The sequence below is a fragment of the Diceros bicornis genome, chromosome 3 (assembly GCF_020826845.1).
Source record: "Diceros bicornis minor isolate mBicDic1 chromosome 3, mDicBic1.mat.cur, whole genome shotgun sequence".
Classification (NCBI taxonomy): domain Eukaryota; kingdom Metazoa; phylum Chordata; class Mammalia; order Perissodactyla; family Rhinocerotidae; genus Diceros; species Diceros bicornis.
The window spans coordinates 101,266,112-101,554,469 of record NC_080742.1 but is presented as its reverse complement, the minus strand read 5'-3'; the positions used below and the strand labels follow the sequence as shown (position 1 = coordinate 101,554,469).

Sequence of the window (288,358 nt, the reverse complement as noted above, 5' to 3'; positions counted from 1 at the left end):
GGGGTGGGGGTGAGGTCTGGATTCTCACTCCACTTCCTCCCTTAGCCAGGGGAAGCCTTTTCCTCCGATTTTCCAGGCGCTGCAGGAGGAGGAGAGAGACTGCATTTTCCTGCCTCAGGCCTGGGGGCCAGCCTGGGTCAGAGTGACCCGCTTTGGGATGACTCCCAGCCTTGTGGGCTTCCCAGGGCCAGTGTGGGTGCAGGCTCCTGCACGCCCATGGGTGTCCCTCGGCAGAGAGGAAGAGCTCTGTCACCGAAGACCTGCTCAGTGGCAGGTGGGCGACGTCTCCAAGCTGAACTGGTCCTGCAGGCCACCAGCTCTCAGACTCTGCCCTCTCTCCGAGCGACTGGGCCGGGCTCAAGGCGAAGATTTGTGGAGGGCAAACTCAGGCGAACATGCACATGTACGCCTCCCGCCCCCACAAACTCTGAAACGCACGGGACTTCCCAAAGGCGGTGAGAAGCTTCGACCTGCAGAGGATCGGCGACAGGGACACAAACCGTTCCTATGTGCCCTAGAGACCCAGGAGCAGGGCTTCGGGATCTGAATGGTCTTCTCTGTGCTGCCGTCACTGAGCAGAGCGGCTGGATCTGGAAGCAGCGTGGGCTCCCCGATGCAGAAGTGGACACACTCTGGTGCTGACGAGGAGGCGAGACAAGAGGTGCGCTGCTGGCTCTAGGTGACACGAGCCCAGAGCGGGACAGCGCGTCTCAGGACCTGGACTCGGGCAGCGGGGCCCACACGGGGACCCGGGGGCCAGCGCCCGCCGCTCCGCTCAGCACCCGCAGGCGGGCGAGCAGGGACCCTAGGTTGAGCCTCCGAGTCTTCCAGCTCCTGTCCCTGTCCCTGTCCCCGTCCCCGCCCCCGCTCCGCATAGCGGCTCGGCACCCCGGGCTGTTTAGGACCCCGCGGCGCAGGGGCGGGGCGGCGGGCGGCCAGGACGGTGACAGGTGCGCCCCTCGGCCAATGGCGGGGCCGGCGCCCCTCCCCGGGCCCCCGCCGCGCGCGCCAATCGCCGGCCGCGCTGCGCTTCAAGTGCGCGGAGGGGCGCGGGTCCCCAGCGCGGCGCCAGCGGCCTCGGCGCTGAGGGCTGCAGCGCACACAGCCGGGCTCCCGGCCCCCGCGCGCCGAGCACCCGCGTGGGAGTTGTGCGAGCGCGTGTGAGCGGGGCCTGGGGCGGGGCCCGCAGGAGGAAGCGCGCGGACCATGGTCACCCTCGGCTGAGTTTCCGGCGGCGACTTTGATTATTGGCAAATAATCACCACCACAATCCCGAGCCCTGGGGCTTGCCTCCGCCACGCACAGACTCCGCGAGCCCGCACACGGCCGCGCCACCACCACCTGGCCCCGATCGCCAGCCCCAAACGAGCCGATGGAAAAATCCAAAAATTTCCGCATCGACGCGCTGCTGGCCGTGGACCCCCCGCGAGGCGCCTCGGCGCAGACCGCGCCGCTGGCCCTGGTCACCTCCCTCTCGGCCGCCGTGTCTGGGCCCGGCGGCGGCGGCGGGGCGAGCAGCGGGGCGAGCGGCAGCTGCAGCCCCGCGTCCTCGGAGCCGCCTGTGGCGCCCGCCGACCGCCTGCGGGCCGAGAGCCCGTCGCCGCCGCGCCTGCTGGCCGCGCACTGCGCGCTGCTGCCGAAGCCGGGCTTCCTGGGCGCAGGCGGCGCGGGCGGCGGGTCCGGGGGGCCCCACCACCACGCGCACCCCGGCGCCGCCGCTGCCGCCGCCGCCGCCGCCGCCGCCGCGGGCGGCCTGGCCCTGGGGCTGCACCCGGGGGGCGTGCAGGGCGGCGCGAGCCTCCCGGCGCAGGCGGCACTCTACGGCCACCCGGTCTACGGCTACTCGGCGGCGGCGGCGGCCGCCGCGCTGGCCGGCCAGCACCCGGCGCTCTCCTACTCGTACCCGCAGGTGCAGGGCGGGCACCCTGCGCACCCCGCCGACCCCATCAAGCTGGGCGCCGGCACCTTCCAGCTGGACCAGTGGCTGCGTGCGTCCACCGCGGGCATGATCCTGCCCAAGATGCCCGACTTTAACTGTGAGTACCGCGCCCGGGGAGGGAGAAAGAAATGGGGGAATGGTCCTGGCAGATGGTTCTCTCGCGCATCCTTCTCCACTGGCGCCTCCTTCCCCGCGCTCTCTGCTCGGAGTGAACTGGGGAGGGCCGCGAGGCCGCTTTGGCTTGCCCTGGGCCTGCGAGGACTCCTGTGGGCTGCGCGGTGAGGCAGTGAGTTATTAAAATAGCCACACGCGAGCCTTGCCTTCCCTTCCTCTCTTAACGGGAAGGGGCAGCTGGAGGTGTGAGACTAAAATCTAATGATTAGCTGGCAGGCTAGAGGAGAAGGAGGTGGTGGGGGAAGGCCAGCCTAAGAGCATCCTGAGTTAGGTGGGACTGGGGATCAGGGTATACCGAAACCAGGGGCTTATCCTCAAGGAAACGGACTTAGGTCTCGCATTCTGGGTTCTGGAGAGACCTCCGGTCCCTCCCAAGAGAGGGAGAGATCCAGAGGCAGCGAACGAGAAATGGGTTTCAAGAGGCCCGAGATCCAGAGGCAGCCAACGAGAAATGGGTTTCAAGAGGCCCCGGGCCGCAAGGCCAGGGCTCTGGCGACCCCCTGGCTCTTTTCGCGGTTCTGCCTGCCTCTAGAAGGGTGCTGGGTCCAGGGTGCAATGCCCAGGGGGCGGATGGCCTGACTTGAACCGAGCGATGGCGCCCTCCTTCAGGAACCCCATCACAGGGACTCTAGGCAGCAGGTGCCCAACCCCGACTTTGGGGCGCCCAACACAGAGAGAGCCCTTGGCCAAGGTGGCAGCAAGGGAGAGCCGGTTACCGGCAACCTGAGAGCCGTTGGCCTGTGGGCAGCGTGCTCCCCACCCAGGCGGGACACCTCGGAGGCCTGGCGCCGCTCAGTCCTTCCTGGCGCATGTGGGTACACGGGGCTGGCCCTCCTGGGAGTCTGTTCTCCTGCTGCTCACCTCACTGGGGCTCGGCTCAGAGGAAGATGCACAAGGCTTTATGATTTCACTGCCCAACACCCAAACAAAGAGACCCCATTGTTTCTGTCTGGGTGGATTTGTTTAGACTGGGGAGATGCAGGCATGGGAGGGAAAAAAACAAAAAAGAAAACAGAAATAAACACTTGCCAGAATTCAGATTCCTCTGTTAGAAGCCGTGGTTGTGACTAAAACCGAGAAAAGCTGAGGCCCCAGTGCTGAGAAGTCACAGCCGGGTGAGAAAATCCCAGCGTGTGCACTGTTTGCCTGCGGCCACCCAGGCTTTTCACAGCTCAGCTCCCAGAAGGCCCTAATGGCCACCCATCCCTTCCCATTGGAGAATCAGCCCTCCTGACAGCCCCCCCGCCCCCAAAGAAGAGGGTAAGCTCCTGAGCACCTCTCAATTTGGGGGCTGCAGCTTCAGACATATCTGAATCTGTTGATCCTGGTTCAGCCAAACTCAGGGCACCCTTCCGGGCCTGGCCCCCTGAGCCCAGCGAACCCCTTCTGATGGAGAGCCACCCCATGGATTTTTCATTATGACTTGCATTTCCCAGAGCCTGGGGTGCTTAGTCTACCACTGTGGGGGCGGTGGTCTCCACACAGGTGCTGGGTTCCCTGGCCAACCGGTGCTTTCCCAAGGGCGCTCAGAAAATCGATTAAAGCCACATCCCTTTGCCAACACATTTCGCCCATCTCTGATTCCTAATCTTGACCTAGAGGTAGCCGAATTAAAACCGGCCAGCTTTAAGTTCAGAAAAGGAATCTGAACTCCAAATCCTAAAGGGCCATAATAAACAGGTGAGGATGCGGGAATGTATTCTCAGAGTCCCTCCTCTGGTCGCTGGAAAACCTGTTTGGTTTTTTTTAATTGGCTGTCTCTGCCATTGGACGGCATTTCCCAAATGGTCCCTTTGGAGCCAGTGTTTTAATTAAAGTTCTAATGTATTGTCAAGTTGGGAATTCCGGGCCTTGTTTAACTAAAGCGGGGGGCGTGGGCCTTCGCATAAAGCAAATTGCCCATCCAGGGGGAGCCAGAGCTCCTGCCTGCCTGGGGCTCCTTTCTTCCCTTTCCTTTCTTTTATTGTCTAACACTTGTCAGGCTCCTGGGAAATCAAGAGAAGTCTCAAGTTCTGAGGTCATAAAATTCTCTGTGATGTAACAGTGTGAAATTATGTAAATAAAGCTGAGAGACCGCCTTGAAACGCATAGAGAGCCCGGATCCCCCTTCTGACGAGGCTTTTAATTTGCGTGATGAGAGTTGTCCTGAAAAGGCTTCCAATCTCCCCAGGCTTGGCCTCTCTGTACCCTGGGAGCAGGTGGGGTTGTCAAGAAAACAGTTTAAGTGGGGCAGAGTCTCTGATGAATACACATTTAGGCGTGGGATTTGGTCCCCTTCCTTCCTCCCTCCCTCCCTCCCTCCCTCCCTCCTTCCCTCCCTTTCTCCTCTTTTTTTCCTTTTTTCTCCTTCTTGTCTTCCTTTTGTACTTAAGGAGGTGGCCATGGGAACCCTGCACCAGTTCCTCTCGGGGTGGGAAGAGCCAGGACCAGCCAGTGATTCTGGGGCCTGTGTGGACTTGAGCCTGACTTGGGGAAAGTGCCTGAGGAGTGGGGAGGAGGTCTGCCAAGCCCACCTCTTCTTGCCTTTCCGTCAACCTTCTTTCTACCAACGCCCACCCAGGTGGAGAGGGCGCCTGAGTGATAAGCCCTCTTTAATCAGGACACCCAGGCCCCGTCTGAGATGACAGGATTTGGTCTCTTTGAACGCGAACCGTCTGGTTCCGCCTGGCCTCTGCGTCCTGGGCTCCAGGCCTCCCCTAGCTGCCCTGTCCCCGGGGGAGGGGGCGCTGACACTGAAGGCAGAGCAGCGACGCTGCAGGGCCGGCGGGCAGCGCGGCCCAGCGGCAGCGGCGTCAGGAGGAGAGGTGGGAGTGCGTGAGGACTGAGGCCGGCTTCGGCCTCACGCCCCCTCCATCCCCAGCCCAGGCGCAGTCGAACCTCCTGGGGAAGTGCCGCCGGCCGCGCACGGCCTTCACCAGCCAGCAGCTGCTGGAGCTGGAGCACCAGTTCAAACTCAACAAGTACCTGTCGCGGCCCAAGCGCTTCGAGGTGGCCACCTCGCTGATGCTCACGGAGACCCAGGTGCGCTACCCCCCCCCCCCACCGCATCAACATATGCTGGCCTCCGAGGGGACGCTTCACCTCTGCACTCTTGACCCTTGGCCATCCTCGGCGTTTGGCGCTGGCCTCTTAGACCTCTAGGGTGCGGATTAATATCCGGGGGAGAGCTCACAGGTCCGCCGCCAGGTTCATATACCCGCTGCCAGAGCTCTGACTCAGTAGGTCGGGGTGAGGCCCAGGAATCTGCATTGTAACTACCTGATCCCGCCCCCATTCTGAAGCAGGTGGTCGGTCCCCAGGCCACATTCGAGAAATTTTGTTCCACAAAGAGACGAGGGAAGATTTTGAGACTTACAGATACGTCCCCTAGCTGCCCTGGCCCTCCTTCGCAGAGGGCCTGGCGAGCTGGGGTCTAGTCCGAGCGTCTTTGGAGCCCCCCTGCCGTCTCTGGGGTTTGCTGAGACCACCGGCGGGTGCAGGTGCGGGAGCCGGGGGACTCGGAGAGACGAAACGGTGGGGTGGAGGTGGCCGGTTTCTCACGCCCGCTTGTGCCAGCAGGTGAAGATCTGGTTCCAGAACCGGCGGATGAAGTGGAAACGCAGCAAAAAGGCCAAAGAGCAGGCGGCGCAGGAGGCCGAGAAGCAGAAGGGCGGCGGGGGCGCGTGCAAAGGCGGCGGCGCCGAGGACCAGGGGGAAGAGGAGCTGCTGGGGCCGCCGGCTCCCGGGGACAAGGGCAGCGGACGCCGCTTGCGGGACTTGAGGGACAGTGACCCCGAGGAGGACGACGACGACGAGGAGGACCATTTCCCCTACAGCAACGGCGCCAGCGCGCACGCGGCCTCCTCCGACTGCTCCTCCGGGGCCGACTCGCCGCCGCCGCGGCCCGGGCCCGGCCACCAGCCCCCGCCGCAGTAGGGGCCCCGCGGCCGGCGGGGGCGGCTGGTGCGCCCGGGACGCCGCGCTTCGCCCCGCGCCCCTCGCGGGTGGCCGGGCGCCCAGGTCCGACGCCGGCCAGTGAGCGCAGGGCGGCCGGGTCCTGGGGGCGGCTCATTTGGGCCACAGCTCCTGTCTGCTTTTCCGGGGACAGAGAGAGGGAGGCCCAGCGGGTTCAAACTTGAACTCTTGTTCTTTTAAATTTAATTCTGGTTAGTGTTGCGGGAGGTGTTTGTGAGAAGACCCGACGCGACCCACCCTCTTCCCGAATCGAGGAGGCGGAAGCCCACAGTGTTAGAGGCCCCTGAAACTTGAAACCTTGTCTGGAAACGCCATTCTGCTGAGTACTGAAAAAAGGAAAAATGTTTTGTGCTTATGTATCTTAGGGGGAAAAACTTTATGTCATAAGCGTTCAAACTGCTGGAAATCTCAAAACTGTACTGTCTTTATTTTTGTATATTGTATTTATATATATATATAAAGAAACGTATACTTATGCATGCTAAATTATTATTTAGCTTCTCCCATCGCCCACGATGGAATGTAAAATAAATTGGTTTTTTACTGGGTGAGAGCGCAAATCTTTCAGGGGGAGGTATGAAACGAGCTTTTCTATTTTGCTGTTGAAAAGACGCGGAGTGAGTGTATTCTGGGACTGACAGACTGTGAAAATCTGCATAGCAAGTGGGTGTGAGGACCACCTTCTCCTCTGGGCCCTCAGGTGTGCGGGGAACTCGATTCCTGCCGCTGGGGAGTGGCAGGTGCGAAGTGTCGGTAAAAATCCCTGAGCCCAGGTGTCAGCGCTGGTGTAGGGGTGCCTGGCTCGCCTCTGTCCCGGACGCGTGAATCTCAGGAGAATGAATTTGGACTCAATAATTTTCCTATTTCCTTGAGGATCTTCTGGCTTCACTGGCGCTCCAGAAGTGGAAACACACTGCAAGTTTCGGAAAATCAGCTTCAAACGACTAGACCTTACTGGTGTTTGGGTTCCGGGTGGCCCTGGGCGCCCCCGACGCAGATTCCCCGGATTGCCTCGCATAGCGCGGTGCTCCTCGCTCTCCTGGGCCCCGGCCCTCCCTCCCACAGAACCTGCCTAGCGCTGGCCAGTAACGGTTTTCTGGGGTCTGGGCAAATGTCCGCGAGGACAGCAGCGGGCGACAGGAACGCTTCCCGCCGGGGCTGCAATGGCTCGAGGTTAATAAGCCGCCGCGGCGCGGCCATCAATCACCGCCGAGCCAGGCCGCCATGTGCTGCGCACATGCCCGCTCCTCCTCGCGCCGGCCTCCGCCCGCTCTCCGGCGCCCCTCCCGGTCTCTCCCGGGCCTCCCTCGGCCTGGAGGAAACAGGAGGCCAGGGGACACCGCTTCTTTCTCCCTCCCCTCGTGCCTCCCTCCTTCCCTCTGCTTTTCTCTCTTTCCCGCGGCGCCTGGGCGTGGGGTGCGCGCCCTCCTCCCCTCCCTCTGTCCCCGCTGTTCGCCCTCCTCCCCGCTGATAAATGAGTTCAGAAGGGTCTGGCGTTTCATTTGGGTGATTACCGCGCAGGCGAGCGGGCCACTCCTCTACCTCTGGGCCGGGTGAGATTAATATCCTCTCTGGCAGCTCATTATCACCCGGCCCTTTCCATAAAATCCAGCCTCAGCCAAGGCGGGGGCGCGGCGCTGCCGGGAGCCGGGCCGGAGCAGCTGCTGGGCGCGGGCGCGTGACCGCCGCGGGGTGCAAAGGTGCTCTGGGGGAACCGGGACTGGGTTTGCAACTCGTGGGAAAGCCGGGGGATCCCGAGGAAAGGGGGTGGGAAAATTAGAGAGGGGGGTGGGGAGGGGGAGAGGAGAAGGACAGGTGACATTCTGGGTTAAAAAAATCTGCAATCGGTGTACATCTCATTTTAATTTCTAACACATTGGTGAAGTTCAGCCCGAAGCATTCTCTTCCCCGCTAGCTCCACATCTGGGGTTTATTCCCTGCCGCCCCCTGCTCGGCGCCCCCACCCCACATTGGGCAGCGGGGGTTGGGCGGCCAGGCCTGGGAGTTGAGCGCCTCAGGCCCCCGCGGAGGTGCTGTCCCTCTACCTCAGGGACAGGCCCCCGAACCCCGGAATCGGCCCGCTGCCTCTGCGGCAAGGGAGGGAGGCACTAAGGGAAGATGTGATTGTGACCGCTCCCCCCACCACCAGGCCGGCAGCGCGAGCCGGGGTTCGGCGCCGGGACTTGGCCGCCCAGGAGGCCGGACAGCGCGCGGCCCCAGCGTATCCAGCCAGCTGCTTAATCGCGGCGGAATTTATCTCGCTAATAAATTTAATGATCAATTCGTTCTTGTCACAGTAGCTCTTCCCCAAATCAATTATAGCAAATTTAAATATAATCACTGGCTCATCCTCACTCACTCCGGGCAAGGCGAACAATTCATTCCGCCTAACGAACGGCCGCCAGGCCCCGGACCTCCCGCTGACCCCGCGGGGAGGGGTGATGGGCTCTGCAGCCCCGAGGACCCGGTTCCCAGGACCCGGAACCAGCTCTACGCAGCTGGAGCCCAGAGCGAGACGGAGGCGTTGTTCTCAGACAAGCCCAGGCTTCTCCTGGTGCTGGGCCTGGGTCAGCCGCTCCCTGCCCTGCAGACTCTGGCGGCGCCGGGTCACTGCGACCAGGGGGCTGAGTCTCCAGTGAGGACCCCCACCCGGAGCGGACCCCGCCCTCTAGAACCCCAGCTCGGCCTCCTGCCCATCGAGGGCCCCACCGCTGGGCGCGAGTTCTCTTCGCCCTAATAGGAGGTTCTCCTCCGTTCCCAAAAAAGGCAGGTCGCTGTGTGCGAGTGCCTCCAGCGTGTGAAAAAGGATGTGGATAAACCCCTTTTTGTGACAAAGAAATCAATCTACACGCACCCTCCAGGAGACAGCCCACGGGTCTTCTGTCCAGTCCTGGCAGCTCTGGCCCAGAGTGGAAGGCCCTGAGGAGAAGCCTTTAATATGCCCCGAGTTTGAGAGGTGCAGAAACTACTAGAACAGAGACGAAATGGGCCTGTTCCTTCTGGTCGGATTTCCCCTACTCCAACCCCAGATGGGCGCCAGCGTGGCAAAATCAGCTTAAAAGACTTTCTGTGACACCAAAAGCACAGACAGGAAAAGCAAAAATAGAAAAATGGGATTACATCAAACTTAAAAAACTTCTGCCCAGCAAACAAACAGAATGAAAAGGCAACCTAGGAATGTGACCAAATATTTGCAAACCATATATCTAAGGGGTTAATCTCCACAATATAAAGAACTCATACAACTCAACAACAGCAACAAATCCAACTTAAAAATAGGCGGAGTTGAATAGACATTTCTCTGAAGAAGATATATGTGGTCCACAAGCATATGAAATAAGATGCTCAACATCACTAATCATGAGGGAAATGCAGATCAAAACCACAGTGAGCTATCACCTCACGTCCATTAGGACGGCTGTTATGAAAACAAAAGCAAAACAGAAAATAGCAAGTGTTGGTGGGGATGTGGAGAAATTGGGACCCTTGTGCACTGTTGGTGGGAATGTAAAATAGTGCAGCCACTGTGGAAACAGTAGGAGTTTCCTCAAAAAAACCCTAGAATTGCCAAATGATCCAGCAATCCTACTTCTGGGTGTATATCCAAAAGAATTGAAAACAGGATCTAGAAGAGATATTTGCACACCCATGCTCATTGCAACATTATTCACAAGAACCAAGAGGTGGAAGCAACCCAAGTGTCTGTCAACAAATGAAAAGATAAAGGAAATGAGATACATACATACAATGGAATATTGTACATTGTTACATATAAAGAAGGAAATCCTTGTTATTTGCTACAATATGGATGAACCTTGAGGACATTATGCTAAGTAAAATAAGCCAGGCACAAAAAGACAAATACTGCATAATTCTACTCAGAGCTGGAACCTAAAATAGTAGCAACAGAAAGTAGAATGGTGGTTGCCAGGGGCTGGGAGGAAGGGGAAAAGGGGACTTGTTGGATGGGTACAGAGTTTCAGTTTTGCAAGACGAAAGAATTCTAGAGATCTGTTGCCCAACAATATGTATGTAGTTAATACCACTGTACTCAACACGTAAAATGGCTAAGATGGTTACAAAGTCAGGTTTTCCTTCCTTCCTTCCTTTCCTTCTTCCCTTCCTTCCTTCCTCCCTCCCTCCCTTCTTTCCCTCCTTCCTCCTCCCCTCCTCCCTCCTCCCCTCCTCCTCCCTCACCTCTTTCCCTTCCCTCTTTCCTCCTCCGCCTCCTCCTCCTTCCTCACTCCCTCCCTCCTAAAGACAGGGCAGATTTGCTGTAGAACATCCCAGGCCAAGGAAGGAGCGCCTGCCCAGGACCCGCCTGGACCTGAGCAGGGGCGGATTTGACGGTCCGCAGCTGCCGCTCCTGCGCGTGGTTGGGCGCTCCGCCCCGCACTCCAGGCGGTTTCCGCCGAGCACCCCCCAGGGCTTTCGGGTTAACTGATCCCCGAGGCCTCCCCTTCGTCCTCCCGACCTCGGGCCTGGGTCCGCCCAGACCGCGGGCGGTGGCGAGGCCGGGACTGCGCTCCCGGGGGAGGGGCTCCATGGCACGGTGCGGGCGGCGGAGGGGGACCCGCGGGGGCCGCGCGACTCCCAGGGAGGGGGCCGCGCAGGGTGCGGGCGACGTGGGGGTGCTCCCCGCAGGACGTGGGCGCCCCTCGCCCCGTATCAAAGTCCTGCGGTGCATTGTGTCTCCGTCAATAAAACTAATCCCTTCGGAGGTGTGACCGCGCCGGGAATGTGCAGTGCTCCAGACTACAAGGGCCGTGTGGTTTTCAGATTTGGTTTTATGGTCGGATTAAAGTTTATTTTCCATAATAGGGCACCTAATAAAACTCATAAAGCCGGGTCGGGCCTCCAGCTGGTGGCCTCGTTTAACACTTTCACTTCGTAAATCACTTTACGACGCGCCAGGTGTGTCCCAACTGGACGCCAACGAGAAACAGCCCCCGCGAGCGGGGCCGGGGGTCGGGGCTGGGGTCCGGGTTTTGGGGCCGGGGCCGGGGTCGAGGTTCCGGTCGGGTCGGACCAGGCTGCGTCTTCGCCCGCCCCCCCTCGCACCCCGCGAGTCAGGGGGACCCTGGCGGGAAGGCGGGGTCGGGCAGCGGGTGGGGGCGGACCTTGGCGGGGACCCCCATTCCCTCGCGGCCCGCCCCCCGGCCCCGTGCCGACCCTGCATTCCGCGGCCCGCGCACCTGGCCGCCCCCCCAAGTGTACACAAGGCTCCTCCGGGCCTTTGTCCGCGGCGCCCGGGCAGGACAAAGGTGCCCCCACCCGGGCGGCGCGGCGAGGGGCGCGGGCGCGGTTTACCCAGCTGGGAGGAGGAACAAAGGCCGCCGCCTTATCTGGGGGGGCCAGGCGGAGCGCGGGGTCAGGGCGGGGGCGCGGCCGACGGCGGGAAGGGGTCGCTGGGCTGGGGCCCCTCCCGCCCGGGATGGGGTGACCTGTCAGCTCCCTGCTGCTCAGGCCGGCCGGCCTCACTATCAGCTCCCAAACGGGCGCCCGAACCGCTCCGGGAGGATGCGGTGCCAGGAAGAGAAGCGTGGAGAGCGCGTGAGGAATGGGGACCCTCCCCGGCGAGGGGCCGGGCCTGCGGTCAGCCTCCAGAGTTAACCCTTTTCTGTCACCACGCCTGTGGTTTTCCTGTTTGTTATTCTTCCAGATTCCAAGCCACCTTTCTTCCAAGCATCGGGCTTCCTTTTCTGTGCTGAAATAACGTCTTGGAAAAGAAAAAACAAAAAGAGAATCAGGATTGATGCGGGGCGGGGGTTGTGAGCAGAGAGGCGCGGCCTCCTTGGTAGGGGCTCCCGCCCTTAGTGCGGACCGGCCGCGGGGGGCTCTCCCTGCCGCGCCCCGTCAGAGCTCAGGGCCTCGTGCCACCTGTGGCCCTGGTGCTGCCTCTAAGCAGAGGCCTACACGGAAGGTCTGGGCGGCTCTGGCTCTTCATAACAGAGGCCACACTGCGACAGGAAACTTGCAGGTTATCGTTTTAATAAATAAATCTGAGAGGGAATGCAAATTGTGTTTTTTCCTGGGTCTGCAACACATACTTAATACCTTTCACCACTGATTATCCTGGTGATGAATTTATTCCAGGGGGTCATCAGATTCCCATCAGCACTTGCATTAGGTACCTGAGTGACACCGCAGCCTTTTCACCCGCAAGACAGACAATAGTCAGCTCAAAGTGCACCCATGCACTCACTCCTTCTCCAGCCTCTTCAGAATCCCTGCTCCATGCTGGACACTAGGAGATGCTGGTGAATAAAACAGACCCCCCCCCCCCCCCCCCCGCCGGAGTCCCATTGTTGTGGGAGGAGAAAGACAGTGAAAAACAGACAATGTGAAAAACAGGTGACTTGTATCGTGTAAAGGTGCCTTTTATACACGAGGTCTGTGTGGGGTCATTGTGAAGGGGGCTGAGGGAGGAGAGCGGTCCAGAGCATTTTGCATTTTGCATCACACATTTAAGACTTCTCGGGAAAATAAAAGAGAAAACCAAAATTTTCTTGTAAAAAGGTTCATTGCCAATTTTAGGGAATCGGGAAGATTTCTGGAAGAGGGCACTCAGGAGCAATAATCCGACCCAGGCACGGATGCTCCTCCCCTGGGGAGCAGAATGCTGAGGTTGCTCCACCTCGTGCACACACAGTGACATCAGACGCCCTTTGCGCCCGCCTGGTGTCTCCACAGCGTTCCCTTCACACAGTGTGTCTTGCGTCCTTGCATTTGCAGAGGCCGTCCTTCCTGCTGGGCTCGTGTCACCCTCAATTTCCCTAGTCCTATCCATGCTCCCAGATGGGATGCAAGCCTGTCCCCTCAGATGCAGTTACTGTGCCCAGAGCAGAGGGCCGTGGAGAAGGGCAGGGACCCCGGATCCCGGCTGCCTGGGCTTGCATCCTGCTCACCTAGCATGTGGCGGGGCAAGTTCCTCGACCTCACGCCCATGTCCCTGCCTGCAACTTGAGGACTCTAACAGGTCCCACCACACAGGAGCTGAGAGGGTTAGACAACCGAACTTTCGTAACGGGCCAGGCACCACATACAGGCTCAGGGATAATTAAACAGATGAATAAAGAAACCAACATCTTTCCCCCTCTCCACACGGTGCCTCTCCATCCCACAGTCTGCAGACCCGCATGGCACACAGAGTGCATCCACACGCTCTAGTGAGGGTCCTGGCAGTTGTAGCTCAGGCTAGTCTGGGAAAAAGATGCAGCAGGGTGGGGGGTAAGCAGTGGAAGCAGGGAGTGGGGAGGCAGTCTTTGGAAAGACTCCAAGAGGGGCCGGTCCCGTGGCTTAGCGGTTAAGCACGCGCGCTCCGCTGCTGGCGGCCCAGGTTGGGATCCTGGGCGCGCGCCGACGCACTGCTTCTCTGGCTATGCTGAGGCCGCGTCCCACATAGAGCAACTAGAAGGATGTACAGCTATGACATACAACTATCTCCTGGGGCTTTAAGGGGTAAAAATTAAATAAATAAAATCTTTAAAAAAAAAAAGAAAGACTCCAAGAATAGGACCCAGGAGGCAGAGGTGTGGGTGCAATCCTGGCTTCCACACTTCCAACTGGGTGGCCTTGGGCAAGTGACTTAACCTCTCTGAACCAGGGTCCTCCTCTGTCAAGTGGGGCCTAGCAGCGCGTGTCTCATAGGGTGGCTATAAGAAAAACAAAAAACCTGTAAAAGGGAGGGCCCATCACAAAGGACGTAGCCCCCACCCTTTAGCCCCTCCTGCTGGCCCCTCAGGATTCCTGTGCCCTCTCGCCCATGGTGTCTCCTTTCTCCACTTCCTGCCCTCCTGGGTTTGCCTGTCAGGTGGCACACGGACCCAGGGCCACTCTAGCACTGACTCTGGGACCGGTCAGCTCCTGTGTCCATGCCTGCATGATCACTGCAGGATGGAGAGAGAGACAGGTGAGGGAGAGTGAACCAGCTGACAGCTTCCAGCCAATCAGCCTTTACCAGCCCTGGTGCCCTGCTGCGGTGCCCCCCCTCCCCACACCGATGCCTCATATGTGGTCATGTGTCCTGTTTAACCAACAGGACATTTGCAAATGCGACACAACTGGAGCCTTGACAGTTGCTTGCACAGCAGTTGCCATACGGAGAAGCACGGGGTGGCTGGCGAAATGCTGAAGGCCCAAGGGCCAGCTGACCTGCAGGCTCACAGCAGCCGTGAGAGCAAGTCCCGCCGAGCCCCACCTGAATCATCAACCCACAGAAAGACAAGCTGATAAACATTGTTTTGGGTCAGTGTGTTCGGGGCGGCTTGTTTCACAGAAAAAGCTGTGTGATCCCGTGCACACTACTGGGCACAGCCCATCTTCCCAGGCCACACCTGTACAGGTACCTCAGTGAGCTCTGGCCTAGCAACCGCTGGCTGGACCCCTGCTTACCGAGCCTCAGGGTATTTACTGAGTAACTCTCGTGTGCCAGATGCTGTCTGGGCCCTGGGCAGGAAACAAAGGACAGCAGAGCCATGCTCGCTGTGCCCTGAGCCTCAGGGTGGAGCAGACCGTAGGAAAGATGGCCCGGGAGGGTAGCAGGAGCGGGCAGCATGCTGGACATGTCTTCAGAACTGCCGTCCATGCCAATAATTACATAGTCTCCCACACTAGCCTGTTAGCTGCTTAAATGCAAGGTCCAGGGCAGGCCCCGTGGCTCAGCGGTTAGGTGCGCGCGCTCCGCTGCTGGCGGCCCGGGTTCACGACCCGGGCACACACCGACGCTCGGCTTCTCCGGCCATGCTGAGGCCGCGTCCCACATACAGCAACTAGAAGGATGTGCAACTATGACATACAACTATCTACTGGGGCTTTGGGGAAAAAGAAATAAATAAATTAAATTAAAATGCAAGGCCCACATCAGCTGTTGTGTCAGTTAGGGTTAGGTTGTGTCAGTTAGGGTTAGGACAGGCTCAGATGACAGGAGAGCCAGAACAACAGCGGCTTACACAAGCAGAGGTTCATTTCTCTCTCTTCCAAACCTAGGCTGTCCGGCGCTGGTCTGGTGGCCCCATGATCCCCAGGGACCCAGGACTTTTATCTCCTGGCTTTTCCTCCGTGGTTCAAGATGGTGGCTCAGGTTCCTCATCCCAGTCAACAGGGACAAAGGGCAAATAAGTGCATATCCTTCCCAGGAGTTCAGAAAGTGGCACTTTAACTTCTACTCAACTGTCTAGAACTCTTAACACGGCCACGCTGAGCTTCCCCAGAGACTGGGAAATGAGTCTGTGTCTCCAGTAGGCCATGGGCCTAGCTAAAATTTGGGGTTCTATTCTGAGGGAGAAAGGGGTGAATGGATATTGGAAAACGACTAACTTTGCCACAGGTATTTGTTTTGGATTTTTGATTTTTTTTTGCTGGGAAGATTTGCCCTGAGCTAACATCTGTTGCCAATCTTCCTCTTTTTTTTTTCCTCCCGAAAGCCCCCGTGCATGGTTGTATATCCTAGTTGTGAGTCCTTCTAGTTCTTCATTGTGACCCGCCGCCACAGCATGGCAACTGACAGACGGGTAGTGTGGTTCCACACCCAGGAAGTGAACCCAGGCCACCAAAGTGGTGAGAGCTCCGAACTTTAACTGCTAGGCCATTGGGGCTGGCTTGTGTTTTGGTTCTTTCTGTGTGCATGTGTGGTAAAATACAGGTAACATAATTTTTTATCATTTTAACCATTTGTAAGTGTATAATTCGTGGCATTAAATACACTCAAGGTGTTGTGTACCATCACCACTATCTACACCCCAAACTTTTTCATCAGCCCCCACCTAAACTCTGTCCCCATTAAATAATAACTCCCCTTCCCCTCGCCCAGCCCCTGGGTAACGTCTACTCTCTCTCTCTGTGAATTTGCCTATTCTAAGTATGTTTTGGTTCTTTTTAAACTTCCCATAGCATCCGGTTTAGAGATGAACACATGAAAAAGACCTGATTAATTAAGTTGGCTTTTCCCCACTTCAGCAAAGGTACCACTATCCACCCTGATGTTTGAGCCAAAGACTCTGGAGTCACACTCAGTCCTGGCGTCCCTTCATTCTCCTCCGTCCCCTTTGCAATGCTGGGTCTACCTCCAGGACACACTACTTTTCTCCAGCACTGTGGCCTTCACACCATTCCGGCCACTGCCACCTCTCCCCTGACTGTCACAATGGTCTCCTAACTGGCCATCCCCATCCTCTCTTGTGGCTGAGAGTCCATTTGCAGTAGCCAAGGTGACCTACAGAAACCCAGCCTCAAGTATAAGTCACAGACAAGCGTCCCACGAACTCACTCTGGTCCGTCCGGCATTCCCGGGACTTACTGTGCTGCCCGTTACCGGCTCTAGTGTTCGTAAACGTAACTCAAATGAGTAGACAGCTGGCCAGGATGTCCCCAAAGAGCCCAGGGCTTGGGTCGTGAACAGAGCCTCCATACGAGTCAGGGCAGATTGAAAAGTCATCCTCCCTGGCTGAACATTTCACTTTGAAAAATAAAGCCAGTGCATCAAAAAACATAAGTCCTGGGGCCAGCCAGTGGCACAGTGGTTAAGTTCCCACGCTCCACTTTGGTGGCCCCACTTCGGCAGCCCGGGGTTTGGATCCTGGGCACGGACCTACACACCACTTGTCCCACTTGTCAAGCCATGCTGTGGTGGTGTCCCACATACAAAATAGAGGAAGATGGGCACAGACGTTAGCTCAGGGCTCCGGGCCAATCTTCCTCACCAAAAAAAAAAAAAAAAAAGTTAAAAAAAAACATAAGTCCTCTGCTAAATTCAAAACCAGAAACATAGGCCGATTTCGCAGCTCTCAGAAATCCTTCTCTGTTTTCATGGGTAAAGAAAACATCAGAATCCTCACATGGTGCACTCCTGGCAGTTTTCAAAGTTGCTTGAAAAATCCTGCGAGTTTTCCAAGAAGCCGCCAGGGGAGCTCATGACCCAAGGGAGCGTTTCTCTTGGAAGCTCCCCGATGCAGGTGGGCTGGAGGGTCCTTGCGTGTCTGGCCCCTGCCCCTGGGGGCCCATGGAAACGCCCGGCGCCCCCAAGCCGCGAGGCTTCGGAGGCCTTCTATCTTCTATCTTCATAAAACAAAGTAATTCGCTTTTAATGACTGCCGGTGTTTTCTTTCCCAGTTCTATTTGAGCAGATAATGTGTCTGAGGCCTTCCCAACAGGGTTAAACCACGGTGACCTTCATAATCAGAGAACAGAAATAAATTATATTTACTCATAAATGTTACCAAGCCTCCAGTGCCCAGCTGCCTCCTAATCGCAGATGGTGTGATAATATTTGGCTTTTATCGGGCCTCTCACTCTCGGTAACAAAGTGCTTTATTATTCCTGCAGCCAGGAGGGGCCAGGGCCCGGGGCCTTTCTCACTGACACCGCGCCGCCCGGGGCTCTGGGGTGGCCGGCACACGGGGCACAGGGCTCCCTGCCAGTCACCCCCAGTCACCTGAGGAGCTGCTCGCCTGGGAGCCCGTGAGCCTTAAGAACCGGTGCCGGGATGGCGAGTGGGGAGCAGAGCTCCCCAGGGCCCCTGGGACCCTGGCTTCCCTGCGTCCTGACCGAGGAGGTGGCACCGGGCTCAGTGATGTGAAAACACTCTGCCCACTGTCCTGTCCGGCAGGAGACGAATCAGCGGCCTCGCTGCACCTGCCCGACCCAGGCCCCCAGGCCCCCATTAACCCCTGGTGGGGAGGGGGGACCCTTCACTGTGGACTCTCCTACCCGATATCCACTGCCAAACGCTCATGTCCTCACCACCAGCGGTTGATTCGGTTTAGCTACACGTCTCACAGGAGCTCAGCCAGGAGGCCAGCAGCAGGGACGTGGGCTGTTCTGGAAGGCTCGACCCCAGAGGCCGTGGGCCCGCTGGTCTCTGAGAGAAGGCAGGTCCCCGCAGGCTGGGTAGGAGCCGCTGGTCTCTGAGGCGGCAGCTCGGATGCTTCCAGGCCCTGAGGAAACCAAGCCTTACTGCCCAGAGGATGGGCCGCTCTGGAAAGGGAAGGATGGCAAATAGATTCCTCCTCCCAGGGCCCCCGAGCACGGCCAGGACCTCACGAGTGCTGAGGGAGGCGGGCTCCCACACACAGACTCTCCTGAAGGGACAGACAGGGCCCTTTACCCAGGGCTGCGGTAACTGGACGAAAGGGCACGGGTTCGTTCCTACCCACGGGAGAGGGAACAAGCCCAGCTCTCACAGGCCACTGTATCCTAGGATTCTCCATGTCACAGTCTGGGGGACTTCTTGGTGGTGTGTAGGCCAGCGCTGCTTCCTCATGACGCAGCAGGACACCGGGGCCAGGGCAGACTGGGATCCGAGGCCTTCCCCAGTGCAGCCCCTGCTGTCCCCGCGAGGCCAGGCCTTGCCAGAGGCCTCTGCAGCTTGATCGATCCGAGTTAGTCCCACAGTTACTGAAGTAGAAAAGCAGACTCTGCCTGCCCTATTAAATTTGCTTTAGAAAACAGAGAGGGCTTTAAAAATCCCACTGTCCTTGGGGCCGGCCCCGTGGCTTAGCAGTTAAGCGCTCGCGCTCCGCTACTGGCGGCCTGGGTTCGGATCCCGGGTGTGCACCGACACACCGCTTCTCCTTCCATGCTGAGGCTGCGTCCCACATACAGCAACTAGAAGGATGTGCAACTATGATGTACAACTATCTCCTGGGGCTTTGGGGAGAAAAAAGGAGGTGGATTAGCAATAGATGTTAGCTCAGAGCCGGTCTTCCTCAGCAAAAAGAGGAGGATTGGCACGGATGTTAGCTCAGGGCTGATCTTCCTCACACACACACACACACAAATCCCACTGTCCATTTGAGTCAACTAGTGCATGAGAGCCAATGATGACTGCACAGATTTTACCAGCCAGCTTGGGACCAGGTTGAAATGCACTTCCCTCACTAATCAGAAGTTTGAGGGCAAGGATAAAATAAATCTCAAGTAATTACGTTGTATTTTTGATGAGTTAAAGAAGTGTGTTTTATGCCCTGAACACAGGAACGTGCTTTCTGCCCGCAGTCAGCACCTGGATAAGTGCTTACCAGGAAATCTGCTTTGTCATGTCTGGTTCCTGCACCTTGTCTGATAATCACGCCTTCGGGCACACCAGCTACGAGTTGACTCTCTCTAGGAAATCAGAGATCTGGCCTAGGCTGGGCAAAATTGAGTAATAACAACAACAGAAAGAGTCACAGCCCTCAGTCTGGAGGCGTGTGGGTGCCCAGCTCCCTTGCTGCGCTCGACACTGCGCTGGCCGTCTCGCCTGTCTCGAAATTTTTGTAAGCCTTGCTTTACTTTCATTAGGGACAATTTTCCCAGAGACAGTAAAAATGTCCTGGGTTATCCATCAGCGTTTAAGAATTATAAAGTAGATACTAATACAGACCTTTGGAATGATATTCACGGCGGATTAGGGATTGAGAGAGAAGAATGACTTAGAGATCCTCCTATTCACACTTCAGGGAGAAGTAACCATGTTCTGCTCCCACACAATTAGCCAGCACCTCCTCTGCCCAGATAAGAACCTACCTGGTGGCTGACGCAGTACTAGGTCCTTTGAAGGACACAAAGCCCGTAATAGGTTGTAAAATCACAGACTTCTGCCGACGTCAGATTGTCAGCCAAACTGATAAGCATGCCTTCCATCTCTTTGGCCAAGTTATTGATAAAAATATGGGAGAAGGGGAAATGCTGAAGGCAGAGACAGAGCCTGCGTTGTTGCTGGAAGCCTTGGGGGCACAGGCAGCGGGCTGCCCCCCGTAGGTGTGGCTGTTAGAGCGGTAACTGGTCCAGCTCACTTCTGCTGCACTTCAGTACCCTCTCCCTCTTGCCCCATAGATGCCACCAGAGATCTTCTTTGATGCCGTGCACCATCTCCTGTACTTAGGGTGACCAACCAAGCCTGGTTTTCTGGGACTTTCCTGGTGTGAGAACCAAAAGTCTCATGTCCCAAGAACCCCCCCAGCCCAGGACAAACCAGGACAGCTGGTCACCTTGCCTGTTCTTCTCAAAGGACAGGAGAAAAGGTCAGTGAGAAGAAGAAATGAGAAGAGTAGGACCTGACCAGTTGTTAGTGAACTCATCCTGAGTCCTAGAGAGGTGACTGCTGTCATTCCAGACGCTCACAAACCCACCCAAACAGTCAGAGAAACAAAAATGGTAACTATACTTCATCTGCAATAGGAATTCAGAGATGGGTGACCACTTCAGGGCGACGGCAGTGGAAGAGGCTGGCCTTGAGCTGGCTGGTGTAAGCGCTGGTCAGGTCTGATGTACTTGGTCCCTCCTAGAGCTTATGACTGACCAACTGGCATGCCTACAGAGGGTCATCATTACCTTGTTGAAATGGGACTGCCCAGGCGTGATGCCTAAGATTTTTTTTTTTTAAATAGCCCATGGACAAGGTAAAAAATTGTCCTGATGGGGTAATAAGAAACTGTACCCAAACCTGGATATTGGGCCATGAAGGGTGATTATACTGGAGTTTGAAGGTGATGCAGCTGGGAATTATGGAAGCTTGGTAAGTGCACCTGGGCCTTCCCTCCACCTGGCAGGATCTCACCTCTGACAGGTGGAAGACCAGGCCACCAACCTGGGAGGATAGAGGAGCCGTGCTCACTGGACACCACCCCAACCTGAGGTCTCCTGCAGGCTTTGCTGAGAACACATCCCGTGCACTTGGCACAGCCAAGATAGCGTCTCAAGATCCACGATTCAGAGAATCGCTGCCCCAACTTCAGGAGTCTAAAGATGGGTAGAGTTTGAGCTTTTCTTGGAAACGGGAGGGGGTAAAAGAAGACTCACTTTTGAAGAAGAATGCCAACTAGTAATGTGGGAGGAATGACAGAATTAGAAAACGACCATTTTGCGAGCAGTAACTGATTCTGGCAAGGCTGCCTGCACCACCAGACAAAATGATGGTGGGGAACAGCAAACCCACATGTTTTGCCACATTTTTTTCCCTTGTAAGATGTCCTTAACTTTTGGTGATTAACTTCCCTTAATAATTACAAAGGTAAAAATGTACTTTTATGTGGAGAGGTCTGGTGGCCTCGACCTTGATGATGTGACTGGGCATCGCCATTCTCGAGCCTCGTGCTGACTGTGGGTCCCGAGGCGGTGCGGGCAGAGGGGCAGCACCACCCAACAGCGCTCTGGCCAACACGTTTCCTCTGAAGCTCGCCAGACACATCCAGGGCTCGTGGTGACAACTGGCCAGGACGCGTCCAAACCCAGTGTTGTGAGCAATTTTAAGAAGAAGAGAGGGAGGTGTTCTATGTTAAAAGAGAAACGAGAAGGAAATGTAATGTTTGAACCTTGACTGTACTCTATCTAGGAAAAAAACAGCTATAGAAACTTTGTTTTAGAACAACTGGCAGCAGCAGTAAAACTGGCGTGTCTGATAGACTGTCACTGAACTAATGTTCCTGCTCTCGGGTGTGACAATGTGTCACAGTCACTGGAGAACGTCCTCACTCTCAGGAGCTGCAGGCTGATGGTTTAGGAGTTAAGTGTCACGATGTCTCTACTTCAACGATTCCATCAAAATGCGTGTGTGTGTATAAATGTATGTGTATGTACATACAAAAAAGAGAGGAAAAGCAAATGTGGCAAATGTTAACAATTGGCAAACCAAAAGAGGAAGAATTTGCCTTCTTTCTTTGGAAACACTTCTGACAAAGCAAAACGAAATGAATAGTCCATTATAAATGATTTTCTATAGAGAATAATTTTTAAGATGCTCTTAATCGTTTTTACTTCGGCCTGGGCCTAACCCCGCCCTGGTTTTGTATTTCACTCTGTCTGTGGGGGGCATTCTCCTGAATGCTCTGGTCGTTCTGGTTGGTAGGAGCTGGCAGGGCAGGAGCAGGCCCAGGCAAGGAGGCCACCGGGCCGAGGCTGAGCGTGACATCGCTACTGGTGCAGACAGGGGAGGTGAGGAAAGGAATTACCAGCTGGTTCCCCAGAGCAGGACTAAAGGAACAGACCACGTTGGGGGTAGTCCATCTTCAGAAACCTCACTCCCTGCTGGGAGAATGGGAAAGTGTCTACTTGATAACCCTCGGGAGGCCAGTGACCCATACATCCTCGTTTGGACGTGCTCAAGGTCAAAACCGCACAGCTCCCTCGGCCCGTGGATACACAGAAGGTATTGTTTTCCAAACACACACAGCCCTCGCTGTTCCTGAGATCACCTCTGCATCCTTAGAACATTTTAAACTGGTCCCGATTTTCCCTTTCATCATCTTATCGTGCAAACACCATTTTTCATCATTTATCCAGCTCTACTCAAGATAAATGTCACCTTCTTGTGAACTCGACCCCTTGAGTAGCCAACCCCCTCCCAAGGGCCTCATCAACGCAGCAAATGACACAAAAAGTAAGGGTGAGAAAAAGAAACACTCCCGATTCCCGGGCCAGTGTTGCTTGCCCAAGAAAATCTGTTTCACATCCTGTGACAACACTCTGTGCATGTGCATGTGTAAGGATTACTTCAGCACCCGCAGGCACATCTCATACCCTTTGTCCCTAGGGAGACATGATGGGGCTCTCAAGAAGCTCAGAGCGTTTTAGTTAACGTGTCATCTCTGTGTGAAGCTGCCTCCACTGTCACAGAACTACTATCCCTGGGATGTCTTTGACTTGACTCTAGATGATTCCCACATTCCATGATCTGTTTCCAACTCCTTTCTTGGGCTTGGCTGTTCTCCTCTTGGCCCTCTTCCTCTCCTAACCTCACTGTCCTCGAGAGATTGCAACTCCTGGAGTCCTGAGGCTACCACCTGGAGGTGGTGTGTCTGCACCCCTCAACCCTGGCCTCTGCAGGTCCACGAGCCCCAGAACACTCAACGTTGATGAAGCACCCCATCCTTGGAGGCATCCCAACTGCTCTCACTCTCCCTGGATATCTTCATTTAGAGGCACCAACTCCCGATGCGTATCCATCAGAAACATCTCTGGAAATCTTCATTCTCAGCTGCTCTCTTAGCCGGTGCATCAGGAAGGTTACGGGAATCAGCTAACTGGTGTCTTTGTTGCCAGTATTCCCACTTGCCCATCCAGCAGCCTCCTGTATCAGGCAATATATATTTTGAGTGTGTGTGAGGAAGATTAGCCCTGAGCTAACATCTGTTGCCAATCCTCCTCTTTTTGCTGAGGAAGATTGGCCCTGGGCTAACAACCGTGCCCATCTTCTGCCCATCTTCCTCTACTTTATGAGGGATGCCTGCCAACGTCTGTGCCTGGGATCCGAACCTGCGAACCCCAGGCCACCAAAGCACAGAGTGTGAACTTCACCACCACGCCACCGGGCCAGCCCCTATCCGGCAATATTTTTGAAAACAGAACGTCGCTTGTTTAATTCCCTTGCCAATTATCCTTTGACAGTTTCCTGTCAGTGACTAGATAAACCTCAATTCCTCAGCGTGGAGAAAGGGGTCCTTCCCAGTCAGGTTTCGCGTGCATCTCATGCTGTTGCTGTCCTGTGTCCCGGGGCCCAGCCTCGGACAGGCTCTGTGCCCAGGGATCTGTTATGGCGGCCACCTCTGCCTCTGCTGTGCCCTTACTTCTTCCCAAAGTGCCCTCCTCGGCAACTCTTGGGAAGAGCCGGCCCGAATGTCGCTTCCTTTGCAAAGCTCTCCATCCCGTCCCGCTGGGAACAGCCAGCTGTTCCCGGTACACTGCTGGTGCGTTTTCACCACAGGACCTGTTCTGTCAAATCTAAGTGACGTTTTTGAACTCTTCAAGGTATCCCAGGGCTCAGCACAATGGGTGGCGCCAAGGAGGCTCCCAGGCAATGTTGGATGGAATCAACAAATTCCCACTCTTGTTCGGGTCCTCCTTACAAGAGGCTCTGAGCTGATGTAATTCGGAGACCCCACGGCCTCACAAGCAAACACCTTCACACACGCGATACTGGAAGCTGAGGGTCAAGTACCGACAGTGGCGAGATTCAAGAGAGAAAGGTCAGTTGTTGAACGCCCCACATCAGATGACACTTGAAGCGCACTGGCAGCAATCCTGCTGTTGTGACATCTTTTGCTTTTGATGCTGTTTGTCTTCACAGGACTGACAATAAAGAGATGTGCGTTCTGGTTGTCAGTGACAGGGGCAACCAGAGGAGGCAGGAAGCAAAGAAAAGGCCCTCGGCGGCCTCGCAGGGAATGGGACTATCAACAGGATATTCTCTAATGCTGCAGATGCCAGGCTCGTCACCCCCACACCCCTGGCTGCCACGGAACCCAGGAAGCGGATCCCCACTGTCTCTGCTCCTGTAGCGTTGGCAGGAGCTCCAGGAGGGGGTGGGCTGCAGGCCACCATGCCCCGGAAGGGGCTGTCCTCCGCTGGTGTCCATTACAGGGAGATGCCGCCGTGCTGACTCGGCCTCTCTCTGCTTCTATTCACCCAGCTGCTGCTGATGGACACATTCGTGCCCGGTCTCCTCTGCCCTCCAGCTCACGGCCCCTGCTCACTGCCTTCCTTTGGCAGGTGCTCTGTGGCTGCCACTCATCCCTTTCCTGTGTCCTGCACCCAGAGAGAGCATCTGGCCGCATGAGAACCCAGGCCCTCTGGAGGCCACTGGTGGGCAGAGCTCCCAGGCCACACCTGTCTGCCAGCCCGTCCCCCTCCTTGGACCCCTCAGTCCATCCAGGGCCTGGGGAGCATGGAAGGATGAAGCTTTGGAGGCGGGCAGTGTCCCTGGCAGACACCTGCACAGTGTCCAGGACAGTGGGGCGGGGAGAGGTGGGAATAGGACGCAGTATTCAGATCCTGGGCCTCAAGTAAGACAGGCTGATTTTAATGTACACTAAAAACCAAGAGAACACCGGGAAAACCCAGTATATTTATAATGACTTTTATTCTGTAGGACTAAGGTTTTTGAAGCATTTTCACATCATTTGATCTCAGCAGCACCCCCTGGAACAGGCAGCAGTGGCAGACAGGTGTGCAGTGCTGTGACATGCCTGTGCTGAGACGGTCACTGTGGGCTGGGTGGCCTTGATCAGGGCCCAAGACACACTGCCCACAGCTGTTACTTGGCGTGTGACTGAAGCCACAGGCAGCGTGCGGCCCCCTCCGTTGGTCACCAGCCACACCTCCCAAAGCCGCACACAACACAGACCTGCATGCTTCACGTTGAACAGAAATATTGCTCAGCCCCGGTCAAGCCTTCAGATGACGTGGCCCTGGGCAACAAGATGCAGCTGCATGAGAACCCTGACCCAGAACTGCCCAGTCCAGTGGCTCCTGAACGTGGCCCCCAGCAACCCAGAGAAGCGGCTTCTGTCTTCGACAACTAAGTGGTGGGGTGACAACACGCAGCAAGACTGGTACGGTTCCTACACTGCTTATCAAGTGCAAAGGGAACGGTGTTCGTTGCACAGTGGGGCACCCTAGCAGACACTGCCCTAACCAGTAACCAGCCACTGTTACAGGATGGCACAAACCCACACTGCATCTCCCGATGGGACACACGGAGAACGTAACCAAAACATAACCCGGATTATCAAGCAACAGCACGAAAACCCAAATTATGGGGCTCTGCCCCAGTGTTCTATCAGTGTTAATTTCCTAATTTTGGAAATTAGACTGTGGCTAGAGAAGTGCGTGTTCTTGTTCTTAGGAAACAAACACAGAGCAGTTTAGGGTGAAGGGATCTGAGGATGCAACTTTCTCTCTGGTTCAGAAAAACACCCTGGACCTGGCTGCCCACCTCCCCACCAACCACCGGAGAGAAACAACGAATAAGCCCGATCCTGGCCTCAGGCAGGCGTGGTGCTGGCGTCTTCCAGGGCACACGGAGTCCAAGTCCTTACAGTGCCCTGCAAGGGATGCTGGCGGTGAGCAGCCTGGAACCTTGAGAGCTCGGTGACTCTGACGCCCCCCGAGCCCAGGCCCGGAATGCCGGCTCTGATCACAGTTCAGGATGGGACCTCTCCTCCACGCTCTCTGGCTCCTGCTGACCCAGGTGCAGCGCACAGGGAGCCAAGGCTGCCCCTCGACCAAGGAAACAATATAAACCACACCAGTTTCACAGGAAGGCCTAATTAATTTTTTACAAAAGAGGCAAAGGTGATTTGAATTAGTCAGCTTAATTAGTTTTGTGAAGAAACATCAGAATATTTTAGACCTTTGAGGAATGAGTTCTGCATTGTTAATGCTCTATAAAAATTCCTTATTTTTAAATAACTTTAAACTCAAGTTGCAAGAATATACTTCATCTGTATAAACTTCATCCAGATTCACCAATGGTTAACATTTTGCCTCATTTGCATTATCTCCATCTATGGGCAAAGAGGGAGGGAGGGAAGTGGGGGAGAGACAGAGACACACACAATTTTTTTTTTTTTGGTGAGGAAGAGTGGCCCTGAGCTAACGTCTGTGCCCATCCTCATCCATTTTGTATGTGGGATGCTGCCACAGCATGGCTTGATGAGCAGTACACCCCTGGGATCTGAACCTGTGAACCCCGGGCCAACAAAGCGGAGCGGGTGAACCCAACCACTATGCCACCAGGCCGGCCCCAACACAGGCACTACTTTTTAGGCGTAGCCTAAACCACGTGCTAAGCAGACTTCCTAAAAATGGAAAGATCAAGTGTAAACCTTAGCACACCAGCAGACCCCTTCTTTCAAAATAAACCTTCACTGGCACTCTAAATATAAAAAATACATTTTATTTACACATTTTAATACATTAAAAAGTTTGTTCCTTATGCCTCTATTTTAAAGATGAAATCCCCCAAAAGACAGTTTCTTTTTTTTTTTAAAGATTTTATTTATTTATTTATTTTTTCCCCCCAAAGCCCCAGCAGATAGTTGCGTGTCATCGCTGCACATCCTTCTAGTTGCTGTGTGTGGGATGCGGCCTCAGCATGGCCAGAGAAGCAGCGAGTCGGTGCACGCCAGGGATCCGAACCCGGGTCGCCAGCAGTGGAGTGCACTCACTTAACCACTAAGCCACGGGGCCGGCCCCAAAAGACAGTTTCTTTTCAGAAATTTTATACATTTGCCGTTTTCAACTTGCATCACAAGAAGCCCCAAAATTCACATACACGCCAAGCACTGAGCATCTTGCAATGTTGTTCAAACATAGATTATGACTATAATAAACTGTAAAAACCTGTCTACAGACAGGAGTCACTTAATGACCAGGATACGCTGAGAAATGCGTTGTTAGGCCATTTCGTCACTGTGCGAACATTCGAGTGTGTACTTACACAGCCGACTACACACCCAGGCTGCGGTGCTAATCTTAAGGGAGCTCCACTGTACATGTGGTCCATTGTTGACCGAAATGTTGTTATGTGGTGCGTGACTGCACTTAAAAGCAATTCTGAACTCAAGTAGCTTTTGGTCAAGATGTATTTACACATCTGAAAGTATAATTCTTATCATGTGATAACCCATGATATCTTGTTGTTAAAAAGGGGTTTTACACTTAAAAAGGACAGATTTATGGATAACTTTCCATATAACAAATGCAAAACTTAGGCAATGAATTGTCATAAATATATCCCATGGCAGAGAGAAGGACATTTTATTTTAATAATAAAGGACAATATAAAAATGGGATCCAGTTTACAGAAGTTTATCTTCTGCAGAAGTCAGCCTGAGCTCATCTATACCTCAGCAAGGTTTAGTGACCACGCTACGTATGAAGTTAGATGGCAGCACTGCAGTGACATTTTTCCAGAATTAACTCTGACTCAGTTACCTCAGTGCTACTCAGGTGTGGTCCACGCACCAGCCGCCAGTCTGTGAACACTCGGAGACGGGAGCTGGCACCAGAACTAAGTCCACTGTCACTAAACACACTGTCCGGTGCAACTGACACTCCCTTCTGCAGAGCAGGACTCTGGACGAAGGCAGCGTGCGCCGGCTCGCGCTAGCCCGGCTCCTCGTCCTCGTGGGCAGGCACCTTGAGCCGCACTGATCTCTCACACCCCATCACCACCCAGCAGACGGCTTTGACCGAAAGCCCCTCTCACACAGTGCGCTGCTAACACCTGCAGCCTTCCCTCTCTGTCTTCTGAGTTCAGAGACGGCCGAAGACACAGGGCTGCGGCTGCACGTGGCCTGAGGTGGTTCCCGAACGGAGGGCTAACCAGCACCAGCCCAGTCTCTAGTCGTTCTGCAGTCACTCTTAGCAGAAGACCTTCTTACGTGCCTTGCACACTTCAACACTTAAACCATTAGTTCAGGGACACACACAGAGACATTTATGACTTCACACGATGATTTCTAAACACACACTGCCGTAGGGTCACGTTAGATGCTATTTGAAAGTACGTGACAAACGGGGAGTCTGAAGAGGAGTGACCTCACTCTGGTCATGCAGCTTTGCAAGGCAGCCACTCTTTGAAGGACAGTATGCTGTAGGGTACGCGAGTGTACGCAGTATATAAAATACTATCCTATACTCACATCTTGGTGACGTTTTTCAACAATTAAAGGTGACAGTTAAACCAAGTTTGCAGCATTTAAGAGAGAGAAGCAAATTCTGAGGGCTGGAAAAACAACAGACATTTGTGAATCTGTGGCAGATGGCAGTATGCCAGGACGTTTTCACCTCTTCTCAGAAGCAGAGTGTACCGGACGTAGGACTCAGGGTGTCCCTCTCACCAGATGTTAACTCCTCACCGGCGGCGCTTCTGCTTCCTGTGTGTTCACACCTCCCGGAACCCAGCGCAGCCAGCAGCACTCGGGAAGCATCCACCGTCTATTAGTTTAGGATTGCGCGTTACAACTGGAGTTGATGAGTGTAAGCGACAGACACAAACAGAGAAGAACGTCTTTCACCGTGTCAGAATTTTGGAGGAGTAATGAAGAAAAACTCCCATATATACTATATTGTACCAGTATTTGCAAGGCTTAAGTTGATTGTTGACTTTTACAAAACACTTGCATTCCAAATACTTGAAATAATCAACTAAATAGCAGGTGCCACATTAAACTGATGGTTTTTGAACTTTTAACCAATATAGAAAAAAGATAAAAATGCATCAATCTTTTTATGAGAACTGCACCCTCTAGTGGCTTATTTGGTCTATTAAAAAAATAAGACACTCACATGTGTGCGTGCACACACTTGCACACCACACCCCAGTCTCGTTATGTAGAGAACACTGCCCCGTGTCTGCCCCTCCCTGCCTTCTTGTCCTTTCCCCCACCTCATATATATAGTTATTTAAAAACGGTTTAAAACACAAATATAATATAACCTCGTATTCAAAAGTTACCTCCAAATACAATATTTTAAATACAAGAGACCATGATATAGCTCCACTAAGGTTTTACACATAGTCAGCAGAACAATAGGCCTTTTGGTTTAAAAAGGACATTTTACAGACAAATGACCACCCCTTCCTCTCCTCCTCCGAGACTACATTCTCAAGGAAGCCTTCCTGTGCAAAGACTTGGCTGCGAGGTCAGCTCTCTCTCTCAGCACGCTGGCCTCCTCAGCGCTTCTGTGGGCCTGCACACTCTTTAACAAGAAGTGGCTGATGAAGAGCTTCAGACCTTCTCGCAACATGCCCAGCTTCGGGTTGTCAGATACTCTGGAAAGGAATCGTATAAACCTTATCAGGGACAAAACAGTCTCTCCTAGATCTCAGTTCTAGGAATCTCGAACAGGTTACTTTTAAAAGTAACCTAGTTTCTTTTAAAAACAGAATTCTCAGTTGAGAACGTAACACACTCTTATGTGTTAGAAGTCATATTAGTTTGCCATCAGGCAAGTCTCACGTTTCCCAAATCTAATGTGTAAGATACTAGCTTAAAATTAAAACTGAAAATGATTTTTTAAGCTACACATAAAGTACAACCACCTTGCTTTTATAAATCAACATAAGTGAAAATAATTTCTCTTCATCTCTTTCCCATATGTTTTATCAAAACAAACTGTAAACATACCTTGCAAAAATTAAACCAAGGTCTTCAGTTTCTGTTTCCATTAACAGCATATATAACACTTTCCGTAAAAAGTGGACTCGGGGTTTGTCCAATTCACTGAATTCAACTACCTAACAGAGTCAGGACGGAAACAAAACTCAAGTTACACTGACTTAGCCAACTTTTTCAGTGATTTCTAAATACAGTTAATTAGAGTAAAGAATTACTCCCCCCTCCCTTTAAGTAAAGCTATTTCCAGTTTTATAACAGGAACAGCTGGTGGCAAGGACGTGGGGCCACGGGACCTCTTGCACACTGCCGGCAGGGGCACGCCACCACTGCTGAGAGCAAGTCGGCCGTGGAAGTAAAGTGTATGGGGTGTATACCTTATGACTCAGGAACTTAATTTCTAGAATTGAAACATATATTACCTCCATGCCTTACAGAAACTACTCCCTAATTAAAACTATAAATATATAGACACACGTACACACATATATACAGAATTTAGATCTGGGAGGGACTAATTCATGCACGTATATATATATTCGCTAGAAAATATATATAAATGAAAGTATACCTACTCAGTGGAATACTATACAGCAGTAATAAAATCAGAGAATAGAATTACAGATAGCAACATGGATAAATTTCAAACCCACGATGAATCAAAAAAAAAAGAACTGTGGAAGGACATTACGAGTATGGGAAGGTATAACATCGCCCAGGAGAGGTTAAACACGTGCAGAACGAGATCCCGTGTTGCTGCAGACACACAGGCACAGGATACAAAAGTCCGCCTGGGAACAAGAGGGGCCTCCGAAGGGGGGAGGGCTGGGGCCCAGGGGCAGCTGGCTTCGAGGACATCATGTCTAGGTTCTCCATGCCTCTACTGCATCTGAGGGACACACTGGGTCCCATTCCATTCTGAGCTCAAAACTCGAGTGAACCGAAGATTTACTCCAGCAATGAGAAGGCACGCACTCTCCATGTTTTAAATTATTCCCATTTTTGGAATGTGGTATAATATTCCAGTGCCCTCATGTTCAGTACAGCGGCCAAAATCCAACACCGCACCCCAGAGAGGCATCAGAGCAACTTGCATAAGTGCCCTGGAGAACGCATGCACAAACAGAAAGAGGAAACCGTAGCTGCAGTCTGTCCTGCGGATCAGGGAGGAGAAGGCTCAGAAGTCCAGGCCCCGAACTCTCTGACCTTCAGGTTCTCTCATGGTCCGTGTTTTCAGGACACCCAGACCCCAGTGGTCCCACTGCCCAGGCCTTGCTGGCTGCCTCAAACCCCATTTCCTGTGTCCACGCCAGACCCACATCAGGGCATCCGCATTCCACCACTGCTTTAAAATACCCGGCAGCACAGGGAGAAAGAGCCGAAGCGCCAGCACCACAGCTCTAAGGAGGCCGGCTCCTACGTCTCCCCATATCCCTGCCAGCCTGTCAGCGGCCAGTGTGGGGTCTGTAATTAGGACCTGCACATGAACCCCAAGACCCCAAACAGGTTCACTTAGATGAGCAGAACAACTGACACTGTGCCTTACTTTACCAGGTAAATGTATCCTAATCTGGCTATTTTCTATGATGGCTATGATAATGGAAACATTCCTCAGGTAAGTCAGAATCTAAGGAAATGATTTTTTTAAGGTACCAAATGTAAGCAATTATACTATCATTTTCATTGCTTTTAATAATTTCATACATCATACAAACCTTTAAAATGGAAAGTGGAAGTGATTTTGTTTTCAACAAGTGGGCCACCAGATGAACCAAATTAGAGAAATTAGCAGCTGGCAAATTTTCTAAGTCCCGAAATTTGTCCCATACGCTGAATTGGAAAGTCATCTAATATAACAATTAAAAAGAAGGAAAAAAGCTAAAATGCAAAGAATAAATCACTAAGAATATAACCTAAAGGTACTCTACATATTCACTTACTCACAAATAAGTGAATCAAGACTTTTAGGGGCAACTACACTCTCTTTCCTATAGGCAGTGGTTTGAAATACCTTGACAATAATTTTCTGTTGTAGTTTCTTCTCTCAAACCAGCAGAAACATTAGACGAGGATGATGCAGTATAAAACCAAGGAGGCACTGCACCGGTTAACCGGGCCATGAAACTCCCTCATCTGTGATGGAAAGGCGACATGGAGGACATTCTGGACCCCAGTCACTCCAGTTGTGCCCACCTGCTCCTGTGAAGGTGGGCCTGCAGCAGGTGTGGACGGTGACTGACCCACTGCACACAGCTCTCTGACCAGGACAGAGTCCTCACTCTGGGCACTCATTTCAGACGGGCTGAGCCCGACAGAATGTTTACAGAAAACATGGGTAACCAGGGCCTTCTAAGTTACCTGAAACCTCCTTTCATATTCACAAAACTTGCTAGCCAGGAATGCATAGAAAGGATTGTATGTTTTCTCTTGAAGGCAGCAATCCATGAGAACATGAACTATTTCTCTCTCCTGCTGATCCTTAAGTCCAAGCCTATAAAATAGAAAGAGGAATGACTCAGAAATCTTCAGTTTGCCAAGTTTTAAAAGCTTTAAGGCAGAAATCTTTCAGAGGAACACATCCTGCCTGGCAGTTTGGCCAACACTGGGCAAAGCAGAGGAGGTGGGGTAACAAGACAGGAGCTCCAGGCCCGGCCCTGTCTCCCACCTCTCCGGCCTCAGTGTTTCCAACAAAGTGGCAAAACCTGGGGGGACGTCCTGATCTGAGCCCTATGTCAGCTATAAAAGGCTGAAACCGGCCCCGACTAAGAGGACGCAGGACTCAGCCTCGAGCCTCACAGTCAGGATCTCGCCATCACACTTACTTTCTCTTTTCCAAAACTCATGGTCCAATTTATCCACAGCAAAACCCATCCTCAGTGCACAGCGCTGAGTGTGGACAAGCGTTTGCAGTCCTGTAATACCTCCCCTATATTTCACTCTGAACTACAAACAAAATTAATTAATATGAAATTTGTTCAGAAGAACTTTGTAAAAGTACACAGTTACCTTTTAAATCTTGTCACAACTAATTACAGAAACTACACCAGGAAGTTTTTAATTCAGAAGTAATTACAAGGACTACTTTAATATGAAGATTTTAAGCAATTCATGACAACCAACAGTCACTGAGAATTATCAGTTGGGCATCTAACACTTTTAATCACAATATATCACAGAATGTTCTAATCTACTAGTGGCCAATCGGTAGGAGCAAGAGTGCTGACCACAGGGACACCTGGATCCAGGGCGGGAGGGACAGGGTGAGCCCAGCCGCTCCCCAGCAGCGCTGACTAATCCTCCAAAATGCACAAGTCACCTCCACTTATTTCTTCCACAACATCTAATTAAATGTAAGTCAAAACGGTCACACAAATGCTTACTTTAGAAGCTTTTCAAATGCGTCCAAAAAATCTTCACTCGTCATTATTGTACAAAATATGTTTCTCCTGACATCGGTGTTCATTCTCTGCTTTCGGGCGAGTTCTAATATCTTTGCACTAACCTGAAAAGAGGGACGATTGAGGCACAGATCATACATACGTCTCAATGAAATTTGTTGCTTTGGTTTGGTGTAGTTACTGAAGCTTCTAAAAAATAACGTGTATAATTTTGTGGCTTGACGAATGTATAATTATAAATTATATGTAAATATATGTATGTAAATGCTAAATCTTTATTCTTGGGCAGCCCCACACAAAGAGAAGAAAATAGCAAGGGACAAAGCAAGCCACCAGTGGAGAAAGCCACTTGATTTGGAAGACTTCTCAGCAGTGGTGCGATCTGTCAGCCTAAGCCGCAATGAAATATAATAAGAGGTAAGTGGCCACAGCCAGAAGAGCCAGGATGAGGAAGTGAGATGGGGGATCCTGGGACAGAACAAGGTATTAGGGAAAAATGAAGGAAATCTGAATAACATATGGACTTTAGTTAATAATAAATAAAACACAAAAAAGTGCACAGAATTTTGACAATCTGAAGTCTGAAGTTAATGGATCACAAGCCACGTCTCCTGGAAAACAATGTTTCTGCGTCTCAAGAACTGGTATCTGCAACATGAGCGTTCTGATTTTCATACATTCCTCTCATTCTATTCAACTTCTAAGTCTTTTATGGTACATGTACACTTTAAAAAAATCCTTTAAAAAGAAACAACAGAAATTGAATTAAATTATATCACAAAACAAGAGCAATCTCTATAAGATCTTCAAATAAAGTCATGTCCGTACACCTCGATAGCCATCCAACAAATAATGAGGACGCTACTCCAGGGAGATGCCGTGGGGGACACGGATGACACGCCTGGTAGCAGTGAGCACGGGGTTTCATACCGTCCCTACGAGCTGCTTCTGCGGGATCTTCTGCTGCCTGCTGTCAATCATCGGGGCTCCGCTCCACGCAGACCCCACAATCCACCAGCGCCCGGTCTGCTCAGCATTCAGGACACCATCCCAGGAGACGCGGAGCTGAGTTTCCGTAGCTGAGCCAGCATTGCGAACCTGAGTGAAAGAAACGGAGCCGATGAAACGCTTCAGTTGGTTCATAGTCTGTACTGAGATCATCCCCGGGCTTTTCCTTTTTCTGATAATGGCATTTTCGGTGCTTGAATACTGTGATGAGTCACTGACAACTGGGACAGTTAACCTGCTGGGAATAACACCAAAGTTAGAGGTAAACTCCCAGTATCTGTGTTGGAGGTATGTGGGTCTACCACTCCAAATACCACTGTCATCGCAAAGTGTCACACGAGGGGAAGAGGCTCAGAGGCCACAAGCAGAGCTCTGTTGGGCTGGCGGTAAGAACGTGACCAGGAGGAGCCTGGGATTTGCTGGGGTCAACGATTCTGGGTCTGACCAAAGACTGGGGCTGAAGGACCTGCCCTGACTGGGGAGGTCACTGGGTCTCAGCTATGGCCCTGAGTTAGGAACACCCGGGGAGTTAAGTTCACTGGTCTGGGCGGGACACTTGCCCGGGCCCTCTTTCAAAGCAATGAGAAGATTCTATCACGCAGCTGAGAAGAGCACCACAGGCTCAGTGTGGGGGACACTTAACTCACAGGGACTCCTCCCTACACGGACCACTCAGAGGGTCTCCCACAGAAACATGAAGTTTCCTTTCGATATCTTGGAACTCTTATTAACCAGCTTGGCTCCAACCACCTTCTAGATTTTCGTGATGGGTTCATGTAGATGCGGAAGCTCAAAACAAGTTAGAAGTAAGAGTGATTTACCAAAGCTCTTTGTAATTTCCTCAGTTTCTCTACAGGCTCAGGATCATACCCTGGAATTTTACGCATGTCATTGTTCTTCAGTGCCAACATCGTCTCTAGCATAAACCGAATCTTAAAAAAGAAAAGAAAACAAGAAAAAAAACATCATTTCAAACTGTCTAAACAACTGACCCTTCAACTTGGGAAGAAATAAAGCAACTTTGTGCACATGGTCATCACTGCTGATGATAAATCAGAGATGGTCTTCAGGCAAATGGTCTCCACTAACTTGAACATCTTGCTCGGGGCCACAGGACATTTTAATATAAATCCACCATCTGACCTCACCTGGACCTTGAACACTACCTCCACATCTTAGTTCTCTCTCCCATTTCCCACCACCGCTGACCCCTCCTTCCACAGCTGCCCTCCCATCACCGTCCAGCTACTGCCCTTCCTGTCCGATCACCTGTGGCTCTCCTGCCTCCCAGGGACCTGCTCTGAGTTACCCCCTCCTCTCCACTTTATTTTCAACTTCTTCCCCACTCCTGGCCTTTTTAAACCTTTAAATTGGAAAGGTCATACTTAGAGAAAAGTTGCAAGAACAGTACAAAGAATTCCCATAAACCCTTCTCTGAGATTTCCCTAAATGCTAACTTTTTATTGAGATATAATTCACATACCATAAAACTCACCCACTTAAATGTACGATTAATATATTCAGAGCTGCGCAACTATCACCATAATCCACTTTAGAACATTTTCATCAGCCCCAAAAGAAACTCCAAACCCATCCCCCCAACTCCTCCAGCCCTAGGCAACCACAAGTCTACTTCCTGTCTCTGCCAACTTTTGTGTTTTAAACTTGACCTCTGAGCATTCAACATGGTACCTCTCAACCCGCAGAACAGCAAACGAGGTAGGAACCACGATTAGCCCCCATTTTCTAGATGGGGACAGGGAGGCTTGGAAGACTCAGGTCACGTTGCTGGCAAGCAGCAGAGCCAGAAGTCAGCCAAGCGGGCTGATACCTGGCCCCACACCACATGGCCTTCCTCAGTTAACACTGTTTAAATGGATAAATGTTCAATAAATCGATTCTTAAATTCACAAAATAGATATCTGAGTTCTTAGTAAAGAAACAAGGTTCATTCACATATTAAAGATAAAGCCATAAAATCAGATAATGCAGAAGATGACACGGATCATTAGGAAATGAAACGCAATATTTACCCCAATACTTATTTTTAAGTTCTGGTCAGTTTGTGAGCATTTAGGAAGCAGGTCAAGTGGCGCACTCATACCCTGGTCTGGTCCTGGAACATGCTGCCCGCCCCACTGGCCTTGGCCTGGGTCTCAGCAATCAGTTCCTTAAGTGACAAAGCATCATCTTTTCTCAACGAAAAGCCCACGTTTTTCAGCATTAACAGGATCAGTTCAATATCTTTTTCTGTGAAACTTCCAATAAGCTTTTTCAAAATGTCAAAGATGAGGAGAGACTGTACTACATGGAAGTTATACAAATGGGCAATGATGGTAAACAGGTTATCGCACTCTTTGCCTTCACTTCCGTTTTTATAGACGTCATCAAACTTCCTCACCACAGCTTCCAGGAAGTGAGCGCCGACCTGGACAGAGAAGACAGAAAAGATATCACTGCAAACATGTAAAAATCAAACGTTACCAAGTTCTTCTCAGAGACCCTTCTTCCTCTTTCAACAAACTTGAATGTACATGGAATTAGTACTTTTTACATTAACACGTAAAATATACACATGATAGGATATAAACTCCAACCGGACGTAAACTTTAAAAATATAAGCCTGTGTGTACAGTGCTCTACACGTGGGAGGACACTAAGCAGTCAATGACACACAGAGCAATCTGCCACAGCACTCACACCTTCACTGTAAGCACACCCTCTTGTCTTCAAAATCAACAGGGTGGCATTTCTTGGCCAGCTGCCATTCTGGTTCCTTGGAAAAATAAAATTGTTAAAAATGTTAAGAAGGCATCTGTATCTCTAAAAATGTACTAGTATCTAACAAGACTCACTTCTCAAGCTCAAGCTGAGACTGGAGGGAGCAGACGGAAGCAGGAACACAGTAGTGGCATGCAGTAATGTTGACACTCCAGTCAAGAAATGATGACCTGAGTCAACGCAGCCATGCTGGACCCAGGAAGGAAGACTGGGCACGAGAGTGACCCAGCGACAGAACCAGCAGGTGTGACCAGTCACTGGATGTGAAAGATTAAACACTTGGATAACAGGAGATGATAGACCTTCTGACTGGACCAGGAATCTCTGAGGAAGAGCAGGTTAGCGGGGGCTGGATAAAATCAGTTTAAGACTCACTAAGCTTGAACCGCAGCACGTGCAGGGAGCATGAGGATACTTGGAGAAGTATGAGGGGTAGCTAAGGTTGTGGGTAAAGATGAGAGCAACCAGACAGGTTACAGTGTAATGGGAAAGTACACACAGATCACTGCTAAACCACAAGAAATAAATGCTACAAGAAACCAGGAAAGGTGCCAGATGGGCAGCAGGCAACCGCGACTTCATGGAGGCCAGCTCTGACAGACTGGACGTCTTCTTCAGCTTCTAAAGACCTGAGACTTAATAAACAAATTTAACCAGTAAACTCCCAATTCAAGCCCTTTCACTAAAAATAAACCTGAGGACCTATTTGACCACTATATTTTATGTTCAAATATAACTTAAAAAAAATTAAAATTCTGCAGACATCAAGAAAATTCAGACATAAAATATACTCAGGTATGCTTTCAATCACATGAACAGAATTATTTAATTATATCAAAATTTTAGATTCCATTTAATGTTTTTAAAATAAAATATAACAAAATAACATTTAAAAAGAAGACTAATATTCATTTTGTTCAAGTTATTTAAGCATATACATTAATTTTGACGTGGGGCTTTTAACACAAACCTACATAGACCTGATTTTTGATTTTTAAATGACTCAGAAGCAATTCAGTAATGACACCATGGTCTCTGTAACTCACTTTTCTCCTTCCGTGAATTCCCGTGAGGATGTTCTCCTCGTTATAGAACCGAAAGAAGTTTAATGGAACCAGAGTCCAGAGAGCTCATCATACGCTGGCACAAGTTTTAGGGGGCGTCATTAGCTCAAGTACCATGATGACTTCCCTGGACGACTCATCTCAGCTGTCTTTCATGCTATTAGTGAAGGTTTAAATGACAGGTAATCTCATTTCAAGTCCAGTGAACTCCTGATATTGTGGGTGGTCATGGTCTACAGCTTTACTCTAACTCCACGAAATACTGCCTGTACTGAGACCATGCTGATCATGAAGTATTCCAGCATGACCCAGGAGGACGGGGTGCACTAAGAGAGCCCTATAACAGCACTGGATCACGCCATCACGGGGCACTAGGAATAGCGTCAGGGATCCCATTACACTTTGACAAAGAGCAGGACCCAGCGTCGTATGTGAGAGTGAGTACAGCTCTTAGAGATAAAATAGTTACTTCAGAAGAGCGATGCCCTAAATAGCCGGTGCAGCGGTAGCTGAGGAGAGTCCTGCCACCCGGAAGACTCGGGGCCTACGCCCCTCTCTTCTGTCATCACCTCCCCATGCCCAGGAGGACTAGAGTCTCCATCTTTCAAAACTCCCACAACGTGACTACTGCTAGATGAGGAAAACGTGGTTCAGAAGGTTCTCTACAAAGAGCAATGAAGCCTGTAGTGGCAGGAAAGGCCAGTGAGGAGAACGTGGGAGGAAGAGGAGAATTTCAACGTGAGAACATCCTTCCGTATCATGCAGAAGTTAATCATAACTAACCTTTAATGAGCACATTCAAGGGCCAGGCTCCTGGAGACACTCACTACACGTAAAACTCGCTAAACCGACTCGACAGAGGAGGACACGGAGGTAGAGGTCGCCAGGTGACGGCTGGTGAGCGGCAGAGCCGTGCTCTGGACACAGGCAGTGTCCTCCCCACATTACACACTGCTCTCACTGCAGAACCTCTAACTCGCAAAGGAGGATTCATTTTGGGAAATTTGTGCATTTTAAAGTAAGCTCCGGACAGGCCCAGTCTCTAAGACTCCAGATGATTTTAAGACTATGATTGAGAGCAAATACTAGAGACAGGAACTGAGTGTGCATGAGGAGCACTGTGGCAGACAGCGGGCCGACCTAGGAGCTGAAAACAAGGCAAAGAGCACTCGGCACGGGAACTTGGGAACACGACGCAGCTCTTCAGGGCTTTGCTGCATTTGCACTGTGGGGTTAAATAAATATCTTCCCTACTGATCTTGCTGGGAGGCTGTAAGGACCCAACGTAACAAAAACAGCAAGTGTGCAGACTCACACCAGGACCAGCCCTTCAGCCACGCTTTGCTGCGGAGGACTGTTCTTGGGAAGAGGGCTATCACAAGGCAAAGAAACTAAAAACCAATGTTAAAAGATATTGTACCACGTAAAGATCCAAAGCGATCAACAGGTTCTTCTACGGAAGACAAATATCATCTGGGAAAAGTAAGCCTGGTGTGCATCATCACCCATCCACTCACCTGCCTCAGTGTAAACTCCTGTATCACACCAACTTCCCTCACAACCCAGGAATCAGCCACACAGAGGGAATGGAATACTGATGGGGAAGGTTATGATTCCACCGTACTGGGTGACAGAAGAGGACCCCAGAAGTGCGGGTGACTGTGACACTAACCCCATCAGGCAAGGACATCACCTACTGGGCACCAGGCACCGTGGAAGTGCCTTACAAACGTCATACGTCATCCAATTTAATCCTGACAAGGGCCTGACGAGGAAGGTGCTGCAGCCCCAATAACAGACGAGGACATGGGAAGGTCTGTGGCCTACCTGGCAGTGGCCCAGGTGGCTCCAAGCCCAGGCCCTGTCACATTCTGGTGGCCTTCTTACTTATGAAGGAACGACCTCCCACCCAATACGAATACTGCAGCAGTGAGACCACACAAAGCCCTGTATCCTGAACATCTGGAGTCAGTCAACGTTATAGTGGGGAATACAAAGAACATGAAGGCAGGTCCAAGGTGTCAGTCCAGAGAGAGATAAACTAATGAATAATAAAGACGTGCCAGAATGGACCCAACACAAAAGCAGAAGTTGACCAAAATCAGGTTATTTACGGAATGCCATTTAGAGTGATATGATGTAGACGAAGTAGTATCGACCTTATCAGGCCTATCACTAAAACAAGCATGATTTAGGGGCCGGCCCCATGGTGTAGTAGTTAACTTTGGCACACTCTGCTTTGGTGGCTCAGGTTCTCAGGTTAAGATCCTGGGCGTGAACCTAGACCATGGTCAAGCCACGCTGTGGCAGCGACCTACATACAAAATACAGGAAGACTGGCACAGATGTTAGCTCAGGGCACATCTTCCTCACTGAAAAAAAAAAACAAAAAACAAGCACCATTCAGACACATTAACAGCCTGGAGGAAAGGGAGGCCCACCTCGATCCCGACCGTGTGGTGAAGAATGCTGACCAGGAGGACATGCTCCATCACCAGCCTGCTGGGCACGGGTGTGCCTGGAGCGCAGGCACTCATGAGGATGCCCGTCAGAGTGTCATTCATGTCCTTCCTGCTGTGGGCCATATACAGCTCCTCCAGCTGTCCACTTATGGAGGCCACGTTCGGTTCACTCAACCTGCAGACAGTGGTAAAGACAGGGCAGCAAGAATGTCTCAAACTAAGAAGTATTTTTTAGGTCAATTTAAAAAAATGGAAAAGTTTTCAATACTACCAATACATCCTATTTTATGGACACATCTGACCTATGAACAACTCTTATCCTGCCCCCATAACCCAGTATATACCCTACATAACACATAATCATCTGGAACCTTGAAATAATGTAACCGTTGTCTTTCCAGACGAAATGTGGCCACAGAGCAGCACACACAGGACTCTCTTTAGGACCACTGAGACTGTAATGAGGATGTTTCACTGTACCCCGACCTGATGTCCCCAGGGAGAGGCAGGGAACCACCCTTAACACATCAGTATGTGCTGTTGGAAAAAATTCCAACTTTTCCATTTTTTTTGCTGGCATAAAAACCTTTAGTTCCTAACACAGAGAAAAGGTTGCTTGGTTTACAGGGTGGGGAGAGAAGGATGTATATGTACATGGAAGATTCAGTGTGCTAACACGGAACACTAAAGCAACATGTTTGATAAAATTCCAGAATGCACCACAGAAACACTGTTTTAATTAAAGAGAAATATTAAAAAAAAGGAATGGGGGGTGACCATAAAAGCATATCACAAGAGAGCCGTGTGTGCTGAGATAGTTCTGCCTTGAGTGTAGGGTAGGTACCCAAAGCATCCTCTGTGAGGCGCAGCATAGAGCTGCACACGTACAAACGTGAGTAATGAGCAATGGGGATAGACCATGTTCCTGACCCAGAGCGTCACCCTCAGGCCATGAACTCCCCTCTGCAGGGAGGAGGACCGGTCTTGCTACCACTGTTCCTGGGCCTGACCACAACTCCGCCCCATTCCTGGGACTTCTCAGAATAACCACATGTGCGCCTGCGTTGCTTTCAAACTCAAAGGATTCAAAGTACCAAGCAGAAAAGGCGGGCTTTTCAAGGTCGGTCTGGCTGCATCAAGACAGGAACAGAAAGCAGCCAACCAACAGCTGCACTCCCAGGCCCCCATCACTTACGGTTTACTTTCTGGGGTAGTTTTTATAGTTTTAGAAAAGAGACAATCTCTCTAAGTGACACAATGTAACAACGCTGCCAGGTCACCTGTTAATGAGACCTTTGATGTGTCTCTTTAGCCTTTCTAGTTCTTCCTTTTTCTGGGCATCCACTGTCTCCTCTGCTCGCCTCATATGAGGCGGGATGTACTTTTCACCATTTTCACAAAGACTCTGCTTGAAAGGACAGAAATAAATTACAAGAAATTTATACTGAACAAATCCCCCTTTTTCCCTTGCTATAGTCACATTTAGATATTAAATTCCCAAGAACTGGTAGAAGCTGTAGCTACTGACCACTGCTGCTGATTAAATACCAGATATTCAGAGTGCCTGGTATGTCCTGGATGAGTACTCCACGCACCAGTCTGCTGGCTGTCATCATTTACGTTAATGTCAATACATTTCATCATCGTGTTTTTCCCTCTGTAGTTCTTCAAATCTGGCCGTGCCCTCTCGCATCTGCCCAACACAGCCCTATTACTGTACGCTTGTGCCCAGGCTTAATTTATGGCAGGCAGGGCAGTACACGACCATCACCAGTTTCGGAGGGAAAGTGTTCTAAAATAATTTCAAACTTGTTCAAAACTAATATCTAAACTTACACGATAAAGTCAAAATCAATTCACTGCTCAGTATTCCCTAGATTATCAACTGGGAGGGTTACAAATCATTATCATTGGCCCTGGGCACCTAAGTGACAAGCCTTTAGGAGACAAACATTTGTAAGGTATGATCCTTGTTTTAGAGTTTAAACTCAGTTGGAGAAAGCACATTAATGTAACATAAAAACTGTTACCCGGGGCCAGCCCGGTGGCGCAAGCGGTTAAGTGCGCGCGCTCCGCTGCGGCGGCCCGGGGTTCGCTGGTTCGGATCCCGGGCGCACACCGACGCACTGCTTGGTAAGCCATGCTGTGGCGGCGTCCCATATAAAATGGAGGAAGATGGGCACCGATGTTAGCCCAGGGCCGTCTTCCTCAGCGGGGAAAAAAAAAAAAAAAGAGGAAGATTGGCGGATGTTAGCTCAGGGCCGATCTCCTCACAAAAAAAAAACAAAAAACAAAAAACTGTTACCCTTGAGACACCCATTAGTTCAGACTGTATGTCCATTACACCTCAACAGACTGTGAAAGAAAACTTAAGAGTAGTTCAAAGATAAAGTCCTAAGAGAGGAACCGACAGTACTTAGGGATGGCTCACAAAGCGCCAGGTGCTAAGGCACCAGGGACAGAAATGAAGACAGTTCATATACGTAAGATGGGGAGGATCCCAGAGACGTTTGACATTAACAGAAGAACACAAACAGCGAGAAAAGGAGGAAGGGCCTTGTAGACAGAAGGAATAACATATTAAGAGGCAGAATGCTGAAATAGTGAGGTGTGGAAAAGGAAACACAGGCAATTCCATGTGGCTGCCTTCGCCTTCAAGGTGCATACTGACGGGAAGCTGTTTTAACATGCAAGGGGCCAGCCGGGAAGGCCTGGACTGCTACATCACGGATTCTGAACTTGTCCTTAATGTGAGACCTCATCCAAGGTCAGCTTTGTGTTTCAGAAGATTCACTCCAGAGCCGCTGGACAGGAAAAGAACGAGGAGAGGGCAGAGGCGAGTCAGGAGTACAGCTGTCCTCAGGACACACCAGAGGCCGGAACAAAGCAAATGGGGAGGGGAGTCAAAGTCAGGTTTGGAGACTGAGGCAGAAAACACCAAATGAAGGAGACAGTCCCCTTAGGACAACCGCTGGAAACGGCCATTAAATCCCTGGGATAAAAAGGTCTCTAGAAATGTTTTCTCCCTTAACTCTTTATCATGAAATTTAAAACCATAAAAGTAGACATAATACAATAACCCAATTTACCCACACTCAGCTCAAACAATCATCAATACATCAGTTGTGTCACCGCTGTCCCACGCTCTGCCCCTACCCGTTATCTTGAGAGACATCCCAGAAAACTTAGATTGTTCACAGGATACCTGATCTGTTGTGTCAACATGCTCTGAGGAATTTTCTCTCCTTTCTTCATCTGCTGCAAAATGGACTCTCCTTTTCCCCTTTTTCTCCTTGGCTCTCCCTTCCACTTCTTTGGCTTTTTTTCGCTTTTCCTCTTCTACGTCCTCGTCCTCGCTCTGCACTCCCGCCTCTGCGTCCTGCTCCTCCTCTTCCTCTACCAAGTCGTCCTCGTCCTCGTCCTCGTCCTCGTCCTGCTCCTCCTCCCCTCCGGCCTCGGGGTCACTCTCGTCCTCAATTTCGGGGAGAGTCTGTCCGGCATCCTCCTCCTTCTCACTACTGCTCTCATACAGGCCACCATGTTTCCCAGACTCCAGGGCTCCCAGAATGTAGTCGAGCCCGTCGCGGGCAAAGCTCAGCGGCACGCAGCTCGCGTCGCCCCTCCGCCTGCGCTTGTTCAGGCCGAGGCAGCGCTCCAGCTTCCGGATCTCCCGGTCCTCCTCCTCGTTGGCCGCCAGCAGCGCTCGTTTCCGGGCGGCGGCGGCGGCGGCGGCGACGGCGGGCCCGGTCCTCCCGGGCGGACCCTTGGCCTGGGCGCCGGCCGGCGCGGCCTCGGCCGGGGCGGGGCGAGGGCGCAGGTGCTCGGGAGGCCGTGGGGTCCGCCGTGGGGGCGCCCGGACGCCCTCATCCCCGTCCGCCCCGGAGGGACCGCCCCGGATCGCTCCCCCGGCTCCGTCTTCTCTCGGGCCTGGGCCCTGCGCGGGGCCCGCTGCCCTCCGCAGCCGGCGCGCCTTCCTCAGGTGTCGCTTCTCCTTCCTCAGCTCCCTGCGGCTCTTCCTCCCGCCCGGGCGCACGCGCCCCTCCGCCCGGAGCCGCGCGCTGCCGCCGGGGGGCCCGCCCGCGGAGGTGGCCTGCACGAACTCCTCCACTGCTAGCCTCAGCCGCTTCAGGGCCCCCTCCCCGCCGCCCCCGTGCCTCCTGGGGGCCACGCGCCCGCGGCGGCCCCCGCGGCCCGGCACTCCCGTGCCCCTGGACGCCGCCATCTTCCGGGGTGCGCGGACGCCCGGCTTCCGGCCGGGGCGGGACTTCCGGGCCGAGAGCGGCGCGCTGCGCGGGGCGGGTGAGGCGGCGCCCCTGCTGGCGGGAGGGCGGCAGCGCAGGGAACCGCACAGGGGCAAAGGGTGCCTGCCCTCCGAAAGCGTGTGAACTTGAACTTCGTCGTGAGTACACGAATGCGTTCTCGTCTAATAAATGAAAACCTCACAGGTTATGGTAAAGAGGCCTCTTAACGACCGGCCACAAAAGTAACCGTACTTGTCGGTATGGCCTGAGTCTGTTCAGACGTGTGCGCATTGACACGCGTACGTATGTGGGAAACGTAAGGGATGTCTTCCGTGTGTATTTTCCAAGGGAGACTTCATAGTCAGCTTACTGTTCTGAGACTTGCTTTTTTCCCGCAACCTCAGGCTCAGATCTCTCCGTGTGCCTGGAATGACTCACCTCATTCTTTGTTAGGGTTGCCTGTGTTTCCTGGGATGATGTTCCACGACTTCTTCCTCTGTTGATAGGTGCCACGGGGATGAATTAGTGCCCCCAAAATTCGTGTCCACCGGAAACTGTGAATGTGGCCTTGTTTGGAAACAGAGCCTTTGCAGATGTAATCAAGCTAAGAGGAGGTCGTCTGGATTGGAGTGGGTCCCAAATCCAGTCACAGGTGTTCTTCTAAGAGGGAAATTTGGGCTCGCACGGAGAAGGCCGTGTGACATCGGAGGCAGAGATGGGGAGATGCCTCTGCAAGCCAAGAACTCCGCGGATTGCAAAACCATCGGAAGGTACGGGAGACACCTGGAACAGATTCTCTCTTGGAGCCCCAGAAGGAACCACCCCCGCTCACACCTCGATTTCCAACTTCTGGCCTCAGGAGGGAGACTATAAATTACCGTTTTCTTAAGCTGCCCAGTTTGTGGTACATTGTTACTAGGTAATCGGAACTAGGAAACTAATTGAGTTAGACGGAAAGGGGGGGGTAGAAGCAGACAGTGCGCACGCCTTAGTGGTGAGGAGAGGAAACTTCAGGCAGCACAGGAGTGACAACTGCACAGAAGTTCAAAACTCAGAGTGGTCGACAGCCAGTGGTCTGGGGCTTGGGTTCAGATCCTGCCCTCACAGCTGAGCAGCCATGTGATCTTGCTCAACCTTACTAAGTCTCACTTTCTCCATCTGCAAAATGGGTTGATCAAAGTGCCTATCTCACAGGGCTGTTATAAAAATTGAGATCTTAAAAAGTAACTTCTTTTTTGGTGAGGAAGATTAGCCCTGAGCCAACATCCGTTACCAATCCTCCTCTTTTTTTTTTGCTGAGGAAGATTGGTCCTGGGCTAACATCTGTGCCCATCTTCCTCTACTTTATATGGGATGCTGCCACAGCATGGCTTGATAAGCAGAGCGTCTCTCCACGTCCCAGATCTGAACTCGTGAATCCTGGGTTCCTGAAGCGCAGCATGGGAACTTACCCGCTATGCCACCAGGCTGGTCCCAAAAGTAACTTTTTTTGTTTGTTTCATATTGAAACTGGTCCCCTTGTCCCTAAGTGGCTCTGCCAGGCTCTGGGTTCCTGGTCTGTCTCCCCCCCAACTCTGTGTCCGGTGCTGCTAGTTGCCCCCTTTGTCACCTGTATTTTGGGGCTGTTGTGCTCCTCAGATACCGACCTCTGAAGGCTTGTTTGCCTGGGGTATTAACTGCTCTGTCTGGGAATGAATATTTCAAAGGCTGAGGTGTGAGCCATGCCTGACAAGCAAGCTCGGATGTGGGGAGCTCCAGGCATTGCCCACCTGCTGGGATCACTGTCTCCTAAATTCCTGGAGAGAAGTGTCAGAGGAGGAAGGGTCTCCTGGCTGTAGCCCCCAGTCCAGGGGGTCCGGGGTGAGAAGCAGGAGGCGGAGTTGCCAAGGGCATTAACCCACTCCTGTCCTTCCTAGGTACCTCCTGTCCTGTGCCCTGGCGGTGGGGCTGTGGCTGATGGCTGATTTCCCGCCCGGAGGGGCTGGGGATGAGTGTGCAAGGCCACGTGAGGGAGAGGCGGGGGCAGGCAGGAGAAAGCTTGTCATCTGCCGTCCCCACCTCCAGTGCTGCCAGCCCACTGCTCCTAGTCAGCACCATCCCCCTCCCCAAGTCTCTCCAGCGGCCCTGGAGCCTATGCCTCACTCTCATTCAATAATTTGCCTGATACTAATTGGGGAGAATGAGCCAGTCACCCTGACTACTATCCCATTTAACAGGAACCACGTGAATTAGATTCATTCATTCTTCGAAGTGCAAGGAAGCCGTCTGGCCCCTAGTAACAACTCCGTGAATGCCAGTGCCCTCCCTGATCAGCTGGTTCCGCGAGTCCTCTGCTCCTGCTCACGTTCTGAGCCCTGGATGCTGTGCTGGCTCAGGCTTCCCCAGGATGGAGGTTTCTTGCTCTGAAGCCACCACTTCTAAGACTTGGCAGGGGATTTATGTGGGCAAATCTTGAGGGTATTTTTCAACCTCAAGATCCTAATGAAGGAGGCCTTTGGCAGTTATCCTGGCTATTTCTCATTTGGAGGAGCTCTGCGTCTCTGAGCCTGCAAAGTCCTACAGCCCCGTGGCCCAGGCATTCCCGCAGGTGGTGCAGAGGAAGTTCTGCTTCCCTGGTCCTGGCAAGAGGGGCCGGGGGTGGGGCAGTAGGAGACTTCACCGTCTGGTCGCAAACTGAAACAGTCCATTAATGACACAGGGGCTGGTGGGTGTGCAACAGAGGGCACTTGGCAAGCAGCAGGGCCAGAGTGCTGGTGTGTGCTGTGTGTGTGTGTGTGTGTGTCTACATATGCATGTGTGTGTGCCAGAGACGGGGTTGGAGCGGTGGGCAGGGTCCAGGTGTGAAAGCTCTGGTGACCTGTGCTACGTTTTGTTTTTATTCTGGGAGCAGTGGGAAGCCAGTGAAGTGTTTTAGGTGGAGAAGTGGATAAAGGTGTGGGAGAATAACCTAAATAAATCTTCATTTTGAAAAGGTTGCCCTGCTGCTTGCAGGACTGGCTGGGGCGGGTCAGAATTGATGGGCAGACAGAAGCCTGTTGCATCAGACACTGTCCCCCAGCCTGGAAAAAATAGCTGGTTGGGGCTTTGCCTGACAGCTCTTTAAAAATAATAGCATGAATGATCTATTAAGAGTAATAGAATACACAATTTAAAGTGTAACCTTGAACTCAGTGTCTTAGTCCCTTCGGGTTACTGTAACAGAATATCACAAACTGTGTGGTTTACACAACAGACATTTATTTCCCACAGTTCTGGAGGCTGGAAGTCCCAGATCAAGGCACTGGCAGATTCAGTGCCTGGTGAGGACCCACTTCCAGGTTCATAGACATCTTCTTGCTGTGTTCTCACACGGTGCAAGGAGGGAGGGCGCTCTCTGGGGTCCCTTTTACAAGGGCACTGATCCTGTGTAGTGGAACCCCACCCTCACGACCTCATCACCTCCCAAAGCGCCACATCCTCACACCTCACACCTCACCGGGGGATTAGGATTCAACACAGGAATTTGGGGAGAACACAGACATTCAGTCCATAACACTCAGGTTCACAGACTTTTTGTTTCAATGTATCAATTTATTGATTGATTATTTTAAAATATTGTTTTTTTCTGATAGAAAAATAATTCATGCTCACTGAATAAAAAACTGAAATATTATAGTTATATAAGTAGTGTAGAAAGGGGAAGTCCACCACAAGCTCTTCCTTCCAGCAATACACATCCTTCTGGACATTGATGCATATATTAACCTGCATCACGATTATTTTTCACTAAAATTGGATATATTGTTTTGCTGTTGATGATACAGCTTATGTTTCTTTCCACATCAGTCATCCTGGTCCTGGTGGCAGCGTTCCCTGGAGGCCTGTTAGAAACGCAGTGTCGCAGGCCCTCCCCAGACCGCCAAGCCAGAACCTGCATTTCACAGCCTCCCAGGATGATTCTCGGCACCTTAACATCTGAGAATCACTGATTCTGGATCCCTCACTCTTGTCAGTGGCTTAATGGGCATAATTTATGTAACCAGTCTGCTAATGGTGAATATTTTATTGTTTCCTTTTAAAAACATCTATTTCTTGCACAATTAAAAAATGTTATCACAGGGGTCAGCCCAGTGGCGCAAGTGGTTAAGTGCGTGCACTCTGCTGCGGCGGCCCGGGGTTCACCGGTTCGGATCCTGGGCGCGCACCGACGCACTGCCTGTTAAAGCTATGCTGTGGCGGTGTCCCATATAAAATAGAGGAAGATGGGCATGGATGTTAGCCCAGGGCCAGTCTTCCTCAGCAAAAAAAAGAGGCAGATTGGCATTGGATGTTAGCTCAGGGTTGGTCCTCCTCACAAAAAAAAAAAAAAAAAAATGTTATCACAAACATCCCTGTGTGTGTGTGTGTTTGCAGGGCCGTAAAAGTATTGCACAAGGCTATCATCCTAGACATTGCCTAGGGAAACTGTATAAGTATCTTTTTTTTTTTTAATTAACAGGTAATGCCAAATTTCCAGCCCTAAAGCTGTGCCGGCTTGTGCTCAAGTGGAGAGAGTGAGCGCCTGTTTCCCCCACCCTCTCCTTCACTGACGAGCCTCCAGGTTTTCGTATTTGCCCATGGATAGGTGAAAGGCCAGCCCCCAGGGAGGCCCTGGGAGTGAGACCCTTGGCTGCAAGTTTCTGCAAACCCCCTTCTCCAGCGTCCTTCACCAGCCAGCTGGGCCGCAACCCAGACTTCCTCCCCAGCATCCACCCCTTCCACCCTGACCGAGAGTCTCCTTCTGCTTGGTCCTTGTGGCCACTGCCCCAGTGCAGGCCCCAGCCAAGCCCCTCCGTTTGGTCCTCTCCAAGCTGCTAGCTGCCAGAGTGCTTGCCCTAAATCTCCTTGCCGTTTCCCTGCTTAAGGTCTTTCAGTGGCTCGCTGTGCCTGCAGAACCAAGTGTGAAGACTTGCTGGAATGCAAGAGCCCCTCACACTCATGTCAGCTGTTTGGGTCCCCCCCCCCCACGTCTCTCCTCCTCCTCCCAGAGATCCTGGGTGTGGCAGGATACCCTGACCCCTGATATACCCCCTGTCTGGAACATGCTCCTGTTTCTGCCTGAGCAGCTGCTACTTTGCTCAGCGTTTCCTTGCTTCCGAGGCTGTGGGCCTGCTCCTGTGGTCACCCCCGCGTGTGGGAGTCTGTGGTCACCTCCACCTCCACACTAGGTTCTGTGTCTGCCTAGGGACAAGCTCACATTCTGTCTTCCTCAACCTCCTGCAGCACACATCTCTACCCCCAGGGCCGACTCCAGTTCCCGGCTCTCGGTGGGCACTCACGTATTTGTTAGGTGAAGGAATGAATGACTGAGTAAATTTCTGAGAGCACCCACCCGGTCGGATCACACTGGGGCAGAAAGGCCCTTTCAGCGCCGTCGTGTCCTTGGTCTTTTCCGCTTGCTGTGTGTGTTAGCTATGGAATGGCTGAGCCAAGCGCTCAGGTCTTCTCTGGTCAGAGCTCGGACAGCAGGAAGTTGCAGCAGCACACTCAGGGTAGACGTAGGGAAGCACGTTCCGGTGGGAGAGCCTTCTAGTGCAACTCGGCTCTCAGCTGAGCTTGTCAACAGGACCTGAGGCTGTTGTTTATTAGATGTTGGCTGTAGGGTAAGCTCACCATTTGACACCATTCACCAGATGACTAAGGAGTTGTCCCTGGGTTGCAGGCCTATGCTGACATCTCTTAGTAAAGAAAAGGAAAAAAGTCATATGTTGTGATTTTTAGTATTTTTAGTTTACAAGCCAACTGTTTATCACATTAAGACATTGATCCATAAATAAATTTGAAGGCAGTGATACATCTGGGCCTCTGCAGGCCTCAAGTTGAGGCAATGATCTGTAAATATATTTGTCTGTGTCGTTGATCCCTTTTTTATTAATGGCGTGGCTTTCGCTTGGTTATCAATCTCATTCCCGATTACCAAAGTCCTCACAAAACCTTTGTTCCCTGGCGCGGGCCCCATCGGTCAGCTCTTGTGCGTTTGAGTAACATAAAGTTACATCTACTTCTGGCTGTATTTCAGATGCATCATTAATTTTCATTAGCTCTCTTCCTGTTCTTTCTGTACACTTTTCCCCATTTGCAGTGTATTTTTCTATTATCTGGAGATGCCTCTCCCATTTGCAGCCTATCTTACCTAAAAGCTCTTGAATTCAGGTAGTTACATTTTCGACACAGATACACTTTACCTTCTTGATAAAAGTTAAGCCTATTTGGTTAGTTACGTAAGGTTTCTCATTACTTTTTATTACTGTCTCTGTTTTTGTTGTTTCTCTGCAAGGCTTTATGGTCAGGCAGTTTTGCGTTCCTGCAGGGCAATCTCAGATGTGGTTTGTTTTCCATTAATATTCTTGCATGAGACAATCTATCCTAACGCATTGTAGCTGCTGTGATTTTGGCCAACATTAGACCAAGATGTCTGCTGCTTTCACATGTACCTATAGAACTCTCAGTCTTTCCTCACGGCTGTCTTATCTTGCTGTTACTGTATCATGCTCACATTAGAGCAAACCGATAAAACTTGACTGCAGCTCTTTCAAATTGCCTAAAATTCTACTTAGTATTGTCACTGGCTAAAGTCACCAACCCCTTAATATTGCTCAGATCACAAACTAAATGCAAACATGGTCTTCTCCATTCAGAAACCCTGGCAATATGATCACAACCAGGCATATTTTATTTTTTCTAAATGGAAATAGTTTTTCTTTTTATGATGAAAAGTTCAATGTAAAAATTTCAGAAAATATCGAAAAGTTTGGAAAAGAAGGTTGTAGAAGACACTTTTGTTGGTGCTTCCCTTGTGTCCTCCAGCAGCATGTGCCTGGGGCATCCTGGGCGAGCATCTGGCTCTCTGGGTCTGACCAGGGGCAGGGAGGGGAGCTGAGTGTGGACAGTTGTCCTCCCGGCCCCCCAGCAGCCCTCGGCCTATCACAGCTGAGCCCTGGGGGATCAAGACCCAGCTTTTCCTCACCCGGCTAACTCCCAGGACTGTTGGACATGTCCACTGAGTCCCAGCTGCCCACAGTGGAGAGCTGGGCGTTCCACACCCTCATCGGGGTGCTCCCCTTCCCGTCTCAATGCCCAGGCTTCAGACTTCATATGTTAAAATCCTTGTCTCAAAGTTTGCTTCTGGAAGCATCTAACTTAATTAACACAGTAGTTAAAAAAAACAAACTAGTAATAATAACCAAACAGTTATCCAGACCCAACCAACGTAGAGTGCTCTTCCTATCTTTCTAAACCCAAACTTGGTTTCCTCCTTCCTCAGCACAAAATTCTTTCTTGTGAGCACGTGCGCGCGCACACACACACACACACACACACACACACACACACACAGATTTTTGGGGAGAGGGGGGTCATATTCCACTCTTATGTTTCCCCGAAGCCCTCGCTGCGCCCGGGAGAGCTGTGAGGATGGCCCCGGGTGAGGATCCCAGCAGCTGAGCTCCAGGAGCTGAGGATGAATTCCCCAGAGGGTGGGGCAGGAGAGGCAGGCAGACAGCATCGCTCTAGACCTCAGGTGTCTCCTTGTCCTGCCATCCCTGGGCCACCACTGCTACATCCCAGCTTGCTGTTCGTCCTTCCCTCTGCCCAGCGGGGCTTCTGCCCCTTTTCTCATGGTGACACCTTCTCGCCCATCTAGCCCAAACCAATATGACCTCTGTTTTGAAATTGACTTTAAGTCTCTTCTTCCACATTCCCAAACGTCCCCCTCCCTCAGAATTCCCTGGCGGCATCTTCTCCGGTGCATTCCTCATGATGGTGGGAGCCTCTGTGATGGCCCATGCATGCTTTTTACCTGTTTATCCAAGGATGGGGACTTGGGTCACACTTTGATTTCTCAGGGCCTGGCATAAGGTCTTTAGAAAACCCCTGTTCGCTGGTTGCTTGAAGTGGAGATGTTTTACGTCTTTACAACAGCAGAGTTGGGAATCCCTGGTCTAGTCATTTGGACCTTGAGGTTCATATGGGAAACTGTGGGCTCATTTTGGTTATTTTAATTATTCACACTGCAACGTGTCAGTTCTTTGGAGAATTTTAACAGATCATTTAAAAATCATTTGCTGGCCTTGTACTAAAGTCTCGTACTAGTGATATTTAGCACGTAATGAGATTGGATAGAATTTAATCTTTCTGTATTAATCGTAATAGGGATGGCTAACTTGAATTGTATGTTTGCCATGAGTCAGGCACTATTCCAAGCTTTTTAAAAAATATCAACTCATTTAGTGTCCCCTGAAACCCAGGAGGCAGCAGTGGAAGTGTGCAGAGTACAAGAGTAGCCCTCCTTTGCTGTGTGGAGTCAGGCAAATCAGTTTCCTCACCATGGAAGGAGGCTGTTGGTTGTATTGACCTTATGGGGCATCCTACGACTTAAATGAGCCATTTACAAGTGCTTCATCAGAGATTGGAGCTGCACAAATGGTGTTAGTTATGCTGATGAAAAAGGGCTCTTTAAAAATACTTGTCATTTGTATTCACCCAGCAAGGCTGTTGCTATGAAGCATCTTTCTTATGTTGCTTCTGCACCATTTAAACTGCATTTGAGGAAAAAAAAAAAAGACAAAGAAATAATAACTACCCAGAAGGAAACCAATATCTATCAGCTGACAAGCAATTTTATTGGACTTGGATTGTGGCATTGGAGAACTGGGAATAATGTAGACAGAATAATTCTCTTATTAGCATAGAGTAAATCTTCAGCAAAAATCAAACGGTGCCTAAACACTAGCTTTTAAATTAGCTGTGTTTTAAACAGCATGGCGTAAAAATACACTACAATAAATCAGGGGACCATTGTAAATCAAATGCTCACATTCCCGAACTTCGGGTCTCCTTTGTGAAATGTATGATTAATCTTTCTGTCGCCAGGAAAGTTATCCTTCCTGTTGGAGAGATGGGGTGCGGATCTGAAGGTCCCCTTGCCTTGGGGACACTTGCTAGCACTAGTTTGATCCAGCTGTCTGCCGCCTGCCTGAAGATCACGGAAATTTGTACACATTCTGTCGTTCAGAGAGCAATTTTTACAGGTTTTCAAGATCAAACATCTATACCAAGACGCATTTGCTCATTTTATCTTCTTTCTGGTCAGTTGGTAATAGCTGGCTTTTGCCATAATAAAGGCATTTCTCTGATTACAAACTCTGTACCACCACTAGAGTGTTATAACATCAAGTTTAACCCTTACAATGCCAGAGTAAGCCTCCAGTATCTTCTGGGGTTGGAGAAGGGCACCTATCTGGGGTTGGTGTGGACCAGTGGTTATTGTCAGGATTTTATCCTGGAAATGAGATAAGTCTAATATTTCATTCCTCAATTAATTTTCCCAAGAAAATAAATAGAAAACAAATTATTTTGAGTAAATTGTATATTTAATACTGGAATTAGGGGAGCGCTTTCGTGTTCAACTAGCAAGCATTCATTTGTACTTTATAGAGCAGCTGGTTGGAAATACTGTAGAACTTTTCATAGCATTTATTGATCTATTTCTGGCATATGAATCCCTAGACAGGAACTGTCTATGGGCGAGATTTTATGACCTCAGTATAGATCTAAAGCTTTTAATGTACCTTTTGCCTTTATCATAATGTCACTGAGAAACTCAGAGTGGGTTGGAATGGCCTTCTGACATCAAATTCCGTGTTTGATTATGTTAAGATGGCTCTGTTTTACACAGCCCTTACATCTAAAGATTTTAGAATAGTTCTTAGCTGATCTGGTCACGTGGCCTCTAAAATTAAATAAACAAGAGCTCTTCCTCCACGTTGATAATGTAGAACTGCTGAGGTTCCCAAAGGCCTCAGGAAACTAAACCCCCTGGTCAACAACCGTCAAGAGAAACAGTAAAATACCAGTGCCACCAACATCAAAATGGTCGTTCTTGTCAGACTAACTCTGGCATCTGATTTGATAATATACTAAGCAATTTTATTTAATGGATTAACTTATTTGATTTTTTGGTGGATCCGTTGGTATACATTTCCAGAAGCCTTGCTCAGTTCTTTTATGATAGAATAAGATGCCCTTAAAATATTCCTTAACAAAGCCTTAACAAGATAAGAAATATAAAGGTTTAAAGCTGGACTTAATCCTGTTGCTCAGTAAATGTTAGCTATTATTCTACATAATGGAACAGAATGAAGGCTCTATAACTGAGTACCCGTCGGGTATTTAAATAAACTTCCAGTTGCTTTTTTGAACAATAACTTGTCTTTGGTACCTCTGCAATCCTATTCCATGGGAAGGTAGAGCTGTAACTCATGAGGATAGGAATATAAATCAGGATTTTTGACATTTAGAATACAACCTCAGCCATGCTATCTAAATACCAATACTACCTGGTCTGCTGATAGCTACAGCATATGAATGTCTTTTCAAAAAATAACCTTATAGTAACCTTACTAATTTTACTTTTTAACAGTTTTATTGAGATACCATTGATATGTAAAAAGGCACATATTTAATTTTATTTATTTATTTATTTTTCCACCAAAGCCCCAGTAGATAGTTGTATGTCATAGCTGCACATCCTTCTAGTTGGTGTATGTGGGACGCGGCCTCAGCATGGCCAGAGAAGTGGTGCGTCAGTGTGTGCCCGAGATCTGATCCTGGGCCGCCAGGAGCGGAGCGCACGCACTTAACCGCTAAGCCACGGGGCCGGCCCAAAAAGGCACATATTTAATGTATACAATTTGACAAGTTTGGACATATGCATACACCCATGATACCGTCACCACAATCAAGGTAATAAACGTATCCATCATCTCCAGAAGTTTCCTCATGCCCCCCGCTTTTTGTGTTAACACTTAACATGAGATCTACACTCAACAAATTTTTCAGTATACGATAAGGTACTGTTAACCAGAAGCACTATGCTGTACAGCAGATCTCTAGAAATTATTTACCTTGCATAACTGACTTTATACTCGTTGAACAACAACCCCACGTTTCTCCCCACCCGTGCCACCCCTTGGCAACCACCATTCTGCTCCCTGCTTCTATGAGTCTGACTATTTTAGATTCCTCACATAAGTGGAATCATGCAGTATTTGTCCTTCTGTGACTGGCTTACTTCACGTTAGTCCTCCTCCTTCATAACGTCCTCCAGGTTCATCGTGTTGTAGTATATAACAAAATATAATATACATTCTTTTTTCAGGGTGGATAATATTCAATTGTATGTATACATCACATTTTTAAAATCTGTTCATCTGTTAATAGACATTTAGGTTGTTTCTATATCTTGGTTATTGTAAATAATGCTGCAAAGGACACGGGAGTGCAGTTATCTGTATGAGATCCTGAATAACCTTATCAATTTTAATTTCAAGTTGTCTATAATATAAATACTGTCAAAAGCTTATCCTCATTAACTCAAAATGGAGCATAGACCTAAATGTAAAATGCAAAACTCCTAAAAGATAACATAGGAGAAAACCTAGATGATCTTGGGTTTGGTGATGCCTTTTCAGATACAACACCGAAGACTCGATCCATGAAAGAAATAACTGAGAAGCTGGACTTCATTAAAATTAAAAACTTCTGCTCTGCAAAGACAGTATCAAGAGAATTAGAAGATAAGCCACAGGGCCAGCCTGGTGGCGCAAGTGGTTGGGTGCACGCACTCCGCTGTGGCGGCCCGGGGTTCACCAGTTCGGATCCCGGGCACGCACCAACGCACCGCTTGGCAAGCCATGCTGTGGAGGCGTCCCATATAAAAGTAGAGGAGGATGGGCATGGATGTTAGCCCAAGGCCGGTCTTCCTTAGCAAAAAGAGGAGGATTGGCAGATGTTAGCTCAGGGCCGATCTTCCTCACCAAAAAAAAAAAAAAAACAAGAAGATAAGCCAGAGACTGGGAGAAAATATTTGCAAAAGACATTTGATGAAGGATTGTTATCAAAAAAAAAAATATATATATATATATATATATATAAAACAGAGGGTATAGGGGAAATCTCTGTACATGGGAAATCTCTGTACCTTCCTGTCAATTTTATTGTAAACCTAAAACTGCTCTAAAAAAGTAAAGTCATTAAAACAAAGCTTAGCATAAGCAATGGATATTGGCGATGAATAGCTTAAAAAATTAATTTAGTTTTTACACCCTTTAAGTTTCATTAACTCATTTTCAAGAAATTGCATGCTGCACTATCCCACTCTGCTCCACTCCCCAGTAGAAAACTCTTCAGAACCATAGCTTAACCTCGGCCTGTAGATTTCGAAGCGGGTTGATAAAGCCCGGTAGGTCACCTCTGTGCTCTCCAGCGGTTTGCCACGGAGTGCGCTGCAGCCAGTAGCCGACCCAGAGATGCTGCGTTGACCAGACGCCCCTTCAGGGTGGGCCTCAGCTGCAGAGAGCCTCCCTGACCAAGGGTGCACCCTCCCCTGGGTGGTCCCCATCCAGTGAAGGGTTGAGGGAGGGGGATTCCGGGGGCTGCTCTGATGGGCCTCTCTGCAGGCTCTCGGCCTGTGCCACAGCTGCCCAGTCCTGCTTCCTCTTCCTCTTCCTCCGCGTTGATCTCTAATAACATCCCTGCACATCAAACTCCATCCCAGCTCCTGCTTCTGGAAAAGCCAATCTGCGACAGGACTCCTCCTCAGCTGACCCTATGCAAATACAGCTCTGACACAATCTTTGCTTCTCACGTCCTCTCAGTAGATCATGTCTGGACCACCACGCAGCCGTCGTCTGGGATCTCCCTTCACTATGCTGCAGGACTGCCTGTGGGCCATGGCAGGGGCAAGAGTCCCTCTCTCCCCCATTCTCTGATCCACGGCCTTGAGTAACTTCCCAGAAAGGGGAAGAGACTTCTGGAAGTAGACTGTATGTGTATATGTCTGAAAAGGATTACATGCTCTTTAACGCTTGATTGGTGGTTTGGTGGGGTACAGAAGTTTACGTTAAACATAATTTTTTCCCTCAGAACTTTGAAGATGTTGCTTCATTATTTTCTAGCATTTAGTGCTGTTTATGAAAAATCAAATGCCAATCTGATCGTGGCCCCTATCTGTGTTCTGAAGTGATGTGCTGAGATGTGGGTCTTTTCTTCGTTTACCGTGTTGAGAACTTTCAATCTGAAGCCTAGTGTCTCTTGGTTCTGGCAGTTTCTTATATTATCTCTTGAACAACATTCCCCCCTCAGTTTCTTTATGCTCTCTTTCTGGGACTCTTATTGTTTGATGTTGGATTTTTTTTGGATTGGTGTTCTGGGTCTTATTGTTTCCCATATTTTTCATCTCTTTGTCTTTTTCCTCAATTCTATCTTTCAACTTTTCTATTGATTTTTTTCAGTTTCAGCATTCTTTTTGTCCTCTATTTTTTCCTTTTTCATATTATCCTATTCTGGTTTTATGAATGCATTGTCTCCCCAGTTTCTCTAAGGATAGTATTTAGAGTCTTTTTTGAAGTTCTGTTCTGTTTCACTCTAGGTTTTTAAAATACTGTTTTAATTTATTTCTATTTTGAAAAAAATGTTTTTTATAATTTCAGAAGCATTGTACACTTATGGAATTGGAAAATTAAAACTGAAAAATGCAATAATGAAAAAAATCATGTTCCCACCACCTAGAGATTAGCACTGTTAATATCTGAGTGCATATCTTTCCAGTTACACAAACATGTATGCACACATATAAACACATGTATGTTGATGCATTTACAGACACACTATCTGTGTGTATTTTTAATTGCTATGGAATCACAGGTACATATGGTTTCTTGGTTCCCTTTTTCTTGATTCTCCTGCTCTTTCTCTTTCATTATTTCTGTTTTCCTGGAAATGTCTGGCCACTCTTTGTTGACCTTCAAGCTAAGAAAGAGGCAATGGTGTGTTGGGGAGGGGTCTGAATTTCCTATCCGGCTCATCGTGTCAGGCTTCACTTCAGGGTCAGCAGGATGGAGACCCACAGGCTTACTATGTGAAGAGCCTTGCACTGTGAGTTATTTGGAAACAGAGAAATGGAATCCAGAGACACATGCTTTACAGTGTAGTTACACTTGTACAAGAGTCTCTGATTTCCTTTAACGGGACTGACAGCTGGAACCATTAGGAAACTGTGCTATGTGTTTCCAAGGAGCCTTGGGTAGGTGGGTTTTGCTTTAGGGTAATCAGGCCAGGAGTCAGCCATTCCTCTGGGGACCCCTTAACATTAGAATGCTGAGCAAATGAGAGCTTATTACATGTACTATCTTCATTTTTTTTCATATAACCATATATTTAGCACTTGTTCCATTTTGCAAAATGCTCATTATTTCGAAGCTGCAAAATATTCCACTATAAGCTTGTATCCTATCTGTTTTTAACCAGTCCCTCATGAATAGCTTGTAAGTGGCTTCCAGGAGCTAGAGTTCTTGACTTCCTCTTTCTTGCTTGTTGGCCAGCCTTCTTCAATTGGTTATTAACATCAGGCTTATCGCTGAGGTCAGTGTTTCTGACGGTTAATACCTCCAAGCCCTATGATATAAACCTGTCATGAGGAGTCTTCAGTTGGTTTACTGCAAGGCCTTTTTGAGCCATAGGTTAATATATTAATGAAGACTGTGCCTGTTACCCTACATTAAATAATGGCTGTGAATGATTGGAAGAAAAACATCCTCATGTTCTCTTGCAGAGTGCAAGATTGATGAGAATGGATTACTCTGCCAAGAGAACTCAAAAATATTACAACCTTTTATTCCTCTGCAGCTCGGACGAGTGTGTCCTCATTTCTACGTTATTACAAAAAAACCTCTCACCACGATTCTGGGCTAAAAACACATTAAATCATCACGTTAATTATATCGAAACAGCACACTGAGATTTTGTCGCTAATCTGGTTTAAACTTGGCCTCTTCGGTTCATCCAATATTTTATTTCTATTCAGGTCATATTAGTCAGTTGGGCATGAGCAGCAGTATTTATTTATCTTAGTTTATTTTGGTCAAGTAGTAAATTATGATAGAATGATAATAATTCTTCTGTTTATATACATCTCACAATCACATACAAACGCCACATTTTAAAATGTCGTCTCAATATGATACAAATATTAACACTTCCACGTTGTCCCTCCCACTTCTCCAGAGGAGTTTAAGTGGCTCAGAATATTCTGGATTCTATTTTTTTTCTCTGAAACTTTCCCCTTTACTGTTTTATTTGTGGCATTACCTCTCCGTGCAAATAGATACAAAGAGAGCCACATGTCATATGACAATGAGCTCTAAAGCCAAAAAATAAGGTGCTGGCAGGGGAGGGGGGGCGGTGGTGGTGGGCTGGGGAGAGGGAGCGCATTGGGCACCAGAACTCTGTCGATAGTTAGTGAATTTCACCCAGGACCGTCCAGGGAGGGCTGCAGGGGCCCAGGCTTCCCGAGACCCAGGGCATGTTTTCAGTGTCTCCAGGATTATCCAGAGAAGGCAAATGAAACCCAAGCAAGGCATCTTCCTTTAACTCCTCATGCTTGTTCTCCTTTTAGCTTTCATGATTTAGGGCCTGCTCCTGTAGAAGCTCAGAGGCTCGGTCAAGAGTGTGCCTCTTCCTGGGAAGGGCCCCCCAGGTCAGATTCATTAACTTGGTAAAAATTTCACGGTTCAGGCTCTTGCCCTGAGCTTCACAGTTTCAGAAACTCAACGTTAGCAAAAGACCTAGAGCAAATCAGTTCAGGGGCCCATCACAGGAGCCAAGTTCATGAAAGAGGTGATGAAAACAGATGTTGGTCTATTCAATGTACAGTGAAATGGTTGCAGGACCACAGTGGTGGTTTTCCTGGAGGCAGGCTCCATGGGAAGCTTAAATGCCATCAAGGGCTCCTGGAGAGTAAGGACTCGAGAGAGGGGAACTAGCTGTTTTACCTGTGTGCTTCGGGGCGTGATACCAAGAGATCTTGAGGTATCCCACATAGGAACAGTCTTGTCTGTAGCCCCGTGGTACGCAGGCCACTAACTGCAGCCCTCTATGCCCATGTCCCAGTAAGATAAGCCAGCAGGGTGGGCTCTGTAGGACTTGAAGTTCATTGGTGCGCTGCCAGTGTGTGGACAGGGCCTGGATGGCTTATCCCAAGCCTTCATTGAACCCCTTTTCTGATGAATGCATTGATTATTTAGATATACTAATATACTCAGTTAGTTTATAGTTAGCTTTAGCAGAAGAGTCCTCCATCCCTTCAATGTGGCCTAGGTAACCCAAACCAGAAGGATCCGCAAGCAGATGTAGAGACAAGCAGGGTGCGGCCACGCATAGACACAGCCACACACAGATACCCCCACCCACACCCCACACATTCCTGACCCCAAAGGAGAACACGAGGAAGGAAGGCCCACACCTGGGTCTCTCCTTCTGGGTCCCAGCCTTTCTCGCCTGGGACAGAGCAGGCTGGATTCTATCCTGCGTGCCTGCAACAGCTCCGTCTGTTTGCATACTTCTTTCCAATCGGTTGTGTGTTGATTTTACTGTTTATCTCTGAGAGGGAAATCTTATCTCCTGTCTCCCTAATTGCCAGATTCTCTGGCGAACCTCTCACTCTCTAACAACTGTCCTTTATCCACAGCAAATAAGAAGATGTTGATTTTTTGCTGCAGGTAAAACTGTCGCAAATAAAACTCTTGACTTTAGGGTTGTACAGTCTCAGGCCCGATGGTGAATCACAGGGAATTCCAGAGGAAATATCCTGCAGTAGAAGAACAACAGACAGACTCGTATTTCATTTCTTTTCATTTTGGAAAATTTTACAATAGACAAAAGTAGACAGGGTTGTATAATTAACCCCCATGTACCCACCATCAGCTTGCACATTGTAACCCATCTTGTTTTATCTACACCCCCACCCAAACCTCCATCTTTCCGACTGGATTATTTTGGGGTAAATCTCTGACATCATCTAATTTTGTGATAATTTTCCGTGTCCTGGAAATAGTTCAGTGTGTTACAGATAGATATTTTTACAACTTCTTTTTTCTTATTGTAAAGTACACATAAAATTTACCATTTTAACCATTTTTAAGTGTACAGTTCAGTGGCATTAAGTACATTCACATTGCTGTGCAACCATCACCACTGTCCATCTCCAGAACTTTTTGTCTTCCCACACTGAAGCTCTGTCCTCATTAAACACTCACTCCCCCACCCCCACCCCAGCCCCTGGCACCCAACATGCTCCTTTCTGTCTCTCTGGATTTGAGACTCTAGGGACCTCATACAAGTGGAATCACACAGTATCTGTCCTTTTGTGTCTGGCTTATTTCATTTACAATAATGTCTTCAAGGTTTACAGATAGATTTTAAAGGCTTAAAACTGGCTAAAATCGTACAGAATTTCTTACAGAGCCTATCTCTTATTTTACAGGGAGCAGGAAAAAAGCCAAAGGCTAGGGGTGGGATTGGGAGGGAGTGTCGCCTTTGGACACCATTGAGCCCACTTTTTCTAGTGGGGTGGGAAGGATTCTGCTCTATTTAGAGGTTTCAGAGTGGGCTCAGGAAGAAAAGCCCTTTACTGAGAAAAGATGAAGGTGCTGGGGTGTGTGAGGGACATGGGCGGCCCTCAGAGGGCTTCTGTAGAATTGTATTGTTATTATGGCTGCCTGATCCCAAGAAGGGTGGAAGGCAAGGCGTTGTCCCCCACTCAGGAAGTGAACGGGACAGACATTCCCTCTACCTGCTTAGGGCAGCCAGAATGTGAACCCAAGACCACAGTAGAGCCAATCAGATGCGACTGCCCAGGACTTGAAACTTTAGAGAATGACTCAAGGTGTCCTGCTCGTTGGTCAAGTTTCTCTTCCACAGCACGACGCAAGATGTGGTGGCAGTGACTCTCCTCGACTTGGCAGAGGCCAGGATCCCTAAGGGAGAGGCCGGACCCTGAAGCAGATGGCTGAGACAGACCCAGGTGAGGGGTGGGGGGCCAGAGTCATGTGAGTCCGACTGGAAGGAAACAGCTCACACTGCAGGGACCAACTAAACGGTCAAGTCAGGGGATACATGGAGCTGGGACCTCTGCAGAAGTGGGGCAAACGAAAGCCATTCGCAGGCTCCAGAAACGGAGGGGTTGAGACCACTCCAGCCTCACCAGGATGCCCTCCTATGCTGCCTCTTGGAGGAAGAACCCCCTGAAATGGCCCCTCTGTAATTGACGGGGCCCGCAGAGAGGTCACACAAAGGAGAAGGTAACCTATTCACAAGGCCACAAGCTCTGGAGGGTGTCACCTCCCTGCCCCACTCCACCCCGGTGTTTCAAACAGTCTGGAGCGCTCATCTCAGGCTGTCTCTCTGGTCTCCACTCTCTGTTGGCATCTCTTGTCTGTTTTTCCAGTGTCCCATTAGTTGCCACATCTCTGCTTCTTGCTTGCCAGCTTAGCAGAATCCATCTCTGTTCAGATAGTAGCACATGCTACTGTTATGGAATAAAGAGCAAATAACGGAGGCAACGCTCCAGTAAAAGAGAAAATCACAAACCATGTTCAATGCAGAATCAGACCTTTTGGATGTGTGTCCTCTATAGAATGATAGCTTATTACCTAACAGTTCTTAAAATCATGACTGCAAACACAGGTGGTCGTCCTTCTCCAAGGCACCATCTTTGAAATCAGCAATGATGAAATGTGTGCATTAGCAGGTTTGACTAATGTTAAATCAGAGGAAAAATAAGCAAGAGGAAATTTTGTTCCCACATTTAAGTATGCACACATTTTAGGTAATGTTCAGTCAAGCATTAGGTCTTAGTGCTGTAGTGCTAATAATGAAAATTTCCATGTGCTTTCCCCAAATTTGTTATGAGCTTGCCATTTTATAGCTCAGAGTCAGTTTCTCTTGATAAGCATTTCGTGAGTGTCTGCTCTGTGGTGGCACATTTTCCCTCTTCAAGTGAAGTATGGAAAGCTTACTCCCACTGAGGTTCCTTTACTTTCCCCACTTCTAAATATCATGGTCCTGAGTATCAAATGTTGCTATAATTTTTGTTGCAATCATCAAACACGATTTAGAAAACTCATGAGGAAAAGGAAGCATATTGTATTTGCCCATATTTCTGTCCTTCCTGTTGTTCCTTCTTCCTTCCTGATGCTTCAAGATTCCTTCCTTAATCCTTAAAGTTCCTTAATTCCTTAATGTTTGGAGAACTTCCTTTAGCCATTCTTGAAGGGTAGGTCTGTTAGCAACAAATTCTTTTAGTTTTTCTTCTTCTGAGAATCTCTTTATTTTCCCCTCACTCCTGAAGGACGGTTTCACTGATCATATAGGATTTGTGGCCTACAGGTCTTTTCTTGCAGCACTTGAAAAAATGTCATGCTATTTCCTTCCGGCCTCTGTGGTTTCAGATGAGAAATGCACTGTCATTCATATTGGTGTTCGTTTACCTGTAGTTTGTGATTTCTCTCTAGCTGCTTTCTTTGCAGTTTCTCTCTAGAACCTTTCTTGGTCTTTAGTTTCCAGAAATTTAATTATGATGTGTCTTGGATGGATTTCTTTGGGTTTATGCTCTTTAGATAAGCTCAACTTCTTGAATTTGTAGGTTTATGTCTTTTACCAATTTCCCAAGTTTTCAGCCATTATTTCTTTGAATTCTCTTTCAGCTTCACTCTTTTCCTCCTCTCCTGGGACCCTGATGACATGAATGCTGGGTCTTTTGTTCCTGTCCCATGGGTCTCGGAAGCTCTGGCCACTTTTTTCGGTCTGTTTTCTCTCTGTTGTTGAGATGGGGTAAATTCTATTGATCTGTCCTCAAGTTCACTGACTCTGTCCCTTGTCACTCCCACTCTCCTACTGAGCCTGTCCAGTGAGTTTGCTGTTCTGGTTATTGTATTTCTCAGTTCTACAGTTTTCATAGGTTCTTTTTTTATAACTTCTATTCCTTTGCTGAGGTTTCCACTTTTCTCATTTGTTTTCAGAGAATTTGTAATTGCTCACTGAAGCATCTTTATTGATGGCTACTTTAAAACCCTTGTCTGATAATTTCAACATCTGATCTCATCTTGGTGTTGGCACCATTAACTGTCTTATCTGGTGGAGATATTCCTAGCTCTTGGTATGCCAGGTGATTTTTGATTGTATCCTGGACATTTTGGTTATTGTATTAGGAGACTCTGGATGCTACTTAAATCTTTTATTTTAGCAGAGAGTCTCCCTGTTTAGGTTTAGCACGAGGTCTTGGCCTAATTTTGTGGGCTGTGATTCTAGTGACAATTTAATGTTCAGAGCCTTGTGGTGCTATTTCAGTCTGCATATTATCTAATGCTGGTGGGGCTCCCACTGGTCCCTACTGGTGCCACCCCAAGGGGGTGGAAGGACCTCCCCCAGGCCAGGCACCTGGTGCCTCTATGGTGGGGGGAGAGTCCCCAGTACCAGAACCTAGAGTGCTTCCCAGACCAGATGGTGGATTCCTCCATGCTGGAGCCCCAGAGGACCCAGTTTCTGTAGGTGGGGGAGGGTGTGTATCCCCTGGCCACTTCTTGTCAGCCTGCTCTTGGTCGATTCCCTGCTGGTGCTGCGGGGTCACTTGGTCTTGCTGGGGGGTTGAACTTCCGTTTGATCTGGGTGAGGGATGAGCCTACCTGGGCCACCTTCTGTTCAGGGTTATGAGTCAGGAGATGCCAGCCTGGGTCACCTGTGCTGTTGGTCCGGGGGGTTGTAAGATGCCCTGCTTCTGTGCTGTTCTTCCAGTCTGGGCCCCTAACTGGTCTGCCTGCCTCTTTCCACCTTTTGGAGTTCTCATTTGGGTCTCTCTTGACCTTATCTGCTCTGTCACACAGATCCGACTTTAATTCTCCATATAGCATTTATCAGCCATTACCTGATACTTTAATTAATTGATTGATTATAATCATAATTATATTTGTCTCTCTCCTATAGTATAAGCATGGGACAGCTGGGACCTGTAAGTATTGTTCTGTATTTATGTAAGTATTTATTTATAAACTTCATTTATGTAAGTATTTTCAGTGCCTAGAATAGGGCTGAGCACAGAGAAAATCAATGCTGGTGAACTGAATGAACGAAACTAAAAAGAAAAACAAGAGAGTGATTGTAGAAGTCTTCACACCCAAACATGTACCCTACTTAGTACATGAAGAAAGAACACCAGTTTCCTAGGGTGGATCAGGCAAGTGTGACCATTGCTCACAGTGCAAGCTTGATTCTCCTCTTGTTTACAATCATTAACAAATGGAAGACTGTCCCTTTTGACTCTGTAAATGCAATGAGGGAAGAGTGCGGGGCATGAGTATGTCTGCAGGGTTTATCTCTGCTTCTGCTTGGAAGCCCTGAAAGGGCTGAGTGTGGGCCTGGCTGGGCTCGCAGCCACAGTCACACTGACCACTGCCATCACCTCCTTGGACCCTCATCGCCCACCTTCCGGGAAGCAGAAAGAAGCTCTTTGCCATGTCCCTGTGGCTGTCCAGAGCACTGATTCCCGTCCCCGCCGCTTGGCGAATGACCTGGTGGACCAGCGGTGTAACTGTGAGAGCTGCTCATCTAATCACTTTTCTCACTCTCCCTTTTGGGAAGGGGAAAACTGAGTTGACACACCATTGCCAGCCAACAAGAGCCTTGCACCTCCTCTGGCAGGTCCTTGAACAATACCAAATCCCATATTAGTCTGTGTGCCTAACACAAACTATTTATTTTTGCTAATGAGACAGAAGTAGAAGGTTGGGATTTTTACAATGTTAGACATTATGCTTCTTAAGCCAACCAATCTAATTATTTACAGGGATCAAGGATATTCGTCGCCACCCCCGCCCCTCACAAATCGACTATTTATTATTGTAACATGCCTAAGAGGAATTAACCACATTTGAATTTAATTAGAAGAGAACATTCATGATTTCAGAATAAAGCTTATCCCTGCTCATTTTGAAAATTAATCTGATTTATTTCTATTTGGATTTCTAGTGCTTCTGAAACAAATCTTTCAGAAAAAGAATAGTGTATGGTTACTTTTCAATGACCTAACCTCAGAAAGTGACTGACTTTCAAAAATAATTCCTCACTTACTGCTACAGATTTATTTGTATGCTTTTTCTTATAACTGTTATTCAAATAACAGATTAAATTCCACCCCCAGACACAGGCCAGGAACTAAGCTAGACAGATACCATTGTAAGAAGAATGGAGTATATGACCTGAGAGAGGAAGTGAGAGATAAATTGTAGAATCCTAGTTCCCTGAGATCTTCAAGAATACACAAACACACACACACACACACACACACACACTCACCTGAGTGGCAGGAGGCTGGAGGCTGGGTAAGTTTTGAGGTCTCAGCCTTTAACTTTTAAAACAGCCAAATGAACAAATCAAAACCCATATTTTAATGATAAAGTCATAAGACAGACAGTGAAGAGAATAGTAACTATTCAGTGAATGTAAACAGTGTAGAGTGTGCATCATTTAGCCAAAACACTTACTCCATCCTTGATTTAGACAAAATTATTATTTTTTGCATTGCAACTATAGCTTTATAGTCTCAGACAATATAATATAATATAATATAATATAATATAATATAATATAATATAATATAATATAATATAATATATAACTTAATATAATATAAGCAACATAATGCAACACAACACAACACAACGTAACACAGGTAATGAAACATAAGGTAACTTAAAGTAACACAACGTAACATTATGTACTATAATATCTTTAACTGGATCTCTGCTGCCTCCCCAGGTCCTTTCCAAAGTCTTTGTGGACAGACTGACTCCAGGCAGCAGTGAAGAGGTACACTGATATTGAGGCTCTGAGCATAGTACAGAGAAAGCCAAACTCCGAGGTTTCAACTGACGCCACTAACAAAGTCTTTATGTTGGAAAAATAAAAAAAACAAAATGACCTTAGATTAGGTAATGAAGCCATACAATTTTGATAATGTGAGTAATAAATATTAGAGGTAAGCCAAAAAAAATGATTACAAAAATATTTTTTCAAATCAGTTTTCACAGTGCCCACAATAAACATTTATCAAAACAGCCAATGACTATAAAAACACCTATGTCTCTTTAGAATACCAAAACGTGTTCTGGGAGCATCTAAATTCATAAATTGCAGGATGAATGTTTTTCCACATGCTGGCCTAATATAATTCACACAGATATTATTTCTTGCCCTAAGAGCACTCTTTTGCACTGTGCATTATAGGAATGTCAGGCTGGATTTATATGAAGGAGGATTTCTGTAGGTGGCATTATTGATGGCAAGTGGAAGATTCTCTAGACATTGGAAATCGGAAGTACTTCTGAAAAACCCCTTTTTCACTTGAAAAGGCCATAAATCTAAAAATAATCTCAAATTCACAAGCAATCCTTTTATGCAATAAGTTGATAGCAAATATATTACTGAACAGACACATAATTACCTTAAAATCTACCACAGTTAGAAATGTATTGGAGCTCTTAAATTATCATTTAATTTTATAATAGTAAAAAATATAATAAATATTTTTACTGTTAATTTTTTTCTTTGAGTTCCCCTTTTATCCTCGCATATATAAAGACAAAGTAGGACTATTTATAAACTAATACCCCAGACTGTCCCAGGAAGCTCCAAAATTTTCTAAATCTATAAACAGCTGATTTTCATGAACAAGAGACAGAGAAGTTTTACCAGCCCTCAGTGTATGGACCAGCAATCCCAGAACTCCCCAGCTTAGCCGAGACCATTTCTATGGCATCGTCTCCTTAAACAAGACCTCCTGTGGACTGAAGGGAAGGGGCAGGAGCTAGAATATCTAGACCCAGGGCTTTCTAGCTGCGTAATAGAATTTTTAATTCAGCCAGCTCAAACGGGCACTTTATGTCTCTGTTGTCTATCTATATCTTTACCTCTACGTCCATAACCTTCACCATGTCTATGTTCATATCCATATCAATAACTATAACTACATCTATAATATCCATAGCTATAACTGTATCTACACCTATACCCATATCTACATCTATGACACTCTCTCTCCTGGAACGGCTGTGTAGAGCATAAGAGAGAGCTCAGGGTTTGGAGCAGAGATGGGAAGTTTGGACTTGCCTGTATCGTTTGTTATCTGTGCAAGCCTGGGTATGTTATTTTACCCCATTATATTTCAGTTTCCTCATCTGTTAAAAAGGGATGATGATCCTAGTTTATCTTGTTGGGTTATTGTGAATTTAAATAATGGGTAACGTGCTTTGTCGGCTACAAATACCACATAAAAGTAAAACATTATTAGTGATAAAAATTTTAGGTCCAGTTTGGGAAGTGATAAAAAGTTAGGATAGGGGCTGGCCCAGTGGCACAAGTGGTTAAGTGCGCATGCTCTGCTGCGGCGGCCCGGGGTTCGCCGGTTCGCATCCTGGGTGCACACCGACGCACTGCTTGTCAAGCCATGCTGTGGCGGTGTCCCATATAAAGTGGAGGAAGATGGGCAGAGATGTTATCCCAGGGCTAGTCTTCCTCAGCAAAAAAAGAGGAGGATTGGCAGATGTTAGCACAGGGCTGGTCTCCTCACAAAAAAGAAAAAAAAAAAGTTAGGATACATTCTCATTTTGGGGCCCATTCTCCAGTGAACAACGGTAGTTTATTACATTTTGCTCACATTGGGAGGATCTGTGGGGCAGAAAGGGGGCACAAGGAGCCGGCTGCCTGGCCTCCAGCTGGGGGCAAGTCCGTGGAGTGGACGTGTACTGAGTGCTCACCCCTCTCAGCCTCAGTTTCCTTTTCTGTAACATCCTCGGTTGATTCCATTAAAAGACATTGCCCTAAGATCCATCTCAAGTCTATATAAGTCCATGATTAAGGAAAAATTAAGTGTAGAGATAAGTAGGATAAACTTTGTTGCATCACCTTTGGTCCAGAATATGTGGTGCTCTGATTTGAAATGGTCTCCTGGGCTCAAAACCCGGACCCTGGTGAAAAGACAGAAGATGATTGCCCGGAGGCCAGGAGGAGCAGGAGGGAACAAATGCTGAGCCATGAGCGGGTCTGTGAGACTGTGCAGTGGGCTGGGTGTTGTGTCAGGAGCGATCCGTGCAGCATTACTGCCCCCTAGCTCTGCCCGGGGCTCAGAGCGCAGCAGGCTGCATCCTCCCAAGGAGAACAAACAGCAGGACAGACGGAGCCCACTTCCTGCAGAGCCAGTTGGGAGGGAAGTGGGAGCCAAGGCGCCAGCCTTTGTCCGGGGAGAGAGACCCCAAACTTCTGTTAACGCTTTTGACGCTGTAAGCCCAGGCAGGCCCCGCTCATGTCAGACAAATGCGAGGTTAATAAAGTGTTTTCCACAGGCTGCATGTTCCAAGCAAACACTTGTGTGTGTGATTCTTGCATTGAATTTCTAAGCGTATCGTTAGGAGGGCATTTTGCCTCATTTGAAGATCTCTTGACGAGGTGAAAAATAAGGCATTCCATGAGTCTGCTACTGTCTGCAAGCTCCGGTCCTGGTCCACAACAAGCCTGTCCTGAGAAGCACCGTGAGAACTGTGTTGGCGCCTGACAGAGAAATTCCAGGGAGTGGTCCCTGCCCCTGGAGAACTGATACTACAGGAGACAAGACACACACAAAAAGACAAGCAATGACAGCAAGAACTTCTACTGCGCCATCCACCTCATTAGAACACCAAGCAGCACAGGGCCTTGGGCTGTTCGGTGTGTTTGTCTTGCAGTTTTACAGTCATAGAAACCATCTCACAAGGCAAACTCTTTCGAAATTAGCAAGCCCTGCACAGATGGAGTAATGTCCCTGTCCTTCCCATCACAGTTTCCCACGAAAACTAACATGCCTCCAACTACAACTGGTGAGCTGTCTTCAGTCAGGTCCCTGGTGTGAATCTTTTCGTCCTAATGGCTTGCTAATAAATGTACAAACGAGCACAGTGTGAAAGCACGTCAGGGCATCCCGATAGCATTTCACTTCTTGGGTTTAAAGTTTATGTCGTGGAGATTATTGAGCTGACTTCCTGGATAGAGTGATTTTATGACACTCACTCGAAAATTGGTTTAAAAATGCTGTAAAAGAGGAACATTAGCAGCAGGATGTTTAGGAATGTCACAGCTCAGGAGCTCATAAAGGTGACCAGGATATTTCTGTCAAGGTTTACAAGCTGCATAGATTATCCTTTCCAACTCCTTAAGTAACACTTGGCAGAGGTACCTGCTTCGTGCCTGTGAGGCTACCGCCAGCAGCTGGGGACTGGTTCCTCAGCGTCTGGCTGTGACAGTGAACCTGGATCATGTGAAGCAATCAAGGCTGCCACCATGGGTGTGATCTGACAGATCTGAATAAAGAAGCTGTTCAGATGTTTTTGTCCCCTGCAGTGGCTGGCAACCCAAGAGCAGGAGCTGATAAAAGGCGTCAGTGCAGTTAAATATATATTCTTTGTTTTGGATAGGAAGATTCAAATGTTGTACAAATGTCAATTCTCCCTAACTAAATTCCAACCAAATACCAGGAGAATTTGGGGGTTTGGGAAGTAATGACAAATGATATCAAAGGTCATCTGGAAAAATAAGCATTTGAGAGTAACCAGGAAATCCTAGCATGGGGACAAGGGGACACTCTTAATGGGCTCACCCCCATCTCAGCCCAACGCTCCTCCCCCTCCACCTGCTCCCTTCTGGGCCCAGTTCTCAGCATGTGGCCTGGGCTCTCAGGGGTTAAATCTCAGCAGCAAAGCGGGGAGTCCCAACTGGCACCCCGTCCCAGGTGTTGCTGACTTTATCCTCAGTGGGCTCCTTCCAGGGCTGGGCTCTGGGGCTGGCAGCCCCAGGGGAGGCCTGGATGAGGCCTGCGCTCTCCTGGGTGAATTCACTGAGGTTCCTACAGGCACTGTCTCCCCTACCAGGCCTGGTGGCAAGTGAAGTCTCAAAATGCGACCCACCTCCTTCCCAGCCAGCTCTGGTTCTGTCCATACCAGGTCCCTCTTGGAACCCTTTGCTGTGATGGCACCTGGGCACAGTGCAGCCATGTCCAAAAGCATCTGGGCTGCTTCCATCTCGTCTGGAGTAAACAACAGGAAACTCCCAAGTCGCCACCTGACTCCAAGACTTGTGCGAGTAGGCAGAGAAATATGTGCTGGGAGAGATGGCACAGCATCATTCAGAGAGAAACACAAGGCAAAGCAAAAGCGTAAACAGTCTGAACGTCTATCCACATAAGACTGGTTAAACAAATGAGATCAGTACTAGTCAACGTGCTACTAATCAAGCTGTGACAAGAATGGAATAGATCTGCACATGATGTGGTAGGATAGACAAGACCGATTGTTAAATAAAAATATCAAGTGGCAAAATAGATCTCAATTGTGTAATAAAAAAAATGCTTATATGGGTGTAGAAAATTCCGGAGGAATGGCTAGCAATCCTTATCCCCTGGGTGCACCCAGAGAACGGACCTGAGGGTGAGGGGAGAAAGGCTAACTTCTTAAGTATACCCTCCTCACCATTTCCATCTTATTCCTCTTTGGAAAGTATAATTTAAAAGCTAGTGTAAAAAGTGTAAGTTCAGCATCCATTTTCCAAAGCTCTGAACTCCCTCTCCTAGAGCAGTTTCTTAGCCGGCTCTCCATGCAGAGTATTTTCTCAGGCAGACAGTTTCTGCAGTTTAGCTATGGCCTGCTTATCACAAGGCCCAGACGAGACCCACAGAGGCAGGCTGCAGGAGCTCCACCTCCTCGGCTTGCTGATGTCTCATCGGGGTGGGGAGGTATTCACTCCATCGGGTGTTCACAACAAAACCACGTCTGCAGGGAGCACGAGAACACATCCTGTCCTCTCTCTGACTCTTCTCCTCCAGCCTCAGCACGTCCTTTCTCCTCCTTGATCTCCTGCCACCTCGGCCCAGGCTGTTCTTCCTGCTGCTGCTCTGTTTCCTGCCATTCAGTGTGCACCTCGGGGAGACAGCTCACCTCCTCGAGAGTTGTGCCTGAATCACAGAGGTGAGGTTGTATGTCTACACTGCCAAGGGGGAAACCTTTAAAGATGTCTGCACAAGTCTCTTATCTTGGAAGGCCTGTGGCCGTCTGGTATGTTCTTGTGCGAAGGGGTAGGAGCCTTACTGTACACATGAAGCTAAGCCAATGGCATGCTGGGTGAATAAGGCCAAATTCTGATTACACACAAATCTTCCCGCCTCTTTTCTCCTTCTTTCTTCTACCAGTACAGTCTTGATCATCTATTTATTTATCCTTCAGTGAGGGTTAGTCAGGGATTTGTGAAATTTACATGATTTACCTAAGATAAAATCTGGTTAAAATCAGGAGGTGACACCAAAGGTTGAAGTGGAAGTCAGGAGGGGGATGCTATTTCTATCTGCGGATTTAAATTCTCCGTGAATCCCTGTAATTCCCTCCAGCTAATTCCAGGTCCGCATCCCTTCATTTCCTCTGATTAGTCTCAACTCCTGTGGATACTATAGCCACACAATTTCTCAACAAAGTAAAGCTCTTCTCTTCCATTTTAAGCATCCTTTTAGTCTTTAATCTCCTGTGTAAAAGTTACAAGTTTGCCCTGAATTCCTTAGAAACTTGTATTTCATAGATACATAACCCAATGTGTAAATTTGGCACAATCCATGCTTAGATCCTGGATTTTCAGAAGATGATGATGACGACAGCTAACTTTACAGAGTGTTGTTGCACCTTATGGATATGTCATTTAATCACAACAACCGTATCAGGTAAGCATCTCCATCATTTCCATTTACAGACAAGAAAAACAGAGGCACAGACCAAATAAGTAACTCGCCCAAGGCCACGTAACTGAGAAGTGGTGAAGCTGGCATTCACATCCAGTACTCTGATTTCTCAGACCGTGTTCTTAACCACTATCTTGTCTAATTATCAAAGGATCAGTTCATCTAATTATGTTAACAAGAGGCCAAGCTGAGCGTCCAACCCACACACTGCTGAGCCCAGCCCAGGGGTTACAGAGCAAAGGCAGCGGTCAGGGGCAGGGGCCTGGCGCCTGTGCTGAGCCAAGACTGCGGTGTACACTGGGAGCCGAGTGCTGCCCAGAGACCACAGTGCGTTTCCCTCGCCCCTCCTGCCCACTCCCCTAGGGAACCAGGTCACACATTTTCTCTCCCAGGACCTGAAACACTTCTCTGCATTCTTCCCTCTGGCGGCAGTCTTGCTGTTTATTTCCCTGAGAAAAGACTGGCAAACAGAAGAGAACGTTCACATGTTCCCTGCTGTGAGCTGAGTTGTGTCGCCAGAAATTCACATGTTGACATTCTGACCCCCAGGACCTCAGATGTAACTGTATTTGGAGATGGGGCCTTAAAAGAGATAATTAAGGTAAAATGAGGTCATACGGGTGGGCCCTAATCCAGTGTGACTGGTGTCCTTACAAGAAGAGATTAGGACACAGACATGCATGCCAAGGAGAGAGGCCTCAGGAGGAACCAGTGCTGCCTATACCTTGATCCCAGACTTCCAGACCCCAGAACTGTGAGGTGATAAATTTCTGTTGTTTAAGCTGTTCAGTCTGGGGTACTTTGTTACTGCGGCTCCAGGAAACTAATACACACACCCCACCACATCCATCCGCCTCCCTGCACCTGGACCCATGCATGCTGCCTCTCCTCTAATGGGGAATGATTAATTTATTTCACCCCTTTAGAAAATTGACAGATATACAAACTGCTGGTGAGAGTTCTGATTAGCGTGAAGTAATGGGTGTTCCTAAATTTAGATGTACTTTCATGGATTTAGAACTGTTTTCTTGAGAAAAATCCTGTTTTCCCTTCAGGATCCCTCTTGGTCCAGCTCTCCAGACACCTGAGATGACCAACCATCAGGTGAAACTTGTTCAGTTTCCTCAGTTTTCATGAGAAGATGCCATCTTTTATTATCTGATTGTTTGCCTTTAGCCAACAATATGGAAAATCTTCACTTTAGGCTCTTTCTAAAATCTTTGCTGGCTCCCATGGTGTGCTGTAACTTTTTAATAACCGGCTCTACAAGGGGGAGGACAAAGGGCCCTTATGTGTAGCATTTGCTAATTTCCATGGTATGAATGCTCTCCTAGAGCCGAGTCCAGCTACCCAGGTGAGGTCATGGAATGAGGAGCAGCACTCCTGCTCTGGCGAGCCTGACTAACACACCACTCCTGGAATCCGGGGGGCAGAGAGCGGTTTGTGCGTACTGCTCTACTTGAGCACATACTTAGGCACCCTACTGAGTTCAGAAGAGTTTAGGGGTCAGGGCAGGGGAGTGGTTAGGGCAGAATCTCCAAACAGGGACCTGGGAATTTTACTACGTTTCACCCATGATGATGCAAGGTTTCAGTCTGATTGCCTGGTGGGGAGCAATGGGACTGTGAACAGAACAGGGGTTAATGAATCAGATGGAGGTTCCAGTGTGGACTGTGAAAACCATGTCAAGTCACTTACCCTCTCCGAGGCCCAAGCCCCCCGACTCCGTGTGTCAGTGTCTTCAGTGATAAAATGGAGCTGACAATACCCACTTTGCAGAGTTACTGTGATAGTTAAACTAAAAAATGAATGTGAAATGCCTGGAATGTAGTGGTTCCTCTACAAAAGGTAGTCCCCCACTACCCTCTCTCTCTCTCATTCACGTATTTAGTTCTTTATTTATCCAGTAAAGACTTACTGAGCTCCAACTATGTGCCAGGCACTGTGCTTGGTGTTGGAAAATAGTAAACAAGTCAAAGTCTGTGCCATGTCTAGACTAGACAGACAGAAAACAAACCCACACATACATCATGTCTACGGTCCTGTTTTGAGGAAGATAGCAAAAGGTGAAGTGAGCGAGCATAACTGGGTTGGGTGTGGGTGGCTGCTGTAGCTACAGTGTCCGTGATGGCCTTGCTAAGGTGGTAACGTTTATGCTGCACTGTAAGTGAGGAGAAGGGGGTGGTTGTGATGGGGAAGAGCATTCTGGGCAGAGGGGACAGCAAGCGCAAAGGTGACCGGGGTCAGGGGGATCGCGGGGCAGTGGGGAGAGGAGTGGTGGGAGATGAGGCTGGAGAGGTGGGCAGGGACAATCCTGGGGTCCCTGCAGTTCTCATGAGGGGTTAGGGTTTGATTCTAAGTGTGATGGGAACCTCTGGGGGAGAGTGAATCTGATTACGTGCTTATCGCTTGGGATGCATTGGTGGGGGCCGATGATAAGGGGCTGGGAAGAGGGGATGCAGGGAGACAGCTCAGGAGCCACTGGAGGGATGAGGTGGCCTGGACCAGGAGATAGCAGTGGAGGTGTGAGAAGCGGCTGGATTCAAGACATGTTTTGGTGGCAGAGTCAACAATTTTGCTGGTTGGTTGGCTGTCAAATGCAACAGGCAGAGTGGACTTCAGGACGACTCTCAGGTTTGGAGCTAACAGCTGATGCCCGTCACCTTCTTCTTCCTTCTAACTATGAAAACTCCAACAGAAACATGCGTTTGCGTGGAAAGTTTCCCAACTTATTTTTGTTGTTGTTGTTGTTGAGGTAGATTTGCCCTGAGCTAACATCCGCTGCCAATCTTCCTCTTTTTATATGTGAGCCGCCACCACAGCATGGCCACTGACAGACAGGTGGTGTGGGTCGTGCCCAGGAACCGAACCTGGGCCACCGAAGCCGAGCAAGACAAACTTAACCACTAGGCCACTGGGGCTGGGCCCAAAACTTTTTTTTTTTTTTTGTGAGGAAGATCACCCCTGAGCTAACATCCGTGCTAATCCTCCTCTTTTTGCTGAGGAAGACCGGCTCTGAGCTAACATCTATTGCCAGTTGTCCTCCGTTTTTTTGTCCCCCAAAGCCCCAGTAGATAGTTGTATGTCATCGTTGCACATCCTTCTAGTTGCTGTATGTGGGACCCGGCCTCAGCATGGCCAGAGAAGTGGTGTGGCGGTGCGCGCCCGGGATCCGAACCTGGGCCGCCAGCAGCGGAGCGTGCACACTTAATCACTAAGCCACCTGGCCAGCCCCCAAAACTTATTTTTTAAGACCACAAACAGAATTTTAGTGCTGGAAGGGAACTGAGGCATCATTAATTTAACTGAGGCCCAGAAGGTCACACAGCCAGTTCATGGCAGACCTGGAACCTGGTTTCCAGAATCCTTGCTTAGTGTTTATTCCACTCTAAGATGCTCCCTTTAGCAAGGGGTCAAGTTGAGGTAGAGAGCCCACAGTTTAGGCTACTAGACAGTGGTGCTTCCTAAAACAATTGCTTTATTTAATATTGATTAGATATAGTTTTTGCAATATATATATAATACATAAAGAATAACACAAGGAGTTGTGAACTGCACCACCCTAAGGTTTAAGAAATGAGCATTATCATTCTCTTTGCAGCCCCCTGAATGCCTCTCACCAATCTCTGACCTCCCTTCTTAGAGGTTTATCATCGCTCTGCTTTTCTTCATAATTCTACGACACATGTTTGTATCCCTAAATAATATCCTGTTTTGTTTTGCACAGTTTTGAACTTTATGTAAATGGAATCATCTGTATGCATTCTTCTATGACCTTCTGTTGCTCAACACTGTTTTAGAGGTTCATCCATATTGTTGCTTGCAGCTGTAGTTCATTGACTTTTTCACTCCAGGATAATATTCCATTGCAGGAACACATCACAATTTATTTACCCATTCCACTGTTGGTTGTTTCTAAACTTTTGTTTGTTCATATCTCATGTCTCTTGGAAAAGTGAAAAAAATACCTTTGACAGAGGCTGGAAGGAATGCAGGTTACATCTGAATATTGCTTGGCTTTGTATAGAGCATAAAGAGGAAAAAAAAAGTTGCTCCCTGTCTCCTTATATCTCAAAACTTTGATCTTATTGTGAGCAAGAGAATCACAGCAAGGCTTAGTGAAGTGGGGAGAATCATCCTGAATTTTGAAAGTTTCAACGACACGATGTAATAGTGTAGTAGATAGTAACACACAAAGTTCTCAGTTGTGGATATATGAGTAATGGTGGAAACGATGGCAATGTCCATACAATCATCTACATTGGTATGGAAATTTTAAGATTTACTGAACTCTGAAGAGCTTTGGGAATTTCTAAGGGCAACCAATCTACTGACCAATAAATATTTGTTAGGTGTCGAGTCTGTGCAAGGCATTCTAATAGCTATTGCAGGAAGTACACAGAAGTTTACAAGATGTGAGAAAAGATACTCCAGACTGTAAAGAGCTTATATTGTGACTGTGGATAGACACATACACATGAAATATTGACTTAAAATATAAGGACATGTGTGCTAAGCGTCAAAGAAAGGGTTGAGAACATAACGTTCTAGGTTTTCTGTTTTACTCTGGACTGTAAGCTCTAAGAGAGGAGGACTGAAGCAGTTTTCTCTCCACTGTGTGTCCATATTTTTGAACGGAGAGCCTGGAATTGTCAGAAAAGACTCTGTGGAGAAGGAAGGTCTCCGTGTGAACACTGAGGGGTGGTAAGGCTGAAGCTGAACAGGAGGAAAGAGAATATGGAACGGGTAAAGGTGCTGGGCCTCGGCACTAGGAAGACACGTGGGGGGTGGAGAGAGGAGGAAGCCAGGCTCTGGGAAGGTGCTCTTTAGGAAAGAAGTGGAGGGGATGGCTGGAAGGCAGGGTGGGGCCCAGAAGTCAAGGTCTTGAATGCCAAGTTAAAAGAGTTTGATTTTATTCTGTAGTTAACGGGAGTAACTGCATTGCAGCGCCCTCAGCAGGGGAGAAAAACTGTGTTTTGGGGAGATTCATCTTTTAGAGAGATGCAGACAAGAGGGTGGCAGCTGGGGTGATGGAGATAACTGGGCCACCTATCTCCAGCTTGGTTGGGGCTCATATACACAGTGGTAGTTGGAGGGTGCCCAGTGGCCCTAAGAAGGGACAAGCCCTAATGCACAAGCACTTCTCAATAGCTTCTTATTTTCTAATGTCCCTTTGGCCAAAGCAAGTCACATGTCCAGGCCCAGATTCAAAGGGTGGAAAATAGACTCCACTTCTTAATGAAGGAGGGGCAAAGCCACAGGTGTATAGGGAGTGTATAGGGAGGGGTGAGCTTGTAGCCATTTTTGAAATCTGCTACCCTGGGTTAAGTGTGTAAGTATCAAAGACAGGGAAACAATTAAGAACAAAGGTGGCTGAACCTCTGTAGACAACTGCACTAATTAAAGAAAATGAAAAGGTCTAGATGGTTGGAGTGTTGGGTTAGAAAGACCAGAAATGGCACACGCATCCACTTTCTGGGATATGTGTCTGAATGCCACACATCTTAAAATCTGATCTGCTTACCCTCTGATTTGGAGAGATTACCCCAGAAATTATCCAGGTCAGTTCAGGCAGGTATTTACCCAGCTCTCAGAATGTAGGTGTCCAGAAAAATACTTCTTTGTCTTTCCTCAGTTCTTCAGGGCTCTGAGACATTTTAAAAATAAAGGTGAACATTGAATTTAACCAGTTGGAACTTATTCCTGGTGTCTTATCAGCCTGTGACAGCAGGGACACTCGCTCAGAACAAGTTGCATGTTCTCCAAGTCTTCCCATTACCAACATTTTCAGGTATAATGCATCATAGGCACAGTATTTAGCACAGCTATTCAGGGGTCACAGAAAAGCTCGAGTTGTGAAAAAAAATTTAACTCAAAATTGCAAAAAAATACTGCAAAACCTAAATAAATATACATCATAAAAATCATCTGAAAGCAATTTGTAGATTTTCTTGCTTCCTAAGAAGTCTCAATTAGAGATGCCAAAAAAAATCACAACCAATAGAAATTTAAATGACCTCCTTATAGCCAAATAAATCCAAAAGTAAAATGACAACTATTCCTTCAAACTCAATTTTACCGCAAAAAAACAAACAAAATATACTTAACGGAGAATGGGGGTGAATGTGTTTTGCATGTTTGGCAGTCCCCCAAATACACGTGCTGTCGAAGGTCTCCGGAGCGTCATAGAACCGCTCTAGGATCAAGGCTACCCTGCGATCTGGCAAGGACCTCACATTCAAGGCTATCTACGTTTTCCAGGTGGGGAAGCCCAAGACCTCCGGCTGCCCAAGCCCCTTATCAGAGCCAGAGAAGCCAGGTTGCCGCCCAAAGCGCGTTCTGAAACAACCGATTTCCGACCCTTTACCCACTTGGGCTGAGCGCAAGCTTCCGCGGGAGACCAGCTCACTCGGCCCCAGTGCCCCGCAGGCCGAGCTGGGTGCTGAGCGCCGGGGGCCGCGCGAGGGGCACTCACTGGAGTTGCCATAAACGATTCATTCCCGTGGGAACAGGAGCGCCGAGGCTGCGCCGGCGCGCCCACGACATTATTTCACCCTAGCGCGGGGAGAACGCGCCCCGCGAACCCATCCCAATCGCACCCTCCCGGGCTCCGGGGGCCCTCCGCCAGCCTCCGCCCCGGGGGCGTGGCCTCAAGCCCCGCCCCCAGCTCCCAGACCCCGCCCCGCTCACGGCTTCAGGCCCGGCCGACGACGCGGCGCGCTCCTCTGACGCGCGGCGCCTGCCTCTGACGTCAGGCCCCGCCCTCGCCCCGCCCCGGCCCGCGCGGCGCCCGCCCTCCGCAGCCGAGCGGCTTCGCCTGAGGCGGCGGCCGGGTCGTGGTGGCTGTGCCTGCGGCGGCCGCGGTCGGACGGCTCCCGTCCCGGGCCGGCGGGCGATGGTGCGGCGCAGCGCGCGGACACGGGCGGCGCGGCGGCGGGCATGAGGGAGGATGGAAGGGCAGGACGAGGTGTCGGCGCGGGAGCAGCACTTCCACAGCCAAGTGCGGGAGTCGACGGTGAGCCGGCGGGCGGGCCCCGCCCCGCTCCCTCCGCCCCCCCGCGGGCCCGGTGCGCCGTCCCCCTCGCCGCCACCCCCGGTCCCCGCGGCGGCCCCCGTGCCCCCTCCCCCGGTCCCCGCGGCGGCCCCCTGTGCCCCCTCCCCGTCGGTCCCGGGTCGGGCCGAACCGCCGGTGCTCCCGCGGGGACGCCCTCGCGGTCCGGGGCTCTGCCCTGCCCTCTGGCGGGGACCGCGGGGCCTGGCGGGACGCAGTTGTCGGCGCAGGTGTGCGGCGGGGCGCGCGCGGCCCCGTGTGGGCTGGGGCGGGCCCGGGCTCGTTCCCCCGTCCCCGCTAGCGCCCCTCCCCGTCCCTCCGCGGCCGCGCTCGGCCCGCTGGCGTTACGTCCGGAACCGCCGTCTGGGCGGGAGTCCCGCGCGCTCGGAGCTCCTCCTGCGGGGGCGCCCTCCTCGGGTCCGGGGCCTGGCGGGGGTCCGGGGGCTGGCGGGGGTCCGGGGGCGCCCTCCTCGGGTCCGGGGGCTGGCGGGGGTCCCGGGGCAGGCGCGTCCTGGGAAGCCGGCTCGATGCTTTCGCCTTTCCGTTATCATTCTGTCTGTGTTTGCATAGCGGTGAGAAGATGTCAGTGTCATGTGTTCGTACTTACCCCTCCCCGTTTCCCACTAACTTCTCCCCAATTCAGCCACGCTCCTGGTTTGAGGTGAAAAATTCTGATTTAGAATTGCCTAATTTGTGTAGTTATTGATCTTGAAAATTGAGAATCACTTTGCTAAGTCATAGCTCTGAACAGAGAGGCGATATAAAGTCTGAACTAGTGGAATTTGACACAGCATGTTTAAGTTTAATCTTGTTATTGAAGCTAAAATAAACAGAGAAAGTGCGTGATCACCGTGTACAGCTGGAAGCGTTTCCGACTAAACACACCTGTGTAATCTTGAACCCAGGTTGAGAAACAGTCTTACTGGCACCCCAGAGGCCCGTCCCTTTTCTCTTCCCAGTTCCTCTCCGCTCCACCAGCAGTAACCCTGTCCCGACAGTAATAGGTTAGTTTTGCACTTGTATATAAACGGAACCTTACGGATGCCCTCTTTTGTGCCTGGCTTCTTTCACTCAGCAGTGTTTGTGAAATTCCTCCGTGTTGTATGTGGTTATAATTCATTCTCGGTGCTGCAGCTGTGTGACCGTAGCACAGTTTATTTTTACTTTAGTTTTGGTGGGCACTTCAGTAGTTTCCAGCTTTTGGATATGATATTCTTGTACATGTCTTTTGGTAACACGTGTATGCATTTCTGTTAGGTCTATACCTAGGAGTGGAACTGCTAGGTTATAGGTTGTACATTTGTTCCTCTTCAGTAGGTACTTTTAAACGGTCTGCCCAGAGTGGTTGTACCAGTTTACACTCCCACCAGCACTGTATGCGAGGTATGGTTGCTTCCCATCTTGACAACACTTAGTATTTTCTCTCCTTTATTTTAGCCATTCTAGTAAGTGTCATAGTATTTATTGCACAAAAGATTTTATTTGCATTTCCCTGATGATTAATGAATTTGAGCACCTTTTCATGTTTATTGGTCATTTGGAAATCTTCTTTTGTGAAGTATCTTCAAGTCTTATTCCTATTTTTAGATTAGTTTATCTTTTCAATATTGATTTGCGAGACTTCTTTGCGAATTCTGGATATGATACCTTGATCAGATACATATATTGCAAATTTTTTTTTCCATTCTGTGGATGCCTTTTCACTGGCTTGATATCTCCTGATGAGCAGAAATTCTTATTTCTAATATAGCTCACTTTATCAAAACTTATTCTTTATGCTCAATACTTTTTAATGTCCTATTTAAGAAATCTTCGCTTCCTCCAAGGTTAGAAAGATGTTCTCCTGTGCTTTTCTCTAAATGCTGCATTGATTTGCTCTTCCCGTTTAGATCTCCAGTTCATCTGGAATTTATATATTGTGTGTGTTGTGAAGTAAGAATCATATATGTTTTTTTCACATAGATGTCTGCTCGCTTCAGTTAGGTAACTGTATATTTGTGGTAAGTTTTGGACTCTATGCTGTTCCATTGGTCTTTTTGTTTTTGGCTTTATTTTAAATTAATTAGATGTTCTGTCATTGGATTGAGACAGGGACCCATGTTATAGTAGCCAGGAGCTTTATTACTTTTGTCTACTACCGTGGAAACAATTCGATTTGGCACTGATTCTAGAGTTCCTTAGTTCTGCCCCTCGTCACCCCCACTTCCCCTGACCAGCACCCTTGGGTGGTGAATATACTCCACTCTCTACAGAACCAGTGCAGACAGTGACCAAGCTTAGTGAGTTTCCAGTCTTTGGCATTCCTTCCTCAAATTATTCATATTTAGAGTGAATATAAATGCTTGATTTTTCTTTAGGGCTTTTTGCCAGTTCTTTTAGTTGTTCACCTCTTTTTGGTTTTGCCATATAATGCTATAATTTTTGTTTAGCTTTTTTATTGTGATAATATATACATAACATACAATTTTAAGTGTACGGTTCAGTGGCATAAGTACATTTGCATTGTTATGCATCCATCACCACTCTCCATCTCCAGAACCTTTTCATCGTTCCAAACTGAAACTCTGTCCCCATGGATCAATAACTCCCCTTTCCTCCCTCCTCCCAGCTTCTGGTAACCACCATTCTACTTTCTGTCTATGAATTTGACTGCTCCAGGTATCTCATATAAGTGGAATCATATAATTTTTGTCCTTTTGTGTCTGGCTTGTTTCCCTTAGAATAATGTTTTCAAGTTTCATCCATGTTGTGGCATGTGTCAGAATTTCCTCCCTTTTTAAGGCTGGATAATATTTCATTGTATGTTTGTACCACATTTTGCTTGTCTATTCATTCGTCAGTGGACGTTTGAGTTGTTTCCTGGCTATTGTGAATATGCTGCTATGAATGTGGGTGTACAGATATGTCTTTGAGACCTTGCTTTCAATTCTTTTAGATATCTACCCAGAAGTGGAGTTGCTGTATCATATGGTAATTCTGTGTTTAATTTTTTGAGGAACTGCCATACTGTTTTCCACACTGGCTGCACCATTTTATATTCCCAACAGCAATGTGCCAGGGTTCCAGTTTCTCCACATTCTTGCCAACACATGTCATTTTCTGTTTTTTTTTTTTTTTTTTTAAAAAAAGTTATCCTAATGAGTGTGCAGTGGTATCTCATTGTGGTTTTGATTTGCATTTCCCTGATGGTTAGTGATGTTGAGGATTGTTTCATGTGCTTATTGGCCATTTGTGTATCTTCTTTGGAGAAATATCTGTTCAAGTCCTTTGCCCTTTTTTGAATTGGGTTGTTTAGTTGTTGAGTATTAGGAATTCTTTGTATATTGTGGATATTAATCCCTTATTAGATATGTGATTTGCAAATATTTTCTCCCATTCTGTGGGTTGCCTTTTTATTCTGTTTATAGTGTCCTTTCTGCACAAAAGTTTTTTAATTTTGATGAAGTCCAATTTATCTATTTTTGTTGTTGGCTGTGCTTTTGGTGTTATATCCAAGAAATCATTGCCGAGTCCAATGTCATGAAGATTTTCCTTTGGGTTTTCTTCGAAGTTTTATAGTTTTAACTCTTACCTTTAGGTCTTTGATTCATTTTGAGTTAACTTTTGTAGATGATGTAGTGTTTAACTTTAAATACTCATGTAATAATCTTATTTTGTCTTTAGTATTATGAATATCTCAGAGTTCTCTTGTCAGTTACTTTAGTGATCACATTGGACTTTATCTATTAATATCAGGTAATGGTAATGATCCATTTCCTTTCTTTTCCTTTTTTTTGTACTTCAGGTGCAGAGAATTGGATTAGTTATAATCATTGGTTCATACACAAACTTTTTGTTGGTCTGTGTGTGACATGCTTTTGATTAACCTATTTTTAAATAATATGCACACATGAACCATTGCCCAGGATACTAAACATTGACTCTGGCTTATTAATATCCAGCAGGAGAACTGAAACATTGACAGTAATTTATATATATCTGTTCTTTATGCCTGTCATGGTTGCACAGGAACAGTTGTCTTTCAGTACATCTATTCTTTGGATGCATTTACTTAGATGATACCTTCAAAATGGTTTTCTTACGTTGATGCCACTTTCACCAATATATTATTACTGTAAAATGATCACAGATTAGTACATAACTGTACCAAAAACCCCCGATAATCCCTTCATCAAATTAATAATAAATAACATTTATTGAGTGCTTACCAGGTTATCTTATTTGAGTCTCACAACAACCCTATGAAGTAGGTACTTTACAGCACCTTGCCATGGTGGCACAGTCAGTGTGCAGTGGAGCCAAGGTTTGAATCCAGGCAGACTGACTGCACAACCTGTACTATATTTACAGTCCTATAAAGTTTAAATCTCCACCATGACAGTGTTAAGTGGGATCCAACTAGGTTGGTTACATAAAATGTGAGGTTGGCTTATTGTAAGGCTAATGAAAGGATCAGGAGAGCCTGTGAAGCTAGCTGGCAGGGAGTTTTGGGGTCTGGCTGCACAATCTAAATTTGCCTTATCCTGGCTATGGTTTAAGCTCCCTCACCTGGTTGTAATATTTTTGGAGACAATTCTGGGGTTGACTCGGACTTCTACAACAGTAGAGATTTTAGGACCCTCCTATTTATTTGGCTTTCTTTTGGCCAAATAGGAGTGGGGAAATAATGTGGATGCCAGGAATCATCCTCCACATACTGTTTCCCAAGGTGAGTTTACTTGCCTTTTCTTACCAGGGTCTTGCACTTACCTTCATGGGTTACTCCTTGTGTTGGAGATAAAAACTTTATCCCTTCCTGCTTGAGAAAGGGATAGGGCAGAAGATGGGAGCCCATTACCAATCTTGTATATAAATTTGGAATGAAGTTGTCTGGGGGTCCATGGTCTTTTCTGACCTTTGTCATTGCCCTTCTGCCAGAGACCACCAGGAACACACCTGAGTTGGACAAGCTGGGTTTATTGCATGTTGTACAAAGGGAAAGTGCATACCGTGGGGAATCGTGGGGCATCTCAATGTTAGAAAGGCAATTTTTTTTTTTTTAAAGATTTTATTTATTTATTTATTTTCCCCCCAAAGCCCCAGTAGATAGTTGTATGTCACAGCTGCACATCCTTCTAGTTGCTGTATGTGGGACGCGGCCTCAGCATGGCCGGAGAAGCAGTGCGTTGGTGCGCGCCCGGGATCCGAACCTGGGCCGCCAGCAGCAGAGCGTGCGCACCTAACCGCTAAGCCACAGGGCCGGCCCTAGAAAGGAAATTTTTTTTTTTTTTTTTTCTTTTTTTTGTGAGGAGATCAGCCCTGAGCTAACATCCGCCAATCCTCCTCTTCTTTTGCTGAGGAAGACGGCCCTGGGCTAACAGCTGTGCCTATCTTCCTCCACTTTATATGGGACGCTGCCACAACATGGCTTACCAAGCAGTGCGTTGGTGCGCGCCCAGGATCCGAACCAGCGAACCCTGGGCCGCCGCAGCGGAGCGCGCGCACTTAACCGCTTGCGCCACCGGGCCGGCCCCTAGAAAGGAAATTTTTAAAGTGGGATCTGGGCTTGTGTTAGGTGATTTGAGAAGAATTTAAGGAATTGGGGCTTTGGTCTGTATTGGATGCAGTTAGGAAGCAGAGATAATTCTGTGATTGGGTATCTTAATAAATCTTATCTAGAAGGCAAGAAGACTAGAGTGAGGCTAAAATTGTAATTGATAAAGAAGCAAGTTATTCATATTATCCAGGGTGGGGAGATGTTTTGCCATTTTTATGATTTGGGCAGTGTTCATGTTTTTTGTCTTTATTCAAGCGTGATACAGAGTAGTGTTGTTTATTCTTTATCCATTATCGTCATAGAGTGGCCTTCTCTGATGTTCTCTAAGTTGTTTATCTTCAACAGGAGAATCCTCAAGCCCTAGCTGTGAGTGCCTCACTCTGAGTTGCTAGCCAGTTTGTAGCAACACCAAGGCCTAGCTGATAGTAGCAGGCCAGATGTCAGGGGCTGCTTTTCTCTTTCTCATCATGGTCATAAAATCTTATCGTGGAAGGATGTAGTCGATACAAATCCGATAACCAACATATATTGAAATGATTTTATAGCACATTTTATACCAGTGAGCAAAAAGGAATGGGATGGAGATATAGAGGATTCTTTGTATTTGATTTTGCTAAACTGAGTTAAATCAGTTTTCTCTGGTAGGCAGTACAGTGGCCCATAAAGATGTCCATGTGGTAATCTCTGGAACCTGTGACTATGCTGTTTTACATGGCAGAAGGGACTTTGTGGATGTGATTATGTTAAAAGGGAGATTATACTTGAGTTATCTGGGTGAGTGCAATGTAATCGCATGGGTCCTTATAAGAGGGAGGCAGGAGAGTGAGAGTCAGAAAAGGAGATATGATGACAAGCAGAGGTTGGAGTGATGCACTTTGAGGATGGAGGGAGGGGCCACAAGCCAAGGCATGTGGGTGGCCTCCAGAAGCTGGAAAAGTCATGAAATGGAATCTGTCTTAGAGTCTCCAGAAGAAACTAGCTATGCTGACACCTTACTTTTAGCCCAGTGAAACCCATGTTGGGTTTCTGACCTCCAGAACTATGAGATAAGTATGTGTTGTTTTAAGTCACTAAGTTTGTGGTAATTGGTAACAGGAGCTTTGGCCTACCCTACTCTCCTGGTGAGTATACCTCACGTCTCTGTAGTTCTATACTTGAGGTTAAAGGAGACTGAGGCATTCCTAATTACACTTGAGGTATTTTATCCTTTCTTCCTTTCCTTTTTTTTTTTTTGGTGAGGAAGATTGGCCCTGTGCTAACATCTCTGCCCATCTTCCTGTGTTTTGTATGTGGATTGCCGCCACAGCAAGGCTTGTGAGTGGTGTAGGTCTGCACCCGGGATTGGAACCTGCAAACCTGGGCTGCTGAAGCGGAGCATGCTGAACTTAACCATTACGCCACTGGGCCGGCCCCCTTTCCTTCTTAAGTGACTGTTGGAAGTATATGTCCTGAGAGGTGTAGATATCCAAAGGATGTGATATCCTCTCAGCATGATTTCTAGTGCTAGTCTTCCTTTTGTTGCCAAGCCCAGAGGTATGCAGTAGGATAGAATGTAAAGTCTCTGAGAGCTGTATGCTTTTGTTTTATTCTCCACAGTGTCTTTAGTAGATATTGGAAGATATTCACTCATGACGATGTTAGAGCTATGAAGATCATATCCAGATATAATAGTACAGGTTAATTTCTTGAAAACCTTGGTAAGGAGGTAATTCAAGGAACTTGAGGCATTATAGGAGAAAACAGACATGTGGAAATAAAGTTTGGAATTTAGCTTTGAAAGCCCTTATAAATGTTTTAACAGTTAAAATAAAACAATCCAGAAAGAGCACCAAATAAAGACAATAAATTTTCATTTTACGCTGTTAATATCTGTTATCCTTTGTGTGTTAGAATCTTTTCAGACTCCTCTTGCCTAGAATTTCAATGGAATCCTTGTAAATGCATTTTGGATTGTTTTGAATAATATGCACTCTGAGAATAGTGCATGTTCTGTCTGTTCCTCCATCCAGATGTTTAGTGTTTTTCTGTTTTTTTTTTCTTGGTGAGGAAGATTGGCCCTGAGCTAACATCTGTGCCCATCTTCCTCTATTTTGTATATGGGATGCCACGACAGCTTGGCTTGATGAGCGGTGTGTAGGTCGGTGCCTGGGATCTGAACCCGTGATCCCAGACCGCCTAACTAGGGTGTGTGAACTTAACCACTACGCCACTGGGCCAGCCCCTATTTTTCTGATTTTTGGCTTGGAGTTGTTGACTCCTGGGACACCCAGCTCCTTGCTATCATTCTACTGGCACAGAAGAACTTGTGTGCTGGAGGTGGGAGAAGCTTTGGGTGACCTTTCCCAAATACTGGGTGTAGAACCCCAGCTCTGCCCTTGATGACTCCATGTCAGAGCACTTGTGGTCATTTATGTACCTGTCTTCCTACTGCCCTCACAGACGGTGGTGGGGTGCCTTCCACAGCTTGGATCTGCCTTTCCCAGGTGTCACTGCAGAAACCGTTCCTCTCTGTCATCCCATTTTACTTGTCTTTCCATTGCTGACTGACCCATCTCCAGGAGTGACATGAAATTTGGGAATGCCAAAATTTCTTGGTTCTTAATAAGCTTTGTAGAACTAAATTTGCATAAACTTGAAATTGTGTGAGAGGAACTTGAAGTTGGAGAGGGAATACAATATAATTTTTTTTTTTGTGGTAGGACTCGTGATAAAACTCAGAGTGCTTCAGTTGTGTAGGCCATAGACCCTCTAGATAGGAATTTTGAAAGTTATTCTGATATTTAATTAATATCAGTTTTTCACATGTGTATCTCCTTGGGGGCTTGAGATTCAGGAACATTCCACATATCCCTTAAAGTACAGTTTTTGGCCTTAAGAATCATCTAATATTACTTTACATCAAATTTACTATGTCTGTATCTTTCGTACAGCACCATCACTAAATAAGGAATTTGCCAAAAGCTGAGCATCTAGGACTGTGAACAGGGTTGTTCACCACCATGCTAATTCATGAGACGGTAATTTCATGTAGTTGATCTATGAATTAGTTGATGTGTATTTTAATATCGGATGTATCATTGAGGCCTATAACTGTTGTTATCCATCGTCTAATACTCTTTCAAAACCCAGAATTTTACCCACTATATTTTGAGTTTGTGCTTCTCCCTACTGCTCAGCAGTGCTGAGAGCTGAACAAGGAGGTGGATCTGCTGGCTTTGGATAGGGCAGTGTAGGTTCCAGTCACACATTTGCTCTTGACTAACTGGGTGATATTGGGTAAGTTGCTTAATCTCTTGAAACCTTAATTGTCTAATCTATAAAAATGGGAGTTATAATATCCCAAAGTTGTGAGAATTAAATGAGATAATGTTAGGAAAGTGCCTGGCACAGTGCTTGACACATGATCATTACTTAATAAATTATTTGTTATTTCTTTTGACTTTGATGTATTGAATTAAGCTTATTCAAGAATAGATGATTTTTGAACAAGTTTCAGAGTTCTACTAGTTACCAAGAGCACTTGATGTAACTTTGTTAACTTGAGGGACATCTAGATGTTAAAAGAGCAAGGTGCTGGGAAATTTTTCTTCACATTCATATTCTGATTTTGCTTCTGTACTTTCCAGGACGTTCCATGCAGTGGTTTTCAGATTTGTGCCAGGGCTGGCTACATAATTTTCAGGGCCCAGTGCAAAAATGAAAATATGCTCTTTCTTCAAAAAGCAGGAAAAAAACGCTGTTAAATGTACTAAAATATAAAGCTTTTTCCTTTATTCTGTGGTTTTTCTCCCAACTTGTCATAGTGTTTTTTATATGCTATTCAATGTTATTCTAAGGAAAAAAATTAAATTTTATTGCATGAATTTTACCATTCATCTTGATATTGTGCAATGTTAGTTTTAAATGCACTTTTAAGAACATTTAGCTTGTATGTGGAATCACTGAAATTATATAATTCGTATTTAGTAGTTCATCCACGTATATGTATTTTTTTCTCACCAGAACAGTGGAAATGCTGCACAAAACGAACTCATCTGTTTCTTAAAGTTTTATTGAGATATAATTCACATATCATACAATTCACCCAATTTAATGGTTTTTAGTATATTCACGAGTTGTGCAGCCATCACCACAATCTGTCATTTTATTTGTGTCACCACAAATAGAACATTTTATTATATTGAAAAGAAACTGTATACCCATTAGCAGTACATTCCCCATTTGCCCCCAAACTCTCCTCCCTCCAGTCCTAGGCAACCACTAATTTACTTTCTGTCTGTTTGGATTTGCCTATTTCTGGATATTTCATACAAATTGAATCATGCAATATGTGTTTTTTTGTGTCTAGCTTCTTTCAATTAGCTTGATGTTTTCAAGGTTCATCCATGTTGTAGCGTGCATCAATACTCTATTCCTTTTTATGGCCAAATAATATTCCATGGTATGGATGTGCCACATTTTGTTTATTCATTCTTCAGTTGATGGAGCTTCAGGTTATTTCCACTTTTTGGGTCTTATGAAAAATGTTGCTATGAACATTTGTGTATAAGTTTCATTTCTCCATATTGTTATGGTTTTATTTCTTTTGGGTAGAATTGTTGGGTCATGTGGTGGTAACTCTGTTTAATATTTTGAGGAACTGCCAAACTATTTTCCAAAGTCAGGGCATCATTTCACATTTCTGTCACCAATGTATGAGAGTTCTGATTTTTCCACATCCTCATCAACACTTGTCATTAATGTTTTTTTTTTTTATTTTTGATTATAGCCATTCTTGTGAATACAAGAGAAAAAGTTATCTCATTGTGGTTTGATTTGTATTTCTCTGATGACTAGTGAGGTTGAACAGCTTACCGTGTGCTTATTGGCCATTTGTGTGTCTTCATTGGAGGAATGTGTGTTCAGATCCTTTGTCCATTTTTTAATTGGGTTCTTTTTCTTTTTATTATTGAGTTATAAGAAATCTTTACATATTCTGGATATAGGACCCTTATCAGACATATGACTTGCAAATATTTTCTCCTATTCTGTGGGTTATCTTTTTACTTTCTTGATTGCAGCACAAAAAGTTTTTAATTTTTTTGAAGTCCAATTTATCTATCAAATTTTTTTTTGTCACTTGTATGTTTATGTCATATCCAAGAAGGCCTTGCCAACCTAAGTTCACAAAGACTTACTCTTGTACTTTCTTCCAAGAATTTTATAGTTTTAGCTATTACATTTAGATCTATGATTCATTTCAAGTTAATTCTTGTGTATGGTAAAGAAAGGGACATATCTTCTTTGGTGAGCAGTCTGTTCAGATCTCTTTTTTTTGTTGTTGTTGAGGACGATTTGCCCTGAGCTAACATCTGTTGCCAATCTTCCTCTTTTTGCTTGAGGAAGATTGTCCCTGAGCTAACATCGGTGCCAGTCTTCCTCTATTTTGTATGTGGGACGCTGCAACAGCATGACTTGATGAGCGGTGTGTAGGTCCGCACCTGGGATCCGAACCTGTGAACTCTGGGACACCAAAGAGCAGTGCACACACCCAACCACTATGCCACTGGGCTGGCCCCTCTTGCCCATTTTTTAATTTTTAAATTAAAATTAAATTAATTTTTAATTTTTTAATTTTGTATATTTTGGATTCAAGTCCTTTATCACATATGCATTTTGCAAAAATTTTCTACCTGTCTGTGGCTTGTCTTTGCTTCTCTTAACAGTGTCTTTCACAGAGCAGAAGTTTTTGATTATAATGAGGTCCAATTTATCATGTTTTTCTTTTATGGATCATGCTTTTCATGTTGTATCTAAAAAGTCATTGCCAAACCCAAGATCACCTGGATTTTTTTCCTGTGTTTTCTTCTAGAAGTTTTATAGTTTTGTGTTTTACATTTAAGTCTATGATCCGTTTTGAGTTAATTTTTGTGAAAGATAGAAGGTCTGTGTCTAGATTCATTTTCTTTAACCAAGGAAAAATCTAAAAACTTGAATCAGTTATTTACCATAGAAGATATGGGAAACATTTAAAAATCTATCATTATATAAAATATTAGGATCAGATGGGCTTGTAGCTGAATTCTATATCACCTTTAAAGAACAGATAATTCTCATATTTAAAGTGACTCACATGAAAAGGAGAAAAACTCCTAATTTCATTTTATGAAGTTACCATAACCTCAATAAAATTTGAGTAAGAAAGAAAATTATCAAATAATGTCATTTATAAATACCAATAAAAATTTACAGTACAATACTGTATCAACGGATTAATACACAGTAAACAAGATGAGTTTATTCCAGGAATGGTTCAGTATCAGGATGGCTTAGTAACCATGAAATATAACAACATAATTTATCATTTCAACAACTTAAAAGGAAAATTGATTATTCTAATAAATGTTGCTCAGGTTAAGCAACCATTCCTAACAAAAATGCTAAATAAGATAGAAATTAATGACATTTACTTAAATATTTGTCAGAAACCAACAGGAAACATTATGCTAAATATGGAAACTTAAAAACTGTTTTCATTATTATGATGAAAAAGATAGGAATGCCTGCTATCATCAACATTATTGGACATTTTCAAGGTTCTGGGGAATTCAAAAGGGTAAGACAATTAATATTGGTTATAATTATTAGAAAAGAAGAAAATGATCTCCTAATTAGTGATATGATTGTGTAACTAGAAAAACCATAAGATTCTGAAATTATGAGTGATTTGGGTAAACTAACTAGAGGCAGTGTAAGTATACACAAGTCAAGAGCTTTTCTCTATACTAGCAATAACCAGCCACAGTCAAAATAAGAAAAATATTTTATTCACATTAGCAACAAAAACTGTAAAACAGAACTTAACAAGAAGGGAATAAGGACTATATGCAGAGAACCATAAAAATCTTATTGAAGGATATGAAACATGATCTAACAAGTGAAAAGATATTCCACATTCCTGAAGGGAAAGACAAAATATCATGCAAATATTAACTCTTCCAAAATTAATATGTACAATTAATGCAACTGTAGTTGGAAGCAGAGTTTTGTTTATTTTATTTTTTACTTAACTAAAACTGTATTATTTATGCCTTTCCCCCAAGCTACAAGCACTCTTTAGCGTTAAATCACATTGTGCGTACACAACTCAACAGTTTACATTTGCTCAGGAACATATGATCATGTTAAAAATAAATAACTTTCTGCTTCATAGTTTAATTGGCTCGTAAATAGCTTCCCTGGGGGAAAACAAATATTTTGTGTTCTTTAAGAAACTGGTATATATAAATGAACTGCTATGTGTTCTTTTAAACTTTGAAAAAACCTAAAGATGAAGTTTTTTTCCTAAAATGCAATACAATTATATGCTTAATGACTATTCATATAGCGAAGGGATGGAGTGGTAGATACAGATGCAATCTTTTGTAAGTGTACAGTTGTAGGATATTCTAAATGGAAAAAAACCTGACACTGACAATTGTCTAAAAGAAAAAAACCCAAGTCAAGGAAAATGTTGAAGAAGAATATCTACTCTTAAAAAAGAAGAGAGAAGTGTTATACAGCATGAGACCTAGAGATTCAAAAAACACTCATTTTACTGCTTTGAAAGACAAAAAAATGATAGGCAGAGGGAGTTGAGACCAATTAGAACTGAGGCAGCTGTAACACAAATGGAACACAGTATAATGATCTGACCCCATTAAGGAGGTGACTGATTAAAATGAAATTTCACAAGTCTTCATGTCTGTAATAATATAGTCATGCACAAAGTATCAGAAATACAAAATCTGGATTTTCCCCCTAAGGTTTGTAATAAAGTGTCAAACCTCTGTTTAATCCATTTACTTTTATAACCTTCTCTGTTGAGCAGCACACGCTATACAAGTACAGACATGCTAGTATTTTACCATGAGAATATCATTCTCATCTCAAACTAGTGACTTCCCTTTTTACTCATATTTATATACATTTTATTTCCATTATAAGACACTTAAGACTTTTCTGTGGTACATTTTAATCAATATATTACGTAAAATCTCGATTTTTAAAATGAATCTTTTAGCACTGTAGCATGATGGGTTTAACTGAACAGTTGAAGCATAATATGGTAACTGTACTATACTGTTTAAACTAATTCACAGCTTTGTTCTATTTTAAAAATCAAACATTTTTTAAAATTTTATTTATTTTTTCCCCCAAAGCCCCAGTAGATAGTTGTACGTCATAGTTGCACATCCTTCTAGTTGCTGTATGTGGGACGCGGCCTCAGCATGGCCGGAGAAGCGGTGCGTCGGTGCGCGCCCGGGATCCGAACCCGGGCCGCCAGCAGTGGAGCGCGCGCACTTAACCGCTAAGCCACGGGGCCGGCCCCAAACACTTTAAAAATAGAACAAAGCTGAGACTACAGAGTTATAAGAAGTAAAATACTAGAAAACAGTGAATGAATAAATAACATGATTTTTCATCAGTGGCCATTCATTATTTTGCTTTTAGGAACCTGGGAGAAATTGTCTCATTGAGTTTCAGATGTTCTGGTAAATCAAGTTGTTTCTTAGCTTCCTCAATATCACCTTGAACTCCTGAAATAAGTGACTCTAAAGAATCAAAGGTCTGGGGCCAGCCTGGTGGCGTAGCGGTTAAGTTCTTGCACTCCGCTTTGGCGGCCTGGGGTTTGCAGGTTTGGATCCTGGGTGTGGACTGATGCACCACTTGTCAAGCCATGCTGTGGCGGCATCCCATATAAAATAGAGGAAAATGGGCACGGGTGTTAGCCCAGGGCCAATCTTCTGCAGCAAAAAAAAAAAGAGGAGGATTGGCATCAGATGTTAAAAAAAAAAAAAAAAAAGAATCAGAGTTCTTTTCTGGTCTGAGGTAGCCAACGACAGCCACATTGAGGGTTTCCTCATAGAAGTCCTTGTTGAAGGTATGTATGATATGAGTTTCCATGGACTTCTTCGTATTCTTGTAGTATGGGTTCCATCTTATGCTCACCACCATCTTAGGGACATCTCTACTTCCAACACTGCCCCATCCGTAATAAATGCCAGTGGATATATCAGCTGGAAGATTATCTACTACTTGTTCAAGAAAGTTAGCTGTGGGATGCCCACAGTTAGCTGCTTGGAGCCACACCACTTGGTTGCGGCAGAAGTACGGCAGGTCGCTCATGACGGCGTCTGCCGGGGGCGGGGGGCGGCCGGTCCACGCGTCCCACGGAGCCGCCGTCGAGGCAGTGCCCGCACCTTCCAGACCAGCGGGGGGACTTGGGCAGAAGCCCGGCTAGCCAGGCGGGCAGGCCCAGAGTTTTATTTAGCATTGAAGAAAAATGATACTAAAGTTAATATGGAAGGTTAAATGTCTGAATTTTTGCCTCCAAAAATAAAAAAATAAAAAAGCCTGGAACTAGTGTAGGAAATTATGAAAAATGAAACTCATGGAGAGAGATTTGCCTTCCCAGAGAGCAAATAATGCTATATAATCATTGCTATTAAAAGTGCATGTTACTCTTGTAGAAATTGACAAAGAGAACAAACATAATAGAAATATGTCCCACTATATTTGGGAATTTAATATACAGCAGCAGTCATTTTTAGTGGGAAAAGATGGTTTATTTCATACATTGTGTTGGGCCTAACAAAAGAAAATATGAAATTGAAACCCTATATCATATATATGAAAATGAGTTCTAGACGGATTAGAGACTTAAATGTAAAAAAAAAAACAAAAACAAAAACAAAAATTTTAGAAGACGTAGCCTTATACAGCCACTTACACATGCTGTGGAATATTTTGGAGCCAGTAACAAGAATGGAAGCCTGTACACCAGACTACCCTTCCTACTAGTTACCTGAGGAGATGGTAAAGTTGGGAGGAGGAGGTGTATATAAAGAAGGTATGACCATAAGCCAAAAATCACAGGGCAAGAAAAAACTGAAGCTATTTCCACATAGAAACAGTAAATGTATAATCCGACTAAGATAAATGTTATTTAAGTAGTGTAGATATACACAGAGAGAGGTATGAGAGAAGGGGGCTTATTTCAGAGTAGTGGAATTTAGGGTTACTTTTACCCTTTTACCTTTTCTTATACTTCTCTGAATAAATTCAGTTTTTAACAATAAGGATTTTTATTTATATAATTGGAAAAAAAGAATAACACTATTTTCAATATGAATAAATAAATTCTAATAACCCTGCTGAAAAGCAATATAATGAAATATTTATACACTCATTTAATAATCTTACTCCTGGGAATTTATATTACAGTGATTTCAAGAAGAAGGCTATATGCATTAAGATTTTCATTGTAACTTTATTTATTTATTTTAAAGAGTGATCACCTTTTTTTTTTTTTTAAGGTATTTATTTTTTGGTAAGATCAGCTCTGAGCTAACATCCATGCTGATTCTCCTCTTTTTGCTGAGGAAGACTGGCCCTGGGCTAACGTCCGTGCCCATCTTTTACTTTATATGGGACACCGCCACAGCTTGGCGTGACAAGTGGTGCCTTGGTGCGCTCCCGGGATCCGAACCTGGGCCGCCAGCAGCGGAACACACACACTTAACCGCTACACCATGGGGCCGGCCCGCCATTGTAACATTATTTAAATTGTGAAAAACTAAACAGAACCATCCCTCTATTGTTAGATAATTAGGTTATCATAACTACTGATAATAATAATAGCAGCTACCACTTGAGAATTTCAGAACAGGACACATCTGTCAGCTACACCTCTGGGAATAAATTGATAAAACAAGAAGTAAAGATTTAAGTCCTTGCAAGGTTATGAAAGAGAATAACAAGGAATAATAATATAGCAGTAAACACAAGAGGAAGAAGTAGGAGACAGGTAGCAGTGGAAATATTTCCTATGGTGTAGATGTCCTCGGTATCAGAAGGCTAGTAGCTAAATCCTCAGCTTCTGTATTGGAAAGTCAGTGTCTATTGTTAATGTTCAGAAACCAAAAATTATTACCTAGCATTGTGGAAGTGGCTTAGAAAAACAAGAGATTGCCTGTACAGGAGAGTTGGATGGCAGCCTTACTTTTCTTAAGGTCTTCCTATACGTCACATGCATTTATATGTCTGACACAGTAATTTTCAAGTCGCCCCTTAGAGATTTATCTACCACTCCTTCGCTTCAAAAGTTACATTATTTGAAAAAATTAACACCAAATAATACCATTTTTACATTATTGCCTTTTTCCATATTTAGCATATATGTATTAGACCTATGGTTCTCAACTGGGGTGGCAGTGCCCTCCCCAGGAGACATGTAGCAATGTCACAACTAGGGGGATCCTGTATTGGCGTCTAGTGGGTAGAGGACAGAGATGCTGCTAAAATCCTACAATGCACAGGATAGCCCCCCAACAACAAGGAATTATCTGCCCGAAAATGGTAACAGTGCCAAGGTTGAGGAACTCTAGTCTTCACACTAACTGCCAAACAAGTATATAAGCTAAGCACAGAAGTAATTACATATATGCACAATTTGAATAGCCTCTTACAAGTAATGTTTATTTTCTGTTGTAAGTTGTCATAGTAGGGAAAGTTAATACTAGTTTAATTGGATATTGTAATAACCAAATTCCTTGCTCTTTGAAAAAAATTTGGGGGCACATTAAGAGATTAAAGGATAGATCATTCCAAACTACGTAATGTTAAAAGGGGGAGAAAAACTACTTCCCATTATAATTGCACACCTTGTGTTTTTTAAAGAAAAATTAAAATAATTTTTACCATGTCAACCAAAAACTGTATTTAAAATAAAAGGTTAGGCATATATTCACACTGCAGAAAATCAGAGAGAAAGAGAAGAGAGGAAAGAAGCCAGAGGAATAAAAACACCTTACAAATAGAGGATCAAGGATAAGAATTATATCAGATTTCTCTTCAGAAACCATGCAAGCAAGAAGAGGAGAGTGAAATATTTGAAATGTTAGTAGAAAAAAACAAATCCACCAACCTAGAATCTGTATCCAGCAAAATTATCCTTTAAAAGTAAAGGAGAAATAAAACTTTCTCAAACAAAAATTGAGGGAAGTTGTTGCTCGTAGACCTGCTTAGCAAGAAATTTTAAGAGAAGTTCTTCAGAGAGAAGGAAAATTCTTCAGTTCTTCAGAGAGAAGGAAAATTATTTAGGTGAGAAACTCAGATTTACATAAAGAAAAGAAGAGCATTAGAGAGGGAGTAAATGAAGGTAAAATAAAATCTTTTATTTTGTTGTTATTAATCTAATGGATAACAGTTTATTGAAAGTAATACTAGCAACAATGTATTCAGTGATTATAGCTTACACATAAGTGAAATGAATGACAGTAATGTTATATGGGACAGGAGGGAGGGATTGGGAATAATTTATAAGGCACCTGCACTACCCATGAAGCAGTCTAGTGTTTGAAAATGGACTTAGATTAGTTGTAAATGTAAATTACAAACTCTAGGGCAACCACTAAAAATATTTTAAAAGAAGTGTAATTGATATGCTAAGAGAGGAAAGAAAATAGAGTCATATAAAATGTTCAATTAAAATCAGAAGGCAGAAAAAGAGTGAAAGATAAAAATAGAAACAAAGAACAAGGGCAATGAATAGAAAATAGTTAAAACTGTGATAAATATTAAACCAACAGTATCAACGATCACTTTAAATGTGAATGGTCTAAATACATCAATTAAAAGACAGAGACTGTCATTTTATTAAAACTCACAAATATTTCATAAATTTTAAAGCCACCATTCTGCTTAATTGAATCTTCTTTAGCTAATTTTTCCGACACAGTAGCGCAACATGTATGAGTCCTTTGCTCATGCACGTAATCTTTTCATGTTGAGGACATTTATCACAAAATATAAAAAAACTCAATAAAAATGTATATATATTAAAAAAAAAAAAAAAAAGACTGTCAGAGTGGATAAAAAACCCCCGACTATGTGTTTGTAAGAAATCCTCTTTAAATAGAAAGGTATAGATAGATTAAAAGTAAAGGGACAGAGAAAGATATACCGTGCTAACACTAATCAAAAGAGAGCTGGAGTAGCTGTATTAATTTCAGACAAGGTGGACTTCAGAACAAGGAAAGTTATCAGGGATAAAATGGGCAGTACAAAATGATAAGGGATCAACTTTCCAAGGAGACATAACAATCTTTAATGTGTATGCGCCTAACAACAGAGCATCAAAATACATGAGTCAAAACTGATAGAACTGCAAAGAGAAATGGATGAATCCACTATTATAGATGGAGACTGCATTATTGCTCTATCAATAATTGACAGATGTAGCAGGCAGAAAATCAGGGTGTACAGTTGAACTGAACAGCGCATCAGTCAGCTGGATGTAATTGACATTTTATAGACTACTTCATTGAACAACGGCACAATGTACATTTTTCTTAAGCTTGCATGGAACGTTCACCAAGATAGACCACATTCTAGGCCATAAAACATACGTTAACAAACTTAAAAGAATAGAAATCATATGATGTTTGCTCTCAGACCACAGTACAGTTAAATTACAAATTAATAACAAATATAGCTGGAAAGCTCCAGAGTACTTGGAGATTAAACAACCTCTAAATAACACATGGGTCAAAGAAGAAGGCTCAAGAAATTTAAAAATATTTTTAACTAAATGAAAATGAAAATACAATTTATCAAAATTTATGGGATGCAGCAAAAGTAGTACTTAGAGGGAAATTTGTAGCATTGAATGGACATATTAGAAAAGAAAGATCTAAAATCAACAATTTAAGCTTCCACTTGAGAAAACTAGAAAAAGAAGAGCAATGTAATTCCAAAGTAAGCAAAAGAAAAGAAATAGACCAGAAATCAATTAAACTGAAAACAGAAAATCAGTTTTAAAATTTCACAAAATCAAAAGCTGGTTCTTTGAAAATATCAATAAAATTGATAAATAAAATCAATAAAACCTCTAGCTAGGGTAACCAAGAAAAAAAGAAAACACAAATTACTAATATCAGAAATGAAAGAGAGGCCATTACTGATTCTGTGGACATTAAAAAGATAATTAAAGGAATATTATGAACAACTTTATGCCCACAAATTTGAAAACTTAGATGAAATGAAATGGACAAATTCCTTCAAAGACGCAACCTATCAAAACTCACACAAGGTGAAACAGATAATTTGAGTAGGTCTATATCTATTAAAGAAATTAACTAAGGAGTTGACCCTCTAAACACCGGTCTCAGGTGATTTCACTGGTGAGTTCTACCAGAAGTTTAAAGAAGAAGTGATACCAGTTCTCTGCAGTCTGTTACAGAAAGTAGAAGCAGAGGGGATAATTTCTAACTCCTGCTATGAGGCCAGCATTACCCTAATACTAAAATCAGACAAAGACATTGCAGTAAAGGAAAACTATGGATGAATATCTCTCATGAGCATAGATACACAGTTCTGCAGGAAAATATTAGCAAACCGAATCCAACAGTGTATAGAAAGAATTATACACTGTGATCCAGTTGGATTTATCTCAGGTATTTAAGGCTGGTTTGACATTTGAAAATCACTTAATGTAATCCATCACATCAACAGACTAAAGAAACATCATATGATCCTATCAATAGATGCAGAAAAAGCATTTGACAAAATCTAGCACTCATTCATGCTAAAAACTCGCAGTAAACTGGGAATAGAGGGAAGCTTCCTCTATTCTATAAAGGATGTTCTATAAAGAACATCCACAAAATATCTACAGCTAGCATGATAGTTAATGGTGAGAAACTAGAAGCTTTCCCCACTTAAGATCAGGAACAAGGCAAGGATGTCCCCTCTCACCGTTCCTTTTTAACATTGTACTGGAAGTCCTAGCTAATAAAGTAAGAAACAAAAAGTAAATAATAGGTATACAGATCGAGAAGGAAGAAATAAAATTGTCTTTGTTTTCTTCCTTCTACGTAGATATGATCGTCTATGTTGAAAATCCCAGCGTCAATAACAAAAAACTGGGACTAATAAAAGATTATAGCAAGGTTTCAAGATACAAAGTTAATATACAAAAGTCAATTGCTTTCCTATATACCAGCAGTGAATAAGTGGGATTTGAAATTAGAAACACACCATTTACATTAGAACCAAAAGAAAATGCTTAGATATAAAAGCTAACAAAACATATACAAGATCTACATGAGGAAAACTACATACTCGGATAAAGGTATCAAAAAAGATCTAAATTAATGGAGAGAGAGTCCATCTTCATGGAAGGAAGACTCGGTATCATTAAGATGTCAGTACTTAACTGTTTATTGCATGGGTAAACTTGGTAGGAAATAATTATAAAGAAGCTTAATTTTCTCCCATCGCTGTTTGCAAGGATGTTTTGTTGGATCTCTGTTCCCTATTCATCTCATAGCTTTATGGTCATTTTCACATATTGAAGAGTTGAGTCCAGTCTAATGGAAACTTCCACCTTTCATCTAGTTCAAAGTGTCTTCCCTTTGCGCTGATCAGACCTGACTGAGGCTAAGGAACCAATAGTGGGAAGGGAGTGTGAGTTACTCAGTTTATTTTAAAATCATTTATCTAGGCACTCAAGAAGATTCAAGAGATGTACAAGATAGTCCCTGTTGCTGTTAGTACGTCTAATATACCTAAATATATATATAAAAATGTGTGATAAATATATATTCATATATAATTGTATTTTATATAATATATATTTATGTTTATAATTTTATATTTAAATATATAATATTTATATAATATATATGATAAATAGTTTAGGAGACAAGTTTTATTTACATGAAACATATAATGGAAATCAGTCATGCTAAAATATGTGAACTAGGAATGTTGTGGGGATTGAGAAAGAGGGAGGCTTTGTGGGTTATAGTTGTGATTCGGTCAAGAGCCAGAAGGACAAAGCGTGAGTGACAACTGGCTGTGGTCTGACTCCTGTCAAATAAAGCTGTCCTTCCTTTATATTTTTCTGGAGTCTGGATCTCAGAAGGGATTTAAAGAATTTATTTCTGATGACTTGCATTGTAAGAATATGTAGAATCTGAAAAATCTCAAGATAGGTAATAAAGTGTAAAACTTGAAATTTTCTTTGATTATCTTGAAAAGTGGAATATTTACCCCTTGTTAAAGGTCTCGGTGTTACTTGTTTATGAGGAAATATTGTTTCACCTTTATTGAAGTGCAAGTTGAAAAACACAGGGCACTTTATTTGCGGGTGCTTATAACTGTTAGTAGATATCAGCTGGTGTTTTGTATTCAAATTAATTCTTCTGGACATAGAGCAGTGGTAATTTTTTCTTCTCTCTTTTGAAAGGTGGTTTGTTTCGATAACAAATGGTGAAACAATGAACACCTTTATATATACATCTTTGTGTGTATATGCAAATATATCCGAAGGAATGCTTTTAGCTACTAGCAACAAATATTCAGTGTGTTTTTAATCAAATAGGGGTTTATTTTTCTCATAAAAAACCTAGAGGAATGATGTATTGATGCATGCTACAACGTGGATGAACCTTGAAAACGTTATGTGAAGTGAAAGAAGCTAGACACAAAAAGCTACGTATTGTATGATTCATTCATGTGATGTATCCAGAAGAGGCAAATTCATAGAAACAAAGCAGAGTAGTGGTTGTGAGAGGCTGAGGCAGTGGGTGTCAGGATATGAGGTGTAGAGCATTGAGTATGATAAGCACATTTACTAGAGCAATCTTATTACTTCTTAAAATTCACATTTATTATTATTATGTATTTAGTTTGAGTTTATTTTTTTCTTCCGTGGTGAATTCAAGTCTCTCAACTAAAGTGTTTTATTTTTCCTTGCATATTCAATTTTGAAAAATGTATTTTGGTGCTGTGTTTTTTGGTGCATGAAGATTCTTTCCTCATTGTGGGTTATACCATTGTTCATCAAGTGCCCCACTTTGTCTTGCTTAACACCTCTTGCCTTAAATTCAGCCATGTCTGAGAGAAAAAAAAATTGACAACCTAACTTTCTTCTGTGTTAGCATCTGCCTGGTATGTCTCTGTTTATCCTTTTGTTTTCAACCTTTCTGAGTCACTATTTTAGGTACATCTCAGTCTCTGAATGTTTTCTTTTAATAGTTTGTCTCATTTACAATTATGATTTTAATATGTTTCATCTTTATTATTTATTATTATTATTATTATTATTTTTCCTCCTCAAAGCCCCAGTGCATGGTTGTATATCTTAATTGTAAATCCTTCTAGTTCTTCTATGTGAGCCGCTGCCACAGCATGGCAACTGACAGACGGGTGATGTGGTTCCGCTGAGACTGGGAAATAAATCCGGGCCACTGAGGCTGTGAGAGCACTGAACTTTAACCACTAGGCCATCGGGGCTGGCTTATTTTATATTATTATTTTTATAACTATATGTGTTTTCTTGTCTTTTACTATGTAGTCTGGATTTTTCTTTCTTTTATTTTTATTTTCCTGGCTCTTAGGGTAATTTGAAAGATTATAATTTTAAGTATTTTAGTGGTTAGTTTGTAATTTTCAAGGATACTCAGCATCTCTATTTTTTGATATATCAACTTTAAAATAAAGCCATGTCTGTTAGCTCTCTGCTGTGGAATGAGATTATTGGCTCACTTATAGTTTATTTGTCTTCTCTCCCAGGATTTTGTTAAAAATGTGTTGGTGGTAGCAGTCTTTGAGCCCATTTGCACCTGTCACTCTTTTATGATATTTATTCCTTTTAGTCACCCTAAATTAGTTGAAGCCCATTGGCCGTATGTGAAAAGCTAGGTAGTACAGTTTGATTATAATGCACTAGTTTGAATTTAGGTTCAAATCTTACACCTGGAATTGAAAGATATTAGCTTTTAACAATGTATTTTTTAAAATTAATTATTTTATTGCAATAACATTGGTTTGTAACATTGTATAAATTTCAGGCATACATCATTATACTTCTATTTCTGCATTGATTACATGACGTTCACCACCCAAATACTAATTACAATCCGTCACCACACACATGTGCCTACTCATCCCTTTTGCCCTCCTTCCTCTCCTCCTCTCCTCTGGTAACCACCAATCCAATCTCTGTCTCTATGTGTTGTTGTTTTTATCTTCTACTTATGAGTGAGATCATACTATATTTGACCTTCTCCCTCTGACGTATTTCGCTTAGCATAATACCCTCAATGTCCATCCGTGTTGTCGCAAATGGCTAGATTTCATCATTTCTTATGGCTGAGTAGTATTCCATTGTGTATATATACCACATCTTCTTCATCCATTCGTTCCTTGATGGGAACTTAGGTTGCTTCCAAGTCTTGGCTATTGTGAATAATGCTGCAATGAACACAGGGGTGCATGTATCTTTATGCACTGGTTTTTTCATGTTCTTTGGATGAATACCCAGCAGTGGAATAGCTGGATCATATGGGAGTTCTATCCTTAATTTTTTGAGGACTCTCCATACCATTTTCCATAGTGGCTGCACCAGTTTGCACTCCCACCAGCAGTGTATGAGAGTTCCCTTCTCTCCACATACTCTCCAACACTTGTTGTTTCCTGTCTTGTTAATTATAGCCATTCTGATGGGAGTGAGGTGTTATCTCATTGTAGTTTTGATTTGCATTTCCCTGATAGTTAATGATGTTGAACATCTTTTCATGTGCCTGTTGGCCATCTGTATATCTTCTTTGGAGAAATGTCTGTTCAGGTCTTTTGCCCATTTTTTAATTGGGTTGTTAGTTTTTTTTGTTGTTGAGACGTATGAGTTCTTTATGTATTTTGGAGATTAAGCCCTTATCAGATATATGGTTTGCAAATCTCTTCTCCCAATTGTTAGATGGTCTTTTTGTTTTGTTGATGGTTTCCTTTGCTGTGCGGAAGCTTTTCAGTTTGATGTAGTCCCATTTGTTTATTTTTTTCTATTGTTTCTCTTGCCTGGTCCCACATGGTCCTTGAAAATATGTTGCTAACACCAATGTCGAAGAACGTACTTCCTATGTTTTCTTCTAGAAGTTTCATGGTTTCAGGTTTTACATTCAAGTCTTTAATCCATTTTGAGTTAATTTTTGTGTATGGTGTAAGATAATGGTCTACTTTCATTTTTTTTGAGTGTGGCTGTCCAGTTTTCCCAACACCATTTGTTGAAGAGACTTTGCTTTCTCCATTGTATGTTCTTGACTCCTTTGTCGAAAATTAGCTGTCCGTAGATGTGTGGGTTTATTTCTGGGCTCTCAATTCTGTTCCATTGATCTGTATGTCTGTTTTTGTGCCAGTACCATGCTGTTTTGGTTACTGTAGCTTTGTAGTATACTTTGAAATCAGGGAGTGTGATACCTCCAGCTTTGTTCTTTTTTCTCAGGATTCTTTGGCTATTCGGGGTCTTTTGTTGTTCCATATAAATTTTAGGATTCTTTGTTCTATTTCTGTGAAAAATGTTGTTGGAACTTTGATAGGGATTGCATTGAATCTATAGATTGCTTTAGGAAGCATGGACGTCTTAACTATGTTAATTCTTCCAATCCAAGAGCATGGAATAGCTTTCCATTTCTTTGTGTCTTCTACAATTTCTTTCAGCAATGTTTTATTGTTTTCAGTGTACAGATCTTTCACCTCTTTGATTAAATTTATTCCTGGGTATTTTATTATTTTTTTTTGCAATTGTAAATGGGATTGTATTCTTAATTTCTCTTTCTGCTGCTTCGTTGTTAGTGTATAGAAATGCAACTGATTTTTGTATGTTGATTTTGTATCCTGCAACTTTACCGTATTCGTTTATTAATTCTGAAAGCTTTTTGTTGGATTCTTTAGGGTTTTCTATATATAAAATCACGTCATCTGCAAATAGTGAGTTTCACTTCATCCTCTCCGATTTGGATCCCTTTTATTTCTTTTTCTTGCCTGATTGGTCTGGCTAGGACTTCCAGTACTATGTTAAATAGGAGTGGTGCGAGTGGGCATCCTTGTCTGGTTCCTGTTCTTAGAGGGATAGCTTTCAGTTTTTCACCATTGAGTATGATATTAGCTGTGGGTTTGTCATATATGGCCTTTATTATGTTGAGGTACTTTCCTTCTATACCCATTTTATTCAGAGTTTTTATCATAAATGGCTGCTGTATCTTGTCAAATGCTTTCTCTGCACCTATTGAGATGATCATGTGATTTTTATTCTTCAAATCTTATACCTGGAATTGAAGGATATTAGCTTTTAGCAATGTATTTTAAACGTATTATTAGGTTACTTGTGACTGGGTAACTCAGCTCCCAAATGCCTAGCCATTCTTGATCAGTATCAGGACTCAAGCCACATGGCCTCAAGAGAGCCGAATCGCCTGCCCTCTGGGTCACCTGGCACAGAGGACACGCACCCGTGTCTCTTTCTGCTTGTTAGCTCCGGTAGCCCTGCTCCGCCTTCCCTGACCAGGAGAGAAACTCAGTCTTTTCAGAGAACCATGAGAGCCCATCCTTTTCCTTGTTATCAGCCGTTCCTCACTCTTAGTGGTGAGGAGCTGGAATGTTTTTCTCCTTTTGTTGGTTAGGAATTTCCTTTTGTCTCCACTGCATGTAGGAGAATAGGCAGCATCATTACAGCTTGCTTTCTGTTCACTCACTCATCCCTGTGGGTCTGTTTGTCTGCTACAGACACACACATTTAAAGGGGGAACACCTGCTCCTAGTCCCACCTTTGGAAGTAGAAAAATAACAGACTCATAACAGAGTCTGATTTCCAAATCAGTAATACTTACATTTGTTTTTATAATTGTTAGCCTTGCTTCTACTCTTAAATGGTTTGCTTTCCATTAGTCTTTTCATTCCATGCCATGCATTTTGGTTCCTTGATTTCCTTTTGTCCATTAACTTGCATGCCTTCTCATTGATCACTTCTGCACTAACTCTCTTGAATTCCTGAAACTACTCTTCTCTGCCTTTAAATACTAATTTTAAAAATACTAAAACATCCTTTAATCACAACCTTCTATTCTTCCAACCTCCTTGGTCAAGTTCTTTTATTGCAGCTGCTTCTCTACCAGGAACCTCCTATCCATCACCCTGTTCTTGGTTTCATTTTTCTCCCAATCAGTGGTTCTCAAACAGTGGTCCAGGGATATGTGGGGTTGGTGGTTAAAACCCTGGGAGCAGATGAGGTTAGCTGTGAAGAGCTTGTGGAGTGAGAATCTGTTTCTGGCTCAGCCCAGAAATCGTAGAGAAGAATAATGTTTAAAGGCTGGAGGGTAAAGGGAAGCTAGTGACGGAGACTGGGAGAACAGTCAGAGAAGGAGGAAGATTGCTGACATGGAAGGTGCTGCTTAGAGGTCAAGTGAAATCATGAAAGTGTAATTTGGCTGTTGGGTCCTTACTGACCACTGCCAGAGCACTTTGAGTTGATCAGTGAGCATGAAGTCAGACTAGTGATTGGAAGAGTGAGTGAGTGGTGAAAAAGTGGAAGTCCACACGTATAGGCTGTGAAGGGGAGGAGAGAGAATAGGGTATCTGTTAGAATCATCAAGCCTCTGATATTTCTGGGGGACTCTGCCTGCATCTGCCTCAGCATCAAAGAATCAGGCTCTCATGTTGTATAGCACCATCAGGCCTCCTGCATTCTGAGAGTTTGGGCTTGGGTTTGCCTGGAACTTCAAAATGCATTTCATCTCACCTGGCCTCTCCCTTCTATTGTATTTCTCTACTTCATTTGTTCTCCCATTCTCCTATGTGACTTACATATCTTCTCTCCCCTCTCTCCATGTGTAACTCTCATTTGATGAACTTGCTTCTGTCTCTGGAAGCAAGAAAATAGAAGCCATCAAAAGAGAATGTCTTTATGCTTCCACCACACATCTGCTTACCTACCTGCAACGGAGCTCAGAGGTTCTGTCTCCTGCTCTTCCTCCTCCTTCTCATTTTTACTGTGGATAAATTTTATATCTAGCCCCTCAACTTGAGCGCGTTTATTCATCAATTCTCCCTTTTCTTTCTTGCATCAGTAATTTTCCTCTCTACTGGATTATTCCTACAACCATTTATAACTTTTCTCGTTGTAAACAAACCCTCTCAACTTCACATTCCCCTTCACATTTACTTTGCTTCCTTTTATCATAAAACTCCTGGAAAGAACTGTTTACTTACATTTTGTTTCCAGTTCTTCTCCTCTCTTAATCCTCTTTAATCAGGGTTTTGCCTCCACCCTTCCAGAAAAGCAACTCTTGTCAAGGTCACTGATAACCTCCATGTTGCTAAATCCAGTTGTCAATTCTCAGTCCTCATCTTACTTGGCGTGTCAGCAGCATTTGACACAGTTGATGATTCCCTTTTACTAGATAAACTTTCTTCACTTGGCTTTCAGGACCTGACAGTCTCTTGTTTGCCTCCTACCTGCTGACTGCTGCTCTTCAGGCAGATTTTGCTGATTCCTTGTGTCAAGTTGACTTGTAAATATTTGAGAGCCCCGGGGCTGTGTTCTTAGATTTCTCTTCTCTGGCTACACTCACTCCCTAGGATGGAAATCTCATCTTGTCTCAGGGCTTTAAATATCATCTATCTGCTGATTATCCTTTTTTTGTTTTTCCTGGCCTGGCTTCTTCTCCTGAATTGTACAGATTTTTATATCCAGCTGCCCATTCAACCTCTCCACCTGAGTCTATGATATGTATTTCGAATTCAACAGTGTAAAGTGTGCTTCTTATTTCCACCCCAAAACTACTCTCATAATCTTTCCTGACTTAGGAAATGGCAACTCTGTCTTTTCTGGCCAAGAACCTTGTGTTTATCCTGTCAAGTCTGCTTTCAAAACATACCCAGAACTTGGTAACTTCTTAACACCTCCACTACACAGCTCTAAGTGACCTCTCTTCTGAGTTATTGTAGTAAACTCCTAACTGGTCTCCTGCTTCTGTCCTTGCTGCTTCTGATTTATTTTCCACGTTTACCACTGGAGTGAGCCTTTTGCAATGTGTCAGGTCCTGTCACTCCTCTGCTCAGAATCCTGCAGTGGTTTCCCCTCTCACTCAGGATGAAAACCAACATTATACCATCTGTAAGAACCAGCACTTACTACAGACTCCTATATGACCTTGTCTCTTAACTTCTTCCCCCTGGTTGTTTGAACACAGCAGAGCCTTTCCTGTCTCAGACCCTGGGCATTGCTGTTCTCTCTGCCTTGAATACTCTCCCTCTGGATAGCTGCATGCCTTGTTCTCTCTGCTCCCACAACTCTTTCCTCACCTTATTAGTGAGCCATGCCCCCTTGCTCCTGCTGGCACTTGTAGTCCCCTAATCCTGCACTAATTATCCTCTGACGCATTGTATATTTATTTATTATCTGTTTTCTTACTGGAATGTAAACTGAGGGAGGTCAGGAACTTTGTTTTGTTCACTGCTGTGTCATCAGTTCTTAGAAGAGTGGTTGGTATATAATAAGCCCACAATAAATAACTGTTGAATGAATGAATTCCAGTCAGCCTCAATCATAAATCTTAGTTCTCTTGGTCATCTGATCTCTGTGACTTGAACGTCATAATTCGCAGTATTTCTGCCCAGTCACTCTTCTTTCCATTGCTCTCCCAGCCCTACTCAGACTTCCATTCCATTGTAAACAATTTCCCCCGATCCTCAACTTCTTAGAAGACCCCCTCTATTCACATTTCTTCAGCAATAACTGGTTTTCCTTTTTGACCCATCTCCAACACTCCAAAGGATTTTGGGAGGAGGTGGTGATGGTGTTAACATCCTCTTACCTACCTGGAGTCCCTTACAGGCTCCCAGCAACAGGCCATCTTTGATGCTCTTGATGCTTTGCTCCTTTTGGTTACTGTCAGCATTGTCTCCTGTCACTCTGCCACGTATATTGGGAGAACTTTGACATGAGGCTCATAGTCTTCCTCTTCATTCTCAGTTTGTCGTTTCCTAGATGACGTTGTACAGTGGATGTCCACTGCCTAGGTCCAAGGTTGTTCTCAGTCATATGGTCACCAACCCTTCTTCAGAAATTCACACATAGGGGTGCTCCTAGGCTTTTATCATCACTTGCCATGGTTTCATTTGAGAGTCTTCAAAATATTTTTACCATGGTCCACAGCTCTAATAAGCCTTTATTTCGTGCACACTTGGTCTTTGACTATCATGAGATTTCCTATTCCTTGACCCATCCTTTTTTTTTTTTTTTTTTTTTTTTTTTTTTTGTGAGAAAGATTAGCCCTGAGCTAACATCTGTTGCCAGTCCTCCTCTTTTTGCTGAGGAAGATTGGTCCTAGGCTAACATCTGTGCCCATCTTCCTCCACTTGATATGTGGGACACCTGCCATGGCGTGGCTTGATAAGCAGTGCGCTGGTCCATGCCTGGGATCTGAACCTGCGAACCCAGGGCCACCAAAGCGGAGTACATGAACTTAACCACTACGCCACTGGGCTGGCCCCTTGACTCATCCTTTTTTGCCTATTGTCCCTTAGATCTGATTGAACTGAAATGGAATTTAATATTAAAAAAAGGCTCTTATTCAACTGCTGTGTATTTTGATATGTGGTATTTTTATTGAGTAATTATTCCTCTCCCCACATTGATTTGTGATGCTTCTTGTTTGTATAACCAATTATATAAGTTTTTATATAATAGAATCTGTTTCATTGATCTGTCAAGTTTTGGTGCCAGCACACTCTTCAAATGTGATTGAAGCTTTATGGTATGTTTTAATATTTGGTAGGGATAGTAGCCTCTCATTGACTTTGTTTTTCAGAATTGTCAGAGATGGTCTGGTTCTTTGTATTTCCACATGATTTTGAAAACAATTTGGTCAAGTTATGAAAAGAAAATCTTTATTGGACATTTTTTTCCTGAAATTAAATTGGAGGTAACTGACTAGTTCATACAAGTTAATATTTCATCAAAACTTTACATTAGCAAAATATCTAAAAGTTTTACTTTGTAATGGATTAAATCCCTTTTTTCTATAAATACCAAAGATGTATCTTCTATTATTTAAGAAAAGATATGCAAAAAATGTAGATGATTTGTTAACTTTGTTTTGTTTCAGATATGTTTCCTTCTTTTTGCCATTCTCTACGTAGTTTCCTACTTCATCATCACAAGATACAAGAGAAAATCAGGCAAGTAGAAACATTATAATTAAAACTTTGATTATTGTCCCGGTGGTCTATGGTACATGGGCTCCACAGTGCCCATCTGTGTGGTAGTATATTCAGTGTGCCCATGATTGAAGCCACCAGTTGCCTGGTACGAAGAGCAGTAAAATTAACCTCCAGGGACTCTGACTGCTCATAGGCTCATCCTCTTAGACCCCAGCCCTTGTTTATCACCATTCTTATGTCCAACTAAGAAGAATGTGGGGCTGTTCAGTATCAGGGGAATTCCAGAGTTCATGAGAATACTTGGTTCCTTGTGACTGGCTCTGACTTTGAGCATACTCACCCCCACCCCATCGTTTCTCAGACTCACAGGATATCTTTTCTTTCTCTAAAGCAATGTAGAATTTAGAGTCTCCATAATACCATTTAGTATTCAGTTATATATTATCTTGTATTATCCTTTTATAATTTCATATATATCCTTATGTCACCAGAGGGACCACTGTATGTTTATTTTTTTTAAATGAACTTTGTGTTGATTAATTCACAGGTTTTTTTTTTTTTTTAAAGATTTTATTTATTTATTTTTTATCCCCCCAAAGCCCCAGTAGATAGTTGAATGTCATAGCTGCACATCCTTCTAGTTGCTGTATGTGGGACACGGCCTCAGCATGGCCGGAGAAGCGGTGCGTTGGTGCGCACCCGGAATCCGAACCCGGGCCGCCAGCAGCGGAGCGCTCGCATTTAACCACTAAGCCACGAGGCCGGCCCCTAATTCACAGATTTTTAAGCAGGGTTTTATAAGAACCTAAAGAGTTGCCTTACTGCCTTCTGTTAAATCTCAGCTATTTTCTAGAAATCGCAAGATTTTCCACCTGTGATGCTGGGCTAATAATAGATGCCATTTGAATATTTAAGGATTCCATATATTAACGATTCCTTATGTTATCATGTTAAACTTCTCAGACATTTGAAAGAAATCAGGAAATAGTGCTTGCTGTAGTGCATTACTTTAGTGCTATTACTTGGCTCTGTGACTACACTGAAATAGGCCTTGGATTCAACAATCTCTCAAAATTTTGAAGACCTGGGATTCGAGTCAGTATCTTAGCTATTTTTAAAGATGTTTTGGCATCAGGTTTCATAGATTATGGACACAAAAGGAAGGAGAGCTAGAATGAATGAATATAAATGCATTGTTTTAGCAGAAATTAGATGATGAGGAGGGACCTTGAACATTTATTAGATGATTTTTAGAGTAGTCGTGGAGAGGGGGTGATGAGGACCATGGACCTAGTTGGTAGGGTGTTGGGAATAGAATTGAAATGGATATGGAGATATTAAAGCATTCTTCAAGATTTAATGGTTGATTGGATGTAGACACAACAGTATAAAAATTAATTGTGACTGTTATTTTGTGGTCCCTTTGGTTGTAAAGCTATTTTGGGCAGCCTGTAATTAAGAATGGAGACTGGACTAAGAGAATGGCCCAAATACACCATTGACATTGAAGCAGGTAGGTGCTCAGAATCCCAGAGACCTACAGAGAGAGCCTTTGAGGACAACACTAGTTAGGTATTGAGGAGAAGGAGGGGCCAGAGGTGTTGTGCAATATTCTTGTAATTGCATTGTAGTTTCTTTAGCTGGTAAGTTTATGTGGGAGGACAAAAAAGATGGCTAACAGCCATGAGGGAGAGGGAGAGGGGAGGGCAAGTGAGCACCTGAGTAAGGGCCATCTGCTACTTAAAAAAGATACACAAAACTTGATATATTTCTGTCTGTAACTTGAACAATTATGATGAAATGTGGAGGCCATGCTATCCATGGTGGTTTAGGGTGGTAGTACTGAAGAGAATCTTCAGTATTACCATTACTAATGACATACTCAAATTATAGAAAAGTACATGAGTTCTAAGATTCTGAATTTTAATTTTATAGTAAAAATTTTTTTGGCTGTTATCAACCAGAAAATTTCATTAATTAGCAATGTCACTTACATTGTATAACAGTAAACTTGATAGTGCTCCTAAAGGTCTACTAAGTTTTATTTTCTTGAGCACTAAATACGTGGAAAATTTTAATTTACATATAGTAGTTTTGTTAATCAGGATTTTTGATTAATCAGTACACTCTATTCTCTAACCATATTGTATCCTGTCTCATTTAATGAGATTTAAATTTGGATCTGTGCTGAAGTAAACTCATTGCTTTTTGAAAATTGTTTTTATTCAATAGTTGTTTTTTTAAGTTTATATTTTTAATAAATTAATGAAAGATTTTGTTGGACAACAAAAAATATTAATACTTTAAACATTTTTGCAGATGAACAAGAAGATGAAGATGCCATAGTCAACAGGATTTCGTATGTATTTTAAAGTTTAATTATTCTCCTTCTAATTCTGAAGTCATAAATTATCAAAATTTAATTCTACCTTTTGGGCAGAAATATGGAAAAAATTCACTTACAGTATTTCAGCACCTTTTATCAATATTAATCCTATCCTCAGAAAGCACATATAAGCAAATATACATGGATAATTGAGGATTGATTATCTCCTGTTAAAATTTGCTTATTTAACAAGCCAACAGATTTTATCTTCAGAGGATTTAACCAGGAAATAGGCTTAAGGTTGGGAAGATTGCTGGGCTGTAAGAAGGAAAGCTCTTGGCTGTTTGAGTGGTCTGCTAAGAAGACTATGACGGTCTTGGAACAGGGAGCTTTACCTTCTCTGAGCAGGGAGATGGACTCCGTCCTTTTAGGTTCCTTATAGTTCTCTTTCTGCCTATGTACTCTGATATATGATAGAAATACCCTTTAATTTTTTTGAGGTATCAAACTGGATGGAAAACAATGCATTCCTTTCTTTCAGATTTTATTTGATTAAAATTTGAAATTACACAGAAATACCTACATAAGAGAGTATCTATATTCTTGGATTTTTTTTATTGATACTTTAAAAATTTTTTGAAATAGTCCCAAGTTTATAGAAAAGTTAAAAATGTAATACAAAGAGCTTTTTCCCCCCTGAACTGTTTGAGAAGTTGCTGACCTGATGTTCCATTTCCTTAGGATACTTTTGTATATAATTCCTATAAACAGTGCGTTCTCCTACAAATCTACCATACAACCATCAAAATAATGAAATTAACATTGATACAGTACCAGTCATGCCCCATTCCAATTTACGAGTTGTCCCGATAATGTCCTTTGTAGCAAAAGGATTCAGTTTAGAATCACACACTGCAGGTAGTTGTTATGTCCCTTTAGTCGCTGGCAGACTGAAATGCTACTTCAGTATTTCCCTGATTTCCCTGACTTTTATACTGTTGAAGATTACAGGCCAGTTATTTGGCTTTGTCTGATACTTCTTCATGATGAGTATTAGATTATGCATCTTTTGCTGAGGGGCAGGAGAGAGGAGGGGAGGAAAGGGGAGGAGGGAGAGAGACTACATGTACTCACACTTATACACACACACACACACTTTCATGTACACTGGAATATTATTTAGCCATTAGAAGGAATGAAGTACTGACACATGCTGCAACATGGATGCATCTCCAAAACATTATGCCAAGTGAAAGAAGCCAGACAAAAAAGGTCACATAGTGTGTGATTCCATTTATGAGAAATTCAGAATAGGTAAATCCATCAAAAGCAGGCTGATGGTTACCAGGAGCTGAGGGGAGGGGAGAATGGGGAGCAACTGCTTAATGGATATGGAGTTTTATTTTGGGGTGATGAAAATGTCCTGGAACTAGAAAGAGGTAGTGGTTGCACAACGCTGTGAATGCACTAAATGAATTGTTCACTCTCAGATGGTTAATTTTGTTATGTGAATTTCACCTCAAATGAATAAATGCTTTCAACTAATAAATGACTTCAATAGGGCTTATTTGATTCATAACTGAAAAATGAATATAAATGGACCCTGCTTTACTAGATTTAGTAATTTAAGTTATTTTAAATGCCATAGGGAAAACAACTGTAACTTCATAGTGGGAAATCTTGCTGTATGGTTTTAAAACTTAGGCCCATAACTTGGTTTAAATTTACAGGATTAGGGGTCTTAGTTTTATCCCTAGCACCATGACATTTGTGAAAATTCTTAAGTGAATCGTTTTTCTTTGTCTAAATTACTGCTCTTGTAAAAACAGAATAATTCACTTCACTTACCTCTAAAAGCCATGGAGAATCACAGACTGACTAAAGAGCAGATACTAATTCTTTCCCAGTGAAATCCCTTAGGCATGAAGCACCTGTGAGATATGCGCCTCTCTCCTCTCCATTGAGTCTGTGTTCCACTTTTGGTGGTAAATGTACTTAAATGCATTTGTAGATCAATAATTTATAAACAGACAAGAACACATCACTTTGGCTTTTACCCTTGCAGTGTATTTTATGAAAATATGACTGTTTCCTTGTCATGCTGAGGCCAGGAGCGGCCCCACCTCCTTTACCTGCTTTTGCATGGGGCTGGCGCGGTATGTCCGAGGGGTCTGGGTTTTCCCAGCAGGTGGTTTCTGCATCACGTGATGCACACAGACATCTTCCTGAGGTAGATGGGGGTGCACTTACGGTAAAGTCAGGAGGGGGAAGCATGGAGGAGAAGGTCACCTGAGATTCTGTCACCTTAATTCCCCACTCAGTGATCTCTTTGTCTTTCACTGGCTTTTTTTCCTTCTGTGATGGAATGAGTGAGAACTGAAGAGTTAGGTAGATCTGGGTTCAAATTCTGAACTCAAGATTAGCTTGAGTCCAGAAGAGACTGAAAAACGATTCATTTTCTCCGTATGTGAACTGCAACTACCACCTACTTTGTAGTGCTGTTGTGTGGGTTAAATAACATGCAAAAAAAAAAAAAAAACAAGCTCCTAGGGTACGGTGCTTGGTACCTAGTAGGCATGAACTTGGTGTTGTCTCCCTTCTCGCCTAACCCCCTTTCCTTCTCCTTACCTCCTCCCACTGAAGGGAATTGTGGGGCACTGAAGAGGAAGAAAGAATGAGAGGCTGTGCTTAGCCAGGAGAAGAAAGTGGAAGTGCAAGTCTTCAGAGCGAGTTCAGACAAGTTCCTGAGTGTAGGTGACCGTCAGCGCCATCTGGCCGCGTGAGAGAGGGTTCTCCATGACTGGCTCAGGCACCCACGTCAGACTGAAACGTCTTTTCCTTGGCCTCTCTCACCTCCGTTTCAGACTCCACCTTTGGTTTATCTTTTGCTTCTCAAGTGCCTTCAGTCTGTCCTCTGTTTGTATCTACTCATGTCCCCAAATTAACTCCCTCTGCCCTTCCCAACCAAAAATTACATTTTCTCAGAGCTACTCAGCTAGTTATTTGATTTGGATTAAAGTAATTGATATAAAAATACAGTGCCTAACTGGTGAAACTATACTTTTAAGGATGGCTTCTGAGCCCGAGCAAGGGAGGAGGGTTTCCATGCGGGAGGGAGGCCTAGCACAGGTGTTGGAGCCCGAGGAGTGACCTGGTGTGGGCTCTCAGGATCTGAGAGGAGGGAGGGAAGTTTCTCTGCAGGGGGAGATCCTGGCACGGGCTGTCATCCTGGGGGGGTGTCACCTGGCACGAGGTGGGGGGTGCTCTACCATAGGGAGTCAGAGCCCATGCAGAGTGGGGAGGGTGTCCATGCAGGATGGCAGAGCCCAGGTAGACAAAGGAGGGTGTATCTCTAGAGGGATGGTCTGGCATGGGGTGTCAGAGCTCAGGTGGGGAGGGAGGGTGTCTGTGGGGAGTCCCCTGAGCAAGAGGGCGCCTCTGCATAGGGTGGGGGTGTCAGTGTGTGATGGGAGACTGATCACATATGGGAGAATGGTCCATTAAAGATAATGGCAGCCAGTTACAGTTAGGGGAAAGGAAGAAAACGAAAGTGAACACTTGAGTTGATGCATTGGAATTGGAGGTATCAGTGTGGACGCATGGTTTTCAATATAGAGAGAGTTATCAAATCGGATCTAGATGTGATTGTGGGTACGTGTATGTACAGGTATGCATAGTGTAGACTTACATTCCCTAGCTCTGCCTGTCCGCCTGGGAGCACGGCACCCCAATAGCAATGAGTATATTTAGCACCCGGCACTTTGCTTCTGAATATAGTTTTCCACTAAAAGGAACCAGGGCTCTTTGGGGAAAAGGCTGATTGCAGGGCTAGGATAGGGAAAGTTCCAGGCTCATTTTATACATCTGGTAGTGCAAGAATGCAAGGAAGTGCTCAAAGAATGACGGGGCCGGGGGGGGCAGTATGTCAAAAAGACACAGAGGCCCTTCAAGGGCTTTCACACTAAATCCGGGACAATCTGAGCTTCGAAATAATGATTGTAATAGATCCTACACAGAATAAATAGAACAATCTTGAGTCCATACTGATAGAAATCAATAACTGAATAAATTGTTTAACAGGTAACAGGATATTTTCCTAGTTTCACACTTAGCTTCCCACAAAATACTAATTAAAGGGAAGAGTAACTTTAGAGTGGAGAGTCTTGGCAGGCACCACCCTGATCAGTGCTCAGAGAGAACATGACTGGAAATGGGGCAGACAGAAGTCCTAGGCCACCTGGTAGTGCAGAGAGAAGCACGAAGCATCGCTTCTGTGACATTCCTGCCTCAGGGACATGTCTAACTCCATATGTCCAAAGCTGAATTCCTTATACCCCCTTCAGCTTGCTGCACCTGCAGCCTTCTCCATCACAGTTGATGGCAACTCCAGTGTTCCCATTCTTAGGTTAAAAGCTCAGAGTCAGGGATCGGCCCGGTGGCGCAAGTGGTTGAGTGCACGTGCTCCGCTGCGGTGGCCCGGGGTTCGCCGGTTTGGATTCTGGGTGTGCACCGATGCACCGCTTGTCAAGCCATGCTGTGGTGGTGTCCCATATCAAGTGGAGGAAGATAGGCATGGATTTTAGCCCAGGGCCAATCTTCCTCAGCAAGAAGAGGAGGATTGGCAGATGTTAGCTCAGGGCTGATCTTCCTCACACACACACACACACAAAAAAGTGAAAAATAAAAGTTCAGAGTCGTCCTTGACGCCTCTCTCTCATCCCATACTAGGAAGTCCATTTCAGAAGGTGACGTTTCTGGAACTGTCCTTCAATTCTGAGGGGCACTTTTCTGTAGTTATCTGAGCAATGATCACTACTACCCTTTTTCCATTTGTCTTGGCCTACCGTAAGGACCCCTTGCCAGCATTTAACTCCATCACAGCAATCTTGTACGAATAACTCTCTTCGTAGCTACTCAAGGGCAGTTAGGGAGTATGGTATTATCTTTTTTGTATCTCTGGGGCCAATCACAATACCTAAAATGCAATACATTCTAAAAGTGTTTTGTTGAAAGAGCCAACATTAATAGTTATGGTGAACATATATGTTCAGGATTTTCTGGGTCACTTGTGATTTCAAATACTTTATCTGTTTACCCTCATAAGCTTACTCCGTTGTCAGATTACAGGTCCCAGTTTTTGATTTGGAAACTGTGGTTGGCGTTCATTGCTGGATATGTGGTCAGGGTGTATGATAGCTAGGAGGAGAGGGACTGACTTTACTGAGAGGAACGAGAAGAGAGACACTGAGGAATGCTTCACACAGCAAATGATGTAAAGAGGGATTCTAGGGAGAGAACTGACTGTGCCCAGGGGCATGAAGCCATAAAACCCATTGAGGTTTGGGGTATGAGGAGGTTAGGTACGTCTGTGTGTGGGAATCTGTCATGGCGAGAGAGGAGTCTGGAAAAGCATATTGGGATGGCTGTGTAGGACCTGGAATCATGAGATTGTGGATTTGATCTTTATTTTAGCATTGGAAGGAAGGAATGGTAGCAATCAGGATAACTTCCTCATTTGACTTTTGAGGACAAAAGTAAAGAAACTCTCTCGAGGTCACTGGCTGGTCACTGCTGGAGTTGGCAGTGGACCTGAGACAAAGACTTGTCCTAGTGCTTTTCCCAGGAAATAGGTTGTCTATTCAGGAAAACCAGTTTATGAGACTTCTCCTATGTCTGATTGTATTTTTGGTGTGTATCATATGGTCTATGTTTAAATATTTATCAATCATTTTCTGAACAAAGGAGGTTTCATGTTGTTTTTTGGCTTTTAAGTTAGGAAAACACTTCTGTTGATTGCCACAAGATGGCATTGGCCTCAAAGTTGCTCTATTAGATGAGTATTTTGAGCCTTTAGTATGGTTTTTTTCTTATACCTTCTTACATTTATTTCATTCTTCCTATATTAATTTTAATGGATGGATATTAAATTAAGGTTCCATGTCTAATATTAGTGAGGTTCCCTTTTCCTTTGCCATTTTAGTCTTTTTAAAATCTTTTAAAGAATTAGCTATAAAATTTGAAACACTTCAGACATATATAGCCGAGAAAGTGAAAGCCCCTTCTAATCCCACTCTCTCATGAGATTGTCATATATTATGCTAGATTTTTTTTTTGTACCTGTATTTTCCTGTGTGTATATATACATTTTTTTTTGGTTGGGGGAGGAGAGCATGTTTTGTATTTATTGTCCATGCTTTTCTTCAGTTTGTTTTTTTTGACTTAATTTATTTTGGACATCTTTCTATATTAGTACATATTAGAGATATCTTATTTAAAAAAATGGTAAAATAGTGTTTTAAATATTGTTTAATAGTTCACTACTGTTTACTGGTATAATTTTTTCAAACCTTTATCCATTTTAAGAGGTAGCAGACCAATGGCTTTGTAAGTTTTTTCCCCTGAAATAACCATTTTAAATTAATTCGTTTTTCCTACTGCTTTCACGAGTATTGTTTTCACCTGAAACAGTTGTTGCATAACTGTTAGCATGTATTGCCAAAGTTGTTAATTAAATGCAATTGTGAAAGAAATACTTAAATTTAAAAGAGGAATGAGACTGCAGTTTATTCTTGGTAAAGTGTGTGAAGTACTCTGTCTTCAGTATATATATCTTTTAGGGCCTGCTCGTTAGCCTTAATGATCTTTTCAGAGTAAGGAGTCTTAGAGTTCATCTAGTTTAACTTCCAGGGTTGTACGTACATCATTTGCCTCCCAAATGCTGGTAGTTAATGAAATTCTTATGTAGTTCTTTTTGGATTAAACATGTAAGAGTAAACGTAAGCGTTTCTTTTCTTTTTGAACCACCTCCATCTTCCCTGCCCTCTGGATGATGCAGCTCTTCTCTTGCAGGCTATCTCTGAGCACCTTCACTCTAGCGGTTTCTGCCGGCGCTGTGTTACTCCTACCCTTCTCGATAATCAGCAATGAAATCCTGCTTTCTTTTCCTCAGAACTACTACATTCAGTGGCTGAATGGCTCCCTGATTCATGGTTAGTATTTGTTGCTTAATTTAATCACAGGTAATGTTTTAATGTTTTACTGTACTGTATTTTCAGATTTTTCTTTTCTTAGTTTCTTTCATAATTTGTATCTTCCTCCAGTAAACCATTTGAGTCCTTAACAAAATCAGAAAACCAGATTTTACTTACCATTCCAATTCATTAGTTGTGAAAGCCTTTTCTATTTTACTTAATCAAGAAGCTGTTTTTATACATACCATGATTTTGATGAATAAATTTTCGTTTAACTTTTTAGCAGAGGGAATTTGGGTTTATCTGGATATGTCAGAAGAATTTAACCTCCATTTAAGACCTTAAAAAAAGCCATAGTTTCATTTTATTTATTTGCTGTTAGTTTCTTTAGTCATTTCAAAATGTGTGATAAAAGGGGGAAAAAAACTCTTTTGTCAAGTACAAACTTTTACATTAATGTGGTTTTAAAAAAATTAGCAAGTTACTTATTATAGGCAACATGGTATATTGCTTTGAAGCCAAATAGACCTGTATTACAATCTTGGCTCTGCCATTTTCTAGAAGTTTTAATTATAATTTGTAAAATATATAAAAGATCTAATACATAGATCTTTTTTATATGTGTCATTGTCCATTGCCCCTCCTTTTTCTTCATATTGAATTATGTGAACTCTTTATGTGTGAAACACATCAACATTTTATTCAGTTTTTGTAAATATGTTTTTCTAGTTATTTTGCTTTTTAATTTTATTTAAACTTTTTTTTTCCCTGAGGAAGATTCACTCTGAGCTAACATCTGTTGCCCATCTTCCTCTTTCTGCTTGAGGAAGATTGTCCCTGAGCTAACATCTGTGCCAGTCTTCCTCTGTTTTGTGTGTGGGACGCCACCACAGCGTGGTCGCTGATGAGTGGTGTAGGTCCACACCCGGGAACTGAACCCAGGCTGCTAAAGCAGAGTGCGCTGAACTTAACCACTAGGCTGTGGGGCTGGCCTCCTATTTGATTTTTTGATTTACAGAACTTTTACATTTTTATGTTATCCAGTCTTATTCTTCGTTTTATTTCTCTAATTTTTTTGTGTTTTTGTGTTTAGAAGATCCTGTCCCTTCCTGAAATATGACAAATACTCCCTTTTTTCCTTATTTTTTAAAAATGGTTTTGTCAACCTACAAAAACAGAAACCAGTTTAAGAGGCAAAGCTTTTATTTGGGATCACAGAATTACATTTTGGGAAGCACAAATTTAGGTAGAAACCCAGATAGTGTCCTGATTACAGGAGAGGGGCTTTAGGGTTTTTATGGGAAGAAGGGAGGATGAGGTAAAGTTGTATTAAAGAAGAGTTCATTGGTGCTAGGTGAGGTTAGGCTAGGTTTGTACTTCACAGATTGGCCTGAGGTTCAATCATCAGGCAGAAGGCTAGACTTGTGCTTCAGTGATTGGCTGGCGATCCAGTCATCAGTCCAATCCAGTTCCATCAGTCCTTACAGACAAGCAAACCTCGTCCTTGCTGACTTCTTTGGAATGTTGGCGGTTTGGTTCAGTTTGGAAGATAAAGAAAACAATACATGCAAGGCAGTTCCTCTGAAATGGCTGCTCTGGCTCTATTTTAATATAGCTCCACTCATGTCGTCTTTCACATTGTTCCCCTTTGGATCAAAATCTTTCTCTGAAAGCATCGCTGATCAAACACTGGAAAGCTTTGCTGTTCGCCTATCAGAAAGCATTGCTGATCAGCCATCAAAGCATCATTGGTCCCTCGTCGCCAGGAAGGCTCATTCCTGGTATGTCATGTCTCACATAGGAGAGAAAGTGGTTTCCTTAGGAGCCATTAGGCCACATTTGGGCAACAGGAGTTCCAGAACAGAGTAAGGCTCTACCCGTCAAGTTCCTTTAAGGGTAAATATCTTCTGCAGTTCCTTGAAGTTTCTCATGTGAAGTTTCACAAACCTTAGTAATCATTTCAGAGCACTGAGTGATCAATATGTGAGTGATGTTTTTATAACGTCAAGCTATGCAGAGGAGACAAAGTTTTACAACAAGAATTCCTATATTAATAAACAAAATACTAAGTCCAAATGGGAGAGTAGACCTCCCATTGCCAGGAGGCAATGCTTGAGGGCAGCCAGCTAAAGAGATCAAAAAACTACAAGAGGTCAGTGGGCAGTGCATTTAACCATTCGGTTTGTGCCCAAATTCTGTCTACTTCTGTCTCTACCTTGCCAGAGGTGTTTACCCAAGTAAAACAAGAGGTATTTACAACAGTTACAGATGTTACCTCTTAAATCTCTGGAGGTTTGATTAGTTAGACAAAAAGTTGTAGACACTTAGTACAATGAATTAGGGGAGGAATAGAGGAGAGATTGGTAATTAAATGTATTAAAGGATTTTCTAGATTCATGTGCAGAATGAGGCTTCTGATGACAAACCCAGCAGTCAGATTTCCTCCTTTTGTAATAGATTGAGAGATGTGGATAAGAGTGTTGGATAAGAGTGTTATCTTTATAAGAAAGAGAGAGAGAAAATAAAGTAAGAAGCAACAGCAAGTAAAAGGTATACAGGCCTGGTTTGGCCATCGTGGAAAAACTGTCTGCCTCAGATGTTGGCAGCTTCTTTTCCTAGTCAATTTGTTTTGGAAGCCTCCAGTGTTTGTACAGGACCAGATGTCAGGTGCAGACCTCTTTAAATGTGAGATGTATCTCCGAGGTTCGGTGCCTTCTAGTTCTGCAGCAGTGTCAGTGGTTAGGAACACTTGGTAAGGTCCTTTCCAGTGGAGCTCTAGGGCTGTCTTCTTCTGATGTTGCTTCCAGAATAGGCTTGAGCATAAGACATTAGAGACTTAAAGTAGCTGGTCATAGTAGCGTAAGTAGCATACCAACAGACACTGATCTTGCCAGTGACCATCCTGTGTGGGATCAGTTCCTGTTTTCCAAAGAGGGCTCTGTGAGCAGTCGGCGAGACCAAAGGCAATACCTTAGGCCAGGGGAGGCCAGTCTATAGGTGTATAACAAAACCTTAAAGACAGTTAACAGGACTGGAATCTAACATCTACAAAGGTGTAACATAATTTTTCTCTCCACAATTGCCCTTATTTTTTTTTACCAAAGATAATTACAGTAAAATTAATTTGTTGATATTAAAAGCTTGGCCTGATTATTTATATAAGTGAAAATAAGAATATTCACTGAGAGTTTCTCAATTCTGGAGAGATCAGATAGGGAGGAAAAGTAAATGTTTCATCTTTGTTCACAAAGGTATATCTTACCAAATTGTTGATAGCTTAAGACAAAAGATTTCTTTAAATCTGGAAAAGCAAAACATCAGAGCGTTCTTCTTGGTTCATGTAGTCCCATGTAATCAATTCTTTTTATTTACTTATTTTTATTTATTTATTTTTTTGTGAGGAAGATCAGCCCTGAGTTAACATTCATGCCAATCCTCCTCTTTTTGCTGAGGAAGACTGGCCCTGAGCTAACATCCATGCTCATCTTCCTCTACCTTATGTGGGACACCACCACAGCATGGCTTGACAAGCGGTGCGTTGGTGCGTGCCCAGGATCTGAACCCAGGCTGCCAGCAGTGGAGCGTGCGCACTTAACCACTGCGCCACCGGGCCGGCCCCCATGTGATCAATTCTTGATCTTAACCTTTTGTTAGCAGTTATATGAAGCCATCAATTTCTCCATTAGAGTTCTGTAATTTCTTACACAGTTCAGTTTTATGATCTGAAAGTTTATCAGAAAGCTGTATTCTAGTGTTATGAGAGGTTCGGGGATTCGATCGGAGACGTAAAAGAAACTTTCCACTCCAAACAAATGGACTGAAGGTATATTTTATTATATAGAGGATAGTAAAAGTGATAGTCCGCAAACAGATCCGAATAGGTCAAATAATAAGAGGGAAAAAACATCAGCTCGACTGGAAAGGGAAAACATCCACATCGGCTGAGATAGCAGCAGATCCAAATAGGTCATATAATAAGAGGGAAAAACATCAGATCGATCGGAAAGGGAAACACCAGATCGACTGAAGGGAAATGACACAAATCAACTGGAAAGAGAAACACCAGGTTGACCGAAAAGAGAACACATCAGATCAATTACTTCATATCAAATCAATTACTTCACATCAATCAATTACTCACAATATCCACACCCCACTGCTGGGAGAGTCCTGTCAATTGACGCGGCTGGGCAAGGATCACACGTCCTGGGCAAGGTGTCCCTTCCACAGGTGGAACTCTCACCGGGTCTCAGTCTCCAGCAGTTTATATATGCAGTTACAGAGTTTACAGAGCAAGCATCCAGTGTTCCCATGCACAAATGGTTATCAGTGGCGTATGTGCATTGAGCCCCTTGGCTAACGTCCTAGCCCAGTAATTGTGTACGTGCATTGTTCTCTTTGGTTATCGTCTTAGCCCGGCACAGGTGGCCAGTCCATCCCGTGCTATGACGCTCCAAGAGCCTTGAAATGTTACAACTTGCAACTCTCTCCGTGGGAGAAGGGCCAGTTCCCACCACGCAGAAAGCAGCTTTTATATTTCTTTTTGTGCTGGTGGCTGTAGGTCAATGGAGTGGCCAAACATGGCTGTACTCATGTCAAGACATCTAGAGTAAGTGTCAGAGGCCTTGCCATGAATCTCTCTGAAGATAAAACATATTTGCAGAAGCATTAGAGTAAAACAATAAGTATATATAGATGATAAAAGACTTAAAATTATAATGCAGTTAAATTATAATGCACTTAAAATTAAAAAGTTCACCTAAAAAACCTTTAATCTTACAAATATTTAGTTTACTTTGTTCTCAATAATTAAGTTTAGATTACCTACAAAAACTTCATGAGACAATAGACAAGGAAATTTGGTTATTTCTGTGACATGTAACATTTTAATATAACTAGAATTACAAGTGATAACATTCTATCTACCAGGACATATTAGAAGTTTTAAAAATTTCATATAATTTCTAAAATGCTTTTATTAATAATATGCATGCAAGGGTATCCATAAAGGAGGCCTAGCATTTGACAATGCTTTTGACAATGCTTCCCATGTAATTTAACATACCAAAAAGCCTAATTAGTTTAATATTTCCCTTTTTACAAGAAGAGTGGTCAAAATCTTTGAGAAGTCCCAGGGGCCCACTGGAAATTCTCCAAGTTACTTTCAGGTCAAAAGAAAGCTTTTTTTTTCAGTTTGAATTTTAGAAACTTTGTCAAAAATGTCAAAAGGTTTTCGAATGCTTGGTCAAATAGGATCATAGATCAGTATGAAACAATACTTAATTATCTATTTAACCAAAGTGACAATAAAAGATTTTCCAGCAAATAGAGAAATTTAAATAGTTGTAAGAAAACCCTTAACTATTGTGATTAAAGACCTGATAAAAACAATACAGGAAATTTATTTTGATGAAACATAAAATCCCTGCCTTTTTGGTAGACTACTCAAAGCCAAAAACAAAAAAAAACCTTTCATAATCTCTTTATCAAGAAAACTGTCTTTTTAAGAAAGAAAGAAAACCAAATTCTAATTTGGCACTAGCTTACTTTTGATGTTAAAACTCATTTACTTACTTAAATTCATTTCAATCTTAGTCAACTTGACCCAACATAAAACTCTTTCCTCAGGGTTTCTCTTCCACAAATGTTCTATAACTTTGTTTTTTACATTCTGAGTTTCTGCCATGCCTTCCCTCCTTCCTAGTGCTTGAGGACAATTTACTTTCTTAGCAAAACAAACAAAAATATCTCCATTCCTTGATACCTTCTTTACTGAAAACACACATCTTACTTTCCTTGTATACAGAGATGTTTCCCTTGTTAATTTTTAGTAGCTTTAGGCACACATGTTAATTAGAATTCTTAACCTTTTGAAACCTTAATTTTTAGTGAAAACTAAGAAGTAAGCAATTATGAATTGTACTTTTCGTTAGCATTCTGTGGATTGGCGGAGTTATAAATACTTTCTAGAAATGTGCTTTCTCATAGAAAATTTCGCAGCATGGCACAAAACGTATTTATTAATAAACCCAAATATTTTAACTTTTTCTGTGATAAGAAGCCAAAAGTAGATAAACCTATGTTTAGTAATTAATGTCTAATATTTTATTGTGTTTGGAAATGATCTAGATACTCAATAAGTTTTGATCATTGATCTTAATTTAGCAAAACTCTAAGATTTCAAGTTACCAAAAGGTTTTGAAGTTATTTTTAAGTACATATATCATAACACATAGTTATTCTTAAAAAGTTCACGTAAAAACCCTTTACTCTTACTTCAACTATTTAGTTTACTTTGTTCTCAATAATTATGTTTAAATTACCTACAAAAACTTCCTGAGACAATAGACAAAGTCAGCCATCAATTTTTTGTTGCCAAATTTTGTAATGTAAATTTGTTTGATTTTTGGTAAACCTAGGTAGAACAAAAGTTTTGTATTTAATGCTTATAACTCTGAAGACAACAAACTTAAATTAGCTTTAATACCAAATATTTTCCTAGATCACATAAACTGAAATTCATTTGGGTTAATTTCTATTACATTTAGAAATAATTTGTATAAGTGCTTTAAGCCAATTAAATAGAGCTCTTTTAGAAATTATACTATCCAGAGGTAGAAAAATATCACACATATATAACATGCATATATATAGACACACATACATAGACAGCCCATAGCTATTGTTTTAAAATTACTGCCATGAATCAGGTACAGTAATACAAAGCTCCCTAGTCATGAAAGAATAATTGAATCCAAATTTTGTTTCTGGCAGATTATCTGCTTAGATGGCTGAAGCTTTTTCTACTAATATTTGTGGAGAACACACTTGAGATGCTAGATTTTGGGCAAATGTGCTTCTGTAGACATTTTTCTTTTCTTTTTCCTTCAGTCTTAGGAATTGGTGGTGGTCTAGATAAGAGTTCCCAGAGAGGTTACAAGCTTTTTGAGATAAATAGGAGTGTTTTGGGGAATGGGTGGAATCTGAACTGCCTCTAGAGCTGCGTTTCCAGTTTTGCAAAGATTTGTAAGATATGGAAGGTTGCTCTCAATTCCTCAGAAATGGGATTGTAACTTAGATGGCATTTTAGGTTGATCCAGCTGTCCAACTACATCATTCCTAATTTGCTTCTTTCTCTCTGGGTACATAGATTTATTTTAACGTAGGATAGAAGGCCTGTAAAAAAATTCCTATCAGGCTGTGATTTCAGCTTCCAATTTGGACAAATTTCTGATCATAAGTTACTAAGTCCTTTCAAATATCAGGTTTCTGCCAGGACAAACAGTAAATATTCCTGGCAGTATCATAAACAGCTCCATTAATTTTTAATTTTGGTTTCTCCTTGACTGTTTAAGGGAATACCATAGCAGTTTACCAGAAAAATCTCTCAGAGTCTCGTTAACTCTGGAGGGAGCTCATATAGGGGCCTTCCTTCTAAGGTAGATATGGAGGTGTCTGGAAAGCCATTAACTTAACAGACTTTTCTATAGTCTTTTCTTTTAGGTACCTGTTATGTCTTAATTTTTCATCAGGTTTTGTAACAAAATTTTAGTAAGGCTATTTTGGAATTTTGAAGCCTTTACTTTTAAGTGCACTTCTTAAATGATCTTTTCTAATTGGAACATTCCTTCTAATGGCCAGTGTAATTCCTCTGAGGCTGACAGAAGCTTGGTAGGACCCTAGCAGCAAATGGAGTTCAATTCACACTTCTGTGCAGCCATATTTGACTGCCAATGGGGTGCAACCTGCATTTTTGTCTGACCATGTTTTGGGACCTCCAAACTGATGGTTACCAAGCCAAGCTCTCAGGACATTAAACAAGCTTAGTAAGATTTTTCTGCTTTTTGTAAATATTTATAGCTTCCAAGACCGCAGTTTTAAGCAGGTGCGCTGGAAGATGGCATGCTTGACTCTTTCAAAATTAAAGATTGCATTTAATTTGTCTAGTCCGAGCTTCTAAAATCTTTTGAGCAAAAAGACAAGTTTTGGAAGCTCAGAGGAGCCCCAGAGTGTCCACTGTCATTTTAAGTTATCTTTAGTATTACTGGCCCACTGGGACAGAAATTTACAAGAGGAAGGACCATTGTTTTTAAATATAAAACCAGCTGGAGGGACGAACTTCTTGGGAAACTTTAGAAAATGAAAGTTCCATGGTAAAGAAGAGTGTGCAAACAAAAATGAGAATAGGAAAATCACTTCATTTGGTTAGAGCACTCCCGACCAAGGAAAAATGCTGAGGGAGTCCCCTCCTGCAGCAATGGCCATCATGCTGGCACTGAGATAATAGTTTCCTGGGCACTCGCCCCCCCATCCCCCAAAAAAGGCACTGACTTCAACCAAAGGGAGGGAGGTTGGAGCCTGAGAGGTTCCATCATCAGCAGAGTTGGCTGTCTGTGGAAGCAGCTGAGTGTACAAGGGGGCTTGTATGGGTGCCACACCTGTTTCTGGGGGATGCCAGTCTACGAAGGTGAGATTACTTCAGATCCCACTTCTGACACCATATGTCACCTACAAAAACAGACACCAGTTTAAGAGGCAAAGCGTTTATTTCGGATCAGGGAATTGCAATTCGGGGAGCCCAGGTTCAGGTAGAAACCCAAATAATGTCCCGATTACAGGAGAGGGGCTTTCACAGTTTTATTTACACTTAACTGTTTATTCCTTGTAGAGTTTATACAGATAACTACCTTTTATCTCACCCCTTTGTGTGTGTTTAAAGAAATGTGTGTTTGCTACAGAAAATTTGGAAAACAAAATTACAGGGAAGAAAATTAGTATTATTCACAATCCTGTAACCCAGAGAGCTACTGTGGATACTGTGGCCTATAGCCTTTCAATACTGTGTGTGTGCATGTGAATACATAACCAAATGGAATTCACTGTGAATTTGTATTTTCCCACCTCAGCACATAATGGGGAGGTTTCCATGCTATTCAGTACTTTTCTATGCTATTTATGATATTGCCTAGAGCCATTGTAATCATGGATTGTTCCCAGTTTTTTAATTAAAAAAGCTACAGTGTACACCTTTACAAATGAATATTTGTCCTTAGGATAAATTTCTGCAATTCACTTTCCAAGTAATCATAATTTAGAGGTTTTTGAAAAGGTATTTCCCAATTATTCCTCAGAGGAACCATATGAATTTCACTAGTAGTTTCACTTTCATGGGTAGCATGTGAGAGTCTCTATTCCCAGAATGCATCTTCACCAATTTTAAGTGTTAGTTGAAAAAAACCTACTAATTCAATAGATGAAAAATTTCCCCTTTTAAACTTACATTTCTTTAATTACTAGTGAGTGTGGACATTTACAAAGCACATCTATAGGTCATTCATATTTACTTTTTAGTAAACTGCCTGCCTGTTTTTCCTTTGCCCATTTTTGCATTGGGTTTATTTTTGTTTTTTTTGTTTTTTTTGTTTTTGCTTGAGGAAGATTCGCCCTGAGCTAACATATGTGCCGATCTTCCTCTATTTTTTGTATGTGGGATGCCTCCAGAGCATGGCTGACGAGTGGAGTAGGTCTGCGCCCAGCATCCAAACCTGCGAATCCAGAGCACTCAAGTGGAATGCACAGAACTTGAACCACTCGGCCTCAGGCTGGCCCCTGCATTGTTTTTATTTTAAGTAATTGACTGCCTATCAGGTTAATTGCAAACATTTTTCTCCCAATTGGCCTTTAATAGTGCTTAAGGTGTTTTTTGTCATGAAGAATTTTAACAGTTTAGTCTAATTGCATATTTTAACCTGGCCTCTTGGTTTTTGTCATGCTTGAAACAGAAACAAGTGGAGTTGTTGATGCTCTGCAGACCTAATGAATTCAGTAAAGTTAGGAGTAATTGTTACGTAAATAAAAAGAAGATACTCTGTTTTTGTTGCTTAGCAATTGAAAAACTCAAATAAGCAAACCAAGGTCTTTACTAAAATTGATATAGAAGGTACATTGTCTACTGAAAAGTCACTTTTTATTATGAAAGGTAGGAAACAGCCTGGAAAGTAATGGCTATGATTTTTTTTGGTGAGTTATTTTTATACGACAGTGCTGTTTATTATTAACAAATACTTGGATAATATATAATTTACAAAATGGTTGTTGCATGTAAAATGTTTGGAGAAGACTGTTTGGCATGGTTCCTTCTGGCCCTAGCTTTCTGTAAGGATGTGGGTACTATGTTGCATACATTTTTGAAGTTTCGGATCCGGGTGTTTTCACCAGTAGTGCAGGTGGTCTCAGGCTGGGCTAACCAGTATGGCAGGTGAACTGGCCTCTGTTTCCAGTTTTACCAAATAGAAATTGCATGCTGTACTTAATTACCTTCAAATACTCTAAATCAGGGCCATTTCTTTTCTGTTTATGGACTGGAAGTAAGAGCTACCAACACATGACATTCCGCATATTTGGTGCTAGAGGCCTTAACCTCGGAAGGAAATATATTTGTTTGTCTCGGTTCTTGGTCATTATAATGTAAAGTGTATAAGCTCAGGCATTTTATTTTGTTTATAAACCAGGGCCTAGAATAGTGCTTCCCACATAGTTACCCAATAAACATATGTTGAATGAATAGATGTTTATTTAATGTTTATGTTTATTATTATTACTGAACTTTAACTTCAGTAAACCACATCAGTTGAAATCTGGGGAACTAGAGGAAGAACCTTCTAAATGAGGTCATTGTTTCTAAATGTATTCTCAAGAATATGTCTCAGGAGGTCTGGGATGTCAGCCCTGGAAATCATTCTTGAGGGTTTTATGATCCCCGGCTTTGTTTCTACTTCTAATTCTTTGGTAGATCTGTATCCTTTGCTGCCTTTAGTGAATCTCATAAAGCTTCATCTTCATCTTTCTCTTCTGAATTCATAGCTTTCTTTAACCTTGTGGATGACATCCAAGGGAGTGCTTATTAGTCCCTTAGATTATCTTGGTGTTGAAGATTTGTCAACTTTAGATATACTTGCTTTTTGGCTTTTAAAAATTATAACCATTAATGGGGCCAAATTGTTGTAAGGGAGACCCAGGAGAGCTAATGGTATAGTTCCAATCTGAGTTTGAAGGCCTGAGAACCAGGAGAGCTGATAGTGTAAGTTCCGGTCTGAGTTTGAAGGCAGAGGAAGATCAGTATCCCAGCTCAAAGACAGCCAGAGAGAGAATTCTTTCTTACGCTGCCTTTTTGTTCTATTCAGGCCTTCAACAGATTGGATGATGCCCACCCACACAGAGAGGGCTTGCTTTACTCTGTCTAGGATTCAAATGTTCATCTCATCAAGAAACACCCTCACAGACTCACTCAGAAATAATGTTTGACCAAATAACTGGGTACCCTGCAGCCCCGTCAAGTTGACACATAAAATTAACCATCACAAGTCCACTCCTTGTCAACTTGGCACCCATTTGCGTCATCTCCTTAAATCATACTTAATCTCCAGATAAAGACAATAGCAGAGTCATGAGTCCACCTAACGTGGTACAGCTATCCTGTGTACAACTGAAAACACACTAACCCCATCCCCAGAATAGGAGGTAAAGTTCTTGAGTGATGTTTACTCTTCTCCTTGATATCCCATAACTTAAATACTATGTTTTAAAATTAATAATACTTATATACTATGATATAAAGTCAATAAATACGTCTTATTTTACGTGACAAGGGAATAAGAGAGGGAAGAAAATGTCAGCCTACAAAAGCAGAAACCAGTTTAAGAGGCAAAGCGTTTATTTGAGATCAAAGAATTGCAATTTGGGGAGCACAGATTCAGGTAGAAACTGAAATAATGTCTCGATTACAGGAGAGGGGCTCAGGCTTTTTATGGGAAAAGGGGAGGAAGGTGAGGTGAGTTGTGTTGAAGAAGAGTTCATTGGTGCTAGATAAGGTAAGGCTAGGTTTGTACTTCATAGATTGGCTTTAGGTTCAATCATCAGGCAAAAGGCTAGACTTGTACTTCAGTGATTGGTTAGCAATCTGGTCTTCAGCAAAGTCCAGTTCATCAATTCTTGCAGACAAGATAACCTTGTCCCTACGGACTTCTTTGAAATGTTGGTGGTTTGGTCCAGTTTGGAAGATAAAGAACACTCTAAGACGCACAAGGCAATTCCTGTGAACTGGCTTCTTTGGCTCTGTTTTAATATGGCTCCACGCGTGTCATCTTTCACAAAAACAAAGATAATTTGCCTAATATACATATGTATACACACATACCCATGTACAAACATAGTCATAACAAGCTAAGGAGGAAATACTCATGACAATTACAGTCCTCATTTCTGTAACTGGTCACCTGGTCATAGCTGGTATTTATAATTACCTTCTTCCACTACCTATTCTGTATTCTCTTTGCCTTCAGCAAGTGTCTCAGCTGGTTGTGGCTCTTTACCTGGTAGGATGACCCAGATCTTCATTCCTGAAGGGTCTAGGCCATTAGTAATCCTGCCTAGATTGAGTTGTTATAGTTTTCCATTGACCCCAGTCACAGGACATGGAAATACTAAGAGATGCTCCAAGAGATCTCCTGTATTCCAGACATATTCTTCTTTACCTCCATTGTGGAATCATAGTCCAATTTCCCCTTGGTAGTCAGGATCAATCACCCCAGCCAGCACAGTAGCTCCCTTTCTTGATGGTTTATTTAGAGGCATCAGGAGCCCAAAGTGGCTGAGTGGCAGAATCACTGTTGTGTCTCCTGGTGGGAGCATTCCTCTGTTTGGAACCAAAACCTCTGGGCCAGCAGAACATAAGGTCACAGGGACATGAAGCAAAAATTTTGCTAGTGAGTGACTAGGGGTAATGGTGAGTGGTGCCACTCCTGTTTCTACCCCTTGATTCCTGGAATTTGGGAGTATACTGGCTATAGGAGAAACACCACCATATATTCAATGCAGACTCAGAGCATATACAACCTTCTGGAAAACCTTGCCCCAGCCCTGCAAGGTGGTGCCACCTAGCTGGCACTGTACCTGAGTCTTCAGAAGGCCATTCCACCATTCTGTCAAGCCAGCTGCTTCAGGATGCTGGGGAAGATGGCAAGACCGGTGAATTCCAAGAGCATGGGCCCATTGTAGCGCTTCTTTTGCTGTGAAGTGAGTTACTTGATCAGAAGCAATGCTGTGTGGAATGCCATGATGGGGGATAAGTTCCACGGATGGTAGTTTTGGCAGAAGCTTTGCATGCAGGGAAGGCAAATATGTATCCAGAGTAAGCGTCTGTTTCAGTAAGGACACAACACTACACCTTCCATGATGGAAGTGGTCTACTGCAATCAACCCCTGCCACCAGGTAGCTGGCTGATCGCCCAAGGGAATGGTGCCATATTGGGCCCTTAGTGTTGGTCTCTGCTGTTAACAGATTGGGCACTCAGTAGTGGCCATGACCAGATCGGCTTTGGTAAGTGGAAGTCTATGGTGCTGAGTGCATGCATATCCTCCACCCTTGCCATGAGCCCATTGGGTGATGAGAGGGGTGGCTGGGGCAAGAGGCTGACTGGTATTGACAGACCTGGTTGTCTGCCCACTTGATTATTAAAATTCTCGTCTGCTGAGGCCCCCCTTTGATGAGCAGGCACATGGGATACAAATATCTTCACATTTTTTTTTCCCATTTGGAGAAGTCTGTCTGCATACCTCTTCCTCACATTTCCTTGTTACCAATTTTCCAATCATCTTCCTTCCAAGTCCCTGACCATCCAGCCAAACCATTGGCCACAGCCCATGAATCAGTATATAATCACACATCTGACCATTTTGCCTTCCAAGCAAAGTGAACAACCAGGTGCATTGCTGGGAGTTCTGCTCACTAGGGGTATTTCCCTTCACCACTGTCCTTTAGGGATGTCCCAGAAAGGGGCTGCATTAGTGCTGCAGCTGTCCACTTTCAGGTGGTGCCTGCATATCGTGGCCATCTGTAAACCAGGCCCGAGACTTCTCTTCCTCTGTCAGCTGATCATAGGAAACTCCCCATGAGGCCATAGGTGCAGGCTGGGAGAGAGAAGGCAATATAGCAGGAGTGGGGACCGTGAGAATTTGGGCCACTTCTCCACGTAACTTTTGCCTTCAGGGCCTGCTTGGGCCTGATCATATATATACCACTTCCATTTGATGATGGAGTATTGCTGTGCATCCCAACTTTATGGCTTGATGGGTCAGATAACACCCAGTTCACAATGGGCAGCTCAGGTTATATGGTAACTTTGTGGCCCCTGGTCAAGCATTAAGTGTCTGCTAAGGCCTGGTAGCAGGCTAAGAGCCGTTTCTCAAAAGAAGAGTAGTTAATCCGTGGAGGATGGCAGAGCCTTACTCCGACATTCTAAGTGCCTGCACTGCAGTTCACATATAGGGGCCTGCCAAAGATTCCAGACAACATCCCTGTCTGCCACTGACACCTCAAGCACCATTGGAGCTGCTGGATCATATGGCCCAAGGGCAGAACAGCTTGCACAGCATCCTGGGCCTGTTGCAGTGCTTTCTCTTTTCCTGGGCCCCACTCAAAACGAGCAGTTTTTCTTGTCACTCAGTAAATGAACCAGAGTAACACCCCCAAACAAGGAATATGTTGCCTCCAAAATCCAAAGAGACCCACTAGGCATTGTGCTTCTTTTTTGGTTGTAAGAGAGGCCAGACTCAACAACTTATCCTTCATCTTAGAGAGGGTATCTCAACGTGCTCTTCAACACTGGACTCCTAGAAATTTCACTGAGGTAGAAGGCCCCTGAATTTTTGTTGGATTTATTTCCCACCCTCTGACATGAAAATGTCTTACCAATAACTCTAGAGTAGTTGCTACTTCTTGCTCACTGGGTCCAGTCAGCAAAATGTTGCCAATATACCCGGCCAGTGTGATATCTTGTGGAAGGGACAGAGAATCAATGTACTTGTGAATTCATTTATGACATAGAACTGGAGAGTTGATATACCCCTGAGGTAGCGCAGTGAAGGTGCATTGCTGGCCTTGCCAGCTGAAAGCAGACCTCCTCTGGTGGGCCTAATGGGCAGGGATGGAGAAAAAAGCATTTGTTGCATCAGTAGCCACATACCAGGTACCACGAGATGTGTTAATTTACTCAAGCAATGAATCCATATCTGGTACAACAGCTGCAGTTGGAGTTACCACCTGGTTAAGCTTATAATAATCCACTGTCATTCTCCAAGATCCATTTGTCTTGGGGGTGTGAGAATCACCACCCCTGCATCTTTCAAGTCCTTGATGGTGGCACTAATCTCTGCATTCCCTTCAGGGATGCAGTACTTTTGGTTTACTGTTTTCCTAGTTAGAGGCAGTTCTGGTGGCTTCCACTTGGGCTTTTCCACTATAATTGCCCTCACTGTGGAAATTCTTCCAGCTTCTGACTACGTCTATTCCAATTATGCGTTCCGGAACTGGAACTGCAGAGTGGGTTCAGGGACCCACTATAAGACATGTGAGACCTGAGCTAAAACTCTGTTGACCACCTAACTTCCATAAGCCCCTATTCTGACTGGTGGACCACAGTGACGTTTTGGGTCTCCTGGAATTAGTGTCAGTTCAGAGCCAGTGTTTAGTAGTCCCCAGAAAGTCTGATTATGTTCTTTACCCTAATGGGGTTATATCATCCGTATTTATTTGTCAATCATTTACCATTTTGTGACATTTATGAGATTTTTTTGGAATTGTTATTTGTCTTTTTTTGTTAAACCTTTCGTGAATTTCTGCTCAATTCTTTGAGGGCTCAGATTAGTCTTAAATTCTTGATGTCTCTTGGAGCACCTCTTCCAGTACTTTCACACTGGAAATGTTCAATAAAGATTCATTGATTGAATGAATAAAAGTTATTAATTGTATCATTAGGAATACTTTGGTAAAAAAACTTAATTTGAAAAGAAATTTAATGGCTTATCCTATAAAATTGTCAGTATGGATGTTTTTGATCAATTGTGCCTTTAATGGGTAAATCATATATGGATTGGAGGCTAAAATATGTGTCGATAATGCTTTAGTATGTGTAAATATATTTAGTTTGTCTTAAATACAGTGTTTGGATTTTGCACACCTGGGTTTGAGATGTTACATGTTAACCATATTCCTTGGAATGCCACTTCACTTCTCTGGGCCAGAATTTAGTAACATAAAAAAATAAAATATTAATCTGAGTTCTAAATCTCTGTATCGTGTAGCAAGATGTGTCTCTGTCTACAATGAGAATATGATTAAAACAGCTTGAAAAATGTGATACACAAAAATGGGTACTGGAGGTGGAGTGAGGCAGGATGGTGATCCTCTGGTCATTGACAGTTTTAGCCGGGGGTCTTTGTCACTTGTCAGCTGGATGCTGTGAGGCATGTCCCATCATTTGCTCATTGTGAGCCGTGACATGCCAGCAACTACAGTTTATTGTAGGATGGTACAAAGGGGAAGAGATGACAAATTAAAATTGTAGCTAAAATTTGTATTGTTATTTTTATTGTTATAATTAAAATAGGAAAAGGGTAAAAAAATGCATAAAAAAAGAAAGTATCTATTTGCGTTCACTTTCTGTATCTTGTATACTGTTAAAAAATTCGTAGAAAAATTTTACGAATTTTATGAAACTCTTAAGTTCCGTAAATTGAAAAACAATGATATAACTGCTCAATGAGTTTTCCTTTTGGGGTGATGAAAGTGTTTTGGAACTAGATGAAGGTAGTGGTTGCACAGTGTTGTGAATGCACTAAATGCCACTGAATTATTCACTCTAAAGTGGTAATTTTATGTAATGTGAACTTAAAATAAAAACCAAACAACATGCGTCTTTGGAAGGTAGGAGAATGATGGAATTAAAGTTGTAGCCTTAAAGTCAGAAAATAGTACTTCAGTTTTTGAGGTATTTTTCCCCAGTGGAGCCCAATTTTTGCTAAGCTGTCCATAACTGATTTCTGACCAGAGAGAGACGCACATTTATAACATGACTGCCCAGTTTGAGATTCAGTCTGTTAAGAGATAACTACAATGAATCTATCTGACTAGTCTTTGCAAGGTATGTGTGCTTTATTTTGATTTGTCAACAAGAATAGACAATATGCTGTTTTGGACATCATGAAGAAACAATCCAGAACCCATCTTTGTTTTATCCATTTTCAAGTCCCACAGAAGATCAAAAAAAAAAATCAAACTTTTAGATTATAAGAAATGAAACTTAAAAAAAAAGAAAAATAAGTATTATATTTACTTATGTATAAATATTAAAAGTCAGTCCTTAATAAATTTTAAAGTACTATTGTTAGGTAAATGTTATTAACAATTTCTAGTTAATTGGTCTCAGTAGTTCAGTCATTTATTATAATGTGCATTACTATATTTATTGGATATTTATTGTGATATCATTTATAATAGTAAAAATAAGAAACAATCTAAGCCTTCAAGGTAGGAAATTTGCTTAATTAAATTTTGGTAGATCCAAACAGTGGAGTGCTTTTTTTGGCTGTTATAGATGATGATGTAGATGAGTATTTGTTGATGTAGAAAGATGTTGAAAAATATGTTTTTCTCTAGGTGGTAGGATTATATGATATGAATTTTTTTTTTGGTATTTGCATTGTATAATATTTCTACAGTGAACATGTACTGCTTTTTTATTATAAGAAAGGAGTTATAGTAAGGTAAAAAGTTTCATAACTCATTGCTAAAATTGTTTTTTATTTTTTATTTTACTTCTAAGTAAATATGCATTTAATTTTGAAGTTCTCACAACACTTATTCAAGAACAAACTTGTGGTCTTTTCTCTAAGGCTTATGCTTTCTTGGTAGAATTTTTTTTTATTATATAAGTCCCTTTTTGACAATTGGATTAGAGCCTCAATTCCACTGAAATATTGGTTTTAACTTAGTTTTGTCATTTTGGAAATTATTGAATATGGCAGAACTCGGATTAATTTTCTTAAATTCATGAAGTTTTTTGTCTATGTGATGAAAAGTGATAGAGATATTTGCTTTGTAGCGTTCTATGTTGTATTTTGAAATATTTTGTGACTCCAGCAGATGGAGCTAGAAGTTAATGCATCCTATGGTGGTCTGGCAGTTCAGTTGGTTTGGTTTGGTTTGGTTTTAAACTAAGGACTCTGTGATTATTAAATTATCTTTAAGTTTAGATACCTCTTTTGGGGATAGGCATTGGATATCTTTCAAAAAGGCCGTCATGCATACTGATTTAGACAAACTACAGGGTTTCTGAATTTTTAGAGTTCTACTGTGTACTGTATTGAAGCATGTAATTTTAGCTTTCTGAAGTAGAGAAATTTGACTAATATTTCTTTTTATTTTACAAATTAACATGTAATAATATATAATAAAATAAAAGTAGTGGTAGTATGTTATGTATATTAGCCCTAATTTTTAATTTAGAAATGTTTTATGAAAATTATAGACTATTTTTTTTGTGTGTGTGTGTGAGGAAGATCTGCCCTGAGCTAACATCGATGCCGATCCTCCTCTTTTTGCTGAGGAAGACTGACCCTGGGCTAACATCTGTGCCCATCTTCCTCCTCTTTATATGGGACGCCGCCACAGCATGGCTTGACAGGCGGTGTGTCGGTGCGCGCCCGGGATCTGAACCCGGGCTGCCAGCAGTGGAGCACACGCACTTAACCGCTACGCCATGGGGTCGGCCCTTATAGACTATTCTTAAGGGATATTTATGTGTGTGTGTCTGATGTATGTTTGTAAAATGCCAGAAACTTATTAAGTTTAACACAGTTGCCAAGAATATAATTACTACTTAGGAATGTGTATTAGATATATTATTTTTCTATATATTAGATGTTCTCATGGTAACTTTAACTTTCTGTATGTTGCAGATTTGATAATTAGCACAAGCTAAGTCTGAAACTTGCACATTTATTCTGGTTAATAAACTTAATTTTTTGCTTTTAATTATTCAGACTTTGGAAAAAAGCTGGTTATTTATGTAGGTGATTATCCTGTTAGGTAGGATAAGACCATCAACTCTCAAATTCTTTGTGTTAAGTGAATATTTCTTGCAAAAATAAATACAGTGGAGGTTCTCGATTATATTATATACTTTTCTACAATTGTGGTTGTCAAAACCATCAGCAGTAACATTGAGTCTCTTGGAAAAAGGGCAGTTGGGGGAAATAATTTTTAAAAATTATATATATTTAAAGTTCAGTGCATAACAGAAGGCATCTAGTTTCATGACAAACTAAATGAGTTGGTATTCAGAACCTTTGTGATCATCCTGTCATTTTCACTTGTTCAGCAGACATTGCTGCTTGTTGCTATCTGTGGATACGGATTTTTTTTGTTTAGCTTTTCCTATCTTCATTTTAAGTGTATTGGTTAGAAACTTTTACTGATTTGTGACCTTTTGCCTAAGGCAAAAGGTTATTTTTTAGCTTTAGAATCCCAGAGAAGAATTTGAATTTGTAGTTTTCACTGCATGAAAGGGACATATATGATCAGAAACTCTGAAAGTATGTATAATTATAGATCAATAACAGTAAAAAAAGTCTCCTTTTGTGCTACAAATGATAGTTGATTGTTTCAAATTGCAAAAATGGAAGTAAAATGTTTCTTTCCTCACTGATTATAGAAGTATAGTGGACTCTAAGCATTCAAGGGGTTTATATTCATGGTTGCGACTATTTGAGACCAGTCTTTGAAGCTCCCTGCCAGGTGGTAATTTGATTTTGCTGAGGCTAGAATTTGAATTGTGCAGTCAGTGAGGGTAGTAAATAGAGTGAGTGCACCATGTAGCTGGTGACTGCCGGGTAGCATCTCCATCTCAGTTCAGCTTTGGGTCTTCTGCCCTTCATATGCATTTTGTAGGGGAGTATATAACATAGGGATATGGAGAATTTTGAGTTTCACAAAGGAGTTTAAATATATGTTTCATAATTTTTAAGGGTCTTTATGTGCTCCTTATAGAAAACTTAGAATTTGAAAGGAAAAATCATCCATAATTCATCCACATTCACATTGTTAATAATTTGGTGTATTTCTTTGCAGTTTATTTCCTATGTCTATTTTTTGTCATTGTTTTAATATATTTTTAATGTGATAGATATATATATATATGTTGTTGTATAAGCTTTTTTGTGTGTAATTAATGAGAATAATTCTTTAAGGAAAGGGTTGAGAGCTAATTTTAGCTGTAACTCACATCACTTTCTTGTCTTTATCTGGTGTAATTGCTGGTGTCCATTAGAATTTTTCAGTTTTTTTGGACAATTTGCATTATGTTGAGACAAGGCGGAGAGAGGCACCTTGTTTAACGTTTTGATATGTTGTTTCTCTTCTGTTCTTCGTGAGAGCCCTATGAATTAAGTTATAGCCTATTTTGTACATGAGGAAATAGAACCATAGAGTTGAATCCCCCTTTCCAGGTCATCTATAGCTGGTAGATGCAAACCTAGGCTGGTCAGACATAAAGTGCCACTCACTCAGACATCTGGCATCAGGACTGGGAAGGCCATTTAAATCATGAATAGTGTGAATACCTTGTTTTGTTAGAGGATATTATAGTACACAAAGTACATATAGTACATTCAATGCTTTATTGAAGTTGGAGTTGTTAAAACCTTTCTGTATTTGAAAGATGTTTTGGTGTTTTAAGAAGATGTGGATGTACATGTGCACACAAATATAAACAAATGTAGGAGTGTTTAGTTCTGCTTTAGTGTCTTACAGACTGATCAGAAGCTCAACTGAGCATTTTGTTTTACACAGATGGGTAGAATTAATGGGCTGTCATATTCTCAGTTTAAACAGTTCTCTTAGTAAAATCTTATTAAACTGATGTGCTCTTTTCAGCAGATGATATTAACACAATTCAGGATATTGTGCCTTTTTACCCAGAATGTTGTGTGAGGTATTGCACAGTAATGTAGAAAGAGCAGGAGAGCTGGGATCTAATCCCAGGTGTGTCATTTGTAAGTTACGGAATTTGTGAGGAATTTACTTAACTTCTTTTAGAAAAGAGTCCAGTTTCTGAGTGAGTTGAACAAGGGGATCTTAGAGTTCTTTTCTGCTCCAAAATTCTATGTTTCTATGTTATTCTCGGTTCGCTAAAATAAAAGTAAACTCTTGCTTATTTTGAACAAATCTTAATTTCAGATTCTTACAGAGATTGTATCTGCTTTAGTATTTTGTTGAAATAAAAATCTTTGTTTAGTCCATTAGAAACAGGAAGAGAGGTCCTTTCAATCTAAAGCAATTCTGTGGAGAAGATATAAAACTAGTACATTTTTTTCCTAGGAGATGGTTTTTTTTTTCTTAGTGTGAATTGAAAGTAGCAGGCATCGAACAGCATAATAGGAAGGAGTTTAAAAGTGAGACTTTGCAGTTATTTCATTATTATGTTTAAAATTTTTTTAGGACATCATCATCATTTCATTAGAGTGTACTTTCTAAATGTATCAAAGAATATGATGGAAAGGGTATAGAAAACGGAGAGACAAGAGTAAGCTTGATGATTTTTGTGAAGTATCCTAGAGACCCATTGTAGGAATGTACACTGAAACAGTTAAACTTTAGGAATTTAGGGCAAGAGAATAAAGAAAATGGATATTCATAATAGAGAACAATTTTATCTATTAAGAGAAAACTAAGGCATAGGAGTTGAGGTTGAGGCTTTATTCCATTGTTGAGTTGTATGTTGAAGGAATTAAAAAAAACGGGACAAGGCTATCAGTAAGTATCTGGGGAGATCAACTTGAAATAGTGTAACTACAGGTTAAAAAACATTTTTTTAATGGTTAACAAATCCATGAAGATAGTGAGTAAAGAACAAGTACTCTCTGCTGTGACGTTTTATGCCTAGAGCTTTTCCTGTTTTTACTGTTTTATCAGGAACTAAGGCTCAGACATGGAGTAAGAAAAATTAAGAAAATCAATTTTCAAATGTTGGTAGAGAAACACTTTAAAGGCTAAATATAGGGGCCAGCCCCATGGCTTAGCGGTTAAGTGTGCGTGCTCCACTGCTGGTGGCCCAGGTTCGGATCCTGGGCACGCACCGACCTGACGCACCGCTTCTCTGGCCATGCTGAGGCCACGTCCCACATACAGCAACTAGACGGATGTGCAGCTATGACATACAACTATCTACTGGGGCTTTGGGGGAAAAATAAATAAATAAATAAAATTATAAAAAAAAATAAAAAAACAAAAAAGGAGGAACTGATCAGTTAAAGGCTAAATATAGCCTGGCCAAGATGGAGTGAGAGGGACTAGATAAACAGTCATCCCTTGGTATGTGCGGGGGATTGGTCCCAAGACCCCCCCCAAGGATACCAAAGTCTGCTGGATGCTCAAGTCTTTCAGTTGGCCCTCGGTATTCATGGGTTCTGCGTCCACAGATATGGAGGGGCTGACTGTACCTTCTCACCTAAAATGAGATTTTCAAGAAAACATAGGCGGTGAAGAATAGTAATCCCCGAGAGATGAGAGGTGAGTGCTGTGACCGCTCCAAGGTGCTGCCTGGAGGGATGGGAATGCAGGCCACACTGCTGCAGAGGAAACCCAGGTTGGGCTGAGTGGTTCTTTGGGTTGAGGAGAAAAGCTGGGAGTTCAGAGAGGCCAAGGTGACCGGAGCTCACTGGGCAGAGTCCTGGAAAAGAGAGAGTGGCACAGAGAAGCATCTTGTTTTCCACTGATGGATAAAATTAATGGGCTGTCATATTCTCAGTTTAAATGCTTCCCTTAGTAAAATCTTATTAAACTGATGGGCTCTTTTTGGCCCAGAAAAACAAACAAAAAACGTTTAGATTTTCACCGGGTTTCATTCCTTACTGGAAGCTCTCGGGAAGAATCTACCTCCAGGCTCGTTCAGGTTATTGGCTGAATTTGGTTCTTTGTGGTAGGACTGAGGCCCCCATTTCCTTGCTAGCTGTCAGCCAGGTGCTGGTCTTTGCCCTAGAAGCTACCTGCTTCTTTTCTCTTGTTTTCCATGTGACCCCCCGCCCCCCCAGCAAAGGTGGGTTGAGTTTCTCCCTGACTTGCCTTTCTGCTGGATCTCTCTGACTCCAGCTGGAGAAAGTTTTCTGCTTTTAAAGGCTAATTTGGTTCGGTTGCACCCATCAGGCTAATCCAGGATGATCTCCCTATCTCTCTTTATTAAAGTCCATAACTTTAATTATATCTGCAAAATCCTTTCTGCCATGTATACTGGGTTGAATAGTGTCCCCCTACCCCCAAATTCAGGTCCACCTTGAACCTCAGAATGTGACCTCATTTGGAAATAATATCTTTGCAGATGTAATTAATTAAGATGAGGTCATACTAGATTAAGGTGGGTCCTAATCCAATTACTAGTGTCCTTATGAGAAGATAAAACAGAAACACGGACACCCCAGGAAGAAGGTCATGTGAAGACAAAGGCAGAGATTGGAATGATGCATCTACAAGCCCAAGAATGCCAAATATTACAGGCTGCCACCAGAAGAGATAAGGAAGAATTCTTCCCTAAAGCCTTCAGAAAGAGCTTGGCCCTGCTAACACCTTGATTTTGGACTTCTAACCTCCAGAACTGTGAGAGAATAAGTTTCTGTTGTTTGAAGCCTTCCTGTTTGTGATACTTTCTTACAGTAGCCCTAGAGGACTAATACACCATGTAACATAAAATATTCACAGATTCCAGGGATTAAGATGTGGATATCTTTGGAGGTCCACTCTACCTACTTTGAGTCTGCAGCTGAGTACAAAGCGGGAAAATAACAACCCATAATGAGGAGAAAATCAGTCAATTAAAACTGACTCACTATTGACACAGATTCAGAATTAGTAGACAAGAACATTAAAACATTTCTTATAACTCTATTTCATATTTTCCAGAAGCTAGAGGAAAGATGAAACATATTGATGTAAAAAAAGAAGAGGTAAAAGAAGAACTAAATCAAACTTCTAGAGATGAAACCCTTAATGTTGGTATGAAAATACATTGAACGCAATAAAAGCAGATTAGACATTGCAGAAGAGATCAGTGAACTTGAAGACATAGCAGTAGAAAACTGTCCAAAAAAGAAACATACAAAGAAAAAATGGCTGAAAAACTGACCAGGGCATCAGTGATATAATTGATGTTCTGAAGGATGGAGGGTTAAGAAAAAACATTTGAAAAATTAATGGCATAAAAATCTCAAGATCGGATGAAACTATAAACCTGCTGCTCCAAGAAGCTCACCTGGCCCTATATACAAGACACATGAAGAAAACTATACCAAGACATATCATCAAATTGGTCAAAACCAGTGACAAAGAGAAAATCTTAAGCATTCAGAGAAAAAGACATAGAGTACAGAGGAGCAATAGTAAGAATCATATTATATTTCTTGTGGGAAAAAATGCAAGCCAAATGACAGTGGAGTAACATCTTTAAAGTACTGAAAGAGAAGAACCCTGTCAAACTAGTTCTGTATCCAGTGAGAATAGTTTTCCAAAACAAAGGCAAAATAAAGATGGGTGTCAGAGTACAAAAAGTAAAAATTCATCACCAGTTGACCTGTACTACAAAAAATAAGGGAAGTCCTTTAGGCAGAAGCAAATTGGTAGGAGATAGAAATCTGGATCTACAACAGAATGAAGAGCACTAGAAGTGGCAATTTTGTGGGTAAATACAAGAGAGTTTTTCTTTATTATATAAGTCTTATTAAAAGATAATTGGCGGGCCGGCTCCGTGGCTTAGAGGTTAAGTGCGCGTGCTCCGCTGCTGGTGGCCCGGGGTTCGCACCGCTTCTCCGGCCATGCTGAGGCTGCGTCCCACATACAGCAACTAGAAGGATGTGCAACTATGACATACAACTATCTACTGGGGCTTTGGGGGAAAAAATAAATAAAAAATCTGAAAAAAAAAAGTAAATAGGTTTGTGACAAGGACCTGGATTGTCAGGGAAGATGTATTTAAAAAAAAAAAGATAATTGGCTGTTTAAATAAAAAAGTAACAATGTATTGTGAGTTTTATAACGTGTTGTACGAGTAAAATGTATGACAACAATATCACAAAGGCAGGAGGAAAGAAATGGAAATACACTGTTGTGATGTTCTTATGCTGTACTTGAAGTGTTGTAATGTCACTTGAAGGCAGATTGTGATGAGTTAAAGGTGTATGTGACAAACCTGAAAATAACCCTAAAATACCTCAACAAGGAGATATAGTCAGTAACAAAGGAAATACAATGGAATCATAAAAATAGTTAATCCAAAGGAGAACAGAAAAAGAAGAAAAATGGAAGACAGAACAATGGGACAAGTAGAAAACAAAGAGCAAACTGATAGACTTACACTTGACCATATCAATAAACATCAGTGGTCTAAAATCCCAATTAAAAGGCAGAGATTGTCAGATTGAATAAAAGAGAAAGACATAAGTATATGCTGCCGACAAGAAACACACTTTAAATATAAAGACACAAATAGGTTAACAGCAATAGAGAAAAAAGATATACCATACTACTTCTAATAAAAAGAAATCTGGAATTGGTATATTATTATCAGAAAAGTATAAGGAATATTACCAGGCATAAAGGAGATCATTTCATAATGATGAAGGAGTTCATTCATCAAAAGAACATGAAAAGATCAATAGTCAAAATCACAAGTATATTCAGATATATCAGTATCCCCTTTTCAATAATTGATAGGACAAGTAGACAGGAAAAAATTAAGGATCTAGAAGACTTGAATAACACTCTTAACCAACTTGGCCTAATTTGCATTCGTAGAACGATCTGCCCAACAATAGTAGAATACACACTCTTTTCAAGTACACTGAGAACATTTCCCAAGAAAATCATACTCTATGCCATAAAATGTCTCAATACTTTTGCAAGGATTTAAGTCATACAAAATATGTTCTCTGATGATGAAATTAAATGGGAAATCAGTGACAGAAACATATCTGGAAAATCCCTCAAGTATTTGGTAACTAAATAACATACTTCACAATAACTCGTAGGTCAAAGAAGAAATCAAAGGGGAAATTTGAAAGTACTTTGAACTGAATGAAAATGAAAATAAAACAATTCAAAATTTTTAGCACTAAAATGACTGTTTTAGAAAAGAAAAAAAGGTCTCAAATCAGTTCCCACAGCTTCCACCTTAAAAAACTAGAAAAAGGGGAGCAAATGAAGTCCAAAGTAAGGAGAAGATGGGAAATGAAAAAAGGTGAGAGGAGAAATCAGTGAAATAGAAAATGGAGGAAATCAATAAAATTGATAAGGCTGTAGATCAAGCAAAAAAAAAAAGGAGACATTAATTACAAATATCAGGAATGAGAAAGGTGACGTCACTACAGATTCCACAGCTATTGAAAGGATAATTAGTGCATGTTATGAACACCTTTATGCCAATAAATTCAACAATTTAGAGAAATGGGAAAATTCCTTGAAAGACAAAAATTACTGAAGCCCTCTTAGATGTTGTGGAAATGTTACAAATATTCTCACAAATAAAACTCTTGGCCAAGAGGACTTCACTGTCAGTTCTACCAAACGTTTAAGGAAGAAATAGTACCAATTCTACATAGACTTTGAGAAAATTGAAAATGAGGGAATACTTCCTAACTCATTGAGGGCAGCATTGCTCTGATACCAAAACCAGACTGACTGTAGATGAAAAGAAAACTACAGGCCAATATCCCTCGTGAACATAGATGCCTAAATTCTGAACAAAATTTTAGCAAATCAAATATAACAAGTAAAAAGAATAATACATCATGTTTGAAAAAATCCATGAATGTAATTTACCATATTCACACGCTAAACATGTCTTCTGGTCATCACAATATATGCAGAAAAAGCACACGACAAAATTCAACGTCTGTTCCTGATAAAATCTCTCAGCAAACTAGAGAGGAAAGGGAATTTCCTCATGCTAATAAAGAGCATCTATGAAAACCCTACAGGTAACCTCATACTTAATAGTGAAAGGCTGAATGCTTTTCCCGAGATTAGGAACAAAACAAGGATGTCCCCTCTTACCCTTCTATTCAACATTGTTCTGGTCATTTTTAAAAAATAAAGGACATTCAGGGTTGGAAAGGAAAAAGTAAAACTGTCTCTATTAACAGGTGATATGATTGTCTATTTAGAAATTCAGATGGAATTTATTATGAAAAAGCTATTAGAACTAATAAGTGAATTTTGCAAGGTTGCAGGATACAAGATCAAAATACAAAACTCAATTACATTGCTATATACTAGCAGTGAATAATTGCAAATGGATTTAAAAACCAATCCCATTTATACACAGTAGCATCAAAAATAAGAAATACTTAGGGATGTGTGAGACCTATATACTGTAAAACTATAAAACACTGCTGAGAAAAATTAGAGAGTGCCACAATAAATGGAGAGATACACCGTGTTCATGGATTAGAAGACAATACTGTTAAGATATCAGTTCTCCTTAAGTTGATCTATAGATTCAATACAATCCCAGTTAAAATCCCACCTGGCTTTTTTGTAGAAGTTGAAACGTTGATGTAAAATTCAGATGGGAATTCAAAGGACTTAGAATAGCCAAAGCAACTTTGAAAGAGAACAAAATTGGAGGACTTACTACCCGACTCAAAGGCTATTTTAAGGCCATAGTAATTGAGACCATGGGGTATCAGCATAAAGATACATAAATAGATCAATTCAATAGAATAGAGAGTCCAGGAATATATCCGCACATATATTTTCAATTTGTTTTCAGCAAAAAGTGTGAAGGCAATTTGATGGAAAAAAGATATTCTTTTCAACAAATTAGTGTTGGAGCAATAGGATAGTCTAGGCAAAAAATGAACTTCAATCCATACCTGGCACCGTATACAAAAATTAATTCAAAAAGATCGTAAACCTAAATGTAAGTCCTAAAACTGTAACACTTGTAGAAGGAAACATAGGAGAAAGTCTCTGTGACACTGGGCTAGACCATAATTTTTTGGTAAGATAGCTAAAGCATGATCCATAAAAGAAAACATTGATAAATTGGATTTTGTCAAAATTAAGTAATTTTATTCTTTGAAAGATACTGTTAAGAGGATGAAAAGGCAATCCATAGATTGGCAGAAAATATCTGCAAATCTTGTATCTGATAAAGGACTTGTATTCAGAGTATGTAAAGAACTTGCCAAACTCAATAATAAGTAAGCAAACGACCCAGTGAAACAATGGGCAACAGATTTGAAGAGACACTTCACCAAAGAAAATATAAGTGGATGGCAAATACGTTCATGAAAAGATGTTCATATCATTAGTTATTCATTAGGGAAATACAAATTAAAATAATTATGAGATACCACTATACACCTATTAGAATGACTGAAACTAAAAACACTGGCCATACCATATTTTGGTGAAGTGTGGATGAAATTTGAACTCTGCTGGTGAGAATGTAAAATTATACAACCACTTTGGAAAACATTTTGGCAGTTTCTTGAAATGTTGAACATACACTTACCATATGACAGCCATTGCATGCCCCCATGTTTACCCAAAAGAAATGAAAGCATATGTCCATGTAAAGAATTGTACATGAGTGTTAATAACAGCTTTAGTTGTAATAGCCACAAATTGGGGAAAACCCTGATAGCAGTTTGCAGGTGAATGGATGCAATCCAGTAACAGGATTCACTCTGATACATACAAAGTGACGAACTACTAATACATGTCACAGTGTTGAAGAATCTCAAAATAGTTGGGCTACATGACAGAAGCCAGACAAAAACAAGAGTACATACTACACATACCATTTATATAAAATTCTAGAAAGTACAGTCTTTTCTAAAGTACAGTATCAGTGGCAGAGAGGGAGTGTGGTAGGGAGTGGAAGGAGGCAGTGATTATAAAATGGTATGAGGAAACTTCAGGCTGATGGATATGTTCATTATCCTGATTATGGTGATGGCGTCACTGGTGCATTCTTTGTCAAAATTTATGAAATTGTCTACTTTAAGTGTGTAGTTTATTTTATGTCACTTATAACTCAAATTTGTTAGAAATTAATTTTTAAAATTTTTATATATGTTGTGATTTTCTTCGTTTTACACTGACAATCAAGACTTAATTCTAAAACTCCTTCCTTAGTTTGCCCCATAAGCTTTTCCTTAGAGGGTGTTTCCTTCGTAAATGTGTTAACATTTATCTATATAGATTGTAATATTCATTCATGCAACTCTTAGTTATTGATTCCTTAGCACTAAAACCACCGTTGTAGAAATATGATCCATGCCTCATGGAACTTAGACCTAGAATTTATAATGATAAAATTTTCAGGCATTTGTAAAAAATATGAGAAGTGTAGGAAGCGGTGGAGTTTATGTTGCTTAAAAACATCGCAGCATATTAGAAAGAGCAGCTTAGCTGTTTTCTAGCTCTGGGACAAGGGCATGTTTCTGAACTGTAAGGCCATCCGTAAAAGAGAGGACCTACCTTATCATAAAGCATTTGGGGTAGAAACCTAAAGTATCCACAACAATACCTGAGATGTTAGGTACCTAAGAAATGATAGATATTGTTTTTTATAGTTTTCTGAAGTACTGTGAGATATTTCATTGGACTAAAACTATCTTGTTTAAATTGAATACACTTTTATCTTTTTAACACAAATGATTTAAAATTGGCATTTCTCTATTTTCTGCCATGCCTAAACAAAGTAACGTATGACAATTGTGGTTTTGCAGCCCAAAAGAATAATAATTTATTATGTGATAATTTACATAATACTAATTATAATTGTGCTGGAAGTAACTTCCTTGGAAACCATAATGAAGATAAAATGCTGTTGAGCAAGGTAGAGGCGAAAGACCATGCACTCAAGTTTATGAACTTAACCTGGAGGGCACAGCTTTGATCCCTGCCCACTGATTCTTAGTTTAGGTACAATTCTCAAGAAGTGCTGTAGATGGTGCCTTTACCTTACCTGTTAGGGGAGGGGAGGGATTGTTGCTGGACACATGTAAACTGCTGGTAACAAAAAACAAGAGCTGAGACACCTGCAGAGAGAGAGATGAGAGGAAAACTAGAAAGTGAACATCAGTACTCAGAAAGTATGATACAGAAGCTAATAGAACTGTATGTTAGTAGCCTCTGGGGGTGTGACTATTACTAAAAGCAAAAAGTCACGAAGTGCTTAGTTTGTCACGGGGGTTGTGCTGCTTGTCTTACAGGCATTATTTCACTGAATTCTCAACACCACCTGTAGACACGGTCCTCAGCCTCGCTTTATGGACAGCGAACCTGTGACTTAGCAGGGTTGGCGCGTGGAAGTGCAGTTGGGGCTGAACCCAGGCCTCTCTGAAACCCGTTTGTGCACTTAGCCTCCATTCCATGCGCTCTTCTCCGTGTTTAATACAGTAAGACCATCGGCTATCATTAGAACCCCTTTGAATACAGAAAAGGGTTAAGATGGTCATCATCTTTTTTTTAAAGGTTGGAAAGTAGAAAAGTATTTTAAAACAACTTTTACTTTAAGAAATTCAAATTAAAGTTTTTCCACTGAAAGATGTAAGATACTGTTTTCTAAAAAAAATTTGTAAAACATTTTATTTCCTGCTAAGTATATTGTGAAATTTATTAAATCTATCTAGATTTTTGAATAAGAAACTATGTTGATTTTGTTAATTACACCATCTTATCCTCTAAAGGGAGTACATCTCTCTGGGTAACGTGTACAAGTGCTACATTCATTCTTTCTGTTTGTACTCCATGCTGTTCCAAAATGACCTAGGGCAATCATGAAACATGTATGTTAATTTGTAACCAACACAGTTGGGGACTAGTTTACTTTGGTTCCTTGACCACTCATGTGCAGTGTCCGTCCGTCTGGATCGTAAGCCCTGTGAGGGCAGAGGCTTTTGTTGTGTTCATTACTGTGTCTCCAGTGCCTGGAACAGTGCCTTGTAAATGAGGGCCTTGAAAGAGCATTAGTTGCTTGATTTCAAAAGCACTGAATTATAATTGCATGTAGTTCATTGAATTTATGCATAGCATAATTTTTATCTTTGACTCTTGATTTTATAAATTTTATAAAGATTATAGCCATTATTCTGACAATCAGTTTTAAATTTGATTTAAAATTTAAATCAGTTTTACCTATAAAAAGTATAAGATGTTGGGCCCAATACTATCTCAATGACACACCTGAAGTTTTGTCTTTTTCTAAATCTATTCTTATTATCTTAGTTGCTTTTCATTGTGGTTTTATTAGAGTGCAGAATGTGCCAAAAATGGAACAGGTGATGTGAGCTTGCCTGCCTCTCTTACTTTTTCTTTCCCACTTGGAATTACTTACTAAAACTTCTGTGATGTAGTGGTTTTTAAAAATCCCAGGAATTAGTGCTGCCACTTGCAGGCTCTGTAACCTTGGCAAGTTATATAACTAGCCTGTGCCTCTATCTTGTTGGGGGTTTGCTGTGAAGAGTAAATGACTTTGTGTAATATCTGTAAATCACTTAGAATAGTTCTTGGCACATAAGGGCTCCACAAATGCTAATTATTACTTTTAGGGTTTTTATGAGGCTCAAATTAAACGAGATTATGCATGTAAAATGTTTAGTAGAGTATCTGGCATTTATTAAGTGCTCAGTAAATGCTAGTGGCTCTGATTTAAATAATCAGGTGCCAATAAGTCTAAAGAGGCTGTGTCTTTGGATCTCAGCATATGTCATATCTTTAGTCAGTTTATTTTAGAGCATGAGGAAAAATCATTAGTTTTTATATTGGCTTTTCCCAGTAGGTACAAGTTACCAAATTATAAAAATTTTAAATAAATATATAATTATTTTATAATTTCTAAGTTTAGGTCATGTGTTAGGCCTCTCCCTTCAAGTTTATGTTTATTTTTACTATTAAAAATTTGACTAATCTCATAATTTAGCATAGTAATTTTCTTGGACAAGGCCTATCAATATTTGACTTATCTTTCTTCTGTTGTTGTCCTCCTTATAGGTTTGTGGAACCTTGCTTCTCTCTTTTCCAACCTTTGTTTATTTGTATTGATGCCCTTTGCCTTTTTCTTTCTGGAATCAGAAGGTTTTGCTGGCCTGAAGAAGGTAAGTGAATCGTGTTTTGGAATTAAATATCATTCATGTTGAACTAGAAAAAGTAGGCTTAAACAACCATTTGACTGGAATGTAAAAAATTTAATTAATAATAACAACAACATATTAATAATGTTAACAATAATATTAATAATATTGCACATTGAATTATTTGGCATGTCCACAGGGAGGAAGTCATCTTTCGACCTTTGAATGCTTTTACAGTGTGTGCAGAGTTGGTGGAGTATTCTTTTGTAGAGTAAATAAACCTGATATGATAGCTATTATTCCTTTCTTAGGCTATTTCATTTATTTAAAGCAGGATGTGAAATTCTAAAAATCTTAAAATATATCTTGATGTAAAAGTCATTTCACATCCAGTATTTTCAGGAGAGTAGCGTGTTACAAAATCAAACATGCTCCATTAGATAGTCAAATTCCCAAGATACTGTGACCTACTGATCTTAGGCGAATGTGGGAGGATTAGAAGTGGGCAAAATGAGAGACTTTAGTTCACACTTTATAAGTGGTAACAACTTCATCTATCCTTGAACATTATATTTTAAAGTGAAAGGAACAGTGTTTCTATTTATAGCTTGTGGAGTTCTTTGCTATAAATTTTGGAACCTAATGCAAAGATTTAACTAGTTAATACTTTTTGGGTGACTTTTAAACTTGATAAAATGAGTTCTAATGTTACAGTTTATAGACACATTACATCTTTTTAATGTTTAGTTCTATTCATATTGTGAAATATGGAGTGAAAGTGTACCTACATATCTTATTATTGAATAATAATGTAATGCCAATTAAGTAAATTTGGCGTGGGAAAGTTGTAAACTTGTGAATTATTATTATTACTTTCATATAACTTTTTGTGGATTCTTAGGAATGAAATTATTTAGTCTAATATTTTGACAACTCTTCTGATTTTAAACCTTAAGTATAGCACATTTTAGACCTATATATTGAAGGATGCCATGAAGGAACACTGAGAGGTGATAGTTAAAGTGTTGTGTCAGTGGATTCACCTTTCTGTTTTCTGGATATTATTCCATACTTTAACAGTCTGTGGTTGAAAACTAACAGTTGATTTCATATTTAGTAAATGTACTGAGAACAAAATAGATGGTTGAGTCTGGCAGTCAAACCTGACGTTGAGAAAACTGGTATATATATATTGGAATTGTTTTTTTTTTTTTTTTTTTGTGAGGAAGATCAGCCCTGAGCTAACATCCATGCTAATCCTCCTCTTTTTGCTGAGGAAGACCGGCTCTGAGCTAACATCTATTGCCAATCCTCCTCCGTTTTTTCCCCAAAGCCCCAGTAGATAGTTGTATGTCATAGTTGCACATTCTTCTAGTTGCTGTATGTGGGACGCGGCCTCAGCATGGCTGGAGAAGCGGTGCCTCGGTGTGCGCCCGGGATCCGAACCCGGGCCGCCAGCAGCGGAGTGCGCGCACTTAACTGCTAAGCCACGGGGCCGGCCCTGGAATTGTTTTTTATCATGATATTTTTAAATTATTTGTCATCTATGTAATGTAAAAGGATTATATAGTTTCAGTTTAAAAAGATCTTTGAGTTTTCATAATTTCTTGAAGAAATTATAGGAAGTTTTATTGCTGAAAGGGATTTAGTTCAAACTTTCCTTTTATAAAGAGAAAACTGAGGTGTAAAGATATTAAATGTTATTAAATTATCTAAGAACACATAGGTACAATTTCAGAACTAGTACTGAAACCCAGAGGTTGCTTCTAACCTCAGCAAAGTGTGTTCTTCCTGTGTCAACACTGTGGAGAGCACTCTTAAAGCCGACAAGGTGGATGAGATGACCAAGGAAGGACAAAAGGGATGGAGAAGAAAAGAGGACTGTGGAGTGCTATGGAGCAAAGGAGCAAGGAAGAATTTTGAGCAGGTGCCGTCAGATAGCATGAGAACAAAAGGAGAATGATCTCTTGGAAGCCAAAAGACAATTTCTAGGAGAATGGAATGTAAAATATTACATTGAAGAGGAGCTGAAGGAAAAAATATCAGGATCATTGGAGACACTTGAGAAAGCAATTTCTGTAGAATTTTGGAGCCTTTTGATGGATATTCATTAATTTGACAGAGTTTTACTAAGTGCTTACTAAGTAATAATTATTATGCTATTATAGGAACTTGCTGGGGACAGAAATGCAAAGACAGGGCTCCTGCCTTCAAGGGATGGACAGAAAGAGAAATCAGAGATGCAAGCAAATAGCATGCAGTGTGACGAACTTTCAAAACAACAAGCAGCTATGGGAGGCACTGCAGGAGTGGCTGTCTTGATTGCCTCGGGACTCTGGGAAGGCTTCACAGGAGGAGTCAGCCTGCACTTGAGCTCAGATTTGAAGGCTGAGCAGGCGTTGCTAGAGTGTGGCACGCCAGGCCTGATCAAAGGCATGCGTTCTGCTGGAGTTGAGGGAATGGCTGATGCTTAGCTATAGAATGGAGAATGTGAGGTCAGGGTACACGGGAAGCTCGTCGGGGTCAACTCCTGGAGGCCTTGAGTCCTCTGCCAGGTAGTTTCAATTTTATGCTATAGACAACAGGAAGTTGGCAAAGGATTTTTGCCTCTATCATTTTCTTTAAATATATTTAGAGATAAATACACGTCAGATTTTCAACATATGTCACTAGGGAAAGAAGTACATGCGGCACACAATGTGATAACACTGTGTTTTGTAGAGATAGCACCATACTAAGTCAGTCATGCACCTGGCTCTGTTAAACAGTGTTTCAACATATGTCATAAAATTTCCATGTTGTGTTTGCTTTAAATATGCAAAGTTCACCCTCTTCCATCTCTGCCCCATGTGTAATCTTACCAAATGCAAAACAACTGGTAAAGCCCAGTGTTCAATGTATATTTTCATATTTGGTATTATAGCTGTTTCTACTTAGGTCATGTGTTTTATAAAAATCTAGTTATTAGTTAAATAGATTATTTTTAAAAGCAGTGTGCAATCTGGACAAACCCCTTGCTTCCAAATTAATTTCCTCCCTTCTTGTGAACTAACCAACTAGAAATGGGACTTGGCTAAATCTGTTGGAGCAGAATTAGCAACCATCTCTGGATTAAAAACAAATGACACGAAAACCCAGAGACATGTCACTGTTCTCCTGTTGCCCCTTGTAGACTAAGGTCAAAGGGGAGAATCAGCTTGGGGAGGGATACCAGAAGGTAATTAAAGATATTTTTTACCTACTTTTGTACAACAATTCTTCTCTCTAAATTTATTACTTCTAGTCTCTCTATAGAGAGACTCTATATATAGACTCTCTCTATACATGTTGAAAAGAATATTCCTTTCTAAGCATATCTTTGACTATGGTAGTCACCTCAAAATTCCTCAAGGTCGCCAGCTACATTTCCTGATCTCAAAGGGGACCCACGTGTTGAGTGACTGTAGGATATAATTGACATGACCAGTTAATTCTCAAACACAGCAAAGGATTTAAGACGAGAGCAAGAAGGCAGAGCTCAGTATAGTTATTATTTATTTGACTTCTGTAGCTGGGGAACGAATGGGAGTTGTAGAAACCAATTTAAAGAATTTGGTCTTTAATGCTGTTAAAGAAATGAGGAGGATGGGGGCCGGCCCCGTGGCTTAGCAGTTAAGTGCGTGCGCTCTACTACTGGTGGCCCGGGTTCGGATCCCCGGTGCTCAACGATGCACCCCTTGTCCGGCCATGCTGAGGCGGTGTCCCACATACAGCAACTAGCAGGATGCGCAACTATGACGTACAACTATCTACTGCGGATTTGGGGAGAAAAAGGGAAAAAAAGGAGGTGGATTGGCAATAGATGTTAGCTTAGGGCCGGTCTTCCTCAGCAAAAAAGAGGAGGATTGGCATGGATGTTAGCTCAGGGCTGATCTTCCTCACAAAAAAAAAGAAAAGAAGAGGATGGGGTTGTAGCTTGGAGGTAGACACTGTACAATAATTCTACTTAGTATGCTCAGGGGAAGGGGCCAGTGGAGGAGACATTGAGGGTACTGAGGGGAGAAGGTTTGTCTTTAGAGTCAGACTGCCCGGGCTAGTTACTTAATCGAAATCTCAGGTGTTCTTTCTGTATAATGGATATGGTAATGATAGCTACCTTACTGTATTATTATTTATTTTTTTTGGTGAGGAAGTTTGGCCCTGTGCTAACATCCGTGCGCATCTTCCTCTATTTTGTACATGGGATGCCGCCACATACAATGTGGCTTGATGAGCGGTGTGTAGGTCTACACCCAGGATTTGAACCTGCAAACCTCAGGCCGCCGAAGCGGAGTGCACAGATGTAACCACTACACCACCAGGCCGTCCCCCTCTTACTATATTATTTAGAGGATTAAATGAGAGGAGATTATTCATGTGAAGTGCATAGCCCAGGATTTATCTCAGTAAATGTTAGCTATTATTGCCATTATCTTAGAGCTTAATGTATTTGACTGGTAGGTATTCTAGAAAATATCAGTGTTATATGGGATCCTCAGAAAGCAACTGAATACACTATAGTCGGCTCTTAATTATTCACACATACTATTATCCTAGGCAATTTTAAGATGCTGTACTATTTTTCCTGTTTTGAAATAGCATGGACTGAAGCAGAATCAAACTTACTTGAAGATAAAGTACATTCTAGACGCTGTTAGGAATGTTTAGAAAGCTTTAAAATTGGGGTAATCATGGCATGTTATTTTAAAATATTCATATTTTTCAGTTTTAAAATCAATTACATGAAAGTTTTGAGGGTTATTAGCTTTGTATGGTTAAGTCTAAGTGTATAAAGTATACATTTGAGCCTTTCAATATTGTGCCTTTCTGTTATCTGTTTTGGTATTTACTTGTGCAGATTCTAGATAATGTTCAGATCTCTAGTTCTTTACACAGAACTGTAGGTTGTATCATAGTCATTAACTCTGTTGCTCTGTTGAAGTGAGTGTGTCAATGACCACAATCACAGCTGACGAGCAAGTTATACATTTCTGTATATCCCTTTAAAGCTCTTTGCTCATCGGTTACATTTGACACATCTAGTTCCAGGACAATATTGACGAGATCTTAGAAAACACTTCTAATTGGTAGATTCCATGCATTAATTTGAGTAGTAACAATCTTGTAATATAGTTAAGTTAAATTTCCCTTTTTTTCTTTTGGCCACCCTCCTGGTGCTGTTTTACTGTGTCTAAGTCTGGTGGAGTCCCTGAATGGCATATGGCCCCACCATACTCCCATTGATTCCCCTGGGCGATCGATTTTAAAACAGCCCCTTGCATATTGTGCCAAGATGCGGAAATTGGCCACTAGCCACAGGCGGATGCAGAGCTTGAATTGAAAATCAAATTAAGCAGAATTCTCTACTTAGTTTTTAATTAAACCCTATGTTAATTCAAACAGGACATTTTAGGCCTGGGGGTTGACCATGTCCTTTTAAGGGCCTTAAATAGCCTTTCTTCTCTCTGCTTACCACGGCGTATGTTTCTATTTTATTAGGACCATCTCCTCGCTATTCCCATTCTTTATAGTTCTCAAGGGTAGGAGAATGTAAATGGTTTTGATAAAGCAAATGTTTTTTTTTTAATAAGAAGGTAACTTTTATCTTGGAGCTCTTACTGTTAGCAGTTAAATGTTTATGAAATTTAGATTATTTCACTGTCACCTATATATATTGTATCGAGCATTATATATGTTAGTGTGTGTTTGAACCTGACCCCGTGCTTACATCTTAATGTTTCAACTCTGATAAAAAGATTGCGCCTGCTGAGTTTTGTTTAGTTTCGTTTCCTAGTGGAGATGCTTTCTCTGCAGTTCTTACCTTGGTCTCTCAATTGTGTACCTGAGCATGAGGGTCTTGGAGCCAGCAGCGCTGCTCTTCCTGCCACGCTGCAGACCAGCTCTGGGGGTCTCTGTACTCTGCCTCAGAGACCTCTAAAGTACACGGGGTGACGTCAGAAGATATCTTCCCGTCGCGTGATGAACTCGGAAGGTCTAACGTCTGGCTGAGGTTTAAATGGGAGTTAGGAATGCGTTTGTTTCATATTATATTTTAACATCTTACTTTGAATTAAAATATTATGAGGAAAAAATTCAACAACTTAATGAAAGTAAAAAAAAAATCTCATCAATGACAGATTAATTCATAAACCAAAGATGTTTCTGGGAGTAACTTTATATTGTGCCTCACCTTAATGCCTATCTTTGATTTGAAGTCATGGCATAAACTTTAACGTAAGTGACAGCAACATCCTGACTAATTACCCAAACCATCCAGACATCCCCAAATGTCCAGAACGTAGCACACGGTCTGTAGGATTAAGAGGTTAACTCCTATAACTTCAAACGAAGTGCTTGATAATAAAAGCAAAAAGTACAAAATTTGAGGTAACTTCCTTTCTTAATTAATTAGACTGACCAGGTGGAAGCGAAGAGCTCCATGCTGGTGCTTGGAAGGTCTATAAAGCTGAGCACCATGACAGCACAATAGAGGAGGAACAGAGATTGTTTTAATATGTTTCTATCCTGTGTCACAGTTTGAAATTGTCCTGGTTTATGTCCCTTTTGGCAAACTTACATAAAAGTGACCTTGTACTGTATTTTATGACCAGATGACTTTTTCCCCCCAGTGGCTAATTTGTATCAGGCCTCCATCTTAAAGAGACACAGAAATAAGTAGGAAGTCCAGCTCGGTCTCAGTGAGCTTTCATTGCATTCTTTCATTATTTTTGCTTGTTTTTGCCACTGATCATCCATAAATTGTTGGAAATGAGTGATTAAGGAAGTGCTGCTTAGTGTTAGTGGCACATGCACATATTTGGCATGGTTTCTGTGGGTGAGAGGAAATCACATACAAAAAGGAAAACTCCTGCTGGGACCCTTTCAAGGAAATTTACCTTGGGTTGCGTTTTGATCTTGGTGTTTATTACAGAAAATGGAGTCATATCTCACTAACTATTGTTATGTGTTAATTTGATTTTCCCAACACCTTCAAGAAAAAAAAAAATCAGTAATTTATTAATAGAATTCCTCTACCCTCCCCAAGTCGAGAGCACTAGTTTTTCCATAGAAACAACATGGATAAGAATGAGTATTTTCAAAACATTTGATTCTGGTAGTGTTGTTATACTCGAGGTTCCCTTTGGAATTGTTACTGTACTGTAAAAGGTGTGGTTATAACAATATAAACTGGGCATTTCAGACATATAGGATCTCAGAGAAAGACATATGAAAGTATTATTTTGAGGAAAAGAGTACATTTATTTCATTTAAAAATTATTTGAGTTTATGAAGATTTTCAATTACAAATCATTTAGTTAATGAAGTGGAATTAATTTTGTCACTATTCTTAGTACAATTGCATATTGGAGGGAACTAAATTATAACTTCAGTAGCAATATCTGTTATTGTCAGGTAGCAGCTGTGTTTTTAAAAGACATCACTTGGTTCCTGTATACTTTGTGATGGTATGATACTTTGAATTGGACCATTATATAGCACTTGCGTCTTTCTCTCCATTTTTCAAAAAATGAGAGATTTCTACTCTAAGGCTAGATTGTCTCTTTATTTGCATGGTAGGATAGTGGCAAAATTGTGAGCTTTGGCATTTAGAAGACCTGGACTTAAAGCCTGACTCTTCTCATTACTGACCTGGGACTTCAGGCGTTCATGTCTGTAAAATGGGCTGGCAGTACTTACCTCCTCCGGTTGCTGAGGGAGGCTGAGTTACCTCACTCAATCTGTTTGTAAAGTACCAAAGACACAGTAGAAGCAGCAGTTATTATTAGATGCTTAAATGTATCAACCTAGTGAAAGTTGATAAACAGGAAGATTTGTGTAGGATTACTTTTTGTATATTATAGCAAAATGATATAAGAAATTATAGTGGCATCGACATAGTCAGCTTTATTTCTTTACTTTTTGAAATAGAAATTTTTATCTTACAGCAGTATAGGTTGTAAAAAAAATTATGTTTAATAGGTAACTAAACTTCAGACTTTATCTGATGATTAATTGCTGTATCATAATTCAGGGCTCTTTGTTAAATGAGGAAAAGTTTTGGTAAGGAAGAAATAAAAAATCACCAGATTCAGATTTTAAAGTAATTATACTTTTAATTAAACTGGCCCTAATACTTCTAATTTTCATGAAACAATTTTATAGAAATAATCATTGTCAAATAGAGTCTTTTTTCCAAAACTTTTTTGGGGGGAATTGAAAACTACCCACTCTTGGTTGGAATGAACTTTATTAGAAAGTAAAACTAAATGTCAGATTCATTGCTGCCTAGAGAGCTTCTTATATAATCATGATGCATACTCACAGGCATGTAGGACAGGAGCTCACCCAAGAGGCTAGAGTTTAGATTGTTAAAATCTAATATTTATTTGGCATTTAAACTCATATTTATATGTCTATAAAATCATTTATTTAGCATGTCACAGTGTTAATCGTCTGATCTCTATGAAACGTTTGCCAGTATGTAGCTGAAACTTGGTATATTACTTTAAGCCATTTATTTGTCCCATTTGTACCAGAAATAAAAGTTGCATATTCAGACACATCAAAGGCAATAGGATTGTTTGATAGTTTTGACATTAGGTAATATTTTAGGTTGCGATATATCTACTTTTCTTTAAAACTTAAGTCTTTAACAGTTACACTACTTAAAAATTGATTGGTTTGCAAACTTTTTGTTAAGGAAAGGAAATTCTCATCTAGAAAGACAAGTTCTTACTGTTATAGAGTGACTGAATTTCAAAGCAGCTGAATTGTTAAAAAAATTTAAAAAAATATATTCTTTTAGTGATTAAGAATAAGATTAGCAGGCAAAAACTGAAAAAATAAGGATACATCAACAGTAGAAAAAGTTAGAGTTAAATATACTGAAATGATCAGATTTACAGGAAACATTTCCTGTATCTTTCTTGAAACACAAAGAAAAAAGAAATTTTAAGTTGTTTTATAATGGTGGGCTTAAATATTCTTATACTTGCATATTTTAGTTGAGATTACTTGATATTTAATGTTTTTCTTTACATATTAATGAGTATTAATTTTTAGAAGCAGTCAGTTTTTAAAACAGACTTGTGAAGGACTTAAACATTTTTTTAAACCTTTTTTGAGGTATCAGAAAGCTCTGATCTTTTAATGATTTTTGTTTCCTTCTTAAATGCCTATAATTAAATTACATTTCTGATCTATTTTTTAGAAGAGATTTAATGAAGTACCCTATGTTGTGATAAGAACTTATTGCAGTAGTTAACTTAAAAATACTTTGATTCAGTATTCTGAATAAGATTTCTCAGAATTTGTTATTACCTTAGCTCAGGCTTCATCATTTCTTGGATTGTTTAAGCCGCTGTTCATCTGTGTTTTCTGCTTCCAGTTTCAATCCCATACAAACTAACCTCCATGATGCCTTCTAACATTGTTTTCTTAATAATATTGTTGCTTATGTAACTCACCTCTGTAAAATCTTTTTTTTTTTTGATGAGGAAGATTGGCCCTGAACTAACATCTGTTACCAGTCTTCCTCTTTTTGCTTGAAGAAGATTGTCCCTGAGCTAACATCCGTGCCAATCTTCCTCTATTTTGTATGTGGGACACCTCCACAGCATGGCTTGATGAACAGTGTGTAGGTCCATGCCCAGAATCCGAACCCGCTAACCCTGGGCCGCCGAAGCGGAGCCATGAGCCCAACCACTACGCCACCAGGCCGGCCTCTGTAAAAATCTTTTGATAGCTTCTACTGCCAACAAAATGAAGTCTAAAGTCTGTAACATTACATATAAAACTCTCTGGAAATTTGCCTTCAGTCTGTCTTTTAGGCCACATTTTTCGTGAGGCTCCCCTGTTCACCGTAAGCCGTGTCCCTGCTGAGCTCCTCACCTTGTCCAGAACATTCCGGGTTCTTTCACAGCCGCATGTCTTCACGTGGTGTTCCTTGGCCAGGAAGCCCTCCCCTCACTTCCCTGTTTGGTGAAATCTGTCCTTAAGTGCTACCTCTTGGGTGGGCCTACGGTCTTTCCAGTGGGCCTTCTGGAGTGGTGACCTGCTGCCTCTCCCCCCGCTAGTGATCACAGTTATATTGTGATTATTTGTTGACGTATTTCTTTCTCTTTTTTCCCTTGGTATTTCCAAACATGTATACTTAGGCGTACTGTGGACAGAGCTCTTGTACAGGGAAAATGAAGCATGAAGGCTAGGTAGGTCTTAGGTCCCCTTGATTTGTCAGACGAGAGGGTCGGAAAGCACTTCAGTACAACACATGGGGACTGGCCATGGGTTCCTGCACCGATATCTTTCAGGATATGACACTTTTAGAACCTCTTAGAACTTCAACACAAATGAAGACAAGACTTTGCTTTATTTTGGTACAGCTTAGGCTATTAGTCCAGAACCTTCAGGTGACATTATAATGAAGCCTATCACAAATAAAGTGAGTCTTTACAGAATCCTGACCATCCTTAGCTTTGTTTACAGAACCAGACCTCCCCACCTCTACCCTGATTCTTCAGCTAGCTGTTTAATTCTAGGATTTAGCGTGTCAGGAATGAGCCCCACAGTCGCTGCTGTGTTTGCCCATGGGTGGGACTGGTAGCACCATGTCCCTTGCTGGGTTGGAGCTCAGCCTGACCGCAGCCTGCTTGGCGGGACTTTGACCACTTGCCAAGATGTGACCATCTTCCTCTTCTAGGCTATTCCCCTCAAGGGCCACTTCTCCAGCAAGTGAATTTTCTCCTGACAATAGTGCTCCCTTCCCAGCTTCCTTTCCTCTTCATGGGTCTCTAAACTGAGATCTAGCACAGCTCCTGAACTGGATTCCTCTAAGCCAGGAGGATAGCTGGTGACATAAATTGTGACAAGTTAAAGGAAACTTTGAGAATAGTGTTAATATTATTAACCTAATATCTTAATATGCCAGATCTAATTCTTACGTAGAATAGAAGCTAGCATCTTTTTTCCCTGCAGCCAGGTATTATTGAAGACTTGTGTTTGTTTAGTATTTTGTTTTAAACTATTTTCCTGTATTTTATTTCATTTGATCTGTTAAATATCTGAGAGGTAACCAATGCAAGTTTTATTGCACATATTTTATAGATAACGTCTTGAAGCCCCAGTTTTCTTATCAAACTTCCAGGATACCTAGTCAGTGGCAGAGCTGGTACTAGAATCCAGAGTGTTTTTTGCCCTGTGCTAGTATTTACCAACCAAATAGTTCTCAAACCTTCTAGAAATTACAGAAGGGTTCCTGCAGTTCAGTTCTATAGAGATGCCTAATACTATTTCTATTTTTAAAAATCAATCAATATATTTATTTTTCCTTTAAAACAAAACATGTTGAGAGCCTGTGAATGTGTATTTGGTGAATTTGCCAGGTGTTAGTAGAGATCAGGGGAGCATGCTTATGATTCCAGTACTTGATTGATCACTCAGCTGAACCCCACAAGCCACAGTATTGGTTTTGAGCATTATATGTTTTCTGGTTTTGAAAATTCTTAGTCATATGATATTTAACTAATGCCATAATGGGTGACTGTTTAAATACTATAAACATAAGGGTCACTGAAGTTTAAATTCAGGGTGCTATGAAGAACATACAATTAATGATGATTCAAATAATGATGCTGCAGACTCACCCAGTGAATCTTTACCAGGTCTTGGTCCTGTATTTGGCTTATTAAAACTTCTCTATAGCACATCAAGATGGCCATAGAACTTAAAAATTAATGCTAACCAGAGAAAATTGAGTAATAATTATATCCAGTTTAGTTTTTTTATTTATCGAAAATAGGCAACTTGGGCCTGGAATGTTATTTGTTGAGAAATGTATGCCAATAACTGCCTGAAATCTTCTCTTCAATACGTAGAAATAAAATATGAAAATTATAAAAAACCAGTTTTTTAAAAGTTCAAAAATACTGTAAGTTGTAACAGAGAAATTTTGGTCTTTATATTTTATACATCAGGCTTTGTTTGGGTCTGATTATATGATGTTTGGTGTCAACTCATGAGTTTTCCTACGCAATCAGTTTAAAGGAAATTAAATAGCATGTGTCATGTTAAATAGGACCAAGTCAAAAACTTAACTATATAACCTAAATCCTATATTATTAAATGCATAAATAAGTTCTCAGGAAAGCAAGAGAATCTCCTGGAACCGAAACCAAACAGGCACAACAAACCTAGAATAATAAGTAAATAAGTGATGCCCTGGCTACCCTGGTCAGGGCAGGGAGGTTACAAGGTGACACAGGACCATAGGCGCATAGAGGCTAGTAGTTGGAACTGAGGCCCCACTGAAAGCCCTCAGCAAAATGGCAAACTTTTTTAACACACGCATACACACCCCTTGCCCATTGATGGAGGAAGACTGTCAGCCTTGGCTCTGGGCAGAAGAGTTCATCCTGAGAGTTCATCCACAGGCCTTTACCTTCCCCTCCCAGGAGTTGGGGTTCAATATTTACTACTACCTGTGTTGTTGGGAAACCCAAGCCAAGAAATTAACATAAAAGTTGTTTCAAAGAATTATGTATCATTTCATCATTTTTTTTTTTTTTTTTTTGGTGAGGAAGATCAGCCCTGAGCTAACATCTGATGCCAGTCCTCCTCTTTTTTGGCTGAGGAAGATTGGCCCTGGGCTAACATCTGTGCCCCTCTTCCTCTAATTTATATGGGACGCTGCCACAGCATGGCTTGACAAGCGGTGCATCGGTCCGCGCCGGGATCTGAGCTTGCGAACCCCGGGCCGCTGAAGCGGAGCGCGCGCACTTAACTGCTATGTCAGCAGGCTGGCCCCTCATTTCGTCATTTTAACCTAATGTATAATACTTTTAGGTAAATTTTAATTAAAAATGGTTTATATAAATATATAATTAAGGTTGGTTTTAGAAAGTTGATTTAATATAATTTAAGATGGATAATACATATAAATTTTTGACCTAGTCCTATTAACTATAACATGTTGTTTAATTGCCTTTATTTTTTAATTTTTTTTTGGTGTGGAAAATTGGCCCTAAGCTAACATCTGTTGCCAGTCTTCCTCTATTTTGCTTGAGGAAGATGGTCCCTGAGCTAACATCTGTGCCAGTCTTCCTCTACTTTGTATGTGGGATGCCGCCACAGCATGGCTTGATGAGCGGTGTGTAGGTCCATGCCCAGGATCCAAACCCACAAACCCCGGGCCGCTGAAGCAGAGGAGGCGAACTTAACTGCTATGCCATTGGGCCAGCCCTTAATTGCCTTTAGATTAATTGTGTGAGAAAACTCAGGACGTATCAACAAACATTATATAAGTGGGCCTAAACGAAACCTGATTTCATTTTATACTAGCTTTTCTACATTTTAAACTTACATTGTTTCTTAGTAATTTGATATTAGTTTAGTTCTTAAAGTGTTATCCTTTTAAAGCCAAGGATAAATAACATAGTCTGTTCTATTTTAGCTACCTTTTCTGTGAGTTTTTACAGAGATCTAATATTTTAGTCTATCTATAGTTAATTTTGTAAGACGATTAAAAAGAATGAGTCTAAATTTTTCTCTGTATTCTAATTCAGTTATTCTAAAGCAATTTATACAATAATATTACCCATACCTATTTTTTTTAATACTTTGTTAAATTCTTATCTATAATTAGACATATTTTTGGACTTTTTGATTGTAAGCTTGTAGCACCTGGAATCACTGCTCTTTTCTTTTTTAATTTTCTTTTTAGTTTTTTGTAGTCTATAATTTCCCCTGGACATTTCTCCATAGATGTGATCTCATCCACTTTCTATCATTTAGGGATTTCTCAGCATTGCTGGTCTGCTGGTAGCACTCTTGTCTTCTAGCATAGCTAATTCACTCAGGTAACTCCTGGTGAGCACCTGTTGTGTGCTGGGTGCTGTTGCAGCTGCTAAGGACAGTGCACATTGATAGACTGATTATTTAGTATATATTTTTTCTGTCTTCTGTGGTAAGAAAAAGTGTGTGTTTAATCCGTCATCCTCGAACCAACGTCCCTGATTCCTTTTTCTCTCTGCATGTTAACTTTACTGGCACTTTATCTGGAACATAGTAGTAATTCAGTTACTTTTCAATTTGGGGGCATTCTTTGGCCTTTTTTCCAGATCTGGGAAGCTTTCCCTACTTGAATTGGCTCTGATTTCATTGACAAATATGGGCCCCCAGTCTTTCCTTTTGGCCATTCCTCTTTAGCTTTGCTCTTTTGGCCTCTCATGGCCTTAATGTTGTTTAAAGAAGATCTTTTCCAATCTAGTGTTCAGAAACTCTTTCTTGAGATTCCAAGATGAGTTCTACAAATGTACAAGTCCTTCCTGAATGCATCTGTATTCCAGGATCCTCAAGGTTTAATTTTCCAGTGTCTTATTTGGCTTGCATGAAGCATACTCACGAGGCTGATGATTTTGGCCGATTCTCCTGTGTATCTTGACTTCTATCAGTTTTTCATTTATATTTTAATTTTAACTTAAACAATTTTATAGAAAGCCAGTTAACCTCATTTTGTATTTTATGTCATTCCAAATTACCTGTCAACATTTGTACTTGGATTATTATGTAATTATAATTAGTGTGTGCATATATTTTATGTCCTTCTTACCTTAATAATTTATTTGGTGTATGTAAATTTTCTTGTGCCAGAAAAAATTGTCCAGGACTTGGAAATGGGAAGAGGAGATCCTGGGTGTTCTATTAGTGGAGTCCTGGGCATTGTCTAGTGGGCCCTGGGGATTATCTGATCCTACAGAGATATTCTCCTTTGGCTGATTTCATATTGGCTTGGCTATTTTACATCTGCTTAGGGTTAGAGTTAACTTGTAGGAAACTGAGAGCAGTGCAAATGCATTTTGTCTGATAGAGATATAATTGATTTCCTCCCTCTATAAAAGTCCCAGACATTTCGTTTGATTGTCCAATAGGATATTATCCAGTTTTGCATCTATTAGCCAATTGATTTTAGCATTTCTGATTGTCTGTGTATATCTGTATTCTTCAGATTCTTCTTTGACCTGATTTTACCAAAAATTAAAGCCATGTGACTCTGCTGCTAAAGGATGTGAACAACGGAAAAGGACTAGGGTGCTCAGAGGGGAGCTGCAGTCAGCAAGCAACAGTAACACTTGCAGTGGGCTAAAGTAGAGAATGTGGGTCCTGGTGGTTGAGAGTCAGGTAAATACTTAAAGCGTCTACCAAGGTACAGGCTACACAGACACCTCACTCAAAACTAGATCCTGCCTAGGTGCTGACCTCGTGGCTTAGCGGTTGGGTCCTCACACTCCGTTACTGGTGGCCCGGGTTTGGATCCTGGGCGGGCACCGATGCACCGCTTCTCCGGCTGTGCTGAGGCTGCGTCCCACATACAGTAACTAGAAGGATGTGCAGTTATGACGTACAACTATCTACTGGGGCTTTGGGGAAAAAAAAGGAGGAGGATTGGCAATAGATGTTAGCTCGAGGCTGATCTTCCTCACAAAAAACAAAAACAAAAAAAAACACTAGATCCTGCCTATATAGATCCACTGTCACCAGAGGCAGGAGATGATAAAGAGAACAAGCAAGACAAAAACTCTTAAATATAAAGATGAACAGGGACTCAGAAGATGACTGGGCATTTGGGAAAAGCCAACACTGTGAGATGTTCCAAACTCAATGTATTACTCACAGTTAATAAGCAAAGAGAAGATTTCAGAGAGATTTTAAAATATTTGATCTAGCATTTTGAATATTTTTTGGCAGAAGGAGTTAAGGATATCTTGTCCTCAATATTGCCAGAACTACTGAGTCATTCTGATAAAAAAAAAAATTAAGTCCAGACTGTTTCCAAGATATTTCTACCAGACTTCAAAGAATGGATAACTCTAGTTTCACACAGATTTGTCTGGAGATTTGAAGATGGAATACTCAGTTTTATTTTATGAGACAAATATAATCTTGATACTGAAAGCAGGCAAGGATAGTATGAGAAAAGAACATTATAGGTCATTCTTATTCATGAATACTTGAGAATCAGAAAATATTAAGCTTAATCCAGCCATGTACACAAAAAATCATCATCAAATTTATTTCAGGTATGCAAGATTGGTTTAACATTAGAAAATTTATGATTGTAATTCATATTAGAGAGTAAATGAGAAAAAAATCAAGTGAGCACCTCAAAAGAGATAAAATACCTTCACTAAAATTAATAACCATTCATGATTAAAAAGCAAACTAAGAACTAAAGGGAACTTTCTTAACCTGATAATGGATATCTACCCTAAGCCTACAACTGATATTGTACTTACTGGTAAAATGTTAAATGTATTTACTTTAAAATTGGGCTGCCATCTTAGATACTTTTATTTCTAATAATAAATAACACTGTAGTAGAGTTCTTTACCAGTACAGTTAGACAAGAAAAGGAAATATTGAAAGAAAAAACAAAATGTTCATTATTAACAGATGATATTGTCTATTGAAAAAATCCTATAGAATCTAAAGATAAATTACTGATTCAACAAGGAAGCTGGATATAGGATTAATATAGAAAAATCAATAAATAACAGCAACAAATAAAATCTTACTAAAAGTACCTTTTATAATAGCAAGACAGCCTAAGATATGTTGAAATAAATCTAACAAATGATATGTGAAACCTGTATGGAAATAATTTATGGAAACAAAAAATCTTACTGAAAGTTGTTAAAGAACACTTAAATAAATGAATAAATATTCTATGTTTATGAATTTCTTTTTATGGTAAAAACATCAGTTCTCAAATTGGTCTTTACAGTCAATGCAATGCTAATAAAAATTCCAAGAGGTTACCTTATGGAATGTGACAAGCAGATAGTAAAATTCTTATAGAAGAGCAGAGAGCCAAGATAGCCAAAGCAATTTTGAAGAACAAGGTGATGGAACTTACTCTATCAAGTATTTAAAAAGGAGCAAAGGAGTTGAATAGACATTTCTTAGAAGAAAAACAAATGGCCAATAAGCACATGAAAAGATCTCAACATCACTAGTCATTAGGAAAATGCAAATCAAAAGCACAGTAAGATAGTTCTTCACACCCATTAGGATGGCTGCCAGCAAAAAACCCCAGAAAATAGCAAGTATTGGTGAGGATATAGAGAAATTGGGACTCTTGTGCACTGTTGGTGGGAATGTAAAATGGCGCAGATGCTACGGAAAACAGTATGGTGGTTGCTCAAAAAATTAAAAATAGAATTACCATATGATCCAGCAATTCCACTTCTGGGTGTATACACAAAAGAATTGAAAGCAAGGACTCCACAGATATTTATACACTCATTTTTGTGACAGTATTATCTACAATAGCCAAAAGGTGGAAGCAACCCAAGTATTCATCAGCAGATTAGTAGATAAACAAAATGTGGTATATACATACAATGGAATATTATGTAGCCTTAAAAAAGAAGGAAATTCTGACACATGCTACAACATGGATGAACCTTGAGAGCATTATGCTAAGTGAAATAAGTCAGACACAACAAGACAAATTCTGTTTGATTCCACTTATATGAGGTACCTAGAGTAATCATTCACAAAGACAGAAAGTAAAGTGGTGGGTGCCCAGGGGCTGGGGACAGGGGGAATGGGGAATTATAGTTTAATGGATGCAAAGTTTCAGTTGGAGAATATGGAGATGGACTGTGGTGATGGTAGCACAACAATGTGAATGGACTTAATGCTATAGAACTGTACATTGTATGCTTAAAAATGGTTAAAATGGTAAATTTTATGTTATATATATTTTACCACAATCAAAAAAAAAGTCAATAAACGATGAACATGGCAGTTCAAATTGGTGGTTACCTTTGGGCAGGTTGGGGCAGAAGGTCGGTGCAGTTGGGAGGGCCACATGGGTGCCCCAGTGGTCGTGGTCATGTTCCTTTAAGTTGAGTGGTATATCCACAGGTATTTAATAGACATACAAAGCTGAACAGGGTACTTTCATTGTTTAAAAATAGAAGGGAAAAAAGGTGATTTATTTCTTGGTAATGGGCTTACATTAACCAAACAGAGGCTGATCTGTAAAACCAAAATGCCGATTTATTGATTTTTTTTTTTTTTTTTGTGAGGAAGATCAGCCCTGAGCTAACATCCGTGCTAATCCTCCTCTTTTTGCTGAGGAAGACCGGCCCTGAGCTAACATCTATTGCCAATCCTCCTCCTTTTTTCCCCCAAAGCCCCAGTAGATAGTTGTATGTCATAGTTGCACATCCTTCTAGTTGCTGTATGTGGAACGTGGCCTCAGCATGGCCGGAGAAGCAGTGTGTCGGTGCTCGCCCGGGATCCGAACCCGGGCCACCAGTAGCGGAGCGCACGCACTTAACTGCTAAGCCACGGGCTGGCCCTGATTTATTGATTTTCAATGGAAAACTATAAAATACTGATACATATGTGCACACCTACCTACCCAAAGTAGCTGTTACTGAGAGCCAGAGGGAACGTGGAAATCAGGGAGATGGACCTAATGCAGCTAATGGAGGGATTGGGCTGGAGCAGGGCGGACAGCCTTGAGCTTGTCATGTGTATTTTGTTCTCTTTGCCACATAAGCAATTATTATGTGGCATTGCTTTATATTATATTCTACATCTTAATATCTTGTACATTTCACTACAGTAATGTAATAAATAATAACTCTAATGATCTTTCTTTTGTTGTGTCTTTACTGGAGCTTGTGCTTGGGGTTTTGTTTTTGCCTGAGGAAGATCAGCCCTGAGCTAACATCCCATGGCAATCCACCTCTTTCTGCTGAGGAAGATTGGCCCTGGGCTAACATCTGTTCCCATCTTCCTCTACTTTGTATGGGATGCCGCCACAGCATGGCTTGACAAGTGGTGCATCCGTGCATGCTCGGGATCCGAACCTGTGAACCCAGGGCTGCCAAAGTGGAGGGTGCGCATTTAACCGCTATGCAACTGGGCTGGCCCTGTGCCTGGGTGTTTTATGAAATGAATAATAAGGTGTTGGCTACGATGTTCTATTGTGTTACATTTCTTACAGGACTGAGCATTTGACCGCAGCATGAGCTTGCTATTATGAAATTGAAAATTAATGTTCTAGTAAAAGAAGCTTTTATATATTTTGCTTTGGTTCCTTTACTAAAATTATAGGTTTATCTTAAGTCTGTTTTAAGCCTTCTCCCCCACCTCCCTATTTCTACATCATCTGTCTTTTGTGTCTTATTTCTGTTGTGTGGGGAGGTGGAAAGCACCGGCTCCGACAGCTGACAGACCTGAATTTACTGTGAGTTTTGGAGCCCTGAACAGGTGACTATACGCAGATTATTTAACGTTTTTGGGTGTGAGCTTCCTCATTTATAATAAAATTTACCTTTATTGTGAGGATTCAGTGAGTACATGTAAAGCAACTAGTAGAGCTCTGCAAATGTTAGTTCTTATCTCTTCTCTTCCATGAAGCTTATAGCTAAAGAATTGTTAGAACAGACTGAGAAGAAAAGATCCTTACTGGATAACCATTCAGTTATTTTAATGTGATGCAGTGTACTGAGAAATATTTTTTTTCCAAATTTAGAATTATGTTTAAAAATTTAGATAAGTCCCTGCAGGCTTTTTACAATTCAGTTCTTTCATTTACATGTTGGAAACTTGCTGTGTTAATTTACTTGGACTCTGGAGAGTTTTTATTTATTTGATATCATGAGAAATTTCTGCCCATAAATTTGAATACAGTGAACATCTTAGTTCGGTGAACCAGCAGTATTAGTGTTATTTTAACTTTTCCAAAAATACTTTCTTTTTGTCAAGTTTTAATAACTTCGGCATCTTATAGTTTTAAATTTTCCATCTTGTATAGACTACATTAAATAAGTATACATATAATAGACTGCAGAAAATATTAATATTAAAAAGCATTTCACTACAGAGCTTAACAGAGCTTTCTATAAAGCTGTTTTCCTTGACTTGGGACCAAAACTCTTGTTGTCTGTACTCTTATTGATTACTTTGGAGCAAAGGAGGAAATGTTTGACACTCTCTAGAGATGCTTGTTTGTAGTTTTTTCATGGTTTAAAATAATTAATACTTGCCTTTATTTTCTGTTCTCGATTAGTGCTTCTCTTGCTCTTCCCCAGATGACTGCATGTATGTTTGGTGCAGTCTTGATGTCATGCTGAGCAAACCTTATCTTAATGTTACTAAGAGACCCTTTTTGTTAGATGAAAACAATGGCTTGATATTTGTTTTAAATGTTTCTTGAATGTAGAAAATTTTCCCAGGCTTTCCTGATGGGTGGAGACATAGTATATAAAGTGGTGTTTACATACCTTCCAAGAGGTCAAGATATCCAGGCAAAATCTTGTTTAAATGTTCATTGCCATAGAAACACACCAGCTTATTGTTAGAGCTTTTGTAAGTACATTGTAATTTTCACTTCACTGATGTTCAGTACAGAGCAATTAAATGTATAATTGACCAGCACAAAAATTTCAAAAAGCAATTATATCATAACTATTTTAGTGTTTTAGACTTTACTCATTTAGTACTTACTTAAATCTAAAATCTATGAGTCTATGTGTATTTAGTCTTTACTAGTTTATTTAATCTAATTTAAAGTTGAGATAGTTGTAATTTCCAAAATAATACTGGTATGAAACTAGTGTAATTAATTATATAGCTTACTTTTCTTAAAAACAATATGATGTTTCATTGGTAGAAAGAAAATACTTTGTTTCAATGGTGTTTTTTACTAATACACTGAGTGCCTATTGCACTATGATTTTAATAAAAGGGATGGAATTTCCTTAAAGTAACTTAGATTTATGGTTTTTGGAAGGGGTTAGGTTAAGTATTCACACTGGGGATAAAAATATTATAAAGTTCATGAAATCCTAGTAATATAGGACATAGTATAAGCATACAAAATTATCTGAAGGAAGTACAACTGTTGATGATAAGTAGAAGTTCTTAAAATTCTGTGATGTTATATTCAGAAGACTTTTCTTACTTTTTAAGATGAGCAGTGGAAACCTTCTTCACTCTGACAATGTTTTGCCACTTTGTTGTTTGCAGGGTTTTTCAGTAAGTTATTCTGACATCTGGCACATCTTTTAGCTCAGTGTATGCAAGAACGGAGTTGATAGGAACCTTCCCCCTTGGGGCTTCCTAGCTCCTGATTCTGACTCTTAATGGAAAAATGAGTAGTAGGCATATTTTTTTGCTTATATGCTGTCCTGCTGGTGATTAATGGTAGTGATAAAAGCTCTCACAATGCTTTTTATTAGTTTGCATACAGAATCACATACAAAAGTTTAAAAACCTCACACATAACTTGCCATAAAACCTATACTCTTTAGGCTTTGTAATATTTTTATGATCTCAAGAAATGTAATGATAATAGTTTATATATTTTTGACACTTATATGAGCCAGTCAATGTTAATTGAATTAACAAATGAAGTCTCTAATTACTTGTAGTCCCATCACCCCTCTTCTATCTTAGAGTTGTTGAAGGTAAAAAAATCTGCCACATTGCATTTAATGAACAAATTTGTTATATGTTTTTCGATTGGTTTTACTAAAGCTCATAAATGTGACAACTGATTTCAAGTTGGGCTGATTTTGTCTCATTTAATCACAAAGAGAGAATAAAATTAACAAAAGGAAAACATAACTGCGCTAGCCTCCTAGTGGATTAAATCAGATAACTGTAAGAAATAACTTATCTTCAGTATTTCATAAACAGCCATAATCATATTCAATAATTTTGATGGCTTGCTCTGTGGCAGCCTTTTCTGTTATTGTAATATTGGTAATTTACTCTTTTTTATTTAGATCGAGAGCTGAAAATGAGCGAATTTACTTTCATGAGTTATTTACTTTCAAAAGAAATATTGATCAATTTGAAATTGTGAACAGTTTATATGATTTAACAGAGGTTTTTTTTGGCTAAATGTTTCTTATTTGACTGCTTAAGCATGTGAATATACATTTTAGACATTTTTTCTTGATATTATCCTTATATCAATAATAGAAAAAGCATCCTTTTGGAATTATATAGCTTATTTCTTTTTAGAAAGACTTTTAGAAAGACTCATATAATTTTTTTTAACACATAGATGTATTTTTGGGACTTAGTTTGTTAAGTATATGTGGATAAATATGTGGATAGTTAACCCTAGTATCACTTTCAGACAGGGTCATACTTAGGTTACATTTTAAATACTGTCTGTTTTTCTTAATGAGAGAATGTACTTTTTCTTAATGTAAACAGAAGGGGGTAGTTTTTAAATTTAGTAGTAAATTTCTTCTTTTTGCCGGAAGTAAGTTAGTGCTATAGCCTGTAAAATGAGAAGGTTACTTTAACCAAGCTATTTTTCAAAGAATTTTATATCAAGGTTAAATTTAGAAGAATGACTAGAAAGTACTTGAGCATACAGAAAGTACTTCTATCAGATTTTTTAGAAGCAGGCTATATATAGTCTTCTCTGACCAATATGGTAACCACTAACCATGTGTGGCTATATAAATTTAAAATTCAATAAAATTAAAAATTGGTTCTTCAGTCACAGTAGCCACATTCTAAGTGCTCAACAAACATGTGTGGCTGGTTGCTATCATATTGGATAGCACAGAATAGAACATTTCCATCATCACAGAAAGTTCTATTGGATAGCGCTGTTCTATGTTATTGAATCATAAATAATTTGTTTTCATTCGTCTGTAGTTATTTTGTGCACTATCTAAACAGCAGAAGAAAGAGCAAGCCCAACTTTAAAGATAGACTTGTGTAGTGCCTCAGTTGGTTTGAGAATGGTGCTAATGAGATTCGTCTTTTTCCTTTTTTTTTTTTTTTGGTGAGGAAGATCAGCCCCGAGCTAACATCCAATGCCAATCCTCCTCTTTTTTTTTGCTGAGGAAGACTGGCCCTGGGCTAACATCCATGCCCATCTTCCTCCACTTTATATGGGACGCCGCCACAGCATGACCTCACAAGTGGTGCATTGGTGCACGCCCAGGATCCGAACCTGCGAACCCTGGGCTGCGGAAGCAGAATGCGTGCACTTAACCACTTACGCCACCGGGCCGGCCCCAAGATTCGTCTTTTATTATTTGTTGTTACAGTAATGCATCTGTTTCCCAGTTTCAGGCCCATACCTCTGTTAGCAAGTTATGACTAAGAGTGACTTGATCAGATTTGTGCTTTGAAAAGATCACATTCCCACTGTGATGTAGGCAACAGGTCAGAGAGAGACGAATGTGGATGTAGGACTACTAGCTAGGAGGCTAGGGAGTTGTTCAGGCAAGATGTATGTCGTGGCACTAGGAAGAGAAGTGGGTGAATTCGAGTTGCAACGACACAGTAGAATCAAAAACACTTGTTGTTTGACTGGACCAGGGTCCAGGGTGTGTGTGTGTGGGGTGCAGCAGGAAAGGAGGTGACAAGGATGTTTACAAAGTGTCTAGCAAAAACAGTAATGGTGCCATTTGTTGAAGTATGTGACACTGAAGAAGGAGCAGGTTTAGGGGATAAAATGATGAGTTTGACTTTAGAATTAAGTTTAAGGTACCTGTGAGATATCTAACGGGAGGTGGCAGTTGGGATGTGTGGATCTTGGCCTCAGTGGTAAGATTTGGAGTAAAGATATAAACTTCAGAGTCCTTGGCTACATGAGGAGGCAGGATTGCCTAGGGGAGGAACAGAGCAATCTGTCTGGTGAACCAGCTACATGAGAATCGATGGAGGTGCCACTTGGCTGGGACTCAGGAATTGGCAAGCCCCTTGGTAATTCTCATGCATGCTAAAGTTTGAGAGGTACTGATACAGCACGTGAAAGGATGAACATCTTAAATTGAGCCGTGAGAGTAAAGGGATCTGAGATATTTTTCTTTATGGAATGCAAGAAATAAGAAAGGAGACAGAGAAACCAAGGGGTAGAGGAAGGAAGCTGAGGGGATGTGCAGGCTGCCCAGCTAGGTCCTACTAAGGGAGAGGTGAGATCTCCTGTAGTCTTGTGGTTCAATCTTTTAAATTGAAAATTAAAGAGAACATTAGTCTCATTACTTAAGTCATACTCATGCACTCTAGAAAATGTGGAAAATATAGAAGAGCACCAAATATATGTACAAGAAACATAGTTCCACGTAGCCATAATCCTAGAGATAGGGCAGTGCTTGTAGCTGCCCTTGCAGGGCTTGCTGTTACCTGCCACGATAGCACCCTTCCTGCTTCTGCTCAGGGGAGCCGCTGCGCTCCCCTTCGCAGCTCAGCCCTCAGGCATGCATCAGCTGGTCAGGTCGTTGGGGACCCTTACGTCTCCCACCTGCCTACCGCTTGGGTGAGAGCGTTCACTGTTAGATTCTGGGAGTTTCTCATAGCCCTTAACCCAACCTGTGTGGGCCCTTGTTTGTTCTTCTCCAGAAAGCCATGTTAGCTTCTCACCATGTCACCCAAAGCTGTCCAGAACCGCGGAGGGTCTGAAGTTTTACCGTACTTGCAAGCTGACAAATTAGTCTGCTGGATTTGTGAATGTTGGTTGTAGACATGAGACTCCTGGATCAGAGACAAAGGACTTCATTACTCACAGCACGGCAAGCACATGAGCTTCCTGTTCCTGTCAGCTCCCCAGGACCCGCAGCTCCGTGGCGGGGATGTGGCCCGGGTAGAGGCTGTCCCCACAGTGGGCTCACGTCTACAGCTGAGGAGACCCGAGCTTAGGGAACCCACGTTATTTACAATGGGCTGCAAGCAAACCTGCCTGCCCTTTGCTCTGTAGGGGTCGTGATCTTTCTCATACCAGATAGTAAACAGACCTGCTTCTGCTTCAGAGAGGCGCTGTCTCTGTCTTCCACGGCTGTGTGCTACACTAACATCCTGGAAAAAACAATCCAGAACAAGGACTGTCCCTGCCTCTGCTTCTGAGATGTGCAGAAATGGGAGAGACCTACGGAGCACTGTCTCCCAATACAGAGAAACATATTTGAAGAAAAACAAATATAACTGCTAAGAAATATTTCTTACCAAAATATCAGAGGAAGTGTTTAAATCTTATGGTGATTGATTCCCCAACACTTATTATTCTCCTAACATTTATGTTTACTTATTGTTACGTTATTATAATTGTTTAATATAATAATTATAACACATTATTTCAACACTTTTTTTTGAACAGCAGGTCTTAAATAGTTCCAAGGAGCACTACTGTCTAGCTCATATATTATGACACTATTATACTGTTTAGCTGATATATCATAATGCTTATGACACATATGTTATGTGTTTTGGGAGCCCTGATATTCTTAATATTCCTCCTGGTCCGAGGCAGGCAGGATTTGGGCTCAAGTCAGAGGCAGGAAAAGACAAAGCTGAGAGGGTATAACTCATATATACCAGAGCACTTACTCTTTTTATTTTATGTATGGGCTTTCCACATAATATTTAATGTGTAATAAAAAGATTCTTGCTTAGAAAAGAAAAGATTATTGCTTAGAAAGAGAGAAAGAAAGAAAAAAATCACCATTAGAAGGTGGTGGGCATGTTTTGGTATCCCGACTGGTTTCAAAGTTGTGCAATGCAGGTTCAGAGACTTCTCAGTAAAGCCGGAGTATGTTTTTAGTAGTGTGTTTTGTGACTGTTCATATTTCAGCTCACTTGAGTAATAGCTACTGTTAGATCCTGTGTGGTAAATAAAACACAAGTCTCATTCACTCTGGTTCGCCAGCCTCCCTCGCTGTGAACACTTAAAGGGCGCTGACTCGTAGTTGAGGATGGATTTTCACCTGCCAAGACTGGACTAGTAGAAAAGGCCACTTCAACGCTGAGTCATCGTTTAGGGCTGGGAATACTCACCTGTGATTTAGGACATTCCCTTTCCTCTCTTGAATTTGAGAAACTGGGGTGCTGTTATTTAAGTGCAACCTTTTCCTTTAATTCAGAAATTAGAAAATGATATTTAGGGCAAAGTTGAAATAAGTGTATGTTTTGGATCTTTATTTATAACTCATATCTTTAAACTATTTTTAATGTGGAAGGAAAGATCACATGATTTATTGAGAAATGTGGATTTTTTTTGTTGTGTTAGATGTTGTAGATGAGTGCATTACGGTATAAAATATCATGAATCTTTAAGTTTAGGTACAGATTCGATCATTTGGTGACTTTTCAGAAATATAAGAAAGTCGTTTTTGTTTTTTTGCCTTGTCCAATAGGTTTCAAGTTTAAAAGTGGCCTCTAGATTGGCCTTGAGGTCAGAATTCATTTTATATTTAAAACAAAATTGTGCATGATGTGATTATTATATTGCAGCCTCATGGATTGATGACAATTCTGTCTAATGTGAAGAAAGGAATGATAGATAATTGACAGAAATACTATCCATCTTAGTTTCTGATGTTGGATTACCATGAGGAGTTCTTGGGCTGTGCACTAGAGGGCTCTGGAGGCTGTGGGGATCTGTGGAGAACTGTGTTCTCTAGTAGAGATAGGTGCTTTGTGCTTTCACCATGTTGAATGTTCACTAAATTGGCTGTGTGCCTTAATCAGCCTTACATTCCCTAGTTTAGAATCACAGATAAAAATTAATCTGCTTTCTTGGTGGGAAGTGTTAGGAAAGTAATTAATTGTTTAAAATAGTTCTGCAAAATGTTTTTATGAAGAATTTTATTGGTACTTTCTTCAAAGCTTAGTGGTATTTTATATAATTTTGAAAAGTCACTCTAAACATTACAAACTATAAGCATTTAGTGTTTTTTGTCCTGCTAATAAATGTAAATTTCCTCCCTTTCCAAAGAATTTTTATACTTTCACATAGATAGAAACCTAATTGTTCATGAGATGAAATAAAATATTAAAATTGTATGTCTATTATATTTTTCAGGGAATCCGAGCCCGAATTTTAGAAACTCTGGTCATGCTTATTCTTCTTGCTTTACTTATTCTTGGGATAGTGTGGGTAGCCTCGGCGCTCATTGACAATGACGCTGCAAGCATGGAATCTTTATATGGTATGGACCGACTTGTTTAAACCAGTTTCTCTAATGGAGACTATAGTTTGAGGTGTAATTACACATTCACTTTTTAAGAGGTTTTAATTAAAAATTCTTTGTATCGTTAACCCTTGCTGTTAATTTACAGAATTAAGAAGTCTTTAGACATGTTTAAGAAAAGAGTGTTCCTGTGTGTCCTATACACAGAATGAGCAGGCAGCTTTTCAGTTTTTTGTTTTGTTTTGGTTTGGTTTTTTTTTGGTTAACTGGTTTCTGTTCTTAAAATTCCATGGAGGCTTTTTTCTCCCTTGGAACAGGTTTTACGAGAGAGTTACTTCCTGTTCTATTTTAGGTCTTTTTATTGTATAATTTAGAAATTATATGGTGTAGTAGACTCAAATAGGCAATTATGATGTTTACTATACATTAATTTATAGTCAGCCTATATCTTAATGTACGGTATTTTGGATTAACTAAAATATGTTTACATTTTTTTATAGATCTCTGGGAGTTCTACCTACCCTATTTATATTCTTGTATATCATTGATGGGATGTTTGTTACTTCTCTGTAAGTATTTTTCTAACTTAATATTGATGAGAAAGTAGAATTGTTCTATGTTCTAGAAAATTATGAGAAAGTTTCCTGATGAGATTCCTTAAGATCAGAGATTTTTAAAAAGTTGGCCCTTAACTTTTTTTATGTTCAAGAGAAATTTTGATAAACTGAAACCTTGAAATAATAATAAACCTTGTTCTCTAAGGAAAGCCTCTTCCACAGGGTTGGGGAGAGAGAGAGGTGTGTGTGCGTGTGCACACACCCCCTGTCATCACAACACTAGATTCTACTTTTAAATGATGATAGAATTCTGTATGAGGAATTTGTGGTCTTATTTCAAAATTTGTGTAGTTTTACTTGAGAAATCACAACATATCTCAGGGATATTATAAGCAGATAAATATAGTTAAGAGGATTTAAGGTTATAGTTGTCACTTTTAGATATTCTTGTCTGGTTCTCAATTCCATTAGTACTTGAAATTTAATCTGTTCTTTAGTGGGTCTTCTTTAGTTTCATTTAAGTGAAAATACTTATTATTATTCAACATCTAGAGTCTTGCGTATCCTAAGCCTCTTTAGTCTTCATATGTCTTTCATTAAGTGCAGGCGTCCTCTTTAGCTGCTTCATTGATGACGTGGAAGAGCCCTCTGACAAAACACTGAGAGAATCTAAATTTTCTTAAGATGGTGATCTTTGAGTTTGCTTTGTCTTTCTGACTAGCAGTTGTCCCACTCTGATGTGAGCTTTCTCTCTTGTCAATGATCTTCTCGTTTCGCAGTGTGTACCCCAGTTGGCCTTTCCCGCATGTTCACAGTGATGGGCCAGTTGTTGGTGAAGCCAACAGTAAGTATGTCACTGTAAATCATTTTATTTGTTAAATAAATGTGTTTACATTTGAACATCTTTTAGCTTTCAAACTAGCATTCAGAAACATAAGAATATTTTTGTGGGTTTATGACCCAAATTGTTGTTGTTTTTATTTTAATCTTTTTCATCTTTGGAATCCAAATTTGTTTTTGCTTTTAAAATGCTACCTGTAGGCACTCAGGAAAAATTCCTCTAGCAAATTTTAAGACAAAATTTACACATATTTATAGGTATTTTATGTGTCTGTTATATCAAATAGTAACTCTATTATGTTTCAAAATTTACCACATATATTCTTTGATTTACAAGGCAGCTATGTTTTTGAGAATTTGTCTTATGTTATAGCTTGATTAATTGAATTATACTTTTCCCTTTAATCTCAGAAATACTATATCTTCATTTAAAAATTATTTTCAATTTGTAGTAATTCTAATGATTTGTCCCTAAGTTTCTTTGACTTCACCCTGTTTTGTCAAATATTTAATAATATGAAAATACTTCTTAGCTACTTCTAGGGAATTTGTCACTGAAATGATTTTAATGGATCCTCATTGCCTACAAACTCAAGTCTAAACTACTCACACATTATAAGGCCTTTCACAACCCTCCCACACTGCATTTACCTCTAGCTGCCCCCTGCACTACTCCCCTCTCCGGTGACTCGAATTCTAGGCTGGCCCGCTGACGTGCTGTGCTCAGAACAGGCTCTTGGCTTTCCCTTACCCAAGCACGTCTAGGGTCTTTCTCCCGCCAGCGCCTCCTACTGCTCCAGCCGCCTGACAGCCTCCTTAAGGCCCAGCTCTGACATCAGCTGCACTCACTCCCTGTCTCTGAACCTATCTCACTTCTTCTTTAAGCTGAAATAATTAAGCTCCTTCCTCTGCATTTCACTTATTCCCCTTTGTCTGTATTTCACTAGTAGTCCTTATTAAATAATTATGGTTATATATTTTTCTTCCCTATCAGGGTGATTCATCAAGGGAAAAAACTGAGGAATATCATAATAGATATTCTTTTAGTAAATGCTTGCCTAATTTTGAAAGTTTTTTTTTTTTTTTATAAATCAAAATCTCTTCATGTCTTCTTTTTAAATTAGATTTTTTAATTGCTGCATAAATACATACACACTCAAATCCAATACACATGCTATCAGATCTTGAAATTCACTTTCGTCTTAAAGAGATTTTGTGACACTGCATTCATTTAGTTTCTTCCTAATTCTCTGGGTTTTTTTTTTTTTTCGTTTTCTGCCCCCCAAATATAGGCAAATGTTTAAAGTTCTGTCCTTGGTCTAAAGTTGCTCTACTCTGTTCTCCTGACCACCTCTGCCACTTCCACATCACTTCTAAACATCTATTTCTAGTGAAAAAAAGACAAATAAAACAAACTACAGTACATTTTAGGTGCTATAATTCAATACCCTGTGGAGCTGAAAACTCAACATCTATAAAACCGAACTGCTTATTTATCTCTTCTCCCCAAGCTGATTTTTCTCCCAAACTTGTCATTATTAACAATATCCTCAAAACTTTAATTATCTTTGCCTCTTTTCTTGTTCCTAATATCCAGTAATGATGGTTACTGTTGAGTAATTGAGTATATGCTATATGCTTGTGATAAATATTTTAAACACATAATTTCATTTATTCCTGATTACTAACCCATAAGTTAGATGGTAGTGTTCTTTTTTTTTGGCTGAATTATCTGCAGTTCAGGGAGATTAAGTAGCTTGTACCAGATCACAGATCTGTGAGGATGGGGCAGGATTTGAACCGAGAGGCTTGTTTCAGAGCCTGGGCTCTGGACCACTATTCTGTTCTCCATAAGCTCTAGAGTCGTCGAGCTGCTTGATTGCTGAGTGTACTTTGTATCTCTCCACCTCTGTATTTTGCTTGTAGTTTTCTCTGATTGAAATGCCTGTCCTCCTTTTGGTAAATTAAGCTATCAGGTCAGATGCTACTACCATCAAAAACACTTGCCAAAACTTGTTTTTTCCCCAAACTAGAAGTTGGGAATCTTTCTTCTTCTGAACTTTTGTAACATTTTATTTTAGCTTCAGTTATGACATTTATTTTAATCCTATAATTATTTCTTTGAATTCATCATATCTCTCCTGGATACTGGAATATAAGCCGTTTGAGGTCAAGGACTGTGTCAATACGTCAGACCCATATTTAGGTCTCTGTCAGCCCAGAGTTGTTAAGAGCATGGGTTTTGACGACAGATAGCTTCTCTTTGCCAATCCTTTGTTTCTTGACATATTCCGAGATGGGGCTGATAATAGTCTATTTTTCATAGGGTTGTTGTAGAATCAAGGGGATGATGTACTTCACATACAATATCTGTGTGTCCCTCATTGTCACTCACTCTCACCCACACATACCTGTGGTAGGGAGTCATTCTTGGACAGTTTGCACAGTAAGAGGAAATCCTTTTGTATGTGTTAGACCTTCGGAAAAGTAGAAACTGTCAGTTGTGATCCAAGCAGTAGAAAGTGGTGAGAACATTGATGGGAAAGAAACCTCATATCATGGCCCACAAAGATAAGGTCTTTAATTTAATTATAAATTAGTTAAGATTAATTTATCTTAAGGATTTAATTTAGTCCTTTAGACTTAAAAACTATCCAGTTCAAATGTATGTCAATTTTGTGATAATCAGCTTTCGATGGGCTTAGTTATATACTAAAATATTTTTGCTTATTTTGTAAATAGAATAGTTTGAGCATTTTTATTTTAGATTCCTAGTAATTGGAATGATTATCTAAATTATAGGCCAGAGAGCCTAAACATTCTCATAAGCACTAGTTTTGTAATCTTGCGTTATTCAGTAGTTTGATCTTTCAACTTAGATTCTTGAAGACCTGGATGAACAAATTTATATTATTACCCTTGAGGAGGAAGCACTCCAGAGACGACTAAATGGTATGTATATACTAACATATTTAGACCAGAATGAAAATTATTTAATTCAAAGAAGACAGATAATTGAAGGGGAAAAATACCAGCCTCTCAGTACCTTGTGCTGTTGCCTGAGATTAGGACTTCATAGTTACACGTGAACTTCCCAGTGAGGAAGGGTTTGCTGACGACTAGCGGCGTGTTGGTAAAGTTCCCATCTTTCCCTAATGGAAACTAGCTGTGACCTAGCGAGGTCAGTTCAGTGCTGAGACACTACCACTAAGGTATGCGCCCCCTCCCAGGTCCTCGTGTGTTTTCACATCGTGACTTAGGGTCACTGACGCTTTGCGGGTTCGCATATGGTTTTAGTGACTGTGATATCTCTCCTTCATTTCTCACCTATGAAATCTTTAAGGTGAAAAAAAAATAGTGTGTTTCTTGGATGCTAAGGTACCAAATTTGACTCTCTAAGTTGTACTTAAGAACTCTGTTGTTATTTGGGAATGCTGTTCATTATCAGCTGATAACCAAGTAAGCATATCAAAGATTTTAAAATTTAATTTTTAATTACTGATCATTTGTGGCTTCAAATGAAGAACTAGTGAAGAAAAGAGTAATAACATAGTTTAACAGAGAAATGACGTAGTTTGGGTAAATTTTCTTTTGATTTTACTTAAGTGATTTTCACCCTACACTCTTTTCTCTTACAAAGTATATATTTTTCTAATGTTGAAAACCCAACACCAAGATCAGATTATTAATAGATGTCTGTATTTCAGAATCATAATTCAAGAGTAGGTATAAAATAGAAGGGTACTTTAAGTATGAAATATTGAGAAATAGGAAGAAATATACATACTTTCTTAAATTGCAAATAGCAAATTTAAATCATCCACCTAAAAGTGTTGATAACATTTGGAGTTTTGTTCTTAGATCAAAGAATTTCAGTCTGTCAGTTCTAGAGAATTCTTGTCAGTAATATTGTGTACTTTGATATACTGATAACTTTTAGACTGGAACTACATGTATTTTCTATTCTCCCAACTTTGTTAAAGCTAGTTTAACGTTTAGGCCTATTTAATTTCAGAAATATCTTTAATCAATACTGTCAGCTTTATAACATTTTATCAAAGTAGTAAATATTATAATAAATTTGTCTTATTAAATAATCATGCTATTGTGAAATAAACATGCCTGAATTATAAAGAATAGATGTCAAGCTGCCACCTGCAGTTTGAGATTCTGTTTCCACCTAAGGTATATGCTATTTCTAGCTTACAGATCAAGAGGCTAGGATCCAGGAAGGGTAAAATATAGTGCTCCTGAATTAAAGAATTCGAATTAAGTCTAATCAAAACCAAACCAAACCAAAAATATAGCCCTTTCTCACTTTGCCCTTCCACAGTAGGAAAAAAAAAAGTCCTCTAGAATCGTTCTAGATCCTTTGGTTCCTCAAATCAAAATTGGTTCGTTATATCTAAAGAAATTGGAAATGAAATACCTGCCAGAAGGCTAAAGTATTATAAAATGAAGCCAAGCCAAAATAAACAAAACACCCCAACTAGCACAGAAATGTTGTAGTTTGGAGAGTATTAAGGATGATATGTTAGCTAATGCTACGTATAATTTTATTTCCTACTGTTCTGGTAGGCCTTGCACCACTTCTGACTGCTCTGTGGGTAGGTTGTTGTTAAAATCTTTCCAGTGAGAGTCTTGAATGATATGTTGAGACAGTTGCTGTAGTTTTACTGTTTGCTGCAGGTTAGCACTGTGGACTATTTCAGGTGGAAAATAATAGGCTTGTAACGTAAATGGTTCTATGGCAAAATAGACATTTTGAGTAATATAGAGCAAGAATTGTGAGCTTCTGTAGTGTGTATCATATGTGCAAAGAAAAGAAACCAAGATGGAATGAAACGGTATTTTATGATTTGCTGTTTTTGAGAAAGTGTAGATCATAGGAGGTTAGTAGTAGAAATCATCTCCATGGATCTTATTAATCTAGTATGTGTCAAATGTATTTTGTTGTAACAGTTATTTTATATTTTAAATTATTTTTAAAAAGTGAAGTTTTCATTTTTTTTTACTCTGGGCTATTAAAAAGAATTGCAGAATGATGAGAGTAAAAGATTTTTTAAAAAAGTACCCCAGAATTTGTGGTGGTGTTTTGCTAATGGCACACTGAGTGTGCTTTCTTGGTCTGTGTGGGGATGTGATGCACAGCACAGCAATCTTGGGGATTTCTGTGTGGTTTTCTCTGAGCCTCGCTTTACTGTTATCTGAAAAAACATAATACTTAATATCAAGAAGTGCTTTACTGTAGGGATAAAACTATTTTTTTTCCGGAAGATAATATGACTTGTTGTGGTAGTTACTATATTATTGGAGTTGAATTTTCAGGCCCGGTTTTTAAAATATCAGTACGTGTAGCTTATGATGGAGTACCTGCCTGTGACTTCTCCCTTGTTCCTATCTGACACTTGATGGTGCTGGCGGTTTTGTTCTTGTTAATATTATTATTACTTCATAAAATATGTTAATAAAATAAAGCTGACCTGTGCAGTGAAAACATAAATCAGTGTCCTCAAGAAGCCATCTTGTTACCAGTCTGCTCTGCTCTTTCTCCTCCTTTTTCTCTTTCCTCTGTATTTTCTTCTGGGCACCAGACGTTGTGCAGATGAATTTAGACTCTGAGTCTCAAGATCATAGACTAGTTGACTGAAAAAGAGACAGAAAAGGGTGAGAATCTACAAAGGTTTTATCCAGCCCTGAAATACTTGAAAAAAGAACTCGAGGGGAAGGAGTTGCATGTGCCCCTGGAGCAGGAGGGAGCCCCAGAGTTCTACACCATCTGATTAAGAGGGCCCCTCCCTGGTGTCCACATCATCAGGGCAGAAGAAAAGATATGTCCCCAGAAATCACCACAGTCCTGGCAAGACTCCAGCTTCTTCCCGTCCCCCGTCCCCCAGCCTCACTCTGCTGTCTGCCTTCAGGCCATCAGGAATAATGGATACATTTTGCCCTTTCCCCCCTTTCTTATAGTCAGCATAAGGAGCCCAGCATATCTAGGTCCTTTGCATCTCAGACTCTCTGTCCCCCAGGTCTCTATACATCCCATTTCTGACCTGATTTCTCACTGTCTGTTAGCTCCTGAAACTTGCTGCTTGTACCATTTGGAACCAAGAGCTAACCCAGCTGCAAAACCCTTAGATCCTCAACCTTCACTCTCTTGCTTGAAGAAACTTGGCTCTCCCAGCACACATTGCTTCTCCTGGAACTCTCTCAGGTGGTAGCTCTGTTCTTTCCCATGTCCCTCATTTTATTACTCCTGGAGTTTGGGTAGATGTCCTCTTGTTCTCTTTTGCTGCTTTCAAACACTTTGAATCTCATGTCATTAGACTATGAACCGATTACTTCTCCCTTTTTTCCTTTTCCAGTCGCTTCTCACCTCCCAGGTTATTCCTCTTCCATTCTTGAGGATTTTAGCTTCTGCTTCATGATCATTCTGTCTACTACAACACCTATCATAATTCTTGGTGATTTCAGTGTCCATGTGGATGACCTTTCCAGTACTCTGGGAAGTTCCTTGACCTCTCTCTTCTAATGATCTTCCTAAGCCACTCACTGCCTGGGATTATAACCAAGGCCTGGTCATGAGCGGTAACTCAAGTTCTTGCATAATTTTAAAATCAGTCATACCCCTCTCCAGCTCTTATTTTATCAGCTCACTTCCTCTAGTACTCCATTTCCTATGATTCTTCAGTATTGAGACTTCACATGCCATTTATTTATCCTAATAAGTTTTTATCACCTTTTCCCCCTCATTTCCTTCATACCCTTGCTTCCTCACACACTATAAATTCCTGGATCGTTGTTATAATCAGTCCCTTACGTGCACTTTCAATTCCCTTTCCCTCTCTCCCTTGATTGTACTCATGCCCGGCCAAACTCCGGCCTTGCTTATAGCCAGCTCTTCACTCTCTGTACTCACATCTGTTCTGCTGACTAACCATAACTGCCTGGCCTTTCTTTAAATGTATGACCAAGATCTTAAATTTACTTTACAATTCTCCTGGATGACTATTTTATATCTTCCCTTTCCTCAAACCTTCACCATCACCCTTAGCTGATAACCTATTTTCTTGAGAAAATAAAAGCAATCATGACAAAAAATTTCACAAGCTTTTTCCTTCATAATGATTCACCAACCTGCAGTTCCCCCTGCATGCACTGCCTTTTCTCCTAATGCTGTGGCTGAATTGTCCATGTTTCTGGCTAAGGTCAGCCTTCCCCTAATGCACTGGATTCTGTCCCTTCTCACTGATTCAGGACAAAACTCTAGCCATTCTACTGTCTCTCTTAGATGATCAGTTTTTCCCCAACTGGATCACTTCCATCAGCATAGAGACATGCTATAATTTTTCTCAATAGAACGAAAGAAGAGGAAGGAAGGAAGAAAAGAAGGAAGGAAGAAAAATAAATCAATCTGTCTTGACCTCCTATGCCCTCTAGCTCATCACCTCATTGCTTTGCTCGTATTTATAGCAGAACTCACAAGGGTTATACACTTAACAGTTTCATTTCTGTGCTTCACATTTGGTGTTGAACTCACTCTTGCCTCCACTACTCTACTGAGATGCTGTTGTCAAGTTGTCCCGTGACTTTGTAGTCCTCATCTTACATTCTTTCCTCCTTGAACTGTTTTCTGTTTCACTTGGTTTTTAGTTCACTACACTTGCCTTGTCCTTTTACTTAATGAGCTGCTTCTCAATCTACTTCTCTGGTTTTTCTGTGTCCATAACTTCTTCACACTGGAATGCCTCCTGTCTTAGTCCTTAAACTCTTCTCTTTTCTTTTTACGTGCCCTCCTTTGGTTATCTCATCTGGTTGCATGGCTTTAAATACCATCTGTATCCTGCTGACATCTCTTCTGACCTCCAGCCTTATAGATCCAATCGTCTAGTAGATATTTCCACTTGTTGTCTAATAGACATCTTAAACGTATGTTGTCCAAAATCAACTAAAGACCTTATTCCCCAATTCTGGTTCTGTTAGGGTTGACCTATCTCTGTAGGTAGCAAATCCATTATTCCAGGTGCTCAGGCCAATTCCTTGAAGTCTCTTTCTCTTAATTCCCATATGGAGTCCTTTAACAAAGCTGTTAGCTCTAGCTTCAAAGTATCCCCAGAGTCTGACCATGCCTCACCACTTGGTCTGTCTCCACCTGTTTGAGCAAAAATCACCTCCTGGTTAGATTTTTGCAGTAGTTTCCTAATTGGCCTCCATGCATCTATCTGGCCTTGTGAGTCAGAGAGAGTGCTTGAAAATGTAAGTCAGACCTTCTCATGAAGTCCTCCAGTGGTGTCCTGTTTCAATATGAACAAAAGCCAAAGTCTTTCCAGTGGTTCCCCATCCCCACCCCATGTAACCCTCTGACTTCGTCTCCTGCAGTCTCCTTGCTGTTCTTCCCCTCACAGTGGTCCTCCTGCCTCAGGGCATTTGTAAGGACTGTTTCCCATCTGCCTCCTGTCTTTCAGGTCTTTACCTAAGGTCCCCTTCTAAGTGGGCTTTCCCACACTGTGAGCCTTATGGATATGATTTAATATTGCCAAGCCCTGCATCCACCCTGGCACTTCTTTTGCTGTTTCCTGCTTTAAGTTTTCCTATAGCACTTTCCACTCTTTAACATACTGTGTTACTTTTTGTATATTGCCTGCCTTTCTACACTAGAACGGAGTTCCACGGGGGCAGGGACTTTTGTTCATTTTCTTCCTTTCTGTACCCCTTATCCTGTGATATTGTCAGACACATAGTGTGTTGGTAGTAAATATCTGTTGCATGAGTAAATGAATAGATGAAAAACATGCATGATGGAGAGTTGTCATTTTACTGTAGAATTAAAGAAGGAAGAAGAAGTAAAATTTGGTGATAGGATAAAAGACAGAATCACATGGAGAGAGTATTTAGGGACATCTGTATTAGAGACCTCTGAAGACAAGCCAAGATTGGGGGGCTGGAGGACCGTGCATGCTGGGGTGTTAGTGAAAAAGCAGAAATAAGGTGATTTTTCCCTACTGTTAAGAAATGAAATATGGGCAGTCAAGATCCATTTCTCCTCCAAGACCCCTGAAGAGTAGCCCAACAGAAAGTCCCATTACATTAATTGTGGTAGAAAATCTTTTGTAATTCCTTCCCAGGATTAAGAGAATACATATATCATTAGCATGTTAAAATGTTCAAGTAATGCAACAGCATTGATTGAATTAATTAGCTTTCGTGTATGTGTAGCCTATGGGTGTACTGGGTAACTTTAGAAGTACCATAATGAATAGGAATTATTTTTTGTTAAGGTTCTGTTAAGTTCAGAACCTTCACAGTTTTTGTAATGTAATTTATTTAAAAATATTGTAGCCTTTGAACTTAAGGATTTGATTCAATTTTGTTAGGTACTGTTTTCATCTTCATGATAAAAAGTTAATATATCACTTTTGGTAGAAACTACTTTCCTGCATGATTCTAATCTTTTTTTAAAGCCTTTTCTATTGAAGCTTGTATTACTTCTTTATTCTTTTTTTTTAAAGATTTTATTTATTTATTTTTCCCCCAAAGCCCCAGTAGATAGTTGTCTGTCATAGCTGCACATCCTTCTAGTTGCCGCATGTGGGACGCGGCCTCAGCATGGCCGGAGGAGCGGTGCGTCGGCGCGCACCCGGGATCCGAACCCGGGCCGCCGGCAGCAGAGCGCGCGCACCTAACCGCTAAGCCACGGGGCCGGCCCCTACTTCTGTATTCTTAAGAGCACAGAACATGTACTTGTTTCATTTTTGCTGAGTGTCAGATTGCAATACCTTTGTATTCTGAAAAATACAGGATTGAAGAAAACATCACATCCGGCCTGTTCCTGGAACTTAGTGACCTGTCAGAAGCGTTTTGTCACCATCAGTCTTTGAATCTTGCTGTTTATAATGAGGTTGAGTTTGCCAGGCAAACTCATCGTTATTTATGATGATGCCAAGGTCTAGGGTGGTATTTACTCTCACTTTAGAGTGGTAGGGTCCTGTCAGAGGCGTTGCCCATCATCACTTGGAAGATGATTTGCTAATTTGGTCATCACTTATCTGGTGTCTTTCATGTAACACTCTTCATGATGTAAGGAAGCTCGTGTCAGAGTTTATCTTATACCCTCCACATTACTTTCATCTTGACTTTCTCTAGGTACTCATCTATAGTCTAGCAATGGTTATTCTAAGAATACTATTTACTGTTGGTTATATCACTGAAGTGAGAATATCTGCAATTTATCAGACTCTGGGCCCCTTTGAGAAATGTTTGGGCTTAGTCAGACAGGCTGAAGGTGATTAAATATCAACTTTCATCAAGAACATACCTAGCAAAAATTGTTGACACTGAATGACCTCTTTTTTGGCAATACTATGATCGAAGAAAGTATTTAGTGATATCTTGACTTCTTGAGCTAATGGAAAAGAATATAAATTCTACTGGTAATACTAATTAAATGGTTTCTTTCTAATAAGATATCAACATTTGAGACCAAGGGTCTGAAACAGTGAGAGACACCTTGTTACAATTTATTCAGCTTCTTGGGCCATATAATCACTTTCACGACAATAAAATGTGGCCCAAACAAATTATTTGTTGCAAGATGAAAGGTGACTGTGAGATGTAAGCTAATGCATAATATCAGTAGATGACGAATACTTTAGAATAACAAACAGTAAAATAATTTGAGTCAGGTTATCATGTATTCTCTGAAATTTAGAGAGACTGCTCTATATTATAAATGATCCAAATTTGTTAGCAAAAGATGAATTTAATATGCGTGAGCTACTTGTTCAACCACAACAATTTGGATAATGGTATTCCCAATAGTAGCATATATAAATATGAAGTTTAAAAAATAATCTTTACTTCTTATCTAGTTTAAGATCTAGCAATAACTTATATCTAAAGTAGAAAAAAAGCCAAACCATTACTTTAATTGTACATAGCTTTATATAATGTTCCTAATGCTGATTGCTTAATATTTTGTATCTTGCTTGTGGTCATTTATAATGAAAGTATATTTGCATTTTCCAAAATTGTGTTGGATACTGAAAGTCTGATATTACTTGTTCCATACTTAGCCATATTTTTGTGGATATGTCAGAAGTAAATAGAAACTGTTATTTTAACAAATATTAGCATTGCAAATGGAATAGAAGTAGAAGTAGAGTTTTTGATTGTATGGGTTGTCTGTCTCCTCTGGAGATAGCAACAGTTTGTCCATGCTGAAATAGATGCTTTATAGATTTGAATGGCCAGGCTTCAGTTTTCAGAAGCTCTCTGGGGTATTCCTAATCAGCAGTGGCTCTGTGGTATACAGTAATTGGTGTTTGCTTAGGGGTTGGAGACTGTTCACTCTATGAATTATTAGGAATCTTGGGCTTTAACAATAAAATTGTTTGCCTAAGTGATTAGAAATAATTAAAAGTACTTGAATGACTTCACATTCTTGGTGATAGAGATCACTTTGGTCAATTTAAAGTACTAAGTATAATCAAAATTTTAACGAGTCACTTCGATAACACATTTTCTAATTGACTTTTTTTTGGTTATATGCTAAATTAAAAAGTTAAATGAAAAAATCTGTTTATACTAGAGATGTCTACTTCCAAATAGTATTTATTATGAGACTGAGTTTAAGACACTGAATTGTTTAGGGAGATTGTTTTATTGCTTCGCATTATTTGAATTGTTTATATACCAAGTTGGAGATTTATATGTGTTTTAAAAAATACAACATTATATATTTTAAATTAAATATTAATATCTGCCCTTAACATATGAATGTCAGTTAAGGCTGTCTTATGTATTAAGAAAAGGTATAAAGACAGCTTAGTTATTGAAGAAACACTGGACTCTGGGAAATTCTGTTATCTCGGAAGCAGAATAATTTCAATACCACACTAGTTTATCAGCTTAAGAATAAAGCTGGGAAAAGTTGCCTTCAGCTATTAGTTTTCCTGAATCCAAAGAGACGGGTGGGGCAGGATCAAAAATACTTATTTGATCAAAGTTATTGGCTCTGAAGATATTCTTAACTATGTAAGAAAGATGAAAGGTGTTGTTTTTATTGCATGCTAGTAACAGTGTAATTTTGAACTAATTGGTGTTGAACTGCCAATCACCTAGGGGGAATGCAAATAGATACTCTTACAATTTCCTTTGAGGTAGTGAAATCTTATGTTGAGGCTGGAAGAAAAACAGAATAATACCGTTAAATTGACCTTAAATGAGCTGCTTTGTGGTTTTCTTGGAGAATCCCTTTTTATTTTTCATGACTAGTCCAAACAGGTTTTGTCTCTACCAATTTGACTTATTGACTAGACAATGCTGACACTGAACTTTTTAGATTCATTTTGAAATAAAGTAATGCTAATACAATTCTTCAGGCTATTTCGAGGATTTTGTGCTGCAACTTAAATTTGTGTAACGTTCCAGTGTTTGTTTGCAGTGTGTCATGGTTCCTTACAATAGCCTTTATTTCCTTCTGGTCATTTATAATGGAATATTCTGCCCAAACAAGGTTACTTTTCTTGCTTAAGTAATGATATACGTAGTAAAGGAGAGTAATGTCTTTGAAAATTGTATTATTCCAGATGAATCTAGTCATTTAATAAAAGCCTGATTTCTTTGAGGACAATAAGAATGTATTCTTGATTTTAGTATGCAAGTCAGTCAGGATTTATTAACTGCCTATTGTGTGCCTAGCATTGTGTCACCCAAAAATAAAAACACAGCATTTCAGAAGTACCACTTTAGTTATTTTCCTTTGAAAAATAATACATTTGTCGGTCTAGACATTTGTATTGAGCTTTTTATTTTATTTTATTTTTTGTGAGGAAGATCAGCCCTGAGCTAACATCCATGCCAGTCCTCCTCTTTTTGCTGAGGAAGACTCGCCCTGGGCTAACATCTGTGCCTATCTTCCTCCACTTTATATGGGATGCCGCCACAGCATGGCCTGACAAGCGGTGCCTCGGTGCGTGCCGAGGATCCGAACCTGGGCCGCCAACAGCGGAGCGCGTGCACTTAACAGCTACGCCACGGGACCGGCCCCTGTATTGAGCTGTTAGGCATCATACCCACAAAGTAGGCATTAAATTGGCATCAGGAATACTGTCTATTCTGATACTCATTCCCTTTCAACATTCTGAGTACTCATCAGATTATTTTTTCTAGCTCTGAACTGGTTACTGGAATAATACTTCTTTACAAATATAGGGAATATGAAATGTAGTCTGGAATTGTATTTGTAATTAATCAGATATAGAAGTTAGATGAGCATTAACTATAGATATATGCCATATAATTTATAAAGAAATGTAAAATGTACTTATCTCTAAGACTATTATATTCAAAGACACTTGAAAATCTGATAATGCTGTGCCATCTTACTGTAAATCTCCTTGTTATATCCATTAATTCTGTAACTTGTTTCCCTTTTTGCTTTGGCTGCCAGAAACTGTAAACTAAATTTGTAGTCAAAGTTTAGTAGTAGGGTTACAGTATCTGAATATCTCTGTACTATCTTTACCCCCATTCTCTTATAAATTATATATTAACAAGTAAAATGATTAAATTAATGAGCTCTGGAAATACTGTATAACAGTTCCATGCATTCAGGCCCTCAGTTTCTCCACAAGAGAGGCTGTTGGATTTCTCTCTCCTCAGCGATGGACAGAAGTGAGAAGGGAGATGCAGAGGGGGCAGTACTTACCTTTCCTGAAAACCTGGGCTATGGCTGGACTTTTGTGATTCTTCAAGAGGGCTTAGAAAAGAGGCCTCTGAATTCCTTTACTGCATTTGCAGCCTGCTGCCTCGCACTGTTGGCCTGAATCCTTCATTCGGGGTCTCTTTCTTTGTGAAAGGGCGCTACTGCACCTAGAGACCCCAGGGCACTGAAGCTTCTTCCTCCTGAGTCAGTGTTTCTGGCTAGTTCAGCCCCAGTCCCCAAGAACAGAAATTGTGGGGCCCTCCACAATTTCTCAGATATAGAAGTTAGTGGTTTGTCACTGAGGGACTGTCTGATCTGATTAGGTGTGAGGGGAACAATAGCAACAGATAAGGAAAAATTACCACTCGCTTAAGCAAGAGTGACAAAGGCTAAGATGAATTTCTAGAACAAGGGATTCCCACTTAAGTTAACAGTTAATGGGAGAGACAAATAAGAGTTTGTATTTAGCCTCCGAAAGTAATATAGAGTTTCAAGGAGATATAATTAGAGCAGAAAATAGACTGCCTAGAATGTGGGAAAAAAATTAAAAATTCAGTAGACAAAAGATGAGATAGTCCTTGTGGTGGACAGAATAGTGGTCCCACAAAGGTATTCAAGTCCTAACCCCCAGAGCCTATAAATATGTCCCGTTACGTGGCACTTGGCAGTGTGATTAAGTGAAGGCTCTTGAGATTAGCCTGGATGATCTGCTGGGCCCAGTGTTATCACAGCATTATTGTAAGTGGAAGTTGTGGCAGGAGGGTCAGAGAAGATGTGGCAACGGAAGTAGAGGGTGGAGTGACCTGAGGAAGGGAACATGAGCCAAGGAATGCAGACGGCCTCTAGAAGCTGGAAAAGAAAAAGAAATGGATTCTTCCCTAGAGTCTCCAGAAGGAACACAGTCTTGCTGACACCTTGATTTTAGACTTCTGACCTCCAGACTGTAAGATAATAAATTTGTATTGCTTTAAGCCACTAAGTTTATGGTAATTTGTTATAGCAGCAATAGGAAAGTAATACAGTCCTTCTGAAAATTGAATTAATCATCTGATAGAATCAAGTGGAAGAACCGTTTCATATCACAGACAAAAAGTACAAAGAGAAGGAAACCACTAATGAAATAATAGACATGGACTACAGAGCTAAGAAACCTAACCTAAATAATAGGTATCTAAAAGGAGAAAAAAGAACGAGTAGGAAAAAAGTAAGTAAATAAATAATAGAGGAGAATGTCAGTGAGCTGAAGAAAGACTTGAGTTCAGATTAAATGGTCACAGAGTCCTAGGCAAGATTATTAAACAGGAAATTAAGAAGATCCAGATTTGTCCTATAAGATTCTTGAATTCCAATAGTAATGATAATAATAAAAAAAAAAAGTACAAGCTTTCACAGAGAAAAATTACAAAGGAGAGAGAGATCAACATCAAACTTCCTGTTTGTAACCTGCTAAGGATTATTGAACAATGTCTTTAGTCTAAAAGAGGGGATGATTGCAATTAAAAACTCATATATTTCCAAAGATGTCATGTATCACAGCAAAAAACATTCATTCATCTTATATCTGTATACTGAGTATCCAATTTGTGCTAGGTACTATTCTAGTCATTAAGGATATGGCAACTTCCATACTGATGGAAATATTTAGTAATAATCTCAAACTAAATATTTTTAAAATAATTTCAGCAAAATCCAGGATTTAGGAGGGGTGGATGGAAAGCAATGAGAGAATGGTTAGATAAAAGTGTGTGCAAGTTTCACCCTGGTGCGGCATAAGTTACCCAGTAAAGCATCCCTGTGGGGTTATGACTATGTTATGTTGAAAAAAAGTATGTCTAAGTCTGAGTGTTAAGAATGAGAAAGTAACCATTGAAGTGCCACGTTAACGCGGGGAAAAAGAATAAACAGAAATTCCACTAGCTGGGAAAAGAGGAAATAAAGAACAAAATAAAAGAAACAGAAGTTATGAAATTAATGAAAGGAGAAAGAGCACCAGTCTTCATAATAAGCCAACTAGTGGATGGCAGGATTCAGGCCCTGGATGTCACTGTTGAGCTGCTGGAAAACCCACTTTGAAGCCCGCTCTGTGTGTAAGCTTCTAATTACATAAAATTATTTCCTTATTGTTTAAGCTACTTTGAGTTGAATTTGCTGATTCACTAGGAAGCATCCTAACAGATACACCTCATTTCACAGATGAGAACACTGAGGTTCAGAGAAGTGTAAACCTAAAAACATGAAAACCTGAGAGGAGAAAAACCACAGTAAAATTTTGGAATTTAGTAGGCCTGAGAAAATTTTAGAAGTAACCAATTCAGCAGACCTAAGGAAGCTGAATCCTAAGCCATTTGTGCTTGATTTATATCCCAGAATCCCCAGTGTCTCAAAAAGTGGCACTACCAGATATGTATGGAAGTGGGGATGAAGTGGAACCAGCTAAGATGGGGGGCTGGATGAAAAGCCTGTTTGAAAGCAGTTTGATGGGGTGAGTGCTTTCAGACTGAATGCATAGGCTCTCATCTCCCTTCACTTGGACAGCCAAGCTTTAGTACCAAGAGGGAGAGTCCTCTCTGGGGAATCTCTGTAGCCCAGGAGGAGAGCGAGCCCCACAGATACTAGCAATAGGGTGTCCTCCATGAAAAACTTGGCTGGATTATTTGACAGGAAGTCTTGCTGTCTTCAAGCGCCACCCATACAATCTTGAGTTTCAAATTAGCAGTTTCATTGCTTCATTCTTAAATATGAGCAGACAACTATGGCTCACCAGACTTCTGAGGAAGGCCTCCACGTGAAAGGAGGGGCCAAAACAAATAAACAAACAATAAAGAACACGCGGGGAAGACAGAATATGTTTGGGAGACAGAATATGTGCTTGGGAGCGGAATGTCTAGAAATGTCGTTAATATCCTGAGACCAAGATTGAATTCATGAGAAAGGCTAGGATTCCATGAAAATGTATCTAGTGAACAGAAAGGAATTCTTGAAATTTAGAAATAAGAAGATAAAGAAGAACCCTTCAGAAAATAGGTCAAAATGACAAAAATAGGGGAAAAGAGTTAAGAATATTAGAGAACCAATTCAGGAGATCTAACATCCAACTAATAGGAATTCCAGTTGGGGAGAAGGGAGAAAATGGGGTGGAGGAACTGACAAAATGAAGAAAATTACTCCGATCTGAAGGTTGAAAGGGCTCACCTAGTGCCCAGCATAGTACATGGAAATGATTCTCTCCAGGAACACTGGGGACAGAGGTCCTACACGTCCCACAGGGAGAATGAGAAGCAATTCGTTCTCAGCAGGACAGGAAGAAGAGCGTCAGACTTCTCAAAACCAGCACGAAAAGCTGGGAGACAGTGGAGCAATGACTTCACGATTCAGAAGGATGAGCTTTGACCTAGATTTCTATATTTAACCAACCTGGAAGAGCAAAGGTAAAATACTCAGACTTGTATAGTCGCAAAACATTTACCTCCCATGCACCTTTTCTTAGCAAGCTGCTGGGGGACATGCAGCAGCCAAGTAGGGGGATAACTAAGAAGGAAAGGACACAGCTACACAGGACCAGGGATGCGCCCCAGGAGAGGAGAGAAGGGGGTTCCAGGGTGGCAGTGCCATTAGGCATAGAGAGCAGCCAGTCCAGGCTGCGGCAGGCCTATAGACTCCAGGAGGAATTTCTTCAAGAAAATGAAATGAATAGTATTACTGAGAAATTTGAAAACCAAGAGAAAATAAAGACATTTGGGAGGAAAGTTTGGCCTTGAACTGTGATCGGTACGTAAAAAACTAAGCAAATGAAAAAAATGACTAATTCTGGGGGTGGGAAGAAGAATGTTATGGAAGAAAGGAAAGCTAATCATAGTTTATTATATGGATAAGCAGTGAATAGAATTTCTGTTGTAATAATGTAAACTTTGAGTATTGATCTAACCAAAATTACCAGTGTGACCATAGTGGGGGAAAGGGAGAAATGAAAAGGTGTATGGCTTACAGAGACTGAAATCCTCATCTTCTATAGTAGGAAGATAATAATTAATACTTAAAGCTGGAAAAGAAATAGCAAGGGAAGCTTTTTATTTAGTGATAGGAAGACAAATACCAAAAAAACCCCAGCTAAACAGCTTGGAAGTGGCTGTCTTTGGGGAGGTGGAATTGGGAGGAAGGAGAGAATGATAACAAACCTTGTGCAAGTATTTGACACTTGGAACTATGTGCATGCTTCATTTTGATAAAGATAAAACTTAAAAAAAAAATCACTTAAAATTAAGACAAGTAGTATGGAAGGTATAAGATGTTTATCAGCTGTTATACTAAATTATACTGAATGCAAATACTATATTTTACTAAATGTAAGTGGGCTGAATTCCACTGTTAAAGAACAGAGCCTATCAGATTGGGTTATTCAACATATATTTATCATTTTTGCTGCAAGCACCTATTGTTTTTTCTTCTAGTAAAGCATCTGATTTGGCTTTGCCGTTTCCCCCTGTTCAGTCAGATCTGTGGAACTGCTTGTCAAAGTTGTCTGCCTCTCCCAGCCAAGGAATTGACATGTGACTCTAAGCTAGGCCATTAGGACGCTTGCTCCCTGGAATTTTATTCTTGATCATAGTGACATAAAGACTGAAAATAGTTGGGACTCATTCATCCCAGCTGTGACACTAGGAGGAGACTATCTATCTTCTACTGCCACCTGAGCTCCCAGCTGCCTGCTTCCTCTCCTGTCTTTACTGGAAAGTTTCCTGCAGGTGCCATCTCTCGCATGAATTCCTTTTTGTTTTAACTAGTCAGAGTCAATTTCAGTTGCTTATAACCAATGAACTCTAACTGATATAGGTGAAACCTTAAATAAGATTCAGCTGATATATATATCCCTTTAATTTTAATCTTTCTTTGTCTCGTATATGTAAGTAAGGCAGGGAAAAAGAAAAAGAAAGTAGAACTTAATGTCCACAAAACAGAATTTAAGTTGAAAAGCATTAAAGACAAAGAGGGTCATTATGTAATGATAAAAGGTGTGATACATAAGGAAGATGTAACAGTCTTATGGGAACTCAAAAAACTTAGCAAATATAAACACTTAGTGAAAAAACTCTTAAAAACTGAGAGAGCCTAATCAATCAAAGTACAGTTGTAGGGGGGCTTTTAATTTATTCATTTCAGAATTTAACAGATAAAATAGAATATGGAGATATACAAACCATTAGAGAAACAACCAGAAAATACGAATAGGGAAAACCCATGTGATAAATAAACATATGAAAAGATGCTCAACCACATTTAGGAAAATGCATGTTAAAGTAACAATAGGAAAACATTTTTTACCCATCATATTTGGCAAAAATTCAAGAGTTATAATACTCAGTGCTAGGGAAGATATTGGAAAATAAGTACTTTCAAAAGCTATTGATAGAAATGTAAATTATTACAATAATTTATTACAATAAATTACAATATTTGGGGGGAAATCAGCTTTGAATATCTCTTAAAACTGTAAATACTCACACCCTTTGACTCAGCAATGTGAATTTTGGGAATCTGTCCTATAGAAATAATAGAACCAGAATGTACTGGATGTGCATACAAAAATGTTTACTGTAACGTTGTTTGTACTGGCAAAAACTTGAGGAAAACCTGAATATTCATAAATGGAATAATTCTGAATAAAATTGAAGTACATCCATACTATGGAATATCATTCAGCTGTTAAGGAATTGGCACTCTCTGTCAACATGTATGTATCATTGACTAGGAAAGCAAGTAGTAAAATAATTTGACTCATTCATATATAGTAAAAACCATATGTATGATATATATATATATATGTACATATGAATATGTACATGACTTTAAAGAAAAGTGTGGAAGCATCAACCAAGCTGTTAACAATTGTCACTTTAGGGCGGTGGGGTGGCAAAGAGGAGCGCTTGACTTTCTTTCGCTTTCTATAATAAGTGTGTGAAACTTTTGTAATTAATAAAAATTAATAATAGATCAAATAGGAATTTTACCAAAGTAAAAAACTTTCTAGGAGATATATGGCGTTTAATCAGCAAGGATTTGAAAATTTTAAGTGGGTAACAAAGTGGATATACTTTTCTGTGAATTGCAGCAGCATTTGTTTTTATTCTCAATGATCAGGATTTGCAATGTGTTATTTTATATTTTAATTAATTGTGAGGGCAACCTGTTCTATGCTGTTAGGGTTTCTGTTGTTATACTTCTAAAATATTTTTGCTTTTGATAGGACTGTCTTCATCAGTGGAATACAATGTAATGGAGTTGGAACAAGAACTTGAAAATGTAAAGACTCTTAAGACAAAATTAGGTATTGTACATTTTTTTCTTGACTTCTATGTTGGTTTTGGTTTCTTATTAGAGACTTTACTATAGTCTGAAATATTCAAAAAATTTTAAAATCTTTAGTTTATGTTAGAAGCTTTGAATCTGTTCAAAGCCATTGATCAAGACTGTCTTTTAGTTTGGGGAGAGGATGAGCATATATTAATTCACATTTTTTTGTTTGTTTTGTGTGTGTACAAAATGACTACAAAGATGATGATGTTCGAAGATGTTGCTCCATTGTCTTTTCACTTGCCTCATTTCTGACAAGTAATCTTCTGTCATTCTTACCTTTTAGTGTATCTTTTTTTCTATCTGCTTTTAAGATGTGCTCTTTTTCACTGATTTTGAACAATTTGATTATGATGTGCCTTAGAGTAGTTTTCTTTGTGTTTCTTGTTCTTTGAGTTCATTGAGTCTCTTGGATCTGGGAGTATACAGTTTTCATCTAATTTGGAAAATTTGGGGGCATTACTTCTCCAAATATATTTTCTTCTTCTCTCTGTGCCCTCCTTTTCAGGGACTCCAATTACATGTACCTTAGCCCACTTGAAGTGCCCCATAGCTCAAGGATGGTCCTTCATTTTCCAGGTTTTTTCTCTGTGTGTTTCATTTTGGATAGTTTCTATTGCTGTGTCTTCATATTCACTAATCTTTTCTTTTGAGTGTCTAATCTGCCTTTAATCCCACCTAATGTATTTTTTTCTCAGACACTGCAGTTTTTATCTCTAGATGTTCTATTTAGGCCTGTTTTATATCTTTCATGTCTCTAATTAACATGTTCAGTTCATGTCCTCCATCTTTTTGAAAATATGGAATACAGTTATACTAATACTTTCACTGTTTTTGTCTGCTAATTGTAACATCTATGTTAGTTCTCAAAAAGTTTCGTTTCACTGACTTTTCTCCTCATCATCGGTTGTATTTCTGCGCTTTTTTCCATGCCTGGCAATTTTTGATTGGATAGTTGACATTGTGAATTTTACATTGTTGGGTGCTGATATTTTTGTATTCCAATAAGTGAGGAACTTTTTTCTGGGATACAGTTAAGTTACTTGAAAACAGTTTAATATTATCAGGTCTTGCTTTGAAGACTTATTAGGCTGGACCAGAGCAGCATTTCATCTAGGGCTAAGTGTTCCCTGCTCCTGAGGCAAGTGCTTCTGAGAACTTTATCCTGTGCTTTAGGAGGTTTTGTGCTGTCTTGCAGAGCAGCACAATTCTTGGCCCTTGGCATGAGTAAGACTCCCTGTTGCTCTACATCCTTGTCAGTAATTGACAGTGTTGGACTTCTAAGTTTTTACCAATTTAGCAGATGTGGAATGAAAATGGTTTTTGTTGGTGTTTTAATTTGCGTGTCCCTGATTTGTGTTTCCAATGTTCATTTAGCTTCTGCTTGAAAAACATCTGTTAGTATTTCATTTAGTGCTGGTTTGCTGGCAGTTAATTCTCTCAGTTTTTGTTTATCTGAAAACATTTTTACTTTGCCTTATCATTTGTAGGCATTTTTACAGAATTTAGAATTCTTATTTGGTAGTTTTCGACATTGTAAAGATATTGTTCCAGTGTTTTCTGGTTTCTGGTTAAAAGTTGTATTGTAGCCCTTTGGAAAGGCTGTAAGATTTTCTTTTTGTGTTTGTTTAGCAGTTTTACTCCAGTGTGCTCAGGTTGGTTTTCTCTGTATTTATCCTTCTTGAGACCTGTGGTACTGCCTAAGTGTGTGGCTTAATGTCTTTTATCCATTTGGGAGATTATTGGCCATCATCTCCTCAAATATTGCTTCTGCTCACTCTCTTTTATTTCCTCACACTCCAGTTACACATACACTAGACCTTTCACTCTTATATTCTTTCTGTGTTTTTCCTCCTTTTTTATTTACATGCTTTAGTCTGTAATATTTTCTACTTGTCTGTCTTCCATTTCACAGTCTTTTTAGCTGTGTCCTAATTGTTGTCAAAACTAACTCTTAGTTACAGTATTTTTCAGTTCTAGAATTTCCATTTCATTATTTTTCTAGATTCAAATTATGACATTTGCCATCTTGCCACTTATCTTATTGAACATATTAATCAGTTATTTTAAGGCCTGTTTCTGATAAGTTCAGTATCTGGATCAACTGAAAGTGTGTTTCTGTTGTCTTTTTTTTCTTTGTCCTTTGTCCTGATAACATTTGATTGAATGCCAGACATTTCTTATACAAAATTGTAGAAATTATGGATGATATTTTCTTCTTTTGGGGAGGATTTACTTTTGCTTCTGGTTCGCAGTTAGGGTGGGGACAGGCCAGTTTAATCTGTCTGGACTTGAGATCATTTGAGACTGGGTTTTGGTCTTTATGAGGGCTGCTCTATGTCCAGTTTGGCATACTCCTAGGGTATAAGTTTTCCTTGGTCCGACCTGAAAGCCTCGTTGTTTTGTTGTTGACTGTTACCCCATCTTCTTCAGGAACCCTGCACTCTGGTTTCTGCCTCTCAACAAACGTGCGCCTGATGAAGCTTGGCTTGGCTTCTCTGCCTGTTAGCTGCATCTTCTGCTCCTCTTCTCAGCCTCTTAGCCACTGATGCCATGAAGGGGGAAGTGGCTGCGCGGCAGGCTCGCTTCTCTCCTCTCCTTTTTCCCAAATTCTGGCTGCCTTGCTAACCCCAAACTCCAATTTTTGTCTCCCTCGCTCTGTTGCATTTGCTGAAAGCTGTGATTTAGCATCATCTTCTTTTACCCACTGATTTTGGCTTGATTTCTCAGACTTGTGGGTCCATGCCAGTTGTATATGGAAAATGCCATGCAGGGAAAGAGAGTGCAAATCAGAGGCTCACTTCAATTTATTTCGCGGAATATGGCCCCTCAATCTTGATCGTCGTGGGAGCTCTCTGATAACCTTCATACAGGTTTTTTTAAAAATTAAGTTTGGGGCCGGCCCCGTGGCTTAGCGGTTAAGTGTGCGCGCTCCGCTGCTGGCGGCCCGGGTTCGGATCCTGGGCGCGCACTGACGCACCGCTTCTCCGGCCATGCTGAGGTCGCGTCCCACATACAGCAACTAGAAGGATGTGCAGCTATGACATACAACTATCTACTGGGGCTTTGGGGGAAAAAAATAAATAAATAAAATCTTTAAAAAAAATTAAGTTTGATCTATCTTTTCCAGTTCTTCATGGCGTGAGGATTGGTGTGATAGAAGGTGACCATTGTAGCTAGAATTGGGTTTGCTTCTAGCCCTTAGAAAACTGCAAGTGTTTATCTTTGGGATATTGGATTAGAGGGGATTTTTACTCATGTTACTTTATTTATTCAAATCTGTATCAATATATAAATCTAAAACACAAATATTTCCGTATTTTCAGAGTAAGCATGTACTAACAGTATATTTCATTAGCAACTGAAATGTCTTTAAGAGCTAAAATTTGAAGATCACAGGATTTAGTCGTTTAATATAGCAGACTGATTTTAAAACTGATTTTTATATGTTGTGGAGGAAAATTAAAAATAATTTATGTTTTTTGAAAAAGAAATTATTTATGTAAAAATAATACATTTTGGTTATAGCAGTAAGGAATGAATATGTGACTCGGGAGAGAATTTTTGGAAATTACTGAAATCTTTTATTGTATTTTGTTTTTCCTCCTAATAGAGAGGCGAAAAAACGCTTCAGCATGGGAAAGAAATTTGGTGTATCCTGCTGTTATGGTTCTCCTTCTTATTGAGACAGTAAGACTTTATTTGCCTACTTAAATAAAGCAAATTATTTTTTATTTACTTTAACATTTGAGTATGGCAACTCCCTCAGCTAAATGGTTTCAAGTAAACTAGTTTCTGTCAACAGGATTAAAATCCATCTATGCCTTTATTTGTAAAAACTCATTAGAGCAAAAATAGAAATTAATGGTAGTTTTTTAAAAGTTCTCAAGATTATCTATTTCCTCATGAAAGCAGGAAATTCATTCTTTTGTTTTATTGAAAAGTCAGAAGAGACAAGGTGCTGTATATACTCTGCTTCATACTCTATGATAGGATATGAAAATTACATTATTAAATTAGTTCTGATCACATTTAAAAAATGGTTAAAATGTTGAGTTGTGGGTTTCCAGTTGGTGAAATCAGTTAGTAAATGGATCTATATTATTAGCTTTTGTCACAAGCTTTGAAATTCTAATAACTTGCAGAATCTTTTAGAATTTATTCTGGAGTTTTTGTAGATAGTCTGATTATTGTAGGTTTATATGTAGATTTTGGCCTTGACTGTTTTTCCTCTATTCTGAAGCGTACATTTGGTTGGTTACTTAGATTTTAATATCTTTGAAATTAAAACTAATGGCTTACTTTTTGTGTTGTAGTCCATCTCGGTTCTCTTGGTGGCTTGTAATATTCTTTGCCTGTTGGTTGATGAAACAGCAATGCCAAAGGGAACAAGGGTAAAGTAAAATGCTTTAAAATGTCTTTCTTTTGCAGAAGTATTCTGTGTGTATACCCTGAGTGTTTCAAATAAGTAGATTAAATCATTCACTTTTCTGCATGTATATTTTTCAAGTTCTGTGAATTTCTTTATGCAATGAGCCTTCATAAACAGTGTTTATAAACTATGATTTTTGTTTCTGATTTCTTACTTTGGATTGGCCAGGCCTTTTATCGATTATAGAGTTTCCTTTTATACTTCGTATCAGAGTTTATCTTTGTTTTATTGAAATTCATATTTGTGATTCTTTAAGAAAATGTATACTCTGTGAAATAGTAACATATAGTTTATTATTAGATGGATTCATTGGGTTTGCAAAAGATCCAAATATACGGTTTTAGGGACTCACGCTTCAAGAGTCACACCTTTTATGAAACTGAGTCAAAATGTTCAGTTACTGGAGGAGAGTCAGATGTACATCTTTTCATGAATTAACTTAGTTTTCTCTCTTGTTTAAAAATTGATGGTTTTATTAAATTCTATCAATTAGCCTATTTGAATATATTCATATTTAGCATACTTTTTCTAGGTGTCTCTATAAACTTTTAGATACTTAAAGTGGCATTTAAGTTTTGACATTTCATTATATTTTTCTAAGTCAGCACCTTTCCCATTCCCCATAGAAATGACTTCAACTCTTCCAGACTTTTGATGCCACTTCTTTCTCTGAATTAGACGTTATACCTTTTCTCTCATAGAAAAGGCCAATATCTATCTTAATTCCTTCCCTTCAGTCCGAGATGAAGATAGTCTGTTCGTTCAAAAGCTGATTCTTTCAGCCATATTCTCGGTTTAGATCCCTCCCACCGCACCTTTCCAGGACCTTGTGCCATCTCTCACTGCCATTGTCTTTCCACCAGTGTGAGCCGACCAACCTGTTCCAGGTGCCTCATTCCACTAACAAACAGCAACAACGATAAATAATCCTCCTCTATCTACAGCCTGGTTTTTGTCTTTCATTTAGACCCAAATCCATTGATAGAGCAGAAGTCACCTACTGTGTTGCCTTCTATCCATTTTTTAACCCACTTTCATATACTGCACACTAGGTAAGTCCCAAGCCCCATGGTACATTTTTGTACCATCCCCTTAGTGCATAGTAGAGAGAGACTTGTACCTGGTAGGATCCTTGTGTGATTGTATAAATAAATCAGATCATCTTATTCCTGCCTGTAGGCCTTCTCTTGAGACAGGGAATATTTCTAAAATGTTTTCCGTCCTGGTCAATAAACTTTCTATTATGCCTAAGTTACAATGTATATATAATATATGTGATATTGTTTATTGGTTTATTTTTTATTAGGCTGACTACACATTCTTAATTATCTTGGTATTTCTGTTAGGTGTAATTCAAGCTGGTAGTAAAATAGTAGTTCATATTCACATAGTTCCTTTAATTAGGAAGCTTTGAAAATTTTTTGCCTGTCTGGTCTCATTAATAAATATTACTTTTTCTGTTTGTTTTTTTAAGTTCTAGATAAAGATAGGTTTTGAAAAGAGGTTTAATGTTCAGGAAAAAATTTATAGCATTTCATTTAAAAAATCTGTGTTAATTAAGTTATATCTTTTAACACTCTAAATTCCCAAGGAAGATTTGGGGAAAGGAAACTTTAAAATTTAGAAACAGGACATGCACATTCATTTTGTTTCTCTGCTTAGCTTAGTTTTGACATATTTTAATTGTATAATTTTTTTATGTTGCCTCAGGGTTTAGATAATTATATATTCCATTCCTGTTGTGCTATTATATTTTTATTTTAATTTTATTTTATTTTATTTGTGAGGAAGATCGGCCCTGAGCTAACATCTGCCAATCCTCCTCTTTTTTTTTTTTTTTTTTGCTGAGAAAGACTGGCGCTGGGCTAACATCCATGCCCATCTTCCTCTACTTTATATGGGACACCGCCATAGCATGGCTTGACAAGCGGTGCGTCGTTGCACGCCCGGGATCCGAACCGGTGAACCCCGGGCCGCTGCAGCGGAGTGCGCGCACTTAACTGCTTGTGCCACCGGGCCGGCCCCGACTATTATATTTTTAAAAAATGTCTTCCAAAGATATTCAGGATTTAACAGTAAGCATAATCATATCATTTTTATAAGTTAAATTACATTTGAGATAAATCAGAAATATTTTAAGCTTATTAAAATTATTAATGTGTTTGAATTAGTTATGAACTCAGTCTAGTGTCACGTTTTATTGTCCTTTGAAAGTCTGGATGTTACTCCACGGTATTAAACATTCCTAATTTCAGCTGTCCTATATTAATGAAACAACAGTTTTAGGGAAACCAAATATAATAGTGTCATTGAATTCTGAAAAGTGTTTTTTTTTCCCTCAGGGACCTGGAATAGGAAATGCTTCTCTTTCTGCTTTTGGTTTTGTGGGAGCTGCACTTGAAATCATTTTGATTTTGTATCCTTTCTTTAACTGAACATTCTGTTAACGAGTTTTCTGTCTAGTTTTCTGGGACAGTGGTAATTTACTAAGACACTTGCCTAGAATCAAAAACAAGTCAGTCTTCCTCAAGCACTCCTAGTGGCTTTTTGTTTTGTTTTGTTTTGTTTTTCCTTTGGGCCATAAGACTTGGGAGACTACTGAGAACTTAAGGAAACTGGCATTCTTGGAGAGTTTTTTCCTTGATTCTCACAGCTATCTTATGGTGTCCTCTGTTGTTGGTTTCTATAGCCTCCGATTTTTTGGAAACTTTATTCCCAAGAAGGATGACACAACTATGACAAAGGTAAGATAAAGTCTTAGGTGACTATGCCTCCTTTTTGCCTTCTAAGACAAACACACTGTTTTATTTAGTAATCGCCCTGAATGGTTCATTTGCAGTGATAGGTATTTGTTTGTAAGTTGCATAAACACTAACTGGAAGATTTTCAAAATGCTGAATGAGTGGGAAAAGGATGTGCTCTGTTTAATTTGGACGGCATCCATTCACTTGTAAATGCACAGAACTGCAGCTTGTTAACTAGCTGTAGAAGGCTCCTGAAAGGACTCTTTCTCCTCTAAAGAAAACGTATTGCTAATGAGTAACTTTGATTGCACTAACTGTACTTCAGGGGCTTGTTTGAAATCTGAAGAACTTAGTTGCTACAAGTAGTAGAGACAAAGTATTTCAAATTTGAATAATTAAAGCAAGACGGAAGAGTACTATTCAGAAACATTTTGTAGTCTGAGGCTAATTTGACTTTCTACAATATGTCATTGGCTTCGGAATTAGCAAAGGCTGTTATTTTATATAGTGACTACGTCTTTGTAAAATATTCCCACAGGCCGACAATGAAGAATAACTAGTAAGAGCTGCTGGCTTCTTTTCTTTTTATTGTATATTCCATGTTTTCAGCCTATTTTAAAAGCGAGAGGTTATTTTAGCTATCTTATCTGTCTGTCTGTAAAATGCTATATGACTTCTTGAGATAGTTAGCATCTAGTTTAAAGTGATCCTAAGTATTAATGAGTATTTTCAGCTCCTCTTATTTAATATGAAAGATAAGCATAGGTTACACTGAAAGTGAATGATTAGAAGTTGGGTGTTTTGGATTTCTAGCCTTTTGGTATTAAATCTTATAATAGTTAAACATATTAGAAGTAGACATTATATATCTTGAGCAGTAGTAGTCTGGCTTTAAAAATAGAGTCAGAAGTATTAGATGTATTAATTCTTTTTTACTTGACAGGAATACCTTTTGAAATTGGCAACCTCAATCAGTAATGTAAAATACATTGTCTGAGGTGTAATTTAAGTGTTCTATAACTTTATATTTGTGCCAGATACTGTAAATATCTTCTAGAACTTACAGATATAACTTCAAATGTTTGTAGAAAAAGTTTCTTATTCTCTCTAAAATCTATATTGAATAGTATCATTAAGAAGTTGGCCAAGTACAGTAGGTAACTAGAATGTACAGTAACTTCCCAGAATGTGAGTGGATTTTCTTTATCATCCTGTTGTTTAACTGCCCAATATTCTTTCTGATTTCTCATAACAGATCATTGGGAATTGTGTGTCAATCTTGGTCTTGAGCTCTGCACTGCCTGTGATGTCAAGAACACTGGGTAGGTTTGAGAAATTTTCATGTGAAGTCCATGCCGTTTTAAGATGTCTTTTCTAAACTTCTTTCTTAACTTTTAGTTTCTAAACTTCTTCAAAAAGATCAACCTTCGAAATATATTTCCTCCCACATTATTTTATACCTTTACTTCTATACTGCATTTGTATGTAGGGCTATCCCAAAACAAGTACTTGTATCAAATAAATACCATTTTGTTTCTAAATACTTAAAAACATTCCTTCTCCAAACAATCGACTTTTTTTTTTGTCACTGATTTTAGTTAAGCTTTTGAGTCCTCTAGTTAGGAAACTGTGATTTAAAAAAAAAAGTTTAATGGCTAGAAAATATCAAACTAATTTTTCTTATATGAAATGTTTTTTAAAACTTGTAATTTAGTATGTGGTTTAGAAATTGAAAATCTGTAAAACTTATTTTAAGCTGCTTTGTGTCTATGAAATGGACTTGAAAGTGGTGAGATCTTTGAGTGCACATGATTTAAAGGACATCCTTTAGTTCTTTAGTTTTTTGCTTGCCTGTCATTCATATAGTTTTCTTAATTTTTGGGTTTACAGAGAATTTTGGTTATCTTTTAAAAGTAAAACATTTCCACTTCGCCATTGAAATAGTTGAATAAATCTTCATTCGGCTTTCTTATCTTTCATAAAGCACTATTGCAGACTGTATTCTCAGTTCTGGGGATAAATATTATTTCAGACAAAAATTTTCATTAGACTGTTCTGCTCGGTTTTCTGAACTTAGGTTTTGACTTAACAGTGTTCACAAATGATTAGAAAAAGCCCATCCTTGCATCTCAGCACCTTGCTCGTAACAAAAACTACTAGTGAGTTTGAGTTGCTTTTGTTTTAGCTCTTATGTCGCCTCCATTATTTATTCAAGACTCACAGCCATCAGGGATGGAGGCTGTGCCCAGAAAGTATAAGCTTTGTAGTTATCTTCATAATTCTTACAAAGAATTTCATGTTTTAATAAAAAGTGAAATCTAAGTATAAATGTAGTCTGTTTCACAGACTAATACAAAGCTCATTTACTTCGTGGTCTTATTTCTTTGTGTTTGCTTTATAGGACTTGTTATTGTTTTCACATCTGCTTATGGTGGGCTAATCTTGAAAATGCCAGAAATATGCACTCTAGTAACTTGATTTGTAGCTAAATGTTATCATTTGTATTATGACAGTCCAACAAAGAATTTCTGTGATATTACGGCCACTGTACCATTTTATCATTTATGAAACTCACTGTCCTCTGTTATTTAAGATTAATTGTTAATAGTAATATCTACTGATTTTATGGAATTACATGTCGAGTATAGTTTTAATAGAAAGAAAACAAATTAATGGCAAAATTAGCTTTTTGAAGATCAACAAATTAAATTCCTGAGTAGTTTGCCATAGAGATAAATAAAAAGACGAAAAAGAAAGATGGAACAATTAAAATGCAGCTAACAAATGCCTGGACCCAGCTGTCCAAACAGGATTAATGGAGTGCATTAGGGTACAGTGAGTCATGTGGTGCTTTGCAAAATATCAACACGCACTGCATTACATGTTATGCCCAGTGGCACTGAATAGATGAAAAGAAATAAATACGTTAAACAGATTCATAGAGGCTTTTCACAGTATTAAAAAAGCAAATTTCTGGACTAAAAGAAAAAGCTTTATTTTAGTATTATGGGAAATGCAAACTAGAGTTACTTTGTAATTCCTCTATTAACCCTTTAGAATTGAGTCTTTGATTTTAAGAAGATAAAATATAGAGAATTGTCATGAATATTATCCTAGTGTGTAACAGGATTTTGGTTTACTAGCTGAAAAGCTTATAAGACTAGAATAGAGGATGTATTTAACAACAAAACTCCACGCTGTGAAATTTTTCGCCCTTTCTTGTTGCCTCTAACAAGGAAATCCTGACCCTTAGGCTGCTCTCATTTGCTCCTGTGAATTCACCCAGCAGCATCCCATCACTTACAGTTAAATGAGAAATGAAGTAATAAGAAAAATCATAATTTACCTGTATACATGCAAATTTTCTATTATTTTAATAATTTTTATTGATGATTATAACTTTAATTACAAATTGAAAATACGTTGACTCCTGTGTATAATAATTAATTTGGTGATATTTTTGCTTCAAAAATGAAAGTGTTCTGTGAGGTTTTTTTTTTCATATGCCAACTGCTTATTGTTACTGCATCATAGGCATAAACTATAGCTTTAGACCTAAATGCCATGTGTGATATGACACATTTATTAAAGAATTGCTTTGAAATAGCTTTTTATGTTTGAATATGGAAAATTTTGTACCAATTGAAAAACTACCACAAAGTAGATTTTATAAGCTTATCACTTGCCACAGGGAATTAGGTTGTGAGGAAATTTTTGACCATGTATTTTTAGTCAAATATAATTAATACAGATGATGGTTTTGTTGTTCATAGGATACACGAAGAATCTGTGCTTAACATTTTTTATTCGAACTCTTATTAAAGCCCTTTAAAAGTAATGCCATGCCAGTGGATATGATTTCCAAAACGTTGTTTTGCTGCCTGTTTAGACTTCAGTTTTGAAGAATCCAACGTTTTGGGGGATTTGATGTTCATATTTTTAGTAAACAATTTGCTGTTTGTTTTAATAGACTTGCAAAGTGATTAGAGAGGATGGTTGACAAACAAGGTGAAACTACAATAGGATCAAGCCTAATAAATTATCTATAGATGCCCGAACTCTTCTATAATAAAATATTTTAAAAGTAGGAATGAATTTTGTAAGAATAGATTTTGTATGATTGATATGTTTTTTATTGTGCTTAATCAAGAAACAACTGAGAGATTGACATCTTTTTCATTATTCTTTATTTGAAATCTCCTTTTAACAGGGAGAATTTTTCTCAAATGCAACCACCAAACTTTGCAATACTTTTACTAATTTCTATTTTAAAATTATTTTTATAGTTTTTTTTCCATCCTGAAGTTCTTTCTGTGACTCCTAAGTTCTGCAAGGCTCAAATGCAGATTTTTTTTAAAAAAATGTGCTTATGATATTAAAACAAAAACACTCTTTCAAATCAGCTTGAATTTATTCTTAGTATTTCCACATATTTCTCATCTGGGTCCCATATAGTTCATCATCTTGCAGGAGATAAAGTGGATTGTTCTCTTTTGTTCCTTGATGAAGGGACCTTGTTTAAAAACTGGTCCTTTTTGGAGATATCTTTATTTGGAGTTTTGTAAATATACTACTAATCTTTATCCTGGGCTTTCCCTCTCTAGTTCTCAGTGTGAAACAGAAATAAATGATGCTTACAAATGACAAATGTGAAATAGAAGTATAAATCATAATATGTATTCCTAATTTGACTTTGATGTAAAAATAATTCCAAACCCCATATTAAAAGTTTCTCAGCAAAAAATTTGTATATGACTTAGTTATATTCAGTTATATTACAGAAAGCAATAAATGAGTGGTACTAATTAACTTTTGAGTGATATAATGTTCTTATATCTGAGCAATAAATTTGTATATCTAGTTAGGATTTTTAATAATAAAGAAAAGTATTCTGTGTCAAATGTCTGAAAGAGTTAAGAGAATAACTAATGCTCACTTCCTTAAATACTTTTATTCTCAGTGTCTCCTTGTCGTGTTCTTCTGATGCTGCTCTTGTTTCAGGGCACGTTGTCCTGTCTGAGAAAATGTCACGTTGGCCGCTCATTATCTAAATAATTTAGCCGTCTGTTGACATACATTCAAATACCTTAAATTTTAATTTGTAAAGTATTTTTCATATGAAAATAATTCTAGTTAGGATCATTTAGTTGGAAGGAGCCTTAAGATGTAATTTTTTTAATGTTAACAATTAAACTGTTACAATTAAAACTAGACAGTAAACTCTAGTAAGGGTCTAATTTGTACCAAGAGTCAAGGACCCTAACCTGGCAGAGAGTACTTTAATCGTGCATCCGCACACAGTCAACTTGGAGACCGAGGGACAGGTCAAGGAGGTGACCTAAAAGTAAGACCTATTTTTATTTTTTTAATAAAATCTTATTTTTAATATATGAGTATATACATGAATAAATTCTCCTTATAAAGAACATTAAAAATTAGAGATGGGGCTAAAATTCCTGTGACCACCAGTTTTAATCCCAATCCCCTCTTCAGAGTTTCCAGGAACCAGTTTGATGTATAGTCATGCGTTGCTTAATGATGGGGACATGTTCAGAGAAATGCGTCGTTTGGTGATTTTGCCATTGTGGGAACATCGTAGAGTGTACTTACACAATGTAGATGGTATAATCTACTACTCATCTAGGCTCTATGGTACTAATCTTACGGGACCATCATCATATATGCTGTCCATCGTTGACTGAAACGTTGTGATGTGGCGCATGACTGTATAGCTTTTCAGATCTTTTTCTGTGCATATGTATACACATGTGTAGTGTACTGTGTAGGAAATTGAAAACTCTCACCTGGGCATTACTTTGTTTCTGACTCTTTGGTTAACATGCTTGTTCCTTCTGTTGACTCCTAACTTCAGTGTGCCTCCCAGTAGGAGTTAAAAGAGGAAAAGGTTTTGAGATCATTTCCTCTACCGGAACTCAGTCATCTGAAAATGAATTTCAAATCAAAACACTTAATTATCTTTTTCCTCTCAGGTCACCAGTGACCTCCTAATTGCCCAATCCTATGGATTCTGTTTTTATCTTAATTGCTTTGTGACATTTGCTATTTGTATTCCCCACTTCCCAGATCTCTTCATTTCTGGTCGCCACTGCCCTCTTTTTTTCTCTTTTCCTTCTCTGGCCATTCCTTAGCTGTCTCTTGCCCTCCTCCTTCCTTCTCTCTTTCCTCCTCCCTCTCTCCTTCCCTCCCCTGTATTTCCCTTCAGTCCTTGGGCACTTTCTATCCAGTAGGCCCGTTATGTTAGATGCCTCCACCTTCTTGTACCAATGCCTAAGGGCAGTACTCAGTTTCCTCTTGTTAATATTTCTCCCATTTGCCTCTTCCTTCTCATTTCCCTTATAAAAAAGGTAAAAGAATCAGACTTGTCTAGCGTCAAAGCAGAGAGCTGCATATGTAATTTTAATATTTCATTGTGAGGGAATGTTCATGAAGTAGATTCTAAACAGATATTTTTTTCTTTGAGGAGGAGAGAGTAAGAAGTGAAATCAGTGCAAAGGAACTAAAGAAGTATTTAATTTTCCAAGTGAGGAAATGTTATTGAGAGAGATTATGGAGGCTCTGTCTCAAGATTTTCTTCAGGAAGAGAGTAGACAGTTACCATCCAATTTGGAGGGTTTACACTTTCTCTTATATAGGTAAATTAGCACTTAAGGTTCTTTCTTGGACTGTGATTACAATTCTCTTTCATTGAATTTTAGTTTGTATTAAAATTCACATACTCTAGTTCATCTGGACTACTAAATTTAGTTGCCTTCACATTAGGACAAAATGAATTTGTAGCATGTAAACAGTCACGACTAAAATTGGTTTGATACTTGCAAATACACTTTCCATCTCTGAGCTTTGGTTGACATTGTTCCCACAGTCCCCTCTCCTCCATCTCTCTCTCCCTAAGTCCTCCCCATTCTCTAAGGCTGGGTTAGATTCTGCACTTTCAGTCTTGTCTTATACTTACCTATGTACATTGACTTTCTCAAGAAAGGGCAAGACCATATATTATGCATCTTTTTATCCCTCACAGCACCTAGTTCATAAATACTTGTGTTGTCAGTGGGTGCCACCATGTGGAGTGTGGTCTGTGTTCTCAGAATAGATGAACTAAGATATTTCAAGCGTTCACCTTCTATCCTGGTTGTCTTTATTTCCATGTTCCAAGCTTGTTTGACCAAGTAATATAGTTTTATTGTTTTGAAAGGCCCTTATAATAACAGCCAAAAGGTGGAAACAACTGAAGTGTCCATTGACAGATAAGTGGATAAACAAATTGTGGTATATACATACAATGGAATATTATTCAACCATAAAAAGGAATGATGTCTAAGTGAAATAAGCCAGTCACAAAAAGACAAATCCTGTATGAGTCCACTTATATGAGGTACCTAGAGTCGTTTGATTCATAGAAACAGAGAGTGGAATGGTGGTTGCCAGGGCCTGGCGGGGAGAGGAAAATGGAGAGTTCTTTAATGGGTACAGAGTTTCAGTTTTGCAAGATGAAAAGAGTTCTGGAGGTTAGTTGTAGGACAGTGTGAATGTACTTAACATTAAAAACTGTACGCTTAAAAATGGTTAAGATGGTAAATTTTATGTTATGCGTGTTTTACTACATTTAAGCAAAAAAAGAAAAAGGAATGGCCTACTGATACATGCTACAATATGGATGAACCTTGAAAACATGCTAGGTAAAAGAAGACAGACACAAAAGGCCACATATTGTATTGTTCCATTTATATTAAATGTCCAGAATAGGAAAATCCATAGAGACAGAAAGTAGATTGGTGGTTGCTAGAGGTTGGGGGAAGGGGTAATGGGGAGAAACTGCTTAATGGGTATAGGGTTTCACGTTGGAGTGATGGCAGTGTTTGGAACTAGATAGAGGGGGTGGTTACACAACATTGTGACTGCACTAAATGAACTGAATTGTTTACTTTAAAATGGTTAATTTTATGTTATGTGAATTTCATCTGAGTAAATTATTTTTTTTAAAGACCCTTACACAGTAGATAGTAAATATTTGTTCTCGTCCCTGTTTCCTTGACATGGTAATCTAATTAATTCTGAGGCCTAAATACATTTAATGACTCTGAGTCAGTCTTTGAGTGTTATCCCTTTGTACCTGATAAGGGCAGAGGGAGCAGACAAGAGGGGCCTTTATAGTACAGATAGAATCCTAACCGAGAGCACCCTCCCTCATCCCGCCTCTCCATCCAAAGTCTACTCATGATTTAAGGGCTATTTCAGCACCCTCCTTCTCTTACAATGAAAATGTGATCCTGTCACTTCCCTGCTCCCAATGCTTCAAAGACTTTTGCCATTAGAATAGTGTCCAGTCTCCTTCGGGTGGCACAGAAGGTCCTATATACCTAACCCCTGCCTGCATGTCCGGCTGCATCTCTTGCTACTCCAAGCCTCACATTTTGAACCATCATTAATGATAGGGGTGCTCTTCAGGTGTGTTGGGATGGGAACAAAGTACTGCTCCACCTTCTGTGTCTTTGAACATGTTACTTCAACTGCCATCAATAATTTTGTTCACCACCCATTCCCTGGCACAACCTAACATGCCATTCGAGATTCAGCTCAGCCATTGACTCCACAGGTAAAGTTTTCCTTGATCCTCTCCCCCATAGGCCTTGCTCCTGTAACTCTCATAACACTCTTCTCAGTCCTCCATATGTCTGCCGTGTCATTTATCACATTGTGTTCCAACTGCTCACTTTCCTCTTCCCTGTAAAACTGTGAGCTCCTTGAGGTCAGGGATGATCTGTGTGTATCCATTATCTGCACATGGCGTTTAGTACATGTGCGTGCAATGAGGGAACTCCTCTGCTTTTCTGTTTCCATTTTACTTAATTGTGCAAAGACGTTTAGTCATGCTGGAAATATTTCATGTTATGAAAGTCTTCTCTTCTTAGGAAGACTGTCTTTATTATGAAGGGAATAGATGTCTTACATACTTACTTTGTAACTCCTACAGTACCTGTATAGTGTTAGGAACATGATAGGAACTCAGAAATACTTAAAAAATTTAACTTATATCACAATAGCAAATACAGAAATATGGGATTTCTAATTAAATATAATTGGCACAGCCATATACTAATATATTCCTGCATGATATGGAGTATGTAGTCTGAAGCCCAATAAATGCATTTTAACAGCTTTATTGAGGTGTAATTGATGTACCATAAACTGTACATGTTTAAAGTGTACAATTTGATAAGTTTTGACTTAGATGTAAGCTTGTAAAACCGTCACCACAATCAAGATAGTGAACATATCTATCACCCCCAAACGTTTCCTCTTGGCCCTGTGTAGTTCCTCCCTCACACCTCTCCCCCGTCCCTGTATCCCCAGGCAACCACTGACCTTTTTATAACTGTAAATTAGTTCCACATTTCCTAGAATTTTATATAAATGAAATCATACAATATATACTGTTTTTTATATGGTTTCTTTCACTCAGCATATTTATTTTGATTCATCCATTTTGTTGCATGTGTCAATAGTTCATTTTTTTATTGTTGACTAGTATTCCATTATATGTATATACCACAGTTTGTTATCCATTTGCCCACTGAAGGACATTTGAGTTGTTTAGAGCTTTTGGCTATTATAAATGAAGCTGCTACGAACATTCACATCAAGTCTCTGTATGACATACGCTTTCCTTCCTTTTGGGCAGTAACTAGAAGTGGAGTGCCTGGGTGTATGCTTCATTTTTTAAGAAACTGCCAGACTGTTCCAAAGTGCTTATGCCATTTTACATTCCCACCACTAGTGTAGGAGAATTCTGCTTCCTCTACATTTTCACCAATACTTGGTATAGTCAGTTTAATGTTAGGCATTCTAATGGTATGTAGTGGTATCTTTCTGTGGATTTAACTTGCAATTCCCAGATGACTAATGTGCTCATTTGCCATCTGTAGATTTCCTTTGGTGAAGAATCTATTCAGATCTTTGGCTTATTTAAAAAACTGGGATTATTTTCTCATTCTTGAGTTTTAGGTGCTGTTTACATATTCTAGAAAAAGGCCTTTAGCAGGATATGTGATTTGCAAATATTTTTCCTATTCAATGGCTTGTCTTTTTATTCTTTTAACAATATCTTTCAAAGGACAGATATTCTTAATTTTGATGAAGTCAAGTTTACCAAATAGTCTTTTATGGATTGTGATTTTGGTGTCATATCTACTAAATCTTTCTCTAACCCAAATCATAAAGATTATCTCCTATGTTTTCTTCTAGAAGTTTTATACCGTTAGCTTTCATACTTAGGTCCGTGACCCATTTGGAGTTAATTTCTGTGTATAGTATGAGGTATGAATTGAAGTTTATTTTTTTGATTTGAGTAGCCAATTATTCCAGCACCGCTGTTTGAAAGGTCTATTCATTTTCTACTGAATTGCCTTTGAAACTTTGTTGATAATCAATTGGCCATATATGTGTGGGTGTGGGTCTGTCTGTCTTCACATCAGTACTACGCTGTCTGTTTTTTTTGCTGAGGAAGACTGGCCCTGGGCTAACATCCGTGCCCATTCCTTCACTTTATATGGGACGCTGCCACAACATGGCTTGCCAAGCAGTGTGTCGGTGCGCGCCTGGGATCCAAACCGGCGAACCCTGGGCTGCCGCAGCGGAGCACGCGCACTTAACCGCTTGCGCCACCGGGCCGGCCCCTGTGAACTTTAATTTTTTAATTTGTCTCAGCAATGTTTGTAGTTTTTTGTTCAGGTCTTGGATATTTGATGCTATTGTAAATGGTATTTTTTAAAAATTCAATTTCTGTTAGTTCATTGCTAATACATAGAGATACAGTTGATTTTTGTATATTGATCTTTTATTCTGCAACCTTGCTAAATTCACTTATTCTATTATCTGTTTTGTAGATTTCATTGAATTTTCTACTTTGATGATTATGACATGGGTACAGTGTTGAATAGAAGTGGTGAGAGCAGACATTGTCAACTTGTTCCTTCACATAGTGGGGAAGCATTCTGTCTTTTACCGTTAACTCATGTTAGCTGTAGTTTTTGTTTGTGTTGGTAGATGCCTTTTACTAGGTTAAGGAAATTCCCTTCTTTGCTGACATTTTTGTCAGGAATGATGTTGGATTTTGTTAAATACTTTTTCTGCATCTATTGACATAATCATGTGGCTTTTCTCTTTCTGTCTGTTAACATGCTGAATTAGTTGAGTGATTATTGAATGTTAAACCAACCTTGCATTCCTGGGATAAACCTCACTTGGTCATGATATATTATCCTTTTTTTTATATTGTTGGGTTCAATTTGATAAAATTTTGCCTAGGATTTTTGCATCTCTATGAGTATATTGATCTGTGGTTCTCTTTTCTTGTTAATCTTTTTTCTGGTTTTGATATGTGAGTAATGCTACCTTCATTGAATGTATCCAGAACAATTTCCTCTTCTTCAATTTTCTGGATGCATGCTAGAGACTAAATGGTTGTGTTCCCCCCAAATTCATATGTTGAAACCTAACTCCCAATTGATGGTATTAGGAGGATGTGGCCTTTGGGAGGTGATTAGGTCATGAGGGTGGAGCCCTCATGCATGGGATTAGTGCCCTTATGCAAGAGGCCCCAGGGAGCTCCCTTGCCCTTTCTGCCTTGTGAAGTTACAATGAAAAGACAGCTATCTGTGAATGAGGAAGTAGACCCTCACCAGATACCAAATCTGCCAGAGCCTTGATTTTGGACTTCCAGCCTCCAGAACTGTGAGATATAAATATCTGTAGTTTATAAGCCACCCAGTCTATGATGTTCTGTTACAGCAGCCCTACTGGACTAAGGCAATGAGTTTTTATAGGATTGATTTTTCTTCCTTCAGTGTTTGATACAGTTCATCAGTGAAGCCATCTGGGCCTGGAATTTACTTTGTGGAAAAGTTTTAGCAACAAATTAAATTTCTTTTATAGATGAAGGACTACTCAGCTTATCTGTTTCTTCTTGAGTGAGCTTTGTTACTGTCTTTTAAGGAATTTGTATTGCATCTGTGTTGTCAAGTTTATTGGCATAAAGTTTCCTTATTATCCTTTTAGTATAACTAGATAGTGCAGTACAGTGATAGCACCTCTCTCATAGTTGATATTGGTAATTTGTGCCTTCTCTCATTTTTCCTGAATAGTATGGCTAGAAGTTTATTGCTTTTTATTGATCTTATCAGAGGACCAGTTTTTGGTGTCATTTATTTTTCTCTATTCATTTTCTGTTTCACTGGTTTGCTCTTTATATTTACTTTCTTCTGCTTACTTTGGGGTTCATTTTCTCTTTTCCTGCTTCCTTAAAATTGAAGCTGAGTTCCCTGGTTTGAGATCTTTTTTCTTTTCTAATATTGGCACTTACTTACCATGATAAATTTCCCTCTACATACTGCTTTGGCTGCATCCCCCAAATTTTGATATGAAGTGTTTTCATTTTCATTCAGTTCATTCAGTTCAACATACTTTCTGACTTCCCTTTTTATTTCTTCTTTTACCATGGTTATTTAGAAGTACATTATTTAGTTTCCAGATATTTGGGCATATTCCAGAGAGATTTGTCTGTTATTGATTTCTAATTTAATTCCATTGTGAAAAGGAAATATACTTTGTATGACTTGAATCATTTTGAATTTATTGAGACTTGCTTTATGGCCTAGAACATGATCTATCTTCTTATATCTTGTTGATGCACTTGAAAAGAAGGTGTATTCTGCTACTCATGGGTAGAGTATTCTATAAATGTCAGGACAGTTTGGTTGATAATGTTATTCAAGTTCTCTGTATCTTTACTGATTTTCTAACTGCTTGTTTTATCAATTATTGAGAGAAGGGTTTTGAAATCTACTATAAATGTGGATTTGTTTATTTCTTCTTAAAGTCCTATCAGCTTTTGCTTCATGTATTTTGAAGCTCTTGTTTTAGATGCATAAATGTTTAGGATTGTTATATCCTCTTAATGAATTGACCCCTTTAAAATTATGATAATGATGGAGACATTCTTTATCCCTCGTAATATTCTTTGCTGTGAAATCTACTTTGTGTGACATTAATATAGCCATTTCAGCTTTCTCTTGATTAGGGTTAACATAGTATACTTTTTTGCCATTCTTATACTTTATATTTAAAGACACAATTTCTTATAGATATTTTTGAGTTGGGTCTTGCTTTTTTATCCAACCTATCAATCTTTGTCTTTGAATTTGGATGTTTAGATCATTTACATTGAATGGATTATTGATATGATTATGTTTGAATCTACCATCTTGCTATTTATTTTCTATTTGTCTCATTTCTTCTTTGTTCCCTTTTTCCTCTTTATCTTCATTCTTCTGGATAAACTGCATTTTTTAAAAATGATTTCATTTTATCTCCATTGTGGGCTTATTTGCTGTAACTCTTTGTTGTGTTATTTGAATAGTTGCTTTAGGGTTTGTAGTATACATTTTTGGTTTATCACAGCCTACCTTCATGTGATATTATAGCACTTAGTATAAGAACCTTAGAACAATATACTTCCATTTCTTCCCTGCCAGCCTTTGTGCTCTTGTCATACATTTCACTTGTACATATGTTATAAATCCCATAGTACATTGTTTTTATTTTTTGCTTCAAACAATGATCTTTTAAAGAGATTTAAAACTAAAAAGTCTTGCATGTTTACCCCCATAGTAATCATTTCTGTTGCTCTTCGTTTCTTTGTGTAGATCCAGATTTCCTTCTGATATCATTTTCCTTCTGCCTGGAGGACGTTCTTTAACATTCCTTATGATGCAGGTCTGCTAGCGCTGGATTCTTTCAGCTTTTCATATGTGTGAAATGTCTTTATTTTGCCTGATTTTTTAAAGATATTTTTGCTGGATATGGAATTTTAGATTGACTTTTTTTCCCTTCATTATTTTAAAGATGTTACTTAACTGTCTTCTCATGTGCGTAGTTTTTGACAAGAAATCTTCTGTGATCATTATCTTTGTTCTTTTTTATGTGATCTGTCTTTTTTATTTGACAGCTTTTAAGATTTTTCTTCTTATCACTGATTTTAAGCAGTTTAATTATGATGTGCCTTGGTATAGCTTTCTTGCGATTCTTGTTCATTGAGTTCATTGAGCTTCTTTGATCTATGGGTATATAGTTTTCATCAAATTTAGATGTTCAGCCAGTATGTCTTCCAATATCTTTTCTTGTCCATTCTCTGTTTCCTCCCCTTCAGGAATTCTGACCAAAAGCATACCAGCCATTTAAAATTAACTCACAGTTCACTGGCGCTGTATTCATTTTCTGTTTCATTTTGCTTTCTGTGTTTCGTTTTGAATAGTTTCTATTGCTGTGTCTTCATGTCTACTAATCTCTTCTTCTGCAGTCTCTACTCTGTCATTAATCCCATCTAGTGTATTTTTCATATCTTACATTGAAATTTTTCTCTGTAGAAGGTCAATTTGGGTCTGTTTTATATCTTTCATGTCTCTACTTAACAAGTTCAATCTTTCTTCTAGCTTCTGAAATATAAGGAATATAGTTTTGTTGTTTTAATGTTCTTGCTACTCATTCTATCATCTGTGTCATTTTTAAGTTGATTGTTTTCCCACAAGCACACATTGGTCAGTTCCCTGCTGAGTACTCAAGACATCCTCTGTACACTGTCCAGATTCCCACCCTGTGCGGCTCTCTAGCCGCCATGCTGTCCCCAAGCTCCAGATGCATCTCTTCAACTCTCCAGGATGGCTGGACCCTCTCCTGTTCCTCTCCACACTGTGGCCCGGAAGCTTTCTTTAGGCAGGAGCTGTGGCAGACATAGGGCCCACCTCTCTTGTTTCTCATCTCTCAGCATCATTGACCTTCATTGCTAGATGTCCAGGATCTTGAAAACCATGGTTTGGATATTTTGTCCAGTTTTTTGGTTGATTCAAGTGTGAGGGAAAATCTGGTCTCTTTTACTCCATCTTGGCTGGCATGTGAAGTCAATAAACATATTTCTAATTGACGTAATTTAATGAACATCTACTTGCACAGTGAGACTGGTCAAAAGTTAAAGTCTTTGCTTTAATGACATCATCTTCCATTTCACCCCAAAAGTTGAGCCTCCCTTTAGTGTTAGAATGACTTTGTTTTTGAATGAATAAAACAATTGGCAATGAGCCTATTTACATTAATCTTGAAATTAATGATGTTTAAAAATTATTGTAGATTTTATTATTTCATACTCTTTAAGTCACATTTATTTTTTGACACTTTCTTAGAAAAGTTTATTTCAGAAGTCTGGTTTAGAGAAGGGAATTTGAAAACCTAGTCAAGATAGTAATTTAAACTAACCGTTGCAAGAGTCCAGAGGGGGAAAAAATATGTAAATTCCAGTGTTTCCTCAAAGAACATTTAATTTATAGATGTGTTTTTTTATAACAAGATGTATGTGTTCTTTTTGGCAGTCTTACATTAAAGCCATGGATATTGATGTCAGCCATTTGTGTGACACGTAATTTATTGATAAAGTTACTTTAATGATTCCTTTAGTGTGTCAGGCTTTATAAAATCTCTCTCAACTTCTTGCTAGTTAAGGAACATGAATATGCTTGCTAAAAGTCAAAGTTGACTCAGGTGGGCTAACAAATGTAAATTCTATTGACTCATATTGCAGGTGGAGTAAGAAGCTGTTTTTTGAAATGAGGTTTTGTTTTGTACCTTAGTTCTTTTATAGGTATGAATAGAAAAAGATCTTTATTCAAGGAATTATGCATAAAACATTTTCAATTGAATCCTGATGGGGGGAGCTGATGTGTGGTTTGTCATGAAGAGTATTTTGACAGATAATCCAGATAATGTAGCCTTATGCCTAGCTGCTGCTTAACTAAGCTTCTTACCTGGTATATATTTTACTTATCTTTTAAAGAAATGGACTTCTGAATGGGAATAAGCATTTTGATATTTGACTAGGAGTGTTAAATAACAACATTTGATAATTGAATTTTCTTATAGTTAGGAGTATTTTAAAATTTTCTGCCATAATAACCTTTTATACCTTTCTCCAGAAATAGATATTTTGAAGTATTATACGTTTGTATACAGACATACCTCAGAGATACCGCAGGTTTGGTTCCAGACCTACAACTGATAGATCTACAACTCTACAACTATGATATATACAGCTATGTACTGGGGCTTTGAGGAGAAAAAAAAAAAGAGAGAAAGATTGGCAACAGATGTTAGCGCAAGGCCAATCTTCCTCAAAAAAAAAATATTAAAACAAACAAAAAATTTATTGCTAAAAAATGCTAACCTTCATCTGAGCCTTCAGTGAGTCATACCCTTTTTTGCTGGTGGAGGGTCTTGCCTTGATGTTGATGGCAGCTGACTGATCAGGGTGGTAGTTGCTGAAGGTTGGGGTGGCCGTGGCAATTTCTTAAAATAAGACAACAATGAAGTTTGCTGCATCAACTGACTCTTGCTTTACAAAACGATTTCTCTGTGGTATGCGATGTTGTTTGATAGCATTTTACTCACGGTAGAACTTCTTCCAAAATTGGAATCAATCCTCTCAAACCCTGCTGCTACTTTATCAACTAAGTTTATGTGATAGTCTGAATCCTTTGTTGTCATTTCAACAGTCTTCACAGCATCTTTACCAGGAGTAGATTCCATCTCAAGAAACCACTTTCTTTGCTCATCCATAAGAAGCAACTCCTCAAGGTTTATCATGAGATTGCAGCAATTCAGTCACATCATCAGGCTCCACTTCTACTTCTAGTTCTCTTGCTGTTTCCACCACATCTGCAGTTACTTCCTCCACTGAAGTCTTGAACCCCTCAAAGTCATCCATGAGGGTTGGAAACACCTTCTTCCAGACTCCTGTTAATGTTGATATTTTGACCTCTTCCCGTGAATCATGAATGTTCTTAATGGCATCTAGAATGGTGAATCCATTCCAGAAGGTTTCCAATTTACTTTGCCTGGATCCATCAGAGGAATCACTACCTATGGCAGCTATGGCCTTACAAAATGTATTTCTTAAATAATAAGACTCGAAAGTCAGAATGACTCCTTGATCTATGGGCTGCAGAATGGATGTTGTGTTAGCAGGCATGAAAACAACATTAATCTCATTGTACATCTCCATCAGAGCTCTTTGGTGACCAGGTGCATTGTCAGTCAGCAGTGATATTTTGAAGGGAATATTTTTTCCTGAGCAGTAGGTCTCAACAGTGGGCTTAAAATATTCAGTCAACCATGTTGTAAGCAGATGTGCTGTCATCCAGGCTTTGTTGTTCCATTTGTAGAGCACAGGCAGAGTAGATTTAGCATAATTCTTAAGGGCCCTAGGATTTTCGGAATGCTAGGAGAGCGTTGGTTTGAACTTCAAGTCACAAGCTGCATTAGCGCCTAGCAAGAGCGTCAGCCTGTCCTTTGAAGCTTTGAAGCCAGACATTGACTTCTCCTCTCTCCCTATGAAAGTCCTGGATGGCGTCTTCTTCCTAGGTCTTCTGGATAACCTGCTGCAGCTTCTACATCAGCACTTGCTGCTTCACCTTGCACTTTTATGTTATGAAGATGGCTTCTTTCCTTAAACCTCGTGAACCAACCTCTGCTAGCTTCAACCTTTTCTTCTGCAGCTTCCTCACTTCTCTCAGCCTTCATAGAATTGAAGAGTTAGGGCCTTACTCTGGATTAGGCTTTGGCTTACGGCAATGTTGTGGCTGGTTTGATCTTCTATCCAGGCTACTAAAACTTTCTCCCTACCAGCAATAAGGCTATTTTGCTTTCTTATCATTCATGTGCTCACTGGAGTAGCACTTTTAATTTCCTTCAAGAACTCTTCCTTTGTATTCACAGCTTGGCTAACTGTTTGATATAAGAGGCCTAGCTTTTGTCCTGTCTCGGCTTTTGACATGCCTTCCTCACTAAGCTTAATCATTTCTAGCTTTTAATTTAAGGCTAAAGACATGCGACTCTTCCTTTCACTCGGACACTTAGAGGCCATTGTGGGGTTATTAATTGGCCTAATTTCAATGTTGTTGTGTCTCAGGGAATAGGGAGGCCCAGGAGAGGGAGAGAGATGGGGGAACAGTGGAGCAATCAGAACACATACAACATTTATCAATTAAGTTCACAGTCTTATATGGGAGTGGTCTGTGATGCCCCAAAACAATTGCAATAGTAACATCAAAGATCACTGATCACAGATACCATAACAAATATAATAATAATGAAAAAGTTTGAAATATTGCAAGAATTACCAAAACGTGATACAGAGACATGAAGTGAGCAAATGTTGTTGGAAAAATGGTGCCGATAGACTTGCTTGATACAGGGTTGCCACAAACCTTCAATTTGTAAAAAACACCATATCTGTGAAGTGCAATAAAGCAAAGCACAATAAAAAGAGGTATGCCTGTAATAAAATGTTAAGTTAAAACTTTAAGTATTGTTACTTTTTCTTAAGTATTGGTGCTTTTAATAAAAAAAGAACGTTTTACAATTTAATTGTTGCTGTGACAAAAACCTCTCAGACAGAAGTTTAGAGAAGGGATTGATTAAGCTTTCTTGCTATTCAGTCTTATAGAAGATTTTCAGAATTGGAGAGCTATGTGTGTTGTCCAGAGTAATCTTTTAGTCAGTCAATACTAGTTGGATTTTTAAAATATTAAATTAAATTTGAAACAATGATGTCTTTAGAACTAGTCCTTCTAATCTATTAATTTGTCTAGTGCCTCAATGCACTGTAGCAACAGGTTCCTGGATTTCTTTTTTTGAGGTCAACCTGAGATATCCTGGGGACCAAAACATCTAAGGAGAGAGATTGCTCTTTGCCTGTTGTTTCAAATTAGGTCTTGACCCTGACTCTCAAGATACTAAATTGAGTCCACTAAGAAGTTCTAGTGAAAGCACTTTCACATTGTTCATAACATACCTTTCATTCTTACTATGCTAATGCATTCTGTCCCTGACTTCACTCTCATTATGTGGTAGTGCACAGGTACACATAGGCTAGCATGGTACATAGGCCAAGTCTAGGGTGGTGGCTGAATTACTATTTAGCACATACCAGTGGTTTCCAAAGTCGCGTTTGTACCCCATGGATTCACAAAGTCATTGGGCTGTGTGAAGAAACTATTAGAACTTGTATTTATCTTTATCATTATAATTTTTAAAGTCGTCTTTTTCTCTGTATATAATGTTTATGCCAGTGAATAGTACATATACAGTTTACAAATAAATACATGTATATTGGGTATATGTACTCTAATTTTGTTTTTGCTAATGGTAGTGGGTGATCAAAAAATTTTTGAGACCAGATTAGATTCTTAAGGAGCATCTGGGCAAGGGTTTTTATTCTGTGATCTATCAGTTCCTCCATAAATGAGATTCATGATATGCAAAATTTTGTGTGTGTGCGCGTATGTGTGTTTTTCTTGTGAAAAGATCCATGGCTCTCACCATATTCTCAAAGGAGTCTTTGACCCTAAAGGTCAACTAAACTACTTATTTGGGATCCCTGGGCTTAAACCACTGAAGTTTGTTTTGGAAGAACTGTATCTTGTTTACAGATAACTTCCTAGTTAAATTAAATGGGACTCTATTTGAAAAATAAAATATATAATTAGGTATGTATTCCTTTTAACAAAGTATAGTTTTATTAACGCTTCTATCTGAGACACTGCAGCCACAAACGTTGCCGTGATCTCATGATGTGTGACCTATGCCACATTCTCTACTGGAGTCTGGGTCCCTTTTACCTTCTTTAAAAAGTTATTTTTTTGTATGTTTTCATTAGTCTTCTATCTCTTTAAAATATTATGGTAGATTATTGTCTCTCAAATTCAAATACATTGGCCCTGGGTAGATGTGGCTACAAAAAACAAGTTTTTGAAGCCTCCTATTTTTATGACACTGTTTAGATATGAAGATTTTTCTGTTGTCTCTGTAAGATGCTTTTGTGGAGCGTATCCCTATAGTAGGTGGTGGGATTGCATTGGGGTGGTGGGGATGAGAGTTAAGTTCAAAAGTCAGCTGATAAGGTGAAATTGAGTTGATCAGAGTTATTCTTGACCACCCATAAAATAAAAGCACATGATTTTGTTTATGCAGTCTTTTGTGGTTACAATTTTGTGTGGCCCCAAGTAGCTGTTCCGTTTCTTCCTTGAAGAACGTCAATAATCCTGTCCTCTCGCACTTGACTGACCACCTTAATGCTGTTTTACTTATTTATTCATTTACCAATGGTCAGAAAAATCCTACCATTCACATATTCTTTCCAATGAGTATTGGGCCTAAGGCACATGCTCATTGGATAGAATGTCTGCTTAAATTATTTTTCTAAATAAAAAGACTTGTTAAAAAATGTGTATAGGTGAATTTAAGTAACTTAAATGCATGGGTGATATAACTACACTCCATTTTCATCTTTGCCATTTTACTCCACAAGCCTGTAGCATCCAATTCAGATTAATAATGCTTCTTTTTTTTCCTGTAAAGGAATCATCCTATTTGTTTATTCATTTATGTAATAAGTATTAAGTATGTGCAAGGCGTTGCTCTGGGCATTGAGGTTATAGGAGTGAAAAAGACAAAGTCCCCATTCTCATAGAACTTAGATTCTAGTCGGGAAAGTAGGCAATAATTAAGCCAAAAAGGAAAAGAAATATTTCAGGTAATGTGTGCTATGAGGAAGCATAGTTAGGATAGAGGGCCAGCCATGGAGGGTCCAGCTGTTTTAGGTAGAGGAAACAGGTTCCCTCTGCGAGGAGGTGACATTTAAAGGGATCTGCGTGAAGAGAGGAGACAAGTGGTGGGGGAGGCATGAGGGTTTGTCGGGTGTCTTGGCCTATTTCAGTTGAGCATGCAGTGCCCATCCTCTCCATGTGAGCAGGACAGTAGGTTTCTTGTCCATGTAAGAGTATTCTTGAGTGAGTGACAGGGCATTCGTTCTGGCCTCATTGCCCATCACTTCTACGTGACTGTGGCATGTGGGTAAACTGGGTTAGGGTTGACTGAGGTTTGTTCCACGAGATAGCAATTACTTGATTTAAACTAGGATTCCCACTAACAGAAATGAGAAAGTTCATGGAATTTGATCTATCTGATTTGTACTTTATTTTGTAACATTTATAAATGTATTGTACCTGATTTTATTAAGGGCTGTTTTATTTATTTTTAACAGGAATCACTAGATTTGATCTACTTGGAGACTTTGGAAGGTTTAATTGGCTGGGAAATTTCTATATTGTATTATCCTACAATTTGCTTTTTGCTATTGTGACAACATTGTGTCTGGTCAGAAAATTCACCTCTGCTGTACGAGAAGAACTTTTCAAGGCCCTAGGTAATCCTGAGGTTTATGGCTATTTTTCTCTCTTTCTACTAATAATAATTTTGACATTTGAGTTAATTTTAAGTTTTCACCTATTCATTTTTCTGAATGTGTAAAACCTTGGGGGTCACATTTCTGACCCACTACTTATTGGTTATCCTCTTGTGTAAAATTACTTTATGAAGCCTCAGCGTCCTCATCTATAAAGTATGATAATATCTTCTTCATTTTAGGACTGTTGTGAGTATAAACTGAAATCATTCTCGTAAGGGCCTGAGCATAGTCCTGGCACATTTTAAGAGCTCAATCAATATCACCTGTTTTAATTGTTATGATGATGGTGGTTGTGGTGAGGTGAGGATGATGATGGGCTAAAGGCTTATTTTGGGTAATGATATCACTTGCTAGTTTTAGTTAAAGATTGTTTTGAGGCCTGGATTTTACAAGTATCAGGCTGACCTATAATTCTCTTCAGTAAGCCAAGTAATAATTCAGGATAAAAATATTAGTATTCTTGGCATTAATAGGAGAGAGGGCATTCATTATCATGTGTTCCACGAGTTACATGCATGTGATAGTGTTAAAAAGTCCTAGGTTTGCCTAACATATAAAGGGTGTAAATGTAACCAATGAATGTATTTTTTTATGTTTGCTTCAACATTAGTACTAGATATATTTCAAGCTTTGTATTTTAGGAATACCAGGACAATATAAACTGTCTTGCTATATGAACGTTCTTGGGTTTGGGATGTGTATTTTTATAATAAAAGAAGGGATAGGCAGTGATTATTGAAAGCTCATTTATCTGAATTGACATCATTTGAATGCTTATACTTCGTATTCCATTGTGGCTTTTAGCTATTGCAAAAGGCAACATGATGATCTTCATTAAGGTCCGCTGGTTTCAGATAACTTACACCCTATGAGCCACAATAAAGCCTCACACACCACCAGGCCTTTCCAACCCGATGATGGAAAAGATGACCTTTGGGAAGGAAAAAAGATTTCAGATTATCTATTCATGTGTATTTACTTTAAATTCACCCTTTGAGGGGGTGGCTGATGAAATATTGGCCTGAAAGGGAAAAGTTACATCTCATTTCAGCTGAAGCATCTGATAATTTATGGATTTTAATGTCTTGAGTTTCATAATGCTGGCCAGATTACCATCTACAAGATGAAGTGGGAACCAAATAGTCCTTTCAGCCAAATGTCGAGAGTTAAAACTTCCTTGTTAAGCCTGTTGTAGCCTGAGCAAGATTAGTTAGCCATAATCTCAGTTAAATTCCTACCTACCATTCACTAAAACGAGATGATTGTAAATAAATGGCAGTAAATTTAGCGTTTGAGTGAGGTATTCTGGATATCATCTTGCTGAGGAAGCTTTTATTCAAGTAGTAAAATATAACTTAACCTCAGATGAAGGTCACATGTGTTGTGTTGATTCTTTGACCATGAAAGGCAGTGGAATTATCAAGAGTTGTGTAAAACTTTTTAATATACAGATTTAGTTTTTTCCTGAAGTGTTTTCTGTTATTCTTTGGAATGCTCTAAGACAACAAAGCCTTATACATAGAAAAAGATCCTCGTTAAGTACATATAATGTTTGAATGATCTGAGATCTTAAGATGATTTCACTGGGAATCACAATTTGATTATAAAATTTAACTATCTCGGGGCCAGCCCCGTGGCGTAGCAGTTAAGTGCATGCGCTCCGCTGCTGGCAGCCTGGGTTTGGATCGTAGGAGCACACCGACGCACTGCTTGTCAGGCCATGCTGTGGTGGTGTCCCACATAAAGTGGAGGAAGATTGGCACGGATGTTAGCTCAGGGCCAGTCTTCCTCAGCAAAAAGAGGAGGATTGGTGTGGATGTTAGCTCAGGGCTGATCTTCCTCACCAAGAAAAGAAAAAATAAAATAAATTATAAAAAAAAATTTATCTGCTTTCTTTTTTTGTCTTTTTTTGTAGGCTTTTTCCCTCTGCTACTCTGTCCATTGATAGTAACAGTATCTATCTCATAGAGTATTTTGTACAAAGTAAACACTCAGAATTTAGCTACAGGGATGGTGGTGGAGGTGACTGTCTCTGCAGAAGAGAGACACTGTGGTTTTTCAGAATGCATAGCCTGCACTGCACCCAGGTGTTAGCAGTTACTAACTAAAATCATCTATCCTAAATGGGGATTCTGCTTCAGTTAGGACACTGATTACCTCCCTGGTTCTCTGCGCCCACTTCCTTCTCCAGCAGGCCCTGTTCAACACCCTTCCCCACATCCAATAGCTGTGGGCTCCTGTGGTCACTTAGTGGCGTGGCCATTCTTGAGACCAGAGTTGTTTTCTGTGTTGGATTGATGTCTTTTTTCCTTCCTATTCATCCATCATAGACAGGCTCAATTTTACTTTTTCTTTCATTAAGATATGCAGGTGATAGAAATTTTAAAATTTGGAGTGCTATGTTGGTTTAAGAGTGGTATAAAATTGCATAACAGTCAGGTAGATAACCATCTGGAACTTTAGGGGAAAAATAATTGTATTCAAGTATGTTTTTGAGGTGTCACAAAGGTCTGAGCCTCATAAAAATTGTTTCCTCAAAATCTTTTCCATAGACGGCTGCTTTTGTGTTCTTGAACGTCTTTTTGCTTGGAGCTTTAGTGCCACATAAACTCTTAAAGTTGCTTCTACCTTTTCTGCCTTTGGGGGCACAATATTGTTCTATATATTAGGTACATTATGTAAATAATTGCTGCATGATATAGAGAGAAATTAATGTAACTTAAAAAGAGTGATAGTTTTTTTATTCTGTGAAACATCTTTGAATAGTGAAATATTATTTATATTCAATTTGTTCTTTTGCCATTTCTTTCTCTTTTTCTTTTTGGTAATGTTTGTCATTGCTTTTTCTTTTTAATTACACGTTAATATTTTGGTGTGTCTTTCCATACGTTTTCCTTTGTGTATATACATACGTGTGTATTTTAAAACAAAAATGGGATCATACTTGTCTCAGGTTGGGTTCCCTGGCAAGCGCACTTTGGGATGGGAATAAGCTTGCAGGAGCAAGTTTATTAGAGGGTGCTCCTGGGATCAGAGCAGAGGGCAGGGTTGAGGAAGGAGCTATGAAAAGAGAAGAAGTGGGCTTCGTGCATCTCACCAGAAGCCTCAGCTGGCCCTATGGGATGTTGTGACGGAGGGATGGCCCCCAGAGCTGCACTGGATTGAGGAGAAGCCATGACTTCCTGCTAGGCAGTTGTCTTCAGCTTAGGCTCCCCAGAGGAGCTGCCAGTGGGGAAAAGAGATCTTTGATCCTGAAGGGACTCTGGCCAGCACATCACACTCTCCACAATAATACTTCACATTCTGCCTTGTTAGTCTCCTCCTAACCCGTTGCTCAACACTCAACAATACATCATTTCTCACCATTTTCTTAATTTTTCTGCAGGCCTTCATAAACTTCACTTATCAAATACTTCAAGGGATACAGAAACAACAAAGCCTTCTGCAAATGGGCATCAGAAAGCATTGTGAGACACACAGCACCACTCTGCAATCAAGAGACCTGAGAACCCCAGATGCACAACATTCCCATCAGTCAGGAGCGCTTCACACTGACTGTGGTTCACAGTTAGGGCTTGAGCCTGTCAGGGTCATTTTTTTCATAGTCTACTAAGGACTTGGCTGTCACAGGTCTTCTCTTAATTTAACTTTGTGGTGGACCCTGTAGTTTCTAGCCAAATGCAGATTCCTTAGGGCAGCACATTTCTTCTGTGGACACATTTGTTTGCATCTGTCGATACAATCACCCATTTGAGAATGTTAGAAAAGGCAGACTTTGGAGCTTTCTAAGGATTCACTTAAATCCCATTATATATTTTATTCAAAATGTAGAAGCCTACGTGAAGGGCATCCTCGATGCTTGGATGTGAGTGAAAGTTCTGCAAAAAATCCAGGTTTATAGATTGTCATTGTTATAGTGGGTGGAACTGTAATGGTTGCAGATTATATTTTTCACTTCCTTAAAAAAAAAAACAAAAGCATAGTTCTGATTTCTGTTACGAATGATATTGACTGGACTTTGAGTCATGGGAAAAATATGAAATTCTTTTCAAACCTGAGCCTTGGGAGCCACTCCAGGTGTGCCGTCTACTGTGCAGTGAAAGGCACTGCGGTAGGAATCTGATGAACCAGTTCACCGACAGTGCATGTGTATATAAATTCAGTGTTACCTCTCATAACAGAGTTGCCAGTGTTGAATACACTTGTAACTTAGATTTTGCCTTATAGGCTATATGTACACTCCGTTTTTTTAAGCATTTTTCCCCAAAAATCCCTTAATTCCCTGTGCTCCTGTGTCCATTATGAAACTATAAATGCTCTGTGGTAGAAGCCCCTTCTTTCACATTCTTTAGGCTTTCGTTACTTTTGTATTTGCCAATTTAAACCTTAGACTTAAAGAAGTTACCAGTTTAACACCCAAAATGCACAGCATCAGCATTCATGATGTAAGAATAGTTTTGCATTGTACCATGATCTGATAATCATTCAGTTATTAAATTGTAAATAATTCTTGGGATGGTTTCTTGACTTCAAGTCCAAAATAAAATTATACTCTGTGTTACCATCCACTAGGAAAGAGTATCAAAAATTATGCATGCAAAAATATGAGATGGGCCCATTTGCACATAATTCATAGTTATGCAGTCTCTCTAAATACATATGTTCATATGCACTATGTGTATGGCAATAGATTGTCTGTGTTCAGACAAAAGTAAAAACATTTTTCTTAAATTGTTGAACTTAAAAGTTTTTTTGGGGGAAATTTATGAAAAACAGGCTGTATATATTTGACATCAGAAATTTCCACTTAAAACCAAAATAATAAGAAAAATTAATCTGTATATTTGTAAACTTCATTGAGTATACTTCTTTTTTTATTTGTAGGTCTGCATTTCCTTCTGAGCTTCTCTTCTTGTTAAAATGCAGCTTAGTTTTAAAATAAAAGAACATTTTGTGATTCTAAACAACACTTAGTAAATACCACCAGTCTAGTATTGGTGAATTTCTCAGCATAAGATCTGCATACTGAGAAAATTAATAAAAGTTGGTTGCTTTCTAATTTCACTGGTAATTATACCATTAATTAATTGCAAGCTTTGATTTTTTTTTTTACTGAAATTTGCTTGCAATCCATACTTTGAGCAGACCAGGTCAAGGGGAGAAGAGAAAGAAACTTCTTTAAATAAAAGAGTATCCATTTTAACTTACACGAATTTCAGGGCACATCCAAAGGAAGAGTTCTTGGGTATTTGTTAGATGTCTGAAAATTTTTGAGTAAAATATTAAACTTTTCAATGTCTATATTGGCTCTGTTAATTTGAAAGTTTCTTTTTGTCTGAGGACTTAAGCCAGGTTTGGATTAGTAAGCAGTGGAATGTATTATAAATTCCTAAAGCGCCTTCACTGCTGTTGAAACAGGATACACATCATGTGGAGGGATGGTTCTGACCTGTGGGTCTCAGGTGCCCATACAGGTTGTTATATACTCGGTCTGCCGCGTAATTACCACCACTTGAGGCTCCACCAACAGCTTGTATATTCCTGCTCACATACACAAGAATCTTCCTCTTGAATGAGAGACTGACTCTAACTGCAGGTGTTGCTATTGGACACACGCTGGAGGCCGGCTGTATGAAACCTACGGCAGAAATGGGTGGCAGCACACTGAGGCTGAGCGCGTGAGCACTGGTGAGGACCCGCGCCTTGAGCCTTCCCTTGGTTGCAGCTATTGTGCTAGTGAAGGAGAAGGCGGCCAGACCTGCCGTCAGAGCTCCAGGTGCCAGCAGCCAGATGGGTTCTGATCTGCTGTTTCCCTTCTGATTGGATGCGGGTACATCAGTGACCGCGTTAAATCCAGTGCTCCCAGGGATCCGTCTTAAAAGGGCCTTAGGCACTGTAGTTGCTAAGTTTCTTGAGGAGTCTTAGCCAATTCTTATCATTAATTGGTTCTACAATATTTAAATAAGTTTTTTTTTTAAGTTATAAATTTTACAGGTTATAACATTTGTAGTGATTTTCACTGATTTTCCAAGATATTTCTTGGCTTTAATATTTACTTAGCTTTATTCTGTATAAAAATAGACCTCTAAATATGATACTTCATGTGAAAATTATACACACACACACACTAACGTTAGCTCCCTCAGTGCCACACCGAGGGGTTGATTAGTGGCTAAAGATGAAACCTTCCACGTGGTTTTGACTCTCGGATGCCTGAAAGGCACGTATACACCTGATCTCAGGGGCATCGACATCTGCCTCACTTTGATGGAGCACAGGAGACCTCCCTGTGGCCTCAGTAACCACTTCATCTGCCAACAACATAGGCTTACGTTGTTTGAAAATCCTATGTGGCTTTCTTTGTTGTTAGCACAGTATTTAATGTAATCAAGCAGAATTCTTAGAATAATTTTTTAAAAATATGAACATACATGCAGTACTGACTTTTTAAACTTTAAAAAACACCGGTATGATGTTACTTTAAAATTGATGTTTAGATGTACTGGTGAATTATTTTTGTTTAGAGTGTCTTGTTTACAGATTGTCAGTCTTGTTTGTTTTTATGAGATACTTCTAGTGTGACTTTTTAAATGTCTTAGAAATTAAAGTTTTACAAAAAGTGACTTCATATTTTGGTTAACAAGCACTCAAATATGTTTTTTTTCCTCTTAAAGACCATCATGGCTAAAACTTAAGGGTATATAGGTTACTTCCATTTCAGATTTATAAAGGGGTAGTGATTATTCTGGTGGAATATTGAATTGAGGAAGAAGTAGATATTTTTCTCTCTTTTTGTTATGATTAGATCAATTTTTTGCAACCTAAAATGTAGCATCAATAATTGAAATCATGTATGTTTTCTTATTTGTGTGAGTTATTTGGATTTGTTTGATTTCTCTAATTTCTTCTGTAGAAGGACTGAACCAATTGTGGTCTGGGCAGCTTAATCCAGAGTTCTTGGAAGAGCAGATGCCATTAGCATCTGGTTAATTCACTGACAGACAGAAGCCGTTACACCAGTGGCTCTCAAGCTTTTTGACCAGAGGAAGAAATACATTTTACACTGTAACTCCGTACACACACACACACACACACACACACACACACACACATCTATACATGTAAACAAAAATTTAACAAAATAGTACCTGCTTTTACTATGTGGGATGCATGCTGGCTTTTCTGTTGTGTTTTCTTATTTTTCAAAATACTAGACACAAACCACTAAGTCATTTCCTGACCTCCCAGCGGATGGGAGCTTTAGTTTGATAAACACAACCTTGGATCTAGTGGAAAGAAGAACAAATACAAAGACCTTCTTTGGCTTTTGAATATTGTTCAGGTGAAGTTCATTGTGACAAAGAAGTGAGTGTATTGTATATGCAAATTATTTGTTGCACTGCAAAAGTAATAAAATCAGGAGAAATTGCTAAAACTCTAAAAAATGGATTGATTATAAAATTTCAAAACTAGGTGATCAATCCATATGTCTTGAAGGAGTAGAGCTGGGAGCTAGTTTTCAAGAGAAGTTATTTAACTTCCAATTCTGTAATTAGGAAAAAGTTTTTCAAGTTCAAATGTAATCAAAGAGGAAATTTAGACAAAACGCAGTTATTCTCAGATACGACTTTGGTTTTGTGCTCTTCTACATGTCCAGAGGAAGTGAGTGGACAGGCATGAGTTAGGAAGTGCAGGGCAGCAACACCAGCTGTGCAGTTTCTGAGGACCACAGTGCAGCAGAAGAGTCGTTACTGTCTGAACATGAGGAGGCAGAGATTCAGATGTGGGCTGTGAATCTGAGGAAGAAAGTTTTATCAGCTACTAAAAACGCTATTTGAATGTTGTAATGTCCTTTCCTTTGAAAAGCTGTTATTAAAAGAGTACCACTCACAAACGATGACACCTGAGAGTCGAGACTGTGGCCTACGACTGTAGCTGTTACACTGATCCGGCAGCTTTCCTTTCACAGCCTCTTGAAGTCGTCCACAGTTCTTTCTATATCGGCATAACAGTAGACTTGGAGAATCAAATGACAGAGATATTATTGCCGATGCCAATGCCTGTCTCTTGCCCCACTTATATTTCCGTATTCAGAGAGTTTCTCTTTACCTTCTCTCTCTAGTACTCCATCTTTAATTCAGTCTGATTCATTTTTTCTTTTTTAGTCATTACCGTGGCATCTCCTCAGACTTTGTGGGTGGTGAAAAGGGCATGGGGATGGGGGTGGGAGTGTGCTCTGCTCTTGTTCTCACACGGTCAGCCCTCAGACCCTCTGGGAAATGGGAATATGCATCCCTCCACTTTACAGATAAGGGGCCCAACCGCACAAAGGTTAGGACCTTTGCCTAAGGTCACACAACTAGTGAATTGAAGAACTGGCTGTGAACCAGGTCAGCACCACTCCAGTCTCACCTCTGCCTGCTTTTGGGGTTTTGGTTTCTTAGTGATTCCCATCAGTTGGTTCAGAATTTTCAAACACCAGATAATGAATCATGCATCGCAAAACATAATCAAGTGTTTCAACACCATCCCTCTTCCAGTCGTCTGATGTGCTGATAGGGGATTGAAAAAGTGTGGCAGAGCCCCAGTTTCCATATTTCCAAGCCTTATAAACTCAAACATTTCTTTCTAGATTAAATGCAGCTAAACATTTAATAATGCAGGCAACATAAGTAGATATCTAAGATGTGATTCTAAGATGAGACCAATTTTATATATGTAGCTTGCAAAAGGGAGTTACTGCTTTAACATAGCAACAACAGAAACAATAATAATAGCAGCAAGCACTTAAATAGTGCTTCCCTGTGCCAGGCATTGTTCTAGTATTTTACATGTGTGTGCATGTGTATTTATTTAATCATGTAACTTATTTAATCCTCATGACAACTCTGTGAAGGAGGTACTGCTATTCCCACTTTGTAGATGAAGTAGTTAAAGCACAGAAAGGTTAAGTAACCTGTCCAGGGATCCCCAGGACTCGGGATTCGAACCCCGAGCTGGCTGGCTCCCGAGTTCCTACACTTAACCACTTTATATGTATTGCTTCTCAGATATATTTTACTTATCAGTTACAGCCTATGAGACAAAAGCACCTATTTTCCTACAGGAGTCCGCCCCCCCCCCCCCCCCCCCCCCCCGTGACTGGATGAGAGAACCTTATCTAAGATCAGAACATCTTTAGTTCCTTTAAGAACCAAACAAAGGGACTTGTTTTAAAATTGTTCCCATTTTAGTGGTGCTTGATGAGGGCAGTGAACCAGGTAGAGAACACTGGTGAGATATTTGGGCTTTACGAATTCGGCTTGGTTGCCTTGAAAGGAAGAAAAACGGTTTTGGAGAAGTTAAAGGTCATGGTTCTGCCCTGCTTGTCACAGCTCTCAGCCCTCCAGGTTCCCAGTGGGCCAGCACGCTCCATGTTTGGGAAAGGCATAGATGGAGCAGCTGCAAGCACCCGTGTTCACTGGTTCAGAGCACAGGCCTGGGGCTGGGGAACCCTGAGTCCTGGGTGAGCTGACCAGAGCTTCCATGTCCTAGGCCTCGGTTTCTCAGGATTTCCTCATTTGGTTCCCCACTAGTATAAAATGGGGCAGTGCCTGGGGTTATGGGCAAGGACTAGGAAACAATAGCTGCAGTTATCTGTACTAGACCTACCGGGAGAAAAAATCACGTCTGTGTGCCATGCATGGGACCTGGGTGGCTTTTATATCTGCCTACCTTTGGCATGTACACCTGCCCTGACCACACCTGACGGGCCAGATGCTGGCACAGTGCCTGAAACCTCAGACACTCAATAAGTGTTAGCTGTTATTTTAAATAATTTATTTAAATGTGCTCTTATAATTGCTTGACATTTTTAAGGTAATGTCACAATTAGTTGTAGCAGATCTTATAAAGGACTAAAATAAGCCTTTTAAAATTTTTAACAGTTGGGACTGTGTAGAAACAACTGAGGCCAGTTCCTTAGAAGTCATACAGCATTCATCTAGTTCATCTGAGACTTTTCCAAATGAGTCCTCAGTTACCCTAATGGAAGTTTTTCATTTGCCGTAATTTCTTACAATAATAGTTTCTTAAATTATGATGAAGATTTTGGATTGATGTTGGCTATGTTAAAAGCTTGTAATAAGCAAGAAAAGATTTTTGAGTCTCTGTATCCTCCTTATGTTTTATTTGGTTAAGCTTGAACGTCTAGATGTGTCAAACATTAGTTTTCTTATGAGGCTTTGTCCTTGAAATAGAAGCCAAATGTAAGTCTACAAAAGGCAATGATATTGCATCATTAAAAATGTTTCCCTTGATTCATCTAATCTCATTCTTAAGTTTCAGTGTTTAAATGTGTATGCCTTTGTAGTCCCATGTGGTTGCTCAGTGACAAACCAGATGCCACCGGAGGATGGTGTTATATATGTACGTAACCTCCTTTGTTTGTGGACTTCTTTCCCTTCCAGTGGATGTGGGGTTAGCTCATTACATCGGGCGGCTCTATGGTATTCCTCTGGGAGCATATGGACCGGTATTTTAACCACTCCTTAGTGATGGGTGTCTGGCTTATTTCCAATTTGTAACTACCATAAATACCAACAAATTTCGACGTATATCTTAGCACACTGTTCTCTTATCTCCTTAGAAATTTGTAATGAAAAACTCCTTTTTCTTTTCTCTACTCTCAGTGCTTCAGTTCTGGTCACCAAGTGTGTGTGGGTTTTTCCTACACCAAGCAGTCCTCCAGTCCTCTGTGGACACCACCAGGGTGTCCTACATTTCAATTCACTTCTGACACTACATGGAGTTAGTGCAGACCCCACAGGTTAAGGGCGCAGTCCCACAAGACTGGTCCCCCAAGTTCAGGTTGTCACTTGTGCTTCTGACCAACCAGCTGTAAGTCGGAGGTTCCCACTACCCCCTCCTCTGGTTCAATGATTTGCTAGAGGAGCTCATAGAACTCTGGAAAACAGTTTACTTATCAGATTACCAGTTTATTATAAAGGATGCAACTCAGGAACAGCCAGATGGAGGAGCTGCACAGGGCAAGGCATGTGGGAAGGGCACGGAGCTTCCATGTCCTCTCCAGGCGCACCCTCAGCAGCTCCAATGTTCACCAGCCCGGAAGCTCTCCAGACCCCTTCAGTTAGGATTTTTTATGGGGGCTTCGTTACATCAACATGATTGATTAAATCATTGACCATTAGTGATAGCTCAACCTCCAGCCCCTCCTCCCTCCGCAGAGGTCAGGAGAGTGGGACGGAGAGTTCCAACCCTCTAATCACTTGCTTGGATCCCCTGGCTGTCCTTTGGGACTTCCCAAAAGTCACCTCATTTACAGAAGCTCAGGTGTGGTTGAAAGGGGCTTGTTATATCAAAAGACACCTTGATCGTTCTTTATCACTTAGGAAATTCCATGGGTTTTAGGAGCTCTGTGCCAGGAATAGGGAGGAAGACCAAATACATATTTCTGATTATAAATCACAAATTCACATAATTCCTAGAAATGAAAGTCCTGGATCAAAGACAGTACACATTTCCAAACTACTTCCAGAAAGACCATATCAACATATCCTCTTGTCAGCAGCGTGTGAAGAGGGTTTCTCTAGCCACCACTGGATTTTGCCAGTCTTTTACATTAGTGACACTGACAGGCAAATATTTAATTGGTTTTCTTTGCATTTTCAATAACTATTGAGGGGAAATTTTTAATTTTAGCAGGTATTTGTATTTCTGCTTTTGTGAATTAACATACTTAGCCCTTTTTTTTTTTGGTATTTCATAATATCCTTATTTTTTAATAAAAACTGTGTATTATGGATATTAAATGTTTGTCTTTCTGATGTGTTATAAATATTTTTTCTTGGTTATTTGTTCTTTTAACTTCTCCAAGTTGTTTGATTTTTGCTGTATGGAAATTTTAAATTTTGAAATCATCAAAGTTTGCAATTTCCCATAAGGTTTTTGGTGTAATACTTAGAGAAGCCTTCCCTACTCCAAGATTTAAAAAAATATTTACCCATTTTTGCCCCTAATTAAATTGGGATGTAATTCACATACCATAAAATTCACTCTCATATATACTAATATAAAATTAGTATATTCACAGGGTTGTGCAACCATCACCACCATTTAGTCCCAGATCATTTTCATTACCCCAAGCCTAACTACTGTTTTGTTTTTTTTTTGTTTTTTTTTTTTGCTGAGGAAGATTTGCCCTGAGCTAACATCCATTGCCAATCTTCCTCTTTTTGCTTGAGGAAGATTCGCCCTAATCTGTGCCAGTCTTCCTCTATTTTGTATGTTGGTTGCCACCACAGCATGGCCATCAACAAGTGGTGTAGGTCTGTGCCTGGCAACCGAACCCGGGCCGCCGAAGCGGAGCATGCCAAATTTGACCACTAGGCCATGGGGCCAGCGCCAAGCCCTAACTATTTTTATGACTATTTGTTTCGTAATCAGTCATCAGTTTATCTGGAGTTACTTGAAAGGAATGTGAGACTGTCACTTGCCACATGACAGCCATTCTCTCCTTCACGCTGAGCAACACAACTCCAGTTTTCTTCAGGGTGGCAGTGTACCCAGCTTCCCTTGCAGGTAGAGGTGGCCATGTGACTTGGATCTTTACCAGGGAGACTCAGCGGACGTGTTGGGTGGGACCTCCAGAAAGGTGACTTCAAAGAAGCGAGTCTGCCAGGAGAAGCACCATTCTACCTCCACCGTGCCCTCCTCGGACCGTGGATGTGACAGGATGTGAGACTGGGACTTCAAGAGCCTCTGGACCATGAACTTACCTTGAAGACGACAGCTGAAAGAGCTTGGGTGCCCACTGAGTGGCTGGCTGCCCTGCCCACCCTCCTTAGGCTTCTGAGGAGATGGCGACTCCTTGTGTGTTCAGGCCACGCAGTCAGGTCTGATACAAGCACCTGAATGTAGTCCCAGCACATCTTCATTGTTGCCCCAGATGACAGCCCAGCTGTGGCCATGCTGTATACTAAATAGTATATGCGATTTCAGTGCCTTTTTCATGAACTAAATGTCCATAAAAGTAGAGCTTATTTCTAAATTTTATATCTTGAATCTCTGATTAGTGTATCTCATGAACTTATTTTGAAGAATATTTTCTGTTAATGTACCAAACACTAAGTTTGTGTTTTGAACCATGAATACTTAAACTCTTGGTTTCATGGAGCTCTTGTCAATGACTCATTCTCCTCTGTCTGGAAACTTCCAGTTAACATGGTGACTTGACTATATACACATGGCTTATAATTTTGAAGATGCATTCTTTTAAACAGATTGGCATTCATGTTGGCAAAGAAAATTCTTAGCCACTAAACATCCCAGAGACAATTGACAAAATTTGAATAAAGTCTGTGGATTAGTTAACAGTACTGTATTAATGTTATTTTCTGGTTTATGTAATTTTACTATGGCTTGTTAACATGAGGGGAAGCTGGGTGAAGGGTATATGGGAATTCTATTTTTGCAACTTTTTTGGTACATCTAAATTCTTTCAAAATCCCAATTATTGCACAAATTTCTGTGTAACAAGAATTATGCTTTAAAATAATTCTATTCACTTCAGAAACACCTTAACTAAAAATTTTGACTCATCTGCAAGGTGCCCTTGAGGATGAAAGCCATGTGCTTGAGGAGGGTGGGGCAGAAAGATGTGTGTGGTTCCCAGGGCACAGATGTCTGTGTTCCTGGCTTGCCCACGCCAGCCCCGTAAACGTGGTGCAGCCAGGCCGAATCCAAACAGAGGTGATCATAGATTCACAGAAGACAGGGCACTGCTCCCCACGCCCCCAGCACAGGCTCGACTGTTCGTGAGGCGTTCCCTTCATACTGCACACCAGCTGTGTCCTCGACAAACTGCAGGGTGTGTCCATATGTAGGCCTGAGAACCTCGCTGTTTTTCAACAAAACTAATGGAGACTCTGTCAAAGACTATGATCTTGGATCTTAGGTCTCTCACTCTCTGGGTGGAAATAGGTTATGGCCTAGGCTCATGAATTTCATATTACTCCTGATTATTGGGGCTTATAGAGAACTTCATCCCATAACATAACCATGAGGACCAAGGATAAAGTTTTCTAAAATTCTTACATCATTTTAGATAAGTTAGATGTGCATCACTCCCTGTAGAAAGTGAAAGCAAGCATTTGATGGGGTTCAGGATATACTACCAAAATATGGCACCTTGGCACACTATTTCAAGCTGAAGGTGTTTGAGAAAATGCTAGAAGCAGGAAGGTCTCTCTGACTTCCTTCCCCCTTCCCCCTTCTTCCCTGAAACAGGTCTTAAGACCCTCTTGTGAGAAGTGCCGGCTCTATACCCGGAGGAAAGGAGCCTCCTTCTCTCCAAAGAATCCTAACAAGGAGGCCTTGCTAAGTCCCCCGTTTCCTGCACTTCCTCACCCTCCTTGACCTGCTGTGTCCTCCACGGCTGTCCACTCGCCACCACACCTCGCCTAACAACACCTGGGTCTTCACTCTGTGAAGTCGCCCACGTCACGTAAACTTACACTAAATACATTTATGTGCTATTCTCCTGTTGATCTTTGTCAGTTTAATTTTCAGACCCAGCCAAGGACCCTAAGAGGCTCGAAGAAAGCTTTCTCCTCCCCTACACATTTTTTAATGCAGTTAATAAAGTTTATTATCTTGATCCAAGATGGATTCAAAGAGACAACTGCTCTTGCTACCCAATTGTTGGCTACTGATCAACTCTGCTAAAATTCGTTTGTTTGGGGTAGGTGTTTCCCAATTAATAATAATCACATGCAACAAGTTACTTTGGTTTATCTTAGTAAATGGTTTTAGAAAAGTACATTAAGAAATAGCATTACTCAAATCCAGTTATTCTATGGATACTTCATTAGGATTTCATTGTGGTAAAGTGGGCATCTATCTAAAAGAAAACTTTTCCATCCCAGACTATTTTGGTTGTGTAGTAGGGCCTCCCTCCCCAGGGCACCTGTGTGATGCACAGATGGCAAACAAGTGGCCTGAGGACTGTGCTCAACTTACAAACGTGTATTTTTGCCAGTTCAACTTTTTAAAAATTGAGTCAACATTAATGAATCACAAAAATTCCACAATGGGATGGCTGCGTGAGAGCATAGGTGTTTCAGTTTACTCCTGTAACCTCAGTGTCTTTTTTTCCCCAATTGACATGTAATTGACATATAACACTAGTTTCAGGTGCACAGCATAATGATTCAATATGTATGTATTGTGAAATGATCACCACAATAAATCTACTTAACATCCATCACCACACATAGCTACAATTTTTTTACTTTTGATAACTTTTAAGATTTACTCTCAGCAACTTTCATATATATACAATACAGTATTATTAACTAGAGTCCCCTGCTGTACATTACATCCCCAGGACTTATTTATTTTCTAACTATAAGTTTGTACCTTTTGACCCCCTTTCCCACTCCCCACCCCCTGCCTCTGGCAACCACCAATCTATTCTCTGTATCTATGAGTTTGGTTTTGGTTGGTGTTTTTTTTTTTTAAGATTTCACAAATAAGTGAGATAATAAGGTATTTGTCTTTTTCTGTCTGACTTATTTCACTTAGCGTGATGCCTTCAAGGTTCATCCATGTCACAAATGGCAGGATTTCCTTTTTTATGGCTGAATAATATTCCATTGTGTGTGTGTATGTATATATATCACATTTTCTTTATCCATCATCCACCTATGGATACTTAGCTTGTTTCCATATCTTGGTTATTATAAATAATGCTGCAATGAACATGGGGGTGCAGATATCTTTTTGAGTTAGTGTTTTCATTTCCTTTGGCTAAATACTCAGAGGTGGAATTGCTGAATCATATAGTAGTTCTATTTTTTAATTTTTTGAGGAACCTCCATACTGTTTTCCATAGTGGCTGCACCAATTTACATTCTCACCAACAGTACACAAGGGGTCCCTTTTCTCCACATCCTTGCCAGCACTTATCTCTTGTCTTTTTGATGACAGCCATTCTAACAGGTGTGAAGTGATAGCTCATTGTGGTTTTGATTTGCATTTCCCTGATGATTAGGAATGTTGAGCACCTTTTCATGTACCTGTTGTACATGATCTGTATATTTTCCTTGGAAAAATGTCTATTCAGGTCTTCTGCCCATTTTTTTAATCAGATTGGTTTTTTTTGCTCTTGAGTTGTATGAGTTCTTTATATATTTTGGATGTTAACCCCTTATCAGATATATGATTTGCAAATATTTTCTCCCAATCTGTAGATTGCCTTTTCATTTTGTTGATTGTTTCCTGGTTGTGCAGAAGCTTTTTCATTTGATGTAGTCTCATTTATTTTTGGCTTTGTTGCCTTTCCTTTTTGTGTCAAATCCAAAAAAATCACCAAGACCAATGTCAAGACGCTTACCACCTATGTTTTCTTCTAGGAGTTTTATGGTTTCAGGTCTTATGTTCAAATCTTTAATCTATTTTGAGTTAATTTTTGTGTGAGGTGTAAGATAGTGGTCCAGTTTCATTCTTTTGCATGTGGCTGTGCAGTTTTCCCAGCACCGTTTATTGAAGAGACTCTCCTTTCCCCATTGTATATTCTTGGCTCCTTTGTCATAAATTAATTGACCATATATGCGTGGGTTGGTTTGTGGGCTCTCTGTTCTGTTCCATTGATCTATGTCTCTGTTTTTATGCCAATACCATATTATTGTCAGTGTCAAAAGATCCAGTTCTTTTGAATGAGAGAGATTCTCTTGAAAAATTAGAAAATCTGGCCATACTAAGTTCCACATTTTGGAATCATGGCAGTAACCAGCTGCCTTCCTCACTAATCTGTTCCTGCTTGGCTGCAAAAGGCATTTGAGTTTGCCACCACTAGAAATGAGAGAGCAGATCCGTGTGTTGTTTGTTTGTTTCACGTGGGAATTCTGGTGCTGCCAGTGGCTCACCTCAGGGAGGGGTCGGGACGGCCTTGTCTGCAGGTATCCTTCTGAGGCTTTCCGCTTTCCCAGCAGGAAGTTCAGTCCGTTCCACACCTCCCGTCCATTGAGGTGTATCAATGTACATACAAATCTCTGGTATGGAAGAAGCAAACGCTCCTGGTACTTACTCTGGGGTAAATTTTAAACCCACTGCTAACCAGTATTTATCATAAAAGCAATAGAAATGATTTTCTACTTGAAGTACACATAGTCGGCACACCTTTACAGATACTCGAGAGAAAGACCTGGATGGAGCAAGCTTGATACACAGGAGCATGTCCTGGGGACTGCACCAGAGAGGCCCTCGCAGAAGCTGCTATCATCGACCTTGGTGTGGAGTCATCACTTCATACTGAGGAACGTTTTACAAAATCTCTCCCATGAAACTCACCACTGAATCTTTGAAGGGACACCGAAGTGAGTGCTATTTTATGTCATAAGTGGCCTTTTAATGGGAAAAGTAGTGTCTGAGTTGAGTATAAGGAGAGGTTGTCCATGAGATGGGAGCACACACTGGTGTGAATGGCGCCCCTGTGGTGGGGTCTGGACCCCTGCCTTGCTCAGGAGCAGCCGGGAGCACGTGGCCTTGGTGTGAGCACTGAGGTGGACCTGAAAGGGCAGCGGCTAGAAGACGTCAGCCAGCTAACGCCCCACAGCCATTCTCTTGAACGGAGATCTGAGTGGTGCTCCTCCATGGCCACCCCAATGACCAGTTCAAAAAACAAAAGAGAGGAGATACTTTTCTCAAAGAGACAGAGACAGAGAGTACTCATTCCTTTCCTGAACACTTGCCTTGTTTTTAACTCGTGGACATGACGGATTGTGTAGCAGACACGATTGTCCTTTTGGGCCCGCTACTAGGAAGCTCAGAACCAAGCGTGCAGCTCTCCTAGAGCAAGCGCGCCAGCCTCATTCTCGCCCCGATTTGTTCCCACTCCTGTTTCTTTCTCTTCTTTGGTTCCACCCTGGTTTGTGCTGTCTTGTACTCATCAGAACTCAGGTTGAGGGTGCCAGAAACAAAATTCACAAAGCTCAGGGAACATATCTGGGTCTCACTCACAGTCTGGAGCCAAGCCCAGCTGAGCCCACCACAGACCAGCCAGCCCCCATCCAACAAACAGGAAATAAATGCTTGTTGTTATCAGCATTATTACAGCAACAGGACTGATAAGATCATATCCCCTGATCAAGTGAAACAAACCTGGAATTTACTAATCAAAATGATAATCACTTGGAAATGTAAAAACGCTATTTTTAAATAACTCCACAGATTTATGGATTATGACAACGGACTTAAATAGCATCACAGTATTTCCCTCTCCTGAGTCCTCCACTGAACTTTGCTTCTTGGGGCCCCAACTCTCTTGGTCAATGACCCAATTTTCCTATAAGAGACCTGATGAGGCTATGATATAACCATATAAAAGTCTTCATGGTTTTGGTGACTTGACCTGAGAAAGTCTTGTCCTCTTCAGACTGTCCAGAGAAGCGGCTACTTCACTGAAGTACCTTTTCATTGTTCTGAGGTCACAACTTGGTCTCCCCAAGCCTTCGATGGGGATGTCATTTCACAAGGCTTTTCAATAAGAAAATTACCTGATCTGCCATTGACTGTCACAGCTGCCTGAGTCTCATCCTGAACACTCATGGGGTTTTCACTGCCTCCATCCCCAGTGATGACCAGCACCGAATTTCCACCCCCACCAAGTTTCCTGAGTACCTGTTGCCTACAACTAACTGATTCCTATGTCAGCAAAGTACTTGGTTGCAAACAGCAGAAATGGACTCTGCCCACTTAAGCTGGAAAAGAGTTTACTGGAAATGTGACATCTCACAGATTCAGTGGGAAAGCTTGAGAAATGGGTTCAGAAAGCAGGCAGGAATGCAGGGAGTCTGGGCAGCAACACCCAGTCCTTGTGCCCAGGAACAAGAGTGTTGGGACGTGGCCAGGCACGGCCCTTAGTGGACTACCACTGAGTGAGCCGTGCATGCTGGTCTCTCCTTCCAGATTCCAGGTTTGGGGCGGTGCGGTTAGACTGCCCAGGCCTTGGTCACGTGGCTCTGCTGTGCCTGTCGGAGCATGGGGAGAGATGTCTGCCTCATCAGCCTTCTGAGTAGAAAAGTGAAGTCTGTGGTCCCGCTGCCCTCCGCTACCTCACAACAGAAGTGTTTACTCGCTGCTGAAAGCATTCTCCAAGTCAGTCTCCAGATTCTGTAATGGGATACTCCATCATTAAAAAACGTTTGCGCAGGGGTCGGCACTGTGGCTTAGCGGTTAAGTGCGCGCGCTCCGCTACTGGTGGCCCGGGTTGGGATCCCCTGCGCGCACCGACGCACTGCTTCTCCGGCCACAGGCCATGCTGCGGCTGCGTCCCACATATAGCAACTAGAAGGATGTGCAACTGTGACATACAACTATCTACTGGGGCTTTGGGGAAAACAAAAAAAGGAGGAGGATTGGCAATAGATGTTAGCTCAGAGCCGGTCTTCCTCAGCAAAAAGAGGAGGATTAGCACGGATGTTAGCTCAGGGCTGATCTTCCTCACCAAAAAAAAAAAGTTTGAGCACACCCCAATATATGTGTATTTACTCATAAATGATATATATGTATACAGCTATATATAAATAAAACATCCTAGCCCAGCATTTTAAAAGAATGAGATAAAAAATAAATAGGAATATACATTTTAGGATTTCTTTCCACACGCTGACACAGGCATGGCGCCGCTCGCTGTGTCCTCGGCCTGCAGTGAGCTGTCGTGCAGTGACGTGTGCCTGCACGCCCAGGTGTGGCCGTCATCATCTCTGCCTGCTCCTCCCAGTGGCTGGGCGCATCCACTGGGGACTCAGGGCAAAGGAGACACGAGCCATGAGCCATAAGCCGCAAGGAGCCAGAAAACTCGAGGCTGCTTAGAGCAGCCCCTCCGCCCCTCACCCCCCGCTGACAGGCTGTGCGGCTCAGGGAGAACAGGGCTCTTTGGAAGCCACTGAGATCTGGGGCCTTGGGGACTGCGTAACAGAGACAACTGTACTTGGTTATCGTAAACAAGGAAGAGTGGACCAGGGTCAAAATACTCTGATCAAAGCAGTTTGGTGGACTTCTTCACGTAGGAGCTAAAACATTACATGTGGCTCTAAATCATTCAAAGGTGATTACCTTCTTCTGATGCCAAATACCACTGGATATTTTATTTTTATATTTTGGGTTTACATATGCAAGTGCTGAAGTGCAACACTGACATCATACAGAAATAAAGCAATTACTACAAATCAAGCATTAGGAACGGCAGAGGCCTCAAGGCACTTAATTTCAAGAGTGTTGTTAGATACCAGCTTGGTCAGACCCCGGCTGTGTCTAAATAACCGGGCAGGTGGGGGGAGCTGGGGAAGACCGTGGGCTGGAACCACCCCGGCAGGCCCACCCGGTGCCAATCAGGACTGCGTGTAAACAGGCCAGTGAATCAGATTACCGAGAAAGCACGGGAGTAATTTTACTGTTATGAGCAATCCCAACTGATCCACTAGAGGCGGAGCAACTGAAACTCAAGTTTTTATCCATCCTTCACTTATGTCAACTGATTAAACTCATGAATTTGAAATTTCTTTTCCTAAACTAAAGACTAAAATGGGTTGTCAGCTTTTAAAATATAGTTAGGTTTTCTCTGTACAACTGCTAAGGGTTTATTTCACTGGAGAACATATTTCACTATAGTACTGAACCCCAAACTTGCACGATCCGTCCAAAATTAAGGTAAACTTCCCCCCAGAATTATATAATTTTTCCTGACTATGAATTCAACATTCAAGAATTTTCTTTTGATAGCGAGAGCGGCAGAGAGGACAAGCATGGAAAGGAGAGCCGTCCCCCAGGGAGAACTCCTCCAGGGCAAGGAGACACGTGTGGTGGAAGGTGTGTGAGCAGGACAGGAGCACGGCCTCCCGGGAGGGCGGGCTGCACGGCCCCGAGGGGGCGCTGCCCACGGAGAGCGGCGTGAGGCAGATGGGACACTCGTGGGTCTCCCGGCGCAGAGCCTGCAACAGAAGGAGACGCGGGTGTGTCATGCCGGTTCTTAGCTTCATCATAAGAGGAAGTCTCCTAAATGTAAGTGAGAACTATATACCAAGAGACAGGATCTTCTAAAAACGAAGAAGCTTCATTCTGTGTTAAAACACTGATTGTGTCTATATTGTTACTCTTGTGAGAAATGGAAAGCGCTAGTAACCCACCTGTGATAAGCAATTTTAAAACAAAAATACTTTATAAAATGCTGAACATTAATATAGAATTCCTTTTAATTAAGCAATAAAGAGTAGTCTTTTTCAAAATACTTGACTACGTAGCTGTAAACTTCCTTATAAATGTCCCTGTTTTTACCATTTTCTAAGTAAGTCTTTCCACTGTGGGAGCGGAGTCACCCTTTCCTCCAGGGCTGCTGCAGACGCAGCGGGAGGGCAGGCTAGGACTTGCAGCAAACCCTCAGGAAGGTAACACGTGGGGCAGTCTTTTCCCTTTGGTGTTTTCATTGTTCACAAAATGGCACAAAACAGCAGAATTTCAAACTGAAGGGCCGTGGCACTCCCCCGGAGTGGATGATGGAGGTGCAGGGTCCCCCCACGGGTGCAGGCACAGCCAGGGCAGAAAGCATGGGCAGTACGCCCAACATGTCCCTCAGCTCCCCTCCAACGTCACTCAGACTCCTGGTGGCCACGCTGCTGCCAGCTGTTGCCGAGGCAGCCCGTCGAAGCCTACCTGTGCCTGGATTTTCTCCCAGTCCTCCTCCGCGAGCTCGTGGCCACACTTCTCCTCCAGCTGCCGTAGAACACTTCGGTTTATGGCCAAGCAGTGGTCGATCTCTGAAAAGAGCTCTTCGATGTCCGTGCGGTAGGAGCACAGCATCCGGTGACTGATCTCTGTGAACTGAGGACAGGGAGGGGCAGGTTACAGGCTGAGTGTGGGATTCTTGGTGTAGGTGGAAGGGGAGCACCTTCTGAGTCCTCACTACCTTTTCTACTCAATTTCCTCAAGTCTTGGCCTTTGAAGAATACTTTTTGGGGAAACAGACATATGGCTATTAATAACTCCAAGTCCAGACACTTTATGCACAGAGATTCCCACAAAGGTTCACCTGGTTGTAAGCCGTGGTTGTTAACAAGGAATTAAAATTAAAAGTTGAGAGGAGAAAGGAATTAGGGTTTTCCACAATTAGTCACATTGTCATCCTGCTCTGGCACTATTTACTCTAATCTTTAAGGATTGTTGCTGACGATGCTGCAACGTCCTAGTGCTACTGCCAGGCGTTTTGTCACTAGAGCTGGCTCACGTCCCTCTGCTTGCCGGCCATCTTCCCGCTGTGGGTACAGATTATGAATTCTCCTTTTGGTGTGACCATAAAAAAAAAAGGAAATCCAAGAGAAAGATTATCACCTTCTTTTAAATCAATTATTCATTCTGCGTTTCTCACTGAACTCTAAAATCATTATTTGAAAACTCCCATTGCCTAAGGACCTTAACAGTGTCTTTCCATGAGCTGAGGGGATCAATTTATGGACAGCTGTGTCCCCCTTGCTACAGAGCAAATCTTTAGGACTTAAAATTCTGTTTTCACTGCTAGCATAAATATGGAGGCAGCACATTACATTTTATCTAAAACTTTTTAAAAGTTTGCTTTCGAAGTATTGCCTTAAATATAGTCTCTAATGTTCCTCAAGCTCAGTTCTTTTAATAAAATACAATCTTTTTGATACAAAATGATTCAGGAAAGCACAATGATCTTACAACAAGTGGTTGACCAGGAGGTCCTCGGTTGTGGTGGCGTGGCGTGCTATCGCCTCCTGATAGCCACGAGCTGGAATTGCTAGGACGACGCAAAGTCACTCCTGACACTGCTGCTGCGATGCGTGCGTTTGCAGTGCAAACTGGCTCAGAGGTGATTAGTGAGATGGAACACACCTGGATGACTGGAAGTCACACGGGCTCACAGGGGACTTCCTCAGCACGTTCTTTTTGCACCGTTAAGTGGTAATAGCTGCTGAGCGCCAAGCAGCATAACCTGCAATCCTTCAGCCTCCCCTCCTCCTCACATCCCTGGCCTCCCCTCCTCCTCACATCCCTGGTCTCCCCTCCTCACATCCCCAGTCTCCTCTCCTCACATCCCGTCTCCCCTCCTTCTTGCATCCTCAGTCACCCCTCCTCCTCACATCCTCAGTCTCCCCTCCTCACATCCCCAGTCTCCCCTCCTCACATCCCCAGTCTCCCCTCCTTGCATCCTCAGTCTCCCCTCCTCGCATCCTCAGTCTCCCCTCCTCTTCACATCCCCAGTCTCCCCTCCTCCTCACATCCTCTGTCTCCCCTCCTCCTCACATCCTCTGTCTCCTCTCCTCCTCAGTCTGACATGTGCTGTCATTTGGAAATATTTACTATGTGGTTGCTCTGATCTCTGCGAATTTTATTCTCCAAAATTAGGAATCCTCCACCCTTTTGTATATGCCCTTTGTCAAGATGCCATCACTCCTTTTCTAAAAAGGGACAGTCCTGTAGTTATTGGTTTATTAGAAATTTAACATGTCTTAAACTTTAGTAGGATTTTTATTAAGATAGTTATTGTTTCGGTACGGTTGCACAGGTTTTAGATGGTTTTCCCATAAGTCCCGCATGATTTTTTAGGAACATACACCTCAGCAGAAATGCCTAGATAGGTAGGCGATATTGTGATGACAAAGGGCTTCAAGAGTCCAGGAGTCAGTCTCCTTCCATGGGCGGGGAAGGAAGAATCGCTTTATCCATTTCAATTGAGTTGTGAGATCTGGATTATCACAGTAGGAGGAAGGGCATCGCTGTTGACAGAATCTTAGGAGAAAAGACTGGAAACATCTGGGGCAAGGGTGGGGGCAGAGTGAATGGTTTTTATTAAAGAGTTTTGAGGGTAGGACTGTATTTTATTTTATTATTTTCCCCTCCCTAATCTTCTCAAAGTGCTGTATGATATACTTAAAAAAAACTGGTTTAGTATAATTGTATTAGAACTTTCTAGCTTACGAGCCACTCTGGATCAGCATTGTCCAACAGGAATGTAAGAGCCACATCTGTAATCTTAAAACTTGTAGGAGCCACATTAAAAATGTTTTTAAAAAGATGAAATTAATTTTAATATTTTATTTAACCCAACATATCCAAAATATTATCATTTCAAACTGTATCAACTGAATAAACCATTAGTGAGATATTTTACATTCTTTTTTTCCTGTTAAGGCTGTGTATCGTGCACGTCTAGCCGTCTCAGTCCAGACCGCCTCCCTTCAGGGACTCGGCAGCTCCCTGTACCGGACAGCACGGCCTCATGGCTCCGGAAGACATGCACTGGAAGGAACCGGATCACTGCAGAGTGACCACAGCATCTGAGGCACCGAGGGGTAGCTGACCCAGGGGCACACCAACAGCTCCTTGGTTCAACGTCTGAAGACTGACAGAATGGCTTGGAATCATCTGCTGGGTAAAGGATCGTGACAGCGGGGGCTGTAGCTTCTTGCTTGTCCTTTCCCAGCACAAAGCCGTCTACGGAAGTTGGTATCTCATCCAGAAACCACATTTGCCACCCCCCTGTCTAGGTGGGGCCACGTGACATAGCCCTTCCAAATGCAAATGGAGTCTCCAGGCTGGACACACAGGTCTCTGAGGCTCAGGGGATGGCAGAGCAAAAAGATGGAGGGGCCAGCGCCTGCATCCCACTGGGGGGCATGCTGCCCTTGGGGGTCAGACCAAAGCTTCGGGGGTTTATCAGTTCCAGCAGTTAGAAGTATCCTGATTCAGTGATTACATTTCATGGAATTGGGCTGGATGAAATGAACTAAGCCCATCAGAATCTCAAAGACATTTATTTATTTATTTATTTTTTATTTTTTATAATTTTATTTATTTATTTCTTCCCCCAAAGCCCCAGTAGATAGTTGTATGTCATAGCTGCACATCCTTCCATTTGCTGTATGTGGGACGCGGTCCCAATATGGCCGGAGAAGCAGCGCGTTGGTGCGCGCCCGGGATCCGAACCCGGGCCGCCAGCAGCAGAGCGCGCGCACTTAACCGCCAAGCCACGGGACCGGCCCATCAAAGACATTTAGATGTGTGATATGGGAACATACATTCTAGATGGTGTAGGACTTTCCAGCTTTCAAATATTCCAGTCCATTGGACATCCCACGTGTGGGTTTTTTAAATAAATGTGGAGCAACCTGCAACCTGGCAGAATGCAGTGTTCAAGTCCCCTCCAGAAGCTTAGTTCTCTAACGTCAGACTTCAGAAGGTGCCTTTATGGACGTGGTGTTCCCTTCCAATTCTCTTCCCTCCCAGAAGAAGATGCGGAGATGGTGCAGGGAGGGAGCATCGGCCGTGGTGAGTGAGCCCTGGCCCAGCCTTCGTCCTGGGTGTTACAGGATGAGGGCAGGATTTCAGGGAAGGGCCCCTGTGATGTGGCCCAGATGGCGGATGGTTGGGGGTTTGAATCCAGGCACCTGTGTTTTGGAGTTTTGTTAGCAATTGTGTTTCAGCCATCCTTGGAGGCCTGGAGGAAGATGCTTTTCTGCTTGTGAATCAAATTCTGTTTCACGCTGACTCTAATTATAATTGCCCGGCAGCTGTATCTTCATTTATGGTCTTCAACTGACAGTGTTTCCTAGGGCTCTGATTGTGTCATCTGTTTGTTTCTCAGCCTTTCAAATATCTGAAAATCTCTCAATTATTGAAAGTAGAAGAGTTCCCTATACTTTATAAAAGGAAGAATCACTTGGAAATATATACAACTGCCTTCCAATTAATGTTTTATAATCAAGTTTTTTGTAAATTGGGTTTTCTTGAATTGTGAGATATTTCCCATATATACCTGAAAGGTAAGATCTTTACTTTTCCTCCAAAATTACACCTCAGAAAAAAAGAAGTCACATTCTATTTCAGACCTTATAAAGTATTTTAGGTCATGAGGCCTGTTCTCAAACTCATTCTGAACAGAAGTGCTGTCTGGAGAAGAGGCGTTAGTGTGACATGGTCACAGTCAGCATGATCTGGGCGCTTGTTCTCAAGTGCGCCCGGACCAGCAGCATCAGCATCCCCTGGGCGCTGGTCAGAAACGCAGAGTCTCAGGCCGGCCCAGACCTGCTGGGCCAGAACCTGGGGTGGGGGTGGGGCGGCATCTGTGTTCTAACAGCCCCCAGGGGATTTGATGGTTATCATGGAAGTTATCTCATTAATTTTTAGGAGTCAAGGTCATGTAACACAGCTAGTCAACATTCCCGGAGGCATAACCCCCTGGCTCCCAGTGCTGTCACTGGGAGCTTTCACTGGTCACAGGCGAGAGCAACAGCGTAAATGTGGAGACCACAAATGTGTATCTACTCTTACATAGGTGTTTCTATTATAGAATCACATGTGTGTGAGACACACATCTCTGTATCCTCCTTCTCACAGACACACGCCCAGGATGACTGACCGAATCCCAGCCGTCCTGACCTTACCCGAGTGAGTTCTCGTGGCCTGAGAGCAACACCTCCGACAGAAATAGAGTGGATGCGCACACTGTGCGCGGTGACTCCCAGGTGGCCCTTGTGAGGTCAGTCCTGCTGTCACCTGCTTCAGCAGTGCTGTTGGCACACACTTGCCTTGTTTCCTTTATTTCTGTAAATTCGGGGGGCTGGAGTGCTTTAGTTGATACTGATAACACCCTGCGCTGTCTTTCAAGGGTTTCCACTCCATCTTTGAATCTCTCAGGGGCTCAGTCCGTGCACCCACGTGGCAGGCACTTAATAAATACTTGCTGAAAACACGGACTTGCCAGTTTTGCAAATACGACAAGTAAATCTGGGGAGGGTGGATCTTAATGTTTAATACGCCACTCTTAATGCTAATTAGTGTAATGTAGCAAAAAACCAAATAGATGCTTTGGATATGTTATACTATGTGAGAATCACAAACTAGCTCTGTACTCAGATGTTTGATTCTGCAAAAGATACCTAGTACAGAAGAAACAAATGCTGTTTTAGTCATATTCCACAAGTTTTGATATGTATTTTGCTATTAATTCAGTTCAAAATATTTTCTAATTTCCATTATAATTTCTTCTTTGACTAATGAATGGGTTGCTTAATTTCCAAAGACGTGAGATATTTCTAGTTATTTGAAAAAATTTTTTTTCTACCTTAGGTACACTGTGGTCAGAGAACATGCTCTACGTATTTTAAATTCCTTAAATGACGACGGCAATGTTTGTGGTCAGTTCTGAGGTGACGTGTTTGTACCTGAAAGAGCGAGGGGTGTGCTGCATGGCGGGTGTGCTGTTCGTCGTCGTGTCCCCAGCCGTCTGCTGTGGGAGCTACTTTGTCTGATATCAGTACCCGGCCTTTTCTGTATCGAGTTTTCTTGGTAAATACATATTCACACACACTTTATTCTTAGGTTTTCACGCCTAAGAATCTCTTCTAAGCAACGTATAACTGCACTTTGTTTTTACCGGCACACCACGTTGTACGGCCGTGTCAGGGCCAGTGCACGGCGAACTGTGCGGCCATCCTGTTCTGTCTGCTGCTTGCCAGCCATGGGTTTGTTTTTATCTCTGCTCTTGGTTTCAACTGAAATGTTCTATCTCTATTTTTCTCTTTACTACTTTGAAGATCAAAACTCCATTTCTATTCTCTTAGTTGTTGCCCTAGAAAGGCGTGCTGACATCATCAAGGTCTACAGTCAGTCAGAGTCGCCATCCTCTCACCACACAAGGCTCTTCCAGCACTTCCACCCATCTGCTTCTCCTGACTTGTGACTTAAGCCACCGCCCCTTCTCTCTCTCTCTGTCTGTCTCTCGTTTGACCTCGTAAGACGTTACAATCCTGGTGTTGCCGTGTCAGCGTAGGTCAGATTCACCCACATTTTCACACTTTCCTTCACTTCCCTCCTCCCCACATCGCGGACTTGGCTCGCGGACATCACATGCTTTCTTCACGAGAGGCATCTTGTAGAGTTCCCTTTGAGGAGGCATTTGAGCGGCACGCTCCAGGTTCCTGTCTGAAATTGCCTTTCGTTTGCCTCTGTTCGTGACTGAATGTCACTGGTGTCTGGAATTCTGGACGGACGGTTCCTGTCTCTTCCATGCCCGTCTTCTGGCTTCTCTGCTCCTTCTGAGACATCAGGGGCTCAGTGCCGCCCCTGCACGGCATCCTCCTCTGCTCTGCCTGCCCTGAGATCTCTGCCTTTATGTCCTGCAGCTTCACTAGATGTGACTTGTTCTTTTAAAAAAATCTTATTGGGGTTCCTTGGGCTTCTTAAGTCTGTATCTCCTTCCGCTCTGGAAAATTCTTAGCCTTTCTGCTTCAGGCTACTGCCTCTGCCCCCATGTTGTCTTCTGTCTGAATTCCAGTTAGTGGACAGAACCCCTCCTGTCCTTTCCTGGGCACATCACTGCCCCGGAGCCATGTCCACTGAAATGCTGAGGGAGACGGAGACGGAAGCCCTCCCAGCAGCGAGCCCGGGGGGCAGGACGTGCTCGCACCGAGATGCGAGTCACAGCGGAGCCAGGGTTCTTGAGTGTTTCCGTGGTTCTGGTGAGAATGAAATACACGTGTGTCCAAGGCAGAAACGCGAACAGTGTGATTCTGGTGATTCTACATGCGAATTAAACGTTCTTACATTTGCACTTAAAACTGGCATCATACAGTATAAAATTCATGCTGAGAATTTAAATTTTTTTCTTTACTTGGAACAACATTAAATAACAAATAAAAAACACCATGACAATATGGGGGTGGGGAGAGAGAGAGAGAGAGGGAGGCCACGGAAGCAAGTGTTATATTTCAATGCCCTCCGTGGCCCTTCCCCCTGGTTCTGAACAAGGATCCGAGCTGTCGCTGTGCACAGTGACCCCCTGCTCCCCTCCTGCCCAGGGAGATACCCTGCTGCTCTCACCTCATCCAGAGGTGGCCCTGCAGCTGCTCGCACCCCCGTGCCCATGCTCCCTCTGCCTGAACCTGCGGCGCACAGACCCACTGGACCCGCTCACCCTGTCTGGGACGGCGCCTGGCAGAGCTGTGGGCCCTCCCGTCCCCTCCCCTCCCTTCCCTCCTCACCACTGTGGAGGAAGAACCCACACTGGGATCCAGTGATGCCCTCTGCAGCGTCCAGCAGTCACCCCCGGGATTCATGCGGGTCAGTCTCAGCAGCATCTATCACAACTAATCACTCCCTCTCCCTGGAAACTCGCTGTCCTTTGGCTTCCAAGACACGCTGCCCCCTCGACCCTCCTCTGTCTCACCAGCCACTCCAGCTCCTGGACTGAACTTTGCCAGGCCCCCATCTCTCGAGTCCTCCCCTTCTGGTGGTCTCCCGAGCTGCCAGGCTTGGACGCTCTGCAGACTGAGTCTCTGATACTCTTTCCAGGACTGCACCCCTCCTCTCCCGAGCGCCAGTCTTGTCTGGCGACTGCCAGCAAACACCTTCTCTGGCAGATCTAACAGGCTCTCAAACTTCTCACATGCAACAGAAGCCGAGACTTTCTTCTCGGACCTGCCCTTGCTGGTCTGTTCTGCTTCTGGACTGAGTACAGCTGCAGAGGCCTAAAGCCTAGGAGCCAAGCTCGAGTCCTCGCTCTTCCTCAAACACCAAACCTGATTCATCCGGTGGGCCTGTCGCTCAGCAGCTCCACAGCGGCCGCCAGGGGGCCACCGGCACGGCGCCAGCCCTCACTACTGGGAATGGCCTCGTCATGGTCCAACTTCCAGTGTGCCCCCACTCCGATCTGCAAAGCTCTTCCCCAGCTGCAGAGCAGACCCTGCTGTGTCTCCTGCTCAGAGCTCCGGGTGGCCCCATGACACTGGGGGAGCGCCTGCGCCCCCTGGCCTGGCCACGCTGGCCTCTGTCCCTCACACCCGTCCAACGTGCTCCAGCTCCGGCCCCCCCATGCAGGTGTCCCTCACTTCGGTCTCTGTCGGAGTGTCGGCTCCTCCCTCTCCTCCTGCTTTAAAACGCCTTCTCCCACTTGCTTCCCCTTCATCTCTCCATATTTTTCTTCATGACGCTTAATACTTGTTGAAATTTATAGCATTTTTAACAAAACATCGTATTTATTGTCTCTCCCCGCTGTGGGAGGGCAGTGCGCCGCCAGCAGATGATGATGCCCGAGGCCCCGTGGGGACCGGGAGGGAAGGGGCAGCGGCCGCGCGCACACACGGCCAGGGAGGCAGCTGGAAAACGGCAGTTCCTCACCTAGAACCACATTCTGCCAAGTGCAGAAGTGCGGTGCCGGTCCCCAGAAGTGGTGCAGGCGTGCTTTTAGTGCTGCTACCCACAGTTAAACTTAATTTATATTTTCATATCCACTCAGCCTGCCTAACAGACATAATACCATGTTCACACGTGTTAACAAATCACACTTTCTTCCTTAGCTGAAATTAAAAGCATTTTATAAATAAGAGAAACAATTCCCTTTACATGTAATGGTGGTTAAAGATAATTAAAATGCAATTCATTCAATCTAAGCTCAATAATTTTAACTTTAGTTTACCATTTAGTTTTTGCACAGGGAATGATGAAAAGGACTGAAAGGGTTCCTAGAGGAGCCAGGTGGCAGTAGTTTGGGAACCGATGAGCTACTGTGTGCCGGGCACTGTGCTCGCCCGGGGCCAGTAAGGAGCACGTGTTGTTCCTTTAACAGGGCTCCCCACTCGGCAGAAAGGCAGGGCAGGAAGAGGAGAGGACCGCACCAGGCTGGGGGGCTCAGAGGCGCAGGGGACTCAGGAGGGGGAGGGAACCAGGTGAAGGGTGACCTGTGGCAGGATGTGCATCTGCCAGTCTCGGAGCCCAGGCTGCCCCCAGCCTCGCTCTGACGCCCACGTCGCCTCTCACTCACACTGCCTTCTCCAAACACTTCCTCCCCCACCTCTCACTTGATCCCAGCCTTCCCATCCTGAGCCCTCTGGAGGCTGAGGTCCCTGGGCCTCAAACCAGCCTTTCCTCTCACTACTTTTCTGTGCAAATCTTCTGGTCTGGCCAAACTCATTTACTCAGTCCCAAGAATGACTGTCATGCTTTCCCATTTCCGTGACTTCACTGCAGAATGAGCACCAAAGACTCTGCGAGCGTGCGGTGTCCCTGGGTGGGAAGTGAGTTCTCTGAACCCACACAGAGCATGTCTGGCCCCTTCATTTGACACTTATCACCAGCTGGATGCTGAGATCTTTTTCCCATGTGTATTTCTTATCTCCTCAAAATGAATTCCTGAGGTTTAGGGAAGCACCTGGTTCATCTTGGAAAGGCCCTTAGCATTCAATAAAAAATTGTGACTTTAAGTTTGCAGTAGATTAGAAATGAGGACACCTATACGCCCCACGGTACATATTCTCAAGGAGTAAAGTACACGTTCCTTTTTGGGGGCTAAAGAAGCAAGCACAATGCCTGTGTGGAATGATCATGAAGTTACTCCAGTGTCCAGATTCAGTAAAGCACCGGCGTTTAGCTTCCATCATCACACTGACATTAGCTTGTTAATAACATACTGAAGTCCTTCAGGATGTATTTATGGTGAGTTTCCAGGAGTGAGCTGCTGTGACGGCCTTTATTCTTGCAGCTTCAAGTATTGCAAAGTCAGCAAGGGTGATGTCTTAACAAGCTAAACATGTATTGACCACTACTGTGGCCAATTCAAAGCACTGTCCTAAGTGTAGCTCTTCTTAAATATTTAAATGTCAAATTCTTATGTGTTTAGCGTCCTTCTTCCTTTATTTACTCCCTCAGTGTTATATGGTCAGATGCCCTTAGAAATTGAAAGGGCAAGAACCGGCAAAAACAAAAAAAGAATAGTTTTTAAACTAGTGAGGAATATTATTAATTCTACAGAAACAGAAAAAATACATAAAATTTTCCATTTTAAAGGGAATGAATGTCTTTATATATTTTTCCTTTTAAGTCTCATATTTCAGATATTTAATAAATTAAGTAATTAAGAGTTCAGATTATTGCTATGTAAAGCAATTACTGGTCATTTACAAGTAACATACTGGCTAAACATTAAAAAAAAGTCCTAACAAAAGTACCCAGGTGAACTTTGTCTGCCCAAGAGGCCTCTCCAAGTGATCCATCTTGATGTCAGCAAATTGCTTACTAATGTGTTGACTTATGGCCACCCTCAAAAGCAAAATGAAAAGCCTGGAATTTACAGCATATCAATGAATCAGTTGATAAGCTTTTACTGGTTTAATATCCTCCCAGTCTTGCTGCTCGGAGCCCCTTCAGGTTAGCAACAGAATGTTTGCCATCTCTACGTGATAAAGGAAGTCAAAGCACTAAACAAACTTTGAGACCATTACACTGTTTGGGGGGATGTAAGTGAAAAAAGCGAGAGAAATCCTGGGCGAGGGTGTGGGAGCGGCGGCCCCCAGAGTCAACCGCAGCATCTGACGAGTCGCTAACCTCCCTTTTTAAACAATGGTCGGGACTTTCAGCTTGGGTGGAGATAATATAATGCATTTGAAAAGTTTTAATTGCAGCAATAAAAGACCATACCTCAATTATATGACATATGCTAGCAGAATTTCTAGATAAGGATCAAAGGCATTCAAGGACCAACCACTGCATTCTGGGCAACACTTGGGCTTTCTGTACACACTGGTGACAGGCATGAGCAGAGCCGCTCTTGTGACCTCTCGGCCGGCTTTGATCCGAGTCCGCCGAGACTGGCGGCAGGAGGGCAGAGGACTACTGTACCATTCCGGACAGCTCCAGCCCCCAGTGCTCCGACAAAGGCCCTGCCGACTCAAGCTGAACTCTCTGACACTTACTCTCCGGGACGAAGCTCCACATTTGACCTGATCAGTCCTTACCACAGGACTGCAGTCTATTTAAAAGAACCACATTGTGAGACGACCTCACTCTGTTCGGATTCAGTCTTGTGAGGAACGTCCAATGATATTCTCAAGCCAGGCAAACCTGGGAAGAGACGTTCTCAGTGTACGGAAGCGTTAGTGTCTGGAAAGATGATCTCTGTATTTTATTAATTAGTGAACACCCACCCAACAGATGCATGGAAACTGAAGTAAGAAAAGACTCTATTAACCGCCGTAACAGAGGAGGGAAAACGCAAGGCCACAGTTCTTTTACAAGTAAGACAGATTAATTCATAAAAATAGAATGGCCCGAGCTAATCTAATCTAGAGTATTAAAAATATATCCATCTTGGCAAGATCTTGAAACTTCAAAGGAAAGAAGCACTTCCTAATTTATTGTGCCTAAAAATATCACACTCTTATCCCTCTCTGTCCTTTTTTTCTACTGATTAGACTTCTTTTTCGCTAAAGGTAACTTATCGTTAGTCTAAACAAGTGGTGCCCAAGGATGGCAAGGACGTTTTCACCCACCCGCCAGCAAAGAAAAAAATTCGATGGAGTGAAATTTTTATAAAGCTAAATGTCTTCAGTGTAAATGAACATCCTTTAGTGTGTGTCAAGTAATTCCTACTTTTTTGGTGTTAAAATAGTCTTTCTTTTATGAGATGATTCTAACAGTATATGGTGTTTCTTTTAACTCTTACTTGGCAAAAGAGAAAGCTTTTCACGTGGGAATGACTTTGTTGGAGCCCCAAATTTCTCTTTGACAGTTCTGTGGACTCCAAAAGTCTGGAAACCTCTGGAATACAGAACTGAAATGGGTGGTTGGGAAAGAAAGGAGACTGTTGCAAGTTCTTGATTTCACTGACTGATGGAGGCCGTGGATCCAACATTTATCCATCTCTGACTGTGAAATGTGTCACATGATTTATTTCTCCTAGTAATTTGCAATTTCAATTTTTTAGACTAAAAATAAAATGAATTTGCATTAATTTAACATTCATCACTGGTCAGAATGGAGATACAGCTTAGAAATGTGACCAGTGGTTGCACACATCACCCCCAGATCAAAGAACTGCTGTTGTTCAACAGATAATTAAGAATTTATCATATCCAATATTATTAATTACTGCACATTTTGCTCTGTAAACTTTCCAATTTCTAAAATTCAAACACTGGAGCTCTAGCAGTTCATCATCTCCAGTTCCACACACCTTTACGTTGTGGGGGTGAGGGGGTGAGCAGGCGTGTGAAGAGTCAAAAGGCAGCGCCGAGAGGCCAGCCTCTGCAGGAAACACCGAAGCTTCTGGACTGTCGCTGACTGTGTCCCAGAGCCAGTCTCCCCCACAGGAGTCTTGATAAAGTCATTGTTCATTCTGGCTTTGGAATTTATTTAATTTTTTAATGGATGTATAACTAGGAAACCTATAGACACTGATTCTTCTGAGGCTGGACTTTAGCACATATGTTCAGTTCTTAAAAACCAGAAAGATGAAAATAATGAGAAACCGAGACCAAGAGTTATATTTTTATCTGAAATATCTTAATCTGTGATATCTAGATTTTTAAAGCCTCATTTTACTGACAAGCTTATGTTAAACAAAATACTTTTATAGGTATTTAAAGGAAAACAATCTATTCAAACATTTTTCTTTTTACCTGAAACACAAGTTTGTTTCTTGATGAAAATAATAAAATTCTGTTTCTGTCATTAGAAAAATGCTATTTAATTATTTTTATAAAATATGTATACTATGAACCTAAGATAAAAGCCTTTTCTAAAGGCACCTCTGGGTGATGATTACTTTCTTTTCTAACTCAGGGTGCCCAGTCGTTTCATATGTCTAATGTTTGTTATTAGGCTGTTCTGGTTTCTAACTCTAAAATATTTATTCTTCTCACATGATTATATTTTTTAAAAAGCACAACAGTTGAAACTCCTAAACTTTAATATATTTATAAGCAAATATTCCATTGTTACTAAAAATTCAAATAAAGAGGGTCATTTTGCCTTGTTAACAGGGACAGATCACCATCCAGTGTTTTCTTTTTTTCCTGGGAAAGATTCGCCTGAGCTAACATCTACTGCCAATCTTCCTCTCTTTTTTTCCTCCCCAAAGCCCCAGTGCATGGTTGTATATTCTAGTTGTATGTCCTTCTGGTTCTTCTATGCGAGCCACTGCCACAGCATGGCTACTGACAGACGGGTGGTATAGTTCCGCGCCTGGGGAACTGAATCTGGGCCGCCGAAGCACAGCGTACCAAACTTGAACCACTAGGCCGTCAGGGCTGGTTCCATGCAGTGTTTTCTTAGTGTTTTTCCTATAAACCAGCCTTCGGAGAGCAGGGAAGGCCACGGAAGCCGTCCCTCAGCCTCGGCGAAGAACCAGCTGTGAAGAGGAGGCCCACCGCACAACGCCAACTGGTGTTGGGAGGGATGCTCGGCACAACGTGGGGCAGGCGGAGCAGATGCTCAGGAAGGAGTCTGTCATACTCTATTAATTTCACTTATTCATTTGGAAGGTGTTTCAATAATTAAAACGTGGAACTTTTTTGGGGATAAGTTAAGAAGTAATGTCTTTTTTCCCTCTTCACATGAATGCCTAAATTTACCATTGAATTGATTTTCTCAATTGATCTTTTTCTTTACTGATCTGAAATGTCTCCTTTATTGTAGACTAAGAATCCCCATAAACTGAGATGGGTGACTTTCTACTGTTTCATCAACCATTTGTCTGTTTCACAACTGTCTTGGTTACCAAATTTTATATGAATTTTCATATTTAACAAGGATGTTCTACCTCATTAATCTTTCTTTTAAAAAAATTATTAGCCCTTCATACTCCTCTAGGTAAACTTCAGAATTCACCTGGAAAATTCCAAATACATGGTCAAACCTATTCCTTTGGGAGTTAGAAATTTTACTAAATTTACTTAATAGGGGGAAAATGGACATTTTTACTTACATCCAAAATAAAATGTCAATCATTTTATTCAGGGCTTTTATTTCATCAGAAAAAAAACAATTATAATTATTTTTTCCAACTATACTGAGACATAATTGACACATAACATTGTGTAAGTTTAAGGTGTACAGTGTGATGATTTGACACGTATATATTGCAAAATGTTTGCTGCAATAAGGCTAGTTAACACACCCATCACCTCACACAAATAATTACCATTTCTTTTTTGTAGTGAGAACATTTAAGATCTACTCTTAGTGACTTTCAAGTATATAATATAGTATTGTTAACTACAGTCACCATGCTGTACATTAGACCCCCAGCACTTCTTCATCTTGTAACTGGAAGTTTGTACCTTTGACCAACCTCTCCCCATTTCCCCCTCCCAGCCCCTTGCAACCACCATTCTACTTTCTGTTTCTGTTCTCCTTTTTCAGATTCTACCTATAAGTGAGATCATACAGTATTTGTCTTTCTCTGTCTGATTTATTTCACTTAGCATAATTCCCTCAAGGTCCATCCATGTTGTTGCAAATGGTAAGATTTCTTTTTTTCTTGTGGCTGAATAATATTCCATTATATTTATACCACATCTTCTTTATCCATTCATCCGAAGACAGAGACTTATGTTGTCTCCATGTCTTGGCTACTGTGACTAATGCTGCAATGAACATGGGAGTGCAGATATCTCTTTGAGATTGACTTCATTTCCTTTGGATAAATACCCAGAAGTGGGACTGCTAGAATATGGTAGTCTGTTTTTTAATTTTTTGGAGAACCTCCATATTGTTTTTCACATGGCTGCACCAGGTTACATTCCCACCAGCATTGCACAGGGTTCCCTTTTCTCTACACCTTTGCCAGCACTTGTTATCTTGTCTTTTTGGTAACAGTCATTCTAACAGGTGTGAGGTGATATCTCATTATGGTTTTGATTTGCATTTCCCTGATGATTAGTTATGTTGAGCACCTTCTCACGTGCCTGTTGGCCGTATGTCTGTAGAAAAATGTCTATTCAGCTCCTCTGCCCATTTTTTAATCAGATTTTTTTTTTGCTATTAAGTTGTATGAGTTCCTTATATATTTTGGATATTAACCCCTTATCAGATATACGATTTCCAAATATTTTCTCCCAATTTGTAGGTTGTCTTTTCATTTTCTCGATTGTTTCCTTTGCTGTGAAGAAGCCTTTTAGTTTGATGTAGTCTCATTTATTTATTTTTGCTTTTGTTGTTTGTGCTTTTGGTGTTATATCCAAAAAATCATTGCAAAGACCAATGTCGAGGAGATTTTTCCCCATGTGTTCTTCTAGGAGTTTTGATTTCAGGTCTTAAGTTTAAGTCTTTAATCCATTTTGAGTTAATTTTTGTGACATCCTCCTGATGAACTGACTCTTTATCATCACACAATGACCTTCTTTGTCTCTTGCTACAGCTCTTGAGTTCATCTATCTGGTCTGATACAAGTATAGCTATCTCTGCTCTCTTTTGGTTTCCACTTGCATGGAATATCTTTTTCTGTCCCTTCACTTTAAGCCTATGTATGTCCTTAAAGCTGAAGTGACTCTCTGGCAGGCTGCATAGTTGGACCTTGTTTTTTATCCATCCAGCCACTCTGTGCCTTTGATTGGAGAAATTAATCCATTTACATTTAGAGTAATCATTGATAGGTAAGGACTTACTAATGTCATCTTATTGTTCTGTGGTTCCCTTGTACCTTTCTCCCTGTCTTGTTGCCTTCTTTGTGAATTGATGATTTTCCACAGTGGTATGCTCTGATTCCCTCTTTATCTTTGCATATCTCCTGTAGAGTTTTTCTTTGTGGTTACCATGAGGCTTACATAAAATATCGTATAGATATAACAGTCTATTTTACACTGATGACAACTTAACTATGACTGCATACAAAAACTCTACTCTTTTACCCCCCCCCTTTTTTTTTTTTGGTGAGGAAGATCAGCCCTGAGCTAACATCTGTTGCCAATCCTCCTCTTTTGGCTGAGGAAGATTAGCCCTGAGCTAACTCTGTTGCCAATCCTCCTCTTGTTGCTGAAGAAGGTTGGCCCTGGGCTAACATCCGTGCCCATCTTCCTCTACTTTATACGTGGGATGCCTGCCACAGCATGGCTTGATAAGCAGCACGTAGGTCTGCACCTGGGATGCAAACCCGTGAAGTGCAGGCTGTCAAAGTGGAGCACACGAACTCAACCATTATGCCACCAGGCTGGCCCCTCCCCCACTCTTATGTTTTTGATGTTGCAATTTACTTTTTTGTGTGTGTGTGTGAAGAAGATCGGCCCTGAGCTAACATCTGCCAAGCCTCCTCTTTTTGCTGAGGAAGACTGCCCCTGGGCTAACATCCATGACCATCTTTCTCCATTTTATATGGGACACCGCCACAGCATGGCTTGACAAGCGGTGCGTCGGTGCACGCCCAGGATCCGAACTGGCGAACCCCAGGCCACCGCAGCAGAGCACTCACACTTAACCACTTGTGCCACTGGGCCAGCCCCAACAATTTACCTCTTTTTAATTGTGCATTCATTAACAAATTATTGTAGCCTATAGTTATTTTTAATACTTTGGCCTTTAACCTTTATAAGAGAGTTAAGTGGTTAACAACCCACAATATTACGATAGTATTAGAGTATTCTAAATTTGACTATATACTGTCACCAGTGTGTTGTATATATTCATATATTCTTTTTGTTTCAGCTTGAAGAAGAGCTTTCAGCATTTCTTATAAGGCAGGTCTAGTGGTGATGAACTCCCTCAGCTTTTGTTTGTCTGGGAAAGTGTTTGTCTCTCCTTCATTTCTGAAGGATAACTTTGCTGGATAGAGTCATCTTGGTTGGCAGTTTTTTCCTTTCAGCACTTTGAATATATCATCTCACTCTCTCCTGGCCTGTAAGGTTTCTGCTGAAAAATCCGCTGATAGCCTAGAGGTGTGCTCTTGTAAGTTATGTTTATTTTTTTCTTGCTGCTTTTACGATTCTCTCTGTCATAGATTTTTGACAGTTTTATTATAATGTATCTTGGAGAAGATCTCTTTAAATTGAGTTTGTTTGGTGACCTATCAGCTTCATGAACTTGGATATCCAAATCTCTCCCTGATTTGGGAAGTTCTCAGCCATGATTTCTTTAAATAAGCTCTCTGCTCCCCTCTCCCTCTCATCTCCTTCTGGGACTCCAATAATTTGCATATTGCTTCTCTTGATGGTATCCCAAAGATCCTGTAGGCTTTCTTCACTTTTTGATTCCTTTTTCTTTGTTCTCCTCTGACTGGATAATTTCAAAGGTCTTGCTTTCTACTTCACAGATTCTTTCCTCTGCTTGATTCATTCTGATGTTGATGCTTTCTATTGAACTCTTCACTTCATTCACTGTATTCTTCATCTCCAGAATTTCTGTTTGGTTCTTTTTAAATATTTCTATCATTGTTTTCATGATTTTGTCAAATGGTCTTTCTGTGTTTTCTTGTAGCTCATTGAGCTTCCTTAAAACATCTCTTTTGAATTCTTTATCAGGTAAATCACAGATCTCCATGTCTCTGGGGTTGGCTACTGGAAGATTAATGTGATCCTTTGGTGGTGTCATGTTTCCTTGATTTTTATGTTCCTTAAAGTCTTGTGGTGCTGTCTTGGCATGTGAAAATAGCAGTCACTTCCTCCAGTCTTCACTGACTGACTTCAGGAGAGAAGTATCTTCCATCAACCCTGCTAGGTATTTGGAACCTTTCTCAGACCTTCTACGGCTACGCCTGCTCCGCGTTTCTTACTCCCTCTTGCGGCAGAATTCTTAGGCTTGTGTGTCTTTTCTTGACCCTGCGACACACCAGCCTGGAGGCGGACAGCCTCCCCTTTGCCTTCCCAAGGGTGAAGCTGCTCATGTTTGTGGCCTCTCCTTGGCCTGTAGGCTTGGGCTGGCTTTCTTCATGTGCTCACTTAGCTGTCTGCCAAAGCTCACTCTCACTTCAGGAGTGTGCACAGGGGGCCCGCCACAGGGGGTGGAGGTGCGTGGAGCACTGGGGGCCAGTTGGGGGGGTCTGCAGGTGAGGTATCCCCAGCAGCTCATGGGCAGGCTTCTTGACAAGAGTCCAAAACAGAATCAGTAGATCCACATCCCTTTCATGGCCTCTGTGAGTCCTATTTGCTGTTCTCCCAGCCTCTTCCCACCCCCCAGTCATGCAGCTCATGACTCAGTAGTCTGGATGGGGCAAGATAAAGATGCCTCTTGGGTGGCATCCCACACTGGAGAGGCCAGGTGCTCGCTCAGGTGCTCTCACTTTCCTCTGTGGGAGAAATCGGGGTGAAATCTCTCTCGGCCTTGAGCTGTGCTTCCTTGGGGGAGGGGTGACACACGTAAAGTCAGCTGTTCCTCTGACCCTCTTCAATGCATCCAAACTTGTATTTTTTTGTTCCAACTATGTGCTGTAACTTTCCCTCCCAAAACCTGGACTTCCACAAAGGCGCTGTCATCTGTGGGTGACTGTCTAAGGCACTGCTCTCCAGGGGCTCCCAGACTGCGGCTGAGTGGGGCTGGAGCAGGTTCATGGGCCACCTCAGGGTCCGCAGCTGGGACTGAGGCATGTATGCCTATTACCTGACACAAGGGTGACCCAGACTCCTCCTGGGTCCCTTGGTCTATGGTGCTGGATCCTGCAGCTCCCACAAAGGCACTTTTGTCCATGGATGGATGCTAAACTGTTGTTGCTGGGGGTAGAGATACAAGTGAGGGATATTTTATTTGGCTATATTGCTGATGTCACCCCCAGAAAAAATTTTTTTCTTATCAGTACTTGTACATTCCTTGTTAAGTTTATTTTTAGGTATTAACTATTAAGAAAGAGATTTTTTTCCATTGCATTATATATCTGATTATTGTTACTTTATAAGAAACAATTAATTATTGCATATTTATCTTGAATTTGAACCTCTTCTAATAGTTTAGTTCTAATAATTTTTCAAATGATCTTATACTTTTAAATCCTTATGTATAGAAACATATGTGAATTATATTATACACACACACACACACACACACACACACTCTATTTTGTTTTCTTGTATGATTGCATTGGCGAGGACTGGCCAAAGTGTGATGACAGTGGGTAACCTGTTTTGCATCTTTAGAGTTTCACTGTCTAAAATAATGTGTTTTTAAGTTTCTGATATATAGTCTTTATTATGACAAGGAAACTTCATTTAGTTCTAGTTTGTTGACTATCATTATTAGGAATGGCTGTTAAATTTAATTTAATATCTTTTCAGTAAAGATTGAGATGCTTTAATATAATTTTTCTAATTTTTATATTTCTTTCCATGTTTTCTATTTCTATAGGAAGTAATTTCAATTATTTTTTTCAGATTTAATGGCATGAAGTTGTATACAATAGTGTCTTATAATTTTAAAATGATTTCCACATAGATGGTTATGCCTCCCATTCTGTGTCTGCATTCTGCTCTAATTTGTTTTAATCCTGTTGAGAATTTACCTTGTAGTTGTTATTGTTTTTTAAACTCTGATGAGATATTTATCTTATAGCTTCTCTTTCCCAAAATATTAGCTATTGGCTTCACTTAACAGTTTTACTTTTCTCCTAATAAATTACTTCTTTTATCTTTATAATTTCTACTTCCTACATTTAACAATTTTTTAGTGTTGTTTATTTAGCTTTCTGATTTGAATGGTCAGTTCATTATTTTTCACCTTTCTTGTTCAATAATAAATGTACTTGACACTAATAACTGTCCTCTAAGTACAGCTTTAACTATATACACAGAATACTAGTGTTCTCATTATTGAGACAAACACCAGAATAGTGTATAATTTGGATTCTAAATTTCCAAATACACTTTAAAATTCATTTATTTTCTATTTTATTTCTTTTTCGTTGTTTGCATTTGTCTCATTTCTTTTGGGCATGCCTTTACAGAGAACATTTTTGTTTCATTTGGTTAGAATGTGTCTCTCAGAAGCAGCTACTGGGGATTTCTTTTCAATGTAATTCAGGAGTTTGTTGTTTAATAGGGAAATTTATCTCAATCATGTTTGTTGTAATTACTGTTACATTTTAATCCTATTATACTCATTATCCTTTCTTGTTGCCTTTTCCTGACTTTTGCTGGAACTCTTTTTGTATCACCACACACATCTCTACCTTGGTCTTTCTAACTGCTGTGTTGTAATCATTGTATGAATGTTTCTTTGGGGGTGAACTCTCTGGTCGTTTATGGTTCTTTTATAATCATTGCTACAGTGAACATACTCATGAACATACCATAGCAAACATTTATGAGTATATCTGTAGGGTAACTTTCTACAGGAGGGATCAGCCAGCAGGACTGCACATTCTCAGTTCTACCAATGGCTTATAAGAATGTCCATTTCCCCCTCATTCTCATCAGCACTAGATAATTATCATCAAACTTTTCAACTCTTGCCAATCTAATAGGTGAAAAAGGTTCTAATTTTTTTTTATTTTAGTTTTCTTTAACCATGAATAATGTTGAGCATCTTTTTATACAGTAATCATACACCTGTAGTCCTTCTATAAACTGCTTGTCACATATTAAGGAAATCTGCTTCTAGACCTTTGAATTACAAATACGTTTTCCTGATTTGTCATTGGTCTTTTTATTCTTCCCCCCATACATAAGTTTTGAAGTTTTATGCAGTTATCAATCAGTTCCCCTAGGATTTGTGTGTGTGTGTTTATATGTGTGGTTTTAAAAATCCTATGAGAAAGGTCTTTCCCACTTCCAGATCATAAATTTATTCTATAATGCTTTCTTCTAAAATTACTAAAATTACTAAGCCCCGTGGCTTAGCGGTTAAGTGTGCGCGCTCCGCTGCTGGTGGCCCGGGGTTCGGATCCCGGGCGCGCACCGACGCACCGCTTCTCCAGCCATGCTGAGGCCGCGTCCCACATACAACAACTAGAAGGATATGTAACTGTGACATACAACTATGTACTGGGGCTTTGGGGAAAAAAAAAAAGGAGGAGGTGGAGGTAAAATTACTATGTTTCAGTTTTTATATGTAACTCTTTGTTCCATATGGAATATATTTTGGTATAAAGGGTGAATCCCATTTTTGTTTTTACCCTCTCCCTTTCTTCTCCCATCCTCCCTTTCCTTCTCATTCCCAACTCCCTTCGATTTAGAAACTGTGTGTCCTAGGTCTACACTGCTAGAGTTTATCTTTACATTTTAATTGTTAACATTACACTGCATTTGTATTCTCTTTTCTGTATGTGAGTACGTGTGAGTGTATAATCCATTTAAGGGTTAGTTGCAAATATCACGACACTTCACCCCTAAATCCTTCAGCATTTGTCTCCTAAGAACCAGGACACTAGTTGATCATGACAATACAATGAACATGCTACGGAGATTTAACACTGATGCGTCACTACTGTATACTATATGATCCATAGTTACATTCCCAAATATCCCAATTACAGCACTTGTTTTAGTTTTAGTTTTGATCCAGGATCCAATCAAAGCCATCTCATTATATTTAAAGGTTACATCTCTCAGACTTCTCTATTCTAGAACATTCCCCAGCCCTTTTTTTTTCTTCATGACATTGACATTTTATAGGTGAAGCCAGTTGTTTTCCAGAATATTCCTCATTTTGGGTTTACTTGATTACAGGTTTTCTCATGATTAGGTTCAGGTTAAGCATTTTGGGCATGAAGGTGCGAGGCTGATGTTTTCTCCTAGTGTACCCTGTGTACATTAGAGGCATGGTGTCACTGAGGTGAGAATGTCCACCAGGCTTTTCCACTATAGAGACGTCTCATTCTCTTGGTCAATTATAAGTGATCTGTGGGGTGGTACTTGGAGACTGTGTGAATATCCTATTCCTCAACAATCTTTCACCCAATAGTTTATAGTAGTTTACTGACATAAGTTCTCAAACTGTCATTTGTGTATACCTCCATATAGTCTGGACGCATCTATAGAATCCTGAGTAATGCAAAATTCAGTAACCTAGTTCAATAATCTTTCAGATTCCATTAAAACACGTTGGTATTTTAAAACAGTAGATTAAAATTGTAGATTAACGTTTCTCAGAGCATGCCTCTAGCTCAGTGAGTTCCATCGAGTTGGAAAAGGTAGCAAAAAATTGTCAGATTGCAAGAGCCATTCAGTAAATGATCAGAAGTGGTCTCTATCCTAAAGGACAGCCTCTGGGCTCTATCTATACAGGCATTTAAGCATCTAAGGCATATGCCCTATGGGCAACCAGGAGCAGTGACAAGAGTATGTACCTACTCCCAACGTGAAGGTTGGGGTTTACAGATTTCAGATGTTTATGGCCACACAGGATAAGTGAGCTATGGTGAGGTATGAAGAAAGTGCAGAGAAGGTTTAGGAAACTGGCAGAGAGAGCTGGGGATTCTAGAGTTAATTAAAAAATCAAAAGCAGAGGCAATTATAAAATGCCTATTTGTGCAACAAATTATGAGTATAACTTCACTAAATTAAAATACTTTTGGGGAAGGACAATCTGAATTATAGCATGTGTGTACAGTCAGTCGAGTCTCATGACTTTTTGCTTTATGTGAAAGCAAAGTGTAGCCAATATTTTCAAAAGTTATAAGATGATGCTTGCAAATAAAAAAATATTTATACACGTAAGGTAAAATGACTATCAAACCTGTAATTAGAATTTTGTAAGAGAAAACAATGAATAATTTCTGATTTGAGAGCCAACACACTATTATATATTAGAATTACTACGAATAACTCAGAGAATAAGACTTACTGTCAGACTACAGAATATAGAAAAGCATGAAAAGAATATACGAGAAGGATGAAAAACAATTGTGGAAGACAGTCATTTCCTGACTTGAGAATGACTGACAACATAAGAGATTACTAGTCCTTGAGATGAAAGACAATGCTGAGAAAATGATAAATTGGCCCAAAAAATCAGGTGGACTATAGGGAGCGAGCATGAAGACTCCAGGCTAGGTTGAAACTATTATCTTGGTCAACGGACAAAGACTTTTTAAAAGTAGATAATAATACTCAGAGGCACTGAGATCTAGAAATGGGAAGGGGTCTTTCCCAGGATTCTGTGCTCTTTCCCTAAATGTCCTTGTCCCCCAGTTCATGCTGTAAGGGTTGTGAATGCCTTGGAGAATATAATTTTTTATTATATAAAGGTAGGAAAAAAATGTAGACTCGCAGATTCTCTATCTGAAGCCTCCCACCTCCCTTCTTCAGCCTCCCTCTACTTCTCCCAGGGGCAAGAGCCTAGGCAGGAATTGCCCTCCTGCAGAGCTCCTCTCAGCCCCCACCAGCCAGAGGGAGGAGGGAGGGGACACCTCCCAAGGCCAGGAGAGGCAGCAGCGCTTCTGGCATCTCCAGGCAGCGCTCAGACGGCCCTTGCCACAGAAGCTAATCTCTCCACCACTGGTTCAACCTCTCTGTCTTCAGGATACACAGTATTTTGAGGTCATTTGCTCACATATTGCAATGAATGGTGTCCTACTCCTGAGCACAATTGTGTATATTTTCTTGATCACATCTGAGGCATAGTGATGTCACAATAAGCCACAATTCTGATTTTCCTCTGCACATACTGATAACTACATTGCTTGGAACAATTACCTATGCGATCAGGCAGGGAACTGGAAAAAATTCGTGATCACACCGCTTTATCGTCAAGCTTAAACCCACTTACTTTTAGGATTCCTATGCAGTTCTGGGACACTTTCCAGAAGCCCCCCAGCCAGGTTGCATGGAAGGATGGCAAGGTTGGAGGCGCACGTGAGGGTGCACAAGAATCAGCACCCGGCCTGAGAAGGTCCGAGAGGCAGTCTGAGAAAAGCAAGGGGCGAGCTCTGGACGCGGTCTCTCCACCCAAAGCCCAGGCCTGAGGCTCCTCTTGCTTTCCATGCTCACGGGAGTCATTGCGGGGGAGAAAAGGGACTCCTTTACACAGCAAAGAGTAATTCTCTATCACTCATGACTCCAAATGGGAGTGCGAGATAAAAAACCAAGTTTAGAAAAGATCTAAGCACATGCGTAAGGGACCCTTCCACAAATGATGGTCATGAGAAAGCGTGCCTCTGAGGAGTTTTATCTGAGTGACTTGAGGCTAACCTGTCAGAACACCATACCCTCATAGAGTGCTATTAAAAACACATGGAGGGGCTGGCCCCGTGGCTTAGCGGTTAAGTGCGTGTGCTCCGCTACTGGCGGCCCGGGTTCGGATCCCGGGCGCGCACCGACGCACCGCTTCTCCGGCCATGCTGAGGCCGCGTCCCACATACAGCAACTAGAAGGATGTGCAACTATGACATATAACTATCTACTGGGACTTTGGGGAGAAAAGGGGAAAAAAAGGAGGAGGATTGGCAATAGATGTTAGCTCACATTCGGTCTTCCTCAGCAAAAAGAGGAGGATTAGCATGGATGTTAGCTCAGGGCTGATCTCCCTCACACACACAAAAAAACACACATGGAGTATTGCTAAATCCAGAACAATTAACGTAAAGATTAACTTGAACAATATATTAGCATTTAGAATAAATACACACTTTCAAGTGCCTACTGTGTGCTGGGCCTTTATAAACACTGCTCTAAGTCTTAGCACAGCTCTGCCTGCAAGGTGAAGACCATTACTTCCACATAACAGATGAGGGAGTGTGGAGCGGCCGTGATGCGCCTGAAGCCACAAGCTGAGGCGGCAGAGCTGGGATTGGAACCTGGGCTCACTGGCTCCCTCCACGCTGCCATGCCTGTCCTTTCTGTATGGGGCACAATAATGGAAAACTGTTCAACAAGCTAAAAAAGAGCAAAAATAAAAGATAGAAAATGGTTAAAAGAAAGGGTAGAAACTGAAGTTATTTCTTTCTAAAACTCCCGCATTTGGTGATCCTGCGAGGCCCGGGGGGGCACTCAATAAAATCACAGCACTTGGGGTTTTATCATCATCAAGATTCCTTCCATTTGTTTGTCTGCAGTTCAGGGGATGTGAAAACCTGAATCTTGTTTCCATTCTTTTATCTGAAGATATCAGTTTATTTAAAAAATTGTCACAAAAATGGCCAAATAAAAGTTGCTTTGAATTTAACCTTATTCCAATTTTATGAACTTTATGATTTAACTAGAAAAGAAAATCTGGAAATATTTTACCACCTGGGTTGGAAAGCCAGTTAAATTGCACAGGATTATTAGCGGTGTCTCAAACATTTTTAACAAGCCGAAAACCGAAGTCAGCCTCTCAGCTTCATGGCCTCTGCTCGCCTCCCTGGGCACACAGAGACTGTATGGAGAAGGAAGGGTCTCTGCCTACCTTGTCTTCAAAGAATCTCCTCCTCAGCCTGGCGTCTGTGGGAGGCACCGTCCTCCGCAGCTCTCGGTACCACTTTCTAACCACGTGTCCCCTCCAGGAGGCTTGGATTCTAGAACACGGATGTTCGAAATGACTCCCTCAGGATGGCTGCATTTAACAAGCACTGCAGAACTCACGATAAGCCCCTGCTGTGCGGCCACCGAGAGGCCAACCCCTCCGTCTGTTGTGTGTGTCCCTCTGGCTCGGGGCCGTGGGGGCAGGGACTCCTCTCACCTGGTCGCACACTTTATTTTGAAGAGCCGGGCCCCATCGTGAATCACCCTGGTTTGATACTGGTCCCTTCTACAGAGAGGACAGGTTTTTTTATTGGTGAACTTTTCAAAGGCCTGAAGACATGCCTGAAGAAAAACATTTCACTTAAAAATTTACGAGTAATTACTTATAAACAACATTTTCACTTCTAATGTAATTATAGTGTTCTTTTCTCCCATAATTATGAGACTTAGTCCAATTTAGTTTATGAAGAAGTTTCATCAGATGTTAACACCTTCCTCATGAAACTTGTTCCAAAAATGATATTTTACAAGAATATACATGCAGATACATCAAAACCTTCTGAAACAACTCAGGGAAAGGCAGATGATACCCATGTGTAGGGCTGCCATGCATTAAATCACAGGAAGGGAGTTATCACCCACTTTGATGTACATTACCAACAACAGGCGGTTACACAAACATCTGTGGTTCTTTTGTCACATAACATTCACCATTTTCAAAACAGGATGAATTGTACTGTAGGCTAAAGTCCTATTCTAACTGTAAATGGTGATTATGGATAAAGTTAGGTGGCTCTTTTTAGGAGACTTGAACTGAGTAGGAGCAGGCTGCACCATGACGGGGGTGGGGGGTAAGGTGGGGGGGTAGGGTGGGGGGCGGGACCACTCACCCTGTGGAACACGTGGGAACATGAGAGCAGCACCTGTTCAGAGAAGACAGGAAAATGTTTGAAGTTTAAATTAGTTTAAAAGAGAAGCAGCGTAAATGCATTAATTAAAAGAAAAATTCTGAATGCTTAAAAGGTAAGCTGTTGTTTCTTTGAAAAATTTAAAAAAGCAGATTAATGACCTTGATTTTTACAATATTTAGTGTTTAAGTTTAGCACAGCACAGGTACACAATCTCAACAAGAGAAACTAAGCTAACAATCCAAACCATCAATCACAGGAAGTTTCTATCAGCCATTAAAATGAGTGTACCCTTAGAAAGGAAACAATGAGGAAATAGGTGCACTGCACTTCCCGGGCAGCTCCTGAGAGAATGCAGACTGTGGGGCGGGGAGGAGGGGCAGAGAAAGCGTGAGCAGATGCCTCTGTTTAGGGCTTGGTTCAACTACACTGCACTCTGAAACGTTTTTTAAATCACAGCTTTATTGAGATATAATTTGAACACTCATTTAAATAGCAATAAATCCTAGACAGATGAATCACTTTTTCTTTTTTAAATGTAGGGAAAGTGTGATCAGAAGAAAATTTCACCTTTCTGTGACCCAAATTTCCCACCAAATGGTGACATTCTGGGCTGTGACAAAAGACAGATGCTTAGACTGAATAAAGAAAAAGGTAGTGGTTCTTCTGGGAGGAGGAGACATGGGGGTGAGACCAGGAGAGCCAGCACCGTGGACTGTGAACACAAAGGCCACTTCTTTCCCTGAAACGGTGGGACTAAGGGAAGCATTCCTGGCCAGGAATCTGACCCGGCGAGCCAGGCTTCAGCCCCGGGAAGATTGACACCTCAGCAGCTGCCTGATCTCGGGAAGACTTCCAGCCTTCAAAGTGGCCATTCCCCCTGCCTTCATTCAGTCTACACTTTTCCTCTTAAATGGGAAGAACGGAAGAAATATTGGGTTGAATAGAACTCAGAAAGTTCTAAAACCTTTCCTTGAAACTTATTGCCAACAAGAAGCCTCAGCTGGGAAAATTCAGTAATATTGGTCCCTTTAATGATCACAATTTAATCTAATAGCAGTGTTTTGTGTGCTCAATCACTCTTTACAGAATAATCTTTCAGTGTTTTACCATCAGTACTTGATGATCTATATTGAATAACATTATACTTCTGTATATTTAAAATATTATACTTTTAAATGTCCATAAATATTTATTATTAGCAAACATTCCCTGACATAAAAATAAATGATTAAGTGGTGGTAAATACACTAAAAATGTCCTAGAAGTTAGGATTAGATTCCAGCTGGACTTGAACACACTTCCTGAGTTGGCCTCCTGTGGGTCACTCAAACTGTTTATTTCCTCATCTGTTAATGGGTATAATGCCTCAGAGAGACATGAGATTACCTGAAGACCTATAAAATCATTAAATGTTTGGAAAATGCCAACTATTGCTTATAACTAAGGAAAAACCTAAACATGAGCACACTAACCGGAAATGCAAAATAAACACAAGTGTCTATATCTATAACCAAACAAAGATATAGAACTTACTGAGAAATTTATGAAAAACAGAATGGAAGAAATGGTGGGCATGATACATCCTGATCCCTCCTCTCAGGATAATTCAACTTCAAGTTCTCATTCTTCATACAACAATCAGGCCAAGTATTCATAGCATAATGAGGAGAGAGGCTGCTGGGGCCAGAAGGACTCTTTGTGGCTTTATTAACTCTTTTCTTACACTAAAATACTAAATTATCCTAGATGACAATTCTGTGTTTAAGGGCTAAAATCTTTACAAAATACCCAGCTTTCCCATATGCCAAATTAGGTCTGACAGAGAACTGGAACATAAGTATGTTCAGATACTGTGAATTCAAATTAGTAAAGAGCAAAAGTTTCATGTCTGTGAACTAACTCGCTAACAATGAAACTTACTAAAACAAATTAAGTCTGAGAGTTTTTGTGCCAGGGCAGTAAGTAAAGCCTGGGTTCTCAGGCTATGAACTTTAAGCCTGCTTTCAACTATATTAGCTGTAGTTTTCCAGCAAACCTCCCCGTGCCTGCTCTGTAGGACGCATAATGCCACATACATGAGAAATCATTGCAGGGTGGCCATTAGCTCAAAAAAAAAAAAAAAAAATTCTAGGAATAGAAGTGTTCCTAACTTCCAGGAGATGACAGTTTAATTAGGCAAAGTGTGAACAGAAAAAAACTTATGACATAGACTGATCGTATATTATCTGTAATATCATCAATCTTACTATGGTAGTTTCATGAATATAGACTATTAGAAGATTTTACTTAAAGATTCTTCAACAAATTCTTTGGAGATAGTCAAGCATAGTTTTTCTTTTCTTTTATGATTTCAATTCACAAAACAACTTAAAAATTCCTTTTTGCGTTCACCCTTCCTGCCCTGGGACACAAATGCTTCCTCCCTTCATTTCTCAACTTGCTCTTCAGCTATTTACGTCCAGGGGAAGGGGAGCATTCCTTTTGTACAAATTTGTACTTCAGAATTAATATCATTCAGTAAATAAACAAAACTGGTTAATGAGGGTGTTTAGCTCTTTGTCACAAACATACTTTAATTAATGGAAAAGAAAATTAAGCATTTGAGGGTCATGTAGGAGGGAAAAACTGGAGAAAGAAGCTGGGAATCTTCAGCCCAGTTCCGAGCCTATCACTAGAGAGGCCCCTATGCTTGCTCTGTCACCTCAGGCTAGCCACCTGGGGGCGGAGCTCAAACTCTTCCTTGCAGATGGGGCAGGGCTGCACGGAGTCCCCTTGCAGGACAGATCTCTGTTTCACTTTTTCCCATTCATCTGATGATAGTGGCAGTGGAGGAGGTTCAAACAGGCCCAACTTCTGTGCTAAAGTTAAAACAATACAAAATATGAGTTAAAATATATTTTAGAATATGGGCACTCATACGGAATCTTAACGACATTATTTTGCAAACGAATATTAAAGCAAAACATTCATATCACATACAGCCAAGTACTGCAAGACGACGTTTCAGTCAACGACGGACCGCACGTACCACGGTGCCCCCCTGGGATAAGGCTACGTAGCCTGGGTGTGTGGTAGGCTGTACCATCCAGGTTTGTGTACGTATACTCTAGGATGTTCGCACAGGACGAGACTGCCCGACGCAGTTCTCAGAATGTGTCCCCATCATCAGGCGACGCGTGACTGTACTTGATTCTACCACACACAGGATGCCACTTTTCTACGGGCGCACAGAAGTCAATGATACCTTACATATGTTTTATGTTTTTATTTACAAAGAATTTCCCATATCTTATTTCATTTTCACAATAATTCTACAAGCAGGCAGGACTGATACCCGATTTTACAGAAGAAAAGCCGAAGAACACTGTGTTTTCACACGTGTTGGCCGAAGGTCCTCCTCATTTCTCACCCGCGTTCTCTCTCAGCCTGCAGCAGGGCCTTCTCCCAGCAGCTTGTTTCTGCCCCTAGTTACCTTCACAACATGGATGTCAACCACGCTCTTCCCTCTACAACACTCTAGACGTATACCTCCTGTCTGGATCAGTTCCTTAATTCAGCAGTAGGCGAGTACCCACCACGTCTCCTCTGCATCAGGCATGGAGCTTATACTCCAGGGCGACACTCACTCTGCCAGAGGCCCAGGCAGAACACTGGTGGTGACACGAGCCCCAGAGGAGGGTGAAGGGATAAAGCGTCAATCTGCAAGGCCATCTTCAGAGACAGAAGTGTTATATCTACGAAAGAACAGGAAGCTGTAACAGGAACACTCAGAGTAAAAAAAACAGATCTTGAAGATTGGCATTCTTATAGTAGAAATGTCGAATTCAACTGAAAGACTAGAAGAGGAAGTTAAGATAATCTCACAGAAAGTAGGAAAATAAAAGAAAACAGGAGATAGAAAATAAGAATATTAAAGGATCAGTCTAGGAGGTCTGACATCTGAAAGAACACAGAGAAAATGGAGAGTAAAAATTTTAAAGAAAATAGTCCAAAACATTTCCCAGCAGAGGACATGAGTGTCTAGTTTGACAGGGCTCAGCAAGGCCCAGAGCAAAGGACGCACACTAAGTGCCGTCACGTGAAATTTCAGAACTTAGAGGAAAAGCAGATCTGAAAATCTCTCAGAGAGAGAGGAAAACAGGTCTCAAAAGGGACCAGGACTCAGAACTGCACCAGACTTATCTACAGCAACAGACACTAGAACGCAACTCTGTCAAAATTCTGAGAAGAGAAAGATGCCCATATTGAAATTCCTTATTAGCTATCAATCAAATGTGAGGGCAGAATAAAATATCTTTATGTCTGTAAGCTTGTACCTTGGTCTCTTATGCACTCTTTCTCAGGAAGCTACTAGAGGAGCAACTTCACCACAATGAGGAGTAAACCAAGAAAGAAGAGGCCGTGTGATCAGGGAAAGAGGATCTAACACAGAAAGAGCCAAAGGCAATCAATCCACAGGACAGACGATGCTGAGAATAGATCCCGGGTTGATAGCTCTGCACCAGCCCTATACAGAGCAACTGGTCCAGAAGGGAGAATGATGGAAGGTTCTAGAAGGACTGTCTCCACAAAGATAAAACCAAAAGATCATCTACTGTATTTTAATGTATTGAGAGAAGACCCTTCCACAGGAAATTTTTTTGGGGTGAATTTTGGATCTTTTCCTACCAGTTATTAAGACATTATAAAACTACATTAAAACGGTGAGATATGGACATAGAAACAAACACCCCCAAAATCACATATACGGTCTCTGTATCTCTCTCTCTCATATAAACATGGAAAATCTGGCATTTGCAAAAGGTGTGGCCACAAGTCATCGAAGAAAGAATGGATTATGACCTGAGGGAACAATCTAACAAACGTTTATACCAATAGATTTTCCCCAATACCATATGCAAAATAAACTGTCATGAGAGCTCAATGTGAAAGGCAAAACTTTAAAGGTAAATAAAGAAAATGTGAGGAAACCTCTGTGATCCTAGAATGGGTAGGATTTCTTAAATCTCCCAAAGCATAAACTATAAAGGGAAAAACTGACGGATTTAATAGTAATTAGAATGAAGATTTTATTCAGCGTAAAACACATAAAGTTAAAAGATGGTGACAGACGAGGGGAAGACATTCTCAGTGGCTAAATCAACAAGAGATTAATACGCAGACTACACAAGGACCTCCGGCAAGTCAGCAAGAAAGGACAGAAAACCTGAGTGCAATATTATATATAGATAATAACAAAGAGCATATGGTTCACCCTCATTAGTAACAAATACTATGTGTAAAAATTTAAATAATTTTTTTCATAAAGAGCTCCCAAAAGAATGACTCATTTCCTCTCCTTTATAACCTCATTTTCCAAAATGGGAAGTTCTTCCTGATGTCTAATTTAAATCTTTCCTGCTGGTTGACTATGATGAAGCTATTTGATCACCTTCATAAACTGTACATGCACAATGGAAGACAGTCACTAAATTACTGTATGACACTATTCCCAGCCTCTATGTGGTCTTGAGCTATGCCATTTTCTAAACTACAACCAGCACTGTCAGCAGTTCAGAGGAAAATGATAAGGTCTCGCGTGGGCATCGCTGTGGCACGGCGTGGCTCCAGCCCACGGGCCTTCCAGTGCCTCCTCCGTCCACCATACTTGCTCCAGGACACAGCCAAACCTATTTTCCACGTCCAGCATCATTTAAAAATCTTTTCTATTTCTAACTTTTCAGTTTAACATAATTGCAGACTTGAAAAGATTGTGAAACCAGATAAAGAATCCTCACGTGCCAGTGACACACGCCGCTTCCTCAAATGCTAACATTTTACATAACCATGGTACGGTGATCTCATGTGGATCCAACACTGTCAGTTAATCCACATTCCTCACGGGATTTCCTTCTTGTCTCACAGGTGTCCTTTTCTCTGACGCAGATCACACGCTGCACACACTGCACTCCATTCTCACGTCCCCTTTGTCTCCTAGAATCTGGGACAGTTCCTCAGTCTTCATCTGCTTCTCTTGACTTGACCCTTTTCTTGAAGACTACTGGCCAGGACTTGTGTAGAACATCCTTCAGTTTGGGTTTGTCTGAGGTTTCCTCACGAGTAAACTCAGATATGCATTGTTGGCAAGAATATCAGGGAAGGGGTGCTGCACCTTTCTTGGGGCACGGGCTCGGGAGGCATGTGACATCGGCATGTGTCACTGGCAGGGATGGTAACTTTGGTCACTCGGTAAAGGGGCCGTTTGCCGGGGCTGCCACTGTAAAGCCACAGTTCCCCTCTGCAGTGAGTTCGTATCTGGGCGATAGACATCTATGTCTCAGCATGACCCCCACTGGCCCAGCACCCACTGACGGCTGCCATGACTGTGGGGTTTGCCAGTGGTGATTTCCTATTTCTAGCCCCTGTCTACCATATTTATTAGTTGCCATTCTACTATAAGAAAGAGCCTTTTCTTTTCCATTATTTATTTATTCAAGTATTTATTCTATCAGTGTGGATTAATGGATATTTAATTCCATTTTTACTTATTCTACTATCATTACTATCTTTATTTTCTTGCTCAAATTGCCCCCACCATCATTTTTAAACTTCACTACACATACATCTTTCTGTAAGATTGTAAATTAAAATAAATTATTCCCACACCAGAAAAAATGATACTATTAATCTCCACTAGGTTCACTAGCTCTAACAAACCAAACTCAGAATGGCGAGATTAGCTTACCTAAAGTTAACGGTGGCGGTTTTGGATCAAGAACATATTCTTCTTCTGGGTCCTGCACTTCAGGGCCTTGTGTAGTCTTTCCAAGCCCAGTATCTACTATTGCTTTCGCACTTCTTTTCAGAGATTTGGATTTGTGCTCTTTCTTCTGCACCTTTGTCTTGGAATGATCTACTAGTGAAAGATTTCGCAGCTGAAGATCATGCAGAATGTGATCTTGTAAAGCAACAGCAGTGACTGCTAAGTTCTCCTGTTTAGAGGAACGACCCTGAGAAGTAGAAAAAAGCCCTAGAGACAGAACATTATGTAAGGTATCATTCCGAAGGAAACCTGGGCTTGACTACTCGGCCTGACTACATACAGACCACACCCCACAGTGCAGAGAGTGCCTACCCCGCTGTTCCCCAAGCCGGAGCAAAGCCCATCTCTTCACTGACGCTGATGACACAGGAATATCTTTTCATTCAATTAGTAAGGCCTTAATCATAATATGAATAAATTCATTATGACCTATAAAAGCCGTGCATGCCTGAACACATTCTGTTTCACTATAATTACATTAGACTCCAGGCAAATCTTGCTTCTATTATACTAAAGAGAATCTTGCATTTAAGTATATGCTTTTTTTCGGAACACTTACACAGAATTAAATTGCCATGCAGCTAAGAGATGCTTGCAGTAAGTACTACAGCGTAGCAAGGTTTGCAAACTATTTTTTTATACTCTCAAATAGATGAATTAAATATATGCATGAGTAAAACAATGTGTATGTTTTACAAAAGGATTGTGTACCTTATATTTTAACATGCTGAATCAGGAGGAGTTGTTGCTTGGCTACATCAGATTATATCAGCATATGACACCACGTTCCTTTACTTCTTCTACTGTCAAAACACAGTCAACAGACAGTCACAGTTAGAGTGTACATACAGATCTCTGAAGAGGTCTATGAGAAGATATGTCGGGAGAGTGTAACCGACAGTGAAGTGTGGGAAGGCCGACCGGAGCCCCGCAGTATACCAGGCACCCTGATTCCGGAGGAACTGAAGCCAGTCACACCCTGATTCAGCCCTGTCCTCAAACAGTTCACCAGCCAGCTGGAGGGAACATATTAATAGGAATGAGAACAATCTACTGCTAAACATAACGACACACGTAAGTACAACAAAAATTCCCACTAAAAAGACCAGAGAATCGTAAGTGAAATGCCTCCTAAAAAGGTAATACTTACACTGGGGTTTGCAGGACGGATCGAGGGAAACGAACAAGCCCCTCTACAGCTAAGAGAACAGCAAAGGCACTGAACCAGGAACTCCGAGCAGCACGTGTGCTATTTGGGGGAGAGAGGGAGCCAGGAAGAAGCTGGAGGGGAAGGGGGGTCTGGCTGACGCCCACCTTTCCAGAACGAGGCTGCAGAGAACACAGGGAGCAGACAAGCCTGGGGCCCAGTCGTGCTCACGCTGTCTGCTGGGCAAGACACTTCACAGATCTGAGACTCAGCGTCCTCACCCTAACACAGGTGTCACAACGCACACCTGCAGGGGTACCGTCAGGATTACACGAGACCACCTTTGTCAAGTATCTAAAACCGATCCTTTCACACAGAAGACACCCTGTAAATGGTTATTCTTGCTCCACTTCCCTTTGAAGCTGGTGGAAGAATCTGGAATTGGCCCTTCTAGTTTTTAGACAAGGATATATTTTATGAAGAGTCCAAAATATACTGAAATGGGGAGAAAAAGTAAGTTATTGAAGTAATCTGGGAAATAGTATTGAGGGCCTAATTTTAAGACTAGAAAGAAATTAATCCAAAATACAGTTCTAAAGATCAACACTTGCATTAAATTAGCCCAGCATGGGGTGCGCGCACTCCGCCACTGGCGGCCCTGATTCGGATCCCGGGCGGGCACCGACACACCACTTGTCGGGCCATGCTGAGGCGGCGTCCCACATACAGCAACTAGAAGGATGTGCAACTATGACATACAACTATCTACTGGGGCTATGGGGAGAAAAAGGAGGAGGATTGGCAATAGATGTTAGCTCAGGGTGGGTTTTCCTCAGCAAAAAGAGGAGGATTAGCATGGAGGTTAGCTCAGGGCTGACCTTCCTCACACACACACAAAAAATTAGCCCAGCAGGATAAACTTACTAAGGAGTGAGTGAAAAGCCAGAAAAGGAAGGGCAGTGGGAACAAATCGCTGAGCCCTCCAGGCCTTAGGAGCTGCTAAGATCCTTTAGAAGCTAGATGGTAGTTTTTACTGCAACCTTTCCTGGTCCCTTTCAATTCTGTCATCAAGAGACACATGAAAGAAGTTTCCATCCAATATTTCCTCAAAATACCCTACGTTGGAGAATGGTGGAAGGTATTTAAAATGCTGGAAGATCACTAGCGGAATCGTCTACTTTCCAAATGCCCATAACCCGGCAGAACACAGCTTACATCGGACTAAAAATTGTTTGATAATCATAGCTGGCTAGCCGGTCTACGATTTTCTCTCGGGTATCTACACCCCAGGCCACCGTGATTAATAGTGTGGACCCTAAACCAAAAGACAGCCACTTATTTCTCCAGCAAAATGGGTTTATTTGGGATCAAAAAGGATTGCAGTTTGGGGTCTGCAATCATGGCAGCCACTACAGCGTGAGCGAGAGGGGAGGGGAAGCGCTTTCATAGAGGGGAGGAGGAAGTTGGGAGGCTGCCATAAACAGAGTCCACCGGAAGAAGTGAGTTGACGTGTAGTGGCTTTTCATTGGCTGAGGGGTGACCAGCTCTCTTTGGCTGAGCTCTTGGTCAAGAAGAGGAAGTCTTTCTTCCCCTTGCTGGGCTCCCCAGGGACACAGGGCATGAGAGCTCCCCATTCCTGCCTCCCAACTCCATTTTAATGAGGTTCTGTGTATTCATTTTCACAATGTCAAGATAAGAGCTTTTAAAAACAGCCCCTTCTATGTCCTATAGTATCATTATTTCAGAGTTGGAAACTCTTTCCAAATATTTAGTCCAACTCTACTTTATGAACCAGAAAATATATGGGGAGATTAGTGACTCCTTCAAGATTATATCATTAGTCTGTGGCAATGGTAAAGTTAGAAAATCCTTGTCCAGTCCTAAGAACTAAAATTAATAGGAATGCACTTTCTTTGTAAATTCCATTAACAACTAGTTAAAAGAGGTAAAGTTTGGTAACAAAAAATACCATTTTGGTGCCAAAGTAATTAGTTACCAATTTGTCTAAGTGACCTTAAGCTAATTAATGAAATGCTAATTAAAAACCCACGATACATACAATTTTTAAAATACATCTCCACACAGTGTCTTCTTCTTATCTCTCATAACATGAATTCCTTGTTCGTACATTTTTGATGAGATTCCACTTAGAATGGCCAGAAGCACACAAACAGATGTGAAATTACATCCTTAAAATTCTCTGTAAAAACTTTCAACTTTGGACTTGGCTCCCCTTTTAGTAATGGCTAGTGTCAGGTTTTAGAAATTACCCATTTCAGACAGTTAGCGTTTTTTAGGCCCTCCCAAGAAACAGTCACGAATTAAGTAGGCTGGGCGGGGGGCTGGGGGGGGGCACTGGAGGACCCCTCCGGACTTCACAGTAGAGGCCCCCCTCCCCACCCGCTGTGGCCACCACGGGCGATCCGCAGTGCCCCCCTCCCCCTCCCTCCCCGCCCCTCCTCCCTCCCCGCCCCTCCTCCCTCCCTCCTCCTGCTCCGTGGGACGGTCCCCCCTCCCCCTGCTCGGGAGGTACCGGCCACCACCACTTTTGGCGCACTCACCGCTGCCGTTGCGCCCGGCTTCCGGGCCGCTCGCCGTTGCCTAGCAACCGCCGCCGCGCCGGTCACGCCACCGCACGCATGCTCAACGGCCCAGCCCCGCCCGGCGCTCGGCGCGACCTTGTGGGCGCCAGCCGCGGCTCTGCCACACCGCGCATGCTCGCCGGCCAGGCCCCGCTCACAGTACAGAGGTCTCAGTCGCCTCTGCGGCACTCTCACACTGCGCATGCTCGCTGGCCCTGCGCCCTCGCGCATGCTCTGTGTTAGGGGTCGTGGCGCGGCTGGCAGCACCGAGCATCCCCGTCCGCGCCAGGCTCCGCCGCGCTGTTTTAAGCGGTGTGCTGGTCAGAGCCCCAGGGGTTTCAGAGCCCCAGGGGTTTCTTCTGGAACGTTATGCTTGGCGTT

The 288,358-nt window shown here is 41.7% G+C and overlaps 4 protein-coding genes across 17 annotated transcripts; 2 read left to right on the top strand and 2 right to left on the bottom strand.

Moving 5' to 3' along the window:
• The first annotated feature begins 1,125 nt into the window (after window positions 1-1,125).
• MNX1 (motor neuron and pancreas homeobox 1) lies at window positions 1,126-6,030 on the top strand. Its single transcript, XM_058570063.1, has 3 exons — window positions 1,126-2,036; window positions 4,974-5,134; window positions 5,672-6,030. The coding sequence occupies exons 1-3, from the start codon at window positions 1,373-1,375 to the stop codon at window positions 6,026-6,028; spliced, it is 1,182 nt and encodes a 393-aa protein (XP_058426046.1). The 5' UTR covers window positions 1,126-1,372; the 3' UTR covers window positions 6,029-6,030.
• A 21,526-nt stretch (window positions 6,031-27,556) lies between these two features.
• Window positions 27,557-44,878, bottom strand: NOM1 (nucleolar protein with MIF4G domain 1). Of its 2 annotated transcripts, none has more exons than XM_058534145.1 (11): window positions 43,862-44,878; window positions 41,937-42,064; window positions 40,636-40,831; window positions 36,454-36,777; window positions 35,171-35,281; window positions 34,272-34,439; window positions 33,324-33,445; window positions 32,302-32,434; window positions 31,659-31,790; window positions 29,956-30,065; window positions 27,557-29,600 (listed from the first exon to the last, which is right to left on the bottom strand). In XM_058534145.1, exons 1-11 carry the CDS (start codon window positions 44,876-44,878, stop codon window positions 29,426-29,428), a joined length of 2,616 nt encoding a protein of 871 aa, XP_058390128.1. In that variant the 3' UTR covers window positions 27,557-29,425. The 2 variants fall into 2 exon arrangements, with proteins under 2 accessions (XP_058390128.1, XP_058390139.1); XM_058534156.1 differs by having other exon boundaries at window positions 41,937-42,061.
• Window positions 44,879-80,390: 35,512 nt separating this feature from the next.
• On the top strand, window positions 80,391-236,019 carry LMBR1 (limb development membrane protein 1). 3 transcript variants are annotated; one of them, XM_058534122.1, is made up of 17 exons: window positions 80,392-80,566; window positions 111,107-111,179; window positions 113,481-113,520; window positions 120,337-120,476; window positions 152,344-152,447; window positions 179,290-179,416; window positions 179,899-179,967; window positions 180,735-180,799; window positions 183,675-183,747; window positions 200,742-200,822; window positions 204,462-204,538; window positions 205,165-205,242; window positions 207,623-207,696; window positions 207,934-208,024; window positions 209,280-209,346; window positions 229,188-229,349; window positions 234,988-236,019. In XM_058534122.1, the coding sequence occupies exons 1-17, from the start codon at window positions 80,501-80,503 to the stop codon at window positions 235,071-235,073; spliced, it is 1,473 nt and encodes a 490-aa protein (XP_058390105.1). In that variant the 5' UTR covers window positions 80,392-80,500; the 3' UTR covers window positions 235,074-236,019. The 3 variants fall into 3 exon arrangements, with proteins under 3 accessions (XP_058390115.1, XP_058390105.1, XP_058390096.1); XM_058534113.1 differs by lacking the exon at window positions 234,988-236,019 and adding an exon at window positions 232,777-234,694 and having other exon boundaries at window positions 80,393-80,566; XM_058534132.1 differs by lacking the exons at window positions 229,188-229,349; window positions 234,988-236,019 and adding an exon at window positions 232,777-234,694 and having other exon boundaries at window positions 80,391-80,566.
• A 12,897-nt stretch (window positions 236,020-248,916) lies between these two features.
• Window positions 248,917-288,043, bottom strand: RNF32 (ring finger protein 32). Of its 11 annotated transcripts, none has more exons than XM_058534062.1 (10): window positions 287,957-288,043; window positions 284,960-285,048; window positions 284,171-284,435; window positions 280,162-280,304; window positions 277,426-277,458; window positions 276,753-276,877; window positions 276,480-276,588; window positions 252,126-252,299; window positions 251,100-251,267; window positions 248,917-250,381 (listed from the first exon to the last, which is right to left on the bottom strand). In XM_058534062.1, exons 2-10 carry the CDS (start codon window positions 284,972-284,974, stop codon window positions 250,145-250,147), a joined length of 1,269 nt encoding a protein of 422 aa, XP_058390045.1. In that variant the 5' UTR covers window positions 284,975-285,048; window positions 287,957-288,043; the 3' UTR covers window positions 248,917-250,144. The 11 variants fall into 11 exon arrangements, with proteins under 11 accessions (XP_058390045.1, XP_058390029.1, XP_058390011.1 ...); XM_058534046.1 differs by having other exon boundaries at window positions 284,960-285,051; window positions 287,957-288,037; XM_058534028.1 differs by lacking the exon at window positions 287,957-288,043 and adding an exon at window positions 285,188-287,781 and having other exon boundaries at window positions 284,960-285,051.
• Window positions 288,044-288,358: the final 315 nt, after the last annotated feature.

Excerpts from the sequence above, each read along its gene's own strand:
- NOM1 (XM_058534145.1), bottom strand. The coding sequence starts at position 44,878 with ATGGCGGCGTCCAGGGGCACGGGAGTGCCGGGCCGCGGGGGCCGCCGC. Across the intron at positions 42,065-43,861 it reads ATGTTGACACAACAGATCAG|CAGAGTCTTTGTGAAAATGG; the intron begins GTATCCTGTGAA and ends TGTCCTTTCAAG. Across the intron at positions 33,446-34,271 it reads AGAAGCAGCTCGTAGGGACG|GTTAGTGCAAAGATATTAGA; the intron begins GTATGAAACCCC and ends CCCTCTTTTCAG.
- RNF32 (XM_058534062.1), bottom strand. Across the intron at positions 276,589-276,752 it reads AAAATAAAGTGTGCGACCAG|AATCCAAGCCTCCTGGAGGG; the intron begins GTGAGAGGAGTC and ends TCCGTGTTCTAG. Across the intron at positions 252,300-276,479 it reads GGAGATTCTTTGAAGACAAG|GTGTGTTCCATCTCACTAAT; the intron begins GTAGGCAGAGAC and ends CCAGTCATCCAG.
- LMBR1 (XM_058534122.1), top strand. The coding sequence starts at position 80,501 with ATGGAAGGGCAGGACGAGGTGTCGGCGCGGGAGCAGCACTTCCACAGC. Across the intron at positions 120,477-152,343 it reads GAATGGCTCCCTGATTCATG|GTTTGTGGAACCTTGCTTCT; the intron begins GTTAGTATTTGT and ends TCCTCCTTATAG. Across the intron at positions 180,800-183,674 it reads AGTTGTTGGTGAAGCCAACA|ATTCTTGAAGACCTGGATGA; the intron begins GTAAGTATGTCA and ends CTTTCAACTTAG.
- MNX1 (XM_058570063.1), top strand. The coding sequence starts at position 1,373 with ATGGAAAAATCCAAAAATTTCCGCATCGACGCGCTGCTGGCCGTGGAC. Across the intron at positions 2,037-4,973 it reads CAAGATGCCCGACTTTAACT|CCCAGGCGCAGTCGAACCTC; the intron begins GTGAGTACCGCG and ends CTCCATCCCCAG. Across the intron at positions 5,135-5,671 it reads TGATGCTCACGGAGACCCAG|GTGAAGATCTGGTTCCAGAA; the intron begins GTGCGCTACCCC and ends TTGTGCCAGCAG.